The 267,363-nt window shown below is 38.5% G+C and overlaps 11 protein-coding genes across 15 annotated transcripts in view; 4 read left to right on the top strand and 7 right to left on the bottom strand.

Moving 5' to 3' along the window:
- Window positions 1-2,084: 2,084 nt before the first annotated feature.
- On the bottom strand, window positions 2,085-36,320 carry LOC135481856 (uncharacterized). The gene is made up of 37 exons (XM_064761601.1): window positions 36,055-36,320; window positions 35,798-35,845; window positions 34,966-35,104; window positions 34,394-34,524; window positions 32,136-32,186; window positions 31,235-31,364; window positions 29,746-29,873; window positions 28,950-29,198; window positions 28,713-28,777; window positions 27,751-27,867; window positions 27,372-27,452; window positions 27,116-27,170; window positions 26,113-26,171; window positions 23,954-24,070; window positions 23,324-23,404; window positions 22,607-22,661; window positions 20,536-20,633; window positions 18,897-19,013; window positions 17,484-17,564; window positions 16,932-16,995; window positions 16,330-16,388; window positions 15,784-15,900; window positions 15,354-15,434; window positions 14,742-14,859; window positions 12,333-12,403; window positions 11,451-11,567; window positions 10,996-11,076; window positions 9,934-10,243; window positions 9,115-9,263; window positions 8,514-8,633; window positions 7,809-7,889; window positions 6,962-7,058; window positions 6,502-6,578; window positions 4,823-4,939; window positions 4,220-4,300; window positions 3,380-3,434; window positions 2,085-2,981 (listed from the first exon to the last, which is right to left on the bottom strand). Exons 1-36 carry the CDS (start codon window positions 36,083-36,085, stop codon window positions 3,381-3,383), a joined length of 3,627 nt encoding a protein of 1,208 aa, XP_064617671.1. The 5' UTR covers window positions 36,086-36,320; the 3' UTR covers window positions 2,085-2,981; window position 3,380.
- Window positions 36,321-43,204: 6,884 nt separating this feature from the next.
- LOC135481911 (uncharacterized) lies at window positions 43,205-52,196 on the bottom strand. The gene is made up of 7 exons (XM_064761689.1): window positions 52,120-52,196; window positions 49,427-49,549; window positions 48,355-48,441; window positions 47,553-47,628; window positions 46,205-46,260; window positions 45,182-45,295; window positions 43,205-44,470 (listed from the first exon to the last, which is right to left on the bottom strand). The coding sequence occupies exons 1-7, from the start codon at window positions 52,183-52,185 to the stop codon at window positions 44,387-44,389; spliced, it is 606 nt and encodes a 201-aa protein (XP_064617759.1). The 5' UTR covers window positions 52,186-52,196; the 3' UTR covers window positions 43,205-44,386.
- Window positions 52,197-53,019: 823 nt separating this feature from the next.
- On the bottom strand, window positions 53,020-78,106 carry LOC135481849 (uncharacterized). The gene is made up of 21 exons (XM_064761588.1): window positions 78,046-78,106; window positions 77,185-77,802; window positions 76,179-76,239; window positions 73,803-73,932; window positions 72,443-72,558; window positions 71,469-71,519; window positions 68,535-68,664; window positions 64,164-64,291; window positions 62,391-63,284; window positions 60,969-61,005; window positions 59,538-59,593; window positions 58,757-58,840; window positions 58,198-58,276; window positions 57,710-57,801; window positions 57,316-57,394; window positions 56,430-56,686; window positions 55,884-55,962; window positions 54,807-54,898; window positions 54,293-54,356; window positions 53,336-53,391; window positions 53,020-53,033 (listed from the first exon to the last, which is right to left on the bottom strand). The coding sequence occupies exons 2-21, from the start codon at window positions 77,737-77,739 to the stop codon at window positions 53,020-53,022; spliced, it is 3,054 nt and encodes a 1,017-aa protein (XP_064617658.1). The 5' UTR covers window positions 77,740-77,802; window positions 78,046-78,106.
- Window positions 78,107-81,608: 3,502 nt separating this feature from the next.
- Window positions 81,609-126,829, bottom strand: LOC135473757 (cadherin-89D-like). Of its 4 annotated transcripts, XM_064753656.1 has the most exons (13): window positions 126,090-126,829; window positions 113,659-113,706; window positions 104,702-105,003; window positions 93,006-93,065; window positions 92,154-92,308; window positions 90,799-90,861; window positions 90,028-90,117; window positions 89,735-89,848; window positions 88,664-88,789; window positions 87,807-87,989; window positions 86,890-86,977; window positions 85,635-85,747; window positions 81,609-85,000 (listed from the first exon to the last, which is right to left on the bottom strand). In XM_064753656.1, exons 3-13 carry the CDS (start codon window positions 104,754-104,756, stop codon window positions 84,185-84,187), a joined length of 1,863 nt encoding a protein of 620 aa, XP_064609726.1. In that variant the 5' UTR covers window positions 104,757-105,003; window positions 113,659-113,706; window positions 126,090-126,829; the 3' UTR covers window positions 81,609-84,184. The 4 variants fall into 4 exon arrangements, with proteins under 4 accessions (XP_064609726.1, XP_064609712.1, XP_064609720.1 ...); XM_064753642.1 differs by lacking the exon at window positions 113,659-113,706; XM_064753650.1 differs by lacking the exons at window positions 113,659-113,706; window positions 126,090-126,829 and adding an exon at window positions 119,365-119,474.
- A 4,544-nt stretch (window positions 126,830-131,373) lies between these two features.
- On the bottom strand, window positions 131,374-145,963 carry LOC135482137 (jmjC domain-containing protein 8-like). Its single transcript, XM_064761987.1, has 9 exons — window positions 145,806-145,963; window positions 145,202-145,294; window positions 144,844-144,888; window positions 144,234-144,334; window positions 143,731-143,799; window positions 143,373-143,492; window positions 137,753-137,820; window positions 133,606-133,740; window positions 131,374-132,699 (listed from the first exon to the last, which is right to left on the bottom strand). Exons 1-9 carry the CDS (start codon window positions 145,913-145,915, stop codon window positions 132,613-132,615), a joined length of 828 nt encoding a protein of 275 aa, XP_064618057.1. The 5' UTR covers window positions 145,916-145,963; the 3' UTR covers window positions 131,374-132,612.
- Window positions 145,964-146,249: 286 nt separating this feature from the next.
- Window positions 146,250-152,883, top strand: LOC135481913 (cleavage and polyadenylation specificity factor subunit 4-like). Its single transcript, XM_064761692.1, has 7 exons — window positions 146,250-146,413; window positions 147,392-147,595; window positions 147,839-147,934; window positions 148,902-148,995; window positions 149,695-149,830; window positions 151,876-151,971; window positions 152,705-152,883. The coding sequence occupies exons 1-7, from the start codon at window positions 146,311-146,313 to the stop codon at window positions 152,789-152,791; spliced, it is 816 nt and encodes a 271-aa protein (XP_064617762.1). The 5' UTR covers window positions 146,250-146,310; the 3' UTR covers window positions 152,792-152,883.
- Window positions 152,884-157,079: 4,196 nt separating this feature from the next.
- Window positions 157,080-162,203, bottom strand: LOC135482338 (uncharacterized). Of its 2 annotated transcripts, XM_064762270.1 has the most exons (3): window positions 162,027-162,203; window positions 161,465-161,719; window positions 157,080-157,796 (listed from the first exon to the last, which is right to left on the bottom strand). In XM_064762270.1, exons 2-3 carry the CDS (start codon window positions 161,702-161,704, stop codon window positions 157,386-157,388), a joined length of 651 nt encoding a protein of 216 aa, XP_064618340.1. In that variant the 5' UTR covers window positions 161,705-161,719; window positions 162,027-162,203; the 3' UTR covers window positions 157,080-157,385. The 2 variants fall into 2 exon arrangements, with proteins under 2 accessions (XP_064618340.1, XP_064618339.1); XM_064762269.1 differs by lacking the exon at window positions 162,027-162,203 and having other exon boundaries at window positions 161,465-161,981.
- A 2,749-nt stretch (window positions 162,204-164,952) lies between these two features.
- LOC135467615 (tyrosine-protein phosphatase non-receptor type 13-like) lies at window positions 164,953-215,685 on the top strand. The gene is made up of 41 exons (XM_064745396.1): window positions 164,953-165,072; window positions 166,506-166,702; window positions 167,567-167,739; window positions 171,697-171,762; window positions 172,532-172,624; window positions 173,901-173,996; window positions 175,197-175,410; window positions 176,037-176,480; window positions 177,284-177,413; window positions 179,052-179,220; window positions 181,587-181,661; window positions 182,006-182,174; window positions 182,816-182,966; window positions 184,193-184,484; window positions 184,796-184,846; window positions 185,374-185,594; window positions 187,056-187,144; window positions 187,320-187,462; window positions 189,337-189,410; window positions 190,929-191,122; window positions 191,812-191,871; window positions 192,332-193,135; window positions 193,719-193,860; window positions 194,544-194,610; window positions 194,987-195,083; window positions 196,723-196,968; window positions 197,561-197,766; window positions 198,168-198,260; window positions 199,269-200,027; window positions 202,273-202,428; window positions 202,573-202,719; window positions 203,206-203,448; window positions 203,836-204,000; window positions 204,431-204,525; window positions 205,042-205,357; window positions 207,277-207,367; window positions 208,233-208,491; window positions 209,318-209,480; window positions 210,362-210,490; window positions 210,691-210,753; window positions 213,741-215,685. Exons 2-41 carry the CDS (start codon window positions 166,573-166,575, stop codon window positions 213,795-213,797), a joined length of 7,332 nt encoding a protein of 2,443 aa, XP_064601466.1. The 5' UTR covers window positions 164,953-165,072; window positions 166,506-166,572; the 3' UTR covers window positions 213,798-215,685.
- Window positions 215,686-225,767: 10,082 nt separating this feature from the next.
- LOC135481842 (prolactin-releasing peptide receptor-like) lies at window positions 225,768-234,432 on the bottom strand. Its single transcript, XM_064761575.1, has 4 exons — window positions 233,957-234,432; window positions 229,235-229,577; window positions 227,867-228,088; window positions 225,768-226,112 (listed from the first exon to the last, which is right to left on the bottom strand). The coding sequence occupies exons 1-4, from the start codon at window positions 234,430-234,432 to the stop codon at window positions 225,768-225,770; spliced, it is 1,386 nt and encodes a 461-aa protein (XP_064617645.1).
- A 9,346-nt stretch (window positions 234,433-243,778) lies between these two features.
- LOC135481833 (QRFP-like peptide receptor) lies at window positions 243,779-244,654 on the top strand. The gene has a single exon (XM_064761561.1). It carries the CDS (start codon window positions 243,779-243,781, stop codon window positions 244,652-244,654), a length of 876 nt encoding a protein of 291 aa, XP_064617631.1.
- An 11,371-nt stretch (window positions 244,655-256,025) lies between these two features.
- Window positions 256,026-267,363, top strand: part of LOC135481823 (QRFP-like peptide receptor) — a 14,378-nt gene continuing 3,040 nt past the window's right edge. The window contains exon 1 of the mRNA XM_064761550.1: window positions 256,026-256,659. Within this exon, the coding sequence (XP_064617620.1) occupies window positions 256,026-256,659 (634 nt within the window). The remainder of the gene's footprint in view (window positions 256,660-267,363) is intronic.

The raw sequence follows: 267,363 nt of genomic DNA, 5'->3' as shown, positions 1-267,363 counted from the left end.
CCTATTTATGTATCTACACAGAATTAAACTGCATGTGGAAAACTGTTGGAGTTCTGTGCCGGTTGTGTAGTGTAGAATAGTATAGTATACAGTATACATAGCGAAAAAAGTTAGACCAGAATGTCACAATGTGAAGTTTCAGCCCATATATTGCTCATCCTGGTGGTCGAACAGGTGTGACAATCTGGATCGACGTGGTCACTTTAAATGTGTAGAAAAGTTAAAAGTGCCTCGAATGGAAAATATGCACATCGCCCGAACCTTAGTATGCTCCACGCGTCCTTTCCCTGGATGGTCAAGTGTGTATATGACCATAAAATTTGTGAATTGGTTTGGTACTAAACACACCCAAACAACACAAGCGTGGGTTTCCTATGGGATCTTTGCTTCAGATGGGTCATCATGCAGACCTCGTCCAGCAGGGGGGAGGGGGAGGGTTGAGTTTTATCCTATGCGATTCCAATAGAAAGTCCGGCTCATGCTGGTTTCCTCTCTGGTCGTATGTGGAAAGGTCTTTCAGGAACTTGTCTCCTCTCACCATATAATGCTGGCCGCCGTCGTATATCAGCGAAATACATGTAGGCCTACTCTTGAGTACGGCGTAAAGATCAATCAAATAAATAAATAAATAAACAAATAAATACATAAATAAATAAACACACATGCTTTCCTTTAATTTCCTTTGACTGGTGTTAAACGCTGCACTGACAACGATTTTTCACTTGTATGCATATAAATGCAGTACTATCTATATACGTGAGCGGTTAGATTTATGGGTGGAGGAAACTAGAGTGACGGATGGACGAAACTTGGGTGACAGATGGAGGAAACCACCAATACATGTTTCGTTTTTGCATTTAAAGGTGTTAAAAGTCTTTAAATCTCATGATCGGGCGACTCTATTTCGTCGTCAGCGGTTCAGGTGACAAATGTATAATTAACCGATAAAAAGTTAAATAGGCCTACATATATCTGATGCCAAGACTAAAAATCTCAAGTGAAAAAATCTTAGTGGCATTACAAAACCCAATCAAAATAAATATAGGGCAACACGTATATAATATAGTTTACCAGTGGATTTAACATAACACACCGGTGGTTCCGTCAGTACAGAATATTTTAAATAAGTAAACATCAAAGTTCAAAAAATTGAACTACTCTAACTTTTTATGTTGCAATAAAACCATTAGAGATACACGTGACAGTTTTGGTTTTCGTGAAGACGTTTTGCAAGTGATTTTTGGTCTATATGGTCGGACTTACACGTATATCGTGACATCTATTTGATGAATCGCGCACGGCCCCGTTTCACAGGCACTATAGTCGTTATATATGGACATTGGTTCGACAACTTCGTGTCCAAGCCACCTAGCCAAGAAGCCATCAGTATGTCTTATCATACTATAGTCCCGAAATCTATCCACTACGCCATAATTTTGTCACTCTTAGCACTATACCGTCGTATCATGCTTGTAATGTAAGGCCCATATGTTTTCTTGAATCCACCTCGCTAAGGTTCGTCACTCATACGGTCATGTACTTGTGACACCCAGTTAAGACAAACCACATGACTGCAAGGAGCAGCCAACCTGCCCTCTCACACTAGTGTTTACCCTCTAGTGGGCTCTGGTCACATCATAATAAGCGAAACACAATTCTGTCGTATTAAGTTCTGTCAACATTAACCTGTTGAAGACATCGAGAACAGGCTACAACTCAGGCTGTAAAAATATACTCATTCACACACCAGTCACTGTGCTGCACAATTTCAATAGTACAGTACTATCTAGGCACGGCCTCAGTTTCCACAACATGTGACTGGCATTGAGGATGAAATAATGAAGCAGTCCAGAGAACACATGATATCTGCATGATCCAAGGCAAATTGCACAGCCAAGATCAAGAGAATAAAATCAATATTCCCGTTTATTTATTTATTTGCTTCCTGTTCATCATCATACTGGGAGAAATGCCCTTCCCCAAGTATATGAGATCTTCTGACTTAGCTATGAGATAGCTGAATTTGAGCAGACAACCTCACAGGTGAAGGTCTACCGTCACCCACATTAACAAAACCACAGACATTCATAAATAAATGCAGTATTTATTAAAACAGCATTCAGCGTTGCATAATTTCACAGGTTTTAGTACTTATGTGGTAAAAGAAAATTGTCATTAACTATGATTTTGATCATTACAAACGCACAGAGCCAGTACGCTTAGTTTGAAGTGATTTTATCACCATACAAAGACCTTTGTACAAACATGAACAGAAACAAGCCTGTAAATGATTTTCGGAACATGTACATCACACAGTAGGGATGAATAATGTCAACCATGAACAAAAGTTTCAGGAAAAAAAACGAAGCACCATGCCTATTGTGAAGTTCTATACTCAACCTTTTACAGTGGTAGTAAATCAAATGGGCTTTCAATCTAGAATGCAGAATGCTTGAATGCTTTTGGTTTTAGTGTGGTACTTCATGCTTGGGGTTTTAATGTGGTACTTCTAAAAGGACATTTAATAAGTATATACCCATGGTCTGTACTTAAGGCACACATTCTCTGGTATTAAACCCAAGATGTTAGAATTGGACAAAGCTAGTTTCTGACAAAATTTGTAAATTGTGAAGCAAAACGTTAATACAGAACTGCCTGGATATATAATGATGTAATAACATGAAAGTGCATGGTGATTCTTTGGCATAATCAGAATTTTCAATGAACAGTTGTACTGCATTATATGCACATTTTGTAGGTAGCAAATAAAATTAAAAATAAACCGATTATGTATAGTATGATCGTATTCCACACCATATCTCTTCTTTACAATGGAATTTAGACACGAAGTCACAAAATGCCAACAAAAAATATGATGCTTGCAAATCAATATCAATGAGAATATGATGATTGGAGTCTGAAGTCCTCTTGTCCTTTCTTTTCTTTAAAGTCTCTTTGACTGGTGATTCACAGGTATAAATCTGTACCAAAAAAATACGTACAATTTGATACAAGTCACATTAAGTAAATGAAAATTTGAAATGAAGCAAGACACCAAGAAGTGGAATTAGGAAAAATTCCGGATTTCCTGAAATAGTATTACTGCTTCCTCGCTAAAGTGCTAAGAAAGCAGCCATGGCTTGAGTGTGTTTATACCCTCTTTTTTGGCAAAGTACAGAAAACGACTAAGTACTAAAACTCCAAAATCTTTAAAAATAAATTAAAAAATGTTCAAAATTTAACCAGGTCATATCCAAAATGAGGAGAATGTGTGTATACATTTTTTTTTTTTTAAGAAAAGGTGTCCACAATAAGACAGACGGACGAACAGGTTCAAATCAAGATGCCTCCATTGCAACTGTATGGGACAAAAACTCACCTCATCTACTTATCCTCTGCAGGTTCTCTGGCCTGGTTGACTTCTGATGACCCATCTGAAGGGCAAGATCACATCTTAGGGAATTGCTCATTTTTACTACAAGATTCCTTTACAGTATTTACCTAATAAGTGCATTTTTTTAGTGGAAAATAAAAGTCATAAAATATCAGTTTTGCATTAAAGTTCTCTTTTTCCAGTACAATGGCATCCAGTCATCTCTACAAACTTAAAAGAGCCTTCTAAGGTCAATAGAACTCTCAGAATCAGGCTAAGTAAGTAAGTGAAGTCATGGACGAAATTTGGAGTCACATGCATTACTCATACATATATACATATAACATGGTCTGAATTTGGAGTAACATGCATTACTCATACATACATACATATGACATGGGCTAAATTTGGAGTCACAAGCATTACTCATACATACATACATATGACATGGGCTAAATTTGGAGTCACAAGCATTACTCATACATACATACATATAACATGGGCTAAATTTGGAGTCACATGCATTACTCATACATACATACATGTAACTTAGCATACATACATGCTAAATTAAAAGAAAATTTTTACAAGAGACACAGATGTTAAAAACAAAATTATGCAGCAAACAAAATTTAAGTATAAAGTATACTACAGCCACATACAAAGGCTTAAATTAACAAAATCAAAACTCCTCCCACAAATAATGAATACATCAAACAACACCAGTTGTGAATGTAATAAATCTGTATGGATTAACATTAAGTCTTTTATCACAACAAAATATTGTCACACTCGATGACTCTAAAGTGGCCTCACGATGTCCCAGTGGTTTACAGAAAAACATACCCCAACATTGAGCTGACTGCCTTTAAACCTCAACCCATCCAACACAGTCACAGCTGCTTTAGCATCAGATTCATCATAGAACTGCAACATTAAATATCATCAACAAAAATCAAACAAGGCAAAAGTAGACAATACAAAAACCCTCACCAATTGTTGTCACTAAATGTGCTGCTTGCGTAGTATGAAATTTTATATTACAGCAGAAAAGTAAAGTAAAATAGGTTTTTTTACTAAAACAGAAATAAACAGCAAATATAGAAAACATGGCATGGTAAATATCCGAGATTTCAAAATAATTACATGTACAAATATTCAAATAACTAAAATACAAAGGGATTTATGGATTTTTTTCATAAATATTCATATAGCAAATGTGTGGCACTTCATCTTATTTATCGTGATGGGTTTCTAAATTAAATGACTGAATCAGGCTTTGAACTGCTAGGGAAACATATCAGCCATATTGTGGTTTCTGTATCATAAAAAGTTTTATGAATTAACCGATATCACGTTCAAGAATGTTTTCTTTATTACAACAGGAGTCAGAATATGGGTAAAGATATCTTCTCGCAAAACATTAGCAATGCAGAATGACCTACTTACATTAATAAACTGATACTTTCTTCCTGCCTGAAAACGAACGCCTCTGATTGGCTTATCACCCTCATCACAGAGGCCTAAGCTGAGTAACTGCTTCATGAAGAACTTCTTCAGCTCCGCCTGACAGCAACAAAGAAAATCACTTTTTTCCTTCGACAAGAGTTCTACAGATTATGTCTTACTTTTTTTCAAGAAGATTTAAAGTATAAAAACCATATGTTGACACTATTTATTTTTCATTGATATTATGATATTTAGGTAAAAAAAAATTTAAAAATGTTATGACAACATTGGATCAAATTTTCCAGGTTTTGTCAAATATTTTATTTATCTGATTGTTGTTAACCATTTCGGCAGAGCCTCAGAATTTAGTACAAGTTAAGTTAGAGCCTCAATCTTGTGTACAATTTTTGTTAGAGCCTCAGTCTTGTGTACAAGTTTAATTTGAGCCTCAGCCTTTCGTTCAAATTTAGTTAGAGCCTCAGTCTTGTGTACAAGTTTGGTTAGAGCCTCAGTTTTGTGTACAAGTTTGGTTACAGCCTCAAACTTGTGTACAAGTTTAATTCGAGCCTCAGTCTTTCGTTCAAGTTTAGTTAGAGCCTCAGTCTTGTCTACTAGTTAGAGCCACAGTTTAGTTAGAGCCTCAGTCTTGAGTACAAGTTTAGTTAGAGGTTCAACCTAGTGTACAAGTTTAGTTAAAGCCTCAGTCATCTGTACAAGTTTAGTTAGAGCCTCAGTCGTGTGTAAAAGTTTAGACAGAGCCTCAGCCTTGAGTACAAGTTCAGTTAGAGCTTCAACCTATTGTACACGTTTAGTTAAAGCCTCAGTCATGTGTACAAGTTTAGTTCGAGCCTCAGTCTTGTGTACAAGTTTAGTTAGGCATCAGTCTTGTGTACAAGTGTATTTAGAACCTCAGTCTTGAGTACAAGTTTAGTTAGAGCTTCAACCTAGTGTGCAAGTTTAGTTAGAGCCTCAGTCTTGTCTACTAGTTAGAGCCACAGTTTAGTTAGAACCTCAGTCTTGAGTACAAGTTTAGTTAGAGGTTCAACCTAGTGTACAAGTTTAGTTAAAGCCTCAGTCATCTGTACAAGTTTAGTTAGAGCCTCAGTCGTGTGTATAAGTTTAGTTAGAGCCTCAGTCTTGTCTACTAGTTAGAGCCACAGTTTAGTTAGAACCTCAGTCTTGAGTAAAAGTTTAGTTAGAGCTTCAACCTAGTGTACAAGTTTAGTTAAAGCCTCAGTCATCTGTACAAGTTTAGTTAGAGCCTCAGTCTTTTGTACAAGTTTAGTTAGAGCTTCAACCTAGTGTACAAGTTTAGTTAAAGCCTTAGTCATCTGTACAAGTTTAGTTAGAGCCTCAGTCTTGTGTACAAGTTTAGTTAGAGCCTCAGTCGTGTGTAAAAGTTTAGACAGAGCCTCAGCCTTGAGTACAAGTTCAGTTAGAGCTTCAACCTATTGTACACGTTTAGTTAAAGCCTCAGTCTTGTGTACAAGTTTAGTTAGAGCCTCAGTCTTGTGTACAAGTTTAGATAGAGCCTCAGCCTTGAGTACACGTTTAGTTAGAGCTTCAACCTAGTGTGCAAGTTTAGTTAAAGCTTCAGTCTTGTGTACAAGTTTAGTTAGAGCCTCAGTCGTGTGTATAAGTTTAGTTAGAGCCTCAGCCTTGAGTACAAGGTTACTTACAGATTCACACTTGGGGACATTACCCACATGTACATCAAAACCATCAGAAGTGCCCACCTGCTTCGAGGGAGCTGGGCCTAGCAAGCAAACAAATCAATGAAATTACTTACTTGTACAAGTATTTCAAATATGAAATTCTCTCTTTGCAACAATTCCAGAACTACAAAAGGCTGAGTTGATCAGTTTCATGACCAGTTTAATGAGTGTAAGTATCTCCACTGGAATCTTCTTCAGTAGTTTTAATTTTGGTGAATTCTAGTTCAATCTTTGGATAGCACATTTTGATGAATTTTAGATCAATTTTCAGATTACACAGTTTAGTGAATTCTACATCAACCTTAAGACTGCACATTTTGGTGAATTCTCCCTCAACTTCAGGAATTCCCCTTTAGAGACCTCTAATTCAACCTTAAAATTGCTATCAACATTGAGGAAAGTGAGTAGCTGACAACATACCCACCTCTTTTCTCAAACCTGGGTGGGGTGTAGGCCGGTTTTCTGTCCCGAGGCTCTCTTACTGGCTTTACAGTAGGGATTTTACCTGCAGGTAAGCCTTCCTAAATACACACAAATAACATACTAGTCAAAATCAGTAATGTTCATCCCAATGTTACACCATCTGTGATTTCAATGGTTTGTTTGTTTGCCTGGTTATTAGGGTTTATTAATGTATTTATTTAATTGATGTTTTATGCCGTACTCAAGAATATTTCATTTATACGACCACAGCCAGCATTAATAATGTTGGGAGGAAACCTGGCAGAGCCCACGTGAAACTCATGACCATTAGCATCCCAGTCCCTGACAAACCTTCTCACTTACAACGTCTTGATTATATCATCATGATGAATGCTTGTGACAGGCTGGTCCAGAGATAGCTGATCTTAAGGTCTTTGATATGACCTGAGGGTTTAACAATAACCTAAACATCTTCTGCCATATCACAACCTCCACAGTGTCCCACTGTGGTAGACAAGACCCAAGGTTGCTGATGTTAAAGACCTTAAGCATGACCTATATTTGTGCTGAACCATGGCAAAAGGTGACAAATTTGGCATATAAATCGACTTGAGTGGTGTTTACTCTTGGCTTGTATTCAGGACAATTTCACCCAAGCTGACCAATTCATTGAGGAGGTGGGGGGGGGGGAGGGGGGAACAAGTCAAGGGAGATAACCACAACCAGCCATAACACAGGAAAAGTAACATGTAGGCTGAGTCAAAAAATCAGTGACAACTCGACCTAAACATGCATGCAAGAGGCAGATTAAAGGCTGAAAGTCTAATAAAATTCTAAATTGTTCCTACCTTCACCTTGAGCACATGACCTTGATACATCGCTCCGTTTAGTTCCTGAATTGCAGCTTTGGCATCTCTCCAATTATAGAACTAGAACGTAAAACGAAATAACAAATGCAATTAATTAATTCACAAGTCCTGCAATTAATGACTCTTACCATCTACCTGGGTTCACCTACTTTAAGAAGTTCCATTTATATGTAAGTAATGTCTTTACAACTGATACTACGTTAGCTGTTCAAAGATACATTGTCATGGTAGTCAACCCAAAGGAACACGTACAGGAACTTCACGCAATAAGACATAAGTGTTTCGAGCACTGCAAAGAGTATTTCACCAATACCAAATGTTACATTAATGTATCTCATGTGTGAATATGATAACACAAAAAGGTGTGGCTATAGGTAAAGTTATGTTTAATAAAGTAAGTGAATATCATCACTGATGAAGGGATGAACCTTTTCAAAGGCGATGTTGCCACAATTTATATCTCATGCCATCCATCTTTATAACTAAGAAAGGTCACATATCTGTAACCATGCTTCAAAGAGATTGCTCTCTGCCATTTTGAACTAGTCAACTTTCAGGTGTCATAGGAATCAAAGGTCATGACTTAGGCACAGGGCACTTATTTTGTCACTGTCATTTCACTGTGGGCAGGCACCTGTCACTATATATGGTAACTCACTTGTTACTCCTATGGTAACTACTCACCACCACAAACTGGTACGCCCTGCCCACCTCAAACTTCATGTGAGCAACAAGTCTGTCATTTGTCCCACACAGTCCTCGTCTGATGAACTCTCTCTCAATGAACTGCTGAAGATCAAGCTCCTTGAACAGACAGAATTTATTTGTTGATATGATTGTTGTTTTATGTCGTACTAAAGTATATTTCACTTACACGACGGCGGCCAGCATTATGGTGGAATAAAACCGGAGCACAGCCCAGGGAAAATCCACGACCATCCGCAGACCTTCCCACATACAGCCGGTGAGGCAGCCAGGATGAGTTGGACTTAAACTCACAGCAACTGCATTGCTAAGAGGCACCTGGGTCATCAGGCTGCGCTGGCATGCTAACCACCTCTGCCACTGAAGCCCCATTCAGCAGACAGTATGTCACATGCAGAACATACATAAACACAATTCTAGACACAGAACTCACATTTACAATTTACCTACATTTAGTATTTAAACCACAGATAAACTTGAAGTAAGGCAGTAGATGCATACAAGAGATACAATTAAAATTCACAGCAACATCTATTTTCAATGAAACTGTATCCACGTAAACTGTGCAGATTCTTCCTACCTCTGACTGCCTCATCGCTTTCGGCATATTTCCAAAGTAGACCTCATACCCCTTGGTAGGCATGTCCTCGTCCAAGCTTATAGTGTGAGGTAAAAATGATGGTGTGGGCTGCCTGAAGGAAGCTGCTGCTGGCACATATTGAGATTTTGCTAAACAAAAAAGATCAGAAAATAAAGAAAAAAAATTTGAAACACATGTAACAGTATGTTTAGATAATTAAACTACTGTGTTTCATCTAAACATAGCATTTCTCAAGGGAATACGCTGCTTGATTCTGATTGATTTGAAGACCATTGTGCGTTTCTAGAAGTGCATTTACAAATGTCAAACGTAAGGTGAATTACAGTATATACAGACTTGTACATCTAATTTTTACTTGCAGCAAGCAACAAAAGAATTCCCAGAAGTTTCCAAGTACACAAGGAAAGCAAGAGGCAGGAACTACTCAGTAGTCCCTAAACTTGTCAAAACTAAACTCATCACTACGAACCAAAAATTTCACTTGAGGTTATAGCGAAAAGCAACAGGGAAGGTGTACAACAGCGAAAAATTGCTAGGAACCCTACCATTCAGGTTGCTTTTAAACAGGGAAATGTTGCTAAGAATCCTTCTATTCATACTGGTAATGGAGAAACATTACTATTAGGAACCTCGCTTTTAAAAACTCCATTTTGAATTTCTAGACAGATTGTGAAGTCGAGACATAATGCATGATCAGTCGGAAAATTTATATATGTATGCATATCAGAAGACACATGACTATGTCTAGGGTGAATTTCTGTTCTTCCTATAACATTAATTTTGAATGTGAGCCTTTACCTTGGTTGATCAGATTCTGCACAAAGGGAACACCTGGTAAATCTGCCATGGGCATGTCCATAGTGTTTGCAATGTTAGACATCATGGCGGGCATATCCACCGTGTTAGCTAGGTTTGACATCATCGCAGGCATGTCCCTTGTGTTTTGTACGTTTGACATCATGGAAGGCATATCCATTGTGTTTGATAGGCTTGACATCATGGTAGGCATATCCCGTGAGTTTGCTAGGTTAGACATCATGACAGACATGTCCCTTGTATTTGCTAACTTTGACATCATGGGAGCTGCTATTGGGGTGTTCTGTCCTGCCTACAACAGTCAGCCAGAGATATTTATTTGAAGCTTTCAGAATGTAGAGCATAAAAATAAAGCCAACTGAATGATTAGATTAATGGACTGGTGTTCAATGAAATACTTCAGAATATTTCAGCTACACTACAGCAGTCAGTTACATGGATGGAGGGAAACCACGGTAACAGGAGAAAACCACATGTCTGCCAGTTAACTGAAAAGCTCTCTTACGAGTGAAGTACAAGTACAAATTTTCTTCAACAGATCAAGCTCAATGCATAAGTAACATTAGTGTGGCAGGCAAATGTTCTCCAAGGAACTTTGTGTAAGATCACATGAAAGGCCACCAGCACTATTAACAGCTTATTACCAATTTATTTTTAAAATTTTCAGTTTAATGCCGTACTCTACAATATTACACTTGTGCGAGGGCAGCCAGCATTATGTTAGGTGGAAACTGGATAGTGCCCGGGGGAAACCCACGACCATCCGCAGGTTCATGGCTCATGGGCCATTGCGCGTGCACATTACCCATCAAGGCCTGAGAGCAGTGGAGGCAGAGAAATCTATAAAATAGATTACATGTAGAAGTTAAACAACCTATTTATTGTGTCCAGGCAAGTGAAAAACAAGCATTTGAATACAACACAAATACAAGTGTACTTTATGACCCACTACTTATATACTGACATGTAACAAACACAAATAAATCATTCTTCGCAGAATAGATAGGTTTACTACATGACAAAATGAAAGCAAAGTGCTATTACCTTTATTTTCAGTTTTGAACCTTTGAATATGACCCCATTCAGCTCTGCTATAGCAGTAATAGCAGCAGCCGCAGAACGAAACTGAAAACAACAAAACATAATCAACAGGTCATGCTTTTCAATGTGAGTCAATAGGTGTGGTACCCAAATTATCCCACACAACTCTTTGTCCAGCTGCTTTCAACTTTATTTCTGTCACAAGCACAAACTATCTTCTTAACACAGAAGCCTCTGATATAATTTCTACTGCTGCCTCAAATAAACCTCACATGAAGTATTTGTGAATTTTCAGGAAAAAAAATAAAGAAAAATCCATGGACGAGAATGGCATCAACTAAAATGCTTTAAAGGATTACATTGTGTCCATATATCAGAGTTAAAATATTGAGGCTTAAATTAACACTGCATACAATTAGTCACATGTAGTTACTGCTGACCAATTCATGGAGACTTACAACAACAAACTGATACTGCCGATTTGCAATAAATTTGATTTTCTTTACTGGCGTTTCCTTCACATTACAAAGGCCTCTCATGATGAACTCTCTTCTGAAAAACTCCTCCAATTCCTCCTGAAAGCAAATGAGAGAAATGTGTACATTATACAGTATTGTGCTTGATAAGTTAGGCTTCTATATTCATCACATGCCAGACGGTCAATACGAAAAGCACTCGAACATCTTATCACAGACTTACATGTTAGCAGATATTGAGTTTCCCAGACAATGATGGACAAGGAATGTATAAATATAATAGTACAACATTCTGCACATTCAAGTAATAAGGTTAATGATGCGCACTGTAGCCCCAAATTCCTCCCCTCACACCCACCCACACCACCTCTACAGTATGTATCAATGTATGTATGCTTAACACTTTTTCAGTCATATAGCGTGGAGTCATTAGGTGTGTGTATACATACATGTATGCTGTGTTATTTTGTGGCTCACCACAATATGGCTGAAAATTTGCTGAGGTGGTGTTAAGTGGCATGGTGAGTCCATGCCGCCACTGAAGTGTCATGCCAAAGAGACTAGACATGACACATCACCCAATCACATTATACTAACTCTGGGCCAACCAGTCCTGATTCCTTGCTCTAACCTCTTAGAGCTGAGTGCCAAGTGAGACAGCAACAAATACCCAGAATTGAGGTCTTTCTACTCTAACCATTGGGCCCCAAAGCGGTCCGACCAATATAGCACCCCACACACCCAACAGTCAATCCAAACGTGATCCAATTCAATATCTTGAATCTATATAACATATGAACTGACGATACATTTAAACTGTACACAGACATACATGTATCAAACAGTAAATCACAGTGCACTTACACAGTTTGTGTCTGGTACATTTCCCACAAATACGTCAAAACCTTCTGAAGCAGTATCCACCATAGATATGTCTGAAACATTCATAGAAAGATCAGAAGTGAAAGAGTGAAGTAGTTGTTCAAGAAATGGAGCCAATGTTCCAGCAGGTGGTTTCTTGCATCCCCTTTTTTTTTGGGGGGGGGGGGGGGCTATATTTTGGTTTCAGTCATTGTTTCACTTGTAGTAATGTCCTCAGCCTCCTTAGTTTTAATCTCAGTGTATTCACCAGCCAACACAGAAAGCTCACACAAAGTATAAGTGGAAATGGGACATACAAAAACGAACAGCAAATAGAGAATTGGAGAGATTTCCCTTTTCATATGTTTCTAAGATGATCACAATTATAAATCACATTTTTATAAACAAATAAATTTGTGATATACATATTTATAACATGGACTAGTGCTTATCATTATTCTTCAACCTTTTCAACTGATTCTGCGATCAACAATTTGAAACATTCTGAGAGAACTGTGGAGTGTATTCACACTATGGTGATAAAGTTAAATGGGTATAAAACAAAGTGAGAATCCATTTCTATTTTGTTTGATCAATCTTCGGTATGCAAGGAAAGTGAACAAAAAGGAGACACAAGTGCTGACTTCAAATGGATGTCACTTTGATACATGCTATCCCATTCGCTGAGTGTCTTCTGTGGACCAGTGAGTGAGCTTCTAACAAATTCTGAACTGTATACAACAACGCAATGGCCATTTGACAATTATGCAATGTTAGCCGTTTCTGACCCGCTACAGAGGATGATTAAAACTCAAAACTATCCAAAGCTAATCGTGTTGCTTGACTGCGTGAATGATTGGCTCCAATAACAGGGAATTTATATGTTTTTTGCTGAACTGTTCAAAAGATGACAGGTCACTTGGCCAGTTGATTAAAGGTAGGCCTACATGAACAACGCTCGTAGTGCTATATGTGTTTATTTTTTATGTAATATTTGTTAGTTCCTTTCTTTCTTCTAATATTTATAACAACCAACAACTGAATATGCATGGTTTAAAACTGTTTCATTATATACCTCTGAGCATTATCTCTGTATTTTGCACTTGTTTACTTTTAATATAATGTGTGTTAGTTGCTTTCTTTCCTTCAATGCAACAACCAACCACTGAACATTGCATCACAATGGTTTATAATTGTGTTATTATACAGTTTTATAATCAGGATAATACACTTGTAAAAGTGTATGCATCTACCAGCAATAAAATCATGATCAGAAACGAACCTCCAAGGAAATTAAAATTTCTTCTTCTCACATATATATATATATATATATATATATATATATAAATATAAATATATATACATACATACATACATACATACATATATACACACACACACACACTCGTAAATCATGCATGTATATACATGTACTTTCACATTCACAAAATTACAAGTCATTAAAGTGGAATTAACTCAATACCTGGTTATAGTTGGTGTTTAAAATATAAATAAACTCAATCTGGACCAGAAAAACCCAATTTTGATTTATTTATTTATTTGATTGGTGTTTTACGCCGTACTCAAGAATATTTCACTATAATATGACGGCCAGGATTATGGTGAAAGGAAACTGGGCACAGCCCAGAGGACCCTTTTTTGAGTTTCCGGTTGTAAAAATTTGGACTTCTATGAATCCCTGGTATGACTAAAAGAAAGGAAACAAAAGAAACAAGTGATTTTTGTACATATTTCCCCATGTAAGGTTACAATAAAAAGTGGTATGACAGCTACATAGTTCACACATGTAAATAAGCAGCTCTATAATTCACTTCCCGCCTCACTTAATCTTTGCTGTCATTGGATGTGAAATATTCTTGAATGTGCAATCAAATGTCTATCAAACAAATCAAGCTAGTAGCTGACAGGCCTGCCACCATTGTGTTGAAGATATGTTTTATAACACAGGATCAAGGGTGAAAGACAAATGAACGGATGGAAGAAAAGACATACAGCGAGCATTACTTTCTCCTTATCTCTTTCGCGGCAGGGACAACTTAGAAATAGTAGTAAGGCTACAAAAGCATCAGTAATGGATCATCCCCCTTGTGTCATTGTACTTTATATGCATGTAAACCCTCAAGTCAATATATCCTGTACTTTCTGAGTACCACCCCTAACAGTTTTTATGCTATTCATTAGGAATTATGACAGGAAGTTATGGCATTTAATATGTACACACTGAATCAAGGATGGAATATCCCCCTCGTGTTGTTGTGCTCTTCATGTCTGCAAACCCTGAGCTCAATACTTTCAGATATCATAACTAACATTCTGTCTAAGACTGCTTTTCTTGTTATTGGACACCGATGCTCACTGTACAATGTGCTGAAAATTACCAATTAGATCTACCTTGAGGAAAACCCTGATGGAAATCTGGGGTCCAATGAAACTCTGACAAGGATCCATCCATAGGTCTGTCTAGGGGTCGATCCATCTGTGTGTTGGTTTTATTGATCTTGTTAGCGGACTGCAAATTAAAACGCATAGTCAAAAACTTGTCACCCTTCAGCATGCCAACTCATGTCACATCATGCACTTAAATATGAGATTCTACACCAGAATGAAACCTTTTCAAGTGTATCTCTACCCAAACCAGAGAGACAGCTCTGTAATTTCAGGGAGGATAACTCTGTCTAATATATATATATATTTGCAAGAATTCATTGATCCCAAAGTAATGCAACATTTCATGTCATTTTGATACAAGGACAAATCAGAACGTACAATGTATGTACTTGTAGTCTGAATTTCTTGTTATTTTCTTCCCTTTATTCGTCGTCATATGACTGAAAAATTGTTGAGAACGACGTTAAACCCCAAGCACTCACTCACTCACTCTTCCCTTTATAAATATACTGTGTGTTTCTTTTGCCTCCTGGAAGGTTGCCGTGAGGAAATGAATTACTGTCAACATTCACCGTCCCATTTGTTGCCACACTGACACATCAACATGTCCATTACCTTGATAGTTAATTCATTCCCTTTAAATATCACTCCATTCAGCTCTTCCACGGCCATGATGGCATGTGACTCTTCATAGAACTGTAAGACACACGAAAAACTTCTTTAAAATTAGGTCTGATATAAATAAATGTTATTACCTGTATACAGAAACAAAACGAACAGTCAAGACTCTGATGAATGTAATTCTTAGTCAATACAACATTACTGGTAATATTTTAAGGAATGACTGATTGGTTGATTAAAGTTTAATGCTATGTTCAAAAATGTTTCATTTATAAGACAGCAAGACAGGCTTATGGGTGGAGGAAACCTGAGTGTCTTGGTGTAAACTACAGGCCTTTTGAGCAATGAAATCGACCAAAATTTTATCCAGAAAGTACAAGCTCCTAACTGAAACATATGCACGATAGACATTTGTTTCACTGACCACAATAAACTGGAAATCTCTGCTATTTTTCTTCTTCACTCTCTTGACCACATGCTCTGTGGGACCACAGATTCCTCGCTCCCTCAGTAAATTTGTGAAAAAGTCATGACATTCAGCCTGGAAATTTTAAATAAGCATGTGTTGATTAAAACAAAAGGTTGTATAAGATTGAGACAACAGAAAACTCAATACCAAGAAATTATTTTCTAAAATGTTCTTACCTCTTTAACAAAGTTAATAACTCTTGTCTCCTCCATGAAAAGGTAAGTCTTGTTTCTCAATTTACCACTAGTTAACCCTCATCTTAGAAAAATTAAAATAATTTTAGGTCTGGCAGTGTACAGGAGGCACCAATGTGTTTTCTCACACAAGAAAATGAGAAAAGCTAAGAATATTTCTGAGCCTGGAAATTAACTTTTGAATTGCTTAACATCGGTAAAAAATATTAATACAATGGCAAGAACTCAATGAAATAAATTCATGTCAGAATTCAGCCGAGTTGTGCTTTTATTATGTTAATGTCTGTGAATCTGTAAGTCAACTTACTACTGTGGCCACAGGACAGTTTCCTATATAAATTGTTGATTCCTCACTTTCATCTCCGCCTAAAATTTACACAAATCATATGCTTACACTGTGTAAATATGACAGTGTGATGTTTATAACACATACGCACCAACAAGATCTCATACACAAACAAAACAACAAACGAACAATACAGCAAAAAAAATTTTTTTTTTTTTGATTCCTCTTAGCATTTATCATTTATACAATGTCTGCATTTATGGAAGATATTGAAGTTCCAGGGGTAAACCTCCCACTTTTAATGACAAACTCTAACCCATGAGACATACAGCTGTGCATGCCATATTGGAGGAATTGGGCTTCAACTAATCCTGGACTGTGCAAACTGCCCAACAAGTGCCATCAATAGCTGTCACCAAGGTCTAAGGCCCCATCTCATGTGAAGTATGAAATTAAAGGGGAACGTTGAACTCCTCAAATCCTTGAAACAATTTTCCATTTATAAAAATAACAATGTTTTACTCCAGATATAAAAATCCAACTTGTGGTATTATCAATATGGGTTTGTACACATTTTCCTGAACAAACACACAACAGATCAGACTTTACAAACACCAACTCACCTAACATCAAATGGGCTTTCTCTCTCTCTGCCTCCTCTTTCAAAGGAATGTTATTCTGTCCTTCCTACAACAGACCAGAGCAGGATGATTGAGTTTCATAGCTATGCAGATGTACTATAAATTGTTCATTTACATAACTAAGATGCAATATCCCCTCTACCAACTATGGCATAGTTTTGAACCTCATTGCCTCAAGATGATACAAACTTGGCTTTCTTCTGAAGGTGAATAAGAAATCTTACATTTTAACCTAAGGACATAAATACAATAACATTTTTTATCTGTCTCCTAATACTGAACATTACTGCGATGACCAAAACAACAAAGGATTACAATGAAAAGGCAGACCATAAAATCATTAAGAACATCAAACTAAACTTTCGGTGTAATTTCTTTATTAGTCCAAAATGGAGGTAAGTTTTCCTGTCCATGATATCATTAATTTGCTGTTTTCACAATTATGCACTAAAGTAACTATAGTGGTTTTCAAAGTATTCAACCATTCTCATCAACACAAGCACTACATGTAAGAAACTACTGCTTATACTATACCTTTATCTTCAGCTTCTCTCCTTTAAAAGTGACAAAATTCAACTGTTCTATTGCAGCCATTGCATATGATGCAGAGCAGAACTGGAATACAACAAAACACATCAACTTTAATTACTGAAACAATCTGAATCATAAAGTACATGTGAAGTGCTTTGCCCCTTATCTTGACAAATACTAATTTCTATGTTAATTTTGAGGAAAGCACTCATAATTTTCAAAATTCTAATAGTGTACTCTTTATCAGGTTTCAAGTAAGGCAAACTGGGGGATATGTGGCCTTTATCAAGCAGACAAGTGACAGACAAAACAGTCACTATATTTTCTCAGTGTGACCTCTCCAGGATTAAAATGATCTAGCCAATTATCTTTCAATAAGACAGCTTGTTTTATATGTGTTATGTTTTATTTTTATATTTACTTGATTGTAGCTTAATGCCATGTTCAAGAATTGTTCACTTTTACATGTACAATGGCAATCAATTTCGTGGGACAAGTGCTTGAGTTAAACCACCTACCTTTATTTATCATTTATATAATATTACACCATATTTATTATTAATTTATTTATTTTATTTCATATTTTACTGTACTCAAGAATATTTCAATTAATATACAACAGCAGTCAGCAATATAGTGGGAGACTGAGCTTGGGGAAAGCCTAACCTACATAGGTAAGAGGCTCCTGAGTAATTGCCCTGCGCTAGCATGCCACCACTTATATGATGGCAGTCGGAATTATTGGTGAAGGGAGCTGGATTACCTGGAGTAAACCACCAAACTCTGGTACGTGGCACTTTCCCACATGAGATGCACAGATATGCACTCTATATTTTTTATTTATTCATTTGATCAGTGCTGTATGATGTACTAAAGAATACATCACTTATATCACATCCAGCACTATGATGGGAGCACATCTTGCTGGCAGACCTTCCCGAGTATTTCTGGAGGCGAAGCCCGAGACTGACCTCACAGCAACCGCATTAGTGGGAGGTGCCTGAGTCATTGTGCACACCACATTGGTGGAAGACTGCACAAATTGTCACATGAGCTTATTGTCAATGGCCGTTCTATTGTTATCAAAGCCACACACAACACTAAAAGTGGGGGAATGAAAAAATTTGGGTTAAGCATCCATACTTTCAACATTAAGGATGTCAGTGTCACCATAAGCTGTATCTAGTGTTGTGCGTGTAAACTGAAACCTCCTAACCCACATAATACTGACCCTGGCCCAACCGAGCTTTTATTCTTACGCTAATTAGTGCCAGTTTACAAAGTATCAAGGAAGTATCTGTTTAATCTATCTCAGTGTTGATTAAAGTCGCAGCTGAACATCAGAGGTCTGCCCGACAGAGCAAAGGTCAATGTTTTACCTGAATGAACTAATGCAGAGGTTTGAAGTGCACTTACAACAGCAAACTGGTAGGCTCTGCCTTTCTGAACTTGTGTCTTCTTGACAGGGAAATCGTCGTAACGACAGATCCCTTCAATAGCCATCTGCTCGTTCAGGAAGTCTCTTAGTTCATCCTGTAACATTAAAACAAATACAAATCATGGGTACACTGAGCCTTGTATTGAGTGATATCAGTCATTTCCAGTACTCTGTGAATAATATCACATTCAAGTATGTATCATAGCACAACATTCAGGTATGGATGAAAGAAACCACATGCCCAAGTCACCGGACACACCTCACAGCATATAGATACATCTGATCAAGCATACATCAATATTCATACATATATAACTACATTCAGGTATATGGGTGACAGAAGCCCAGGTCGCCCCACACACCTCACAAGATGAAGCTGTAGCTGATCAAGAATATGCCATGTATGCAGAATAACATTCGGTACATGGGTGAAGGAAACCACCCCAACTGCCCTGGACACTCCATAAACCTTACATGAAACTACAGTTGATAAAAACATATATCATATATGCATAGAAGAGCATGCAGATATATGGGTGAAGGAAACCATCCCAACTGCCCAGGACACTCCATAAACCTTACAACATGAAACTACAGTTGATAAAAAATATATCATTTATGCATAGAAGAGCATGCAGATATATGGGTGAAGGAAACCATCCCAACTGCCCAGGACACTCCATAAACCTTACAACATGAAACTACAGTTTATCAAAATTATATCATATATGCATAGAAGAGCATGCAGATATATGGGTGAAGGGAACCATCCCAACTGCCCAGGACACTCCATAAACCTTACAACTTGAAGCTACAGCTCATCAAAATTATATCATATATATACAGAAAAACATTCAGGTATATGGGTGAAGGAAACCATCCCAACTGCCCAGGACACTCCATAAATCTTACAACTTGAAGCTACAGCTGATCAACAATATATAATGTATATATATAGAAGAGCACGCAGATATATGGGTGAAGGAAACCATCCCAACTGCCCAGGACACTCCATAAACCTTACATGAAACTACAGTTTATCAAAATTATATCATATATGCATAGAAGAGCATGCAGATATATGGGTGAAGGAAACCATCCCAACTGCCCAGGACACTCAATAAACCTTACAACTTGAAGTTACAGCTCATCAAAATTATATCATATATATACAGAAAAACATTCAGGTATATGGGTGAAGGAGACCATCCCAACTGCCCAGGACACTCCATAAGCCTTACAACTTGAAGCTACAGCTGATCAACAATATATCATATATATATAGAAGAGCATGCAGGAAACCATCCCAACTGCCCAGGACACTCACCAACACCTTACAACAGAAAGCTGCAGTCAAGTAAAACCAACTTTATCCCCTCTCAGAGCTTGAAACACCAATGCTGAGCTTGTTTCATGTAATGTTTTATTGAGACACACAATGTTTACAACACACTGATAGTCTACAATTATCATAAGGGGCTGTGGCTTGCAATTTCCTCAACCACTGTTCAAGATATAATACCTGTTCCACAAACACGTTGCAGTGTAAGGAAGAAGACTTCCTATCAAGGTAATTCTAACCTCAGCAAATTGTATAAATACATGATGTGTACTTACAGCGGTTGTGTCCTGGCAGTTCCCAATAAAAACATTATAATTCTTTGCAGGCTTTGCTCTTCTTGCTGCCAAAGACCGTCTTATTTTACCACCACGAACTTAAAAAGAAAATAAATTTTTGTTGACTCATCTCTTGTAATGCTAGTATTAGAAATGTGTAGTGTTAGCCAGAAACTGTTAAACTGAGAGCGCAAAAAACATTTTAGGTAGTGCATCTTTTTCGACCAGGAGTAGCAATGGAAGTCGACTGAACACAGCACAGGAAACCTACAGGCCGGGATCCAGAGGCCACCCAGGCTCCTGTAAGCCCTTGGTTTCCAGATTGTCTCTGATGCATTCCAAGTAAAATTAGGGATCCACAAAAGCATAAACAGGACATCAGCAAAAATGAAGAGTTAAGAATAAAAACTAGATGAAATGTGACATTTTTGTTTCATTTAATGGTTTTAGTGCAAATCTAGCCCTTGACATATTTATGTGTTTATATGAACCTTGACATGTGCCTATATAAAATTAAATGATAAAACAGCAAGAGTATTCAAAGAAAATTAATACAGTAAGCCACACTCCAAGTTTAACTGGGGCAGACTCAGACTACAAAAGCCCAGAAAATCAAGACGCCAGCAGGGCTAGTTGACTCTGAAATCAAAGAGCCCTTTCTCAAAACAGAAAAAAGCAAATAAGATTTAAGATTGTAGCTTGTTCTGTTAGGCCCCATATACAGTGTATTATTATCTCTTTTCAAAGAATTATACGTACATGTGACTGGTTACTAAATGACATGAAAAAAGGTCAGTATGAAGTATTAGAGGATTGTAGCCATCAAATCAGATGTGAATTTCTAATATTGGGTAAGATGTTTGGGGGACCAAGGATCCTTAGATACACCCTACCAGTAAATACCGGTAGTAAAATGTAAGCCATCCTTAGACCGAAGATTTTGTTTACAGAAGACTGCAGTCAGCTGTAGCTGATAAAGATGCTGGCCTTTGTAATGGATTTGCTACATCGCTGTGACGTTTAACCTTACATGTAGTGTCATGTCATCATAAAATCTTCCCTTTAGTTCCAAAACTCCAGTGTAGATGTGATCGATTTACAAGCAAACTTTTATTTTTAAAGTCATCCCAATTGCTGCCGCTTCCAATGTCTCATCACTACTTATTAAATAGTAATAGCCACCAAAACATTTTTCCTATCTCCACGTTCCTATCTTTTCATTAGTTTTGGACATGTTTCGGTTTTAATTGTTCTCTGTAGCCTGTCAGAACTGCTTCCACGACTGTAGATGTCAAATGGCCATTACGTTTTTGAACACATTTCCAACAATTTGTCAGAAGCTCACTGATTGGTCAATATCAGAGACACAGACAATGGGATGGCGTGTAGCATATCAACTGTCTCTGGAAATCAGCACATATTTTACTTTTCTTTCAATTTTACTGACATGCCGAAGATTGATCAAACTTCTGATGAGTTTGTATATATATTTTTAAAGCCTATATTTTTACTCCCTGCTGTTAAAATTTAGCTAGTCTGCCGGACTTTCTTATGTCATGCACTCCTGCCAGCCCGGCGAAGATTTTACTATCCACAGGCCAGCCAGTCAGCTGTAATTTCGACTCGCCAAACTACATTTGATTGGCTAACAGCTGTTTTACTAGTGGACAGGTTAAATTCCAACCAATGAAAGACCATATATTATGGGGTCAGCCAAGTCCCCCGCGAAAGTGGCTTCTTGCACCGTTATTGTTGTTGTTGGTAACACTGAAGCTGGTCTTCGGTCAATTCCAGGCTACTTACTGCAAATTAAACTCTCTATTTACCACCACAATGAAGCAAAAGATGCACGGCTTGTTACAGGAGCAGCTCAGCTGTGCATGAAATATTTAGCTGTGTTTTCTCAGATCTGAATCTGCAAATCACGGCTGCATAAGATCCCTGTTTCAATCAAATCAACACTTGTTTGCTCGCATTCATTTTCTGTACATGTCCACTATGTAGTACACTACAGAAAACACAACCCCCCCCCCCCCCCTCCCAAAAACCCCAAACACAGAACTTCATGTACCTTCATTTTCCTCTAGCTCCACTTCTTTCAGCAATGGAAATTCGTTCTTTCCTTCCTACAATTTTAAAAATGTATAAAGCACACTGTATTACAATAGCGAACTTTCAGCACACTACTGTCACTTAATTGAAATATAACATGAACAATTCTAGCATGTGATACAGAGAACACATATCAAACTTAAGGCACATATGTAACTGTACACAGTATAAACAATTCTGACATTTGATACAGAGAACAGTGTATAAAGCACACTGTATTACAATAGCGAACTTTCAGCACAATACTGTCACTTAATTGAAATATAACATGAACAATTCTAGCATGTGATACAGAGAACACATATCAAACTTAAGGCACATATGTAACTGTACACAGTATAAACAATTCTGACATTTGATACAGAGAACACATATCAAACTTTAGGCATATATGTAGCTGTGCATAGTACAAACAATTCTGACATTTGATACAGAGAACACATATCAAACTTTAGGCACATATGTAACTGTACACAGTATAAACAATTCTAGCATGTGATACAGAGAACACATATCAAACTTTAGACATATATGTAGCTGTGTATAGTACAAACAATTCTAACATTTGAATTAATCCTGGTGTCACTGTAAATTTTCTGAACACACAAATAACGCACAATAAAATAATTTTATTTTCACTTGGCCATGATAAAAAGACTTTCTGAAGTACACAAACCTGAATATTCAACTTTTTACCCATGAACGTCCTGCCGTTCAGTTCTTTTATCGCTGCCAGAGCACACTTTGCTGATTCAAACTGAAAATACAGAGAAAAATTTATTTATTTATTTCATTGGTGTTTTACCGCAATACTCAAGAATATTTCATTTATATGACGGCAGCCAGCATTATGGTGGGAGGAAACGGGGACGCAAACGCAAAGCCTGGGGGAAACCTATGACCATTCTCAGGTTGCTGCCAGACCTTCCCACTTACGGCCGGAGAGGAAGCCAGCATGAGCTGGACTACACACAAAAAGAACTATTGCATACTTACTTCGCTGCATTCAGTCTGTCTTTAACCTAACCTTTATGAACATAAATCATAAACCCAAAACAGAACAGCATCTCCAATGACTATGATTGAAAGAAAAACTGTCTTGGTAATTAAACAATGACATATCAGGATGTTGAGGAGCCAAGAACCTAGCACTGCTTGCCCTATGTTATTACACTGCATTCAATATCCACATTTTTCCTTCATTCCATGAAACTAGCCTAGTTTTGGACATCGCACCACAAGATATTAAAAAAATCAGAATCTTTACAGAAAATGCAAAATATTATTCTTGGTCTGTCAAATTCACCTCTGCAAACTGGTACTTCCTGCCAGCTTGCACCAAAACTTTCTTCACTGGCCTTTCATCTCCCCCACAAATGCCCTCTGCCACCAGCTCTTCATTGAGGAAGTCCTGGAATTCTTCCTGACACAGGCAATACACATACAGGTACGATCATGACACAGTAACTTATCTTAATGACCAGTAAAAGACAACAACACAGTCATTTAGATTTCCACAAAAATTTAACGGTTAAAAAACAAACCATTAAACAGACAGTCATAATAATGCACAACATAAAGACACACATGTACCCTAAATCATCAACAAACTCCACCACTAAAGTATAACTTTAGATACAATTTGAAAACACATCCACACATGAACTTACCAGAAATTTTAAAATAACTTGTCCACATTAAGTAACATTCCTCTAATATGCCTAAACATACAAAATGTGCGCATTTGAATTTGTTGTGGATTTAAGGTAGTACACATAATTAGAATGAGTAGAGTCAATTGTGCACACTGTGAGAGAAAACACTAGGAAATACATATAGAGAAGACAGTACATAACACACCTTGAGACCACAAACTGTGAAATACACAGAGAAGACAGTACATAACACACTGTGAAAGAACACTCTGGGAAATACATACAGAGAAGACAGTACATAACACACCTTGAGAGAACACAATGGGAAATACATATGGAGCGGAGAGTACATAACACACTGTGAGAGAACATACTGGGAAATACATATAGAGAAGACAGTACATAACACACTGTGAGAGAACACTCTGGGAAATACATACAGAGAAGACAGTACATAACACACCTTGAGAGAACACAATGGGAAATACATATGGAGCGGAGAGAACATAACTCACTGTGAGAGAACATACTGGGAAATACATATAGAGAAGACAGTACATAACACACCTTGAGAGAACACACTGGGAAATACATATAGAGTCGACAGTACATAACACACTGTGAGAGGACAAACTGGGAAATACATATACAGAAGAAGTAAATAACACACTGTGAGAGAACACACTGGGAAATACATATGGAGAGGACAGTACATAACATACCTTGCGAGAACACACTGGGAAGTACATATGGAGAGGACAGTACATAACATACCTTGAGAGAACACACTGGGAAATACATATAGAGAAGACAGTACATAACACACTGTGAGAGGACACACTGGAAAATACATATAGAGAAGAAGTACATAACACACTGTGAGAGAACACACTGGGAAATACATATGGAGAGGACAGTACATAACACACCTTGAGAGCACAAACTGTGAAATACACAGAGAAGACAGTACATAACACACTGTGAGAGAACACTCTGGGAAATACATATGGAGAGGACAGTACATAACACACCTTGAGAGAACACACTGGGAAATACATATAGAGAAGACAGTACATAACACACCTTGAGAGCACAAACTGTGAAATACATATAGAGAAGAGGTACATAACACACTGTGAGAGAACACACTGGGAAATACATATGGAGAGGACAGTACATAACACACCTTGAGAGAACATACTGGGAAGTACATATAGAGAGGAGAGTACATAACACACTTTGAGAGAACACAACAGAACATACAATTGTATTATTACAACAATGGGTATAGGTTAACATGGCAAAAAACACACTGACATCTCCAGCATCTCCAGTCTATGTTTAACCAGACCTAATCAATGCATGCATCAATCTTAAATGCGTAGAAAATAAATTTGGTGGAATAAATTGCATGTAACCTAACTGACCATAAATTTCGTCCATGACTAACTTATCCATTTTTCCGTATTCTGAGAGTTCTATTGATTTTAGAAAAGTGTTTTGAGGTTTGCTTGGAACATGGGACGATATTCTGTTGGAAAACTGTAAGTATCAGCACTATAATTAATATTTTGTGACATTTACTTCCCTATAAATATGCACTTTTGTTGGCGAAAATTTTAGGTCATTTAGGGTATTGCAGACATTTTGGACAAAGCATGAATAAATTAATGTTGTACAGATACAAACGTAGTAGAAAGAAGTAGCTCTAAAATCCTGTTCTATTTATAGCTGTAATTAAAACAAATGCTTAATCAACCTAGCTTTATGATTATGCACAAGTACATGTCCGATGATGAGCAATACTTACAGCACTGACATCTGGACAATTTCCAATAAACAGTGTGAAAAGTTTCGGTCTGCTTTGTGCTGAAAACAAGCAGAATTAGTTGTCACTTCGATCAAGATACAACATGACAATGTTATCACTGGACGATACTGCTGCTGCTAGACAATGTCATTGGCCACATGCACTGTTGTACCATTTATACAAGCATTCTAATCTACCGATACACACAAAATATAAACCAAGCATACTAAAAGTTGCACAAAGATTTGATGATTTTCCAAAATACTCCAAATTAGTTTTCAAACATCCCATGCATACCATGCTTCATAAATGATAAAATGCTTCCATTCTGCATGAACCGGTTTAAAATTTGACCTTGTAATTTCTCAAACTCATAAATGAACTACCAATGGTGTAACTTATTTGAACAAGTCCTCAAACAAGAATCAGAAAGCAGTAGATTTGCACAGCCTTCCCAAAATAACTAAATATATTTTATAATATAAATTGACTATTCTGCGTCACTTGCTTCCAAGTTACTCAGCTGAAAGAAACACATCAAAAAGCGGCATATTGACTTTGCAAGCATGCTTTCATGATTCCCTAGACACAGTATATATCCAATGTTAGTAAATGCATACACATGTAAAAACAAACATTCTGGAAATATTGTGAGAGCTATAGTGAAAAAAAAAATGCTGAAATCTTGTAAAATGGCATCCTGATACGCTCCCAGAATTCCAGAATTCAATGATTCTATCTCAAGTCTGTGGCAACAGACACACATGACCACAAAAAAAAAAAAACAGAGATAAAGTTAAACTACAGAATCATGATTGTATCAAGGGCTTGTCCTGATAAAATATACCATATACTGTCTTTCGCCTAAGGTTTTTTTCAAGCGACACATGAAAGTTTGGGCTCTAAAAATGCAATCACATTTTGATTGATTCTGATTGCATTTTTAGCAGCCAAACTTTAGGTGAAATACAGTATTATCCTCATGTCCCTTTCTTGACCATACCTTCAATTTTTTCTAATTCCATTTCTCTAATCAATGGCTCTTTCGTCTTGGCTTCCTGAAATTAAAAAAAAATGGATTATACAAGAAACTTTACATGACACTAGAATACTGTAGCCAAAATAAACTTTAAATCTTAGTCCAATACAACTGCAACCAAGCACCATTTTTTCATGCAGCAGTTTTGCTCTGATAGAACACTGACATGCGTGAGATTTCAATCCTGCAACTGAGGCAGACTCTTCAATAGTACACATACCTCTACGACTAGCTTTTCCCCAAAAAATTTGATGCCATTTAAATGCCTTATTGCAGCCACAGCATGTGTTGCAGAACCAAGCTGAAACAGACAGCACAATGTATCAACATAGGGGACATTTTACTCAACTTCAAATGCCATATATCTTTAGAGAAAACCAAACACCACTCCTGAATAACATTTACGTACACTTTCATCATTCCACATTATAAATGATTTAACAGGGTAAAGCACACTGACATCTGATGTAGCTTTATTACACATACATTTACCACTTTACTTTGCATTCTGTTAAATGTGCAGAAAAATCATATGATCACATGAACACCATGGTATAAAATGAAACTAACTCAAAACCTGAATTAAAATGAGTATTAACCTCAGCAAACTGGTACTTTCTGTCAGGCACAACCAAAGTTCTCTTCACAGGTCTCTCATCTTCACCGCAGAGGCCCTTTGCCAACATTTTTTTATTGAGGAAGTCCTGCAATTCCTCCTGAAGCAAGCAATAACAAATGTCCCGACATCATTACCAGTCAGTAACACTCCCTGTGACCATAAATATTAACATAGCTCATTGTATCATCAACAGTTAGCGATACACCTCCTGGCGTCATTGATAGTAACAAACCCCATGACACCATTAACACTCCCCCATGACATCATTAACAGTCAGTAACACACCCCATGACACCACTGACACTCCCCCATGACATCAATAACAGTCAGTAACACACCTCACTGCATCAGTCAATAAAACACCTCATGATATCAAGTCGGTAAAACATACCATGGCATCGTTAACAGTCAGTAACACACCTCATGACATCAATAACACTCAGTAACACAAATTCACCGTCAGTAAAACATCTCAGGGTGTCAATGACATTAGGAGACAATAAAACACATCATTACAGTCTACAACCCACCTAATGACACCAATAATATGCTTCAAGACATCATAAACAGTCAACAACACACCTCATGACACATTAAGTCAACGACACACCTCATACCATAATAAACAGTTCATAACATCATTAACAGTGAGTAGAACAGATTATTTCATCAATAACATCATGCATAAACTGTCAATGACACACATCATGACATCATTATAACATGCACAATGACAACAACCAATGAAGGTGAATATGAATATTCCGTCATACTGCCTATGTCTGTTATGGTTTTGATATTTGCATAATATAAATACACATACTCCTTATATGGAAAAGCTACAAAATTTTGTTCACAGAAGAAACGACAGATTGAAAACATTGGGGTGAAAATTGATGAAATATTAAAAATAAATTAAAAAATTACACAAGAAATACTCACAGCAGTCACTCTTGGACAGTTTCCAATAAACACCTTAAAAAGCTTTAAGTCCTTCTTCAAGGCAGCTGAAAAACAAAGAGATGTAAAAGGTTTAAGTTTTTTAGTTATTCACAATCTTTCAGGAGTGAAATTTTGAAAATTTGGTACCCATCTAAAAATGGGTATGTTATCTCTCAGGTGAAAACAGGAATTATTTTCAGAACTGGTTTGTTATTAATGTCATGACATCAAACTCACTCCTATCATCAGTTGTGCTCGGTCGACGTTTTTCTGAGCCATTGGAGGATGACTCGCTCAATGGTCCTGCACCCTTTTTCTCACAGCCCTCCTTTTCAGACAATCTTGGCTGCTTGGAGCCCTGCCTCAAACTTCCCAGTTTTTCTCCTGGCCTTTTCTGAGCCTTTAAACTCTCAGTGACATTTTTAGTTTTCTGTACTTGAACTGATGTCTTCTTGGTTTCTGCGCCGATTCTTGGTTTTGGAGCTTCTGGGAACACAATAGTCTCCAGCACATAAGGCATAATTATACACTGACTATACAGATACATGCATATACAGAATAAAAACACTGAAGTACCAACAGGATTTTAATTGCAGATTCAGAGTGTAATCAAAAATACTTACATGTACACAATAGAAGTCAGATTTATGGTTGGAGGAAACCACTATGTTATACTTGGACCAAATGTGTAATTTCAGGATAAAATGCCAAAACAATGCATTTATGCTGAGTACAAAGTATACTGTCATCATTGTGATTTTCTTCTTTTGGCAGTATAAAACTATTATCATTAGTGCCTGACCAGGGAGGCCACATAAAATACAGCTCATAATGTTTGGGTTGTAGTTAATACTTCGAGAGGCACACAGCTAAGGACATGCTTTTCTCTACCAATCAATTGAACTGTTATCAGATATATAACATTATCCTGGGAACTTAATCAGTCACATATATGTACATATTACAGAAAGTGATCAACCTGAATGTCATTTATTGGTTGATTGTCAATCTGAATCCAAAACTGCATACTGACCTCTGACCTCTTCATGACCTATTACATGAAGGTTAAGGTAGCTGTCACCAATCCTGGCAGGGTACTCCTTGTTGTTCTTCACAACGGCATTTGCCTCCAGAAGGTTTGAAAACTCAACAATCGCATAGCTAGAAGAAAAATCATGGGATGTACAGGCACTGCATAGGTTTCTGACCATGACACACTTAGGATCAGTGTAGATCCAAAAACTATGCAAATGTATGAAATGTGGTGATCTACAAATGAAACATGGCTCAAGTATGTCTTTTTTCCCCTTCAACAACTGGAAGAAGATCTGCTATCAATGTTTATTCATGCAACACCTTTGAAAAACATAATGATGTGCTTTACAACACACTTGGCAATATTACAGCCAACAGTGAAAACCTCAGTGAGTTTGGAAAAAACTTTTGAAACCATAGAAAATGTTTACATGTACATCTCACAGGTGAAAGTTGAGGAAATTAAAGTAATGGTTCAATTTCAGTAGTGAGCAAACACAGTACTCCAGTAAAAAGCTAAGGTAGGAATCCTGAGAGCTCAAAGAATAGCTAAGTAAACTCATTTTCCGGGCAACGTGTAGTACATGTATAAACTCTGAAAGTCAATACTGGTAAAACAACCATAATGCAAAGAAATAATAAAATAAATGAAACAATGCTCAATAATTATAAGGATGTCAGCCTTTTAGAAATGCAACAAGGCAAATATAAATTGCCTCTCAATTCAAAGAATATGGCATCTGCAATCCACAGAGTGTTATCAAGTCTTTGCACACTAGACAGAAGAGTTATAAAAAGAATAAAAAGTTCTGAAGACACCCAGTGATTTTGGTGACAGAAATTATTGTCACATCCAAAACCTGAACTAAACAGAACAATTTCACTGCAAATAAGAGGTTATTTCTGGGAAGTGCCATTCAAGTGATAAATATGGATCACAAGTGAAACAAATCTATCTTCAGAGTTCAATCCTTGATGAACATGCAGGGAAGACAGGACATTCATTGTTCCTGAAAATTACACCAATCTCACAGGATATTAAAAGAAGATTATAAACTAACTATGAAGGTTAGGTGTAAAATTATTCGGTATGAAGTTAATAAAGTCAATAAGGAATTAGTTCTTCAAACAAGACTGCAAGTGGTGGGAACTACGTCTATTTACATTCCACAGGAGTCACAAAACTGCTAGTTGTGCATTCCTTTACTTCTCGAACATTAGAGCTGTATTGAAGTATTCTGATACTCTAAATATAGGGAAACTTTCTTGTGAAACAAGGCAGTTTCAAAGTAGGGAAGAAGGTCAGTCATCACAAAATGTGGAAGTAACAGCACAAAATAAGATTCTGTGCAAGAATGTGAAGAAAAATGTTTTACTTCTGTAAAAACCAAACCTTGGTAGTTTGGGGACAGAGTTTGAATCAAACAGAAAGAAACGTTCTCGCCTGGACGTTATTAGGTTTAAAGGCGAGTTTGTATGCAAATTACCCCAGGGCACCACCCTGACTGTTTGTGGGAAGCTGGACACTGCGGGCTGTTGGGTACAGGAAATGTAGCATTTCCACACGAGCGTCAAATGGAATGTTGTTCACAAACACAGACACGGGTTCTGCAGGCTCTGGAAAACAACAGCACTCCAGCAGTTCAGTTTGGGGCCAGGTCAACAAAAACAAGAGGATTTTGGACTGTGGATTGTCAAAATATATGCAACACAATTTAATTTCAAATCCTGAAGTCAATTGCTGCTTTGATTACGTCAAGAATTTTGAGCAACAGCGCTCACCTTCAGTCATGACAAGCAGGTACAGTACAAGGGAAAAGTCATGAAAGATGGTGTTAAAAGACAAAAGAGCACAAATTTAAACAAATCAATAACACATTTCATTATTCAAATTTCCAGCCATCGTTTGGAACAGCATGAATCAGAAATTTCTTTGCATTACTAAAAAGTGTTGACTTGGAGGTGACCAAAATTAAAAGATGTGATGTTACAAGAAATATGCATACAGAGATAAATATTCTGAGGAGAAACACAGACAAGAACTCAAATTTGCGATCGTCCCAGTACATACAGTACATGAAGGCATTCTGAAATCAAATATCTTTTTGAAATCAAAATATCTGCATATCCAAGAGCAAGCTGTGATTTTAAATGTCTAACAAATAATATTCATCAATCATATTACACAGTTTACTTCACTGAATATATATACACATTAACATGTCATTATTCTTAACAAACTGATATACATGCATTTGAGACGTATACAAATGAAAGACGAGCATAAACAAATCGCTTAAAATAAATTTGATTGCCAGTCTTTTTTCATGAAATAAATATGTTTTCCATTCACCTATGAAATACAAGATCGTATAATTCCACACCTACCTTCATCCTGAGTCCTCTTGGTAACAAAATCCACTGCTTTTGAGAGAAGCACTATGAAAATAATAAGCAAGGAAATAACCTTATTAATCAACAATAAAATAATGACATGCTACTTTACTGAGTAAGCATAATAAAAAGATATTACAAGATACACATCACCACATCACCCACCGAAGACCTCTGTAAATTGTCCTAACACAGTATTTTATTTGTTTGTTAGCGGCTTCAGTTTTATGCGTTCATTTGTCCTAAGTATCCTATTGTGGGTGTATTTGTCGTTTAAGTATCTTATATTGGTGCCTATATTGTGGATATATATCCCACAATGGGAGGCTCAAGGATGAGCAGCACAGAGGGTCCTAAGCACAGAAGAACACATCATTTTTTCTGTGACACTGCGGCGCTTGCATATTTCATATCTGTTTTATGACCACACATATTGTGACATAAAATTAAAGAGCACCAAAGTTCACATCATTGGACCGTTTTGTTATAGGCAAAGTGGACTTAATGAGCACACAAGAACACAAAAGTTCACATCACTGGACCATATTGTTATAGGCGGGGTAGGTATTTGTTCCATAGTTAAGTATCCTACTTTGGTGCCTACTGTGGGTATTTGTCCCATAGTTAAGTATCCTACTTTGGTGCCTACTGTGGGTATTTGTCCCATAGTTAAGTATCCTACTTTGGTGCCTACTGTGGGTATTTGTTCCACAGTTAAGTATCCTACCTTGGTGCCTACTGTGGGTATTTGTCCCACAGGTCTACAGCCACAAACATTGCTGAAGGTTGATCAAATACACAAAATCACAATATTGTCAAACTATAAATAATAAATAGAATATTGCACAGTGAAGGTAGAATATCATAAATATTTTTCTTGTGAAAGGTGGAAATGGATTATCACTATCACCTCACTCTAAATATATTTATGATATTCAACCTTCACAGTGTAACATTCTCTATGTACCTTGGTACCCAGTGAAACAAATATTTTTTCACAGGGAGCATGGCACTCCCAACTTTCCAAGAGAGGGAGAACCAGGTAGGCAACCGCAGTACACATTTTTTTAAATGCATGTGTATACATGTACACTGAGGCCTTCACGTATGTACAGATTTCCTTTCATTTGTAGCTGCATATGATTAATACAAGTATAGATGTACATGTAGACTGCCCAGAATTTACGACTTGACATAACACTCTACAATAAAGCAATTATTTCAGTTCTCCCTAGACAGGAATGAAACTCAATGACGCTAATACATTTATTCATTCAACCAATGTTGTGCTTAATTCAATAACTTACTCATTGACAACTATTTTTCGTTACCTTCTTGTTGTGTTTAATTGTAGTAGTATAGGTTGTAGTATAATTTTTTTCTTTGGTAACATGCCTAACGCAGCAGGCACATTTTTTTTCCTCTCAAAACACTGATAGCTCAAACAGACTTGTTAACAGCTGCCGTCTTGGAATCAAAATATGATAAAATGGTTGTTGACAATATATATAGGCCCGTGCTAAATCCTAATGTACATTAGGGGATCAAGAATTTGGTATTTTGGTCTTTAATTATTAGCAGTATCTAGTATAAACCTGAAGTGTTTATGTGCACATAATGCTAGCTGTTCTCACGATCGTGTTTTTACTGCATTATTTTCTCTCTTCATGAAATCACGGGCACATGTATACGTCAGAAACTGGACCCTCGATGAGAGAATTTACCGACAATCCATGCTGAATTGAAACCAGACATCTGTGAGCGATATTAGGATAAATTTGTTCAATGCAGTAGCACACCTTGCAGTGTAGTAACCCAAATGACCATTTTAGCCCTTGCTACATCTTCTTCATGGCAAACACCACAGAACGTCATGAAGACAAATACCACTATAAGCATTCTCCACCTATGCGGGTGGTGGTATGAGATTTTGCTAAAGCCTAGTGTCTGAAAACTAACACATGGTGGAGAATGTCATGCTCATGATCCAATGTGAAGATTTACTTTACCTGTTGACAGAAGTGTCTGCTTTAAATCTGCCATATACACTAGCTTTCCGGAACATAGGCCTACACACAAATCTTAAGGCATGTACAGTACGCCCTTTTTCAATTGTAGAAGCGTAACATCTAACTTTTTTAAGCATATTTACACTGGTATTCCCCTTATCTGTAACACTGGTACCCACTGTGGGCATATCTGTCTACACTTGTGACTATCAGACTAATGTGAATGTATCTGCAGCATCTTACACTGGTGCCTGTTAGGGGTCTGTTTAGAGACAAGAATTTTAGGCTGACTTTCTCCACACATTTTGACATCAGACAACATGGCATAGGCCTTCTTCCTCAGTTCTTCCGTTTTGAATCTTAGATCCAACACTCTGTAAGACATCAAATCCAAAACATTCAAACACAGTTGACAAGCATATATGAAGAAGCTATTAAGACTCGGAATGATGAAGAAAGCATTATGGCAGAGTAACCCATTACATGTACTTTTAACATGATCAACAACCATACATGTACATTCAGTTATTATAAAATCTGTAATAATTATGATTTGCTCTCTCTTGATAATGCTGTCAAGATGAATTATTTTGCTTGACACTATACCCTGGGCTTTTTTTACCAGATGTCGCACTAGCAGACTGAATAATTCAATACATTTCTACATTTAAAGGTTTATGTAATTCAATATGTTCTTGCAACAACCTACACAGGCACAGATTTTTTTCAAAATAAGTTTCTTACATGTACCTTACTAAAACAACAAATTAAACTAAAAAAAAGTATCAAAAGAAGAATACTGATCATGCCATTACCCTTCTTTTGGTAAATTCCGCAGGCTGATGAACTTGAGATAATAAGAAGAAGTCAGACTAAGTGCTGGTTTGATCACTGGACCCTCCAAGTCTTCTTCTATCACAGGATAGGCTATCAAAGCATTCATCAATGTTGGTGCTGACGAAGACAGGCAAAAATACATGGTCAAGAAAAACTACTGATTGGAACGTATTTCATAAATATCATATATACTTCCACTGTTTAAATTCAATCTACATGTATACATGTAAACACTTTAAACACAAATTTAATTTTTTGTTGAAACAGAAAACAAATAAGTCACTATACATATACTCGAAAGTTGATACAGTAACACAGGTTTCAAAGGGGCCTACATGTACATGAATAGACTTAGTGATAGTGTTGTTTAACACTTAAGAACTTCTTGATTATATGATGGCCGTCATTATTCTGGGTGGAGTGAACACGGTTCCCACTAGCCTTGGGCAAGTTAATGAGAAGTATTTGCCATATGTGATGTGATACATGCATGCCATATTGGTAGGAAGATAAGTGTCTTCAATAGATGCAAGAATGTGCTAAATATCCTACAAGCACATACCAAAGACCAGGGATGAACCCGCACCTTGCATGCCTTGTGGTTGAGAGTTGCACACCTTAGTCACCCAGCTACTTTCCGCTAACTACAACTAGGGAAAGCAGGTGTGAACGGAAATAAAACTTAGTTTCTGTACCAAAAATGTCAATGGCTTTGGTGCTGTACAGAACATGGGAACTTCATTTCAGTCTTCTGAAGGGCATGTATAAGTGCGGGGAACAGCAGGACACTGATCTTCTGTGTTTACTTACATGTACAAGCCTTTGTTTTCTTCTTAGGTAAAATATCACCCCCTGAAACTGTTTGAAGGAACCATTCTTTGATACAATGAGCATTAGTTGTGCTATCAGTGTTGCAATTATTCTTAAAACCAAGTGAATAGGAAAAGAAAGAGAAGATATAAGTAACAGCTTAAATCTATACACCAGGGTTCAGGCATATATAAAAAATGTTTCTACTGTAATTGTTATAATAACAGCCAGAGGTATCTAATAAAGTCTTCCCTTACTTTGTTCTCTGTTATCACCCAAGGCTTCCATCACCTCATCTTTATCTGGTTCCTGTTTGATAAAAAATGGTATTAAACAAATAAATTTAGAAACTCACACAAATTCAATTTTCCTCTAATATGTGCTTCAAAAATATTCATTTGATCCTCTGATCTGGGAGAACTATTTGACCGTCTGAATTTGCTGAACAAATGGCAAGATTAATGCATTAGAGCTTTTAATAACCTCCAAATCATCAGAAATGTGCTTATATAATTATGGATGTGCACAAATTGTGGCCAAAAACTACACTTGAAAATGTGCTCAAACTAGAAGAATCAAAATCCCCAAGCCAGCCTCCAGCAATGCTTCTAGCCCTTTAGATATCTATGTACACCAAATTTCTGCCAAAATTCAAGGTATTATAAACTAAAGGATACATGAAATGCTTTGGTTCTATTTATTAATGTGCAGATTATCATGTGTAATAACATATAACAGTACAAAATAATTTTTCAACTTTCGCTTTGATGGGTAAAAATGGCTTCAAGATACAGTCTTCTTAAGGCTCCAGCAGCTGGGCAGAGCCCGAGGAAAACCCACGACAATCCGCAGGTTGCTGGCAGGCTTTCCCATGTACGGCCAGAGAGGAAGCCAGCAAGAGCTGAACTTGAACTCACAGCGACCGCATTGGTGAGAGGCTCCTGGGTCATTACGCTGTGTTAGTGCGCTAGCCAACGGAGCCAGTCTGGATATTAAATAGCTTGCAGCGGTGATGTCAACAATGATCCCTGTTTAAAATGATCTCTGCGTGGGACAAATCGAATGGGCCTGGCCGACTGGAAGAGGGGGAGGGAGGGGGGAGGGGAGAAACAGAACGAATGGGTGGCAAGTGTAGGGGCGCCGAGGGGCGATAAGTTGGCCCAAAGAAACCATGCAGTATATGCGTACATGTCACCTTGCCCACATTGTAGACACGGTTCACAGGGCTCAGGGCACTTCTGTGGTGTTCACCGAGTTCCGAGCAAGATCAATGATGATGTAATTTCTGAAAAAAATCTGACCATTGACGGAAATATGCATAAAAATACATTTAAAACAAAAATTCTGGGGTATAATTTTCTTCATTCGGTATAGAAACATAACCTTTTAGACCTTTTCGTGTATCCTTTAACTTATAATGTTTTCACTCTAAAAATATCCCCATGCACCAAAAGCTGCTATAATTGTGGAGCATTTTCATTAAATTTCTGAAAACTAACCTCATCAGTGTGTTCAGACGCTTCATCAAGAACTACCAGATTTTCAAAGTTTTCGCTGTCTGATACATCATCATTTTCTGCAATTTCTTCGTCTTCATCAAGGTCTTCCCCACCTTCAGCCATATCTTCTTCGTTCACTCCTACTTCCTCCTCCTCCTCCTCTGTCACCAATTCTTCATCTTCTGCCAATTCTTCATAACCTTCCTCCACAGATTCCCCATCTCCTTCTTCAGTCAGCTTGTCACCTTCTTCCTCAAGCTCTTCATCTTCTTCACCATCAGCCATGTCTTCTTCCATTTCCTCAGTTTCATCACCTACTTCATCATTTTCATCCTCATCCTCCTCAACAATGGCATCACCAGTCAGCAAATCCTCCTCCTCCTCACCTTGCTCATTGTCTTCCACATTACTGGCTGTCTGTTCCACATATTCATCATCACCCTCCTCAGACGACGCCATTGTTACTAAGCCCAGCGCTTGTCAGAACTGAATAACTCTGTGTGATGTGCAAGAAAAAAAAAGAAATCTTTCAAGTGAATTTGAACAATGACTGGGATACAATATGACTTATTCATTTGATTGGTGTTTTAGGCCATACTCAAGAATATTTCACTCATACAATGGCAACCAGCACTATGATGGGAGGAAACCAAGCAGAGCCCGGGGGAAACTCACGACCATCTGCAGATTGCTGACAGACCTTCCCAAATATGGCCGGAGAGGAAGCCAGCATGAGCTGGACTTCAACTCACAGTGACAGCATTGGTGAGAGGCTCCTGGGTCATTACGCTGCGCTGGGGCGCTAACCAAATGAGCCAAGGCCACTGGGATACAATATGAGAAGTCATATGAAGTAAGTGTTATCTGAGCGAAGCACCAGGTATAAAATTTATCTCCAAACTATTTTCATATATCTATAGGCCTATATGTATATTAGGTAATTTTGATGTAATTTTTCCAGATTAAATTTCTAAAAACAAAAAAACAAATGTAAAAAAAATATGAAATAGAGGGCTACCAGCCTGTTTCTTCAGGGCAATCAACATGGGAGATTTCATGTGTTCTATCAGAAGGACATAAAGCCTACCTGTAATTAATTTGCAGATGCTTATGTATCTGAAACAGTACCAGCAGAAATTAAAAATGCAGTCCAAGCTAGGCCTCTAACCACATAATTTGGCCAGAGGTCTATTGGCTGCTGCGGGAAAATGCGCACGAGGGGAGGGGAGGGGAGGGGAGGGATGGGAAGGGGGTGGATAAATTAGTGAAAAATGGGTGGAGTCATTTAGCTTGCAAGAATTTTCATGTTTTGATAGTTTTGTCAGATACTGACCATGTTACTTATCACCCACACTGTGTGGTCACTAGATCAACCAGTCTCATCAGTCTCACATAGCTTATCTTCACATCAGTTATTCTGAGACGATCAATGAACTTGAAGGGCGTTATGCAGGGCCCAATAATCGCGACAAAAACACTCCATTATGCGTGTACATGCGGGGGGGCTATCAGCCTTCATCAAGTTCGTCTACGAAATTCAGACACTATATTTAATGCACTTGTTAGTCAGTAAGATTCACCAAACTATGTGTGTTAACTTTTGAACATGCTTCAAGACAATATAGTTTAACTCCACACGAACTTTACCTTTCAGGGATGCCGCGCCAAGTCGCTTGTGTGTCTCCGCGACAAGAGCCTGTGACGTCATTGACCAGTAATCGCTTTTTCTCGACGGGAGGTGCACTTTGTAGGACAAGTGACACTCAAGATATGCCAAGAAAAAGAAAAAATAAAAACAAAAAATTCCAGATGATGTTTTTTGCGGACATTCATTACCTCCTCCAAACGAGGTTATATTTTTTTGGTCTGTCAGTCCCACCTAGCTGTGACAGTGTATGCCTTGATTTGGATTAACTTTAGGCCTAATTGGTACACTAATGCTTACAAACTTAATTATTATTTATTTATTTGATTGATGTTTTGTGCTGTACCGTACGTAATCAAGAGTATTTCACTTATACGACAGCGGCCAGCATTGTGGTGGGAGGAAATCGGGCTCTGGTGAAACCCTCGACCATCCACAACTTGCTGACAGACCTTCCCATGTAGGCCCGGGAGAGGAAGCCAGCATAAGCTGGACTTAATACAAAAATTTGATTCTTAAAAATTAATAGCAACCAAGTTACATCGATACTATTTCGTTTGGAAAGGCTTTGAAACATAGGCCTAGCCTATGCATGTAGCCAACACGACTTGTTACAAGGTAAGTTCTACGTTGGCCTATATAGGCTAAATGCCTAGTTGCCGACTGCCAACTTCCATGGTCTACCCAATAGGACTATTGTTTGTTGCAATACAGAAGCACAAAAACCAGTCAAATAAACAAATGAACAGAATATGACACCAAGGCAGGCCTATACATGTAACATTATGAAGACAGAATAATTAGGCCTGCATAATAAAATTTATATTTTCCCTCGTCAAGAAGAAAAACGTTTAGTGGCCTATATATAGCCAAAATTGTGAAACCCATGTAGGCCTAGTCTTACACTTTGATTTTGTTCATTGGACCTCATACTGTTAAAATTTTAAATGTCCTTTCTTCTTATGTCAATGCATAAAGTTGGGTGGTGATTGAAATCTTGTTCTAATCAGTTTTATAGGCAACTATTGACATTAAATAGACTGTCTTTGAAAAGTCTTCTTGCTCTTGGAGAAGCAGAATAAAACGCAACTCATCTGCGCCTAGGCCAGGATTCCTGAGGCCTATCCACAAGCTAAATAACTGCATAGGCCTGTATAACAAAAACTTATATAAACTAGAATGGTATACAATGTGGATACCGATTTACTTCATTCTCCTAGATCCCTTCCATCAAACTGCTGACTGCTACTCTGTGCATGAAGCCGCCCTCATTTTTTTACATTTTTTAAAACATTTGTTGGGTTCTTTCTTAGCTCTTTGGTGGTTTGTGTCGAGCGCCGTTTTGGAAATTGATTTTGCGAGCATTTAACCGGTATGTTAATTTTACAGCTGGCATACGAATGCCTGCTTCAACGCATAGATTACAGTTTGTCTGTCCATGTCACTGTCTGCTAGAAACCTTACAAAAAAAAGATAAAATAAAATAAAACAAAATTAAAGCTGTTATCCAACAGCATTGCCGGGGTCCACACCATTTATCTTCTACCGCTTCTGGTAGCCTGGTGTTTATAAAGTTCGGGATAATGAAAAAACATGAAAAAAAAAAAATGCAAAGGAATGTACTGGATTTGAACCCCTAGACTGCCAGACCTCATTTAGAATGAACCAAGTACATTTTACATTATGGGTAGGGTGATCCACCTTAAAACTGTAAGCGTAAAGTTCATCTCAATAGGTTTAGCCATTTTGGAGAAGATTTTTTTAGCTTATCAATAAAATTCAAAATGGCCGCTAATTTACCTGACTGGTAAAACAGCACTAATCATCAAAATTTGTTTCATTTGTTCCTTCTTACTTCTTATTTGTTTGACTCCAAAGATTGTTTTTTCTACCTTTTACAAATTTTTGAGATATTGCAATTTAACAAGTTGACTAAGAATAATAATGATAACAATCCGAACGATTTCAAGAGGTGTCCCACTAAGAACTAGTGTGGACCCCTGATAAACATTATGAATGGGTTTTAATGAAATTTGGTGCACAAATACATAAAGTGTTGGTGGTGATTCGGATCCAGGAGATTATTCAGCCCTTCTTCAATAGTCATGACATCTGTTAATTTAGTCTACGAGTTTTGATGAAATTTGGTGCGCCTATTCATAAAATATCTGTGGTATTTCAAATCCAGGCAATTTTAAGCCAGTCTTTAACATTGCCAGTTGTCTGTTAGAAACTTTATGCAAGAGTACAGCATTGCAGAGCTTGGATTTAGCACAAGGACCAATCTGTTCCATTTCAGTGACAATCTGGAAGGATCCAGAAATTTTTCAAACCATTCTTGACCATTGCCAGATGTTGTACTGGATCCTTTTGTATTCAAACTTGTTTTAAGACTCAATACCAGATTTAACTTTCAGCCATGTCTTCAGTTTAGTACTTAACCCCTCCCAGAAAGAGCATAATAGCATATTCAATATGAACTATAAATCTGCTGATGTTTTACTTTGACTTTGGATAACTGGATTGGCTGCTGAAGTTGGCTAAAATTTAAACATAAAAAGTGATTTAATACCAGAATTAGTCAATACACTTATGAACAGCTGGGTCCATAAGTTATGTGGTAATTTTGACGAAAGTTTGAGCACAGGAATCCAGAGAGTGCCGAGAAACAGTGATGGCTGGATTGCAACAGTACCCACCAGTCCTCCAGCTGGATTGGAAACGCGACCTCATTTGTCACAGGTAGAGGCTGAGAGTCTCACAGCACAGAACCCCCCACAATCCATGAGGACGTCTAATACCACACGATCATTTAGTGACTATTTAATAGACTGATTTCACGCCAAGGAAAAAAAATTCAGTGTCACAGCTAGAGGAAACCGCAACACTTCGAAGAACCACTAACCTTGGTAAGACACTAGTCGGCTTTTCCTCGTCACACACATTTTTTCATCTGTAGCAAGATAAATGTGTGTGGCCACACTGATAGCTGGCATGCGTAAAGTCTCTGAAAAAAACACTTCATGCAAGACCACTTGAGGCCTAGGGAATAGTGAAGGACGGGAACTGTCCGAAGCAGAGATTGAACCAACCCCTCATCTGTCCACCTAGCATGTCAACTTGTCCATGCAAAGTAAAGTAGTGCTAGGATTTAAAATATAGTGATATATTATTAACAGTAAAATATAGTAATTCAGGCCAAAGTGACAAGGTCCACTGTTCTTTCTGCTCAAACACTGATGATCTATAAGTAATCTGGTACAACATAATGCTCGGACAGTTTTTATTTTACTAAGTCAATGGTACATTCAATGCATAATATCAGAACAAAAGGTAACAAAAGTACTTAGGCTAAACATGGCTCCAGATTTACATAAATACAAAAGGCATCAAATCACCTGGGATATACCCAGAAATGGATAGGTTTTCTTGACAATATGAGACAAAATGCGAAATTCTACAAAATACACAAAAAAGAAAGAAAGTTGGCCTCTTGCTCTAATGATGGACAACCACAATGGTCCTTTTACAATCCATGGAGGTGTACTTATCATGTTTACATTGTGATGCTCTCTTTTACCATGAATTTTTCAACATCTCACTCTACCCAGTCCTGAACATTTTTGCTGTAAGCACTTGATTACGCCTAAACAGTTGGGACATCTGCAAGAGTTACAATCCAGTGCAAGTTAATTTAACATAAAACAAAAAAGGGTATCATAGTTCAGAGATCTGCAATGCACCATATGAACACACATATTCCTTATGTACCCTGTACATAACATGAATGTATTCCTCAAAATACAGGACTAAAAAGGGTATTGTACAACAATGAATTTATAAGTTGTACAAACTACATCAATATAATTTATGATACCAATATTAGGTATTGCAGAAAATTTCAATTTCGTGATCCTTGGTAGGGAAAACACACACAGCTGTATCAGTAAGGGACCTACAGTACTTACTAATCCTTCACTGCAATGTCCCTGCTCTATTTATTTATTTATATGATTGGCCTTTAACAACATGCATGCACTCTAGAATATTTCACTTATACGACGGCAGCCAGCATTATGGTGGGAGGAAACTGGACAGAACCCAGGGGAAATCCACGACCATCTACAGGTTGCTGGCAGACCATCCCACATACAGCCGCAATGTCCATGAGGGACCTACAGTATTTACCGGTCATTAACAGCAATCTCCATATTGGACCCACAGTATTTACCAGTCATCCACAGCAATGTCCACGTGGGACCTGCAGTATTTACCACTCATCCACAGCAATGTCCATGTGGGACCTACAGTATTTACCAGTCATTCACAGCAATGTCCACGTGGGACCCACAGTATTTACTAGTCATCCAAAGCAATTACCATGTGAGACCTACAGTATTTACTAATCAATCACAACAATGTCCATGTGGGACCTGCAGTATTCACCAGTCATCTACAGCAATGTCCATGTGGGACCTGCAGTATTCACCAGTCATCTACAGCAATGTCCATGTGGGACCTGCAGTATTCACCAGTCTTCTACAGCAATGTCCATGTGGGACCTGCAGTATTCACCAGTCACCTACAGCAATGTCCATGTGGGACCTGCAGTATTCACCAGTCTTCTACAGCAATGTCCATGTGGGACCTGCAGTATTCACCAGTCATCTACAGCAATGTCCATGTGGGACCTGCAGTATTCACCAGTCTTCTACAGCAATGTCCATGTGGGACCTGCAGTATTCACCAGTCATCTACAGCAATGTCCATGTGGGACCTGCAGTATTCACCAGTCTTCTACAGCAATGTCCATGTGGGACCTACTGTATTTACCAGTCATCCACAGAAATGTACGTACACCTCCTTTGATCAGTCACAGTACTAGATCACAATACAACAATCAAATGGAACTTATTGTTACCTTCAAACAATCTAAAAGTGTATTATATGGGAACAAAATATTACATCAATCAAGGAACAGAAGACACATCATTTGCAAGATTTGTGTTTAACACTGTACTCAAGGATTCCTCACATGACAGCAGTCAGGTTTACAGATGGAGGAATCTGAAGTGCTAGATGTAAGCTTTTGCTAGGTATCTGGCAATAATCCGGACTTAAAGTTGCAGCTGAACCAGTAAGAGCTGAAATCAAAGACAACAGCTCACTGGCTAAGGGCTTAACGGTCACCATGAGCAGATCTTCATTCACATTGCAGGAAATGAACAGATTTAGGATCCATACAAACAAGTTTGCTCAATGCTGAAATTCTCTCAGAGTTAGACTCCACACATCTGCTTTATGTAATATGGTCAGAGGTATACCTTGTTCCATGTGTTATGTTTACATACAACATTCTCACAGATATATTAAGGAACAACACAGTATGTCTACTTTATGATGTTTACTTTTTGGTGACATCTTGGTGATGTGTCTACTTTACGGCTAAACGCAGCCTAAGAGAACTGCTTTGAATTTCACATGATTCAAATGTCTGACGACTTCACTTGCAACATGGGGGTCATCAAACTGTAACAGAAACAAACCAGCCAATTAAAAACCCAGAATAAAGCAAGAGAGCTCTACAATATTTAACTAGTTAGTTTCTTCTATCACACTCGTGACATTTTCACCCATAATGGCACCACAGAAGATTACAATAATGAGAAGATGAGAACAACAAAACCATGAGCGTTTAATCTCTGAGATGTACTCCAGAACGAGGAGTACTTCAGAACAAGGATAACAGACTAGAAATTTGTTGCATTCTTTTTCAGTCAATTTGGTGCACTGTTTTCTTCAAAAACAATAAATTGCTACATAATAACAAAGCTTTGTGTTCCTTACAAAGTAACTCCTAGATCTCAATATTCAGCATGCACACCTCTCAGCACTAAACCACCTCCATGTACAAGTGTACAATGATCATTGTATTTATGCTCATTGCATAAATATACATTCTTCGGGTTAATTTATTCATCATGCCCACTGTCTTACACAGTGCACAGATCTCTACAGAATTAATGCATCAATATGCTCAGATAGAAAAAAAAAATAACCCTAAATTATTAAATTTTTATTAATATTATCTACCATATGCTTGTGCCATTCAATGTTACACAGACAGCAGTGCTGAAGATAATTTCAGTTGCATGACAGCATCTTGGTTAAGAAGAGAGCAGATTCTGTTAAAACCACAGTACCAGGACATTTCCTGCCAATCCTGGCCCCTGTACTTACGATAAGAAAGTGAAAAGGTCTGCGTGGCTTGAAGTTCATTTTCAGATGAAAATCTGACGGATGCAGCAAAACTAGCTGATGAATGGCGTCTTCAAAAAACTGTCTAAATTCACCCTATAAATAAGAAAAATAATTCAGAGATGTTATACATTTTGGAGACAACTCTCTTTGTATTGTATTTGGCCTAAAATTTTGCCTTTTTAGAGGCAAAAAGAGGTTATAAAATACAACTGTTGGTGCTGAATATCAGATTTCATGAAAGTCATAAAGAGAACAAATTAAACTAGCAATTTAAGAAAAAGTAGCTTGGCAAAAGTGTGGACAATACAAGTATATGTATCAGTACAACATGAAGAGTTTTGGGGGGAATGGTCTAGTGTGGAAGTATAGGCAGAGCTATGGTAAACAATGGAATATCGCTGTAATATTACTTAAAAGTGAGGCAAAACACAACTTCAATAAATCTTCAACAAACAATGAACTAGTTACGTAAAGTATAGGAAATCAGTAGACTAGCTGTTAGCTTTGTCATAACAGTATCAGGGGGCCTCCGTGGCTCAGTTGGTTAGCGCGCTAGCGCAGCGTAATGACCCAGTAGTCTCTCATCAATGCAGTCACTGCGAGTTCAAGTCCAGCTCATGCTGGCTTCCTCTCCGGCCGTATGTGGGAAGGTCTACCAGCAACCTGCGGTTTCCCCCGGGCTCTGCCCGGTTTCTACCCACCATAATGCTGGCCGCCGTCGTATAAGTGAAATATTCTTGAGTATGGCGTAAAATACCAATCAGATAAATAAATAAATAAATAAATAAATACATACATAACAGTATCGATGAAAACTTTACGAACGAACAAACTATACGAACAAGTAATAGTCTGACTAGCCTAGTGTCATACTGAACTTTAACATACCATCAAACAACTTCAAAGTACTGGCTAACTAAATTATTAACCCAACCCAACAATGACTGACTGTTGTAACTTATATGTTACTATCCATTTACCATCTGTTATGTTTACACTCACCTCGGTACAGTCTCTTTTCACATTACCCACAAAGACCTCATTTCCCTTTTCCACACCTTTTTTTTTTTGATAATATGAAAACAAAAAAGAAAACCTTACAGTATGTAGAAAATTTTCTGAACAGAGCTACAGGTTTATATGATGCATTTTTGTTATCAATTTCCCTTTTTTGGACAAAAAATGAGACACATAGCTGGCCATCCAAAGTTATATTCCAGAAGGAAAACCATGTGCTTTCCTTTACTGTTGTACCTTGTATATGCAGGAAAAAGAAGTAGCAATGAACCCTGGCAAATCCAGCAATTACTTTCTATTCATGAACCCAAACAAATTTCAGACCAAGGTAGTAATACAAGAAGTGCAAAATTTACAAATTTCCTGCACTGATTCTTCAACTGACCAACACGGACTATAAATGAGATTACACACCTCTGTAAGTATGACATCTAATCAGCAGGAAAATAGAGCTGAAGATGATTGAATTCTATGTTGGGTTTTATGGACAATACTGCCAATCAACTCTCATGTAACATCATTACCTTTATGTTCACCTACATGAGAAGTTTGAGAATGGCATTTTTGTAATCTTTCACTTGTGAGAAACAAGAAGCAAAAAGCTGTGTTTAGATTGGACGTCACCTATATGGTTCATAAATCCCACCAAAGAATTAAAAAAAGCTGATTGCATTTTACCCATGCAATTAACTAAATGAAAATATTTTTTTACATCTATACTTCATTTTGAGCCTGCATGACTCAGTTGGTCAGCGCGCTAGCGCAGTGTAATGTCTCAGGAACCTCTCGCTGTGAGTTGAAGTCCAGCTCATGCTGGCTTCTGCAACCTGCAGATGGTCGTGGGTTTCCCTCGGGCTCTGCATGGTTTCCACCAACCATAATGCTGGCCGCCGTCGTATAAGTGAAATATTTTTGAGTATGGCCTAAAACACCAATCAAATGAATAAGTCATATTGTATCCCAGTTTTATCTCATTGTTCAAATTCACTTGAAAGATTTCTTTTTTTTTTTTGCACACCACACAGAGTTATTCAGTTCTGACAAGCGCTGGGCTGAGTAACAATGGCGTCGTCTGAGGAGGGTGATGCTGAGTATGTGGAGCAGACAGCCAGTAATGTGGAAGACAATGAGCAAGGTGAGGAGGAGGAGGAGGATTTGCTGACTGGTGATGCCATTGTTGAGGAGGATGAGGATGAAAATGATGAAGTAGGTGATGAAACTGAGGAAATGGAAGAAGACATGGCTTCTTCTTTTGTCCATTTCACTCTTTGGTTTGCATTGCATTTTTAAATAAAGTAAAAGATTCATGTGGCAGTCCAATACAATAGCCTACCTGTGTTGAAATTCTTTGCCATTTTGTTCTTCCTTGAAGTGTTGGAAAATGTCTTTGAGGTGAAGCCTTTGTCATTCTGAAACATACGATGGAAATGTAAAGAAATATACTTAAATGGATCAATATTCTCCTCTGAATCTCCTCCTTCAAATATGAACTATATTTATTCATATATATCTTTTGTGGTTGTGGTTGCATCATACTGTAGATATGTATTGCCACAGTGCAACTCAAGCACAATATTATTTGGGAAGTATGTTGCCATCTTTTTAAATATTAATAATATTTCAAGGCTATCTAGGGCCTAGAAATTTCAAGCCCCGTACAAATTCTGCTTCTTATAAGTCTCAGAGGATGAAAAAATGTTTCTGTTCTTTCCACTTCTGCCTGACCTTAAATCACACAGGGAAACTTGACGTTACTCATCGTTGATGTATAGTCACAAAAGACGCTGCACTTTTCACATCATTCCATGGAGATAGCCAGAGTATCCATAGTGGGTACAGATTTGATTTACAAGAGCAGGGTCTCAGCATTATGCAATGGTCTTAGAAGCAGACAGATTACTTCATATTCACCATGAAAGGGACATGAGACCACAACTATGTATCCCATCCCTGCTAGACACAGAAAATTAAGTTCTGTGACAGCTTGAGAGTATATGTGAACATTAAACATTACTTCCTCATATATGAATGAGGGTTTTAAGTCAGACTGAGGACTATTTCATAATCAGTTTTTTTGGGGGGACACCTGGGTAGAACTTAGATGGTGAAATATACTGATATTAAGTCTCTCTTACCACAATCTTCATATTTAGGATTGACCCACAGCAATTAAGCCCATCCAGTTCCTGTACCACAGCCTTTGCCAGGCCACTGTCATGAAACTGCAAACACAAACATCAATGAATGCACAACAAGACCCAGCAAATACTTACAACTTTTCCCCTGCTCAGATAGAAGTAAAAACAATATAATGTTCATTTAGCAACCAAAACCCATAAAGATTGCATCTGTTCATTTTCTTTAACTATGATTTATTTATTTATTTGATTGGTATTTTACGCCATACTCGAGAATATTTCACTTATACAACGGCCGCTAGCATTATGGTGGGTGGAAACTGGGCAGAGCCCGGGGGGAACCCACAAGCATCCGCAGGTTGCTGGCAAAGCTTCCCACATATGGCTGGAGAGGAAGCCAGCATGGGCTGGACTTGAACTCACAGCGAATGCATTGGTGAGAGACTCCTGGGTCATAACCCACTGAGCCACAAAGGCCCCTCTTTAACTATGATATTAAAATGACCTAAAATTTTGCTCATGAGTAAGCTGCACATTTTGCCTCAGTTTTAATGATCTCAGAAAAATATTTTCCACGTGTGCTGGGAAGGTAGGATGACATTCTACAGGAAACATATAAGCTGAGCACCAAAAATAATATTACGTATATAAAAAATCACATTTATTAGCTACTAAAAATGCTATTTTTGGGGTGAACACTTAAGTTATTGAATGAAGCAATAGTGAATATTTCACTTACAAGTTAACACTTTAGCTTGTTAATGGACGTGGCCAGTTGGATAAAGCCTAGCTACCTCTATGTACTGTACAGAACTATAACCTGATGTAATGTTACAGTCCAAAAATTGAAAGGGAGCATAATAACTCAACTCAACATTAGATGTTCAGTGACAACTGTTTTGTGGTGAGACAGCTTCACATAACTTAGAAAAAGGCCAATTTCAGTCTTAAAATGTTGCAGAATGTTCTTTTTAAAACAGGGATAAAACTTCCCCATAAAATCTGAAAACCTGTGTCTGCCAATGACACTAACATCGAGTCACTATAAATGTAGTTAGACATACAGTACCTGGAGAGTTAGTGCAGCTTTCCCGTTGTTGTATCCTGGTGTCAGCTTAGAGAATGGATTGTCAATCTCAGCACACATGTACTGCCTTATCATCTCTTGTCTCACAAACTCTGCCACTTCCCCCTGTAACCAGGAATCTTACAATCATGTGTGCGGTAATGATACAAGGCCAGATCACTGTGGTAATGATACAACCCTAGATCACAGTGACAATGGGACAACCCTAGGTCAAAGTGGTAATGATACAACCCTACGTTACTGTGGTAACAATACAACCCTAGACCACTAAAGCAATGATACAACCCTAGATCACAGTGACAATGAGACACTCTAGGTCACAGTGGTAATGATACAACCCTAGGTCACTGTGGTAACGATACAACCCTAGATCACTGTGGTAATGATACATCGCTAGATCACGGTGGTAACCATAGAGGCCTATATCACTGTGGTAATGATATAACCCGAGATTACAGTGACAATGGGATAACCCTAGGTCACAGTGGTAATGATACAACAATAGGTCACTGTGGTAATGATACAACCCTAGGTCACTGGTGTAATGATACAACCCTAGGTCACTGTGGTATTAAACGATACAACCATAGAGCAATGTGGTATGATACAACCATAGATCACCCTGGTAATAATACAACCATAGATCACCCTGGTAATAATACAACCATAGATCAACCGTAATGATAATGATACAACCGTAGGTCACTGTAGTAACGATACCACCCTGGGTCTCAGTGGTAATGGTACCAAACCACGTGCAAAAAGCACCCACATGGAAAACGCATGAAGGAAAAGTTTTTCTAACAGAAAAAGAAATAATTTTCAATTTGCACCAATAGGCGTAAACTTTATTTGAATTTTTGGATTACCAGGTACAGTGTAGCCTACCTTAGATATTTTCTTTACTGTCTCTCTTTGACTACAAAATGACTTCATGGAAATAATTCCACTATGTTAATTTATGCTTAAAAATTCATTATTTGAACCAAGACCCAGATGAAATCTGACATAAAATATTATTTCTGCACTTGAATAACATTTGAAGCAAAATGTAATAGGTAATGTGAACAGGTTTTACGTGTATCAATAACATGTGTTTACGAGTTATTGTTTTTTTCGGTTTGGACAGTAAAGTTTTGGTGTATACTATTTGTGGATAAAATATCATGGGTGTAAGCAGCAGCAGCAAAGCAGACTATTGTAGATTTAATTAAAATACGCAGAAGTTTCAGAGTCCTGGGAGAAGAACTCAACTGTGACACTTTGCCAAGATTGAAGAACAAAAGGCATGTTGTATTGGAGTAAGTAAATAATGCTCACAAGTGTCAAACTTTATTAACTGACACACACAGGATGGTTTTGAAAATCTTAAACAACAGAAACGAATTAAACTCTCAAAACTGCTGGGGCTGGATTCACTGTTTCTGTGTAAATCTCTTTTTTGTATGACTTCCCAGATGGCATTTTGGTCAGCAATTACATCTGCAGACAATCAATAATGCAGGCTAATCTTGAAAACTTTGTTAACACCCCAGTCAAATTAAGAAAAATACAGCAGCCATTTCAGGTTACTGTATGAAAACACCGATAGCTGCTGTCAGGCCTACATGTCCGTCACCCAGAAGTAGCCTACGGTAAAAACTCTGTAGGCCCCTGAAGCCCAATTCTGTCTTGAACATACGTGTTCTGGATTTATTTTTTTTCCAGTTCTTTTGATATGAGGCTTACATGATCCTTACAGTCCTATAAATACATGATGTGATTTAGACATATTTTTAACAGAAAATAGCAATTATTTTTAATAATTACTTTCTTTACTGTATTTTCATACTTTATACATTGATAGGTAGAAGAATATTCTCAAAATATGTAATACATTTTATAGGTTGCAAGATTTAGGAAGCATGTATATATACGCCTATATGTGTTCACCTGTACATGTATATATAGGCCTATATGTGTTCACCTGTACCTGTATATATAGGCTACACATGATTGTGATCGTTGTGCCCAAACTTATAGCAAACACGTTTTTTTGCATAAAAAAAATTAATACAGATAGGAACGACAATTGTGAAAATGGGGATCCAATCAAGGGACTTGACATTAAAAGGAAAAACATTAACATGCAGACTTTTAAATGTATTTGTGGTTTGAATTTTAAAAATTGTAAGCCTTGTGTCATGTACTGATATGACTCATTATATATATATATATATATTTTCAATACAGGTTTTTTAAACTGCCTTTTGTTGTATATGAACACGCAGGCTGACACTGATAAAACAATTAACTCGATTCCATTTCCAAATTCTGAAACACCGCAATAGTTGAACAGAGCCATCCTGTACAGTGCAGACTTCAGAGAAAGCAATGTGTTGCATATATATATATATATTTGTTGGCACATAACTCTGCCATAAATTTCTCCACGTAGGCTTGCTATTTAATAACTTAATGAAGTAATTTATGTTATATACAAAATATCACATACTTGAGGCACCCTGTACAGGTGTATACGGGTGGTGGACCAAAACGTTCGGGATCCTAAACAGTACACTATTGAAACTCGAATTCTCTGTGAAATTCAAGTGTAAGCTGGGTTTGAAGAGCATATACACCACAGACAATATTGTTTTACAGTTACAGGTGTCATTATGAACTTTGTGACCTACCACAGTAATATTAGGCAAGTTGGTGATGGACACTTCCTTTCCTCTCTCTAGCTGACCTGAATGCATATCTCCTTGGTAACCTGCATAAAAAGAACAACAAGTTTCTCATTTATTTCTCTGATTGTCGCTTTATGCCATAATTAAGAATTCCTGTGCTTCACTTTTGTGATACTGGTGAAGTTTATGGGCAGTGAGTGAGTGAGTGCTTGGGGTTTAACGTCGTACTCAACAATTTTTTAGTCATATGACGACGAAGGAATCATTAGGGTGCATGTACGTGTAATGTGCCTCCTTGTTGCAGGACGGATTTCCACCCCTCTTTTATTTAGTGCTGCTTCACTGAGACGACTTACCGAAGGCAAGTAAGCCGCCCCGCCCGAGCCATTATACTGATACGGATCAACCAGTTGTTGCACTCTCCCCTTCATGCTGAACGCCAACTTCCTCTTTTAAAGTCTTAGGTGTGACTCGATCAAGGATTGATCCTGGATCTACCGGTCCCGATATGGGCAGTGAAAATACTGTACAAATCTTGATACTAACATAGAACAGCAGATGAACTATTGGGATAATGCACTTAATAATAAATGCAGACTGAATAGGGGAATCCTATAGACACTGAGCATGGTCAATGCTGCCAGAGAACAAGTTAACTTACATGTACATGCACGTGGAGTGAGTGAGTGAGTGCCTGGGGTTTAATGTCGTACTTACCAATTTTTCAGTTATAAAATGACAAATGAGTCTTTAGAATGCATGTACGTGTAATGTACCTCCCTTTTGCAGGACAGATTTCCACCACCCTTTTATCTAGTGCTACTTCACTGAGCCGGCTTACCAAAAGCAAGTAAGCTGCCCTGCCCGAGCCATTATACTGATACGGGTCAAACAGTCGTTGCACTATCCCCTTCGTGCTGAAAGCCAAGCCAGGAAGTTACAACTTGCTGTTTTAAGATCTTGGGTATGGCTCGACCTAGGATTGACCCTGGATCTACTGTCTCCTGAAGCGGATGCTATACCACCTGTGCTGTCAGGGCCGGTAGATGTACGTGGAGTTAATGCATGTAGATGTACTCTGAGCTGAACAGCAGCACAAAGGACATATATACATAGAGAACCTCTAAATACCCCCAACATCCAAACCACCACAATCACCCTCTTCTTTTTTAACTGACCTCAGTAAGCAAACATAACTAAGATAAGAACATGCACATACCTGTAGTGTTAGAATAGGAGTTCTCAAAAGTACCAGCCTGTCCAGCAGAAATCGAGCTACAACAACACAGAAAACATTTTTATTGATAAAGAATGAATGAATGAATGAATGATTATGGTTTAACGCCACATCGGCAGTATTTCAGCCATATCGTGGCGAGATTATTGATAAAGACAAAACATATCACACTAGAAAGTCTGACCAGTATCTCTGATAACATTCTTATGTTGCTTATATTAGTTTAAGAGTTGCCCCTGTCCTGTTTACTTTTTTACAAGCTAATTGATCTCCCGTCATATTTAGAAAGATAACAAAACAACGATCGCCTATAATTTCATGAAGTTTTCACCACCTAATCACCCTTTTGTATGAACTGTAATACCCATAAATTGTGGGTGATCACTTTAAGAAAAATGAGAAGAATTAATATCAGATTTACTGTTAATCAAATAATTTCATATGATTTTTTATCAACTTGAAACATGTATGCGACAGAATATTTATTTGTTTATTTGACTGCTGTTTAATGCCATATCCACTTACAGGACAGCAAGTTTTATGGATGAAGGAAACAGGAACAGGTGTAAACCACCTAACTTATGAAAATTTCTGACGAACTTTCCCACAAGTAATGTATAGACATCCACACCAAATTAAAGAAAGACTCGTGGTCTTCCAGAACATGGGGCTGCTCGAACAGCCACACAAGCCTTGTTGACTGCTTACCAACCCTAGGAAGAGGGAAATCTACAAATTCCCTGACCAAGGCTACGTTTGCATTACAACCACTCAGCCATGGCCCATTCCCTTGTGATATAACAATTCAGGTATATTCTGTACGACAATATGGTTGCACAATGTTGTTGGCCTTTCCTGTATACACGTTCATGTATGATGGTCAACTATTTCCATTCTCAGGACACCATAGTTTAAGCTGCAGTTAATTGTTATGCTCACCCGTATGGCACAGAACTCTGGGTGCTTTGATCATATCCCCCACTGCTGTAGCCAACATCCCCCGCTGTTAACACACAAAAAAAGACAAATATGTAGAAATATACATGTCAAATGCTAAACAATAACATTCAATAAAAAATTTATTCAAGGCACCAAACATATTCACTTTCAAAACTACAGTAATTGATCTAAAATACACTCGAAAGCAGTGCATTTTTAGCAGGAAATATATGTCACACAATACTTTGGCAGTGAAGCTTATATTTTTTTTCCAGTAGGCTATCACCCTATGATCCATCGTCATATACCGTAATACCGGTCTTTCAAGGTACTCTAGAATTACTATACTAAAAATTCAAGTGAACACTGGAATAAAAAAAAAAAACATGATTTTAAAATTCTCCTATCCATACAAAACACATGTAACTTACTTCTGTATTCTATAACAAACATGAATTTGCTTGGACTTACACGCAGTGTCACCATATTTGCCAAAATGAGAAATGACTTGTACCTCTACTGTTCTGATACCACGTGTTCCCAACCACATCAGATGATGCAGGCTTCACACCAACTACATGTTGATGACCTGAAGAATCCGTACCGCTGTTGTGAGAAAAACATGAGTTTGATACATCAATATCAGCCCAAAGACTATTTCCAAAAGAAAAAAATAGTACCAGACAAGTTCAAAAGCAAAACAAAATAAAGCTGCTATCCAACAGCGTTGCCGGAGTCCACACGACTAGACTTTTACCACTTCTGGTATCCTGAGGTCTTTAAAGTTCATAATAATGGTAAAAAACATGAAAAAAAAATGTTAAGGAATATGCATTGGATACGATAGGTATCGACAGGTTTAGAGGTTTTGGAGAAGATTTTTTTAGCTTATCAATAAAATTCACAATGGACGCTAAATCACGTGACTGGTAAAACAGCAGAAAACGGTTTATGTCATAAGTTCCTTACTAAGACTCCAAAGTTTGGTTTTTCTACCTTTACCAGTTATGGAGATATTGCAATTTTATGACTTGATTAAGAATGATAATATGAATAATTTCAAGAGGTGCCCTGCTAGGATACCAGCTTGGACCCCTAAAAATATCATCAATGACTGCTGTTAGAAGTTAAGAATGAAAGATAACTAAGTATACCCTGGGAAAGAACAGCTTCCAGAATTAAGAAGTTGCCTTAGACTAAAGTCAGATGTACATGCAGTCTTAAATATCAAAGAGTTTTCTGCAGCAAAACTGTGACTTACCTCTGGGATTTTTATTTCAATACTTCCAATTCAGTTGACTTAAAGTTTCATGATAAAATTAAAAAAGTAGTGTTTAAGTCCAATTGGAAGTTCAAGAATAATACAGGAAGTTAAGAGTTTAGTATGATACAAGTCTGACTGATGTATATCAAAGGCTCACTCATGCACAGATAATTAAATTAACCTTAATATTAATGCCAGACTTGCGATCGAAAGTGTGCTGTAGGCTAGAAAGCTCAGGCAAAAAGAGCAAAATATATTTTACTCTTCAGCCTGTTGCTTAATTTCTATGCATAATTAAACTGATAATACAAATAAAAAATTGCATACATCTGCAATGTTGAGTGCTTCAGTGGCTGAGAAGTTGACTGCTCATACCCTCCCATTCCTCCCTTGCTAGCCTCCAAAACTGCAAAATACAACAGCCACAAATATCACCATACAGGTTATAACTCAGAACAATATAACAACATAAAGCCTTTTCCCAAACTCAAACTTTCAACAATTTAAATATTTTACAAGTTTAATACTTCACAGATAAACTGTCACAAGCCAGAAGGGCTGCTTTTAAGGGACAAGGCTGTGGAATGAACATTTTTAACAACACAGATTTCACCAGGTTGCTATCTTAACATCAGCCTTGTTCTGACATCACATAAAACACCAGAAAGGAATTTCCCCTCCCTGGGCTCTCAGATAAGTATCTTCTGCCATCAAGCACATCAAACACCAGAAAGGTATTACACCCAACTGGGTCTTCAGAGAAGTATCTGTCATCAAGCACATCAGATACCAGAAAGGTATTACACCTATTTGGGTTCTAAAACAAGGAACTGTCATCAAGTACATCAGATAACAGAGAGGTATTATACCTACCTGGGTTCTCAGAGTAATATCTGTTCCCAGCCACATCAGAGGTACTGTAACCAACTGGGTTCTCAGAGTAGTATCTGTCCTGAGGCACACTAGACATCGCCAATGTACTGTAACTATCTGGCTGCTCAGAGTAGTATCTGTTTTCAGGCACATCAGAGGTACTGTAACTAGTTGCATTCTCAGAGTAGTATTGTTCTTGGGGCACATCAGACACCAGAGTGGTGCTGGCTGGCTGGCTGGACTGTCCATAACTCATACTATGACAAAAAAGAAGAATGGGTCGGAGAGGGGGGAGGAGGGGTGGGGGAAATAGGTAAATGTATGAGCAAAATTAAGATATATTAAAGAGGAAAACAGATTAACTTTTATCCAGAGTAAAGAAATCGATGAACATGATTTAACTACATATTTGGAGTTTGTGGTGTATATCCAATACTCAAAAATATATGTACATGTATAATAAATAAGGCATAAACACATACATGCAAAACAGCAGTCAGGCTGATAACTAAAATATATTTATTTATTTATCTATTTATTTATTTATTTATTTCATGTTTATATTATTTATATGTTTACGCAGTACTCAAGAATATTTCACTTATATGATGAGGGGAAACCCATGACCAGACGTGGGTTTACTCAAATATAAATATATCTTACCTTTCTTTGCCTGACTTCTAAATGTTACCTTACAGAGGTCAAATTTCTATGCCTTCATACAATAATTGAATTATTCTTTATGCGCTGGTAACCTGCCATATTAAACGATAATCAAGAAGCCTTGCAGTGCTTTTAGATGCATCCATGTCTAAAAGGAAATGTTATCGATACTCTTCCATTGTTACATGTACATGCGATTCTGGTAAAAGGCTTAGGCACACACCTGTACTGAGAGGTATAGGATGGCTGTGGTCTGGATTCCTCAAACCCTCGATGTACACTCTTGAACCCACTGTCTCCACCTTGAACATAAACATTACATGTACATTACACATGAACTAAAGATATCACCTAGGTTTATTTATTTCTTTCATTGGTGTTTTATGTCATACTCAAGAATATTTAACTGCATTTTATTCTGTGAAAAAAAGCTAGTTTTACATACTGTTTTAAATTGTTTCAACAATAAAATGCTTATCTATATTTTTGTATTTTATCGCTTTAAAGAAGGTACAACAGTTAACCCCAAAAGCAAGGCCTGTCAGACCTATCAAATAATTACAGTGCGTGCACTTGGACTATGAAAGCACTTGATAACAACATGAAACCTTGTGTACCTCTGTTGTCTGAGAAGGGCTGGTTTGTTGATCCTGCATAAACACTGGATCTATTGGCTGTTGCATCTCGTTGTCTTACCTTCCTCCGCTTCCTACAGAAGTAATCATTTTTCTTGTAATTGTAATTTTCTTGTAACACTGATACCTGCACACATTTGATTTTTGTTCCATAATCTACCTTTACCTTCATATAATTTTAATAAGAAAATGCAGAATATATGAAATTACAGCACACACGCCTTTCAATGCATTTCACACAAAGTAACAACAGCTTTGGATTCTAACTGAAACATTGTTCTTACCTATACTATTCTTTTAATAGAATTCTTTAACAGAAATTATACCAGCTGGGTATGTGGTTATGGTTACATCAGCACTAGCAGCTACCATTTTGCTGGTGTGCTCAGCTCAAAGGCATCAAAAATGTACTAAACCAAAGAAACACATGAAGAAGTGAAGGAATGGCTACAGGTTAATTGTCTTCTTACCTAGGCTTAGCAGACAAGCTTGAAGGTTTCACATCACTCGGGCCATACCTTCCACTTCTGCCAGAGTAGCTAGCTGCAGCTGTCGAGATAAAGACCAATAATTTGAAAACACCTTTTTTCAAGATTTAATACATGTAGAACTTTTTTAATTTATTCATTTATTTGATTGGTGACGCCAGCCAGCATTGTGGTGTGAGGAAACTGGACAGAGCCTGGGGGAAATTCACGAGCATTTGCAGGTTGCTATCAGACCTCCCCACGTATGGCCCGAGAGGAAGAACTTTTTTAAGTGCAGGAAAAAAAAATTAAGCCTGTCCATGAGTTTGGAACTACTGATACATTTATGAAAACAGATCAAGAAAATCCATCAAATTTCTTACAAGAAAACTTGACAAGATAAGGCAAGGCAATAATATTTTAGACTGTATGCTTCATACTAATTCAATAACGAACATTAGTTTTTGTAACTGTCTTAAAAAAACTGTCTAACCTATATTGCTTACATTTCTTGTTTGAGTTCATATATGTAAACAAATTTCTGAGCAGAGTATTCATGTACCTGAGTGAAAATTTGTCCTGCTACTGACACTGGAATGACTGGTTTGTGGGCCCATGCCACCGCCTGTCATCAGCATATCTCTCCCTGAAGCACACAGATCATATATTTTAAGACTGAGTGGGTTCTTAGGGGTTAACTTATTTTTTCAGTCATAAGATGATGAAGGAGTCCTTAGAGCGTATGTAACGTGCCTCCTTGTTGGAGGACAGATTTCCCCTGCTCTTTTATTTAGTGCTGCTTCACTAAAACGACTTCCCAAAGACAAGTTAGCTGTCCCACTCGAGCCATTATACTGATACGGATCAACCAGTCATTGCACTCTACCTTTAATACTGAACGCCAGGCAAGGAAGCTGCAACTTCCTCTTTTAAAGTCTTAGGTGTGACCCTACCCAGGATTGATCCTGGACCTGCTGCCCCCATATATGCTAAGAACTTACATTGACAATACAGGTGTTCTTAATGGCAAGAATACTGTGACAATCTACACTAATCTCAGAGACACAAATACAATGATTTGTGGGAAAGGATGATTTTCATGCATACAGAACTACATGTATGTGGATGTGAAGAAGTTTATTCTCAATGACTTCTTTATTCACTGAATGAGCCCACTCAAAGTTTTTTACCTTTCTTCTTTTTTTTACCTTTCTCACAGGAGCAAGTTGAGATGTGAGTTACAGATCTGAAGAGTCCATGTACACTGTACATGAATGTTTGTATATTTGTACATGAGCATTGGCGTTTAAGTCAAGAAAACTTTAAATAGAGTATACATGTACCTGAACCAAGGTAGGGCATATTGGTGGGTGAATACCCAAACTGGTTGGCTCTACCACTGAAATAAAGAGATTTGTAACATGAAACAGAGTATTAAGATTGGCGTCTCACCATTATCACATGTGTCCGGTTTATGGGCAGACAGAAACCTGTGAGCCCAAAAATATAAACACAACCCTACAGCAGATACCTAACACACCTTCTGACTTAAGGCTGCAGGGAAAGAAGCAAGAGCTGGATTCAACCAAGCAATCTCATTGGTTGTGGCTTTCTGAGTCCCAGCAAACTGAGCCAGCCATTTAGCCACCTGATACTGCACTTGCCAAAGATGTATACATCTGGCGTTTCACCATTATCACAGGTTTCAGGTTTATGGGCAGACAGAAACCTGTGAGCCAGAAAATATAAACACAACCCTTCAGCAGATACCTAACACACCTTCTGACTTAAGGCTGCAGGGAAAGAAGCAAGAGCTGGATTCAACCAAGCAATCTCATTGGTCGTGGGCTTCTGAGTCCCAGCAAACTGAGCCAGCCATTTAACCACCTGATACTGCACTTGCCAAAGATGTATACATCTGGCGTTTCACCATTATCACAGGTTTCAGGTTTATGGGCAGACAGAAACCTGTGAGCCAGAAAATATAAACACAACCCTTCAGCAGATACCTAACACACCTTCTGACTTAAGGCTGCAGGGAAAGAAGCAAGAGCTGGATTCAACCAAGCAATCTCATTGGTTGTGGGCTTCTGAGTCCCAGCAAACTGAGCCAGCCATTTAACCACCTGATACTGCACTTGCCAAAGATGTATACATCAAGTTTCAAACTTTTCAACTATCAAGGCACTTCCTTCAGTGGAATTTATGCTTATAATTAAGACCAAAATGATGTTAAAAACGATTAGTTTGTGTCATTAAAGATGTTAGTTTCTCTCAGAATGTTTCAGAATATTGGTTGCAGAGGTGGTTGAAAAGGTTGCAGAATTAGGCTACTATGCAGGTGTATACTATTTACGCTATATATAATATTGGCAAGGTCCCATTTTGACAAGTTAACCAATACTATTCATCATTTCCTGAATTCATCAACATCCTGTGATTGTTTCTTTGATTTCTTGTGGAACATGGTTCCAGTTTGACCTGAGGTATATTTAAATGACTTCATTTTCTTTTTCCATGCGCAAAACACTGAAAGATTACAATGAAGAATATACCAATATTACACCGAGTTTGTTCCACCTACAGTTTGTTATGTAAAAATGTACTTTCAGATGGTCAGTAAGGCCTTAAAATGATACTTTCCATACAACACTTAAGTTTTGTTGATAACAAATTAATCAAACTGATTTAAAAACTCTTAAGGTGCATGAATATATCAGAATCTAGCAAAATGTTGTCCCTTGAAAAATGCACTATATACAGTATGTACTGACCTGTCTATATTCATGCCAGCCATTCCACCACCTGTGCCTGTGAATAGATCAGAATGATGCTAGTACATCTGTTACACAACCTTGTAGATACTACAAGTTGATCATGGTGTAAAAGTGTCATATTGTAACGAAAAAACAATATTTTATGTTGATTTTCAGACATGGCACAATACAAAGCATCTGAAATTGCAAAGATTATACACATATATTCTCTGAACTTTACTTATGAAGCAATAAGATTTTAATGTCATGCAACAGTCACAAATTCTACTAGATCTATTGTTTTAGAATAATTTCTATTGATGTTCCAATTTATTTTTTTATTTTCTTCATTGTAATGCTCTGTGCAAGAATTTCTGACTTATAAAATGTAGTGTATTGGTGGAGTAAACCAGAGGGAGGCCATGGGAAACCTTTTCTGGTATCTGACATGCAGTCTAACTTAAAGACTTCAGCTAAGGTCAAACAATGTTATGATCAAGGACCAGTAATTTTCTGAGAGAACTGTACTTGACAATTTATTTCGTTGTTCTGTAACGACATACTCATGAATTTTTCACATAAATAACAACAGCTACATATATGGATGAAGGGAAGAGAGTTGCCAAGTTAGAATTTCCTTAAAATCAGAGTGTAGGACTCTAGGACTATACACACTGTAGCTCCCCAACAAACTGCTCCTTATTAGGAGAGCTATAGCTCATCTTAGGTGAGGAGTTGGTTACAATCAAGTCATGTAAAGTGTTTGAAGATTTCTAATTTACTGAACAAATTCACTTGTATTTGTGCTATGGGCAACATTTCCGTGATGGTGCCAACATGTCAGTCTCAGATTTACTTAATGTTAAAACTTGTATGATGTGACATCTTTGGAGATTCACATTTTCCAAAGTCACAGACACTGCAGCAGAGATTGCGGAGATGTTCGCATAATTCCAAACTGATGCATAGCGATCAAAAACTGTTAAACATGGATCCAACACACAAACTGGACTGCCATCTGCGTTGAGAACTGTTACTGCCAATGAGCAGAAGTTTCTTATTTCTGCTGGCCAATCAAAGCTCGCTTCACATGGCCCGCTAGGTAACAGTTTCCCACTGACAACACCGAGCCAACAACACAGCACATCCGTTTTCAAAATGAAAGTAATCCCTGAGTGAATGGCCAAGACACGCACAGTTTCATGCCAATAAAGGATATTTTCATATGGGATTTGGCCGAGCGATTGCTCGCCTTTCATTGAAAGGACTGACCCACTTCAGGCATAATGTTAAAACACTGACGAATGGACACCAAAAATTGGAAAGACTCATGTCCGGATGTTTCAAGGTGAAGATCAGCCCCTTAGCTCTTAAGTTTTTGCAAGAAACATACTAACAGTTGGGAGAGACACACATGTAATACAGCACTTGTCTACTTACCTATATTTGCCATGTTTCCTATGGTCTGAAGTGCCTGGGCTGTGACCAGACTTTTCAGGCTCTGTAAGAGACCAGGATTTACATTACTTAGACCCAAAGCTTGAAGACCACTTGCTGTCATAGCCCCCAGCATTTCTGGGGTCTGAGTGCTGCTCCTCTGGCCTCTCCTATCTGAAGTCCATGACCCACGATTCCACTGAAATTCTTCTCTTGGATGCAACTGTCTGTTTCTTGATCCCTGCCCTGGGCTTAGTTTTCCAGCGTATAGTTGTGCTTGAGTCTGCCCAGATAGGCTATTTCTGTCTCTTCGTCTGTCACCTCTTTTCTGTCTGCGTGTAGACTTTGCAACAGTCAGTGATTTCTCAGAGTCATTCTGACGACCTAGGCGCTGCTTTTTTGGACTTCCTTCCACAGAGTCCTTACGCTGTCGTTTTCCACTATTCACCTGGCTGCTTGGTGACTGTGTAGTTTGTTGATTTTTTTCCCTTTGCTTATTCTGTTGCTTATTTTGCTGCTGTGTAACCTGCTGTTTATTTTCCTGCGGTGTATTTTGTTGCTGTTTATTTTGTGGCAATTTCTTCTCCTGTTGCCGTGCATTCTGTTGCTGTTTATTCTGTGGCAATTTCTTCTCCCGCTGCAGTGTATTCTGTTGCTGTTTATTTTGTGGCAATTTCTTCTCCTGCTGCTTTTTCTGTTCCTGTTTATTTTGTGGCAGTTTCTTCTCCTGCTGATTATTTTGTAGCTGTTCACCTTTTTCTTCTCTGACTGTTATGTTCTTTTCTGATTCAAAAGTCAATGTCTGACCTTCAGTTTCTTTCTTTCCGGTCACAGATTTGTTGTTTTCACTGTTGGACGTGGCTTTATGAGTTGATGATGATGTCTCCGTCTTTTGATCTGTTCAAGAAAATAAGCGCAGAAAAGTGAATAATTGATCACAAGATAAAATATGCTAAGTACTGTCATATCAACATGAACTAATTCAATCAAAAAAATCATCTTTGAGAAATGATGGACAGCTATTCAGCAATCTATTCATTCAATCATTGAATTAACTTTACGTCAGAATAAAGAGTAGTTTTATTATATATATCAATGATCAGGAGAGTAGAGCCTGTGTTAACAGGCATTATCAGATACCTGACAAAACTGCTCACACGGCCACACAGCATCCAGAGTCCAGGGTTTACATGTGTATTTAAGCCTCTGCCTACTAGTCAAGGTAACATTGTGATGCACTCAGTCTGTCATCAGTCAACCAGAAAAATATTTCGCATGCATTGTTGCAGTATGTCTAACCATTACTGCCCTCATATCCCAATATGTGCAGTCTCAGATGGTTCCGGCAGTATCTTACCATTTCTGCTCTCATATCCAACTATGTGTAGTCTTAGGAGGTCCCTGAGGAATGTATTACCATTTACAATGTATGCCCTCATATCCTACTATGTGCAGTCTCAGGTGGTTCCAGCAGAATGTCTTACCACTTATGCCCTCATATACCACAATGTGTAGTAGATGGTTCCTGCAGAATGTCTTTACCATTTATGCTCTCATATCCTACTATGTGTAGTCTCAGGCGGTTCCGGCAGTAACTTACCATTTATGCTCTCATATCATTCCATGTGTAGTCTCTGGCGGTTCCGGCAGTAACTTACATTTTATGCTCTCATATCTTTCTATGTGTAGTCCCAGGCGGTTCCAGCAGTAACATACCATTTATGTTTACATATCATTCTATGTGTAGTCTCAGGTGGTTCCTACAGAATGTCTTACCATTTATACCCTCATACCCCACTACATGCAGTCTCAGACGGTTGTCTCCGATGAAAGCAGCATATTGTTTGTTCTTTCGTACTACAGCTCTCGCTTCCTGACAACTGGCATATTCCAGAATACCATACCTGGGAAGGAGAAAACAAACACATCTTACTAGCTGTTCATATCAATTCAAGCAAATGTACTACTGGTACTCACTTTATGGATCTGTAAACATCTCACATTTTATTTGGAAAATGGCTTCATTCAATTCACAGTTGCTTTTAGTATCGCCAGCATTACAAAATTCTTCAAAATTTTTCAGTTTCAACAGTAATGAATGAAAATGAGACTATATAAAGCTATTTATAGGGTATTCAGAATAAAGACATCTACATGTACAGTATCATATATAAAATTTACATCAGCAGATAAGTTTATACACATAGTAATGTTATTGGGGTACTTTAAATTTCTTTTTTGAATAAACTTTCTGACAGGCTTCTTATCTTAAAACACTGTCCCTTCTGTTCTACAGCATATTCTCAATTTAAACATTCTAGACAATTGAGTTCTCCGTGACAAATTCAAAAAGGAGACAAGGTAGAAAAGAATAACAAGGCAATTTATATCCTTTACACATCAGTAAATTTTTATGAACATGATGAAAATAATCATGTATGAATCACTAATTGACAAATATTTATCGCAGTTCATTCATTTCACACAAGAACAGCTTATGAAAAACACCTGCTCAAAATCAAAATTTATAAAAAAATTTATATTCAGCATTAATCTTGGCTTTATTAGGTGTAAATGTTCTACAGTTTACAAGGTTAATGAATGAGTAGTGTAACTATGTAAAATGAAAAGCTCCCTTTGTCTTCTCAGTTTAGCCCATTACATGTATTTTTCCACCATCAGGAGAAATATCAAAAGCCAAATCAATCTGGCTAACATCTAAATATACATGTGCTGCAGTTGAACTGCAGACCTAGAGGATAATACTCTGCGCATGATCAGTAGCCAGTTGTTGTATTAAACGTTAAGCCAGGCTTAAATCCAGTCTTGGCCTAATGCAAAACTAATGGCCTTTTAGTCCAGGCCAAAGTTAATACCAGACTTAACTGCTAATACACTTTGGAACAACTGGGCCCTGTACACTGAAAATCCCAAGCTTATGCTTTATGTAGTAATGAACCTCATTTCATTTAAGGAAAATAGAGTAAAAGTTTTATTTTCTACTATCAACTCTGACAAAAACATTGCCCTGCAGAGGACCACAATGGGTTGTATCTAGGACACACATCGTGCAGTTGATTGGACTACAGTGTTACATGAAAAGTGGCATCTGGTGACACCACATACAAATTTCTTCTAATACAAAATTTCAAAGTTTTATTAAACAACCAGTACATATGTACACAATTTCATAATCGTATCCTTTGGAACAAAAAAATGTTTTGATCTTGTATATATGTATGTGCTAAGCTCTTTTCAGTAATATTAAACTATGCACATATTAGTATTGACCCTCCCCGCATATGCAGTGACAGAATTTCACCAAAACTTTACGCTAAAGATATATGCTGTACTATTGGGAGGAAAGTGATCTCCACCAAACTTCATGGAAGACCACGTGTAAACGTCCTTAGGAACGCTGCTGTATGTGTATTGTTACAATGGCCCAGACAGCAGTGGGGGGTGGGCATTGGGGTGGGGGGGTAGGGGCAGGAGATTCTTGAAAATTTCCTGTCCAAGGTTGGGAATGAAACCAAATATCGTGTCACAAGGGACTGAAAGATTTTCGTCTTCATTTAAGATGTACTTGTGCATCTCCTGGAAATATTTCCCCGACCATTTTATGGTTTTCGGGACTTGAATATGTCACCTGCAGCGAGAGTTTTCCGGACTTGGTGGCATAATACAGCCAAGTCCAGGCTGTTTATCAGTAACTGAAGCATGCAAAATCCAGTCATGTTCGATGACCAACCAGTGCCTGAGAATCCTTCTTGATTTATGTGGCAGTGACACTTTCACATGGCAGTGACACTTTCACATGTATACCCTCATCATGTATGCAGCTGTGGGTAACACACTCTTCAGCTAAGATCCTATTTTCTAAATCATGTCTGGGATAGCACAGTTCAACCAACTGGCCCCACACTAAAGGGTACAAACAGGCCAGCCAGACAACATGGCGATGAGCATCTCACTGATGAAAAGCCCTGAAATGACAAGTCGATGATCGAAGATTTATCAGTGTTACCGTCCACTCATTGCCTGGTGGTTACTGAGGGAAGTATTGGTACTGTGATAACTTTCCATTAACTCCCTGGTCCCCAGTGGATTTAGTGCCACTGTCTCCACTGAGTCTGATGTTGATGGAGTCAGCAGTCTGTGTTCAAGCGTCTCAGCTCATCTGACTTGATGCCAATTCCTGAACATTGGAACATCGCTGAGTCTGCCACAAGCGGGAGACTGGTCAACAACTGAAATGCAGTTGCACCCCACCCCTCCCTATGATTCCTGAAGAGACCACCTTCTAGTCAGGAAAGACACATATGGTGTATATCCAGGAGACTGACCACATGGCAACCCCTCATACAAAACTGTTCTTTTCTGGAGTTTGTGTGCTGAGTTACAAACTACATGCACACCTTATGGTAGAGTCAAAGCTATTTCCAATGATCCTTTTGAATCCATGCATTCCCAGAAGTACAGGCATGTCATTTTTCGTTCCTTCACATGTGGACTGCCTTAGCCCACCTTCTTGGTGAGTTTTACACAGTTTACCTTCATAATAATTCCATATTTTTTCCACTACTGATAACACAACAGTGGAAAATGGATGTGGTGTACAGCTCACATAGGCACATGAAGTTTAACCACCTGCTTTGTACCCAGAGTAAATTTTTAGCTTTGGCTGAACTATGTACATGTAAGTTTTTGCTCATTAAAATACAACTGATTCCTGGTACCACATAGGTCAACAAGAATACCCATATTTTTGGATGTTCACATTTAGCCTTTAAGACATGTCAGGGAGAGGTGTGACTTGGCCAGTTTCTCCTTAAACCACAGACATGTTAGGCAGAATGTCACTCATTCTAGTACATAATTTGCCGCTAGCTTCTGATGGTGCTGTATTGACAGGATGAAACAATGAGAGACGGACCCAGCCAGAGCCTTGATTTGAATAGCTGGAACCTTCAGGGGCTCCTGAAAAGGCAAACACATATCATAGGCGTCCTCTTGAAAATGCTGTGGTCTTCCCTCCACACATGGCCACTGCCTGGCACAATTGGTCTCTGGCTAAGGTACATGTAGATGGAAGACATTTTTCAGTTCTTGATGTTTCTCCATGTGCCATGTTCACATGGATATATCAAAGATATGATCCCTTGGTCCCAGCAGCTGAAGTATTGTTCTGCCTTATATTTTTGCTTGCTTCGACCTAGATACTGGTATTCTGGTCATACATGCTTGAACACGGTGAGTGCCATATTCTATCAGACCTTTATACACTCCTGCACAAATCTTCAGGTATGAAATGCCATCTTTCATACATGTACAATGATGAACATGTTCTCACACAAGAATGGCACCAAAAACCCCTTAAGCTTTGATGCAGAACATTCATGGTAGCATGTAAACTTACCTTGAAACTGTGAATCACACAGACACCATTGATACCATAGATGTTAATTGATACCATATGTTTGTTGACACCAAAGTTACCTGTACAACGTAACAGAAGCAAACTACACATACATTTATATCATATAAAAGGCCTTTGAATTTGAGGCGTGTTATCACACTCCCACGTCTTCACACTCCACAAACAACCTCCGGTGTGCTAACAACACATGCCTGACATAATCAAGACTCTGGAGAGTACGAATTTAGGTAAATCTCACTCCTTGTCTTCTGTGGGGGGTCTGATAATCATCACACGCCTGCTCATAAAGCAAAAGGCCCAATACATATCTAGCCACATTATTACACTCTAGCCACAAATGGGTATGAACATCAGTGTTGACATGTGGCTTCAAGTGTAGAACAGTACATGGATGTAGCTAAAAGGTAAGGGTGGGCAGGGTACAGGCAGAAACCACCAATATATCTTCTAGACACCAGCAGAAATACACTTTACTGCAGATGGCTAGGGACCAGTGAGGAGGAGCCACACTTGACAGGCTGAAGACAACCTGTGTCTAGCATGTCTGATAACTAGCCCAGCAAGGAAGATACCAAAACATGGGGGTAACATGACAACAGCAAACCAGTGTACATGTACTCAGGAAGCCAGTCTTCCCAGTGGCTAGCTTCAGAGAAGACAAGCCTAGGTCAAGGACAGGCTACAAACAGATGCTGAATGTGATTTACCCCTGGATGGTGCCCGTGCTCTTTTGGGGCAGCTGGATACTCGTGGCTGTCGGGAAGAGAGCCTTCAGCATATTCTCACACGCATAGGAGGGTAAGTTATTGACAAATACCGACACAGGCTCAGGATCATCTGCAAAACAATCACAATCCATTTCTGGCATGAATACACGTACATGCATATAGTTACATCGGTCTTACATTGCGCAGTGGCTGTACAATCCAGCAGTAACCTGCCATACACAGCAGCAACCCAGCTGAACCCATCGCAGACGAGGGATATATGCCCATGGTTACCGATATGGTAATTTACTGCACCCATTTCAAAAATACTTGAAATGCACTCCACTGTACCTATATGTATTTACATGTCCAAAATAGGGCCAACTTCAGTGCCACTTCCCATGACTTCAATCAAAAACAGATTTCACGCTGATCCATGATGGAACCAGTATTCCCGTGTATCCATGTCAGATGAACAAACACAAACTGGGTGTATTGTGGAGCAATTACCTGTGCATTGCTATACTGAACATTGCCTGTTCAAAGTATCGAGCCACTGCACAAAATCAAAGGATAACAAATTTTTTTAATCCATTGCTAAATGGCACCCAAACCATCACCAGCAGAAGAAGATGAGGATGTGTTTAATTCATTTATCTGACTGTTTGAACACAAAACTCAGGTAGTATTTTCTCAAGTGGTGGTGGCTAGTTCTACAGGTAAGGGGAAACCAGAGTGCTCGGAGTAAACCACCAACCTTTGGTGAGTTAGAAGTAAATTCTTCCAATGTGACATGGGTCAAATTGGTAGAAGTCAAGTATTCTCCAGCAGACTTCATGTAAGATCACACAGGAGAGCATCTTCTACTACCTATGGCCACCAATGCCCTGGCAACATTGGCATTCTTTGTTCAAGAACTGGATTTTACCCACCTGCCATATAATGAAAGGCAAGCATCTTGAATATAGCAACTCGGCCACAACCTACTCCCCAGTAAGAAAATGAAATTTTACACACATGTAGGCTAGAATGCACATTTTTTCATGTAAAAGGAATGAATTCATATGGCCCTCACCCCCCCCCCCCCCCACCAAAAATCACATGAACTACTAATAGTAAAAGTATTCTAGAGAAAGAGAGAAAAATATAACAGAAGAAAAACAATTATGGTATTATTTTGCTAAATAGGGTGTCTTTCATCTAGACCTGATCAGATCAATGAAATTCAGATCTAAAATCATTCTGAGACTGATCATGTTCATCCTATCCTGATGACAGAATGACACACATATCATCTGAACAATGAAAAAGTTTCCTGAATTTGTGTGGAATTTCTTGTGCATGCAATAAAACATGTGAATACATAGAAAAATAGAAGACTTTTATCACAGGATAAGCATGAAACCTTTTTTTTTGTTGTTGTCTTCTAGCAAATAGTTTTGATGCTTACAAACTGGAGTTACATGCCTATGATATAAGTTCGTTAATTACAACACTGAGGAGACCACTGCACATGTACATTGAACCTAATATGAAGACAGAATTGGGAATATTACAGAGATATATATGAAAAAAGACAGTGAGAAACCTTCAAAAAATGTCCTTACTTTCTGTATGAAGATCAGAAAATGACTTCATCATCACTTCATTTACAATGGGACCTAAGCAATAGTTTAGCCATTCCCCAAAAATCTTTCATCATGTTCCATGACACCACTAATTAGACCATATCCAATAGAAAGAAACCAGATGATGCCCTAGGTTTTCATGAAACCAACTAGTCCCCTGCTCATCATCACTCCCCAGCCCCATCCACACCCACTGCTTTCTCCCTCTCGCTGGTTGAATACTCAGAAATTCACACAGAAATATATGTGGTCTTAACCTGCTTGTCAATACTCAAACAAGGAAAATTGTGAATGTCCAATTTTCACTGTTATAAGTCAATTAGTGTTCTGTTTGTGAAAAATCTCGCTCACAATGTAACAGTGATACACATAGAAATTTGAAGCAAGCCTGTCATCTGTATTCAAATAATCATGGTGAAAAAAAATGTGTGTTTTTTGAATGATCACCTAACTTTACAAGCTTTGGGCAAATCTTGACAACAACATTGGATGTCTGCTACATTCCCATTTGGGACAAAAATATTTTATACCTGTACCTACACAAATTTGGAGATACAATAAATTTTGCTTAACATATATAAGAACTGCTCATAAACATGTACAAACGTCCTTATGTCCATATGGATTTTCCATGAAATGCCAACATACCAGGTTCAAATGGACCTTCAGTGATCGCTCTGACTTATGTACACACTGAAATGGTCAGACAGATTTCCCAGGGACAGATATACCTGTTTAGACAGACTCTCAATGAGCTGCTCATATACAAACTCAAGTATTCAGACAGCTTCTCATGGCAATGCTCACGTGTACATGAATATACAAACTCAAATCTTTAGAAGGATTCTATTAATAAAAAGGGCTTCTCTTACATGTATAAAGACTTCTATGTTTGTATAGATTCCACTAGGACCAGTAATACACTACAGAAAGTCAAATGTTCACAGAAATTTTCTTAGGTCTACTCATACACACGTATAAAACCAAACATTCATAGAATACACAAAATATGCAACAATTTGTGACCGTCTACAAGATATGAGATGTAAAATTAAGTTCCTGTAAATAAATCTATTATGGTTGTTACCAGTACAATTGAAACAAATATTTGAACATACATTAGTACGTGTGAATCTAAACCACTCTGCCTATTTGGGGATGCCTATCTGTGTACAATGTACATGTAGCTGTAGATGTGCAAGTTTATATGATGAACAACAATTCTTAACCATAATTCTGATCTGTCAATAAAAATAGAAGCCACTGTTTTAAACAATGATAGGTCTTAAATCTAGTCAAAACTTACCAGCAGGCTTACGTTTCTTCTGAATGTACTTAAATTCAGCTTTTAAAAGGTCTGTGAAAATGAGAAACAAACCAAAAAAGTATATCATTTATTTCACTACATGCATATGTACACATATATACACATACATATATACAATATACATAAAAATGGCAGCAAGGCTCCAAAGAGCTCATCTGTGAATGAAAAAATTGAGCAATACATGCATATACAGTACTTTTTGAGATACCATCTTATAGATGACCTTTCATAAATTATATTCTCAACTGACATGAATTTGGTAAACTTACACATACCTGAATATTTCATTTATTTCTTTGATTCTTGTTTAACAAATACTCAAAAACTTTTCCCTTATAAAATAAAATTAGTGTTATTGGTGGAGAAAACTGGAGAGCCCTGGGTAAACCATCAACCACTGGCAATTTACTGACAGACTTTTCTCACATATGATGCAGATCGGTGAATTCCTTGTCCAAGGCCAGTTATGAACTGCACTTCATGTGTCCCAAAGATTGAAAAGCTAACACCTCCAACCATTAGATATAGAAACATCCCTCTCATGCAATATTGTGTTTTACATGCATATAAAACTTGAGCTCAATACATTCTGGACTTTATTATATACTACTCGTAACTTTTACCATAACACTGATTCTAAATCACACAAAGCTTGGTCAAGAATTTTGTAATTTAGTTATTTACTTCATTGGTGTTTTACGCCATACTCAAGATCATAAGGTCATAACTTTGCACACAGGGCATTATCCACCTTGCGTTATTATCCTTCTCACACATGCACAATTTGACCTCAATGCATGCCCTACTTCTTGAGATAGCCCCCTTAACATTCACATTAACGTTCCTCAAGGCATGACGTTAGCTCCTGTTGTATTCTGTACAGGCAAGCCAGAATAGAGAGCTCACATGTAAACGCGAGTTCCAAAAGCAGACTAAACATCATATCACCTCACCTCTATGAATACTTTTCTTCAGAATTGCCTGACTGCCATCTCTCAGTTTGTATTTCCCCAGCTCCTTCTTGGCATCCTCCATGTTTTCAAAGGTTGGGTACCTGACATACAATATCCTGAAATAAAAAGAGAACTAAACACAATAAGCAACAAGTGACATGCAATTTATACCTTATCTGAAACGGTACAAATTTAAATTGTCTGAAGTGGGGATGGGCTGTGGTGTGGGAATACTTAATATTTGTAATGAAAAATACATACATTTTCCATAAATAATTATGCATTGCTTCTCTATTTTTGATGAGCTACCAGTACTTCTTGAAAATTTCATGTTAAAATTATATGAAGGAAACTTTACCGAGTTTAACACTGGTGAACTGGTTAAGAATAGATCAACTGTGCAGAACGCATGTAAGACCACATAGGAGACATGACCTCCTACCTAGTCATATCACCCTGAGACTAGATCGACCAGTGCCAGGTTAAATTTCTCTTTTAAATACTGAGCGCCCAGCAAGGTGGTAAGAAGTTTACTGATCGGTCTTCACATCCTCCTCTTCCTGATATAGACACCGTATCCACTGTGTCTCTGCAGCCTGTTGTCATGCATTTCAGAGTACAACATTATTTGTGGCTACATGTAATGTGTTCTAGCATGATGTCACATCAGGCAGAAGTGGGCACCAGCAAAAAATCTTGTCTTCACTGATACTTTCCTTACAATCAGTCAAGGTAACTCCCTGCAAACTGGTTACATTTTGAGAATGCAATGCCGATTATCTTCATCTAGACTGCTTAACTTTTATTTAAAACAGTTACACAAAGGGTTGAGAAATTGAGTACTTCACAGTATGATACTAAATATAAACAACAAAGTTTTACTCTCGAAATTACATGTACTCTTTCTTACTTAGTATAAGACGAGTTTAGCCATGTAATAAGATGAAAACACATGTTAGTTTCTTTAATGTTAAGCATATGTGCTATATATGTTGCATATATGTTGATTCAGCATGACAAGCATGGTATTCTATACATAGGATAACAAAAGGTACAAAAGGGGTGTCATGACAATTTAATGCAACAACCTTGGGAGTGTCAGAATTCTTCCACAAGTAAGTTTCTCATTCTGTCAGACAAGTTCCATTGATCTTAGAAAGGTGTTCTCAGGTTTATTTGGAGGGTAGGCATGGTAGGATGATATCCAGTATGCAAGTTTCAGAGCCAAAAGTATCATTTCATAACTTTTAGTAGCATTTTTGGGGGGCAAAGTTTTATTGTACATGTGTATGAAATAATTTGAATGTTCTATGTTCAAATGACAGAGCTCTGCCAACATTTACAACAAACATATACCTACCCTTGTTTATCACTTTCATCTTCTCCAATAAATCTTGCTGAGAAAAATTTGGACTTATTCATAAAAGCCCTAATATTCTCATGCTGCAGATCTTCAAGTTGAAGGGGATAAAGCTTTAAGCACAAAGGAACTGTACAACAAACAGAAAGGTCAACATGAATATAAACAAGGAAAACAAAACCAATGTATATCCAGATGAATGATCAGTGCGATGTTAAACAGGACCTAAAAATGAAATTTGATTCAACCTTACATGGTCAACTCTAAACGAGTGTTAGCTAATTATTACCTCACCAGGAGCTGATTCCGCAATGCCATTTCTGACATTTTCTGTCAAAATTTGAAATACGATCTTAAAGCTTATTTTGGGGCTTAGGAATTAAAACTTTGTCCACCTGCTCAATGTTATCTGAAGAAGAAAGTGTCAGAATTTCAGTTTTCAGTACCAAAAACTAAGCATAATGAATAGTTTGAAATTTTGACTTGTCAGAAATGGTTTTATTATTTATTTATTTGATTGGTGTTTTACATCATCCTCAAAATATGTGCCAGTGGCCAGCATTATGGTGGGAGAAAACCTGGCAGTGCCCAGGGGAATCCCATGACCATCCGCAGGTTGCTGACAGATCCTTCCTCATACAGCTGGAGTGGAAGCTAGGCTTGAACTCACAGCAATCACATTGGTGGGAGGCTCCTGGGTCATTGCGCCATGCTGGCGTGCTAACCCCCTAAAATCTCTTAGTGGAATGGCCTTTGTTCTTTAATACCACAAACATGTAATATTTTTACTTTCTAAAACTGACAATAAAAACTACCCCATTATCAGTTTTTATTTTATTTTTATTTGATTGGTGTTTTATGCTGTACTCAAGAATATTTCACTTATACGACGGCGGCCAGGAAACCGGGCAGAGCCTGGGGGAAATCCACAACCATCCGCAGGTCGCTGGCAGACCTTCCCACGTACGGCCGGAGAGGAAGCCAGCATGAGCTGGACTTGAACTCACAGCGACCGCATTGGTGAGAGACTCCTGGGTCATTATGCTGCGCTAGCGCACAAACTGACTGAGCCACCGAGGCCCCTCCCCATTATCAGTTGAGTGTGATACACTGGTCCCGAGTATCTCTTTCTATGCTACTCGGAAGTTTGAGTCAATCTGTTTTGATATTGGTATGCTATACTTACAACAAGAAAAAACAAATGGTTTTGATCTGATCAAGAATAGCTCACTTATACGATGCGGAAAATGGTTTTGTATATTGATTATTAGTAATACAGGGTAAAAAATAAGAAAATATGATCAGGGGCCACTTATCAATTCTGTCTTGACAGATGATCAGCAACCTCCAGAGTTCAGCTGTCAAACTTCCATCAAACAACAAATATCTTCCATAAAGCAATTCTATCACCACCCTGCTAGTTTCTGTTTTAAATGGAACTCACAAAGCTCCTTCCTGCCTGTATTAAGACAGTCCAAAGCTGTGAACTCTTTTCTTCTTTCCTTTATTATGTCACAATTATCAGTGTATTTATTTATTTATTTATTTGATTGGTGTTTATGCCATACTCAAGAATACAATTATCAGTCTAGGTGTGCTCATAAAACATATATGAAGTATACACGCACTGCAACGTCATAGAAGAAAACGATATGGTCTACTGTCATTTGAACCATCTGTGTAGCTCGTCCTCGAGTCTCCCATTGTAATGAATATAAAGGAAAATGCAATCAATCTTCATTGACACTGCCCACAGTGATAAAAAGTTGAAAGGGGCATGCCAAAACGAAACTGTCTTCAACACTTTTCTGTTTCGGAGGTTCATATGGTATTAGGAATCAGGATTCATCTGTACCACATTTATTCTGCTGCAAGTGATTCAAATGCGCATGTCATGTAAAAATTTCTTTTACTACGGATTCTTTCAACAGGACTTGACGTTTACGGTTAATGCTTGGTTCCGCTGTTGTTGTAACTTTAAATCCACACTGTGGCAAGTTTAATATCCTTGCTTGAATGTCAGGAAAAATAAACAAACATTGCTGAAACTTAACTCGCCAGAATGGCGCCCGAGAGAACAAAAGGTATTCGCCATAATTGTTCCTACATACGCAACTGGTAAGTCGCAACCGCTTATATTTCCCCGTGCAATATACATGAAGATCAGATGTCATGCATTTCAGCATAATATACATGAAGATCAGATGTCATGCATTTCAGCATAATGAGTGACATATAAAGTATGAACAGCAAACTAAATAACAAATGCCAAATGACAAAATACAATAAATTAGTGGGTCTCTTAACTTTTCACCTGTTACATATGGTCATTTCTGCATAAGGAATTGATTAAATACTCATCAGGAAATAACTTGCCTTTGGGGTTGCCCTTTTTTGTACCAGTAGTTGGATCTGTTGGTTTGCTTTCTTGCCTCTCCTATCAAACAAATACACGATAAAATGAAAAAATATCAATATACTTTGCAAATATCAGTTATTAAGGCAAGTCTACGTATTAAAAAAGGAAATCAATTTGCATTGCAACACAAAAACAAGCCTTCCCTAGCACAATCCAACCTACCTGGTCTAGCCCCACCTGCACCTAGGAAAGGTTCTACCTCTACCTAACCACGTGATCTTTTCCTTTGGTGTCGCTGGTTGTGTAATACCTTTCAGCCAGGTAAACATTCACAAACCCATTCCAAATTATAGTTCATTTCCCTCACAAAATACCGTTAAGTGTCATTCAGAATAGAATTCTCTTGTGTAATGTGTTTCAACAACAACGTCAATCTGATATGATCTTTTCTTATGTTTTTAATCTGAAAGCACACCTAGGCTATGACATACAGGCCTGATGACAGTAAGAAAAATCATTTTCTATATCCTTAGCCACTTTCTCAGGAAGTTACTTACTTCAGGAAAGGCTGTGTATTTAGATCAGATATAGAGGTACTTGCAAAAACATTTTTTTTCTCAATGCCGCCCCACCCCACCCCCACCCCTCCACCCCAGCACGTTTCTATGTGGCTAGGTAAGAGAGCCTCACTTTCGTATCCTTTACTTCCCAACTATGACAGGAAGTGCACCAAAAAAGAAGAGAGTTAACAAAGTTTAACCCAAATTTATGGTTACAGTATGTGAATCTAAAGTGAACTGAACATGGTAAATGCAGTAATACATATATGCAGACTACTGATCTTTAATTTTGGCCAGTTTTTGTGAGTGATGTACAACCTACCTCTACAGACAAATATTACCAACATATTATAAACATAACTCATTAATTTGATTATCTTATTACTTCCTATCCAACAGTGCAAACTTCCATGAATTCATTCTATTTTTTTACAAAATTTGAGAAATGAAATTTATACCATACCATGTCCTCTCCTGGTACTTCATCAAGAACTGTAAACTCTCTCAATGCCAAGGCTGTATCCTCATCTGGATCCTCATCTTTGGCCTCCACAGCATTGTCTTCATCTTCAGCGTTGTCCGCACTGACCACGTCTTTGGTATTGTCCACATCTTTGTTATTGTCCACATTGGCCTCATCTTGCGCACTGTCCACATGACGCACATTGTTTCCATCTTCACCAATAGAAGTGGAATGCTCAGCATCTTCAGTCATCATTTCAGTCTCCTCACCAGTTTCTTCAATCTCCGCATTTCCACTATCTTCTACACATTCTGCTTCAGTACCTTCACCTTCACCCACTTCCTCACATTCTTCATGTTGCATTTCTTTGCTTGGATCGTTCACATCCATGTTGCTGCCTTCTCCCTCCTCACCAATCTCATCCACCTTTTCACATTCCACACCTTCAGCATGATCATTTAGAATTTCATCTTCATCAAGAACTGCATCACCACTCTCTTCCTCTTCTGTAACCTCTATTGTATGCTCTACACTGTCTTCATCCTTTGTTGCCATCTTGGAAGGTTAACTGACTTACCCCACACTAAAGGCTATCCAGTATTCACTCAAGCCCAAGATCTAGAACATAAAGCAGAACACAATCACATTAAATGATCAAATTAATACAAACGAAAGTGGGTGTTCAATCGTCTTCAGCTTAACTAAAGCTCACTGAGGGTCCAGTTATCGTTCCGAGAGCGACCTGACATTTTACATCGTGTTGCTGATTCTGTCACAATATGCATTAATATTCAATACACACACGTACTTCTACCTTGATAAAAAAAACACAGTATTCCATATAACTTCAATTAACCAAACCTAATTCGTTAAAAGCGCCCTAAAACCTTTAGTTTCCGGTCTTGTCTGCGGACAAATTGTACTCCGGATATGACATCACGTACAAACACCCTTGAACGAAGCGCATGCCCACACCATTGCATTAAACCACATACCCACGTGCGCCCAGTGTCTGGGAAAGACTCGATAAAAACATTTATTCTTCTGTGTCATCCTCTTCTTGAAAAAAAGCTTAACAATATACTGGTTATAGGCCTATGTCTATGTCGAGGAATTGTTGCAGGAGTCAAACTATGGCCCTGGTGGGATCCAATGACATAACGATAGGCCTACATGAATTAGGCCTACACAGGCCGATGGAGTGCAATTCATTCCGTATTTAAAAGAAAAAAAAAAAAACTTTTGAAACATTTTCAAAGCTTCAAACCTGATTTTGAAAGCTTTACAACTGATTTAAGTTTTAAAGCATTGAAAATAGTGTAGGCTTACATTTGCTTTAGAAATGTGACGTAGGGCTACTATAACAGAAGTGTCCGTGAGATATACCCTACAGACTGCTTCTGAAGAAAGCAGAAACTGAGATCGCCACTTTTGAAGAGGCCAAGGTGTAGTTTAGGCCCACTGTACTGCAAAGCCCAAGAACGTTAAAAACATGAGCGAAGAGGTCTTTATCGTATTATTAATCCCCAGTAAGCCTGCAAATGATTTTGAGACTCTGATGTCATTTTGAAAGCATTGAAAAAGAATTTTAAAGCTTAAAAAAACGACTATTTTCAAACCTTTAAAAATCATTTTCAAAGCTTTAAAAATATATTAGGGTTTTGATGATGGATTTCCTAAACTGTGTATAGATCTCATATCACATATAGATAATCAATGATTTTAAGCAACCGATATATTACCGGCTATAAGACAAAGTTGATCCAGCGATTTTGCCATCGCTATAGCTGTTCGTTCACACGAACCTAGCAACTAGACCTACTTGTATGTTGTCATCAGGTATAGCTATATATACATTGTTGCACGTTGTGGTCATGGTATGTTTGTTCAAAGATATCTATACAGCGATTGTGACGTGTTTTCATCGCTGCATAATCATGCACGCTTGTTCCCAGTTAGATCTGAAATCTGTTTCATTCTTACCAGCTTAGCTTTCAGAAATACCGATCTGTACTCTTCAATTCATTAACCTGGAATTCTGTTTTTTCCAGTGCACTGTCCTCAATATGTCAAAGCTGTAGGCTACAAAAAACATGTTTTCTCTAATCCTGTAGTAATTAAAACTTTATCGCTTAATTATTCGTGAATGATAAAGACCATGACATCACAATTACCACACTTACTGGCGCATCGCCAGCAAGCCAAACTTTGCTAATCGCCATTTTCAATTCGAGTAGGCCGCAATCAATAACGTGCGGAAAAAGATAACCTCGTGGAATGATTGGATTGAAACCAGTAACATGTAGGCCTACACCATCTAAAGTGCCATTTACAAATTGTTCGGGGGTTTAATTTGTGTGTTATTGAAGACAAAAAGGAGCTATATAATCCACTACTGTGAAATAAGGAGACGATCTTAATATTGGAATGAGCAGCCGAGCCCACCATAGCACGGGCCATGGCGGTTTGCGAAGTTCTGATGTTGTCCGAGTTGATGCTTCGGTTAGGCCTATATTGGTGTTAATTGTGAAACTATATTTATCATTCCCACATAATGAGGTGATGTGAATTCAGAATTACTTCAAGACCACGGGACACCATTTTTTTTTTTTGGCCTACATCGTTGCAACTTTGAGGACATCGAAAGCAACAGGACCGAGTTCCAGGTTAGAGAATGTAACGATTCAGAGAGGTTAATGTGGAAGCTAAGCTGGGAGAATGGCAACCCGATCCCAGAGGTAATTCCCAGTTAGCTTATACAAACCTTGTTGCACTTTGTCATCGATGCTTCTTCCCAGATGCTGGTACTAGCCTATATATTTAAGCTGTCCAAGTCAACACTGACAACACTGTTGTGGATATTTATTGCCAGAATAGCTATATAGACCTAGTCGCACTTTGTCATGGATACTTGTTTAAGATAGCTATATGTGTATAAAGACACTGTCACACTTTGTCATGGAAGCTTCTTCCCAGACAGCTATATACCTTGTCACACTTTGTCATCGCTGCTTGTTCCAGCTAGCTATATACACTTTGTCGCACTTTGCCATCGCTTCTTGTTTCCATATAGCTGACCTTGTTACACTTTGTTAAGGATACTTGTTTCAAATATAGCTAAATATAGCCACATGTGTATCAGGACATTGTCGCACTTTGTTATGGATGCTTATTCCCAGATAGCTATATAGACCCTGCGGCAACGTGCGATCGCTGCTTCTACCCAGATAGGTATATATACCTTGTCACACTTTGTCATTGCTGCTTTCAGTGTCATCGCTGCTTAACCGTTTGCCTATAGAGTTTAACCTTTCGGTCATATCATTTACGGTTTCACTGTGCATGTATTGTTTATACTGCGACCACTGTGAAGCTATGTCCCCATGGCTATGGAGCATCTAGTGTAAGACATGTACCAGACTTGACTGAGGCTAACAATTGTTCTCCCTTGCAGAGCTTAAGCCTAGGGAAATATACTAAGCACCGACATTGCCATTTCTTACCTGGGACAAGCAGCACTTGAGCTAAATTTGTTCTGCCGGGATGTGTGCGTGGCTATTGCCAATTTGCACTCGTTTTGAACCTGGTTTTCACCTGCATGGGAAAAACATTGGATGCAGTGCAGTTAAAAACAGTGAGAACCGGATTCGAACACGCGTCATACTAAGTGGAGTACCTTATGGTCTCAGTAAGCTCCATTGCGTGTATGTCTAGTTTAATTCTTGCAGATGAACCTGTCAGTTATATCCATGCACAATAATGTATATTGTTTTTGGCACGAGATATCCAAACACAGTTAAACCGTCTCGAAACGTCTTGGGCATGGCATTTGACAACAATCCATCAAAGTTAACAAATATACCGTGTGCCCTAGAATAAATACTCAAGCATTCTTCCGTTTATTCCATTGCATATGACAAGAAACCAAATTTTAGGCCGGCACCGGTACCTGACAAGCATGAGGCCTACACATATACAGCATGGAATTAACCCACTCCTATCCACTTTGATATATTAACGGAACTAATTAAGGTCCCTAGCAATGTGCTCTATGGTACACACAAAGTGCGCATGTCTAGATCAGTTGCCACGTCATCTGTTACAGGTACAACTTAATATTCAAGCATATATAGAATGAACGAGATCAGCGATCGTGACCACACATATTCCTGAAAGCCATCAAATCAGACGAGTCAGCGTTCGTGCATTCTTCGGAAGACTTTGAATAGTTTATTTATTTATTTATTTGTTTCACTGGTGTTTTACGTCATACTCAAGAAAATTTTACTTACACGACGGCGTTCAGCATTATGGTGGGAGGAAACTGGGGCTTTGAATGAAATGTTCTCCTAAAGGCCGCACATAAACTTATGAAAATAAAAAGGAAAAGAAAACGAACAAACAGTACATTTGATGACCATCTTTTTATTATCATTACTTGTGATTGTCAAAAATGTATACAAAGTGAACGTTTCACAATCAACAGTTCAAAGCACCATATATAAAATGACTCGACTGCGCAACTTCGGTTGTATCTTTCCTACCCCACCCGGCTTCGGCCCCACAACCTTCAATTGTTTGCTTTGTACGAGAGTACGTACTTTGGATGCAAAGCTTACAGCGTTGACCAAAACAACACGAAAAAAAACCTGTCACGAATATGTGTCGTTATTATTCGGTGCACCACATAGGAATCTATTTGCATTTAAACACCACGCAATATATAACATCATTCATCGCATCAAGCATGTGTTTGTTCACGCGTCAAAGATACGACTGTCGTCGTTGTTATAATTGCACCATTTTGTTCGCATGTTGTTTTTATTTGGACCTTGAAATCTCGTTCATGGCGTCACAATGTGCACGTGGAGCTGGCGAGTACACTCACAATTGTTTCAATGTAAGTTGACTGGTTTGTAGATAAATATGACATTATAGTTACATGTATATGAACCTCGATAACACAATTATTATGAACAATGGGCTAATATATTTCAAATATTAACAAGGCGGCTATTTAAACATATGGGAAGAAGTAAAAATTTGACCATACTTCAGGCTGTAGTTTATTAAGATATTGTTAAACAAAAGGGAAAACCTATGTTAACGAAACAACCAACAAATCCTGATCAATTCTGTCAACCAATATACACTCGACAGCCGGCTGGTTCTGTCCGTAGCACAAAGGCACTTGCATATAAACAGGCTAAGGTCAAGCATACTATGATATTGTCGCTTAGACAATAATGTCTCATTTTACATTGCAAGCTATAGGTCTTATTAACTACGTACAAATGGTAATTGAATAAGAAACGTATTGGGTATTATGGAATGGCGAAAACAGTTTATAGAAAACAGTGCTGTACATATCACAGTCAGCGCTTGCGAAGGGATACTACGAAGTCCGTCACGGTAACCAACTTGTGACGTCGACACAACGTCATCTGAAAAAGTTATACTGGAAATCTGATATATGTAACCAGGTACAAACCAGCGCATGGCTTAGTTATATAATGACTATGATTTGCGAAGAAGCAATAAATCCGCTTCAACAAACTCTTAGTTCATCAAAAACGAAATAATGAATGCTACATGACAGTATGAGAGCTACATCCCTGAAGCCTTGGGTTTCGTAGTTATCAAAGGAAAGCTAGGCAACGCGATTGTCGCCAAAAGTACAGCTTGGTCAGTTGGACACCTTCGCCGTACATATAAAGTAGTGTCATTCGGGCGAAAGTTGCCCGTTGGCCTGATGACATTTGATGTGATGGAAGTTCGTGCATGTTTCTATTATCTACACTACTGAATTATAAAATCTGTCTGGACGCGGTACAATGCTTTTTGATAGGACTCAAACACTTGCAAAAATGTGCTTTTAACAGTCTGCAACGCGTTATAAATGTTGCCATCGTCTTTACAGCGATCTTAGACACGTGGCATCTATCTACTGCTGCACATTTTCTTGGATCTTTGAATGACCTGGTGCATCAACAGGTTTCACGTGCTGATTATTCGCACACGTCGTTTAAGACGAGTCTACTCACAAGCAACCGAGATCATCTGAACGGAAGAATAATCCGTTTTTGAACGTCTCAGAGTCATCAAACCCATACCGTTCTTGTCTATCAGGTTTACTCATGTGCAGCCCCGAAATGGTATACTCGAAAATTTTAGATGATATTTCTTCGGGAAATGATGCGAGATGGGCCCTCTCTCTGTTCTTATCACTGATTTGATATCCTTTCTCTGATATCACGCACTTTCTGTGATAGGGACACTTCTTTGATATGACACACTTCACAATTGTCACAATATCTGGGGCACTTTCTGTATAGTGGTGATTACTGTCAGGAACTAGGTACATAACACACGGGTGGTCTGCTTGGTGTGAAACTTCTTTGACATTTTCCTCTCATAGGATTATAAAGAGCACAGGATTCTATAACCCTTGTTTAAAACATCATGATTCAAATAAAAAATAAGAAAATAATAAATAAGCTCATAATTCATTTCAGGATAAGGTGCACCTTGGAAAGGTTTGTATCAAAGGAAGCACACACAGAAAGTAACAAGAGTGTAGTCAATATGTTGCAGAAGTAAACGGAAGGAATTTCTGCACTCATCTCTGAATAAAGTCCACACGCAAACACAATCTAGCTAATTACAGAACAAATCATGCACGGATCCATGCCCAAACGTTTTTTTTTCCTTACTGAGTGACATTCCAACGGAAGAAATATCTGTCAAATATCTATCAATATTACCGATAGACACAGCAAGTATGTAGCCAAACGAAATATTCTGCAGCCGACAAAAAGGATGTTTTTAAGTCTCAAATATGTCAGACCAAAAAAAAAAAAAAAACATTCGTAAGCCATGAACACAGGTTGAACCTCTATCCAGCCTAGCCAGCTGTGAGCAGATTGTTGCCATATGTCCGCGATCCTTGCAGGTTGTCCAAATGCACCCTAAATCCGAAAAGTCTCACGGAAACATGTTTTTAATATTCATTAGGCACTGTTATCCAATGATCAGGAGCGGGTTTAAAGTTGAAACTTCTTCTGTTTCGCTTGACCTTGTTTTTGGGGACAGTAGTGAAGAAGCTGGGATCTGCCTCCATTTCGTAGGTGCGTGTACCGTCGTAAATTTCTTCATCTTGGGATTTGTCACGTCGTTTGCGAGGTTTTCTCTTCAGTTTCCGTACGTCTGTTTCTTCCGTTTCCGTAGACGTGTCCACCATGTCAGCTTTGTTCAGGGGAGGTAACTTACCAGAACCCGGGAGAGGGACCGCCAAATCAAAATGGCGCTGTTGGCCTAGGTTTCCATGATTGGTCATTTGGCTGTTGATGTAGCTGTCTTTACGGGAAGTGCCGTTGAGGAAGGTGCTGTTGGTTTGTGGGCCATATGCACTCCTGACCGAAAGATCTAGCCCATTGTGGTTCCACTTACTCTCTTGCGTCTCAGAAGCATAGGCGTCCAAAATCTCCTCTTCTGTTGACACATTACTTGGTCCACTCGATTGTGTATCATCCGGATTAGTCTTGTGGCGTTTCCGCAAAAAAATGTAAACACCAAGAGCAATAAGAAGACCTAGTAAAAGACAACTGCCGATGGCCACCAAAAGAACCCAAAGTGCTATAGAGCCACCACTGTCATCTTTGGTGGATTCTTGTGCAGGTTCTGTGGTGTTCCTGGGCGGACTGGTTTGAACAGCTGGCGGTTTGTCCGTAGTGTGAGGTGGCTCCGCTGTCCTGCCCGACACAGATATGGTTAGGCCTCGGATCGCTTGCCTCTGAGCAGTAGAGGCTTCTGTGGCCTGTCGAAGAGAAAAGCCTGTGTTGAGAAATCATGCGATCACTGGTACTTTTCATTGCTCGATATGAGCGTGCTACTATTGGGCTACAAATAACTATGAATGGAAAATGAAGTAAGGAGCGATTCTTAAGTTCAAGCCAAATTCTCTGAATAGAATGTACATGGAAGCCGAAAGAGGCTTAGCGCTCTCCAGAGTCTTGTCCCAGTGAACTGACATTGCGAGATTTGGTCGAGATCCTATAGAATAGGTGACATTCTGACGAAACTGCAAAGAGACTACAACACGACATCCCAGTGTACAACTTTCAGTGGAGAATGTCCCGCAAGTCTCGCGCTCTCATCTGAGTCTTGCGATGACGACAGAATATTGCGCTCTTGTTGGAACTTTACGCCTTTGTCTATTCTCCACCAAATCTCGATAAAAAACGGTTTGTTCATTGATTCTCAGTGAATACACAGAAACACAGAATTTGTTCTGTCAGCCTTTTGGAATTACCATTTCACACACGAAATATATCGTATAACATCGTCAGCCTTTCACTCGACATTTGAAGTCAACTAGATTATTTTCAGCTTAGTCTATATTTATTTCTAATAGTATACCAAACATTTGGCATTAAACGTTGTCAAAATACCTGTATAGTGAGAACGAAGTTATCCACATTTAGGTCATCCATCTCCCGTACCTGGGTCACCACACCCGTCTGACTGTCAATCGTGAAATACTCGGAATGGTTCCGCAGACTCCCTGTACAAAGCAAATATGACACTATAGGTCGGGACGTCCTGAAGGGGAGACAACTCTTCGCAGAATGTAACACTCGTGCTCGTCTTTAAAGTGTAGCATGTCAGGTTTCTACTGAAATCTGTCTATGTCGGCGACGTAAAAAGAGACGTTTCAAAGTAGAGTCTGCACAACTCAGGGGATGCTCAGTCTATTATAACCCACGTGTACCCGTGGACGATTCGACAAATGAATCACAGATATTGCGTTCTTCTCCTGAGACACGCTAGATATATAAATCTAATCCGTTCTAATGCCTTCATTCTGATGTACCTAATGATATAGGATTAAAAATGCATGTCACAACCCCCATCGTATCGCCCCGGTATGCTTACACGCTTTTCATGATCTAATACAACTCCATAATCTTTCAAAATATTTGTTGAAAGACTGTTTCAGAGTGCTGACTAAGAAATGTACATGTATGGGTAATTATAGATTTAGTCATACGACAGCTTCGGGAAAAGCACCTGAAAAGCACCTGAAAAGCGTATGAAAATGAGGACGATGAGATTCTCCTTTAACAAAGCGGGTCAAATCTAGTATATTTGCAACCCTTCAACCCTTTAGAGGTGAGGAGTTTGGGATTCCAACAGCTTCATAGTTTAGTGATTTGATGTGAACATGGTAAACTGACAGCTTTGCAAATTAAAAGCATATCCAAACAATTTAGCTTAATCACTCCTGAAAAGGGCTAACACGTCGTTGTTATTCAAAACCTCTGGGACAGCCTTGGACAGGGAACTAGTAGTTCTCTGGCTCACACTGTTGGGCCTCCGGTAACAATAAGAGGTTGGGGGAAGCTTGTTCCGTTCAACTTTGGCTGAAGACCATGGTTAACAATATAATATGTAAGTCTGTACGCGAAACGTAGAAAGTTCGTTAGTAACTTGCCAAATGTTGGTGGTTTACTCCAGGTGCTTCAGGTTTCTTCCACCCTTAAAACTAATCATCATCGTATGAATCCCGCAGAGGTAAATATAAGCCATAGGAAGACTTACACTGCTGCGCATTACACTGCTTAGGCTGTACTCCTCATCTCTTTGGCCATTCTTAAACCGACTGATAGCATCTTGAGCAGCGTTATTTGTTTATGCTATACTTACCAGCTACTATACTGTAGGTTATAGTGTAATTCAGCATGTCACCGTCAACTGCGAAGATAGGACTAGGTTGGATTTTCAAAAGGTCTCCCTGTGAAAAAGATATAGGGTATTAAGTTTGAAAAAAGAAATAATATAAATGATCTATGTATCACGTAATCACGTATCAGTAACGCACCATATTAAGACAATACGATCTTAATGGAACCTCCACGTCTAAATTGTTTGGACGTGGCAACAGCATAGTGGTATCGCTCGTTTGGTCTCGGTTACCGGTATTCAAAAGTATATCAGTATTTACAGTATTAACTGAAGAAATAAAACTACTCATTGATTGAAGGAGATCCCAATAACGTAACAGTCTCTCTATAGATAAAGCATTCGTGTCTAGCTTGGATGTTAAAGTAATCATCGTTGGAACATGTAGTTGGAGTTTCATTGTCCTAATTGTTCAAAAGTAGGCTTATACATAGATTAGCAGTTAAGTCCTGTATTAACTGAAGTCTGAACTAAAGCCCCATAAGGTTTGCATTAGAACAAGGCTAGTATTAAGATTGAAGTCTAACTTAACGTTTATTACACTTTTCTACAACCAGTCCCTGATTATTATCAATTATTATTAAGTCGTGTTGCTTCTTCGTTACACAAATTGTATCAGCACAGAACCTGTCAACAGGTTTGGCAAAATACTCTTCAGACACCATGTATATGTTATATATCAGAAACGGATACTTTTTGTGTTACTTTGACAAGTAGGGTGTTAATCCTAATCATTTCGCTCTGTGGAAAGCAAAGCACAGGTGCAAAGAGTTGTATATGAACTCTCCATTTTGTAGGAGATACAATCTACTGTAGCTATACAATTGCTTAAGTATAGTAGTATTGATGTCTTCCTTACAGATGTATGTGTAAATACTAACTGTATGTGTCGGTGTGATAGTTGTGTAATAAGCCGGCACTTGACACAATCCCTTTATCTTGGGTGGGCAGTCTGATGCGGTACACTGACAGTCATACACGAAAGCCGGGCTTTCATCGTCCACATCTTTCACATTCACAGTGATGGTTGTAAAGGAAGAGCGGGGCCCAGGGTCACCGTTATCCTGCAACAATAATTTCTTTAGGTTTAGAGAGATACATTTACAGTCATTTGGTCGTGGTATATTGATACATTCTGCCATGAACTAGATATGCATCTATATGCCAATTCATTAATTAGATCTATTTCTTTATTTGACATTTAACAACATCGGAACGTATATGATGGTGGACAGGTGTGTAAAGGTGGAGGAAACCGAGTCCTGCGGATTCCATTGTACCTTTAATTAACAAGTTCCTGACAAAGCTATTAGCTCAGCGGGGGCTGGATTCGACCTTGTGAGCTCATATACCATATATGATATAACAAAGTCCCAAGCTGTAGAAAGGTAAATGTGTGAGAGTGAGTGAGTGCTTGGGGTTTAACGTCGTACTTGACAATTTTTCAGTCGTATGACGTCGAAGGAATCCTCTGAGTACATGTAATGTGCCTCCTTTTTGTAGGACGGATTTCTCTTTTATCTAGTGCTGCTTCACTGAGATGACTTACCGAAGGCAAGTAAGCCGCCCCAGCTGAGCCATACTGATACGGGTCAACCAGTTAGGTGTGACCCGACCCAGGACTGACCCTGGATTTACCGTCCCCCGAAGCGGCCGCTCTACCAACTGTGCTATCGGGGCCGATTTAAATGTGTAAAGAAGAAATATAATTTATATCCAGTTGTTCTGTTGATCTCACCTCTGCGGACACGTTCAGGACAAATGTGGTTAAACCCTGGTTTAAGAGGGCTTCGTAATCCAGCAGTTTCTGTGTAGTGATCACACCGTTTATCGTCCCTGTCATGGCGAAGAATACGTCGGGCACCTGTGAAGACAATCCAGCCGAAACCTGCATAAGTTAATGTTTCCAAATCCTGATCTCTAGATTACTATAATATCTAATATTGCACATATCTTGTTGGGCAAATGGGGTCTCTGATCTAAGACTTCACGAAGTTCATAACAGTGGTATTTTACGAGAAAACAAAGGGTTTTAGACATACGGATGATCTCAACTTTGTGCAGTTGTTGTTGTCTTCAGCTGCATGCTTTATAACTCTGTCAAGTTCCGCTCAGCACAAAGCCAGAGGCGGCATATTCGTCGTGCTGAATTTAATCACTATGTTGCATATATGAAGAGTTGCAATCAAAGCGTAACTGTGAAATGATACATATTTTCATTATCGGCAACTTATAACTAACATACTAAACGATTTGGATACTGATTTCATTCATTCGCCTAGATCAATCCTTTCACCTTTCGAACATTACCTAAACTGCTTCCCTTCGTATAAATCCGTCTTACTTTCGTACTTTGTATACTCTCTTAGATCTGTGTTGTTTTGTGTTGAACGTTGTTTTGGGAGTTGGCCTTGTGATTATTAACCTAATGTCTGTTTTGAAGCGTAGATTTAGTGAAAAGTACCCTTAAATTTTTAGCACAGTTCCCTTCTCCCCCTTTCGCGCAGCTTGTTTTGTCTGTACACTGTCCACAGTTACATTGCAATTGAATTGATACATTCAGACCAAACAGTTTCAGACCAAATAAACATTCAAGAATATAGACAGAGCCATCTTTTATGATAATTCACTGGCTTTCGTAGTTTAATTATGATGTAAAAATGACGAAAGCTATAGACCTCCAGTCGTATACACCAGACGATAAGAGAAAATAACCTCCCAATCAATAAGTGAACAGTGTTCAATGTATAATTGTCAGATAAGTGCATAAATATCAAATTGTCCCTCGACACGTATATTTCGGGCTTACCTGCGGGTATATTCCGTGAAGCCTGAACTGCGAGATGGGCTGTTGTGAGGGCAGGAAGTCGGCATCATCCGCTTTCCCGCTCAAAGTGAAAACTGTCGTCTGCAAGGCTGTGTTCTAAAAGCAGAGTAGAGTAACATCAATAATAATCAGATATCAGACCAAACAAGCTTAACCTGTTAATAGGAATCAGGCATAGAAATCAGTGTACACAAGTGGTATACTAGTATAGAGCGGAAAGCACCCAACGGGAGACAGATTACATGTACGTCATTAAGCGTGCTAAATATACCCACCTCTTCAACATCATGGTAATACGGGGCTCCGATGAAGTAAGGATCGAACTCATTGATTGCTGTGATCAGAATGTTCAGATCTTGCTTCACCTGAAATCCAAGATTTTTTCAGACGTGAACTTGTCAAATGTATCTTCATTAATTTGAATTTAATCCACGGATTTTGGCACCTGTACTAGCACGTAAGGGGCTAGCACATAGATATTAAACGGGTTGTAATAATTCAATACTCAGCGCCCGTTATTTATTGTAAAGGCATACCACACTAGCATAAATACAATATCTGCACCCAGCTACGGGGCCAGCACTCAGCTGCCTTGTATAGTTGCCCAGAAGGATCTCCTGATAACATTTCTAAGCTGAGATGAAACAAGCATCGATTTCACATTGTGTGTTCACATTTTTGATCTTGTCATCTAATGTCTCATCCGCTTGTTATATTTTAATTTTCACAGCGACCGGGTTTATTATAGGTAATATTTTAGTTTTCTCTACGGCACAATAAATGTATACTGGTAACCGGTATATTATTACAACGTTATGAACAATATGGAGAATATGAACATGTAAAGTCAGTTATAAAGGACGCCCTGCAAAACTATTCATTTAGTTATTTGATAGATGGTTTACGCCGTACACAAGAATATTTCACTTATATGACGGCGGCCAGCATTCCCTGCAAAACTAATCTGTGGTATCGACTTGTCAAGCGAATTAAACATGCGTATTTATAGACAGAATTTTCTCTATGGCCAATCTCTATATACTCACAAAGGGTCGATTGTCGTACACACAAGACAATGTAATCTTCAACCGTGTTCCCACTGAAGAACTCTGTAAACAGAATAACACTCTCGTTAAAGAAAACTTTCTCGTGTCTCCAATTTGCCGATTTAATGTATAGCATTAACTGGAACATCCCACAAGTTGCAAATACGGCGACAGTTGACTACTGGTCAAATCTTCAGAGACTGAGATTTCTAAACAAAAAATGGTTCTGTCAGTTAAGTCCTCGTAACTTCACAAATATCACGTTTACCCACTTAATCTTCCAATGTCTCCGTACTCATTCCTGTGCATTTGTCCGTCACTTGGAGAAACGCTCATGTAGATAATTTTTAACAAATATGAATAATAATAATAACAATAATAAAACACGAGAAAATTGTCAAGGAAACGTAAAATCTTAGTTCAGTAAAACGATAGTGGTGCTGAAAGGAAAATAAATCTTACGCATATTGCCCAAAAACTTTAATTCTTTCATTCAAGTTTTTGAACCTAGAGAACGAACCTGCTTTGCTTTTAAGCAAATTCATTCTGCAATCAAAACGTGGAATGGCAAATGTATATATACATTCTGTCCGGATATTTTTCCATTCATCTATGCCATAAAATACTGCGTCTATAATATTGTATTTGATCGAGTCAGCTTGACATGCTTAATGGCAGATAAGTCATTTTCATATTCAAACAATATATCTAGTGTATACACAAAGTGACGGGGAGCTTTGTGAACTAATTTTAGTACAATGGTCAAACATTATCGATTATCATTCTACAACTGTGGATGCATCCATCAAGTGCTTCGTCGTATATGATTTTTGCCTGTGGCTATGGTACACCGGGAAGTTATCAATCTCACAAACTAAAACAATGAAACATATATGAGACTCCATGTACGCTCAACACGTGTAAAGTGAACGGATAAAGACAATTATTTTTGAAGAAATGAAACAACGGAGGACCGGAGGGCATACACTACGGCACAGACTCATTACTGTTTGAAGAATTACCTTTGAACAAAATATGGAGTGTACAGCTCAACTCTACATTCTATAAAACATTCTATAAAACATTCGAAATAAAGGGGAAGTATAGATTAAATTATACAGCATAAAATAATTCTGTTTGGAGCATAAAAATGTTTGGATTGCAACTTCAACGCTTCATCCGCAATTATATGACTTCTATACTAGTAACAATAATTTTCTTTCCGTTTGGTCAAAATGTCGTTATTGGGAATAATCAGAATATTGTTGTTGTTATTATTATTATTTATTGATTATTATTTAATAATTTTCATAAAACAAATAGTTTTAGTTTGAGAGCAGTGTGACTACCCTTACCGCATTATTCATCTCCTCGAGGTCCAGCGGCTTCAGGGTGACCAGCTCGATGGTGTCATTCTGTCTCCTGAGGTCAACATAACCGTTAAGGACAGCATGGTCAATTGACCACACCTCCTGAGGAAGAGTCACCTCAAACTGTACCAGCACGGAGCCTACAACAGAGAACAAAAGAGAACGTATTATGTGAAATTCCCCCAAGTCAGATAAAAAAATCAGTACACTCAAAATAAAACCGCCGATGAGATTCATCAAAAGTTTTCATTTTTGCTGGATGTTTCAGCGAATATTCCATTATATTCCGTGTTTCTTCTATGTGCGTTGTTAGACACTTCTATACCTTTTTGTATCTATTAAGCTCTAAATAGGTTCTCTTTTCATTAACGTTTGAACTACGTTTAAAGTACTTAATGTTTAATACTAGTACAATATATGGTTTATTAATGGCAATCTATATTATATGCATTCTGGGAGCTTACAAAACAGCGATATGAAAATCATGGAACGAGAGAATAGAAAAAGTTATGCGGACGTTTTGTAACTGCACTGCTGTAAAGAGAAACATGCAGGGTATGGCGTGTATGAAATGATTATCACAACGTCACCAATCAATAAACCACAAATTTGTTATCCATGCGTAACGTTCTGTAGAATGAGGGGATTCATGATGTTACAATATAGCAACTAGCATAACTAGCATGAAGGCATTACACGTGGCAATGGCAACTTCGTATTCGTAACGTGAAAGGGGCTTTATGACTCCAAACACTGTTTCTCCAAAAATTCTATCCGCAAAACCAATTTGGAACAGCCGTGCTAATTAAATCAGTTATACACTGCGTAGCTTCTTACCGGCGGGATCAGTCTCGCTGACCCTAGGAAACGAATTACCATGATAGGAACAGCCTTGACCTGAAAATATATCATAAAAAATTCATGGGTGAATTATCAAACAAGTACATGTTCTATGTATCACTTATTTAGCATATTACATCAGCCCTAGGACGACGTTTCACAAACCCCGTTTCGAAATTCTAAATAACCGTGAACACTCTTTATACTTATTTATCTATTTAGCTGATTAGAGCTTACCATTGTGCCCAGTAATATTTCACTAATATTCACCAAGGCAGCCATGTTTATGACTGGAGGGCATCGGCCCTAGTCAAATCGCCTGACTTAAAGCCGCAGCCTATCTTGATACTGAGCACATAGGCTCTGGTGGAACAAATAGCTAAAGGAACGAACTGTTCGATTCGTTTGGTTATTTCTTTGACAATGTCTTTGGAGTTTTACGCCACCTCAACAATATTTCATGTCTTCGACGGAGAACAGCATTATGGTGAGAAGAAACCCATGACCATCGACAGGTTACTGGCAGACCTTTTCACAAAAATAAGCCTGTATAAGCTTGACTTTAGCAAACAGTGATAGCTTTGGTGACACGTTCCTGTGTTAGCACTATGTTAGATTTGTTGCATTTTGTTTGTTGTCAACTTGGCTGAGTCGTGATGCTTATAACACAATAAATCCCACCGTGGGTGATGATGGCAGGTAAGTGGCACATATATACCGAACATCCCAGAGCGCGCTTCAGGTTGAAGAAGACCGAAACTGTGCAGGTTTATGTATCCAGCAACGACACAAGCGGGTAGTTTTCAATGGTCAAAGACAAACCTTATCATCTATTGGTCCAAAAAGCCAAGAACCCCAGAAAGGAAAACGAAGGTTCTAAAGCAATTAACACAAATAGATAATCTAATGGCCATTAAACTCTCCATTGGTTCATGATGTCTATAGAAGCATTTTACATTACGCTTAATTTTTTTTAGAGCTAAACTGTAATGGAACTCAAAGCATAGCTGATAAACTAACGGAAAGGTGATACAACTGTATTTATTCATGCATTGGGCACGAGCATCAGATGTTAATTCTAACCGCTTACGGCGAATCCATAGCCATGAAGCTTTCCAAACATATGCAAATACTGTTTTCTGTGTATATGGGCATGCCAACAGCACCATCGTTACACAATGTGTCTGACAGGATATTACTGATAGATAAAAGATAAGGTAACTGCAAGAAATGCCATCGACATTGAACAATGTAGGCCCCTATGTTAACATTTGAAAGGATTTTGTGATATTAGTCTCGTGACGACCGTTAGATGATAATGCCCAACAGTCCACATTGTTATTTACGACGACAGGTTTCAAATCAAGCGAAAATTAGCCATTGAAAACGTGGGAAATGGATTCCACGAAAAGGCACGCTTAGATTTGCTTTAACGATGGATCCTAACAAAATCTAAACAATGTTAGTTCATAAGTTTTGGAGACAAATCTTCTTTGAGCACACATTATGGCGTGACATTTACGCATCACTTAATCGGGTTCTTCTTGTATTCATTCTATTCAGATCGTGCCACATGAAGCCTTTTATGAGAAAACGGTCTCGACTAAAGAGTTCCGGTCCAAGCGATGCCGGCTACTGTTAATTCGTGTCATGATATTTCCCGTTTATCGTTTTGCTGTTGATAAGAGGCCAGGGACAACAGTGCGGCTCAGAATAACTACTGATCAAGCAAAGATGTGGAAAAGACAAAAGGTTGTCAGTATGGTCCAGCCTATAAAACTATAAATGAAAAACCCATGGATACCTTTTCCAAGACCTTAAGAAGTAAACCGAAAAAATATAAGCGTCATGTCCGACATTCGTACAGGAGATCCCAAAGGTGACCGAACTCTCTCTGTTACTTGAATATTATAGTTTGCCATTAATAGCTTCTCAAAGACAATGGAGACCAACCATTCACATCGCAGCAATGCAATACATGTTCAACCATATCTCGACCATGTGGTATTCGCGGCACGTTGTAGGCGTTGTCAACAATTCTCGTTAGTTAGTATTAGTTACAATGGGTGTATGATTTGTTTGTTGTAGTTGATCAGCTTAGTGTGTACATTTGAAGGCTAGTCATGTAGCGGTTGCATTTGTCAATGGCATACAACGCCACAGGATAACATTACTGATGCTCTAATCGTCGTAGTATTTTGCGAGTTGGTCTGATATGCTACTCATGTGAGTGATCAATGACCAACAACAACAACAACAAGGTACAAATACGCCATGCCCTCCTTTGTTTGTGGGTATATGCTGTTCAGATGGGCAGGCCAGGATTAGATGGGACTGTTACAGCGCGGACCTGTGAGAAAACCAACGTTAGTCTTGGCGAGTGCATCAACAAACAGCCTTCCGAGACAGAAACAAACAAGTTAATCTCCGATGCTTACTCTAATAATCTGACAGAAAACAAAATCCGTCAGAATCGATATCTGTTAAAACACAGCGGATAGATTCCACAAAATAGTTTGCTTAACTTCCTGTTCCGCAAATGGGCGGCGTCAACGGACCCTCAAAGACACACAGAGCCGTGGCTGTTGGAGATTAGGCGTTTGGCCCGTAAACTAACTCCAAAGATCATCTCGGTTTTTGATACCTTAACCCAGTGTTTTGATGCGAAACTGTTCATGTTCCTACACAACACGATATATCTACATCAGCCACGAGACTTCAGTTAACCGACAAACAAGCATGTCACGTAATCCAGTTGGCAATGCGAAATACGCAACCCTTATTAACCTTGCCTGCCTCACGTGTCTCCAAGCCTGTGTCTTTTCCATGCTGATTTATAGACTAGATTAGCGGCCAAGGCGGGGTGTTACCTTCCAGGTGGCGAATGTATTAACAGGACATCTCATGGGAAGTACGAAGCCCTCCTTTTATAACACCAGAGGGAGTAAAAGCAGGGGGAAATATTAACTTCCAAGAATCCTGACTTCCGTTTTTTGGACGGATACTCGTGCGTTATGGTATCAAAAAGGATTGTCAACATCACTCATATTCTCATAACACAAATATCTGCTTCCACTCTAGCACTTAAAACAGAATCCAGCAATATTTAACACAGTTATTGATCAGAAAAGCAGTCGATCCTTAAGAATTTTAAAACCATTTTAACGCTCTTGTCAGTTAAGTGTCCAGCTATCATTTAACAAAAGGGAGAATAAACAAAAAACACGTACCTATCGCGAAAACAACCTGCAGTCGTACATCATGCTTCATTTGAAAACGCTATCCAAGAGTAAAGTAATCTTTAATAACTAGTTTATGCCAAGTGCAGTTACAGTACCATGCCTTCGTCTGGACATTGTCAGTACTTGAACATATGGCTCATGTTCATAGTTGATTAATTATCACAAGGGTTTGTCTGTCTGAACGAGCAATAGAAGAAAAATCTTGATTCCAGAGGCCCGTTTTAAAAGATGTCCCAACACTACGCCAAGCGCATTTAATATGTTGACGTATCTGTTCACTACATGTTGCCATGGAAAATACGCCAGGTGCAAGTTGAGACTGCTTCGTAAAACGGGCCCAGGGAGGGTAATGATAGAGGCCATGATGCGACCAAGCAACAAGAGTTTTATATCCCAGTATTCAACTTTATTGTTGAAACTTATTTACTTTGTAATAAAAGCTTCAACTGTGTGCACTTAACCTATAACAATGTATGAAAATGATCCCTCCATAATTGCTCCCGCCGTCGTATAAGTGAAATATTATTGAGTACGGCGTAAAACAACAATCAAATAAATAACTAAATAAATAAAATGCACGATGATGAGCGTAGCGTTGAAAGTTTGGAATTCAGCGATATGTACAACCGTTTAGTTGTGACGAGTTTTCCTTCTGAATTTGTCTAAATAAGACAACATTTCTGATTGTGCGCACGGTTGTTATATTTACAGGATATTTGTTCTAAAGCAACAATGATGTATGTCAAGCTGAAATCTTCAATCCCTCATACAATCAATGATTAATATATGATTCAGTGATTCATTTAGCAGCATACAGTTTTTATAAACTCGAGGCTATGGTTGTAGGGAAACTAATTTTTACATAAAGGTGAAATGCTTGATTTGTTCACCATTTTCCCGCTAAATTGGCAGCTCAGAGTTCATCGAAAACCCAGAGCAGAGTACTGTTTTACAGGACGAGAAATCTTGAATTTCTGCTTCAAGGAATTCCTTCTTGTTGTACATCAGTACATACATTTAAGAACAGGTAAATTGTCATTGAAGGCTCCTATTTAATGCTACATATGTCATCGTACAAGTGTTATTCCTGATGCTGAATATGTAAGCGTATTATCAAAAATTACATACTGAAAGATAAGGGGTTTTATGCCGACAAGACAATTGACTTCCAAACGACGCTTTAACTGGATTTAATTGATGTATGTATTCTAGGACAGGTATGACCATTCCTGCAAACAGCAATAAGTTTTGTTGGAAGAGAATCGTGCCCAACATGCATTTATAGGCCAGGTCAGTAGGAAGACATAGGAAATGCATATGCTTTTGTTTGCTCGTGAGTTAAGTATGGTCAAACATCGTATATCTAAAAGGAATACAGAATTTAGCAAGCCACGTTATGGATCTAAAACTAGCTCTAAATTTCATCATGTTCTTACGACAAAATCTGTCTGCGGATAACGTCACATACAAATACAATAGACGACGCTAAAGCACGAGGAGCTGCGTGTATAGTGTATTCACATGGATGGCAAGATCTCGGGTTTCCAACCTAAAAATGCCTCACATTACTACGGAAAGAATTCCTTGGAAAATTAACCAACCGGAAAGCGATCGTTGGGGGATGATCCAAATGGTACAGTAAATACTGGACGATTTAGTAGATTATGAGATAAACTCCACTAAACAGCCTGCTCATAAAACAGAATCGTGCAACGGACTCGTGCGCTGAAAAGACGTCAATGTACAAAATCTACGTAAGGCATGTGAGCAAGAAGAAAATGTCAAGTAATTGTTTAAGCAGCTTTAAGACGTTTTCTTCGTCTCGAGGACAATCTCTTGTAAAACAAAGAGCTTATGTGTAACTGTAACACTGAGATGCGTGGGTTAGGCAGAAACAAACATGGCGGGTTTCGTTATGGCGGATTTCTGCCGACTCGCAACATGCCTGGAATACGGGTAAATAGTGGAGTCGAGATAAACCTGTCAGATTGGGCCAGCTTAAAACACTGGCTATTTGCGCATCTCTTAATTTACATATTTGCCCATTTAACATATGCCAGGTTAATTCTCTGGGAAATGCGACTCGGATCGTGATGGAGAGATCTTTGCAAAGGAGTCATGAATGTATCCGCCATATATAGTCGGCGTTGGCTACTAGCGAATAAAAACGTTGGCGTGTATTAACTACAAACGGAACATCTGTATTTCCTCAAAAACTATAGTATTAGAATAACCAAACCCTATATGAATATAACAAAACTATTCGTCAGCAAAACCTGAATATACTTGGAGTCTTACATGCAGGAACGGCTTCCAATGACCATAATGATTATAATGCATTGTGAAAAGATGAACAGATGATCGTTAAACATTCCTTAATCAAATTTTGATACACTGTTTGATTAATATAATGGTTACGTTATGAATTAATAAAACCATGCTTTGTAGCATTGGGCCTAAAAAAACATCAGCAGACAGCACCTATCTACTTTCACTGGAAGAGAGAAAGGACAAAATTAGCTATATAAATGATTTTTAGAGCGTCCTTTTTATATACGTGAACAAAAGACAACATTTGAATATGCATATACAGCAAAGGCTCGAGTGTCATCGAAAAGCCGTTGACTAGTCATGTTTAAGTACTTATTGTTTGGATTGTGTATATAGAAACTATAATATACGCATGAAAAAAGTGCAAAAAAAGTCGATGATTGGCAACTAGCGTGTTAATGTTGTAAAACATGCTGTGTCGTGCGTTTTTATCTGTTGTTTTTACCCTACATGACTTAATGCACATGCGTGAAGAGAATTAATTTGAGAAAAAATATTTATGGTTTATAATGTCTTTGTGATATATAAGCGATAATTTATATTTTTCATAATATTTTACAACCTAGAAAAAAACTTCTAAAAAAAATTCTAAAAAACTAAACGCATGCCCAAAGGAAACCACAGTAATATTGCTTCTTTAGAAATACATGTGTTGTCAGGAGAATGATTACAACTATTGGTGGTGTCACGGTCAAACAAAGGAGACTTATAATACACAAAGGAATCCCCAAATAATGCAAACCGTGCTATTCACTAAAATAATATTAAAAGCCATTTACTTCCATTGTTTTCTGGTCATTACCAGAGAACATGCTATTATTCTAATAATAGCTAGTGGTGTTTACACACATTGAACTTTGATTTAGTCATCGCTAAAGGACTGAAAACAATAAAATGACACGTAACAATAGCACAAGACAAACAAAACAGAAAGAATGACAGAAATGGAAGGTATACGGATAAGATGGAAAGTATCTATGTTTATCATGCCTTTCTTTGTATACCAGATAAGAAAACACAATTTAAGTATATATCCTAACAAAAATATCGAATGCCGAGTCTCTAGCCATTCATCCCCTTTTCATATTATCGTTTGTATTGTTTCATTTCGATCGAAAATATGCTTTTCATAGTCCACTCTTTTTTATTTTTTTATTTTTTGGCAATCGGTCATTCAAGTAAGCCATCCACATAAAATATGGCTGAGGGCATTTTATGGCTTTAGGGAAATGATTTTCTTGATCTCTACAAAAACATGGGCGGGTTTTTGATGTGTGTATCCTACATATTTCCGTCTCATTCCAAAAATATAGCACTCGTGTTATACGGGCATTTTGATCCGAAACTTCGGACTGCCCTCAGGCGAGGAAGGGGTCATCCCGTCCAGAGTTAGGCGATCCGCTGTCGGTTTGGTCAGCTGGTTGAAGAAAAGGCTTAAGTTTTGTGTACATGAGCCAAGCCGGACTTTGTTCTACGACCACAGTTAAATCCATATGAGCTGTGGGGACTGTCGCTTAAAGTTAAGAAGAGACGCGAAAAACGTGAAATTCTTTTGTTCATCGTTGACGTGGTATTGCCAGTAACACTCTTGACGTATTCGGAGGATGGACTGACGTTGACGTAGATCTGAAGGATATAGGATAATCCCAATTCGGGATACATCAAGTTTCGTCACCCGGATACTTTGTTAGTCACGACCAATCCAAACTTATTCTCTGTCAAGTTCAAAGAGGGACATCGTTTGCTCGACACACACCAGATGTTTCGATCCTTATTGACGAGTTTAACAAGGTCATCTTAATCAACACTCAACAGGAAAGACGACCTTTAGACATGCAGTCTCTGGGTACATACTCGTATCTAAACAACTGCAGATGTAACAACAAGGCCGATTGCTAGTGACAGCACTTGCCAGTTCAGAGCTTCTGAGTCATATGGACATTTATGTTTGATGTTAAGCAAGTATGGTGACCGGAGAACCAAGGAATCGTGACCTCTACTGTAACCTACATAAGCTATGGCAATTTGCTGGCCTTGAAGTGTAATGCTTTTAAAGCCACATCGGTGACAAGAAACAATGCATTGTTTATTATATTTAGGCATATATCCATATTTTCACGAATATTTCAACACAAGAATTTCAAGAATAGTTGAACTCCGTTAAGGAGACATCTGGAGAAGAACCGATAGATATCTATGACTCTATGACTTATCAGTCTATAAGTTCCTTTAACTTCCAGAGAGACTTAGCACAGAGACTTTGCAGAGGTCTGCGTGACTTATGAAATATCTTCACATATAGCGAATTATTGATCGGATATGACATGCGCACAGCATGTGTCAAGAAATAAATATTCGAGTGAGTGATTACTGACAAGTGAAAGTAATATCAGAACTATATGTAAGTGAAAAAGAAAGCTTCAGGTCTGTACGATTTCAAGGCTGTTATCAAGCACAGAATGGTAATTCGGAAACTCACAGTTGAAATCCCATTTTTCGTGGTTAATTACAATTATGTATTTATTTATTTATTTATTTCATTGGTATTTTACGCCATATTCAAGAATGTTTCATTTATACGACCGAGGTCAACATTATGATAGTAGGAAATCGGGTAAAGCGCGAGGGAAACACGACCATACGACCACGACCACGTACATTCTCAAGTACCGCCGGAGAGGAGGCCAGCATGAACTGGACTTGAACTCGCAGCGACCGTATTAGTGAGAGGCTCCTGTATCATTGCACGCTAACCTCTTCTCCTCGGTAATATTCAAGGTCAAGGTGATCAACGTGTTGATATGTTGAATTCAGATATGTGTGTATATACATCCTCCAAAACACAGGACGCTGTTTATAATTCTCTAAATACAAGATCTCCATCCTAAAAAGATTTGAGATTTGCTGTCCTGCACTTAACAAAGAAACATTCGATTATTAATCCATACTTTTCAAAGTAAATCTGAATTCAGCATTCCCGGCACCTAAAGCTTGAAGCCGGCAGGACATCCAATAACACTTGCATCCTTTAACGAAAGCCCTAACGTAAAGCACAACTACACGTATATGGAAAATAGGAAGAAAGAATACAACTTTTTAAAAGTTACTCGTTGTTGTTACAAATGCATTTAAGTTGATCCGATTAAGTTTTTAAGTTTGTTCAATGTTTTAAGGCGCAAGGCCAATGTCATTAAGTGCAAGCCGTCGCTTCGACTCTAATGACGGTTCATTTGAGAGCCATCATTAAGCGCTGACGGGACACGAAGCGTAAATAGCCGTGTAGCGAGTCAAGTGTATTGTTTATTATTGTGAGAAGGTCTGTGCCTGCACTGTTTGTTCCAAGTGGGTTTTCGTTCAGACGGGCTTTCGGCACGTCTTGGTTTCTGTTATTATTTGGGCGAAGAAGGGTCAAAGATGGTGCAGAGCAAGGCGTGGATAAGAGCGAGGTGCATTGACACGAGCCTTCGGCGTATGTATCAATAAACCGCGTGGGTATACTGTGTGCTGGTCAACTCAGATTGGGGACAATGACCGGACTGCTCTCCCGATAGTATACAGTCACCTCAGACGCCATGCTACAAGAATGTCAACAGCAAACCACAGAGTACGAGAAATGGTATGGTCAGTTGATAGGTGTTAATCCCAAACGGATTACGTTTGGAAGGTCACCTGAAAAACTACTAACAGCAGCTATCCAGTTTGTGGCGGGACTTTCTTTTCAGCTGAGTTGGTAGGTCCCCTCGAGATCCCGAGTTCAAATCCTAGTGTGTCCCATACAGTAAATTCTTCAACCATTACAGAAAATCCGTTACACGACACAGATGGTTTATTTATTTCATTGGGGTATTACGCTTTGTTCGAGAATAGTTCATTATATAGGCATATACGACGATGGTCATGTCTGTGAGGGAGAGGGTGGAGGGGACTATTGTTTTCAGCCAACGGACTGAGAAGCCAAAATTTTTTCGGGGTCATGTAAGTTTGTACTTTATCAGAAATGGTTGCCTCTGCGATCGTAGAGAAGAATGAAGTATCACGCTACATTTTGCCGACATCAGTTAGGAACCCTTGTCGTCAAAAGCAACTCGTTTTTATATTTGCTATGACGATTTGTGGAAAGCAAGAAAACTATGGTTGATTTGGCTTGAACCCGAGTTACTCTGATGGACTACACTGGCAAGAAGAACACCGCAATACGCATATTACGGACAAGTATATACACAGGTGGATATAAACCTGTTAACGGAGGACAAGTGCAGTCAGAAACAAGCATGCGCTGATTGACTGGTTGATTAAATGATTATTAATAAAATTAATTTCCGTGTAGTTTCCCACGCAATGGTTTCAGCTCACACCAGGCCTTGTATATAATTGTTCAAGGGTTCAACTTTTCAGATTTATACATGTTATTCTTTCTGTAACTGGTATAAAAGGGTTACTTTGTCTTCATGAAATTTCACCATACAAGGCAAAGATGGATGAAGGTAGCGGGATAGGACGGTGGGCAGTTTCAATTAAGCTGATATTTTGAGCATCCAGCATTTCTCTAACATCTAACCTTATAACAGATTACATGATCATGATGTATTCTTAATAATCAAGTTCATGTACCTCTTTTTTGCGTGGTGTGTCACCTGTCTGTATTATTATAATATGAGGTCCCTAATAACTATTTTTTCCCTTTACATTTCTATCATTGCGTCGATAGCTGTATATCCATCATGACAAAGACACATTGTCCGTCAGCAAATCCAGCTAGGGCTTTATGGATGCCTTTATAGACCCCAAGGTCATGAGGACATTATTATCCAAAGATCTCATATTGTAAATTCGCTTTTCTTCAATGACTTTTTTGTCTAAATTGGAGTTGTGAAACATGAAACTTGTCTCGTTTCTGGTGACCTTTTTAACGCTGTATCAAGTACAGTGGTTAGTTATGACATCATGCTAGACATCTAGGGTTTAAGCATTAGCTCCTTGTAACACCTCACTAAAGCTGTTAATTTGAGAAGGAAGGTTTCAGACCTACGGTACAAATTATTACTGCAAATATTCCATTCTAACAGACAAAAACACAAACATATATATATATATATATATATATATATATATATATATATATATATATATATATATATATATATATATATATATATATATATATATATATATATAAAACCTGATTGACATTCCCGTGAAAATAATAATTTAAATCAAACATGGCCATAAGCCGTCCGGTTCTTCCCAGAAAAAAAATCCGGATTAAACTGAATAAAGCATTGCATGTTTCAACGAGTTACATGATTACAGTTTTAAGGAAAGTTAGGAAGAACCGTTATCATTTGGCAAAATCCGTTGGGAAAAATATCGTCAGTCCTGGAGAAACTTTGGGCAGACATCGGAGTTTTCGTGATCTAAAACGGCATTTTCAGAACTCAAGGGCTTTAGGACGTAGTGATTTAACATAAGTTATTTTTATAAAATTGTTGTTTGTTTTCTCTTCTTGTTCAGCAGAAGCAGACGGGAAGTTTGCTCTGTATAACAACACCGGGTGTTTTGGAAATATATGCACACCATGGGATTACCAGGGGATTTAAAAAATGGCATCTTATCCAATATTAAACAAGCGGGATAAGACTTAATTGTTTGGGGAAATACATACGAGCGCAGCTGTCAGACCAAACCGCTGCTGCAAGAAATAGTTTCGTTTATGATCAGTTAGCAACGCGTTGTGACAAACATTCTCCAACAAGAAAACTGCACATTTTCAATTTTCTCTCTATAGGTAGCACACATCAACAAAATCAAGCTAATGAAGAAAAGATACATTTGTGTTTCATCTCGTTAAATCAGTTCCCTATTTCGACTTAAAAAGGTCGATATTCGGTATATTAAATGAGGTATCGTCCAGCTCAGCTAAACTGTATGTGGGAAATCAATTTCTAACTGTCTGTCTGTTGCAAGGGACCTTTTACTAGGGAACAGTATAATCACACAAAAGGAAAACAAAATTACATATAACATATACATATAACATTTCTGAATTAAAATGGAGTCATGGTGTGACTAGGTTACTTGAAATATAGAAAGGAACAAGAAAAAGAAGATTTCAAAACCTACCGTTTGTCGTTTTGAAGAGTAAGAAGTCTATCAACAACAGCGTTGCGAAGAACATGGTGGACACATGAACTTTCCCAGGAGTCCAAGTAGAAAAATACCCTTGAGTATGTAATGGTAGCCTGCAGAATTAATTATCTAGTGTCCTCATTTGAATTCACTCCTCTGCTGAATAAATTGTCCCAGGTTACTTCTATACAGTCCTCAGGCAAGTCACAGTAACAGAGCCCTCCACAAAACCACAGCCATCCACGCGGCTGGATACATCCAGTGTCCCCAGTCCAGATTCCCCACTCCAAAGTTGTCTGTGTGAAAAGAAAAGATGAGCAAAGAGAACTGTCAATAGTGAAGGAGATCGAATTTTGAAAAGAGAGAGAGAGGTCAGAGGTGATAGGTCAGCTGACCCCGATTAACCTCTAAGGAAAGCGCTGTGGCAAAACGTCGGTGGGAGTACAGCTATGCATATCAAATCACCCATGTTAAATATCGCCGTTTGTCGTATGTCACAGGGATCGGCGAGAGTTGAGATAATGACCAAATCTTATGCCAAACAAGTTCCCGACAGGTGCAAGTAGACAAAGACTGCTTGTACATAATTAGTGCTGGGGTACAACGTTGCCCGAATTCAGACACATGACGGTAAGCCGCGACCAGTTACACGGCATCAATGTGCATTATACACCATTAGATATACCATGTTCGAATTAAAGTTTTTCCTAATCCTCTCTTAATTGATAGAATTTAATCTGGAGGTTTAGATACATTTTATCAGTTGCATTCTAACACATTCTATGTCTAACAGAGATACAAAAAATTTTTTTCACCACTTTTATCTTACATTTTATATGAAACCATCCACAAAAATGAAAGCAGTTAAACAGAAAAAATCGAAAATGGTCGAAGTTACTTTTGGATACTTAGTTGAGCTAAGTATTTTGTCTTTTCTGACCATTAAATTATACTATATCCGGAGAAATCGCCACGTACACGGCTACCGTCGTGTATTTTTATCTAGTTATAATAAGCTCACATATATCGACGATACAGTAGCACAACATCTATAAATACTGCAGTACGATGGTTTAACGAAGAATACTTTCCCAACACTTGCTCAACATGTCGTAAACATTTTCTGTTACCGTGGAAGCCCCACTGGGAAACATTAAGCACTATTTCCTAAAAGCTTTGTAAATATCTTACTTGAACTAATTTGTAAATTGACTCCTTTGCAAGCCGCTTCTGGCCTTGATATTTATCCTATATCTAACACCCTGCCTCGTCTTTGGCAATGAATTTGTTCCTTACTGTCGTGGCAAAGAACATGTTGGCAGTTTAAAACGCAATACGCTTGCCACAGGTGTATCATAACGGTTTAAATCATTTACGTTAAAACCGTCGATTGTCGCAATATTTTTTTAAGCGATTGAACCTTGTGGCAATCCTAAGTGGCATTCGAGTGGGTGGTATAATCCGATTTAAGTTTGAAGTTCTCTTCAATCCTCGCAAAATCTCGAAGGGCCAAGTCAAGGTCTTCAACTCTCATTCTTCTGCTTTGTTTTAGACATCTTATTGTTTATCGAATCCATGTTGTTCTGTCTTAAGCCAAGGTGGATCGTCAGACGATGATGGTGGAACAAACAGTGTAACGTCTGCTACGCTATGCATCGTCAAGGCCGGTAAATGTAGAAGAAAAAAAAGTATAGATGTGTTCATTGAAAAATTTATTGTCAAACGCTGGGTTTTACTTAAGGGTGTCTCGTTGGCTTCTGTTATGATATGGCCTTGCAGTTTTTATGAAATCCACACAATGATCCAGGAGTGCTTTTTCCTCTTTCCACGGGATTCGTCATCGGCTATTGTGTCTATTTTTTATTCTGAAAGTTTACTTCACCTTGGTCATGAGATTCTAACCTCCCGCTATTCAGCTCTTGTTTTCTGGAATTCTGGCTCTATTGTCCTGAGGGTGGATCAGACACGAAGGCGGGTTTACTACAAACAAGTCTGTGCGGGTTTTGTGTATGAAAACACATGCTGTCCTCAGGGGATGTGATAATATTCAGTCGGAGATGTTAGATGCTTCAGGAAGTACAGTGTTAACGCCCCTCTATTTCACCATAACGAAGCCCGTTGTCCAGGATTGTCGGAGTTACCGAAATATTTTCAGAGCAGTAAATAAAACCGTCAAATATTCGAGAAATATGGAAGATTAAATATGGCTCAAACAGTAACACGAAAAGAAATTTGTAAAAAAAACAATAGAACCCAAAATAGACAAAGTATATAATAAAAATTTAGGTGACATAATGTGAAAATGAATTCTTGCGAGGTGAGTGAGGTATGGAATAGATAAGAATAATGACTTGGTGTTGGGGTTAGGGATGTAATGTCGCGGTACCCTGAGGGGTAACACTGTCATGTTTTAATGTAACATGATTGCTTCCCTAGTGACAAAGAGAATAAATGACACACAGGACCGATGTTACTAGGTACAAACACTGAGGCACGCAGCCTCATACAGTTAAGGTACCACATCCTCATACAGCTGAGGCACGCATGCTCATACAGTTGAGACACGCATGCTCATACAGTTGAGACACCACCTCCTCATACAACTGAGGCACCACCTCCTTATACAACTGAGGCACCACCTCCACATACAACTGAGGCACGTACCCTCATACAACTGAGGCACGCACCCTCATACAATTGACGCACGCATCCTCATACAATTGAGGCACGCACCCTCATACAATTGAGGCGTGCATGTGGAATAGGTATTTTTTTAACATGTCTTTTTTTTTGTAAAAGGGACAGGTGATCTTTACTGCTCAAATTTGCAACAATATAACATATGATACCAATGTTTTTTTGCTACGTCAGCTAAATCCGAGAATGTATCATCTGTTTTTGTGCTCAGTTTGTTTTCCGTAATGCTCAATTTGTTTTCCTTTATAAAAATGAGAGGAAAAATAGAAAAAGGAGAACACACACACAAAAAGTAGTGTTCACATGCTAATCTTCGATGTCTCACTAAAATTGATGTTTTTGGTATTTTACGCATGACCAGTTTCCTAGAATACTTATTTTGATCTATTCCATATAACAATCTACGTCATACATCCTCTTTTCAAATGAAGGCCGATATTCAGACGTGGGCAATGCTTGTTGATGTTGTTGTGGTTGCACACAGAGATTTCTCACCCGGTGACCTTTCGAATTTGTCTGTTTACTGCAAAAATGTTTACTGATTGGCAAAAGCAAAGCGCTTTGTTGTCTGGACAAACATTAAACCTGCTAAACTGCAAAGAAGTTTTTGTAGCAACAAAAATCAAGATATTTTTTTATATGTGGCACTTTTTACTTCCAACAGATTAAACACTTAAATGTAAGACTAAATTTATCTTAATCAACGCATATATTGACATCATTAAAATGCTTACGTAATTCATTAAGAAAGGTTATTATCACCGAGTGATGGCTTATCAGAAGCTATTGGCCAGCAACAGTGCGAATTGGTGAAACGTTTGGATATGAATTGCAAGCCAAGACGTTTTTCCGTCCTTCCCTGAAGCTTTCACAAGTGACCCGTAAGTTTAACGGACCACCCAATAAAGGGTCCAGATATTACGCACTAAACATGTTGATGGGGAAAAGTACACATCCCTTGTTATACTTACATGAATTCTTTTGCAAAACAAAATGCACATTATTCCGAACAGCTCCCGACAATGTCATCCCAGCACCTTATACATGATATCTGGTACTTATATGGGACAGTCCGCTACATTAGTCCCGGGTGATACCAAAGGCCATTAAGGCTAAAAACCTACCCCCAGCCCCCTAAAAGAAACACACACAAAACAGTCCCCTGCAGGTAATTGCAATGTCGCAATACTTGCCCAAAGCCACACAATATGTCTTCAGTCTACTTCAGTATTGAGCACTTTGAGCAGAACTAAAGTATCCACTTATCCAACATTGTTTAAGACACCAGAATTACACATCTGTTATAGATGAACAAAGTTGCTTCACGTTTAACATAGTGTTTCCATATTTGGCATATCGGTTCATTTCAAGTGCAATGTCACAGATTGTGATGGAAATACCTGCGATCGAGAAAGCCTGCTAGCACTCCAATTTGACGGGTCACATGCCACTGGCTGAAGTCAGAGGTAAAGCGGTGTTAACAAGCCTGGCTGTGTGGCTAGAGGTTAGGCACATGGGGGTTGATATTCCACCCTCTTAACACCAGCACTTGTGATGGGAGGGTACCAACAATCCCCACTCGACCCGTGGGCCTTTCTTCAAACAATATGCCATGTGGGTGAGCACGGATAACGTGTACACAAAGTTGACACCCTCAAACGAATGTCTTATTACTTTGACAATATGAACTCCAAAACTTAATATTTCACACCGAAAATCACAGGCCATGTTATTATGTTAAATCCTCTTTGCAGGCCATCAGTTTTAAGCTAAAATCCCATTTTCTAAAAGCTAGATTTCAAGGCTCATATCGATATTATGGCACAATCTCCCATAACTCGCCGTTTTGAGAGAGACATTGTTCTCTAGAATTCATCTCTTGGAGACGTGTCAATGCAAGCAGATCCGTGAATCCCAAGTTGTCGTACAACGGGATATAATGTGAAGAAAAACAAGTGTTTGTCAGTCGCTATTTTGAACAACATACCCGGCAATACAAACTCAGTTTTCTACGCCACATATCTGTAGCAACTTGAAACCATAACATTATATGATAATAAAATGTCGCATGTCTCAAAAAAGTCACCCCAAGAAGATTGTCAAAATATAACTGTTTGCAAAGAAGGCAATCTGGCAAGTAATTTCTTATTTATTGATGTTCAAGAACCCTTCCGAATCACTCACCATACACATAGATAAATATCAGGTCACACAACACAGTGTCCTCACTCACGACGTAGGCTACTCAGATGTAGGATACGCGTAGGATACGCGTATAATGGCCATCCTAAATATGTGCCCATAATGAGTCTACACGTATGTATATTCAGTATGTGATAGATTATATGCATTAAAAGCATTATCTTGACACGATTTGGCTGCAATATTGCCAAAGTGGCGTTAGACCATAACATATCATTCATATAATCGACGAGTCAAATAAAGGATAGAATAATGAATAACTAAATAAGAACAAATGATCTGACCCGTTCGCATCGCTGCTCAGACCAGCAAGCGGTTGCAAAACCAAATTTTACATATTGTTGTCCTTCGAACGTTATAATAACGATAGTGCATTGGAGATGGGCCTGATTAACTGTGAGTTTTCACAGGGTGCATCACAGAAAATATACCAAGGAAGACAAATACAAACAAGAGTTGACTCTCTGCATGCTGACCTTTTTTGCGATTATAAACAGATGTACAGTCACACGAATAAAAAGAAGCTTTTTGCCTAATTTAGAACATTGATGAAATCAACATAATTCCTTTTTATGTGTGACAATATTCAAATCTATAAATGATGAATACTTTAACACAATACTTAGGTGATGTCTTTATGGACGTCTTTACATAAAAACGAAAATAAATCCCATTGACTTCAATGCAAGGCAAAGTGGCACTGTGTATGATATATGAAATAGATTATTGATAATCTGTCTAGCGCGTCAGAGTGAATGTACGGATATTTGGTGATCTAAATATAACACATGTTCGATGTACTTTGTCATATCAATACACCTATATACAAACATATAACATAGACCTTCACTGGACCATTGGAGAGGAAGCAAAAAAAAAATATATTAGACAGAGAAAGTTCGGGGCCGAGCGATGTAGTGTAAGCATTTCAACTGTTACGAACTACGGTGGCGATCTTTTCAGTCTTACCTATATAAAAACTGAAGTACCTGTAAACATTACTTGTTACACGCAGCGATGGTTATATTTACTTTGTAGTTTCGGTTTAATTAAAGCTGTTGATGCAGCGACACATTCTAAACCTTAAACGGTGAAACGGCTACATATCTCATGAGCAGGTATTTATTGTTTCAGGAGGCGAAAGTCGTTAGTAATGTGTAAATATATATGGTTGCAAGGCATGGTTTATCTTTTTCCCGCGAAACGGTGTATCGGGCCCAAACTGGAGTGACAACTGTTCTGTTGCAACAACTGTTACAAAACATCATGGGATAGGCAGGAGTGATGAACAACAGACTTAACATAGGCTCGGATTGCTTTAATATTCGTGGGGAGTATTCCTGATAATGGTTGTAAAATTTTAGGCATTTCTTACCCTACTCTTACTAAGCTGGGATTCATTGGGCTTAAAACAACATATGAAGATCATTAATCAGTCCTTCTTTATCTGGGGAGAGAGAGAGATAAGTGAGCTGTGAAATACGGATAACCCATACAGCCTGGATTGTTGAGGCGGCCTTGATATATAGCTTACATCACAGAAACTTATAGACCCAATAACGATAATATCCGTTCACACACATATACGCCCTCATGCGAATGTACCTAACGCATTAATCTGAGAGCATTACTCCATCGATGTTCTTTTTATTACGGTTTGGCCCCCGGATAGTGGAGCAACCTGAGCTTAAGAGAGTCCTATTTTGTGTTTGAAGCACATTCCCATTAAATCTCCGCGTGAAAGGCACACGGCATAGTATGCTGTTTACATTTTACAGGTGGGATATGTTTGGTGGTATTACTCAGAAAGTCAGATGGAGAAATTCGATATAAAATGAAACAAAACAGGAGTGCCGATGTGGAGAGAGAATATTAATTTCATGCCCGTGAAAGCCCGGGACAGTCTCCGAATATTTATGATTCATTTTGCAGATGGTTTCGACATCCGTTAATACTCGTGCGATCACGGCTGTTAAAGCACGAGGGGAGATTTTCAAATGCCGTCCACGGATAACCTCAAGGGTAAACGATGTAAAGTCATGACAATAACCAACCCTTAAAACTTTAAAAGATCCATCAAGAATGTCAATGACGGCCATTAACAAAGCACCGGGTTTATTTTGGGGGTGACAGTGGTATCACGGAGCAAAGAAATAGTCCGTGCCGAGTCAGGTTGGAAACATGCCGCCAAAATACTAGAGCAACGACACAGTTTGTTAAACCGCGAGTGCTTTCAGGTCGATCACCAGCCAATAGGACAGAGATGAATGCCAAACACTTCACGCTTGTCTGTTGAAATATGTTCTGTACCTGCGCTTACAGCTAGCTGAATCCTTGGTGTGATTGTCTTTCAAAACAGTGAGCAGACGACATAATATGTTAGAGCACGTGTCCCCAATTCAGGCGATAACAGCCAGGAATAAATATTGGAACTGGCAGGTTACATAGACGGCCGGACTAGAATTGGTCGAATGTGTTACATATCGAGGCTTCAAACATTTTCACAATTTGTCCAGCGGACAAGAAAGTAAATAATATTTTCCAATTTCGTCTGTTGTCTTACAGATTTAATAACCGTAAAACACTTGGTCAGTTTGAAGGCCTGTCATACTAATCTATAGATAAGTTTGTACACAGGCAGAGTGGACGGACCTGGTGAGACCTAAAGCTATGACCTTGAAATGTGGATAACCACTGCTGGTTGTGATACAGCATTCACAATGAATCATGTTAGGAAAAAAGTGTTTTAGTTCAATGAGAACTGAGAAAGAATGAAGACCTTAAAGCTATAGTGGTAAAAACGGCTTAAAATGATTCGAATAAATGCAATGCTTTATAATAAGTAGCGATGGATTACTGTGTCCTCCAAAAATCTACATTGTATGCGATTTCCTGTTAAAGTTTATTCATTATGGTATTTTTAAACAATGAATGAAAATCGAACTTTCTTTGATTAACATGTTGTAGCAATGGCGATTTTTTTTATCCTATCCTTAAATATAGTCGATTTCAATAATGGTGTTCACCTTAGATTAGATGATGAACAATTAAATTACAATGTAGCAGGATATAAACGAAGATGATGCTATGTTCTATATTAATTCAGTGGCGTGAACTGGAAATAGCGCAATCGCTGCATATAATTTCAAGCGTTAATACCTTGCTGCATGGTGAATATGTAATTATTAACAATAATTTCTTGCAATGTAACGGAACATGACACCTTCTCACACTTTCATTACAAATGGAATGCTCCTGTTCACTTATATTTAAGTGCCTTTATCTCGCAGCAGTAAAACAATGATTAATATTTCATATTGTCTCAGTGATAACAATGGGATCGATGTGAAAAAAAAAATATGGCGGACGAAAAGATTATAATCACTGAGAATTCATTATCATACCCACGCTCGCATTGTATTTAAAACGAAACAATGTGTCAAGGACGAAGTATAGCAGCAGATATCGCGCACAAGATAAAATCGCACATCCTAGCAAAAAGTAAAGCAGATTTAAAATAAGACCGACAAGGTTATGAGTTAATGTGCGTGGTCAGATTAACAACTTTATAAGGGTTTGTTTGCAATTTTCAACCACCTTGAATTTGGGCCCTTTGTCAACTCCAGCATTTGCGTGTAGCTGGAATTTTAGATGCTGTCATTATTAGACATGATCAATAAGACAATGGCTTGCTATCTCATTTTCTGTATTTGTGTGACAATATTGAGATAGTGACACTGGTTGTAACACTACAGGGACCCTCAGAGTCAACACAATAAGCTGGCTTTCGCTGCACTGTGTATCAGGCAGATAGGAATTTGACCGTGAGGGCTGAATAGGGCCGATGGTTGATGGGGAAAAGAAAATGACGAATTTCGGACAAATCGAAAGACAATCCAAGGTTTTTTTTGCAGGTCGATACAACCTTCTCAGCTATGTCAAAAGAGATCACATGATCATGTCTGTGATAAGATCAACTTGAAAACAGGAAACATGCGCAATTGCCTGTGTCGAACAAGGTCATGTTCCGAAGAGAATTCTCCTTCACTCACCGCCTTTGTAGAATTCAAAATGATGATTAACTCCTCTGTAAATGTAGCCTGAAAGACAAAAAAGTACAATAAATCTGCAATTTTTATATTGACCGTTATCGTCAAACATCGGAATTCTTCTTGTTTTACGTCGGGAGCGGTAGATCCAGGGTCAATCCTGGGTCGAGTCACACCTAAGACCTAAAAAGAGGAAGCTGTAAGTTCCTCGCTTGGCGTTCAGCATGAAGGGGATAGTGCATTGACTAGTTGACACGTATCAGTATAATGGCTCGGGCGGGCCGCTTACTTGCCTTCGGTAGCCTAAGCCGTCTCAGTGAAGCAGCACTAGATAAAAGAATGGTGGAAATCCGTCCTGCAACAAGGGGGCACACTACATGCACTCTAAGTATTCCTTCGTCGTCATATGACTGAAAAAATGTTAAGTACGACGTTAAACCCCAAGCACTCACTCACTCACTCACTCACTCTTGTCTTCCGCAAACTTAGCTTGTCTCTGACCAATGACTTCAGCGTAAACGTAGTTAATTCTACTGACAGCATCCGAAAACGTAGCTCGTCTCTGACTAATGCTGACGCCGGCATAAACGTGGTTAATTGGGAACTCGTAAAACTCCCTCCCGTCTGTATCAAGACGGTCCAAAGGTGTGAACCCAATTGTTCTTTCATTTATTACATCTCAATTTTTGGTCTACGCGTGCTCATAAAACATATATGAAGCGCATATGCATTGCAACGCCACAGAAGAAAGCGATGTGTTTTACAGTCATTTGGGCCGTCTGTGTAGCTCGTCCTCGAGTCTCCAATTCTACTGAACGTCCTTTGACGTTTTGCTTGGAAAGCAAAGCTTTGCAAACGTCGCTTTGGCGACTTTTTGCCGACACCAGATTTTGTGGAAATCCTGGTGATCACAGCGTTCGTAAGAACAGTTTAACAACCCCTTATCTGTGTGCAAATACAGCTGCGCATATTTAATTACGACTTAAATACCATGACTTTATAGAGTTAAGTCGACCTACATATGCATAGCACAAAGTCGCAAGGCGCATGTATTAATTATCACGAGGCTTTCCCAGACATGGTTTTATTTTAAAGAGTACATGTATCGGTTACGTAATTACAGCCTAATCATATAGGTCAGTATTTAATGGTTTAGGGATCAAGCAAACACAATTACCTACATGTATTTGTTCGCTAGGTGCACGAGCCAAGTTTTCAATTACTGCATGATTTGGGTGAACATGCACTTCTCTTATCTGGCTGTTTCACAACGCACTGGTATGAACCTGTAAACTGTTTTATGGTACACACAGAATATAGTTAACTTAATTTCAGTTAATTAGTGTATGGTTCTTCATTCGATTGTCAGTACAGGTTTAATGGCTGTGATGGATAATAGCCTAAGTATGGGCTGCTCAAGGACTGAAATCGTGAGCGGATGTTTTGTATAATAGATATATATATATATCCTATCTATGCATCAAATGTGTTTAGATATTTAGAAAAAAAGTTAAATTCCGGACTAAAAATATTACGACAACCTATTTCGGTCGGGGCAAATACAGGTCTACAAGGTTTCCAGTTTTCTCTCATGGAGTCTGGATATGTTGTTAGACTTGCTAGATCAAAACCCCTAATAAAAAAAAACATGATTTCCTTTCCAGCTCAGACATTGTGCGTACACGCTGAATAATAACGAGGGGCAGTGGTACATGACCAATAGCTACGTTTTAATATTAACTGAAAATCATTACTTAACAGTCTTCACACTTGTGCCATTGTTCTTCTTTGCCCTGATATTCTGTGGTTAAAGTGTTCATTAAATTGAGGAAAAATTTGTTCGTGCTCATCATCATAGTGATACTCTGATATCAATGTGCAGTATACGAGAAATTAGAAGTCCGTGGAAATCAGCATAAATGATTCTCCTAAATTAGACTTCGTTCGTACTGAAGATTTTACATTTACAAATTCCCACAAATCATCACTACTTTGGAATAATCATTTAATATGGCTACACATGAAGCGCTAAAATCAAGCGAACACACGTCACAGGTGTAAAACACGATTGCCTACATTACAAAGGGAAACACACCATTCGGCAGAGTTCTTTTTAAATGTTTACGTGTGATCAAAGGCGTCAAATCTTAGTAAACAAGGATGTACATATTCTTGAATATAGTACATTGGGCAAGTTCGTTGTCATAAAAATCCCTGTCTGTATTTTCTATTAAGCAAGGCAATTCTATAAGGGGACACACTTTGCCCTCCCGCAGCGTTAAAGATGAGGATCTTCAAAAGCATTCACTACATATCCTAAAGCTGTGCTTGAGACCATCCATCATGGGGTGTACAGTGTACTGAGCTAAAACGATACCTGAATAGACAAAGGTTCAGCTTTCTGTAACAACATCTGACTTCCCGCTAAAGCCATTGCATTCGAAGAAGTTTTGTATAATCTGAATAATTCATATATATTCAGCAAATTAAAGGTCGATCTAAGTCTTAAAATCCCTGTATTATCTTGTACCGAAGTCATGTATCCTTTTCTATAACGTGATGGAATCCCTTACCGCTAGCCTACAAGATACGTTTGACGATCTATGTAGACCTACCGATATATTACATGTTCATGATCTAAAACCTTTGCTTCAGTAGACCACGACAAGGTGTCACACGAGGCAAAGGAGAACATTTAATATATATCAATCTGTACAAGAATAGCTATACTTTTTTATGTCAGAATCCAAGATAGCGTTTTGGCATATAAGGTCATTGTCGTCAGGAGCTTTGTAAATAACATAGTGCAGGTCATTAAACCCGTCTGGGCCTTGTACGCGTTGACCAAATTCCTAACCCTATGTGCATGAACGATGTATTCATCATATTAGTTAATAAATTACGGTATTCACATATAAACGCACAAGATAATGCACCGCATGCTCTTTCCTTATTGTTCTTTATTCCAACATTGTACCATATATACAGTATACAGGGTTTGTATATAGCTCCAGATGCTGTATATTTTTTTTTTTTTTGTAATATATTTCTTCTGCGCTTATTAAGATGCAATCGCTGGTGTATCTACCTCTTTAAAAGCCATTAACGTTTAGTTAACGAAAGTTAAACTGTGTTGGTAAACTCACGGACAGACGGACAGAGAGACAGACGGACGGTCACAAATGCACCCTCACAATGCCTCAACTTTTTAGATGAGGAATAATAGAACCAGGAATACGATATGTCGCTTTGAATACGCCTTGAGTGTTAAGGGTCACAGGTTTTCTTTTTAACAGGCACATCATGTTTTACTGCTCTATCAAGTCCCAGGCTCTACTGTATATACTATACAAAGATGTATGTGTTGTTCTGATACGGTGCACATTAATCACAGCGCCCCATCCGTTAGGTTATCGGACGCCCACAGCTGGACAATGGGTACATCGACCACTAAAGGCCGTAAACCCGTTTAACCTCTATAGGTCTACCGTTATTTACACCTGAATCTCGACATCCCTTTCAACGCCATATTCATATACAGATGGAAAATGCGAAGACTCCCTGCGATGCTTATCTTCTTGACAGCTTTATAAATATACGTTCTGGGGGGGGGGGGGACACTGAATTCTTTGTCGACACCTAGTTCAAAGTACACATACACAGATATTCATTACAAAGTGGGGAGTAAAGGCTTATAGAATAGATGTTCTGGGCAGAGACCTTTTCAGATACCTACTCACAGCAATCTTATATAGTATAGTCTTATATTGAAAAAGATTTAAACGCACGGTGACAATCAAATGTCGTTTTCAATGTATACTGGCTGGGATGTACACGAATATATATATACAAGACCTATATATATATATATATATATATGAAGATGAAGATGTGTGAGAGAGATGGAGTATTTGGATGGTCAGTTTATAACTGGCTGATTGACTGATGAACTGGATGATTGGTTGTTAGATAGTTAGTGTCATAAGGTGATTGATTGATGCAGTGGTATACCGGGTGGTATATACATGGTCGTGATATTTCTACATGTATTGACTCTCCTTTTAACTTTAGTACAGGATATACATCACACTGCAATCATTATACATTATAACTCATTTTACAACCAATGTATCATTTGATATACTTCGACTTAACAGACATTTCGCCTTGAATCAAGGAGATGTAAAATACTGGGTGCTGTCACGTGGTGGAGTTATGTCGACAAACTGAAGAATCTGCTTTCCTCGATGAACAAGAAGCGGTGAAAGTGGACTGCACCCAAGTCTTTACAATTCCCCTGACTTAGAGTATACATATATATATATATATGTTTATATGTGTATATGCATATAAAGCTATGGCTAACATCAGGAGAAGCATAATGTCGGATAGCTCCGTAAAATGTTCGCACACACGGTTAGTTCAAGAGCTCAATCTCTCTTATAAGTTCAAAGATTCAATCAGGAAGTAGAATATACTGCCACAAGGGATAAAACATCACACAGTAAAACTGATGCTACTCATGGTTGTAAATAATGGATCTACAGATCGGGGTCATGAGCTTCGTGGATGTAAACTTCAATGGACATATACCTGCTTCTTTCGCTTTAGGCGTTTGGAAATTAATGCATATTTCACATATGGTCGCTGACCTGGGTTTCAATAGATGTGCTACAGGCTATATTCTGACCCACACGTGGGACACGTGTTTTTATATTCATTTTATACGTTGAATATTTTAACATAAATATATTCAGTATATATATATATATATATATATATATATATATATATATATATATATATATATATATATATATATATATATATCCAGTACATCTTACACGAGTGCCCGTGTATGACATGACAAGGGAGATCGTAAACAATGACATATGTACAGAGTGTCACAGGGTTTTATTTCTACTAGCACAATACAAGAGTGTACATAATATACTGAAGGTTTGTTTGACTGCAACAGCTGGTTAGCGAATTAACTGATATATATCTGTGATGCAGGGGAATACCACAGTCTGGTGACGCATCAAGAAATCCATAGTTAGTGGACATCTGACATTATGTATAGGGTATAGTTACATGGGTTAGATGGGTTACATAGTTATAGGGTTTACCTACATGTATATATATACACTTCAGTACATGTATATATATATATATATATATATATATATATATATATATATATATATATATATATATATATATATATATATATACCCCCAATTTCTAATTCGTGCTATACCGTGTAATCCTAAACTACTAGCATTCACCAGCTCTAATCTATACATAACTCTGCCTTCCTAAAGCAGTGCAGAGTAATTACATTTCAACAAATGTATCTATAGCATAACTAAAACAACATACCTGTAATTCATACTGGTATATCTCCACTAAAGCATACACACTGTAAAAATTTAGATTTCTAAGAGGAGGCCTATGTCTAATTCACTGAGCAATGAATTAACATAGCAAGCAGACATGAAGGGTAGACTCTCCAATTCAATTAGTGTACCTTTGGGAACATCTGATACGAACATTACACAGTAAGTTACAGATAAATATGTCTGTGTTAAAATACGACATCTAACATTGACTATCTACTATCTACACGAACACACACAGGGTCAATGCGCACAGACCTTAGTCTGGTTGTTCTTACATAGCGAACATTCTGTATAAGTGAATACATACCTGTTTTCGTCTGGTCGCGGGATCTTTAATTGCTGTCACTGGGTTTAGAATATCCAGATAGTGAGTAAAAATGTGATGTGAATTCCAGTCACCCGACTTGTAGTGTCATGTTATTGTCAACATCTTTCACAAGTGCTCTAACGCCGTTCACAAAATTGCGTATACCCACGCTGTCGAGCTGGCCCCAGTGGGTGTGTACTCGAGCACACCACCGGCAGTGAAAAACATATTCACCATAGGTTGCCCTGATTGAATTATGATGTAGCGGCAGTTAACACGTGGTTTGAGGTCTGTATAAGTTATGCGCATACATAACAATCCTAGAACATGCACGTTAAAAAAAACTCCAATGATTCTATTCGGACCACTCAGCTGTGATTATGTCAACACATACATAACCTCATGGAGCGTCTACCTCGATAAAGACACCCATGTTAAAACCATGCATGACTGCGTAATACATCGAAGCACGCGCCAAGTACCTCTGTATATACATGTAGGCTATATAACAAAGATGAATGGGGAAAAAACAAACCTCGAGGATCAGTGAAATATGACATAGCCTACAGTGATTGACGTGGACGTTGAGAAATCCAGGTATTATAATCCACGGCTTGCTTAACCAGGTTTAATCATAGTAACACCTGGCCTAGCCTGAGAGGAGGGGAGGGGACAGTTCGTATTATCCGGTGCTATACAGTACTGATATGGATTATATAAATATATCTGAGGAGAACAGGATAATAGGTTATGACAGTTCCACTAATTAACCTGGGGTCTGAGAAAAAAAAACGACTATTAAATCTCCTCTAATATTATCGGCGAACTGGATACAACTTCCCAGACAGCCATGTAACATGTATACACGTATATTCTCCTTTTCCGCAAAATAAAAATGAAAAAAAAAAAAAAAACCCAATGAAAAAAGTTCACGGGTCGATTTCGGTTGTTCATTTACACCTAAATACAATTTTATTAAACTGTATGTTTATTCAAAAATATTTCCTGATATTCATTGCAGCAAATATGACAAAATCGTTATATACTTTATCCATATACAATGAGACAAACTTTAGAGGTGGAATTCAGTCCACACTGTGGTATATTGAAAACTCTTTGGAATAGTTTCTAAATTTTAAGTATAGATTATTTAAACGACTTACCCTTTTCTTCAGAATGGTCCATGAAATTTTCGAAGGAATTTTATAAACATCTGCACAGTTTCAGTCAGGAATTCAGGTATATACGTGTGTTCACTCACAGGTTTCAGTGAGAAATTAAATTCCAGTATATACGTGTGTTCACTCACAGGTTTCATGTGAAACCGACGGTTCTCACTGATATTAGCCACAATACCAATTACGTGCCACACCAAATAGTCATTCAAAGTGTCTTTTGTTGAGGAAATAATTTATTTAAAAAAAATATGCTCTTGCTTATATAATGAAAAACCACCGCATCCATGAACGCGTTTTACTGTTGACGCTGCAGGGCTAACAATATGGTTTATGAGGATGCATGTATGTACTGCATAGCGTGATTTCCTAATATCTTTGTATCTCGCCAAGACTATTTGGGCAGAATAATCAGCCTTGTTGGTGAATAATAAGCTCTGGGTGGGGAAAACTTGACAGTCTGCTCTTTATAACATAACCATCAACAAAACTGCTTGGTTCATTTATACTGAAATCTGGCTACAGGCTTAGTGAATATCCTACTTGAGAAACACATAGCCCACGTGTGTGTTATTAACTGAGCCCCTACATAGCTTGACTGACTGAGTGATGGATAGACTGAATGAGTAGACTGTACAAGTTGACTATACCTGCATGCGTGGCTGTTGGAGAGCTCTCAAGTGACCGAGAATGATTATAGGACTGATTTGAACAACCTGCAGGTGTTCGTGGCTTTTCCCCGGTTATGTCTCACCATAATGCTGGCTGCCGTCCTATAAGCGAAATATTCTTGAGTACGGCGGACTTGAGTACTCCAATCAAATAAATAAACAAATCTGTGCGTCTAAACAAGAGACTGGACGTAAGACTGATTGTATCTGATCTACTTCGCCTGACGGAGAGGCTGGGTATGGGACTGATTGTGACTGATCTACTTCGCCTGACAGGGAGACAGTGTATAGGACTGATTGTACTTGATCTACTTCGCCTGACAGGGAGACAGTGTATAGGACTGATTGTGCTTGATCTACTTCGCCTGACAGGGAGACAGTGTATAGGACTGATTGTGCTTGATCTACTTCGCCTGACAGGGAGACAGTGTATAGGACTGATTGTGCTTGATCTACTTCGCCTGACAGGGAGACAGTGTATAGGACTGATTGTGCTTGATCTACTTCGCCTCACAGAGAGGCTGGGTGTAGGACTGATTGTGACTGATCTACTTCGCCTCACAGAGAGGCTGGGTGTAGGACTGATTGTGACTGATCTACTTCGTTTGACGGGGAGACAGTGAATAGGACTGATTGTGCTTGATCTACTTCGTTTGACGGGGAGACGGTGAATAAGACTGATTGTGCTTGATCTACTTCGTCTGATAGGAAACTTGGTATGTGGCTGATTGTGTCTGTAATCTACTTCGTTTAACGAACTAATACGTCGCAGCTGAAAACTTGTGACGATAAAATTGGCTGACTAACTCTCTGGAGTTAACCGACAGGTACGTCGCAACTGAAAACATGTTTCAGCAAGGGCTTACTAATTTACTGCTTCGAGTTTACCAGTGGGGGCGTTGCAAATGACATGTTTCAGTAAAGCATGGTCATCTTGGTGATAGTAAAACCGTAGAAGTCATAATGACTAAATCCCACAGTTTACTTTTCTGGATGTTAATGAGTGCTTTGTTTTCCGAATAGGCCCCTATGTTTGATCAAGTTCTAACCTGCTCGCCGGAGATGACTTCATAAGCGACGGTTACACATGGGATAAGTGGAGATTATAGGATCAACACTTTTGTCTGTTTACAATTATGATGTTACTGGTAAAGGCGTTAAAACTTAAGTCCACTTCCCCACTCCTTTATGACCTCCCCCATCTGTGAAACAGGATTAGAAACAACACTTAGAGTTATAACACCGGCCTTCCATAATTGCCTTCCCACGAGCCACGACGAAGTTGGACACCTCTTCCCATACAACGACAGACACTAATGAGCTAGGTAAATTAGGAACGTGTTCTCAGCTAATAATCCTGTCTATCCAACACCCGTGAAGTTCATCCACTAATTAATGAAAGACGTCCACAGTTTGGACAAGAGTAATCCAATGTCTCCCAGTACGAGTGAGGCGGGGTTAAACGAAAAAATATTATTTTAGCAAATATAATCTTTCGAGATTCATTTTTCAGATTCTAAGCATTAGTAAATGCTCTCTGAGACATAAAGCGAACTGGTATAGAAGAAGGATATATACTGGCGATACGATGATCGAGAAACCATTTACAATGCATACACGGGAAATGCATGCACACATGTAGGCCTGATTCTTGACCTCGGTTTTCTTGATCTCAGAAAGGTGTTTTGAGATTTGTTTGGAAGGTATGCTGATATACTACTGGGGAAAAGGTAATATTTTACAACCTTTATTAGACTCTAAAAATGCACTTTCTGTCGCGACGTTTGAGCTCATTTACCATATTTTCAAAAGACACTGTCTTAAGCTTTGGTCAAGATGCAAGAGACGCATTAGCCTATCGCTAAGATAAAAGCTCATCGTTGTCATAGACGCATTAGCCTATCACTAAGATAAAAGCACATCGCTGTCGGAGACCCATTAGCCTATCGCTAAGACAAAAGTACATCGCTGTCAGAGACGCATTAGCCTATCACTAAGATAAAAGCACATCGCTTTCAGAGAAGCATTAGCCTATCGCTAAGATAAAAGCGTATCTCTGTCAGAGACGCATTAGCCTATAACTAAGATAAAAGTATGTCTCTGTGAGAGACGCATTGGCCTATCATCAAGACAAAAGCACATCGTTGTAAGAGCTGCATTGGCCTATCGCCAAGACAAAAGCAATTCGCTGTAAAAGACGTATTAGCCTATCACTAAGATAAAGCATATCCCTGTGAGAGACACACTGGCCTATCACCAAGACACAAGATACAAGATTAAAAAATATGCACGGCACATTGAATGTAATAAAAACGTATATTGGCTACAGAAGGAGATTCATTCCTGAAATAAACAGTGAATCAAAAAATCACCTTAGACATTGCACTTGTACTGGCTTTTCGAAAGTACTGCTGTTCGTTTACATGGCTGTAAGGCTGAACGCAACCCTGGAAACAACGGTAAACTTCACATTCCTTCAGTAAATCCTGTCATAACGATTAACACAATCTGTCCACGTATATGCTAGTCTCCTCCTACAATGGGTTCGCCATAGCTGAGAGCTTGAACAAAGAACTGGCAACACCAACTGCACTCAGATAACAACACTTTCCGACTGAACACCTATATGTCATGTATGTTACTAAAGTCAATCCATTTATCATTAATATCAACACTGAATTCATATTCAGTGGATCACATTATATATCAACATTGTTATCAACAATAACAACATTTAGCTAGTCAGACAATCCATCATAAACAAAGCCCAACATCGTTGAATTCACAGCATGAACATTTGACTCTTCAAGAATTACATTTTTATCTACTGCCACGCATTTTGTTCTCAAACTCCTTTTCCTGCAAAAATCAGTTTGGAAAGCTGAAAAAATATGCACTTAAAAACTAATGTGTTAATTTTAACAGAAAGTTTGTTGTCTGAGTGATGATAGAATATATGTTATTATAAAACTGTCACATTAAACATAGTGTCCTAATAGTCTAATGCAGTCTTAATATGTTATGTTATATTTAACAAAATAATCTGCTGCAATATGACAGGATACATTCTAACATCACTGAGACAAGAGGTTAAATTTAACAGATTATTTTCTTTAAAGAGAAGGGAAACTTGACATCAAAATCACATTCACTGCATTTTTCATGGTATTCACTTTGGGATTCATTTATGTCTGACAGATTTTACCGCAAATTCCATGTACAGTATTATTATCACTAATCAGCTTAGTGTGTGTGACGTAGATAGACATGACCTATAAATCTACATGCCACACGTGCCAATGCTAATTTCAGTTATATACATGTGTTATACCAGTCAACATTTCCAGTTCCATATCGTTTACATAATAAGCACGTATTGGTGGATGAATTGGGGGTGACATAGTAAATATACCTCACACGAGGGGGCAAAACGTGCTCAGAAATTTTATTAGGAGTAAAGACTTGTTCGTATGGACAAAGATTAGATTTTTAGGAAAATAAGAATGGTTTTCTCAACTAATATATAAGTCCATGAATATACGGAAATAAGCAGAGGTATTTATTTATTTAATTGGTGTTTTACTCCGTACTCAGGAATATTTCACCAGCATTATGGTGGGAGCAAACCGGGCAGAGCCCGGGGGAAACCCACCACCATCCGCAGGCTGCTGGCAGACCTTCCCACTTACGGCCATAAGCAGAGGTATACAGCATTTGTAAAAGCCCCAGTATGCGTACGGACTACATCCTCAAGGTTTGTCCTTACAGACCTACTCGTATGTCCTATGGGGTTGGAAATTACGAAAAGATGAAGAAAATATATTCACACAGTTGACATATTGAAATGAAATAGGCCACCTCCAACGGCACAACATACGTGTATCCGGAATGAAAAAGCAATGCTTTACAGTGTGGAACCGCAAGCATCTATTCAACAGCCACAAAAACGTAGCTACGCTATTCAGCTAGAAGAGAACGCATAGAATCTACCGTATGTGTATCTGTAAACAATATGCGTACAATTGGAAAATACACTACATAAGTAGCACACTGTCATGTATAGGAGTATCACACACATACATGGCCTAATACACTATCATGTCCATTTCATTCAACACACACACACGTCTGACAAATAACACTCAGGCTTTCGAAATAGAAATTTTGACATTCCATCCTTTCTGAGGCAGTGAATTAACTGGCATAACAAAGTGCATAACTGGTTAATTTTGGTCAAATTTTTTAGAAACTTTGGTACGTTCCCAGTACCGGTTCTGAGTCCACTGTCAAAACAATGTGAATTAATTCTGCTCGTATACTGATCACTGAGTTATAAGCACACGCATGCAGTACACTCGCGTGAATGAAGGATAATCCCGAAGAGCTTTGGTTATCATAGGGGCAAATATGAAGATTTACAATCTGTTAATAAGATACCATATTAGTGATAATACGACGGGTTATAGGACCTCTGTATATGTATATATTTCACGCAGCTTTACAATCAACAGACACTTACATATATATTGATAACTTTCAGTTTAATAAGGTAGGTCCAAGCACGTGTGGTGTGGAAAGAGGGTAATTTCTGCTATGATAACCTGAAGTATATATGCCCGAGTACATAACCGTATCTCTTCAGTCAGATAAGACATCTAATAAAACTGTCACTTAATTACTTGAACTCTACTTCAAATACAAACAATACTATAAAACACAACAGCAACAGCTGTCTGTTCCTTTTGATGTTTATCAATGTTGTATATTACACGCCCCGTTGTCCACGTGTAGCGTTGCTTCGTATAAGGCCTATATAGTTACATACTTTTACATGACACGCTGGATTATATACCAAAATTCGCCTTTCACAGGTACTTACGTTATTCAGTCTGGTCGTTAAAACTGCTTCAATGGCTACACTGCCGATGTCATTGACTAGTAATCACGACAGTATACACACCTGTCCAGCCGATAGTATCACCACATCCCGGGTGATGTCTTTTCTGTATATAACGGTTCCATAAACTGGATCAAGATACGATCCGGGTATATCGGGATGGGTTAAATAGGCCTATACAGGTATCGCCTGAGTGAACCGAGTCCTTAAGTCTATAGCTGTCGTACAGCGGCACCACAGGTGATCGAGCCGCTGACACACAACTTTATGTGCACAGAGTTCAAGCTCAACTTTTCTGGATTAAACCCTTTGAAACCACAGGTGCACGTTTTCACAGGTTTACACACCTTTTCCCGAGATCCAGAAAGTCGTAGTTTATGACAGCGACATTGAACCATGCAGACTTTGACTTCGACACGACCTAGACCCGCGTACTGTGCGCACCCACCATTAGCGTCCTCCGTCACCCGGAGAATAAATTTTTCTGACCTGGCTATACCGAAAATATTTCAAAAGCCACTGTATTCATCCACCCGTCTTTCATATCTGGTATGTCAAGATAGCTGGGTGTTGCTATTCACCCTGTATCAGTCAAGAGTAAACCATGCGTACACGCGTGCCGTGCTGAAGAAAACCATGAACTGTGAAGTTGGGGAAAAAATCCAGTTTGCCTGTTTCACTTCCACGGATAAATGTGTGATATCAGTTCACCTGTGAACGAAGGTGCCACTGCACGGCGATTAGGTAATTCCATATTGACTGACGCGAACCTGAGTGAAAGCCTTGGCGGTGTGGCTTGTTTGAGAGCACGCAGTTCGCGGGCATGCCGCAACAGCTCAGCGTACACATAACACACGATATGGGGTAGAGCTAAGCAAATGTTGGTGCGTTGTTTGTTTGGCAAACATTTTTCCTACTTGCTGGTCGCTATAGCTGGGCAGTGGAGTCGTGGCTATATACCCAGTATGATATTCCCGTTCAATTTTCCACCTGTCAATCGCCAATAAATTTTGGTCGGTATAAGGTTAGTCCTGTGACCCGGTAGTCACGGGTTACAACAACAACAGGACTTTCACGTGAGTGTGTCAACTGATATGGTACATTGAAAATTAAGATAAGTGAGAAGTAGAATAAAGTTCGTGGTTTGTTATGAAAAGAATTTGGCCAGTATATCACCTTCTTATAGTAGACAAGCGGCCTTTTAAAGCCATAAACAAAGCAACTGCAAAATGCCTCCTCGCTGAAGGCACCTTAATCAGCGATGTGCTAAGAAAATATCGTTTCATTAGGAAAATCGAGTGGTAGCACTTCCTTTATTAAAAATATACAGCATGCATGTACTGTCATAACAGTTTCACGCATGTCAGTATATTTCTGGACACACGTAGGCCTACAAAATATACACATACAGGCTCTTATATTCCACATACCAGTATACTCTGGCCACTTTTTTACTGAATCATTTACATCTATTACGTATCAATAACCACAGACCGGTGATTTAATTCCATGGGCGAAATAGCCATATCATCTGCGAAAACTATTACAGGAGCGTGGCAATAATCCCGATATTCGAATGGTTCAAACGCGATCTGAATTGATTTATTTGACTGATGTCTGACGCCTACTCAGGAATATTTCCTTTACGACGATGGCCAGCATTGTGGTGGGGGAAAACTGGGCAGAGCAATGGTGGAAACCCACGACCATCCGTTATGCGATATAGACATGTATAGGACAAATGAAAGACGTATCCCGCTTTGGCCACTGTCCACAAGCTTGTGGATTTGAGAAGTCTGACATGTATAGCCTAGGTGACGTGGTGCCGCAAATTTTCCCACTCTCCAAGTCTTCATAGTTTATTTGGACATTGATATGGTTTATTTAGGTACTGATTTACATCTCGTGCCCAAAACATTCCATGCGTCTCTCCCCAAGCACTGAAAAGTCGACTGCTTCTTTTTACACGACTCCGTCATAAGTTTTCAAAAACTTCCTTACGTCTTAGGTGGTTTGTATTGATAGTTGTTTTGAAAATTGCTCTTTCGTACATTTGGTTGACCATTGGTATACGAATCTCAGTTATAGGCCCAGATTTATGAATAAGAAACGTAACTCAGAAAAGGGCAATCAAAGAAATTGTCGACATTTTTTAAACATATATGAGGCTTATCATTTGTTACTTTTGAATACAGCATATACTATAGTCTAGGAACGATATGCCTTTTATCATTCGTATATACCCTTTGCCAATGCACTTGCATGGTGCATGCAGACACACTATCGGCTGAACATAGTCAACACACCATGCAATGGAGTTCAATGATGGTAATTATGAATGACTTTATTGTTTGTTTTATGCATATCAAGATATTGTCAATCGATATCATCCACGCCTATATATTATTTAGTTTGTCCTGAAGTAAAATATGTCCCAAATGGGGCCCCGGAGACAAGATGCACTTGGCTTGGTCATCCCATACTTCACGCATTATTATCAAAACATAACATACGCCGCAGCACAAGACTGAATTATCCAGAGGCTTTATATTTCATCGTACGCGAATGCACCAAGATAACATAATTGGAACTACATGGTATACAGGCACATACAGTTTACCGGAATCGGCTTTTAATCACTTGATCACACATACCTCTGATCAGAAAGCCGCACAAGGGTAAACGTATACCAGTATATGACATTCATATTTATATTCTTATTAATATTCTTAATATTTCTTCATATTTTATATCTTGATATTGTGATAATATTCAACTAACTATATAAGCATCCACTTGTACCTTGGTGAATTCATAGTACATGAATATAGTACACTATATATATATATATATATATATATATATATATATATATATATATATATATATATATATATATATACGGCAGGCTACGTTGTACTTTCAGCGAGCACCATGCAGATATTGAATGTACCAGTGTCCCTTTTTCGTTCACTTGTTTTCACTCACAACCATGAATATACATTCATGGCTGCAGCGAGCCGTCAAAGCTGCTTGATTATGATAAAGACATGTAAATTTAAAGCAAACGGTCCCAAGCCCAGCCTATTTGTAAGCATTCTTGTGTTCTCAGACGAGCATGTCTACTGTACAATATACATCTAACATATTTCCATGTATTTTTTAGGATAAGCATTTTATTGTATGAACTGAGAGAGGAGAGGAACACACATTAAGAGGCGGTTAATCTTGTTTCCCCTCTCATACGTAATTGACATTTGAAGTCCGTTGCCTTAATCAGTTTTGGGAGACTTCTGACAAGGAAATCAGGAACGGGAGAAAAAAATAACACAAAATGATTTTCAACAGACAAATGTACCAGTGTTATTTCGTCACTTTTAACGAGTTACAAAATACGTTGACTAAAATGCTCAGCAATGTTAAATAAAATATACCAGTAATTAGAAGTTTAAAATGATGATTACAAGGTTGGTAGTAAATATGAATAAGTATACGTTAACTATATATATTCCTGAACCAATACATGTACATGGCAGTAAGTTCTTGTATATGGCAATAAGGTAATATTAGAAGCAAGATGTTTTCAGCTACGTCTAAAAGAGCGTGATGTTCAAAACAATCTTAAAGGATTAGTTATCAGAGTCCAGATTAGTTATTCATACATAATTAGCTACCCCTGTATATATTCTTAAATTGAGTGTAAAAATATTGGGGAAAAAGTACAGTAAATTAATATGACATTAAGATCACTAGATGATGATGCTGGGATATGTCCTTTTTCTCCGCCAACACTCAGTATGGTCTCCGCAGAATGACGTCGTAAAAGTCCAACCTTTACAAGCTATCAGAGCTTCGCGATTTAGTTCAATGTTGATAAGCCACACAAGTGACAACAAGCATATCGAATTTTTCCACGAAATGGTTTGCTGTTCTGCATCCGGTGGTAAAAACACGTCGTCGAAAAACCCTGGTGTTATTATGTTTTTTTTTTCTAGTTTGCAGGCGGTTTGGCCCTTAGGAAAGCGTGGATTCACGGCACAAGACGGAAGGGTTTTATACCCACCAAACACAGCCAAATCCCTTGTCAGGTTTGGCAGAAGATGGGATAAGAAATCCTGGCAGTCAGCTAAATTTTAACAGCAGTGAGGAAAAACTGGACTTTAAATACATGTTTATAAACTCAATTAGATCAATTAGACCAAAATATGATTAAAGCCACCCTTGATAACACTTGTTTGATGTGCTTGAGTAATTCCGGCCATAATTTAAGCAGAAAAATTAAACAGTTGTAAGATTTTTTTTCAGTATTGCCTTCATTAACTGCACGAACATTAATTCCCGCGAACTCATTTTTAAAGTAAATCCACTCGGGGAATAGAATGATATTTATTGTAAAACGGACAGAAGGAAGGAATAGTAAATATTAAATCTGACATACACACAACCTACAGTGTGACAGGATGAAGATATAGCCTATCACGTCGTGCTGCCAGTGCGGTTGGAAATGTATGGACAAAGATCAAATTTAACGTCTGAAATCTCAAAATCTGAGCTTTGACCATGTAGAGATGTCAGTGTCATAAATCGGAACTTCGTCCACTGAGTTCAAATTGATACAGCACTACATTTGCTTCTGTGTAGCTAGAATCCATCCTGAAAATGACATCGTTTTGATACGAATTCCCAGGTAATATAGGCCAGCTAGACGCCAGCTTTACCGGACGGCCGGCTGGAGATCGGCTAGGGTATAGTAAATATATTGTTTTTGGTGGATTTAAAGCCATAATTACGTTTGCTTAGATGCCCGCCTGGTGTTAAACTGTTATAATCTTTATCCTTAGGGCAAGTAACTAAATCTGAACACTAATCCTTTAAGGCAATACAAAGCTAACCTGTATATATTATTATTTCCACTGAGATGAGGTCGAGTTCCTCAGATAATTTTCGAGAAACCACTTGACATTTGCTGAATTTTTAACACTGGTATCAAAATGCCCCCCTTTTGACATAGACCTCAACACTCGGCCAAAGGTCGATAACAGTTATGTACGTGAACGTCGACGAAATCTTCTGATAAGCACACGTCACTCGTGTGTCTGGTCACATCATGTGCGCTTGCGTTTATGACCCAAGATTTAAAAAAAATACTGTATAGGTGGCTGATAATATAAGCACTTAGTTCGCGAGATCCTGACCATTGACCCAAGCTACATATTTTATCAGTAAAAGGAAAACCTCAGGAAACCTTTTAATTTGAACTTGAACCATGGTGAACCTAGTTTTCCAACCAGGTTACATGGCAGTGTATAATAAACTACAATAAAAACTTCAATACTCGAATTTTTATTCAAAAATACATATGATCCACAGTATATGACAAACAAGAGCTCAGGTGAATTCAACGTAACTGTCAATATATCCCTATTTATATACCAAATATAGGTAAAATGGCAATCTCGTTACCATGGCACCCATGAGCAAGCTCGTCTTCCGTGCATCTACGTATCCACCAAAATTATGTATGTAAAACAAAGGGAATTATAGGCTGGGCACGGATGTACGGGCGAACTGACGAATTCAGGATACCATCATACAAAGGCTTCTCAGAAAACAGTTCACTTCCCTTAAACATATGTACGATGGCATTTTGCTACTGGCTAGCGAACAAGGTATGTAAAGAAGAAACTCCACCAATGTTTTGCACAATCTCACATTAAAATATGGATCAGATAAAGGGAAAGACCTCAGAAAAATGAAATCAGCAAGAGTCTCCACAAATATGTTCACGTATGTGTTTTAGATACATTACTCCTGTAAATGCAGTCAAATGTTCGAATTGTAACGTCAGCTTTATGGATCATTCTTCCCACTGGCAAAGATACTCTGATGTCACATCACCTGCTTTTCTTTATTTTCACCTATATGAGATTTTTGGAGAACCTTGTTTAAGTAATCCTTTACTTGTGGGTTATAACATTCACTCTAACGTTAAAAGATGTTTTTGGAAGGGGAAAACATCTTGTGACGTACCCGAACACCAGCTATATGATTCAGGAAGCCCACCAGATTCAAACGTCTGAATGCATTTAACTCTTTTAAAATAAGTTAAAATAATAACAAAAAATGAGTAAAAGTATTTTTAGACATTGTTTTCAGACAGTTGTCTATCTGAAAAACTGTGCTTCATTTCTTAGCTTCCTTTCATTTTAAGTACACGTACATACTAAACGTGTTAACCCAGTCACAACAGCAGTATGAAATTGTTTATAATAACCCATGTTTTCATACACGCCATGCCACACAGAACCATACATACTGTGCTTAGAGCACAACCATTTGCTGTGTACAGATAACCGTGTTCCAGCTACCAGGTGTTACCATATTACGGCATTGGTCAAATATACAACACAATGACTTATAAATACTACATACAAATATGTGTACAAACAAATTTTTGTACATTGATTCTGTATATTCACATTTATGAACACAGAGAACACCGGCGTCAACTTGGTCCCAGGAAAGTTGAAATAAACACGCTGGTGTCAATATTCAGGGTGCCGTGCCACCATCTGTCCGGAAAATAGATAAGCTAAAAAGGAGAAAGAAATACCAACATCACGTGGCTTTCTACGAAAAACAAAATGAAAATGCTGAAATTATGCCTGAAGATTGAGAGAAAAAATGTTCATTTGGAAGTAAAATTTATATTTCTAAACATTCCTTCTGTTTTATGCATATTTTCTGTCCATGGTCAGAAATATTCCGAAATAACGTCACGTGCCGTTGACGTCACCACCAGCAGGCTACTTAATTTCCGGACAGACTGACCCCTCTGACCCTAGGAAAATTTGCCTTAAAGCCATTTTCACGCCCCAAAAAGAAAGCTGAAAAGCTTTTTGTACTTGTATGTGCCACATCATATACTTCCTCTTAAGAAATAAAACTAAGAGTTTAATGTATCCTGAAGATCTAGCTGAGTGTATGTCGATAGCGGATCAGCGCGAAAAGCTCGCGCTTGTTGACAGAGGTCTCATAACAGAGTGTAAATTATGCTTGCCTGTCAATACCTAACGGTTAACAACTTTCCACAAAAGGTTTGACACAATGGATCTGCTCTGAGTGCTATGTATTTTATGAAAAGGTAACATCTATTTACCATAACACTTATGTCGCTCAACAAAATTAATGACAAGACGCCTACGGAACTATATGTGTTGAAATGTTATCAGCGTTTCTATGGGCTTAAAGGATCACTTCTTGGTTCTTCCTAGAAAACTTGATTCTGACACACTGACAATATTCATATTACACACACTGTTGTTTGAAGTTTCGGCCTACTTAAACTCAATCTCACTTTTGTTCTAACCTAATTTATATTCAGTGTTGAAAACTTGTTTTGTATAGCAGAATGACCTATGCCTTGTGTATGAGCGAAATATTATAACCTATGTACAGGGCATTTTCTGATCGGAATGACTGGAGCGTAATGGCTTACCTCCCCCTGATTGATGGTACACTCCATGGGCTTGTTCTCTTCGCTTAGTTTAGGGTAGTCCTCCATCATCCAGTGTAGCGTCGTCTTGTTAGGGTCAAAGGTCGGCTTTTCTTCGGGCGGGTAGAGAAACCATCTCTGAAAACGTTATACAGATAAATAAAGACTACGGCGAATTCTGGTATGAGATATCAGTTTTCTCAAGTTTTCAAGTGTAACAAGTAAGAACCCGGGTCACACTGCACAAGTAAGAATATCTTGCAAGAACGAGTTTTAACCAGATGGCACCATTTACAACAAGCAGTGGGCTACGAAGATTACATCTTTATTGACTATGGAATCGACCGCACGTTAATGAAAAAAAAATGCTGTTGGCCTATTGTGCTGACACGATTATCTTTTATTTATTTGATTGGTGTTTTACGCGGTACTCAAGAATATTTCACTTATACGATGGCGGCCAGTATTATGGTGGGTGGAAACCGGGCAGAGCCCGGTGGAAACCCACAACCATCCGCAGGTTACTGGCAGACCTTCCCACGTACGGCCTGAGAGGAAGCCAGTATGAGCTGGACTTGAACTCACAGCGACCGCATTGGTGAGAGGCTTCTGGGTCACTATGTTGTCCTAGCGCGCTAACCGACTGAGCCACGGAGGCCACGACACGATTATCTTTTTGATTTAAAAAAAATTACAACAAATAATATAGCCTGAGTTATTTAGGAAGAGGGAAAACAGACCAAAAACGGACACGAGCATTTTCAAGTTTTAATCAGGAATTTTACGAGGCCATTGGGTGCGGCACGCAAATATGGTTAAAAGGCAAAGGTGCGGGTGACGTAAGCGAAAACAGCTATCTCCTCGGGTTATAGAAATAAATCGCGTGTTACTGGTTAAAATTGATAACATGGCTGCCGTTTCGATTTTCTCAATGTGGGCGATTTTGTTTACTTTGAACTTCGGCTGTGTAACATCACAAAAATAAAAAGTTAAGCTTTTTAAACTTCGTGTGGGTTACTATATCGATGCATATATACATTTGGTTTGTAGTGTTGTTTTTCCTTTTAACACTGAACTCTTTGGAGAACCACATTATGAACTAACAGGCGCTGCTTGGTTAGTGGACAATAGAAGGGCTAATGTTAAACGTTTGTTATTTTTCAAAAAGGTTTGGCATGATCAGGAAGCACATTACAAAAAATAACAGTGAAAACCAAACAACCAGAGAGCACAAACATGTAGGCCTTACGGTTTTCTGGAACACATAACGAACAATTAGCGAAGGAAAACATTCCCATATCATTGTGCCGTTCACAATGAACATCCATACAGACGCTACCAATGTACTGTGACTACTGCAGCACATGTGAAAAGGTGGCATCACTATATGAGAGATACAGAATCACCTTCACGTGTTAGTGGGCGGATCGTGTACTAAGCAATTGTTTACTCAGGAGAGTTCAGTTTTCCACTAAACCTCGACTAAGAAACTAACCGCCAACTTTTATATAAGTGCAATAAGAAACAATCATGCAATACAACTCTTCGCGTGTTACAGACACAGCTTTCCACGAAATTTCTGAAACACTAAACTATGGCTCCTTTAATATGAACAGCCCCTTTATTCCAGATTTTGGTATGGCTGTTGCAATGGTACTAGAGGAAATGGATGCATACTACTGGGAGGTAGTTTTTCTCAAAAGCAAACATTTAACTCAAAAATCTTGATTATAACATAAATTGTCCAACATACAACGAAATTTTTTTTTTTTTGACAAACCCAAAATGAAGACATCAAATTAAGCGTATAGTTTGCTGAAATTGTTGCCGACCATAACCACTATAGTGTTATCGCATCGGGAGATGAACAGAGTCTTAGCTACCTAAAATGTCAGCGTCTATTGGTTTGTGAGATAAATGCATTACTTTGGGTACCAAAATCATTTGATTTTTCATTTCTAAATACAGTTGCGGGTAATACAAAATATGTTAATAAGGATTTCAAACAATCAGTCCATGCTCGCGCTTTGCCGCAGTGGCATCAAGTACGCGTAGATTTGATTGTGAGGAGGGAAGAGTATAGTATATGTCCCATTGTACAGATCTGTACCCTCTGGCTTTGACCAAAGGTTTCGAAAATATACACAGTCTAATAGACCAGCCTTACATAAATGTTACGTGTGCAGACATACATCAGCCAAAGAAGAATTAAAAATGCATTATTAATTGAGCCATGGAGCCATCGGAATTTATCTAATATATAGTGTACATCTATCAATCACGATACAGAACAACAAATAACAGTCGCGACACATGAATAACAGGCTAATGACGCTTTGCATTGAAAGAAAAAAACTCTTTGAGGCAGAGAATAATTACTCAATCTTTCTGGCAGACGGATGTTTTCCCCTTTTTATGGGCAAAAACAAGCAGTATGTATGCGTGCGTGCAAAAACTCCGCAAAGTCACAACAATCAGGTGACAGGCCAGGCTATCTAAGGGATACAGTCCCATATCATGGAGAAGTAATCTGTCTACATCTGCCACCTCTTGCTTTAATGGATATATAAAGAATACGGAGAAAAAGAAAATTTCATGATCAATGAATATTCTAAAGATGTGACCATGTGCTGCGTCAGATAGAAATGTGAATTCTCGTCCGGTAAACTGTTTTATATCGATTGAAGCACCTTGATCCAGCAGCCAGCTACTCGTCTCCAACTGCTAAAATACTGACAGATGAGGTACAAACAAACGTGGCTTCGATAGATTTTTTTGACCTCATGTGTATAATGAACGCAGGGTTTACACGTGTCCCAGTTACCGTTACTTCAACACTTATGTGATATTGACCAAAGCAAATGAGATATTAAGTGAACCTTACGTCCGAAGAATAGTTCTATGCCCATCATCTTCACTATATTATATATTCTCACATCTTTGTGGTCATGGCGGACAATGAGTGGTGCTTGACCTGTATCCTTATGTTGAGAGTCATGCTACCAAGTACCAAGATTACTATATAAGCCTTGTACTCGCAGGATGCGAACTCTACTATCCTAATGCATAAAAGCTATTATTTGGACAAAATCTTGAGGAATAATTTACATTATTTATTTACTGCGTATTTTCATGATTCATTGAAAATAAATTCTCTCGACATTTCGACGAAACGGAAGAATGTGATTGTGCAGGCGACTCAATCAGCACCCTGGTGTCAGTTTCAAGTAACACCTGGTCATGAAATACGCGAAAATATTCTCACAACTTTGGCGAATGTCATCGATGCATCACCGGGTAACACAGTGTACTCGTCAAGCGCAATACTAAAATCATTTGTGTATGCATGCTTGTACAGGTCAAGTTGTCGGAAATTACTCGAGCTGTTTTGTCGCCCACATAAACCAGTTACCATGGTAACCGCTACATAATTGATCGCAACATATCATTTAAAGCATTTACCAGGTGGAAATCAACGAAATGACACGTGCGATAAAAATGTCTTCCAGCCATGATACAAACTAACATTTGGAAAATAAGAGAAATTGAATAACGCCCAAAGCTATAGTGATATGATGCCCCAGCCGTTCCCAGCTATTAATGACGACATACCCTATTGCTCGTAATCTCGTCCCTGATATCCAAGAGCAAAGAATGGTATTTGAAATAATGCATAACTAGCGTCATATATACACTAAAGTAAAACACAGCGATTGCCATTGCGATAGACAAAACACAAAAATATACACAAAAAACTAACTCCATTTTCCAAAGCGATATTAAGTACCTGGTCAACCCAATGCATGACCATGACAAACCATTGTAAATACTACCACCTTAGCCAGAATGCATGGTCATCGCTTGTGGCGATTGTAAATTTTTATATGGTGTCTGTGAACACCAAGGAATCAAGAAGATTTCAACACCTCTTCTTAATTTACGCAAACAAAATAACATTTCACAAATACGGGCAAAGAAAAACTGTATACATTAAGATAGTCCTTTTTCAACCTTTGGCTATGAAAAATCGTAAAGACCCGTTCATACTTCTTCACCCATATAAAGGTATATACACATCATCACATTGTTTAATTAGGTGCAAGCTCAACTAAACAGCTATATGAAGCGGTTCCACTTTGCACACTCTTACCTTTCTACCAAACACTACCTCTCCGAAACCTGGTCCATGAAAATGAAACGGAACTCCAGTGCCAGCCCCTACAAAATAAATAAAAGAAACCCGTTTCACTACACAGACATCATTAATGGTCTATGTTTGTTTTTTGCTGTTGTTTTTTTTCCTCTTTCCATTTTTTTTTGTATTCTGTGCTGCTTTCTTTTTCTTTTTTTGGCATTTTTCTTTCTTTTTTTTGTTGGAAATGGAAAACGTTATGTTGCATGCGCGCATCGTTAAAGATTGACTCCCCTACAACTCATCAACTGTGTATATTTAGGTACAAAACGTTCAGCGAGTGGAACAATCCACTCCGGATCCGTTCTCATATTTTTATTTAACTCGTACACAGGTCGATAATCCCAAGTCTCTTTCGCCAAACAGCTGATACATTCACATCAACTCAATTTGATCTACCGCCCGTTCAATTTAAAAATTCATCTATACGCATCTATATTCAATTTATAAATTCCTCTATACACTATGCAGATGGTTCTTAACTTGGTCAATACACTTCAAAAATAGATAAGCAAGTTTGTAAGTTTAATACATTTCATCAATACATTATCAATACATGCATACTTATCTGGATGTGCTTGAGTCACTGGCAGGAAAGCAATATTATAAATACGATGAACATTCAGTTTATGATATAATGGCATGGGAGATAGCACTTTAAGACAGTTGAAAAGTATGTCACTTTATATGACGGGATACTGAGGGATTAAAAGGAAATTTTGCCGCTGGAAACACCCCAAGCTATATGTAACTACAAGGGCAACACTACTGATAACATCGTCTGAATGGCTGTCAATATTTATTTATTTCATTTGTGTTTTACATCATACTCAAGAATTACGGTTGACATAGTCCACCATTATGGCGGGAGAAATGGCTGTCAACAGCTCGTACACATAACTGTGTATACTGACATGGATAGGGCCATTATGTTATCCAGACGATTGCCAGTACTTGGAAGAGAAAAGAGAAGAGGACACATTCGGTCCGTATCACGAAGATGTGAACAAACCAAACACATGCACCATGCTATTCATCTAGAAATGGCGTGTTCGGTTAAGAGTAATGGGCATCTCTACAAAACGGAAACAGCCAAGCGGGCCAACAGTAAACACATGGGAAATCCCGCAACATTAATCAGTTCTATTGATTTTGTCACTACGATTAATTTATGGTTCGAGGGCAAAAAAAGCTTTACTCCTAAACAGCATTTACTTGGTCAGAAATGTGGAGCTATTACCTATCGATTGATCTCGCACTGCATGCCGAGATACAGGTTAACACAGTTCTGCTGATGCTTGTTATACACCAGTGAATAAACTGATATGACATAACGTTTAGTTGGTTAATAACAGCTCGTTATACATCGATGTGGATACAATAACTGTCCACTGATTTTATGATGCGTTTATAAACATATATGCATGATATAGCACATGCGGCTTCTTTCGAGGAAGTAAACACGATACAGTCACATTATCTCAGAGTGGTACTAATGGACATAATAGGCATTATTTTCATTAAACACGCTGACATCCTAGGCTACACAAGATTCACTTCAAGTTCCACGAACTGGTTTTGATATACAGCCCCGGTGAAAATATATTAAATATTTAATAGGGGACTAATGGTTTCTATTTTCCAAGGATAACAACACAGGTGCAGTATGAAGACAAAACAGCCACCCAAAAGGCAAGTGTTATTTATTCGACTGTTTAACACCATACTCAAGAATTTTTCGCTTACAAGATGGCAACCTGAGGATGGTGGTTGGTTTCCCCCAGGCTCTGCACGGTTTCCTCCCACCATAATGCGCATAAGTGAAATATTCTTGAGTGGGGCGTGAAACAAAAATCAAATCAATAAGTAAATACATACAAATGTATTTATTTATATATGGCAGGAAGTAAAGTAAACTATCCACCTTTGTCACGTTACTGATAAACTTTCCCACTACTGTTGCGCAGTAATGCACCCAGAATTGGTGGAAGAAAAGTTGTGCACACGGTCACACAAGGCCCCACCAACGGTGAGAGGTCACGCTTGAATCTTTCTTAAATTCTATGACGTCGCCACAAAACAGGAACGGGATATAAGCACCTCTTCAAATGAGACTGCATTGAAAGAAGCCATTATCACCTTTAACAGCACCTACTGTCGCTCTGATAAAAGTACCTTCATTCACCCAGATCAACTAATCTATAACAACAAGGACATGGTAGTTTTATCTGATTAGCAAATAACTAATGGTGGAAGGCAGCATGCAGAGCGTTTTGAGGACAGCAAGCCAGCGCTGAGTATATCGGATACACCACGCAACCATCAATATACTGTCCCTCGACCTCCCCCCCACCCCCCCCCCACCCCCCCACACACACACCACCAACACACACCCGCCCTGTCTCTAGAAATGATTATTATCAGTTCCACACTGAAAATGGTTTAAAGCAGGAATGCATAATTGCGGTTATATCGCGTAATCTCTTAGTAACAAACGGCGTGGGCGAAGAAAACGGTCCCCCCAACGTTATTGCATAGGAAAATGCCTGTTTCTGAATTGCTATCAGCGATCACGTATCCGTTGGATTTGCATAATTTTTAGCTCTACAGATAGTCTGAGTATTTTTGCAGAGCTTTCGTGGTGTTATTTTGTACAACTAGGCCTTCCTTTTCGCCAGCGAAGTGGCAAAAAGTTACCTTTTCGCCAATGCTGTAACACTGATAGGCCATTTTGTTTTTAACACGAAAGGGTGGTCAGGTGACCTCCAGCTTCCAACCCGTCTTACAGAATGCATGTTCAACTACTGCATTTTTAACCGTAGACCTAAATGGATTCTACTAAGGGCTTTATTTTTCAACCAGTTATCTCTACGTTCTGTCCATACCAGCTTAATGCAGACAAAGTTTTTAGAGTTTCATGCTCCTACAGCTTTAGTGCATGACAATATTAAAGCAATGGGCAATGTTGGTAGGGTCCTTTCGTTGGTTTGACATGTATAAAGTTCATTGGAATTCTCAAGCCTATCACCAATATGGTACACACAATGAACTTGCTCTTTGGGAGAAAATCTATGCGAAAAGTTTCGTCTAGAGGTTCCTCGTTTGTTCTTCGTCAAAAACGGTTTACTCTGGGTTTACCCGGTTTTATTTCCCTATGAAACTGACCCCCATCGTGCAAACGAAATATTCCTGCGTACAACAAACGCCAACTAATGTAATCTAAAGTAATATACATGAAAGGTTTGAAAATATTTGATTCAGCAGGGCATCCAACCAGGTGTCTGGAATGCACATCACACGTTCGGAGCTGTGATTTGTTGAAATTTCAAATCTGGCCACTCAAAAATATTCCGTCTGCTTAAGAAATAATGTTCGCGTCAGGGTAGTCTAACGGTATGTTTACATCAAATCGATGTGGAAGAGTTTATATTTTAGGTCGAAGGCGAAATATATTTATCGCTTATTGTGTAGCATTCAAACGTCCCTATGGGCTTTAAATTGTCTGTAACCTGATACTTTTCTTCTTTAAAATAAACGTTCGCTCCGACAGAAAAAATAGCCATTTTGTTTCTTTGTTTATATTTGTCGTCTGCTTTATTCAATGTAAACAACAACCTCTATCGACCCATAGAACTACAATAGTCCCGTCCAGAAGTCAAACGCTTCTGTCTCTTGATGGGGGGTATCTAACGACCTTGGTTAATGTCATAACCAAGAATTTCTTATACGATAGTGCTCAGTTTAGGAGTGGAAAATGAGACGAATATAATGTCCCAGGTGAGAGATACCATAATCTCCGCAGTAAACCACCGACCATCGAAAATCATTGACCAACTTTTCCACATGTGGCATACAGTTATTCAAATCATTATTGTCGAATACTACAATAGCATGAATGGGGATTATTGTCACGAAGTAACATCTGAAGTCTTCTATCGGGAATCAATACAGCCTGCATAACAACACCCATGTAGATAAATGCCAATGAAATCTCTAAGAAAACTTGCCATATCACTCCAACCATTCCACCTCCATCTCCTTAAAAACATAACTTGTTGCCATGATGGAATGACGACTGCATGAATGATTACAAATTAAGCACAGACACAGATCCAAAAGTACCTGCTGTTCACCTGGATAGTATCCGCAAAATTCCATGTTACATACCGTCATTGTTAACTTTATCAACTTTTGTACTCAATTTTTTCTTATTTCTTTAGTTTTCTGTGACAGCAGTTCACATGTATAGTTTTTATGCGGGTTTATTTTTTTTTCTAAGAAAATTTCTTACTCTAGATAACAGACATATTTCTAATTTTCTGCTCATAACCTGCGGATGGTCGTGAGCTTTCCCCAGCTCTGTCCGGTTTTCTCCTATCATAACGTTGGCAGCTGTCCTATAAGAAAAATATTCTTGAGTACAAGGTAAAACACCAATGCAATAAATAAATAAATATATAAATAAATAGGTCTCAGGGACATCGTTTTTCCAATTTAATTAAGAAAAACTCTTTACATTATTTTGTACTCAATGAACATTAAATAATGGATATAAAGGGTCAGAAGTCGATCAACTCAAATTCAATCAATTTTGCCTTGAAGTCTTGTCTGTTATGGTGTTCAAAAACAGCATTCAAAATCAGTAATAAAGTTGCTTACATTCATCATGTGGGTCGCATTAAAACTTTTTCAAACATTAAAATCATTTTAACACTAAAAATGGTATGTCATTTAAACTATTTTCGGCAAAGAATAAAAATTTGATTTGAGTAGCGAATACAGATTTTCTAGCAAAAATCTCTGAAACAACTGGCAGTTCAAACATGCCTGAATAACCCTGGAATTAAGTGTCAGATGATTTTCACTCGGTATAAACTTAACAAAGCATACTGTTCTGTTATCCAAACATACCCGAAAAAATCTGGTTTTAAGTGTGAGATGATTTTCGTTTGGCATGGACTTACCTTAAAGAGCATACCATTATGCAAAAGTATGAGGTCACATTTATAAAAGTTCACAAGTCAGGTTTTTTTGTAAGTTTCCTTGAAAATCACTACACCCTAGGCAAAGTCATTTGTGCCAATTTGATTTGCCAAGTTTTGCGACAGTAGCCCAGGAGCATCACATACAACACATGGGCCTGTCTAAGAGAGGGTTCATTTACACAGACACCTAAATCCTCAACCTTTTGGCATTTACAGATGTTGTTTATTTTGTCAAAGTATTTTTCCGTCTATATTAGCAAATTAATACTTTTAACGTTTATTTGAAGCTCTGACGTTGGTTAAAATAGCCAATGTAGTTTCATTCCCGTTTTCAAGTTTTGTGGGTAGATTTATTTATTTGATTTGTGTTTTACGCCGTAAATATTTCACTTATACGATCTGCAGGCTGCAGCAGACCTTCCCACATACAGCCAGAGAGGAAGCCAGCATGAGCTGCACTTGAACTCACAGCCACTGCATTGGTGAGAGGCTCCTGTCCTAACCACCTCGACCCCTTTGTGTGTAGATAAATTGTAATTTAAATTACTGTTTCACAGGCAAAAAAGTTGGGAATTTAGTGTGTGTAACTTAACCTGCCAGTCCAAAGCTGTATACTCCTGTCAGGCCTGGTAGCCTATACGGAGGGGGTTTGTACAAGGAAAATAACTCCTCCCACTCCGTGTGATTGTTGTCTCCAAACCAGTAGAATGTCTCTGAAGAAAAAAAAAATACAAAACATCAACATTTCCATCACTTATTAAGTAATATGTCAAATATTTTCAGCAGGGAATTATGGATGACTAATGTCACAAATTTACATTAAATACCAACACAGCGTTTTTAATATTTTTTTATCAAGATGGATTGGTATTAAAAGACTTAAATGACTTAATAATGACTTAATAACACCAGGTAAGTTAGTTAACACACATAAAATATCCCCTGCCTTACCATTGCCCATCATGTCCAATGTTTGAGGTTTCATGATTGAATCCACATAGTATCTTAAGCTGACGTCATCTTCAAGAAAAAAGAAAAGAATAGGAATTTAAATATATTTTCAGTACTCTGAAATATAATTAATACAGGACAGTCAAAATGAACCAACAGTTAGGCAATGAAAGTGATAATAAATTCCCAACTTTCTTCATAGAGGATTGGCGTTCAGCATTAAGGGGATAGTACAATGACTGGTTGAATCGGTCAAGTGTAAGGTGTCTCAGTGAAGCAGCACTATATAAAAGTGGTGGAAATCTGTCCTGCAACAAGGAGGCACGTTACATATACTCTAAGGATTATGACTTTAAACCATAAGCACTCACTCACTCACTCTTCGTAGAGGATATGCCTTTATACACCCACTACTGTTATATCTGAGTGAACAATTTAATACTGTACTCCCAGCCAAGGGGAAATAACTTCTAATGTCCTCCTGATCCAACTTAAGCACTTACATTTCAAGTATGAATATGTATTCGCTGAGCTCAGCCTGATAATTTTGTCACCAAACTTTTTCAACATAGCCTCTTTCCGACACACGTCTTGGAATGCCTGAAAAATTGAAGAAATGTTTTTTTTCCAAGTGAAACAATACATGTATATGTTAAATGAAATTTTCAGGCAGACTATTAAAGTAACAATTAGACTTATCACTCAGACTTATGACGTAGGCGTAATTCAAAAGGCAAAAAATATTAGTCTTTTCTCACTAATATTTTTGTCTTTTCTATTCTGAAATTCCCATGTCACAGTGCTTCAAAAGTACAACACCAGGGTACAGTGCATCAGCACATGGTAAATGGAGCGGGGAGGGGGAAGGGGCTTTTATTTATTATATTTAATAGGCATTTTACGCTGTACTCAAGTATATTTCACTATCATATTTTGTATGATATATGTCGTATTCATTTTTCAATACGACAGCAGCCAGCATTATGGTGGGAGGAAACAGGTGGAAACCACCACCGGGGATGGCGGATGGGGGGGTGGGGGGGGGTTGAGGGGGGTGGGGGGTGGGTGGCACTCTTATTAAATGTCTCAAAATGTTCACATTACTTACCTTATTGTTGTGTTAAACCTTTAATTATCACAGGTTGTGTAAAGGCATATCTAAGAAAACAGAAGAAAAATAAAATGTAGCTCAGATCCATGGAATTATTTCATCTTTACATCATGTGACAATAGTGACATTAGATAAAGTTTAGTATAAGCTTATTTATGCATTTATTTAGTTTTTCCACTTATTTAGTTTCACTGGATTTACCAAGCTTAATCAGGCATGTACCATTTCATAAATAACATAAATATCAAAGTTGGAAATAAATTGAAAATGTTATTATACATTTGAATGAATGATTATGGCTTAATGCCACATTGGCAATATTTCAGCCATATCGTGGCGATATTATACATTTGACCTTACTGAGACAAAAATTCTTCCTGAGAGAGGGTAACATCCCGGACTGGAATTGAGCAAGGGCCTGCCTGAGCTATTAGCTTATCTTCATCTGTAAACCTAAAATTCACACATTTGAGCTTATCTGATTATCACAAAATTATGACATTAAAGAAAAAAAACAGATTTTTATTATCTTTCCCCTAATATGTTACTCAGTGTGGTATGTCAAATATCTCAACTCATTATTGGCTAATTCGCCCATAAATTGCACCATTGAATGCTTAACTCCAACTTTGACCCTAACTTATATATAATCACTAATACATTTTAGATCAAGCATAATTAATACAATTTTACTTTCTTTATCTCCGTGTTATCTGTCAATATTTAAGAGTTTAAAATGCACATGATTACAGATTATTTAAAAGATTTACAAATTAACCTATTACTGGTTAGCTAGCATATCAGACTGATATACCAATCGTAATCCTGGACTCACAAAACATGTCAGGTAAAGCGCAAACCACAAAAAAATACTTGGGGAAATGAAATGATGTATTGTTTTGATAATATCTAGAATTGTTTTTCAATAACTTGTCAATCATGCACCAGCTGGCAACACACTTACCAACCGCCATCGTCAAACGTGTAAGATCGTGAACAGCTATCTGACGACAAAATGGGTTCAATAAAATAAATTAAAACGGGAAGAAAACCTGAGATCAGTCTTCTATCCATATCTACTGCATAGTTTAATTATTTAATTCAGCAACGTGGCTTCAGGTTACAGCCTGGTCACAGAAATGCCTTGTAAACATGTGTCGAATGGAGAGCTCTTCAAAAGGGAGACAATCATTTTGACAGAAACGAAGTCAAACATTTAATTTCTTTTTCGACTGCGTAGAAAAATGATTTTACAAAATAAATAAACAGTAATTTTTCTTGAGAAGTATTCGAACCTACTGACAATTCATGTAAGACAATCCATGTTACACATTCAGAATGCCATGACTTTTGGTGTTACGCTTGTCACCGCGCGGTACCACTTTTACTCGCGGCAACAAGAATAGACGACGCGGAAAGGAGCGTGATCCTGTTTTGTTTGTTTTACACGGAACTCCAAAGCTTTCAAAATGCAGGAGGTTGTTGCAAATGTTACCAACATCAAATTTGACATTGAATTCGCCCTTGAGCAACAACTCGGGGCACAGCCGCTTCCTTTTCCAGGGATGGATAGTAAGTCTTCGCACTGTTGATGGTGCTACAACAACAACTACTGCATTTAACAATAAATATGATTCAAGCCTCAGATGTCAAATGAATGCTTTTTTCGGTGTATCTTCTGATCTGTGTTTTCCACTGATAGTGTGGCTTTCATGCGGTTTGTCCGATGTTTGGTTTTTTAACATCTGTTAACTTGTAACTTTAGTTTGTTATAACAGTCAGACAGCAGGAGCAGTGTAGGCTGTGTAGCTGAATAAAAGCTAAGAAGACATGAATGAATGGAGACGAGGACAAGCTTATCAGTGTGCCTGTCACCTGATGTGGAAAATTTTTTATGGACCACTAAATCTTTCTGGTCTGGGTATTTATTTGTAGAAAGCATATTCTTCAATGAACTGACATCATTTCCTTACCAGGATCAAACCAGAAGGCAGCCCTTATATATTTTCTTCCAATTTCCAAATGACCAAATCAGCAACATTAACTGTACAACTACCAGATTTTCAATGCCGTCTGCCAGTTCCAGACATCTGTAATATTCATACTAGATACATCAGGAGGATAAGTGATAGTTGGATCAGGTGTTGCAAGCTTGTGAGCCTCAAATTCAAACAGAATTGCAGTGAGAAACTCTACATTACTTTGTCTAAGAGTGTTTGAAGCAAAATTTCATGATATTAAAGCGGTTAGCCATTACTGGCATAATCCTTAGTCAAAGATGGGATGTCTCATTAATGTGACAAAACCCCCATTTTGTTAGTGTGTATGATGAGCACAGCTGGGTATGCCTTTTATGTTCAGAGTCTGTGTCACTGCCTGAAGTTGAACTTTTGGTGTAAAAAGCAGATCAATACGGTTATGGTATGTGTCCTTCGGTTTTAGTCAGTGGACTGTGGAGAGTTGATAGTATTGATGTTTAATCCTTGTAATTTTTTTTAGTTCCATGTTTACTGTTATATAAATATATAGCTCTTTTTTATTGTCTTGTAGAATCTGGTGCTGCAATTTGTACCTTTTATCTAAGGAGTTTATGCAGCAAAGGTGGCGCCTGCCCATTCAGACATGTGAAGGGGGACAGGACAATTGTGTGCAAGCATTGGCTCAGAGGACTGTGTAAAAAGGGAGACGACTGTGAATTCCTCCATGAATATGACATGACAAAGATGCCTGAATGTTACTTCTTCTCAAAATTTGGTAAGGTACCGATGGCAATGCTACATTAAAATTACTTTTATGGTTTTGACATTTTATGTACACCTTTTAAAGAAATTCTTTTGAAGTGTTGTAAAATTGCTATGCATAATCATGTGCATATTAAACAACCAGGTATTCAAACATTAGAACAAGACATGGTGTTTGGTGCTTAAGAAATTGTCATTAGTATTCAAACATAGACCATTTATAAATCCAGTTTCTGATCTTCTTTTCATACCCCAGGTCTGTGTAGTAATAAGGAATGTCCCTTCCTTCACATTGATCCGGAGAAGAAAATTAGAGACTGTCCATGGTATGATCGTGGCTTTTGTCGGCATGGTAAGTATATAGATGTAGTGCTGTTGTAAATCTTTTGACACACTCTCATCCTACAATCTCAAATCCAGGTCTTGATGTTAAAGTCGGCTAAGGCTTTAGGTCAGATCTTTCATGGCAGTGGTTTACTCCGACCTACAGGTTTCAACCACCTCTAAACCTGACTGCAGTGTATATGTGACTGATCCTTGTATGTGACGCAGAGCCCCATTCAAGTGAGTAAATAAATGTATTCCAGCTTTGTTATGATTGTGAAGGGTGTGTCCAAAATAAATTTAATTAAACGCAGTAATCCAGTGTTAAAGATGTTTGTGTATTGTTCCACAAGCCTTGAAATAGCCCTGACGTTAAATTAGATCTTACTGGAAATCTGTTTTCAAACTCAGAAAGTAAGGGCTGACTGAGGCATTTAATTATCAGCCCACATCAGACAAAATACTGCGTTTTTCATTTCACAACGAGGGTCACATGGGGTCCAGGTATATTCTTGAATACTGCAGTCGACGTCAAATGTGTCTGCTAGAAGGTTATCTCCTCTTGTTGAGGTCTTCTGCACTGCAGGATAAATTTGTTACATGTTGGCTCAGTGATAGGATAGGCAAATATATGGTGTCAATAATCCTTATATTATTGGGCTCGGCTTGCCCAGTATGAGGATTATTGACCCCATATATATGCGTATCCCATCAATGAGTCAACATGTAGCTAAAATTATCCATTACTCTTTCACTGAAAGTTACTCAGGGATTTGAGTCCTCATTCCATAAAAGATTGTTTTATGACTCGTTTCTGACAAATTTTGGAGATGGAAAACCATCCATTTTTAAGAGGAAGGACCTAAGTAATTGATTCATGGATTCATTGAGATAATGACAGTGTATTGTAGACATTTTTGTAATGTGGGGTTTCAGACTGTTTTATGACGGCCTATTTTAATGCATGGCTAATGGAATTGTTTTATATTTGACAGGACCTAATTGTAAGAACCGGCATGTCAGGAGAGTGATCTGTCTGTGTTACCTGAATGGTTTCTGTTTAGAAGGACCGAATTGTAAATTTATGCAGTAAGTCATGCACAGTGTTATGTAAGGTGTTATTAACATCTCTTACACAACATTAATGTGTCTTACATTACTCAGTGTTTTTAACATCTGTTACACTGCTTTAGCATCTTTTACATTACTCAGAGTTTTAACATCTCTTACACAACCTTAACATGTTTTACATTACTCAGCATTTTAAACATCTCTTACATTACTCAGTATTTTTATCATCTCTTACATCAACATAGCTCTATGATTCTAAAATTGTAGCATAACGTGAAAAATCCTAGTGTGTGTTCATGCATTTGTAATTAGATTTAGATTTTTGTCTCATAAACAATCTGAACAATGAAGTAATTGTCTCAGTTTGTGAACTTTTGTTCAGAAGCTCCTAAAGGAAAGAGGTGAATTAATATCGACAAAGATTGCCTAAGAGTTTTCACAAAATACAGTAGAATCGCTTTTATCTTTAATGATGAAAGAGTTCAAACTCAAAACTTCAGATCTTTTTCACTGGTGAGTGTAGGTGCCCTTAACTGAAACAGTGCATTTGGAACAGTGAGTTTGAAAATTGTACTAGTAACATCACTAAAAAAGTTCACAAGTTAGTATTGATCTGGACAGGAAGGGCTCAAAAGTTGTTGATACAAGTGGCTTTATTCTAGGAACAATCCATGAAACATGTTACAAGCTCCGTTAACTGTTTTCTCTTGGTTTCAGTCCAAAGTTTGATCTTCCCACAAGTGATCCTGTAGCGCAGGCTAAGAAGGCTTCTATTGTATGTCACTTTTGTGGGGAGACAGGTCACAAGGCAGCTAACTGTCCCAGCATGGGTCATAATGCAGTCAGACCTCAGGTTTGTACTAAATACTTGTGCATGTAAAATGATATTGTTGTACATGTATTTCCAGTGAAAAAGCCAATTTTAACGTGCCTTTACAAAGTACGTATAATTCACAGTATTTTAGGATAGAGAGAGGAAAGTTTGACAGAGTCAGTGTTGGTTGTCATGTTGGTTGTCATGTCAGTGTTCAGTTTAAAATCCAGCTTGCTCCACAGTTAAATTACATGTTTTGCATGGGATAAAAATGTTAGCTCAATTTGCTTGATGGGTTAAGCTCCAGATTGAGTTGTAATTCGGACACTAGTTGAAGATTTGTATTGAGGCTGGAAACGTTGGTAAGGGTTTACAGGAACATCCTAAAGTAATATACTTGGCGCCAATAAAAACGCACGGTTGAAATTGTATCCGTGCGCCACAAAAGTCGATTGTTCAGTGACTGTGCGTGGTTCATGGTTTGTGAACGTTGCGTTGCAGGTAGTGCACGACCGTGTGTTATTCCGACGCACCCTTTGTGTGCGTTACGTAACAGTGCGGAATATCGGCCATTGAGTGCTGTGTCAGCGCTGAGAGCACATGTCACTGCACAGTTGTGGTGTGCTCAATACGTTACACCACGTTAACCACAAAGACGAACAACATTTCAAAAAAACGGTACCATGCCCAGACTTACGGCTCAAGAAAGAGAACGTGCCATTGGCATGTTACGTGCGGGACTCAGTCGTGCCACAGTGGCACGTCACATGCAATGTCATCCCTCTACAATTAGCCGCCTCAGTACCAGGGAGCATGAAACTGGCACTGTTGCCGACCGTCCACGCCCCGTTAGGCCAAGAGTCACTATGGCACGACAAGATCGGTACATCGCATTGCAGCATACACGTGACCGTTTCCGCACCGCCACACAGACTGCTCGTGAGACAGTGGGGATTGGGAGGCCCAGGGTGAGCCCCAACACCATACGACGCCGTCTCCGAGCAATACGGATGCATGCTCGCATCCCCTACCGAGGGCCCATATTGACACCTGCTGCACGCTGAAATCGATTGCGCTGGGCTCAGCGTCATCAACGATGGCGTGTGAATGATTGGAACTTTGTCCTTTTTTCTGACGAGAGTCGTATCTGCCTTGATCGTCCTGACAGACGTCGACATGTGTGGCGCAGACGTGGTGAACGTTTCGAAAACGTATGCGTGCGGGAAGGAAATCGCTGGGGTGGCGCTAGTGTTATGGTGTGGGGAGGCATCACCTCTAAGAGACGGACTCCCTTTGTCATTGTTGATGGCAACCTGAATGCTCAGCGGTACGTGAATGACATTCTTCGGCCGGTGCTGCTTCCATTTCTCCATGCCAACGCTGCCGTGACGACGTTTCAGCAAGACAATGCCCGCCCACACTCTGCAAGATTAACGCAAGACTTCTTGCGACAGAATGATGTCGACGTCATGGAGTGGCCGGCCTACTCCCCGGATCTATCGCCCATTGAGGACCTGTGGGACCACCTGAAGTCTGCCGTGGCCCAACGTCAACCTGCGCCAATTGATCCAGGTGCTGCAAGACGAATGGGATCTGATCCCACAGCAGAGAATAATGAGACTTGTCAGCTCTATGCGTCGCAGATGTACGGCTTGCATTGCTGCCCGAGGTGGACATACCCATTATTAAATGTCAATTTCACTTTCTGTACTCGTGATTTCGATGTGAGGAATAAACATCAATCGGCTTTCACAGTTGGTTGATTCGTTGTCCCGTTGCGACCGCTGCCTTGTTTTCCAGTATAAACGTATTCACAATTGGTTCCCACTGACATTTCTCACAATATGTCAATAGCTAACAACCGTGCGTTTTTAATGGCATATAGTATATATAAATGTTCACAACACACAATCTATTGTGTTTCTCATAATCTTTGTTTTACACTTTCATGCCAACATATTTGCTGTTATCATCATGATTAAAACTATTTTTATGTTCTGTTGTTTTATCAAAAGTGTTCACATTCAGTATGCTTTATCCCTTAACGTTTGATATATTTATTTTTGTTTTCTTTGTTGCCCCAGACTGTTCCAGTAGTACACACACAGAATGAATCCGCACCTCGTCCCCAGGTGCACACAGAACCTAGAAGACCTCTGGACCAGGTTACTTGTTATAAGGTAAAAATGCTCATTGGTGGGATTTGCCCTGGAGAGCAATCTGTAGGGGTTTTTTTTCTGTGGTATATTTAATTTTTCTGCCATCCTGCCTTTAGTTAGTTACAAGACTACAGCACAAGAGTGGTATACTATATTCCATGCTGGAGACCATAGCCTTTGACCACTGTGACCATTTGACCATGTGTTACTATTGTCATGACTAGCTTACATCTGAAGGTTTGCTGTGTGTCAGCTGAAATCATGTCTCCCTAGTTACCCCTACCCATTAATAATATCAACATTATATGAATTAAATAAACAGTGCATCAAAAGTAAGTTCCCCCCAAAACTATGTTTGACATTTGCCAAGATATTTGCCAAATCATTGTGAAATTTTGCACGCAGTAATCAAGTCAACGCACTGTAAAAGGGTTTCCCTTATTTTGATAACCTCTCCTCCCATTCATATTGGTTTATGCAAAGACCAATCCAGGCTGTCCTCTCATTAAGGCTGTATGAATTTCCAAGTTAGAAGGCAATCAGTCAAACAGTCATTTTGAGTTTTTGCGAGGGAGAGATGGACAATAAAATCTCCATGGTATCAAGGGACAAAGAATGGAGTTTTTTGTACTGTTTCATATCATAATCTTTACTTTTTTTTCCATGTCTTTTGTGGGTCATCTGTTTCTTCATTATGTTTATGTGTATCTGCAGTTTCCTCTCAACAAATTTATATTTGGTTTGTCTGTTTCAGTGTGGTGAAAAAGGTCATTATGCTAATAAGTGTCCAAAGGGTCATCTAGCATTCCTTAGCTCATCCTTGGCCCCTCAGCAAACCTAATGAAGCTGTCAGAACAGTGAGTCAGCCTGACTGTGGCTCTCACTCTGACAAGGGGACCTCATCCTGACAAGGTTGACCTCATCCTGGCAAGGGGACCTCATTCTGGCAAGGGGACCTCATCCTGACAAGGGGACCTCATCCTGACAAGGGGACCTCATCTTGACGAGGAGACTTCTATGTTATGGACAATCCGAACCAGATTTATTCGCTGTGAAATCTGCATCATCTGTCTTATATGCGCAGTACCCAGCCCATTGTAAATCATGAACTCAAGATGGAATTTGTTAACTGGATTTTTTTCTCAGATTTGTTAAAATATGAATGTCAGGAAATTTTCTTGATTACTTCTCCATGTATAAAATTGGGTGAGTTGCCTGTAACACAAAATAGGTTTTTACTGTAAAGTGTTCGCTATATTTATTCCAATAGTGGACTCTTGAAGAATTGTAATGGCATGAATTTGTGTTCATGGTTGAGCAGTCTGCAACACATAAATTAGCAGTTCTAGTTTGTAGAACTATGCGAATAGTTAAATGTTTACACAAACTGATTGAACCTACAGGTAGTTACCATTTTGAGTTTGCTTTTCATCTTCCGGCAGTCCCTAGCTGGCCAAGTTAGCTAATACTCTCTCTGAAACCAAGGGTTCATCTTGAAACCCTGAGGTTTGCCTGGTACATAGAGCGGTGATTTGTCTGGATTTAGATCTGAGATCTGTGTGATTCTTCCCCAGCTTAGCTTTCAGAAATACAATTAATATGGAAGGTGAGTTTGGAACATGGCCAACCGATCTCAGAGCCAATCTGGGTTGTGCCTTTTTTTTCTTCCACCTATGAAATTGAATGCTGTCTTCTAAGTGAAATATATTTACATGCCATGTTGTATGTCAATCAAAACAAACATTGCCAAGTATTCGTTTAAAGGAGTTTTCAAGTTTTGTTAACTCAATCATGTGTTCGACGGCATGCTGACTAATGAAATGTTTAGGACCTGTGGAATAACTTCCAGCTGCATGAAATGGGGCTGATGTGGACACTGTAATAACGTACATACTAGTATTAATTGGACAAATGTTCGTGTTTTAACAATGGCAGTGTTATAGCTTTGTCATGGTAACAGTTCATCAGTCAAAATATTACCGAGTACTATGTAAAACCTTGATCGAATTAAGACAGTAAGAGCCATGAAAATTATGTTGGTCAGGTCAAGTGTCTGTACTGGCGTGAAGATGAAATACCCGGCCGGTATCACAGAAGGGAAGCATTCTTTTGAACATCACCAGTAAATAAATAAACTTAACCTGATCACTGTCGATCAGTAAGATATTCTTGAAAACGGTGTAAAATTTCAATCAAATTTGGAAATTAAAGTAGGAACGGTCATACCGTATACATGTCCCCATGATCATTATTTGCTGCTAATTATAAATTGTATGTTGAGTGACTTACCACAAGGCATTTCCCTATTGGGATGTACATGTGTACTGTATATTGTTAAATTTCATGTTTAATATTGCCTAACGTTTGTAAATAAACCTCTTGACAAAGTTGTGCGTTGTTCTTTTTATTCTTATAAACTGGCGTGACTTTAAATGTACTTGATTCTACATGTTATCTATACTTATACCAGTGTGTGAATATGCAAGTTCCTGCGCAGACTCTTCCTTCTCCATAATGCTGGCCGCCGTCGCATAAGTGAAATATTCTTGAGTACGGCGTAAAACACCAAGCAAACAAATACTGTACAAATTCTTGTTTTAAAAAGGTTCTCGAAGCTTTGTGAAGGAGGCAACGTAATATCACAAATATTGGTCCCGGAGAAAGAGAAGTGGTTTACCCTTCGCTACGCACACGTCACCACAAGTGGAATGTGTCTCAACTGAGTGATTAAGGTGTGAGATTAAAAAAAATCTAAGCTTACGAGCTGTGAGGTCAATCCCGGCCTTGGACAAGGAATTTGTACATTCCCTCGAAATTACTCCAAGACTTATTATTCTTTGAGTCTAGGTAACGATAAGTGAAGGGCGCCGTTCGTTGAAGACAACATATGTTACACCAATTTGACGTGGGAGTCTGCAAGAGGGAAAGTTGCCAGAGATCGGTGGTATACTTCGGGCACTATATGGTTTCCTCCACACACGTGCAAAACTGCATGGCTGCCATCGTTTTATTTACTCATCTTCTGTGACTATTGTTAAACGCCATACATACTCAAGAATTATACACTTCAACGCTGGCTGTCAGTTTCATGGAGAGTTTTTGCTGGAGAGCCTGGGAACATCATTTTATATTGAGTAAACCATTCTTGAATATGGCGTTTAACAATATGTGTCAACTGTGCAATACACCTTTTGATGTACACACGACTTCGATCCCTATCAGTGACCACTGACGATGAATGGCTCCTCTTAAATGTTCTTAAATGCTATAGCTACCTTAAGTTCTATACATAAATTACCGGGTTTGAACAGGAATATAAAATGAAAACCCTTTATATATTCAGTTCCTATTTGTTCAGTGTTTTCATAATTTTCGGTAAGCCATAGGATGCCTATTTAGAATTCCTGGAACTTTCAAGCGGTTATAGTATTGCGAGAGCACTTTCTATCTTCACTGACTTACTTGAAACTTCATTCGATATGCTACTTTGTGACCATGACTCGCCAGTGGACTGGATCCATTTCATGGTTTAAAAGCTAATTGGCCTATCCGATCGTGGCTCTCTCAGATTTAATGACAGTTACATTGTCCGAGTAATTTAACGTACAGCATGTATAGAGTCCATGTTCATAGGTAAAATCGTGGATTCATAAGTTTTATTGACTATTAGGCCAACATGTCCGGGTAAATTAACGATGTGCATATAGTTAAACTGTAGAAATTGTCCACGGGTAATAAGCCCTATAATAGCCACATTGTATTACTATTACGATATACAAACGACAGAACATGCAGTTTCACCACTTTGGAATTTCTGGGCATATAAATGCTGCAATCGTGCAAATGAAAAGAGGCCATTTATTTCAACTAACATTTCACAACAATACACCTATACATCTGATATACCATTATCAATATGCCAAACGGAACTCCCTGATAGAGGGATTAAATGGCTTTTACCGGAAACTCTATATCGATTGAATTCGCTGAATCTAGTTGAGTGCCGGGCCTTGACAGGGGATTTACTAGGAATCTGGCCATGGGCGTTGGTTTTTCTTTTCCCTAGGTTTCCTCCAGTCATATATAAACCTGATCGATATAATATAAGCAAACAAAGAAAAAACTAGATTAAGAATTAATAAATCGGTTCAAGATATTTGTGTTGGATAAGAAGTGTTCAACAATCCTGACAAACAATATTAATAGTGAAATTACTAATGGAATTCCAATCCAATGGCTACTTCCGACAGCATGGGAGTTCTAATTTTACTTATTTTCACGAATTTTCGAACACTAACTGTTTACAAATATGGATTGTTCACTTTTACGGGGTACATGTATCTGCATGAACGTCACGAAAAAATAAATATAACACATAACTGATTCCTGTCTTATATCTAAATAAAACTGATATACGAAGCCTATATTAATGATATTGGCCTAACAAGTAATGATATAAATATGATGAACATAAAGGCCCCCCAATCCAAGATAAGTTATGTTCATGTCAATATGCAACCAAAACGCACCAGAATACAATCACATCAATACATGTATATCTGCCGCAAGCGGATAAACTTCGTCACCTCTGAATTTACCAGCTTTAAATGTATATACGTGTATAATGATATTGTATAATAAACCACGAAAATAATGTATTTGGCCTACTTTGAGAGGCTTACACATTCAAGGAAAATACAGCAAATGCGGAGTGAAGGGTGGTTTGGATGTTCGCAGTGGTGTGGGTTGGACTGAGGTGATAGCCCTGGGTGGAGGAGTTATAGTATCACACCCACACACCTTCTCCACCCTCGCTTCAAAAATCTATGACAACAAAATTCATCTTAGTGGGCTACTAGAGGGGTTTATAGAGACATGCAGATACATATACCCCGTAAAATTGAACAATATAAAGATCAAGAGTGATGATATGTGAAGGAGAAATAGCATCCGACATGCAGAAATGAACAAAAACATCTCTGGAAAGGCAAAACAACGTCGAATTTGTAAACTACAATGTATACCACCTATCTATGGAATGAGCAACAACATTACAATTAAGAGAACATTGCCCAATGCTTTACCAATACTAGCTGAATCGACTAAAGGAGGCACATATAGGGCGACATGACTTGTTACACGACATGATCATATAAAACAATGCACGACTGGACAGGACAACTTTTATGAAAAGACATCGAAATGACAATCCTTCCTTGGAACGAACTATAGTTAATGTTATAGATTTCAAAAGTTGTTTTGACTCAGGCTGATTTTGGGGAAAGGAATCTCCCATTATACATAGTTCCAAACGCCATCTTTTTTTTATTATTCATATACCGCCTGGGTACATGTATTATGAGTTCGTCGCGTGGTAAAGCGGTATATATCACGCCATGGACCACTTTGTCAGGTCAGATCCATGGTTGAATAACTCATCTGGCTAACCTATATCCCATCGTGGTGGAATTTGGCTGACTGGCCATAATTTTAGCCAGATTATTCATGCTTCGTTTAACCTTGTATCTGTACACCCATGGTGAACATCGTCCTGGTTCTACGGCTTTTGGTTTTGTCAGGTAACTCAGATCCCCGGTAAATATTTCCTCTTCACCTTTGGATTTCTGGAAAGTCAGTTTTTCTGGGACTTTTACGTTGGCGGACGGATCAGGCGTGTAACGTGCACTAAATCTCCCTCCAGTTCTTGGGGTCTCGCGAGATTTTTTAGGCCGGAATCGGTCCCGTTTCATGTAGACATCACTAGCAGACGACGAATTGCCGGTGAGAGGTCGTGGTGACGTCACGCCTAAGCGCGTTTCCAGGGCAAGTGAGTTGTCAGGACTGAGCTGCAAGATAATAATATACCGTTTTATTAAGCGAATGAAACTAGTAACATGAAAGAATTACGAGTGTTTGGCTTGGCCTGTCTAACTGAATAGCAGTAACTCCAAGCACTGTCTTTTTTGGTGTTCTCTGCAGATTTGTGGTGAACACGAGCCAAGCTTTGCTATCTACTACGTCTATGACTATGCGTATATATATTAGAAGGATGGCAACCCAAGCCTATTGCATGATATGTGCCAACAGCGAAAAAAAAAAGGCCCCTTGACATTCGTGGACATTATGAATCTTGGATTTGTCTCATTACTGACATGCATTGTAGGTGGAGATGGAAAAAATGACAATATTACAATGATTAAATAAATAGCTGGGGCATAATTTCGAATTATTTCAAATGCTTTACTAGTTTTGAGAAACACACCAAAAACTCGAAAACTTCATATGTTCTTAAAATGACCTGTGGCCAAGCAATTACCAAACCATAAACATCATGTGTGGGGAAGCAAAAAAAAAAGACTATTATTATAAAATGGTACATATATACTTCAGAAAGAATGCAATCCACTTTCAAACTGGGTCATCGTCAGTTAATTCTGACATAAGGCCACTTAAGTCATGCTCACCACTCTAGATATATATGTGCCTTATAAACGTCTTCCAACTCACGAAAATCAGTTGTATTAATTTTGCCAATAGCAAAAGTAAGCAGAGGACAAAGTTATTGTTTTCACCATGAAGAATTTCTTGTCCCCACAACATCTTCTGCAAAATGGTTAAAAGTATTAATACGTATAAGTCATGCATGTGCTATTTATGTTCAGGGACACAACTTCCTTCACCCCTAAATCCGAACCGAAATGAACGCTGCGGCATTTTCAGTTGGGTATATATCTACATGTATGGCTTAAATTGATGTTTATTATATATGCAAACACGTACACATAATTTGCAGGGTGGAAGAATATTTAAAAAACTTGAACCTATATACATTTTGCTTTTGATTTACAAAGGCATCATGGAAAAACAAAAGGGGTTTTAGGATTTTCTTTCACAACTTCAGAATTCTCATGCGATTAACATTAAAATGGCTGTTTGTTTATTTATTCATTTATTATAATTGGTGTTTTACGGTGTACTCAAGAACCTTTCACTTATATCACGGCAGCCAGCATTATGTTATGAGGAATACGGGCATAGCCCGGAAATCTACAACCATCCGCAGGTTGCCATTGGTTGTTTGCTGTAATTTAAACAACCAACCAGCTGGCCACCTATACACATACAAATTACACTCATGTCTACATGACCTTCTTCAAATATATACGAGACTGTCACTTAAAACCGACTACGCGGACGTATAGTGCCAATACGTTCTTGGAGGTATAAGTAAATTTAGTTACACGTCACATTTAAGGAGATTCAACTTCTTCAAGTTCGTTGCTGTCAGAATTTAAACTTTGAAATCGGCCTAACAACCATGAGTGCAAAATATTGACTTCCTTGACGACAAAATGGAATGTCTGTCTGTTGATATAGACGATTGACCTACTAAAAGTTTACCATATATATATATATATATATATATATATATATATATATATATATATATATATATATATATATACAATGTACAATGGTGTATACAATGTACTGAATGGGGAGACCAGTAATTATTTGTTTTACTTTTTAAGGAGAGGCCGACTTATGTAAATATTATTCAGCGTATTTCGACGTGTAGACTGATATGGGCTGTAACCATGCGCAGTGATTATATTGTGAAAGTCCGTACTGCAAACGACCTGCATAACCCAGAGCCTTCATACCGTCGTGTATGTTCTAGGGATACTGTCAATTCGACCAAGAGCGAAATCGCCCAAGAAAGTCATCCAAGGAAGTTGGTCAAATCGTCCAAGGTATAGAGTCATATCGTCGAAGATGTAAAATTATATAGTACATATCGTGGATACATTTGGACGATTTGACCAGTTTTTTGTATGATGGGATGATTTTGCTCTTGGACGAATTGACCTGCATGCTTCAAGGTAAAGAAAACACTAACAAAAACTGTATGCAATATGAAAGACTTTTAAACACAGTCCATGGTGTAGATTTATTTGTTTTAGAACTTCTTTACGTAGTAAAATGTATTTGAAACTTTGGATTTTACGGTGGTCCTTTCTGACCATATTGGGATCAGTGACGTCACCTCAACTTTTTGTTTAAAAAAAATCACCATTCAAAATATATATTTATATACATGTACGAATGCACTAACTGAATGAAACTTGGAAGGAGCAATTTCAAGCAAAGATATGGAAGTGGCGTCACTGATACTTTTTGTCTCATCGGACGACCATAAAATCCAATGTTTTGAAAGCATTATACACCGTTGGAAAAAGTAAAAAAAAGTCATCCCGCGCAGTGATTTATGATCTTTCATCCGATTTGGTTGCCTTTGAGTCGTATATGGGACATATTGTTATTCAATGCCTTTAATAATTATGGCACGAGATTGCTAAGAATGATTAATGCAAGGATATACTCTCGTATGTTATGTATATAACTTTAGAAATGTTAATATTTAACATTCTGGCAGTGGCGGATGAGTGAAAGCATATACATTGTATGATATTAAATTCAACTTAACACTTTCTAAGGTTAAGTCACAAAATTCTTACATCAGTAATCTAAGGCTATCTTGTGTCACATTCACACTTCCAGGCGATGTACTCGCCATTATAACTGTAAAAAATCTTGTAATCTATGATTGAGTTACAACGTGTAAACAGTCATTATAATATTTTAAAATGTTGGCACTCATTGCAGCATTTAGCATGTACCATTTTAACACTTAGACAATTTAACATTTGCAATTAAAGAGAGTACTAAGAATGGATATGAATTACAAAAGAATATGAAACGCTGATGTGCTTTTGTAACATGAAGCCTCAGAATGCCATCGTTATTCAGACAAAAAACGCCACAAAATCTCAGACTCGCATAGTTATAAATGAATAATCAAGCTAGTCCAAAATCAATGTTTTTTGTGAGGAATCTGTAGTTGATGCACAAGTATAAAGAATTAAACCAAACTGCAGCAATGACACTGAGGTTAAAGGCCTACCTCGAGAAAGTGATGCGATCGCGTATAACTTGTTCTGAGCCCCATATACGATGCTTATAGTGCCTACTTTTGGCAGTACTTAATTTAGGCCCGCGTAATCAACAACGTTTATAACTATACTGTCCGGTTATAACTTCTGATTGGCAACTTGTGACCGCAATACTTTTGGCCCATTTACACAACAATGTTTGTAGACTACTGAAAGGCAGTTTTAGATGGCAGTACTTTTTGTTCCTTGTAATTGGCAACGTTTACTATCCATTAATAGCTTCGGAATGACAACTTAAGACGCCAGTAGCTTTGGTTCAAGCAATCAGCTACCTTTACACTTTATGCCCGTCAATAACTTGTGAATGGCAACGTAGATGGCAGCACGTTTGGTCCGAATAATGAACAACTTTTACATAGAGGCCTACTGCCCGTCAATAACTTAACTAACATTCAATGACAACCTAAGATGACAACGCGTTTGGTCCGAGTAATCAACAAGCGCACATTTACGAACAGGTAATGATTTCTTCAAAACAAAACATGCGGTATGCTGATTACCTGTTGACTTCGTGTGGTTGGTGTCATTCTTGGGGTGCCCTTCGATGATTTTAGTTTCCTGGGTGGAAAGTAGCCATTGTTTTTCCTGGTGTCAAGAGTACCCAGACCGACTCCGTCAAAACCTATAATGTTTGGCATGCTGCAGTGACGAGGTAAAGACGTCCTATCCCGAGGGTTTGGGGTTTGCCCAGGGTCGGTAGCGAGCCCGCTCTTTTGTCGGAGCGCCGAGGCGGAATGCATGGGAAAGATTGGTGGCTGAAACATTGCAACGGACAAAGTTATTTGCAACAGTTACATGGGTTAAATCCAACAGAAGATGGCATCCCTTGTCTCTTCATAACCTTGTTTATGTGGTTACACTGGTAAACTGATTCTCAGGTTAATAGTCAGGTCTCAGGTAAACCGGCATGTCTCGAAAGTGATTACGACCATATACATGCAGAAGGTCCAGAAAAAGTTCGGACATGACAACGAACAATGATCTGGAACAGTTTGTCTACACCACTGAGGACAACAAATTTTCTCTGCAAGAACTGGGCAAGAGTTGAAGGTATATACATACAGCTCTCTGTCGTGGTTGTTCCTGACGAGTGACATCTCAACAAAAGATCCCTGCAGAAGATATGACGGACTGAATAGACGCCGTCAATCTCTATACGCACATCGTGCTCTCTACAGGGAATCGATCAGCCGTGCAGGTGACAAGGGTTATCCACTGCTATCTTGCATGCCTATCACATATAAGACTAACCGGCCGATTAACTCTACTGACTAAACTCAAACATACACCAATGGCCCGGTTCCAAATTGCAAAATCGAGCGGAGAACGGGGCGTGCATACATATACATATATGTGTGTGTGTGTACTCGCTCACTTGCAAACACATGTAGATATATATGTCAGACCAACGCATGCAATATTCTGGTGAAGTAAATATGAGGTGATAAATTCACACACAGAGGTGGGCTAAAGTATATATACACTTAAAGTGTTGTCGTTATAGATTAAAACTTTAAATGCAATACGTACAGGCGAACCTTGAGTATATCAATACTATTGCACTCAATACCTCGATCACTATAGATGTGTATTATGGCCTTGCTGAAGAAGTATATGGACAACAGATAACATAAGATATTAGTAGTGGTTTACATGTGTGAAGACTGGTTAGGATAATGGGCTAATATGCAGTGATTTGACAAGACCGGTTGAGTCTGATCTGGACAATGCGATAATACAGACATTTGGGATCCCACAAGCTGTATGAGAGCGATATAACTGTAGACAAAATAGACAGAGAGAAAACTTTGTAAAGCGACAAGCCAGTCTGTAAGCAAGTGACAGACACCCTTTTTTAACATGTGAATGGATGAGTACAGGCGTCGAAGAGATATTTGTATGCTAGTTATCAACCATAATGGGCGCTTCGGGATATACTCGGAAGATCAATCTCCAAATGAGTGGGATGAAAATAAAATGAAATTCTGTCAAAAAATCTTTGTGAGGAATAATACTACAGAGAGTAGAGAAATGCCAAGCGGAGATGTCTTGTGGCGTATGTGTGTTTAATAGTCTAGTCATGAGGTAATCAGTGAGATGATTCGAGTTCTTAGAACTCTACACACAGCTAACGGCTGAGTATTTTGCGATTGCACCGTAGTACTTGTTTCTTGCAGTGACTTCGTTGTCCGTTGGTGCAATAAAGTATTTCTTCTGATGGTCATGAAGTGTCGACGAATTAGAACTTATTTGATACCTGGAAGAGCATTTGGTATTAATATTTGGATCACATAAACAATTTTTTCTTAACAATTCCCAAGACAAATCCAAGCACTGAAGAATCTACCTTTTACAGTCTGGAACATTTTTTTCATATAGTCTTCAGGGGGAAAGGGACAATTTTTACTTACAACTGGGGTTTAACGCGACATTTTCTATACATCTTCGCGCAACTGATGATGTATGTCATATTGATGTAAGGTAAACGTTCCCCGAAGAACTTCATGTAAGACCAGCTAGATTGTCTCTGGTTATTGTTATCAAGGCCAAGGAAAACAGTGGAAGCTGCAGGGGATGATTCATTGTCCATCTAGCATCACTCAGACAACATATTTTCTGTTAAAATTACCAGATATATTTTCTTCACCAAAAAACCGTATTGTACATGTAAGAATATTTATTTATTTATTGATTTATTTATTTTTTCAAGGATCCGGTCTTCAATCCTTATAGTGTGCAAGTCTGTACGTCACCAGTATGAAAGTCCGTTTGTAACTTGCCAAATGTCAGTGGTTTAGCCCAGGCACTTCGGTTTCCGCCATGCACCCATAAATTTGACCGCCATGATATGTATGGTGAAACATGCACGATCGAGTATAATGTGAAATAACAATCAAATAAATAAAAAAAAGCAAGCAAAAAAAAAAATAATAATAATAATAAACCAAAAAAAATCTCAGAAATTGATTTCCTTGTAGGCCTGACTGAAATAATTGCAGCGTCTGTTTTTCTTTATTACATATGTTGCATTGTATAATATAGATGTCCGATTATATAGCGAATTAGTGAATTGCAAGCATTTCGAAACGCCTTACCGTACTTTTAAACGAATCTAAATAATTTTGAAGATAAATTTCTTCAGAATGCCGGATACACAAGCGGATTGGTATCTTAACAGGCCTAGAAACGGTTTCCCTAGTAATTATAGAAATATGGTTCAGCGGTAACGTGTAAATAATTTGTAAGAATAAAAGGTCGATGTCGCTTGTGGAGCAATTTGCGCGGGCTTTCGTGCGGGGAAAATCACCAGTCTGCCACCAATATAGCGTGAGTAGAATTAAATACCGTACAGCTACTACTTCACACACAAAACCGGACGCCAATGTATCAGCGAAAAAGTCTTCCTGCGTTAAACAACAATCAAATAAATTATAACATGATTTTATATGGTTGCTATTTAGAAAGACATAAATTTACAAATTTTAACAAGAGGAAAAAGTCAATGAAACAACAATGCTTTATTAATGTATTATTTGTCTGAGGAGTGTACCGGGCGTAGCTAATATGTATTCTTTAAAATTGTATAAATGTGAAAGAAAGACATCTGTCCGAGAAAAATTTACATTGGCATTGAATGCTCGTGCCGGTATATCTATAATAACTGTTACAAGGAAAAAGAACCAAAAACAAATAAGCGTTATAAATGTGTATAATTCTTAAATTATATTGTATATACATTCAATTTTATATATACGTCTAGTTCTGTTAGATAAAAGACATATGGTCTCATATAATATGTAGTACATGCCTAGATTTGTAATGTGTCAGCACTAAATTATTGATGTCAGCCTTGTTTCAAGGGGAGGCTACTCAAGCATGCCGAGAAATATTGCCAGGGGGCACTGCCTTATCGATGAAGTGAGCAATCGATTTTCGGAAACCCTCCCTTACATTTACTTGTGTGCGTTTCCGATTTTACGCCAGCCGACACACAAACTATGGCGGCTGAAGAACAACATCGCCGAAAGCGAACCTTCTTCTAAATTACCACCCAAAAACGGACCGTGTAACTTTCGTTGAGATATATGGCACTCGTCAAAATATAAAGGTAAGTTGTCAGTGTAGGGGCTGTCAATTTCACTTGTCGCCACTCTGTGTAATAGGTCTGTCCAGATAAAATACTTCGTGTGTTTTGACCAGCATAACCGTAACGTATGAACTTGAAGTTCAAGTTGTAGGCCTAGAACTACAGCATACATGAGAGTCCCGGTCACTTAGGACTAATTTTGCTGTCCGTTTTCCCACCCCATACAGAGACATACTGCAAAAGGGGTTACTTACATAACAAATCTGGGCAGTTAAAACAGCATGTGTGTCACTTGTCGAAATAATGGTTGAAGCTCCGCACTTCGTGGAACCTGTCACGGCACCAGTGTAATGGTTGAAGCTCCGTGCCTTGTGGAACCTGTCACGGCATCAGTGTAATGGTTGAAGCTCCGTGCCTTGTGGAACCTGTCACGACACCAGTGTAATGGTTGAAGCTACGTGCCTCGTGGAACCTGTCACGGCACCAGTGTAACCTGTCACGGCACCAGTGTAATGGTTGAAGCTACGTGCTTCGTGGAACCTGTCACGGCACCAGTGTAATGGTTGAAGCTCCATGCTTCGTGGAACCTGTCACGGCACCAGTGTAATGGTTGAAGCTCCATGCTTCGTGGAACCTGTCACGGCACCAGTGTAATGGTTGAAGCTCCACACTTCGTGGAACCTGTCACGGAACCAGTGTAATGGTTGAAGGATTTCACTACGTAGGTCACACCAGAAATCGAACTTGGGTCTCAGCAGCCGAAGTCCAGTGCTCTAAGCTAAAGTGAAATTCCCACTGGCTGCTGGTAGTATAAGCACTGGAAAGCTGCTTTCGTTACAAAATACTATGTAAATACTGTGGACTTTGTTCAACTCAATACAGTATACCAAAGAGATATTATTTGGAAATGTGGTTTTGATTTATTGATTCAGAATGCACACATTCATGCATGTTCAAGGCAAGGCTGCGTGTATGTTATAAGTTTATATTTTTTTTTTGTGTCCAGCATAATTTTTCACAACATTGTGTGTGCAATTGAAGTATAAACTGAATAATGTATTATGATTATTTTATGACGGTAAGTTTGTTTGCTGTATATATAAATATATATATATATATATATATATATATATATATATATATATATATATACACACAAGTGTGTGTGTTTATTAATGCTAATGCCATACCATACAAGATGAATTTATTGAATTGACAGGAAGATAATGACATGTCACTTTACTATATTATCTCTCTGAGAATGGTAATTAATGCTGGCACTGTGGAGTCTGCGGGGGAAGAGACATATAGGTAGAGATATAAAGGTATCTCTGTGCAAATTCTATGCATGGATGGTGAGACATTTCAAACAGTATGTAAATATGAATAATTACTGTTGTTATAAAACCTGTCCTTGTCATTAAGTGTAATGTATTTTTTTTTTCATATTACAGCTTAGGAAGTATCTTCCCCAAGGCGAGCCCAAATCGCACATCCGTTTAGAGAAGAAGTGTTGACACAATGCCCTCGCTTGCCATAACAGTCTCCCTCTCAGAGGTGTTAGAAGTGCAAGGAAAGCCTCTGAGAGAAGATCAAGTGTGGGGTGTTTTGTGTCAAAGTGCAGAAGCTCTGCAGGACCTCTTTATCAGAGGTAGGAGTGTACTCCAATTCTGCAACTTTTGATTGTGTTTATATTGTAATGTATTATCATGTTGATGCTGATACATATGTTTAATCGACTTTTCTAGTAAATGTTATTATTTAATTCTCTTGCTATCTCAGTTACTAGAACACACAAAGTACTGGTTAAGTCCTGGCCTTGCACATGGAATTTTGTAGACTTCCCAACATTCATGGTTGGTCTGTTAGTCATACTTGTGTCTGTTTGCACAGACCAAAGTTCTCTGAAGATTCCTTATCTTCCACCAACACTGCATAAGTCTGTATGTCACATGTGGTAAGTTTGTCAGTAACTTGCCAAATGGCCATGTGTTAGGCTGGGCTTTGTGGTTTTCTCTGCCCATAAAACTGTCCACCATTGTATACATATAAGTGAAAAATTCTTGAGTATTGCTTCAAACAACAATCAGATACATGTAAATGAAATGAATTTAATTTCTACACATGTGTTCAAGACTATGGCCGTTTCTGCCTGTGAATTACTTAATTTGACTTTGTGTTCAAAGCAGCTTCCATGCCATTTATTGATTAAAGGTGATGTATTTTAGTGGCTGGGCACAGTAAAAAAAACAAACAAAAAAAAATTAAGGGAAGGTTACAATCTAATCATATAGTTTAGATCTAACGTGAAGTAATAAATGTATTAGGTCAAGGCTGGTTAGGTGGACATACATCTGCATTCTGCTGAAGCCCACACATCTGAACATGTCACTGCATGATACTAATATGCTAATTAGGTAAATTCCAGTGCTTTCTCTTATAGAACGCTTTTATTAAAAATAAAGTAGAGAAATACTATTACAGTGTACATTGTCTTCTGATCTTACACATGTAGATGAGGCAATTAAGAATGACCAACCAGCCTTCATCATCACCCCAAAGACACTGCTGCTGTGTAAAAGTGGACGTGTCCAGTTTGGGGGGAGGACGAAGCTGACCCAGGGCCGGGACTTTCAGGCCCCAGAAGCCTCACATAGGCATTTACTATCAGACACAGGCATTGAAAAGGTGAGGAATTCTTTTCTCAATGTTATTCACTAGTACACGTGATGTTACTATGTATACTTGTTCACACAGTTGAGCATGCAACGTTGCCTTTAAACATGGGATTTACACCATAGTTCTGAAGTTGAAAATATTCCTCTTTATCACCTTCAGTGTTTCATGTATCGCCTTCTGTTTTTCATTTATAGTTTGAAACCAGCTTGTTTTCACGTACAGGATAAAAGTGGCTTGAAATATTATGGGCCTGATAATGTGCCATTGCTGTGGACCTGATAATGTGCCATTGCTGTGGACCTGATAATGTGTCAGTGCTATGGACCTGATAATGTATCAGTGCCATGGACCTGGTAATGTGTCTGTGCCATGGACCTGATAATGTGTCAGTGCTATGGACCTGATAATGTGTCAGTGCCATATACCTGATAATGTGTCAGTGCCATGGACTTGATAATGTGTCAGTGCTATGGACCTGATAATGTGTCAGTGCCATGGACCTGGTAATGTGTCAGTGCCATGGACCTGATAATGTGTCAGTGCCATGGACCTGATAATGTGTCAGTGCTATGGACCTGATAATGTGTCAGTGCTATGAATATTATTTACAGGATCATTATACCCCTTTGCACTCCTCTCTGGATGTACATGGGAAGGTCTGCCAGAAACCTGTGGATGCTTGTGGGTTTCCCCCAGGCTCTGCCCGGTTTCCTCCCACCATAATGCTGGCCACCGTTGTTTAAGTGAAATAGTCTTGAGTAGGCGTAAAACACCAAAATAAGTAAATAAAATACACTTTTGCAACATGTTTTATGTTTTATGTGACATATAGTGAAGATAGCTTTGTATGTGATTATAATGAATGTGGTTGACATAGCATACTGGAGTCCAATTTAAATAGGATTTGCAGGCTTTTGCTTTTGAGTTGGTTAATGATTATCACACCCTTTGCAGAAGACAAGGTTCTTATTCCCCAGATGCTTTGATTGTGTCAGGCATGTGTAATTAGTTCACCTAGACTTTGTTTCACAAATGTAATTGTGTGGGATTTTGATAACATGCCTAAAAGTTTAAGGACTGTATTAGTGAGGTCCAAATTTGTGTTTGTGTTTATAATCAACCTTCCATATGATGTACATGTACATTTTTGAAGATGTGTTTTACATCTAACATTGAAGTGGAGCTCCATTTGAATGTATGATTATGTCTTAACGCTACATCATCAATATTTCAGCCATATTGTGGCGAAGCTCCATTTGAGGGCCCAGGTCAAGATGGCTTTTTTGGAAAATTTTACTGCTCACATGCAAGATATTGTGGCAAATTTCACAAAACTTTGTGTTAAAGGAGATTTTTATAAGTAAATTATGTTGTGGTGTAGCTCTGTTTTCACTAGTTGAGAAATTTCAGCTAGACAGTGTTGCATTTGTACTGTTACAGATATGAAGCTGTACAGTGCAAACATTGTTTTTTTTTTATTGGCTGATAGTTTTTGGCAGTAGCACAATAAGCACTGAGTCAGCGAACGCCCTATCTGTTTTACCGTCGATGTCAGTACCTTTTGACAGTAACTTCAGGAAGCTATAAGTGATGTAACACATCTGTTCTGGATCAGTTACATTATGTAGCATTGGCTTTCTTACAAGTAATCATTTGTGTGTTGAGATACACACCATGGTTTATACTGATCTAGATGTTCTTACAGATTAAAAAGAATGGATGCACCTTTCTATACATTTGTCATAAATACTAGACATACTTTTTGCCCAATGTGGAAACTAATAATTTATGGTATTCTCCTGATTACAACATATACAGTATTATAGTTAAAAGAAAAGGAATTTTACACATTTGATCTTTCTGCTTAAAACTGGTTGACTGACTGCTCCACTCCTCTACAATCTCCCAAGAACACAATGTTTTTGAAGCTATAAATTCCAGGTGACCTGAAGATTGTTATTCCCTTGGTGAGTGTGTATTGAGTCTGCTGTTGGATATTAGAGAATGGGGTGTGTGTGGAGGGAGAGGGAACTGACTCAGTGCAAGTCTGCCTTCTCACTGATATGCAGCTATTTCTGGTAACACCAACAGTCTGACACCCATCCTGTGATGCCAGTAGTGATATGCTGAGGCTGTCCTCTCCTTCAGATCAGCCCCACAGCTTCTTAGCCCCACTGTTCCAGACACTGACAGGGAAAATTGGCTGCTCACTATAAATACATGTATCTGCATGTATTTTGGGATGAATGCTTTCTAGACATCAAACACCTAAGCCACTCTGTTGACTCCTAGGACATTGACAGTTTCAGTGTGTGTACATGTAAATGTATTTCTACTAAATTCTGTGTATACACGTATAATTAATTTTCTAATGTTTGGTAATTAAATATATTGACCTCCTAGTCATCCATACTAACTTCCTCTCGCATATTTGGAAAGTCTTTCAGCAAGATATAGATAGTTGTGGCGTTTTCACGAGACTCTGTCTCATTTTCTCCCGCCATAATTCTGGCCACCATTGTTGAAGTCAAATATTATTGAGTACAGCATAAAGCACCAATCGGATATGTAAAAAATATGTAAATCAAGTCCTCAAGTCTTACCTTAATATGTACCTATATACCTATATATATTGTAGTTTTGACAGGGATATTTTTTAAGACCATTCGTTTGTTTGCATTTTATGGAGGGTGCATGTTGGAAGCAGGGAATTATTTCTGATTATATTCTACTGTTTAAAAGATGGAGATTTGATGTATGATGGAGTACTTTGAAACATCTTGAAAAATTCAAGTTGGGTGGTCAGATTTAAGAAATGCTAGATAAGTAAGTGTGGCAGAGATGTTTGAGTATGTTTATAGTAAGTACATGCTCCTGGGCCTTAATACAACAGCTTCCGGTACATGAACTGTGAAGCTGATTTGTACACTGTCATAACATCTGCTTTCACCGAGACTGGCTGTTGATTTATGCCATTACTGAAACCCTAGACATTTCTGTCCTGGCAAACAGCGCCCCCTGTTTTAAAATGTCCTGTTATGCATGTAGTGTTAGGATCTGCTCATGCACGTGTAATTGTTGTATTTGAGGGCTTCATTGATTTTTTACGTTAATTGCTCATTTCAGGCTGGTTTAAGATAAAGGATTATTTTTGACAGGAATTCATAACCATTGTCCACAAGAACACTGATTATCAATTATGTTATGATTTTTTTTTGTAAAAACTTTGAATCAAAGGCATGGTGTCAATTTCTATGAATATCACTGCAGCAGAAGATAAAATGTTGTGCCTTGTCAACCATGGGGATTAATGATAATATTACTGTCTGAGTCTTGTTTTGTTTGCATACTGAAAACAGGTGATAGGTGTTTAACTTCTGGTATGGAAATTAGCCAAAGTCAAATTAGCCATGCCATACTGTCTTTAAAAAAATGAACAACAATTTACAGATCTCTAGCGACAGTAAGAAAAGCAAAATGCAATTACTGAATATACAGGTACATCTAAGAAACAATGCATTAAAGTAATAAAAGAGCATTGTGCTGCCATTATACAGATCACATGAATCTATACCCATAATGTTGCTGTTGTACCCTGGCTGCATCGGTTTTTTCCACAAACATAACTTGTGAGGGAGAAATCTGATTTATTGAACAAAAACAGTGTGACATATTGCTGCAGCTCAATGCAGTGTATGCTAATCACCTCTTACATCACAGTGTATCTCAAAATGTATAGTGCACACACCTAAAATGTCTGCAAATGAAAATAGAAAGCATTTTGTAACAAAATGTTATATGCTTTTTTCCATCTTTCAGTGTAAATTAAGACAAGTCACTTAATAGTTTGATTATTATCAGGTTTTTCAGTCACAAATTTGGACTGGACAAGTAGCAGAATATGATCGTATTAGATTTGATATATGTGATCCTCAAAATTTACAAATTTTGACTTTTTGTTTTCAGATGTATATGTACTCCTTGGGAAAGACTTTACTGACAGCTGCTGGACTTAATGACCAGAGACTCACGGTGAGAAAACAATGCAACTGATTTCCTCTTTCATGTCTTTGGGGTTTAGGGTAGTTTTCAGTATTATCTCTGCCATATCAAGATGATGTCTAAGCATGGCAGCACTGTGCAGTGATCCAGGAGCCTCCCACCAATGCAGTTGTTGTGAGTTCAAGTTCAGCTCATGCTGGCTTCCTCTCCGGTCGTGCGTGTGAAGGTCTGTCAAGAACCTGTGGACAGTTGTGGGTTTTCCCCTGGCTCTGCCCGGTTTCCTCCACGCTGTAGCCACTGTCATATAAGTGAAATATGAAATGCATAAAACACCAGTCAGATAATAAGTCAAGCAAATACTTTCCTGATACGTGAACATGTAAAATCTGGTGTTTGGCATCAGACAGAACACCTCACCCAGTGTGCTGTATACTGACACTAGGACAATCAATAATTGGTATATGAGTTCTGAGGCTTGTCCTGAGACAGAATTGAACCTGGGTCCTTCAGTTCTCAAATTGGAAGTCCATAGGTCATTGGGTCGCCTTAAACACTATATATTGTTAATTACTGGCCTATATGCACATGACATAAAATATATGTATGTCAAATATAAAAGCATTAATATTCAGATGGGAAAACAAATCCACCAATTTGGAATTATTTCATTGGTGTTTTGTGCCAATATATGCTGGCACTGTGGAGTCTGCTACCTACAGTGGTGATCATACGAATAAATATCTCATCAGTCATTTATTTTTTCTAATTACATTGATATGTGTACTGTGTGCATTTGCAGTCCCCTGGCCTGAGCCCTAGTCTTGGACCCTTGCTGACCGCTATGAGCACAGACAATCCTTCTTTGAGAATGGGACTTGTTCACATACTGGAGGTAAGACTTAGGCATGGGTTGAGGATGGGCATGTTCACTTGTAACCAGGAGGCACTACTTGCATATGTAGTCCATGTACATGTTTGGGGATGAAGCTTGCAGGCTGCAGGACTTACATTGTATGCATTTAGGATAGGACTTCTTTACATGCAGGTTGAGTACGGCTTAAAACTCCAATCAAATAAATAAATAAATACTTTAAATGCTGGTTGCAAAACTTACATTGTGTGTGTTTAGGATACGACTTCTTTACATGCAGGTCGCAAGACTTACATTGTATGTGTTTAGGATGGGACTTTACATGCAGGTTGCAAGACTTACATTGTATGTGTTTAGGATGGGACTTTACATGCAGGTTTCAAGACTTACATTGTATGTGTTTAGGATGGGACTTTACATGCAGGTTTCAAGACTTACATTGTATGTGTTTAGGATGGGATTTCTTCACATGCAGGTCACAAGACTTACATTGTATGTGTTTAGGATGGGATTTCTTCACATGCAGGTCACAAGACTTACATTGTATGTGTTTAGGATGGGACTTCTTGATACATGCAGGTTGCAAGACTACATTCTATGTGTTTAGGATGGGACTTCTTTACATGTAGGTCACAAGACTTACATTGTATGTCTTTAGGGAAGGACTCCTTTACATGCAGGTCACAGGACTCGCATTGTTCGTGTTTAGGATGGGATTTCTTTACATGCAGGTCACAAGACTTACATTGTATGTGGCTTGGATGGGACATCTTTACATGCAGGTCACAAAACTTACATTTTGGGCGTTTAGAATGGGACTTCTTTACGTGCAGGTCACAAGACTTACACACACCAATCAAATAAATAAGTAAATAAAATCCCCATTTACAATACCCTTCTCAATGATTTGATAATGATTTTGTCCCTACAGTATTTATTAAACAGAAAGCCATTCTTATGTATATTTAAAGCTGACCTAAGAAAAATCATGAAGGCCATATTGATAGCAGATAGAGCTGGTTTGGTGATCTGCTGTGTATGTCAACATTTTAACCCGTTCGATCAGCCAGCGGCAATTGAGAATCATGGTTGATGTAGGGACAGTTATATTTATTGAGAATTTATATCAGTTTGAGAGCAAATAATTATTTGTATGGATTATTAAAATTGTGAAATTTACAATAAAATGCACTTGCTGAATGAATGAATGAATGAATAATTATGGCTTAATGCCACTTGCTGAATGAAGACTTCATCTCTAAGCAAATAAATGTTGTCATTGTGATTCACATTTCAGGCCTGTGCACTGTACAATGACAGCCACCCGGGTCACATGTCAAGCTCACGACATGTGACACAGCTCTACAACTACATACTGGGCGATCCGGATGAGGTATGTAATATACCGGCCAACAACATGATCCACAGGCTTGGAGAAATGTTACATGTGAACTGTTGCTGATGAACCGGCCTGGATGGCTCAGTTGGTAGAGCGTCCACTTTGGGGTTGAGAGGTCTGTCCTGGGTTGGGTCACACCTAAGACCTTAAGTTGTAACTTTCTCGCCTTGTGTTAAGCATTAAGTGGATTGTGCAGTGACTGGTTGACCCGTGTCAGTATAATGGCTCAGGTGGGGCGGCTTACTTGCCTTCGCTAAGCTGCCTCAGTGAAGCAGCACTAGATAAAAGTGCGGTGGAAATCTGTCCTGCAACAAAGTGGCACGTTGCATGCACTCTGAGGACACATTCCTTGTCATACGACTGAAAATTGTTAAGTATGACGTTAAACCCTAAGCTCTCACTCACTCTTCGCTGGTGTCCCGTGTTGTTATGACATAGATCAGATAGTATGGGGTTCACAATCCTGTGAGATCTGTACTCTGTTCAGACAGGTGATTACTTGAATGCTGATTACTGTCAGTTGTGTAGTTGGTCGTGGCAGAGTGGTTAAAGGTGCTTGTCTTTCGATTACAAGGACATGTGAGGTATGGATTCAATCCTGGTCTTGGACAGGGAATGCGATGACAACAAAAGATCATTGACACAACCCAGTGTGCATTGAAGACCACTTGTATGTCAACAAATTATGTAGTGTGCATAGGTGTGTGATACGTTGAAAAGTGTACGTGTAACTTACCAAATGTCGATGGTTTACTCTGTTCATAGGTTTCCTCCACTTGAACATCGTCTATACTTGGGAAAACAGGTTTCTTTTCCCAGTTAAATTCATCTGAAGTTGTGGGGGATGATGTGATTATACTTGAGTTGTTCATGTCTGAAGAATTCACCTCTCTGATAATAATAAAAAACATGAGAAGAAGCTGTCATTCGCTCATTTATCCAATGGGATGTTCCTACTCTCAGGCATGGGCCCAGATTTTGCTGATTTGTTGTTGCAAGGGAGGATGGTTTACTCTTGGGACTTGGGTTTACTTCACCTCTGATCGCTATTTCATAGCAATAGTCAACATTTTTAATAAACCCCATCAAGTAAATGAATCAATAAAGGAGGCCTTCTTCAGGCTTACCTTGACAAGTCTTGTGATTATGTCTGTGTAGTTAATTTAAATATAAATCTGAAATACTAATGTTTAGATGGAGAATATTCAGCCAGGGCAAGAGAATTTTGTGACTTCAAACAGCCAGTCACACGGCCGTCAGCCCCGGCCTAGGTACAGACATAATCGCCATCAAACTGGAGACAGCATCAACCACAGACCAACCAGAAAACACAACTCATGGTCTTCCTCATTGTCACCCCCACGATCAAGGTCAAGGTCAAGATCTAGGTCAAGGTCACGCAGTAGAGGTAAGTGCTGCAGTTGTTAGCGATCCTTGTGACTCATGGTATCTGTTACCTGGTTTAAAATATACCCTTTTATGGTTATTATAGAGAAAAACGAAAACTTTTTGTCATTTATACATGCATATAGTTTTAAAATCATCTATCTCAAAGAGCAAGTTATTTATTCTGTGGACATGTAGTAGCTAGGGTTAAAAGAAATGCATTTCGCAAGCCAAATTCTAATGAATTTCCAGGTTGGCTCCTAGAAAATAACTTGGCTCCTGAGATCAAACTTAACGGTTACGCCTTGCTATTACTGGAAGGAGTTTTTGTTGAAGTAATCCTGCGTTCTGAAGTGATGTTACTATTACTTGACCAATGAGGCCAAATGCTCAAATTCAAGAATTGGTAGTTGTCATGGATATGGTTTCTCAAAAGTTTTGCATTGTTCTTTCCATACCTAAAGCTGACTGATTAGGTGTAAAGGAAACATTCTTGGATCAGGTATAAATATTTTCAGGGCAAAAGAAACAAAAGAAGGAAAACTTATTTAGATGCGAAGTTCTTTTCATGCCCTGATATTTAAATATAAACATACATGCATATGTGTTTGCTGGTTTGTACACTGACAAATTTGATCATACACTTAGGCTCTAGAACAAGAAACCACAGAAAGGGCCATCATCATCAGGGCTTGACGGAAAGACACTCACCTAATGGTCGCACCAAACGGAGACGGAATGGGTCGTATTATGGAGATCGGGACAGTTCTAGCTCTTACGGATCTAGACACAACAGCCGAGACATCAACCCGTCAGACTATGGTGGCTCTAGAGGACGGTCCCCTCGTCACTTTTCCAAGATCACCCAGAATCCCAATGAAAACTCTACACTTCTGCCTCCGTCCAGTGTTGGCGAGGCAACCTATCAGAAATATCTCAAACTAAAAGAGCGGCAGCAAAGACTGCGAGCATTGAGAGCTGACTTGGAAGATGAGGGTACCACTCCAGACCCTCCTCTGGTGAACTACCCAAGACCCAGGGATAACTCCTCAGAGACTAGGTCACTGGCCTCAGCAGGTTCCTATGCTCAGGGTAAGAGTAAAGCTGTTAATGTACAACCTCTGATTCTGTGGCCTGGATGACTAGTACTGTAAAAAGTGATAGTGTATGCAGTTAACACCAGTTATATTAAGAATGTGGGGAACAAATCAGTGGGAATCTTAGAAGATATTTTGTGCCACTGAGTATGTTTTCGTGTCATTGTTTGGCATTGTTAATAGTATGGAATGTAACATTTTAGATTAAATTCTCTTCTTGAGCTATGTTGATGATTTGATGGAAGTGTCAAAGGAATTTACACTTTCTTAAATATAACTTCCATAAAGATAACTGAGAAAACTTTTAAAAACTACAAGCAGGTTTGTTATGTATGAATGTGTATTGTTCTCTTATAGTGACAGAAAACACAAAACTTGAAGCGAGTGTCAGCAGAAACTGACTGAAAACTACATGTTTATCATAAATGTCTTTAACGAATTCTGTTAGATTTTACTCCATCAGTTTAATGAAGTGGAATGCTTGAAGCCTAATATCAGAATTATAGATAATATTAATAATCTTTGATGGCAGTTAATTTTTCTTCTTACATTTTAACCTTTAGAAGAAATTATTAAGAAGTTAAGTGGACATTTATAAGTGATCTACATTAAGATCTGGATCTGTCTCTAATATCCAGCTTGTATATTAAAATACAATATTATTAAATTAAACAAGCTGATTTTGTTGTGCATGATATGAATTACATGGCAAGTAAGTTGTGTTCATTAAGAAAAGTGAACAAGCTATATTTGTAAACATAATGTAAGTAATACATGTGTGTCTGTTTGCCTACTCAGGTTCCTACTTCCCAGATATCCACGCCACATATGGCTCTGAGCTGGCGCTACAGATGGGGCAGGGGCCAGATAGGGACAGTGTCATCAGCAGTGAGGCCTCTGGGTCCATCCATGATCAGGGGCCTGTCAGGTATGCACAGATTCAATCGGGCATTGAGAATTCTTGTCTATTTCACACGTTCACTATTTCTCTGTGTACGTGGGTGAAGAAAACCAGTCTAAACCATTGGCCGTTGACAATTGACTAACAAACTTTCCATCATGGCTGTTGTTTTAAGTAGTAAATCATCTGCAGGAAGTAGGGAATTACCAGTAGTCGATCAGTGACAAAATGAGTTGCCGTGTCAAAATGAGTTGCTGTGTATAAACTTTCAGGAAAGACTGACTTTATAGGCCAGGGTAGGCCTATTCTGGCATGCCGATATCACCCGCTGTGAATGCTTTGTGAGAGACTTCTGTGATCTATCGGCTTATTTTCAGTGTGTCTCAGTTTGCGAGTGTCTGTAATTATTAAGAATATACAGTATATATTTTTGGCAGCCAAATGAAGCAATCCCCTATGAATGTCTTGCAGTACCACTTAAATGGGTGATACATGCAGCATCGACTGCTAATTTCTGCCATGGCTGTATAAGCACTGCAGGCAGGAGAATCTCCAAAAGAATTCCTGTCTGAGCAATTAAAAAGCATTGACAATAATGCAGCTACAGCCATCAACCATGAACAGATTAACATGTGGTGAAAGGATCTTTGAATTCAGCTCTTGATGAATTGACTTGGGCTTTAAATCAAGAGATTTGTTATGCAAAGTACACTTGTGAGTATGTGAGTGCCCCCAACTCATAAACCTGACTGCTGCCATTCAAATGAAAAGTTGGTGATTGTGGTGCAAAACACTGCGCAACTAAATAAATATTAAATACATAGGCAGGGAAAATATATTGCAGATGAAAACTAAAAATTGCATGAAGCACAGGAATTTACCAACATTTGTGCTTTGCAAGCACAGTGCACCTGATACAATGGAAGGCTTTAAGACAAATAGCATTGTTGCTTTTAAAATGCGTCAAGCTAAACACCAAATCTATAACGTTAAAGAGTATTTGTCTCATTTTAAATGTGTATTGTGGAAGGTGAAGGTGATTGAAAGATGGAAATCCTATATATATATATATATATATATATATATATATATATATACACACATACATTCACGTGTGTATATATATATATGTCTACATACAGATATTATATATCTATCTGGCATTGACATTGTAGTTTCAATTTCATACTCTTGTCATGTGCTACAATGACAACATATTCATTATTAGAGTCTGACTCTTTTTCCAAGTGAGATCTGTCCCCATAGCAGAGTTGGTAGAGCGTCCGCTTCGGGAGGTGGTAGGATCCAGCGTCAATCCTGGGTCAGGTCACACCTAAGACTTTAAAAGAGGAAATTGTAACTTCCTTTGCTTGGTGTTTAGCTTGGCTTACTTGCCTCTGGTGAGTGGTCTCAGTGAAGTAGTACTACATAAAAGAGCGGTGGAAATCCGTCCTGCTACAAGGAGGCACATCACTTGCACTCTAAGGACTCTTTTTGTCGTCATATCACTGAAAAATTGTTAAGTACTACATTTAATCCCAAGCACTCACTCATTCTTTTCCAAGTGTAGCTCTTGTAAAATGATATTTTTTCCTTTATCAGGAAAATTCACCATGGCACTTAACTGATATGACTTGAAACGTTTGTGACATGCTACTTTCACAGGGCATCTAAGGAGAGTTTGGAGCCTGATTACAGTGTCAGGGATGATAATGTGCATGTTCAGCTGCCTGACCAGCCAAGGGTGAGACCAGTCCACACCCAGAAACCCGTCTCCAGCCACCATGAGTATGGCCAGCCCATAACCTACACAGCGGCGGAACAGGAAGCAAGGGTGGGTGGCTCTGTTTGCTAGTTCTATTTTGACTGTCTATTGCTTGTAAATATGTGTTGCATTAATTTTGAAGCACATATAAGGACTGACTTGAAAGGTTTTGGTACCGTATGTAACGTAGAGTTTAGCCGAAAATTTCTGGCCGTAAAGTTTAGCCGATTTGAGATGCCGGAGGAGATGACCGGGGAGAATGATAAACCCCAAGATGTGCAGTAGTCCACATGGGGTAGACTCCCTAGGCTGAGAGAAGGGTGATTTTGCACCCACTAGTCCATCTAGATCCTCATTTTAGATGTTGCTTGTTGTGCTGAACAAGCCATTGTTCTCAAGGTTGGGTCGGTCAGTCATTGAAAATAAATTTTTGGTTACTTCTGCATAATCTTAGTTCGCAGCAGCATGGCATATGAGATATTAGCCTCCCCCTCTCCCCTCCTCCTCCCCCCCCATTAAACTTCATGAATGTTTAAGCTGCTAATCCGCACTGTATTGGGTCAACTACGGTACCAGTCACACCTTTGTCTTTACTCATGAATTAGAGTGAATAAAGTATGAAGCGAGAATTGCAACAAACCTGTATATTCCAAAAATGTCCATGCTAAACAGGCTACTTTACTCAGGTTCACAGACTAAATTTGCGGGTTACAATTGCTGGCCTCAATTACATGGAGATCATCCAAAGATACCATTATCCGGGAAACGGTGTTGTCCGTTCACAGCCCAGTTAATAAATTTAACAAATTGGCATTTATTTCAGCAATATAACAGTCGTCAAGCTCTCATAAAATAGCACGTCTCATGCACGTGTTATTTCGTTACAATCAAGACTCTTCTCCCATTTCAGAGGAATTTATTTTTCCCGCCTTATCAAATCGGGTACCTTCAGTTCACTGCAAAAGACACAATTCCGCAAAGTTTCTGAAACTAGGTACTAGTATACCATGAGTTCTAACCTCATTCCGGCATTGTTTTGACAGCCGATTGCCATTCACTGGACTGAAAACTCAGAGTCAAGTGTGCGTAATGTCTACAGGTAGCTGACAGCTTACTGATTTCAGCACTGGCCAATTAGATGCATTTATTTTCATTGACCCACGCCTTGGAATAGTCACAATTGTGAAATATCCCGCCGGAAACTGGACTAGCAGACAGAGGTTCATTAATTTACGTATAGCCACGTGCCCAGTGAAATTCATGTACAGTGGTTTTTGCGAGACCGTTATGCACTTTACTACTAAACCATTTCAGTGAAGCCATGTAGTCATGTGTTTCAGTGGTTTATGCAGCACAAGTAACCCATTTAGAGTGAGTAGAATTAAAAACATTTCACAAATCATCATATGGTCGGATAGGGTCTCTGCTGTGATTGACAGGTCTCCAACACTGTATTGAAACTTCAAAGACTAAACCCAGGGCTGTGCGAAAAGTTGGGATTAGCCATGATATCAATACAACTCAGTCGTTTATATCTGACTGCTCAGTGAATTATAGTTTGGCACCTCCACCCCCTAAATTTCCCGTAGCTGTGTAGCGATTCTACTAGAGCTAACAGCCACATCCTCAGTGAAGCGTGAGCATGTTTATTGGTCTTATCACAGGTATATACACTCCTGTGAACACACTCCTCAGACCACCACTACCACCCAACTGTGTCCAGTTACCAGGAATCACAACTAGACGCAAGGAATCATGGGATACACTTTTTAAAATCATCGGCTAAACTCTACTTGGTTATGGTATATCGCGGTGTTCACTTCTATTACAAGTTGTATACAAATGCTGTTTTGTCTCGGTTCAAAGAACTTTATTTCATCTTCCATTTTTTCCATTTGTGTGGAATTTACCATTTGTGTGAAATGTAAAATGCTTTCTGTTGCAAACTGAAATTTTTGTTTTATTACAAATCCTGTTCCTCTCTGTGAAGTTTATGTTTACAAGAAGATATAAAATGTATTTTAGGGGTGGGTCATTGCCGAATTGTTCAGGTATTGTTCTGTTAATTGCAAGTATGCTGGAGGTGGTGATTTATTCCCGGCCTTGGTTAGGGGGAACCTTTGAGATTCCTTCACTCCTTATTTTCTGTCTGTGTTTGTTGCTGCATAAAGCTGTATGGAGTGCTCAGTTTAGTTGGCCTTATGTAAACTTGATCAGAGGTAAGCTGCCCTCCACAAATATGGCATTCACTTTAAGCACAATATGCTAGTTACAGTAGTTATGTTATATGTGTCAGGTCGTTGCCAAAAGCTGGTGGTTTCTCTCCACACATTAAGACTGATTGCCATCATATTTAAAGGAAAAAAACACCTTCACAACTTACTGAACCCCAGTCAGGTAAATAGATGGAATGTACTGTGTGATATTTTTTTCAGGAGTTTTATGGCCCAGAGTTTGTTGTTCGTAGTTCAGAGCCAATTGAGCAATTGACCTTCCCCTTACTTGGTGAGGTAAGTTAATATTCATAGGAAAACATGTACATACACATAGTATTTTACATCTGAAATTCAACAAATAGATAGAAAATATCAGGTTTTTCAGTAAGTTGGAATATTGAAATATACTAGTGAAAATTACTGAATCTGGATACTAGCTAAAGCTATGATAAATTCTGAACTCAAATTTTGAAATGAAAGTCAGATACATTGTATTTAGATATCTTCTGAGAAAACTTTGTTACATGTTTGGTATAATACATTCTTTCAACATTTTAAACTAATTTAAGAAGAGGAGATATACAGAAATAGTGAAATGTTGCTCTTGTCTTATATATAATGATATATTTGTGTACCAGAGCTTGAAGAACCCATCCAACGCACGTCCGGTGACCATTGTGTTGCTGACAGGTCAAAGGTTAGGGGTGATGTGTGACCCAAGCACCACAGCCCAGCTTCTCTGTGACTCTGTCATCACACACCTTGGTCTGGCTGAACACCAGTACTTTGGTCTCACCTACATCAATGGTAAGGACACGTTCGATTGTCAAATTTGCCTTAATCCTGTACTTATGGTAGTGTGTAAGTTGATGGATTTCTTTCTATCTTCTATGCTGTTTTGAAGAATTTTTCATTTGTATGTTGAAGAAAGCAGGAAGAAATCACCTTCCGACAAACATAATTGTAAATGTTATGTTTTGTTTTGGGGATATAACCTGTACCCCAGTTCCTCAACCTTTTTGAATATGAAAGAGCAACTTTTAGTGCAATTTCTGGGCGTCACAAGAAGTATATTGTTTTCAGTCTGCACAGAGTAATGCCTGCAGAAAATTCTTACATGAACACTTTGCAAACATGCGAATAAGTTGAAGAATTACAGTAACCTGACATCCTGTGATACGTAATTTAAATGATATTTAATAGATTTGGAGCATCCTTGCACATGATGTTTCAGCGTTCTTTCTTCCTATATGAAAAGCAGTGGTTGAATCCAGAGCCAGGTCATTCTAACTAGCTCTTTTTGATGCTTAAAATTTAGAAAACTTTACAAGGAAGTACCACTGCCTTGCTATTTCAGGCTTTAAACCTTGGGCATTAAAGAAGAACTGTTTATCAAATAGCTGTCAAATCATGATGACTTTTACTTACTCTTTTCTCTGTCTCTCAAGACGGAGAACATTTCTTCATGGAGGGTGATACTAAGTTACATAAAGTTTCCCCTGAAGGCTGGAAGGGAGATGGGAAAGGACAGTCATCCAACATCATGTTCACAGTCTACCTTAGGGTCAAGTTCTACCCAGACAACATAAGTCGTTTCAAGTGAGTGAACCTTATAGCTATCCATGTTCATGCACCTAAACTCGCCTGTCATTAAGACTTTGGGGAGGGAGGAGGGGGGGGGAGCAGGGCTAGGGCCTGGGAATGACTGTTTTGAGTGTTTAACGAGAAGAAAACATAAAAATGGTGCCAAAATCAGCTGAAAGAGTGTGAAAACTTAATTGCAAATTTCATTCGAATTTTTCTTTTAAGAGAAAAGGATTGTGATATTTGTGAAATATTTTCGTTTGGTGGGTACTTGGGCCCACCACTTGGCATATATAGTTTTTGCATAATGATGTTCTAAATATGGATTTGATACATGTCTAATAAATTAATTTGAATGTAAATTTGTTGTATATATCCAAACACATTTAATCTGAATTTTGATAACATTTTTGAATATATTAAAATATTACTTTGATCAAAATCCATGTTGAGCACGTTTGTGAAGAGAAAAGCTTAAATTTTAATGCTAATAAATTTATTGCATGTGTGTTATATGCTCATTTATAACATTATTACGCAAAGACAATATATACCAAGAGGTAGTCTTAAATACGCCACACAAAAATAATTTTCAAGTGTCTTTTTCTCTTTAAAATAAAAAATATTGAAGACCACATTTATAACTAAGTTTTTACACTCTCATCTGCAATAATTTTTATGTTTTCTCCACGTTTAAAAGATGTGTTGGCATAAAGTATTTTCATGAGAGTATCCATTGGTCTGAGTGAGTTTACACTCAGTACCTTTTAACCGTATCAAAACAGAGCTTTTTTTTTTTTTGAGGCACATATATGTTGTAAAATATTTCTTTTGGTACAAAAATTCTGAAATTTCCAATAGGATTTCGCCGTACGTGAGAAGGTCTGCCAGCAACCTGCGGATGGTCGTGGGTTTCCCCCGGGCTCTGCCCGGTTTCCACCCACCATAATGCTGGCCGCCGTCGTATAAGTGAAATATTCTTGAGTACGGCGTAAAACACCAATCAAAAAAAAAAAAAAAAAAAAAATCCAATAGGATTTCACCCTACATGTACTTTTGAAATAAACTTAAAAACACATTTCTCAAATAAATACATCTCTCATGATCAGGCAAAATGTACACCTTCAGTAGTCATGGGGTGCATTTTTAAATCATTTGTGAATAGTTGAGTTCTGGTGTTACAGACATCAGTGAAATAAACATACAAATAAATCAAATCAATTTGTGCTGTCTTGTCACAGGAGTGCTGCCACCAAACAACTCCTTTACCTACAGTTACGGCGGGATATTCTTGAGGAGAGACTGAAGTGTAACTATGACCAGGCCTCCCAGCTGGCTGGTCTCGCTCTACAAGCCGAGTATGGCAATTATGATGAACAGGTGCTTGGCACGTCCTACTTCAACCCAGAGTATTTCTTCTCTCCTCATATCGTGCGTCGTGTCGGCGTTGGTTACATACGTGACAACATCCCAGAGATACATGCTGTGTTCAGAGGTCTGACAGAGACCCAGGCCAAGATGGAGTTTATAAAGGTAAAAAGGAAAAAACACATAAAAGAAATATAGGTATCAGAATTGCTTAAATGACAGACTGAGAAGAAGACAGCTCTTTGCCTAATACTTTGGAATGAGAGTTTATATTGTGCAGTGTAGAAACCTGCTGTAATGACAGAACACCTTGTTCATGACACTGTACAATGTACATGTTGTTTTATTGTCCAAATGACATGCTATATGTATAGATGAATTTATGTTATATCCAAGTGGATGATAGCTCTAATCTGTATTTTGAGGGATCAGTCATTATCATTCTTTGTTGAATTCAACGGTGTATTTCATTACAGACAGCACAGAAGTTACCTGAGTATGGCATCCACTTCTACAAGTTGTTTAAGGTTTGTTGTGCCTTTTGTATATATTTTCCTATTTGAAAACGCATGTCTGGGCATTTGCAATTTGAGTTGCACCAACATGCTTTAGTTGCACAGACATAGCTGCTTCACAACCTCATAAGTCCAAACCAGGTGTTGTTGGTGTTCACAGTTTACATATGCTGCACAGATTGTTCTGCAGGTCTAACATACTGTAACTTGCAATTAACATCAGCTATAATTTGTGTTATCTTTCACCTTGCTCTTGTGCTCATACATGTGCGGTCTCAAATACAGTTGTAGATATAAACGTATATATGTACATGTATTGATGTATTTAATTTAACATTAACAATATTTTTATACATGTACACGAGAAAAACATAAATAAAACCCCTTCTGATATGCTGCTCATATATGAAGTGTGAAGTCCTATTAGCTGGTTGTGTCAGATCCAGTTTTCTGGCAGTGAGGAAATTCAGGACACAACACCACTGAGGATGCACCATTGATTAAATCATGACAGGTGCTTTTATTTCTCTGGTTTCTAGGACAAGGCCGACACCAGCAGCCTGGTGTACATTGGGATAGGTTGTAAAGTGTTGACTGTGGCAGAGATCAGGGGAGAGCACCGTGAGATATCTCAGCAATACTTGTGGAATAAGACACACAAGGTGTCCTTCAACAGGAGACGCTTCAGTGCTCAGCCAAAAGCCGACCCAGGACAACCCAAACCTCCTAAACTGAACTTCTACACCACCAGCTACAGGAAGTGAGTGATGGCTGCTCAGCTAAACAATAGAATGGTTCTATAATTACAATGATTCAGTAATGATTTACTGAGCATTCTGTGATCTATAAGATTCGCACAAAAAGTTTCTTATATAGAGGCATATAAAGGTCATAAAATGTTACTTTTGGTGCTGAAATTTTTCCATTAGTATAATCTTCCAAACAAACCTCAAACACCTTCTTTAAGATTAACAAAACTCTCAGAATGAGGAAAAATGTGAAATATAATCATAATGAAATTTTAGGTCAAATCCAGTAATTTCTTATACATATACTTGAGGCATGAAGTGAGCATCTGCCATATTTGACCTAAAGTGTTGACCATGACTAATGACTCATGTTGCTTAGTTCTTAGTTCTATGATAATAAAAAGGACTGTTCAGGTTTGTTTGGATGGTAGGATGATAGCCTACTGGAAAAATGCATCAAATGCAATGTTTTTAAATTCTGAGCTTCGTTTGCCTCTAAGTGTGACCATTTTTTGTGAATCTTTAGGTCGAATACAGTAATATAAGTTATCTGTGTGTTGAGAAGGGTATAGGGAAATACCCTTATCAATGGGTGGATAATGGTTTTATCCCTACAATGTTTATCAAATATATAGTCAGTCTTTTGTATATATGTAAAGCTGAACTAAGAAAAATCATATTTAAGCTAGCTTTGTCAACCATAGACAGCGCTGGTTTGGCGTCACAATAACGTGCCATAGAATATTGCGTCACAAGAAATATGAAGTCGACAACGCAGTAATTTACTGTAATTAACCGGCACAGTAATTCAGCAGGGTTTAAATTTTATATACCCGTTGTGGGCATGGCCTGGAGTTCTGACAAGTGTGTCAACATTTTGACCCGCCTGATCAGCCATTGGCAATTGAGAATCATGGATGGTGTAGGGACAAGTAAATATATTTTGGTCCCAGAAAAGAATTTGCCGTACTATTTTCCCTTCTGACTTTAATGATACTTACTTGTGTAGGGCGGTTTATTCATGCCTAATAGTTCCATTTATTTCACAAGACAAACTAGTGAAAATAGTGAAAAGATTGTATGTGACATGGGTCTGATCATTAGTGAGTGCTTGGGGTTATCATCGTACTCTGATCATGACAAATGGTTAGCTTGAGTGTATGTGTGTGTTTAAAGTCTCAGTGCCCAAACAGTTTTAACTGTATCAGTGATGCTGCTACATGCAGTTGCCTATTAAATTCGTGCCTAGGAAGATACACTGACTAGTACAGAGATATTTGTAGCTACTTGTTTTTTTTCTGCATAATACATACAGAAGACTGACACTGAGCAATGCAAGAAGTATACTCACAAATGTAGGTACTTTGTCTTTATCTTGTTAAGAGAATGGTGACTGAGTTAAACATTAAAAGGTTTGTGTTACTTTTTCTTGAATTATGTCCTATGATCCTTGTTCAATATCTCATCACCAGAGGGCGCTACTTGCTACAGTTTGTGACTGCCCAGCACAGGTTCCAGATGATGCTGGCTAGACAGGCAGCAGGAAAACGGGGAACTAATGGTTAGTACTTCATTCTCTGCATGCTCCTCTCCACAAGTAAAAATACCATGTGCTAATATGAGCAATAAATCTCTAAGCGTCTCATTTACAAGCTACATAAATAAGTGTAAGAGTATATTGGAAAATATCCCACAAAAATCAGTAAGTTTTACTATATATCATGCTTTTACCTTAGCTTCAGGTGTAGATGGAGGTCCCCTGCAGGATGTGGGCTTGGGTAATCATGGAGATGTGGAGGGGGAAATGCTGACCTATGAAGACGGGCTGGAAGAGGAGAACTATGGAGAGATGCCTGTGGATAGCATGGATAACTTAGAGGTAACCTGGTCGCAATTTGTCAGTAAAAGATCTCTTGTCAGTGTTTCAGAAGAAATGTGAAGATCAGGTAAAGCTAGAATTGGAGGAATTGAAATCTGTCTGAAGAATGTATCTTCAAGTAAACTGAGTAAACTCTACAGGTGTAATTTCTCAACGGCATGCAAATGATGAACTTTATTGGAAGCGGGGCAAAGTGATTACAGTGCAAGTGCAGCAGAATGCCTCAGGGAACCTCACAAATCATGCCTATGCGTCTCTTTAAGTCTAGCCCATGTTGGCTTCCTCTTCGGTTGTATGTGGGAAGGTTTGTCAGCAGGCTGTGGGTGGTTATGGCTTTTCTCCAAGCTCTGTCTGGTTTCCTTCCACCATATTGCTGACTGCAATATGTATATGCAATCACTTGTATATTAGTGAAATGAGTATGGTGTAAAATAGCTAACATATAAATAAATAAATAAATATATAAATAAATAAGTAAAAAAATAATAAAGGTGAAATGTGTGTCTTGTCTCTTATCATGATATTTTTACCCAAACAAGCCAGGAGCCTCTGAACAATGTGGTCACTGTGAGTTCATGTCCAGCTCACGCTGGCTTCCTTCGTACATGGGAAGATCTGTCAGCTACCTCTGTCAGCAGATGGTGGTGGGTTTCCGCCAGGCTCTGTCCTGTTTCCTCCCACCATAATCCTGGTGCATGGCTTTTGTATCAGTGAAATTTTCTTGAATAGGGTGTAAAACACCAATCAAATAAATAAATATATAAACTTATTGGAATAGTTTGAGTCATGTAAAGTGTAAGCCAGTTTTACAATAGACAATGAGAACAGTTGAAATGTGTGCCCTGTGTATTATCGTGATACATGGAAAAATGCAGCCCAAACAATCTTGTCAATTCAACCAAATTATATGAATGCAAGCAAATATCTGTATCAGTCATAGATATCTAATTTCACTGCAATCAAGAACACCACATTTCTGCTTTTAACACATGATTTCACTGAAATTGTCATTTGTGACACGAGTGTCAGAATAATTATAACGTGTTGTTTTTCAACTGTTCTCCTGCTGTACACAGATTACTGTTAGCTTATATTTTAAAGTAGATCCCCAGTGGTGAGCCTTCCAAACTGCAGACAGATAGTTTGATGCCCCCTGATTCCATTGCATTCGTTTAAAATTTTGAAAACAGGAGAAAAACAGTGGTATTTGGTCATCAAACATCAGAAAATCGACTCCGCTACGATCGAGCCACTGTGGACCTTGTGACATCACAGTGGTACATTCACTGCAGGCATCTGAGGCTCCTCCGTGTACAACACAGACAGCAGGAAACATTGTTATACTTTTACAGATAATTTCGAGATTATTCCATGCCCAAGTGTGACATGCGACTGCAGTAGCAATGCAGGACACTGTAAAGTTACATACAGGGACTCGATCATAGTCGTATGAGACTTGCTAATTTAGCCATAACTTCTAAAAGAAAATGCCAAAGATTGACCCTTATAATATCCTCCAAAAAAGCCAAACTGAAAAGACATCCGCATTTTCACTCCCTCAATGCAGAAGTTGTTTAGCTACTTGTTTATTTTAAACAGCAGGCTGTGACATGAACTATGGAGCTGCTAGCCTTTACCCTACAACAGCCACAGGACGACAACAGGGCGGTCTCCCAGCTCAGTTCACACCTCGCCACTGTGCGGTCGTGATACACTACAGCAAAGTCTTTGTGGTTCTCCTTAAGATATTGTCTAGCCCAGCTAATCTGTATCTTTAAATCTCAGTCTGGAGTCTCATTCCGCTACATGTAGCTGACCAGGCATCCATGTTGACAGTTGCAGTTACAGTATGTAATGAATGATGTTTTATTCAGGATGAGAACAAGGAGTTTGCAGAGGTCTACCTGAGGTCACATGGACTGTCTGATCCCCCAGTGGAATACCGCAAGTAAGTCTTGTGCTTATTTATGATTTTACATATCGGTGTATTATTTCATATGCCTGGCAAAAATTAAAGCCTCTTGCATGCAAAAAGCATTTATTTGTGTGTTTTTTCAGCTCGCCTGTGTTAAGTACAGGCGTAGCTTATGTTGTACCCTGAGCGTTGGCCTTCAATAGAGAAAGCAATGTTAAACATAGTGTTAGAGGTGGTTTCTCAATAAGTACTGCATGTATTGAGCTCAGGGTTTGCACACATGTAGAGCATAATACGAGGGGGATATTCCATCGTTGATTCGGTGTGTGCATACTAAGCACTGTAAATTACTTAATTGATGACTTAGTGTATCATGTGTTAGGATTAGTGTCAAACAAACTATAAGGGGTGCTTTCTCAGAAAGTACTGCATGTATTGAGCTCAGGATTTGCTCACAAGCAGAGCAGCATAGCACGAGGGGAATGATTCGGTGTTTGCATATTAAGCACTGTAAATTACTTAATTCCTGACTTAGTGCATCATGTTTTATCATCAGTGTCAAACAAACTGTAAGGGGTGGTTTCTCGAAAAGTACTGCTTGTATTGAGCTCAAGATTTGCTCACATGTAGAGCACAATAACACGAGGGGGATATTCAGTCGTTGAGTGGGTATGTACATATTATATACCGTGAATTACCTAATTCCTGACTTAGTGCATTAGCGTACTAGTGTATTAGAATTATGTTAAACAAAATGTTAGGGTTGGTATCATAAAAAAGTATTGTATGTATTGACTTGAACTTTTACATGCATATAAAGCACAATGGCACAAGTGGGATGTTCCATTACTGATGCTCTGTGGGCATATTAATTACTGTAAATTACCAGATTTACACTTTCAGTTCTTTATGCATTGAGCTGAAGTTTTGCATTCACTGGCCTTATACTGGCAAACTCTTTGGTAGTCTTGCTACCAATTCTAAGCTGTGAGATGAAATCAAACTTTTATAATTGTAGTACTAGTTAAAATCAAACATTAATATTGGATTGTCCCATTGCTTCTTGCTTGCCAACAGGAGTGTAACTTGTTTAACAAATTAACAAATTCAAACCTTTACATGGAGTTTAGTACCACATTGTATATTTCTTTTAACTTTTTGCTTGTAACCATTAGCTAGTCTTTAATAAGCATTTTAAGTTCTGGTAACATAAAAGTTCTGGTATCTAAATTGTTATTCAACTGAACTCTGTTAGTCCAGAATTGAGTTAATATCAAGTTATATTTTTGTATTTTTGACTCTGGAAGAAAATGCATGAAGAAAAATAGGTTTTTGTTGTATTATTTTTGAATGGCTCCTTGTACATACATGCATGTTCCAAACTGACATGTATCAGCAATGTACTAAGTTCCTGAGGCGCATAAATTAGGATTTGTTTTTGGCAGGGAGATTCAAAGAATGAGCAAGTGATGTTTGCTATATGACTGTTTTACATTGTTGAGAATGGTTTGCTCTAGTGTGTATCATGTGTTGTTTGCATGTTTTCTGCAGCCCGCCACTGTATAAATTCAGAAGGCATGAACCCTCTAGTCAAAGCAGATTTAGAAAACACATTTTAAAAGAAAAGAATCTGCAGAATTCTAAGCCTGCTGCCGGCGCCCCATCTGCTAACAAACCTGCTGAAGTGGCGGAGGTTCCCACGACGTCTAACACAACTACAAACAGCCCAGAAGCTGTTGTTTTAGGTCAGTACTGTCAGACAGTGCCAAGCGCTTACTAAAGCACTCATTATGAATGCCTTTACTCCTCCACGCTTTAACATGCTTTAAAAAATAACGGCGTATTTTTGTTGTCTTTTCCCATCCATTCAGATCTCTGCCATACAAGAGATTTGGTGTATAATCAGCATGCAGCCTGTTTGTTGTTGACTGACAGTTTGCTAGCTTACAATGATATACACTGTCCAATTCTATATTATGAAATGCCATATAAGTTGTTACATGCATGACAGCCTCTAACATATATGACTACTCTACATGTGTATATAGTAATTGCTAGTGCCTAGCTGGTTGTTCTAACATGATTAAGGGATTCAGCATTTAGGCATAATAATTTTATATCTTTGTTGATAAATTTATTCTATTAGTCTTTAAGTGTAACAATTACTCACTTATCATTTATTCATGTCGATCGTTTTTATGGGAGGAGTAAACCATTGAATGTTGGAAGTCAATGTTAAACTTTTCCACTTATAGATTGATTTTCACCCATAGATTGAGGTGAAGGTGAATGTCATATGGTCACCAATAACTGCGTAAGCAGCTTTACCTTGAGAGGCCGGAGAATAACGAGGACAGAATTTCTGATGTCAGTTTTAGAAATTTTTTCTTAGAACAATATTCAGCTTATTCTCGGATATTCTTTCTCCTCTCAGGCGCAAGTATCCGTTCTACGGATCAAACGCTGCTACCAACCTTTAGTGGAACTCTTAGTGGTAAGTACATGTACAATCTAGTATCTCTCAAAGCAGAATGCTTTCAGTTTGTTTTTGTCTTGATTTCTATTTTTTCATATGCTGTGGTTACCACGAAACAGTTATTCATAGTACGAGAAAATAAGCAAAGCAAATTTGTTTCAATTTGGTCTATTGCACCTGATGAAGGTGAAATAAGGAAAGAAAAAATATCTTAAGAGCTTGTGACTTTATTCTGCTATGTATTGTTTCAAGCAATAGAATGTCTTTCTTATCGCAGTTTTTTCCTTGAAATGTTGTGTAAAGTTAGATTGAGATATTAGATAAAAACAGGATTTTTTTTTTAGACCTGCTTTATATTGCAGAACTTATAAGATGGTTTTCGCCACTGATGAGGCCATGGACTAATTTCTAGTGAAATGTTTTCTGTTTGATTGTAACTGAAGGTTGAGATCAGAATCTGTATTTGTTTTGTTTACAGAAACATTAGAGCAGCGCTTCAGCGACCTTTTCTCCCCAGAGTCAGAAGACAGGCATGTTTTTGAGGTGACTCTGAGGAGAGAGAGTCCGCATGGAGTTGGCATCACCATTGTGGGTGGGGAGACCACGGGTAGACTCGACCTGGGTATCTTTATTAAATCGGTCACCCCAGGGGGGCCAGCTGACCGCGACGGCCGCATTCAGCCAGGGGACAGACTCATTGCTATCAATGACCAGAGTTTAGAGGGCATGCAGCATCATGTGGCCGTACAGCTGATCAGGAATGCCACAGAACAGGTTAAGCTGCTCATATCACAAGTCAGGCCACCTAACTACATGCCCACCAACAGGACCTCTTCACAGCCTCAATCTCGTTTGCCTAACAACGGTATTCAAAATGGAGAACATCAAATCTTGTCCCCAGGAAATAGAACACATCCCTTTCTCCCCTCCAACACTGAAGATGCCAGTAAGGTAGATTTTCAAGATGTCCCTCATGGTCAGTCTGAAGCTACTCTGAAGTCATTTAATTCACCTCAGTCACATAGTGAGACAGTAGGTAATACAGGAAACGATGGCCACACCTCAGCTGAAGATAACGGTGCAGACTACAGCAGCGACTTCTTCCAACCAGACAAGTCGTACAACATGGAAATTTCGTTTGGACATCCTTATGCAAGACCACCTCATCAGCGTCCCCCTCACATGCAACTTGACCTTGGTGACCTTGAAGCGTCACGATTGTCACACCCAAGTTTCATCTCACAGAACTCTCTGGATGCTGAATTACAGCTGCTTGGAATAGGTATCCTTCATCATGACACATGAACACATCTGAGTGCACACAGATGAGTTGTTTCCCTTAATAGTTTAAAACGTTCACACATTGTTAAGTAAAGATAGTGTCAATGTCAACATATATTTAATCAAATCGTCTTTAACTAAGGCAGGCAATTGTGGAGTCTCCCCTCTTCAATCAATTGATGTAGCCATTTTTGTATGCCCAGATATGACTAAAATGATGAACTTGATAAAGCTGCGTACTTAGCTAAATTATAACCAATTTTTCAGATATACGGTAAGATACTTATGAATTGATTTCTATGTGAATTTGACTACCCTAATTCTTCAAACTTCAAACTTCTTCAACTGCCTCTGTGACCAATATTTTGAAACATTACATCTTTGGAAGATTACATCTTAAGTCACGCAAAAAAAATTGTGTCATTTTCATCATTGTTGTATGCATGAATTCTACTGAAAACAGTGCTTTAGATGTTGAAAAGGTGGAAGATTTACAATAAGTGAACAAATACATTCACTTTAATAACAAATATGTACATGTAAGTTCTTCACTACATGTTACATGTTTGATTGTATGACTGCAGACCCCAATGGTGAAGAGCTGATAGAATCCTCCACAGACTCTGACTTTGATGAGGTTCTTGATGCAGCCATCACCCTGAAGGACAGCCCAGGGAGGCCCAGGATTTGTGCAGAGGATCTGGCCTTGCCACCATTTAATGACAAGTAACCCATCATACATTTAAAATATCCAGTTTTTGAGTAAACGTCTTTATGACAACTGAGTCGCATCTCAGGGCAAAATGGCATTGTCACTTTAAAACTAGGGCTACTTGCACGACTGCATTCATGTTTAGGTCAGTCTGCCACTGGAATATCATTATTTGTGCTATATTTAACACCAAACCCATCAGATTTCTATATTTTATCTACCGCCTAATAATAAAATTGATGAATTGACCCAACCGCGCTTCAAAGCAGTGATGTCAGTATTGCGAAAGGGATGCCACTCCATTGTCATAATGTCTTGTGCAGATTTGCAAGATTATACCATTATCAACATATTTTTGTACCCTGAAGTTGATCGTTGATCAGCTGGTGAATCAGTAGAGGAGTGTTTTTGCTATTGAATTGATGGAAAATTCATTTCAAATGGAATTTTTTTCCAGGGTTTTTGACAGGGTTTTTCTTTTTTTTTTTTTTTTTCTGTTGACCTTTGGTAATATGATCAGTTGATTACTCTGTTTGTGCAACTTTTCTAAAGGAATTTTGTCATATTTTTATTTTGAAATAATGTTGGAAATATAAAATGTTGTTTTTATGATGAACATGCATTTACTGATGTGAAATTAATATGTACAGAAAGTTTTACATTCTTACCATGTCGTCATGCTCTCTTTTATACACAGTGCAAACCCAGAAACATACAAAGTGGAATTAGTGAAGAGAGACAATGCACTGGGATTTAGTATTGGGGTAAGTCCATTGATCGCTTAGCTAAACTATGCAAGCCTCTCATTTGGTATCAACATTTACAGATTTTCCTTAAACTCACGAACTTTTTTTCTCTTCTGGTACATTTCTGACATTGTAGGAAAATGATTTCATTATATGTAAGTCATGCTGATTACTGTGGGGATTATTTTGAGGGGTAAGTGACTATTCATCACACATCATCATAGAGCTATGTTGTTCATATACATTAGTTTATAACAGACTGACTGGGTGGGCTAAGCTGCTAGGACATCACTAACATGTTAACACATGAAATAGCGCACAACAGGTATGCATCATGTACAGGTGCGAAAAGGTTGAGGAGTTGTCAGAAGAGTAGTGTCATGTTTTGTTGTAGCCTGGCCCCGTGTCTTCACCATATGGAAAACAGGGTTTGTTTGTGACAGAAATAGCCCCAGATGGTCCTGCTGCAGAACTGGGCACCATCAGCCTAGGTAAGAGTACTGTCAGTATTTCAAGTTGAAAATGCAGGCACATTGTACTAATCAGGTGTCAAAAAGTCTTACAAATTTAAGTGTTAAAGGATAGATGAAAAGAAAATATGAAGCAAAATTAATGGTTGTAAAGCCAGTGAAAAAGTTGATGCTAAAAATAGAAGAAAAAAAAAGAATTCATTTTTGTGTCCTATTTTATTTGTTAAATATCTGCTCTATGACACACAGCATATTTTCTGTCAGTGGTCAGAAATGACATCCCTCTGAACTTAATAGTGGGAAGGCTGGACTGGCTCTGGCCTCCCAATTCTGGATCTTCCCCTCAAAACATTGACAGATATCACAGTTCATGTCATGACTGCATTTTCAGACGAACCCCTGGTGCCTTAGGAAAAATGTTTAGTTTAAAGCTATTTTTATGCCACAATTAGAATGCCAAGAAGCATTTTTTACTTTTATTTGTTGATTTGCAAGAATTGTATTAATCATGACTTTAGTATCCTGGTAACATTGAAAATGCAAGCCAAGAAATCACTGGTTCAACTCTGATAGTAGTGCAAAATATTCTGAAAAAGAACTTCATTCCTGAAATAAGTAAAATAAATAGTTGTCATGTTCCTGAAAAGTTGCCCAAGGTTCAGAATAACATGCACTTTGCTCAGTGTTAAATGCTAATTGGTACTTGACCATGCCACTTGCTCTGCTTATTGAATAAACAGGCAATTATCTATTGGAATGCCAGACACAAATTCCAGTCCCCATTGCATGTTAACCCGACTCGCATCTATTACCTTTATCACTATCGGGGGCCAAAGATGCTAAAGAGGGGAGATAATCCTCTTAGTGAATAGATTCTCTTTTCAATGAAGACATTCTTGTAAAGTTGATTTTTGAAAGTTGATAATGCAATGTGTTCAATTTCTGTCACTTTTTTTCTCCATATGGAATCAGCCATGGCTGACTGACCTGCTGCTAGCAAGAGACACTGTGTGGGGATGTCTGACTAATAAAGTTCAACTAATTCAGTCTTATTCCTGAAACCGAAACAGGGGGTGGCAATATAAGTTTAGTGTTGTATGAGCTACAGGCTTCGATATACTAAGACAAAAGCAGTTTTACCGTGTCCAGTAAGAAACAAATTCTCCTGATGATAAACATTTCAGAAATGGCTTCATGCACCTTTATATACATATATGTTTTACTACTGCTACATGTTTACCCCCCTACCCCCTTCCCGTTTTGTTTAACATTTCGTCCACGGTGTATTTATAGAAGTAAAATTTGAGACATATGGAGCTTAATTCACCTTAGTTGGTTAACAGGTTGGTACAACCTGTACGACGAGGTTACATTGTTGTTGCATTGGAACCTTTCATGAACCCACATCTTGTCAAAACTAGTCTTACTGTAAATAAATTGGTGCAAGATTTTGTGCAGCTTTTTTGCAGCTTTTGAAAGTGCAAGGTTAGATTGTGTTTTCTTAACCCCTAATTGTAGTGCAACATGCCCTTGAAAGAAATGTTAACATTATGTGAGATACATATGAATATAAGAATATTAGTAAATAAATAAATGTGACATTCTAGGAACGTTTTCCAGGGCTCAGAGTTTTACACGCAGAGTTTTGTTTTTTGCACAGGTGATCGTGTCCTAGAGGTGAATGGTGTTGGGGTGTCACGCCTCACTGATCAGGAGACCATACAGCTCCTATCTTCATTACCTGACAGGTGTCTCTTCCTCCTGCAGAGACACGAGGGCTACGTGGAGACTGCCTCTGTGTCCATCCAGGTTACCACGGAAACCGAAGAGGAGAGAAGGAGAAAGGCAGCCATTATTGAGTTTGAAAGTGAATCTAGTCCATACAGCTCCCTCTATCCTGGCTTCTGTACGTGTTATCATGAAAATTTTCACATTTCTTTATATTCTGTTATGACAATTTTTCTTATGGACAAAGGTGATTTTGGATTGAAGCTATTTCTGTGTTCAAATTATTTCTGTGTGACTGTAAATATAACATAATATTTTTTTTACACAAAAATAATATATATATCTTCATTAGAATATTTCAGATGTAGGCACAGCAGTGTTTGAAATGGTAAAAAAAAAGTAGCGTAATGTTGGGTGTGAAATTTAGTTGGATTTATTATTTCATTTCATTTTTCATTATCCAGTCTTTATTGGTAGTTTATGTTTATAAGAAAAGATAACCTTAGCTGTTACATGAACTGATTTTATTCTGAACAGTAAAGTATAAAGTTCTTAATATGCACTTTATATGCAATATTTCATTATTCATGTAATATGGAGTATGTCAAACATCAAAATCTGTACTTTGGTACAAAACCTACGTAGTTCCTTGTTTAATATTTCCAAGTGTGTGTCATACATTTATAAGACAACTTCACTGATTAACTTCACCAGGTAAACACTCCATTGATTTTTCCACATGTTTAAACTGTCTCATTGCCGTATTACAGCCAACATCTTTAAGGTAGAACTGGACAAGGGCAGCAGTGGCTTTGGTTTCAGTATTCAGTGCTCTGAGAAAGACCAGCCCTCTTCAGGAGTGATCCAGATAAAGAAGATCTTCCCTTCAGGACCTGCGGCAGCCTCAGTCAAACTGCAGGAAGGGGACATAATCCTGGAAGTCAACAATCAGTGCCTTGTTGGACTCACCCAAGCTGTAAGCCTGAGTTAACTGTGACCTTGTGCATCTTGTATGCATTGAAGTTTCAAGTTGTAAATGTTCAATAAAGTGTATTGTACCTGGGTTTTGAGTTTGTAAATTAACATTTTCAAAATTTATCTTGTATTTGGTTATTCAACATTTCTCCACCTTTATAAGTCCAGTGCTCTGCCTGGTATCACAAGAAGAATTTGTGTACATGTATACCAATGTGTAGACACCATAAACACAGGCTTACAACCCATACTCTTGGTCGGTTTTCATTTACTGTGTGTTGCAAAACCATGAGTGTTATTGAACTAAAACCATAGATTTGGTTAGGCCTTGAAACCTACATGTAATTACAATTATTGTCATGTGGCATAACAGTGAATTTAAAGCAGAAACTTATATTTCAGGAAGCTGTGAGTGTGCTGAGGAAGTGTCCAAGTCATGTGGTCATGATTATCAGTAGATGTAACCCGAGTCAGGTGCCCAACAATATAACCAGGGTGTGTAGGAATAATTTAAAAATTGCTTCTTGTACATAATTAAGTTCTAATTTAGGATTTGTGGACAATTTTGTCCTTAAAGGACAAGATAATGAAAGCCAATATCATCATACATTCCAAGGATAACTGCCACTGTGGTAGCCTTGATTTTATTGTTATTTTTGTGTTTGGAAAGATTCTCAAATAGAATTACATGCATTTTAATATTTATTTTTTATGGTGGATTTTATCTAATGGTTGCCCCTGGACTCTGCCCGGTTTCCTCCCACTATAATGCTGGCTGCTTTTGTATAAGTGAAATATTTTTTAGTACAGCTCAAAACACCAATCAAATAAATGAGTAAAATATGGACCTGATGCTGCACCTTTTGATATGAATTCCGAGTTAAGATTTTCTTTCTGAAATAGTGACACACCAGAAGTTTTTTAAAAATGAAGCTAATTTAAATCTGGTACACACCAAAGCTTTCTCCACAAACACGGAACAGCAGATAGTGCTGGTTGCCTTTGGAAAAAAAGACGTTTTTCTGTTTTTTGCACCCTTTGGAAATATAAATGCTGATTGTTTTTCATGTGTCATGTTGGTAATTCAAGTGCTTATTCCAGTTTTGAATTTGACCTTTTGATAATACAAGTAATGATGGAGGTAATCTTTATTTGTTATTTGTAACAGAGTGTGGATGATTTTGATGTGCTCCTTTGGTAATATAAGTCTGATAAATGACCTGAAATTTTGCCTCTGACCAAGTTGCATTTTTAGCCTGATTCTGAGAATTCTGGTGAACATAAAAAGGTGTTTTGTGGATTGTTTTGAAGGAAGCAAGGTTTCAGCACCAATGTATTGTTACATTTGTTTGCCTCTAAAAATTCACTTTTTGGGGCAAAATTTGAGGGCATTTACCTGATTTTGTAAGTATCATTTTTTTGATTCATCCTTTTAGTAGTATATTACTGATGGTTTTGAAGTGACTTGTTTGTTAATATAAGTGCCGTTTGTTTTGGACGTAGCCTATATCTGTGGTCAGTGATGACTCTCTGGATATATCCACCTTGTCCGTGACATCCCCGCAGACTCCCCATGGCAGGGATGAGGATACAGACTCTGCCCTCTCCCTTACGCTGGTCAGCCAGGTTCTGCCAGAAGAGAGCAGCACCCCTGTACCACAGCTGACAGACAGCAGCAGTATGACTGGGCAGGACTTGCAGGACAACCATGGTGACACGCTTGTGTCAAATATCCCAGCAGGAAGCAGCACTCCCCTGCCACAGTTTTCAGGGATGACTACCGCACCTTTCCCACACCTATCCAATCAAGGTAACAACAGTACACCGTTATCAGAATCAGTGACCAGAAGCAACATCGTTGTTCCTAACCCATCTGAAAACGTCATACAGGCAGAACCCCAGGATGGTGACCTGACGGATGTGTGGACAGGAGATGAAGATACGCCAGACAGCACACGCTCGGAGGTAGAGCGCATCAACAGCGGCATGTACCTGATGGGACTGTCTGACATTCCTGCGTCTGACACAGATGAGATAGCCTCAGAGGGATGGGACCAAGGGGAAAGTCCAGGGGAGGAAAGTGTCTCTCTGTCCTCAGAACCCACCAGTGTTATTACCTTTAGATCCCGAGGCTCTGAGGCTCCCGAGAGTGGACTTGGCCCGTCCCCAACATCTGATCCCAATAGTGGAAGTGGCAAAAGTGATGTTAAAGGAGTTGAGGGCAAAAAGGACTTGTTCCAAGAAAGTGATGGCATTGGACAGGTAAGGCTTTGTGAATTAAAAACATACAAAATCAAGACTGATTGGCTGACAGGGGAGATAAGATTTCCTAGGTTAAAATTCATCATGCTTTATGGTTGATTGGTAGGTTGAAGTTATTGGCTCTATTCAGCTGAATGAACAAACAATACAAGGGCATGAGTGGAACAATGTATGCAAAATAATAGGTGATCATACATATATACTACATACATGAAAGAAAAAATTGAGGGGGGCCTTTCACATGCAGTAAATAGACAGGTAAGCAATCATGTAAGAAGCTTTAAGTACATGCAGTAAATAAATCATCCAAGATTGCTGAGCATGCAATCATGAGGTTTTGCTGAAGAGCTGTCATGTTCTCGTCATGCTTTACGGTTGCACTATGCCTAAAACTCAGCATATCCCTTCAGACTTCTGTACCCCTTACACCAGTCAGCCATTATTCTGTAGCCCTTCAAAACATTTATTTCATTGAAAGCATATATTTTCGTGACCATAATCAAGCTGAGCCAATGAGTGAGTGCTTAGGGGCTACAGGCATATGTTACTCACATGTGTTATGGTGTCTGATATTTTCAGCTGCTGCACATCATCACCTGAAGTGTTTTAATTTACCCTTGTTGCAGGTGGACATACAATCAGGTTTTCAATGCATGATATAATTATTGAATTATTTACCCCTGCAGAGAGTTCTTGGAAGAGATGTTGGTTATACTTGCTGAGGATGTATTTATATATATTCTTTGTGTATGCTGTTTGCAGCTGCTGGATTTAACCTCGGTGAATGTTGTTGGGGAGAGATCCAGGTTTAACCCTGGCTGGAGCTGTATTTAGAGGTTACCCTCATTTTTTAACCTTTTCAGTCATCTTTGTGTGACCAATCTTTTGAAACATTGTGAGAGAACTATGTGGTGTAGATAAATTATCAGCATGGTTTAGGAAGCTTATATCTTCAGTCATACAAACAGATCTTTTTGGGCGTCAATTTCCTAATAATTTTACGCATATATTCCACTGAAAAAAGTTCTTTAGGGGTCCAAAAGGTTGAAGATCTACAGTATATATAATGTTTTCAGTTGCAGGAGGTTACATTAGGGAAGGTTGGTGGAGGGTACTGGGTATTACTCCAGTTGGAGCTGTATCCAATGAATATGTGTCACATTTTCAGTTTACACAAGGGAAGGCTGGTGGGAGGGTACTGAGTATTACTCCAGTTGGGGCTCTATTCAATGAATACGTGTCATGTTTTTAGTTGCTGGAGGTTACACAAGGGAAGGCTGGTGGGAGGGTACTGAGTATTACTCCAGTTGGAGCTGTATCCAATGAATATGTGTCATGTTTTCAGTTGCTGGAGGTTACACAAGGGAAGGCTGGTGGGAGGGTACTGATTACTCCAGTTGGAGTTGTATCCAATGAATATGTGTCATGTTTTCAGTTTACACGAGGGAAGGCTGGTGGGAGGGTACTGAGTATTACTCCAGTTGGGGCTCTATTCAATGAATACGTGTCATGTTTTTAGTTGCTGGAGGTTACACAAGGGAAGGCTGGTGGGAGGGTACTGAGTATTACTCCAGTTGGGGCTCTATTCAATGAATACGTGTCATGTTTTTAGTTGCTGGAGGTTACACAAGGGAAGGCTGGTGGGAGGGTACTGAGTATTACTCCAGTTGGGGCTCTATTCAATGAATACGTGTCATGTTTTTAGTTGCTGGAGATTACACGAGGGAAGGCTGGTGGGAGGGTACTGAGTATTACCCTAGTTGGAGCTGTATTCAGAGAATATGTGTTATGTTTTCAGTTTACACGAAGGAAGGCTGGTGGGAGGGTACTGAGTATTACTCCAGTTGGGGCTCTATTCAATGAATACATGTCATGTTTTTAGTTGCTGGAGGTTACACGAGGGAAGGCTGGTGGGAGGGTACTGAGTATTACTCCAGTTGGGGCTCTATTCAATGAATACGTGTCATGTTTTTAGTTGCTGGAGATTACACGAGGGAAGGCTGGTGGGAGGGTACTGAGTATTACCCTAGTTGGAGCTGTATTCAGAGAATATGTGTTATGTTTTCAGTTTACACGAAGGAAGGCTGGTGGGAGGGTACTGAGTATTACTCCAGTTGGGGCTCTATTCAATGAATACATGTCATGTTTTTAGTTGCTGGAGGTTACACGAGGGAAGGCTGGTGGGAGGGTACTGAGTATTACTCCAGTTGGAGCTGTATTCAATGAATATGTGCAATGTTTTCAGTTGCTGGAGGTTACACTGGAGAAAGTTGCTGGAGGAGGACTGGGTTTTACTCTGGCTGGAGGTGCTGACACCACTGGGCTCTGTTACATTAAGGGTATTGCGCAGGACCCAGCACTTTCTGATGGAACACTTCGGCCAGGAGACAGACTCATCAAGGTTAGCTCTTGTTCACAACTTCTAAATGCTAAATAAATAGATGTTAATATCTTTTGTGTTTTATACATAAAAGTTTACAAGAAGAACTGCTTTTTTATATTATATTCCAAGCTATAACATATAATTTAACTGTTGTTTCTATAGGTAAATGGCACAGACATGACACAGATGACCCATTTCGAGGCAGTGACTTTTTTACGCCAAGCGCCATCTGTTGTCACCATTGTGGTGCGACGAGACAAGGGGGAAAACTCCAATTCTTTGTCTTCTCAGTCATCCAGTCCACCTCAGGTAAGACAACTTTGCAGCACCAAAGATCATGATGTAAATGTTGATACATGTAAGTTTTATAGAAAAATGTTTCACTGAGAAAGACTATCAAGATATTACTTAACTTCATAAGCTTAACAAGTGATTTTTACTTTTTTTTTTTTCAAATTTAACTAGACCACCACCAGGGTGAATGACAATTTTGAATGTCTATGTGGGAACTGCCTGATAGCCTTGCGCATTATACAGTTGAACGGTTCTTAATTTCAGCACAAGTCATGGTCAAGTGGAATATTTAAATAATCAAGTGCTGTATTATTTGTAAAATAATAAACAATTTGACATGAAACACCAGTCAAATTAAAATAATTTTCATAGAACTAAGATCGCTCGTCAAAAGCAAATATATAATTAACATAAATGAATGTTAACAGTGAAGATTACACACGTGTCTTTATGTCAAAATCTTGAAAATGGTGAACTTTTTTGCTGTTGGAATCCAAACAGGTGAAGGGGAAGCAGGAGTCTTTGCCTAACACCAGTGAGTCTAGATCAGAGAGTGTGGAGCCAGGTGCCCATGTCGGCAGCCCAGACAAGACTGTCACAGACATAATACAGTCATTCCAGTCCTCCAAAGTTTTGATTAAACCCAAAGATTACAGTACAAGACCTTCCAGTCCAACCCTTACTATAGAACAAGTCAACTCTGACACAGAGAGTCAACAGATGTCATTACCAGAACTGCAGCAAGTAAGAAACTTGGGGCTCACCCTACGTTTGTGTTTTACATCTAATAATATACTATGTAAATCCATATTCAGCTGGTCTTGCTTTATATCAGGAAAGCTGGTTTCGAAAGCAAAAACTTGTCACTCGTGGGCCTGTTGTCTGCAGGAAGAATTGGGCCAGTTGATCAAGTTTTAATATTGGAAGGTTTATTTGTGCCCTGTACTTGTGTGTTTACAAATGTAGTGTAACAGGTCATTATTCTGACCAGTCCTACCAATAACCATATACATGTATGTGGCATTGTTGTTGTTTTGGCTTTGGTGGGTTCACCTTTTCACCTGCTACATGTAGGTTGAAGGAAGTGATGTTAATGCAGAGGTCTTTGTGTTTTCACTGGTTGACATGCAGGGTGCTAAAGTTATCCGAGTTCAAATGAACAAACCAGAGTCTGGAGGAATAGGTTTCAGCTTGATTACCGTGGAAACGGGTAACTACAGCAGCGTGTTTGTCAAGTCAATAACTGCAGGAAGTGTGTCAGATGGGAAACTTCAGGCTGGAGACAAGCTCCTACAGGTGATAATTCCAAGTACATGTAGTTTAGATTATCACTTCAGTACATGTGTACTGCTGTGGATAAGCATGTATATTTGTCCAGTACTGTTTAAAAAGTATCAAAAAAATAAGTGTTTTACTTACTACATTATCTTTGTTATTTTTTCGTAGTAACAGTTTAACATTGTTTGCTTCTTTGACATGTCTGCTGTGTTTCTCATCTGACATGAATATTGTTTCAATTCTGCTGACAATAAATCTGATCTCTAAGAAATTTGCAATGTTAACAGTATTTAAGTACATGAAGATCTTTCACAGTGCATATATGCTAATAATGTAAATGAATATTAAAGGTGTAAATATAATGGCCGGCTTTAGGCTTAAAGATTACAGTTCGTAATATCAGATTGTTTGCTATAAACTAGTTTCCATTCTGACCAAAATATTGTAGATAAATGGGGAGTCTGTGGTTGGGATGAACCAGAGTAAAGTGGCAGCAATTCTGAGAAAGTGCCAGCCCGGTATTGTCCTGCTAACTGTGGCCAGGTAAACCTTGTGCAGTATCTTCACACAGATATTGTCACATGTTTGATCTTTTATTCTGCGGGGGAAAAAAATATTGGTTTATAGGTATTTAAGTACTCAAACAACAGTGAGTTCAGTAAGTTTAAAATTGTTTTTTGTTTTTCAGGTACCATTTGAATTTATTTTTTTATTTCATTATTGATTATCACATCATTCTGATGATTAATTTTATGTGTGAAGGAAACACATAAAACCTTATGTTAATACTGATTATAAAATTTTGCACATGTGACTTACACATATGCACACTTTATTGACAGCAAATCAGATAACCAAATATAACATTTAAATAGCAAATTTTCTTGTAAAATTTTTCAGCGTACTAGGTGTTTATGAGAGCTCTTTATATTTTAAAATGAAGTTTACTTAAACTTTCCTGCTGACTTTATTTTGTGATTTTTTGACATTTGAACACCTTTCCAGACCTGTTTTGTATAAGAATGTAACAGCTATCATGACATCATGTTCTAATTTCAGGTCTGCTGTAAAATCCAAAGATACTGATTTGTCTTCCATTAATCACCATAAAGATTTAGACATTAAACCAGCTTCACAACCACCCACAAAACCGCCAAGAAAGAACCCTCCATCTGGACCTTCAACCAAACCTCTGCCTTTAGTTGACCAATCAAATTCAAACCTTTGGGACACAGAGCTCACTGATGACTGGTTGTCAAAGTTGAGACTGCTGAACACACCTAGTGAGGGTCTCTACCAAGGGGTCCAGCTGGAGAAGATCATTGAAGAATTGGAGGGCAAACTTGAGCTGGATGAACCACAAGATGAATATAAGGTAAGATTATCACTTATTGCAACACCAATTTTATTTTGTTCTTTTACCAGTGAGCCGACACTATAAAATTCTAAAATGATATAAAAATAAAACTGAAAAGTCACCTGTTTATTTTGTCTGATCTTGATGTTTATGTGTTTTTTCTGTTGTTGAAGGCTTTCAGATCAAGTAAATATGTCTTCAACAGGAAAAACTCGCTGGGATTGTTCACATTTTCCTCAGATTTGGTGATTTTCAAGTTTTATTTTTATACCCTCCCTTGACATGGAAAAAAAATTGAGGTTGCCCATAAAACAAAAATGTAAATTGGTGTGGCCTAAGTGTTGCTGGACTATTATTTTGTCACAAGTACACTTTGCTAATGTTTTATAAGTTCTTGGCTGGTTTGTGGTGTTGACTTTCTGTTTTCTAAATGAAGGAAATGAAGTTTCATGTAGCGTACCCTCAAATGCATTTAACTGGTGCATGCTAATCTGCACAAATATGGCCATCATGTTCTCTCCGTGATATGGCTGAAATGCTATCTATGTCAAACCCCAATCAATCTATCAATCAGAGGGTCATTGCACATGTACATGTATGTAAATGTCTGCATGGACGTACTCACTTCAATTAACATTTTCTTTGTGAATTGTTGATGTAAAGAAAAACCTTATGTCACCATTAGGGTATAAAATTTCTTGTTATATTACGAGAACTTTGGGTGATCTTTTGAAAGAAAATGTATCCAGTTGCATCTGTGATATAGAATGTGGCGTAATTTGAACCTGAATGGGAAGCTTGCTGATTCATTAATTTAATTGTTAAGACGAGGATTGTGCTAAATTGTGTTTGGCTTCTTTGTCTGTAGCTGTAGTCAGGAGGTTTGTGAAGTATCTGACAAAAGGAGGTAGTCTTCTCAGAGCACTCTCCCTTCCTCCACCTACAAGCCTGACAGTTGTCATATTGGTGAAAAAGTCTTTGAGTACGACTTTTAATGGCGACCAGATGTCAGATATCTGCATATTTGCAATCGACCAAATCTTTGTTTATACTAAACATAGCAGAACAGCAAAAGGCTCGAAATAATCTGTATCAAGCCATAAATATATACAACTTGTATAAAACCACCAGAATAATTATGATTAATCTGGTTATATTCTACATTGTAAGTCAATGACATGGACTGAAACATACACATCTCTTATATAAGTTATCAAGTAAAACAATCCTTGTCTCCACATGCACAGAAATGCACATTTCTGTGACAAATAACACATGGGACAGTCAAATATATAGCACAAGGATCTGTTGTAGATCAACCTTTTCACATGTAAAAAAAGCAACTTTCGGTGCAAATTATGCACATTTTAATTAGATTTTGGAGACAAAATAAAATTTTAGATTTTTTTGGATTGGCCAGTTTCAGGGCTTTGCAAAAAGTGTAAACTTATCAGCCTACACAGAAAAAGGCAGTCAGAACATTCTTGAATAAACACCTTGCAATTTTGTAAGCTTGTTACATGTACTGTGTATTGTACAAAGTTTTGTAAGCATGTTACTTGTACTGTATATAGACACCATTTTATATGAAAGCCTGTTACATGTACTGTGTAGCTTTGCACCCTGTTTTGTAAGCATGTTACATGTAGTGTGTAGCCTAGCACTCTGTTTTGTAAGCATGTTACATGTAGTGTGTAGCCTAGCACTCTGTTTTGTAAGCATGTTACATGTAGTGTGTGTAGTACTAAGCTTTATTTAAGCATGTTACATGTAGTGTGTAGTCTAGCACTGTTTTGTAAGCATGTTACATGTAGTGTGTGTAGTACTAAGCTTTATTTAAGCATGTTACATGTAGTGTGTAGTCTAGCACTCTGTTTTGTAAGCATGTTACATGTAGTGTGTGTAGTACTAAGCTTTATAAGCATGTTACTCTGCAGGAACTGAAGCATGTGAAGCCCACCGATGACTGCTCTGTGGCCAGACTGCCCGCTAACAAACCAAAGAACAGATACAGAAATGTGCTTCCGTGTAAGTCTTGCCATGTTGCTTTCTAGAGTATATCAGATATGAGGTTTGATGTCAGAATGACATTTTGGTAGTGTTACATACAAATGCTTCTGCAGAGCAGATGGCTTTGTTTATAATGTCACCTTCTTCAATTCACTGTTATGAAAATTCTTTCTGATGAACAGTAGTAATGTGCCTGGCATGTGCATGAATGTTTGATTTTATGAATGTGTGAAGACAGAATGCATCTGTGTGTCTATTATATTTGGAAATAAATTTGTTTTTGCACATGTAACTTATACCCTGACCCTCAATCTAAGATCTGTTCCATTCTTCCAAGCTTAGCTTTCAGAAATACTGTGGAAGATAAGCTGGGAACATGGCCTCTTGATTGTTAGATTGCAATCATTTTGTCTACCACAGATGACACAAATCATGTGGTTCTTGATGCTGTTGATTGTTAGATTGCAATCATTTTGTCTACCACAGATGACACAAATCATGTGGTTCTTGATGCTGTTGATTGTTAGATTGCAATCATTTTGTCTACCACAGATGACACAAATCATGTGGTTCTTGATGCTGTTGATTCTTAGATTTGCAATCATTTTGTCTACCACAGATGACACTAATCGTGTGGTTCTTGATGCTGTTGATAGTTAATTTGCAATCATTTTGTCTACCACAGATGACACAAATCATGTGGTTCTTGATGCTGTTGATTGTTAGATTGCAATCATTTTGTCTACCACAGATGACACAAATCATGTGGTTCTTGATGCTGTTGATTGTTAGATTGCAATCATTTTGTCTACCACAGATGACACAAATCATGTGGTTCTTGATGCTGTTGATTGTTAGATTGCAATCATTTTGTCTACCACAGATGACACAAATCGTGTGGTTCTTGATGCTTCTGAGGACTACATCAATGCCAGTGATATTCAGATCAGTGTAGGACAGAGGTGCCTCCATTACATCGCTTCTCAAGGCCCTTTACCTAACACAACACACGATTTCTGGCTCATGGTGTGGCAACAAAAGGTCAAGGTCATTGCCATGGTAACCTTGGATATGGAGGCTGATAAAATAAAATGTCATCGCTATTGGCCGGAAAGCACAGAACCTCTGGAAATCCAGAACAGGTATGATTTTATAATATACCACCATACAGAGTAGATGGATTTGTCCTATACACTAAAGTCTGCTAAGAGGTAGTGTATTTTGCATTACAAGATTCATGCCACTGGGTAGGAATTGAAAAGTTTTCCAGTGTTTTATGTGACATGTATGATTATGTCAGTGGCTGACGGTGTTTTGTGCAGTATTCTATTCTTGGAACACCATGCCCCGGGATCACGAAGCAATCTTAGACTTAAGGCAAAATGTCAAATCCCTTGAAAATTGTTATTTCTTATGTAACAAGGTCAAAATATTTGCCTGAGGATGTAAATTCTGGGTAAGTTGTTGTTAAACAAATTTCAGCCAAAATGAGGTAAAAGAAAATACCAAGTTTAATGATTAAAATTGTGACAAAAGAAAAAATAATTTGTCTAAGATTGCTTCAGGATTCTGGGGCCTCATGTCTTGTGTGATGTGGAAGTAACTTGCCAAAGTTTGGAGGTTTTTTCACTCAGGGTTTCCTTCACCAAGAAATATGGCTGCCATTGTATAATCTGTACCGTGTAGTGTGGCCTTTGAACAACAATCAAATACATGTATGTGAACAAAAAAATGTTGCCCTGTGTTCAAGTTGAGACATTTTATTATTATAACAATGTGATAAATGAATTTATGTTGTACTGCTTCATCTGCATGGGTTTTTGAATGATTCGTATAAATGTTGATGGAGGTAAATCAACACTTTGAAAAGTTCAATTTTCTTGGTAAATTTAATAATTTTGTGTAAAGATGATGGCTGCTTTCTCAGTCATTCAGTCTATCAGTTAAGTGTAGTTTTGTATGTCACAGGTACACAATCCAGCTGAAGTCTGAAGAGAAACTTCATAACTTTAATGTAAGGAAGATTGTGATGGAGGACAGAGTAACAGGAGAGTGTCTGTATATCCATCACCTGAATTACACCAGCTGGCCGGATCATGGAGTGCCACTGTTAGCTTTCCCTCTACTCCAGGTGCGTCGGATACTGAGTCGCATATGTTTTCATATTGCACATCACCATTAGCAATGTTCATGTTGCACGTCATCACTACCTTTGACATTCCCATGGTGACATTTGATGACACCATAAATTTTTTCTCTGTACATATTCCTTAGTCATTCATAAAAAAATAGCTGTAAGTTTTACTATCTTAAATTGTGTCAAATTTGCTCCCTAGTTGAATTGATTGATGTTTGGTGTGTAATAAATAAGTTAATGAATAAATATGTGCTGATTTTAACTTTTTGATAGACAGAAGCTTGAACTCGCAAACATGTTCATGCTTAGGCGCTACACAAATACAGATCTTGTCCACACCAGTCAGTAGTCATTCAGTTAACCTGTAACTGTTGAGCCTAACAGTTCTTCCCACAGGTCCTTTAAAGTCCCTGGAAACTGTGCACCATCATTTAAACAAACCATCTTTAAATGAAGTATGCATCATCTTTTAAATCATGTAATGCAGATTCCAAAGATGGTTTTCAGGATTTTTTTTACAGTGAAATAAATGCCAAAAAAAACATTGAAGTCCAGATGCGAACTTTTTGGGATCTTGTCTTAAAACATTTATCAAACAAGCAAATGAATATGCCGTCCCAGTGATTGTAATTCTATTGACAGCTGCATCAGTTTTGCCAGCTTGGCTGGTGATGGCACCTACATGTAGGTAAACAGATTAACCTTTTTTTCTGACACTTGAATGGACTACCTTCCTGTCATTTATGCCATCAGAAAGTAGTCTTACATTAGATGTGCCTAAACATGTGAGAAGTATAATATGTAACTGTACTTGTTTAAACACATGTATACACAAGTGTATAGCCCAGTCATCCTGAATGCGGGTCTGTTTACAGTTTATCCGTGTGATGGAGCTGGTTAGTGGAGATGGTCCAATACTGGTCCATTGCAGTGCTGGTATAGGTAGAACAGGTGCTCTCATCACCACACATCTCATCCTCAATCACATACAACAGAATCTACCGGTAAGTCAACAACACTTCATTACATGTACCTGGTCATTTTAATTGCAGTTCAAAGATTTTTCACATAATCTCAAATTTTTACCTCACAATGAAAAATTATGTTTAGCAGTATTAAACATGGTCTTCAGAATTATTGGTTACACTGCGAAATTTGTTTTTTCATTTTCACTGAGATTTTGTATGTTTTGGTTGTTCTTCAGTTTTCCATCATAGACATTGTGAGTAATCTGAGAAAGCAGAGACAAGGCATGATTCAAACTAAAGTAAGTTGATGGCTCTGTTTTTTGTTGTTGTTTTTTTGCCAGTAAAAATACTATTACACAATGCAGGGACCTGTGCAGTGCTCACTCATTGCCCCAGGGTGGTGATCTTATCATTGATCTTGATCACCCTCTGAACAGTAATCTCACAGATTTGAATACTGTACAGCCATTGCTGTGTTAACTTTGGTTTTAGGTCAGAAGCAGTTGTCAAGTACAGTGTTCTTTGTGAGAAGGGAGATGGTTTTCTCTGTGGTTTCCTACATCAATAGACCAAAAGTTCGTTGTGTAAATGTGGACTGCTTTGGTGGTCTAAAGGTTAAATAAAACCGAGGTCAAGTCAGTTCAGGTCAAACCAAAGACTAAAAAAGGTACTTGTTGCTGTCTCACTTGGTGCTCAGCAACTGAAAGGTTAGAGCAAGCAAGCACGACACTGGCTGGTGTCAGTATAATGGGGTGTCATGTCCGATGTCTTCGGCATGATGCTTCAGTGGTGGCAGTAGTTTGGCAGCATGGATTCGCCCTGCTACAAGAAGACATAGTATATGTGCACACACCTGGTCATACATATATGTCCAGCTGGCTTCCTCTTTGGTCATATGTGGGAAGTTTTGCCCTCAACCTGCAGATCATCTGCCCTCAACCTGCAGATGGTCTGCCAGCAACCTGCGAATGTTCATGGGTTCCCCCAGGCTCTACTTGTGTTTCCCTAACAATAATTCTGGCTGCCATAGTATAAGTGAAAATATTCTGGAGTAGGGTGTAAAACATCTATCAAACAAACAAGTCCTGGTCATTTGACTTAAAAATTGTGAAGTGCATGTATGATGTAAAACCCAAAGTGTACATGTACATATATTGTGTAAGTGAAATATTTTTGAATCGGGTAAACAAATAAAGGGTTCTCCAGCACCTTCATGGGCAAACAGATCAAAAACAGCAGTGCCCTCTACCTACTCCCATTACAGTGCAGCCCAGTGCTGTCAGTTTAAAATGTAGTAGCATCATAAAAGGAGTGTATGCCATATAACCATTAACCAAAAAAGAATGCTACCAAAGTCATTTGACCTAGATACGTGTACTGTAAATCTTCAACATTTTCAACTACCAAAGCACTTTTTTTACATGGAATTCATGTATACAATTCTTATGAAAATGACACTAAAAATTATTGTCTTTATCACTTAGGATGCAAGCTTCATAAAACTGAGCAAATTTTTTCTCTATACTCCATAGTTCTGTCAGAATGTTTCAAAATACTGGTTGCAGAGGTGGTTGAAGAAATAGGGTATAACTTATTACATCGTACATAACTTGCATGCACTGTGAATAAATATACATGTATGTATACACTTGTATTTAGAAAATAATAAGTACTATTACTGCATGGTTTCATTGCTATTAAATGTACCCATGTACAGGTACAGGAGTTCATTATTTTTTAAGCCAGTATTTTGACATTGTCATCGTCTTTAAAGGAATAAAAATATTTGAGTCATAATTATTTGAATGCAGGTGTTAATGTAATAAATTAGCCTTTCAGAGGAGAAAATGTGAAAGCTAAATGTTGATTGCTGTCAGATTAAAAGCCTGCTATTTTAATGTGGTGATCTTTGCTAAGTATTTGAAGGAATACTTATGACCACATTAGTTTCGAAAAGGAATAGGGTGGGGTATTTTCCTATAGATAACAAGTCTTTGATGATGACATACCACACTGAAAAGTTGACAGTTAATCAATTATTGACCAGCACAAAAAAGTGTATTGAATGCTCCTTAGCTGCCCAGTTTTCTCCATTTTCTTGAATAACACTCACAAAAAAAAAAAATACGTGCAGCTTTTGTCACATAAAAAATTGATTTCCCACCATGATAAATCTGTATCAAAAAAGCTGTTGTATGGAAAGATGCAACCCATCCTTGCCATCCAAATCTTGATATTCTTGGCAATTTGATATGATTATTGTTAAACGTACTATTTTGGGAGACTAGTTGGCAAGGACACTGTACAAGTGATGATGGCAGTTGCAGGAGATTCAGCTGTGGTCAGCTAGCTCATGACATGATATTAAGACTAAGTCACTGCTGATTTAGATGTAGAAGTCTTTATAGACTCAAGTCAGTCTTTATCGACTCAAGTCAGTCTTTATAGACTCAAGTCAGTCTTTATCAACTCAAGTCAGTCTTAATTTGTGATATTTCTCCTAAGCTTATGTATGAACTTCAGTGCTGATTTTCAGTTTTGATTTTTATGAAAGTCACTGATGAAACTCCATCCCATGGACAGTATTCTTATTACTAAAATAGATGTCTGAGGTAAACCACAATTTTTAGGACAGTAAACTGTTCATAAATTAAGACTTAAGTGTAATCTAAGCCCTAGACAACTTCCCAATCCTGGGGCTTGGTGTCTCTGACACACTGTTCCAATAAGGCAGTGCAGTGAAGTATTTTTCGAGGGGTGCATTTTGCATTATGTGTTGACATGAAAAGTGTCATTTTAATGCCTTTATGTGCGTCTGAAAGTGTATTTTTACATATCGGACATTAGGGGAAATAGAGTACATTATATCTGCATTGGAAATGGCCTGCCAAAAGATGTTATGATCTAAGTGAAATAACATTGAAAACAACTTTCACTGGAAGCTAACAAATAAACATACATGTGTATAAATCGGGGAAATTTATTGCCTTGGGATTTTCTTGTCCTAAATTGTTAAATTTATCTTTCTTGGTCTGCCTCTATGCAGTTCGTGTGGTCAGCACTGTATTATAAAGTTGACATGTCAGTAGTCATCAGGTATGAGATGATGTAGCTTGCTATAATGCAGATTCTGCTGAATCAGTTGAACATTGCAACAAGAATTTTCTCTTGTTCTCAGTGGTTTCCTCAACCTATATAAAACTGAAGTAAACCGGAGCGTGTTAACCAACAAGTAAACACAACACTGTTATATTTTCTGATAAAATGATGATGTTGTTTTTGACAGGATCAGTATGTGTTATGCTTCCGGGCGTCATTGGAAGTTCTTCACAGTCTGAGGTGATAGTCCCTGCCAAGGAGCTTCTGATTTAAAGTCTTGAGGAATCTCTAGTCATTTTTCACACTTGTTCAAGTTTTTTATTATTATTATTTTATATGTATGTAAATTGTAATTTAGCAACTTAATTTGAAACTGAAGTACCTTCTCATCAATCAACACAGCCATTAAGAGCTCTCCATGGCGTGTTTAAAGTCTGCTCCAATGCTGTCTCGACTCCACAAACTTGTCATGGTCAGAGGCATTGTGGGAATCATTTCGAATTCTGCACCCACAACACAACTCAGTACACTACATAGAATACAGCAAACACTTACATTGCGGCACATGTCAACACACAATGAATTGTCCACACTCACTCCCAAACTTACCTGAAGTATTTTGCACCTATGTACTTTTGTTCTTGGACTAATTGTCATAAACTTGTCTTGATATTTAGCATAAAAGAAATTGTAAAATCTACACAAAGGCTACTTTTTTGTTAGCATTATCCAATATTTTAATGAAATGTCTCTCTTCTTTTTGTGTCAAAGGTTGACAGAAAGTCATTGTATGAGAAAGTCATCTTTTGAGTGACAGTAAAATGCAGTACTTTGAAGTGACAAAGTGACATAGATTTTATATGTTACATTTAAATTAAGTATTTAAGTACTTAATACATGTAGTACATGAGATGTTTTTAAATTTGCCTATAATTTAGTTGTTTCTGATTGCAAATATGTTTCTCACTTTTACAAGGCTTTGAAAGATTTTATAACTTTATATCTGTGTACACGTATGTTTAGCCTTATTACAAAACGTGTAGGGTTTTACAGCGCATAATTGATGTTGTTTGCAGTTTATTTGCAATTATTTTTTATTAGGTCTATTCTTTGATTTTGAAAATCCCTGTGTATATCAAGCCATAATGTCTGGCGCAATATTGTTTTTATCTGTGTTAGTATATATCTCCAGTATGTAATCTTTGGAGTATTACTTGTGTGGAAAGGCTATTTATGATTGAATCTAGTCTTATGTTGCAGTTGTCCTTACAAGCCAGTCTTTCCATAGCTACACTTTTGTAACACTTTCTAATAGGGCTGACTTTCAATCTTTTTTTACATCATGTTGATTGCAGAATGAAAAACTACTTGTTCACATAACTTCATGTTGATATGATACGCTGTAATATTCAAATCTGTTGTTACATGTATGATGTATTTTCCTTTGATATGACAGAAAATATTCCTTTTCTTCACAGTTCCAGAGTGATAAGTAAGAACCAATGAGCCCTAGGCAAATTTGTCTGTGGATTGTTCAAATATGTAATATTGTCAAATCCAACAAAATGATAATTTAATTTTTCATCATTATACAACTGATCAAAACGCCTGGAAATCTTCCTTTTCTTCAGATATTACTTCTTGTCAGTGTGTTGAGGTTACTTTTTTTAGCTCTTTTACATGTGTATAATACCAAATACACTGTGCTTGTCTGCCTCATTCCATGTATGGATGACATTGCTTATGGAAGATACGTTGTATGTGAATGTTAGCTTAAGTTCCACAACGCTCTCTCTGTAATCTCAAGGGCTGGCTTAGTAGCGCTTTACTTTTCTTGGACTGAGTTTAAAGTTGATGACAACATTTGTTGGGATCGGGTTTAACAATGTTTTTTTCATCCTCGCATGTATTGACTAAGTTTTCAAATCGACTTTCTTGAAATGCACTTTATTTAGGGAGTGAAGGATTTCACTTTGGCCTACAGTGCCCTATCGTTAAATGATATTATGAGGTTTCCTTTTATTCTGTAGTTTGGCATCTATTCAAGGGTATGAGTCAGCTGCACATTGGCAGTATTTATTACACATTTACACACTTCTATACACAATGATAATAAAATACACTCAAACATTTATGTGACTCTGTGTTTTTGGCGTTTAAAATAGTTTGTGTTGTTGTGAAGCCAAAGATGACTTTTATTGCCAGGAACGGGGGAACCTTTCCCGCGAAAAGAAATTGTGTGTGGTCTATTTTTCATCCCTGCCTTTGCGATGAAGTTTTGTGGACAGATTCGTGAATCATTTCTTATTCATGACAAGAGAACAAATATCAATTCAGCGCTACCAAAGTTCATATTGCGCGGGAATAGGTACCATTGAGAATAGGCTATTGTTAGACAACCGCTGTGGAATACAGGCTGACTTACTAGACAGACTCTGGCACTTGGCAAATAAACACCAGTTTATGGTGTAACAATTACTCAATGCACAGAATACACTACACGTGTGGTCGTTGTGACGCTAGTGGCCGTGCTGTATATGATACCAGTATTCGGATTCGTCCGGGAAAGAGCCGCGTGCTCTGATTTTTTTTGGTTGGCTGTTGGTCAGGAATCTATAAAAGCAGGTCCATCGGCGTGCATGGATGCATATGGCAGAAGCCGTGTCACCCAGTGAAAGATTACTGTACAGTAGTGTTAAAAGTCCAACTGTCCACGATGAGATCGACCTTATGTCGGATAGCTTTTCAGGTAGCATATATAAGGTGCGATAGTTACGTCTCCTCCATTATAAATCTGACCATTATCTTGGTCAAGTGAAATGTTTTCCAAATGGATATTGGGAAAGAGGAAGTTTTGTTCGGATTCAAAACAGCTTATGGTTTATCCACATCGTCAGTCATGTTAATGGATGTTTATCCACCAGCATGTACAGAGGAAACGGCAAGAACTGGCCGTTCCGGTGTCTCAGGCACTGACGAGGGTCTGGAATACGCACGTCTTTATCTCTGCCAAGTATTCAGTAAATAATAGATTGTGAATAGACACCACGTCAGCAACATTTCGGCCATATTGTGATTGTCAATCGAAGAAGTCTTAAGAAGTCAAAAGTTCGCTGGGGCATCACTGGCGTTCAATCCCTTGACAATAGAGGTCAATTAAAGTGGACGGAGGATTACGCCGGGCACTCCGGTTTCCTCCACAGATTAACGTGACTTCTTCATATAAATGAGTGAAAAGGATATAGAATCAGCCCCAGTGCAAGAAGCTGTGCCCTCAAGTAGTGATACTGACAATAGCTGTGAATGACAGATGCTGACACACTAGTAAGGCTATTTCTTTTTTCAGTTCTGTTTTACTCTTCTTTTCCTCTTATATGGCAAGCATGCGACTTATAAAGTTCCAAGCTTGCACTAAAGCGATGTATAGGTCATAAAGCCGAAAAATTGTAACCGGCTTCAGTTACACTGAAGTATCTATTTTGCTGCATTAGACAACGCAGAGTTATGAAAATCAATGCACCACAAATGTAACTTTCTGAAAAATTCTTGAGCACACAGTTATGCAGCAATAAATAAATATATAACAAATGTAACTTTCAGCCTAACTCTTCCGCTACCCATAACATGTTAATGTTAATGACATCCTGAGGACTACATGTGCTCTTATCCAGGATTCACGAATGATGTCGCTATAATTGCCAAATGTTACGTAATACCATAGCTTATCCATTCTAATTCATGATAACACTCATTTTATGCAAGATGGCCTTTATCTTTACTCACACGAAAGTATGTTTCTAACAACAACAAAAAAAAAGAGCTACAAAGATTAGAACTCTTCACCAGTATTTTCGTAATTCTAGAATTGTTACATATAATAACTACAGAATTCCTTCTTCATGAAATAAAGCAAAAAAGCAAAAACATCCGTTTATTCATATATAATTGTAATCATCATTTGGTGGTAGAAAGTCTACAGGGCACATAGTAGTTCATCCTGTCCTGATACGATCTATGAGTATACAAATGAATCAATAATTTTTTAACCATGTCACCCTTTTATTTTGCAGCCAAGCCAACTGGTAGGTAAAAGTACCGGAAATGTCCAGGTTCATACAGTCACTCTTTCACTACACAAGGACTTCTAACCCAATGCTTTCGTCAGCTTCATACTGATTGGACAGACCATCTTCAGTGCTGTCACAGCAATTCGTGACGATCTGGACTTACTTTTCAAATCTGATTTTGTATTTAACGTGACAAACGTGCAGGAGTGGTCTACATGTTTCTCCGAGCAGTTGTAGCCAAGGATATCAGTGTAGGTCTTTTAGAGTAAATAGGTGGTAAAAGGTTTAATAGCTTGCAGCAGCCTTTCTTGCAGCAAGATGATAATTGGGTAGATAAGTCTATTTACATGAAAATTTATTACATGGAAAAGAAATTCCAGGGGAATTCTAACCCAACACTGAAGTAATCAGGCTAGGGCTTTAAGTCCTAAATATCGGCGTGACGCTGTCTTGGAAACGTGAAAAAAAGTGTTAAGCCTAACTTCTTCTTTTATGTAATCTTTGAAAACATACATTACGAGCTCAACAGGTAATTCATAGTTAATTCTCTGATTGGTTATATGCTATTCAATTTATGCTCATTTATTGGACAATTGGTGAAGAGATCAAATAAATAAACCTAGAAATTGGATGTATCCATTTGTAATTACTCTTGTTTGACATTAGTAATTGTAATAATCTGTTCTTCTGTACAACGCCATAAATATTTCATTATCCGCAGTCCCTTATTATGGTTACATGGCATCTCGTTTGTTTCAGACCAGTAGATCAACAGACGGAGTTGTCCATTGGTTGTGTTGCTGGATAAATAGCATGCAGTCCGTTCCTAGCTACGGAGCAGGATGCTACTGGTTACACAGCTGTGCATGACTGTGCTTACAGGGCAGTGTGTCACAGGTAACAGAGCCCTGTGTTACTGGTTATTTAGGCAACTGGTTCTGGAGCAGTTTGGTACTGGTTGTGAAGCAATGCAGTACTGGGTCTAGAGCAGTGTGGTTAGCGACCAGTGCATTAGTGCCTATGGATGAGAATGGTAATGGTAATGAGCTTCATGTGTAACAGTGAACAAATCCAGTCGACAAATTGGTATGATTCATTTAGAGATTGCGTTAATTGTTCAGTTCTAGGTAGTTAAATTAAAGAGAGTAGTTAACAAGTTACTATGTTGAATTTAGCTCATTTGCTACAGTAACAAACTGTTTTTGTTGTAGTAACAGATAACTTTGTATAATTGCTACAAAGCAGTTTATAAATCCGATAAACGAGTTTGTTAAAAGTTTCCATAATCGTTTGTTAAATTAACACATTGCTTTGTTAAATGATTTAACAAAGCAACTTTTAAAAAATTTAACAAAGTACTTTGTTGAAAACTTTGTTGATAGTAACAAAGTAGTTTTTTCAGTGTATACCACGTCTTTTCTTGAAAATTGTGATCAGCACCATTCAACCAATCAATCAATTAATCAGTCAATCAAATGTTTCCACTCAGGTGTTGCCTTCAAATTTGTCATCATGATTGTTTCTTACATGGCCCTCGGCGCTTTAGAAAGATATTGACAAGAACATGTTGACCTGTGCTAGTAGTGATGTCTGATAAATTGCAGTTAACATCAATACATTTTTTTTACCTTATTCTGCTTAAACCATGGTGCTAGGGGGCGTGTAATTTTCTTTGACCGGTATTGAGGCATTTTCACGAACAGTCAGAATAAAGCTCTAACTGAGGTAAATTGACAACAGGAGGTATTTCACCGGTTACGTGTGACCATTTGCCAACTATCACACTATCGTTGCTGCTCTGTCTTTACTTTCTATGCTGTTTTCTATAATTATACTATACTATGGCTGAACAGGCCGCACCTTTGCAATGGAGTTTTATTCGGACGCCTCTAAAAATATGTAGTCATTTGGACTCAACCGTATACTTCAGGAAGACACTGTGGCGAAATGCCCGAAATATCTGTTGGTATCATTATTTGGGATTGACAGAACTATCGTTATTTAGAGTAAAAATCTGGGCAATGTGCTAAACGCGATGTAAAATCTCAAGGGAATGTAGGCAATAACACACCAGTCCCTTATGCAGCATAGCTGTATAAGTTTGAAGGCTTCATCTCATGATGCGCTTATTAGTCCTCCGTCAGAGAGTGATAGAGCTTGTATTACTGCATTGGCTCATCAAGATAGCATCGGTATGTGTACCATTTCCTCCATTCTGCCTATCCTCTTCATGTCTTCAGGTAATTAGAGTGAGGGTTACAAGCCTGTGGAGTCATTTCAGCAGTGTGTAGGCAATATGATGAACCCATATTGAAACGGCTGAGTTAACATTGTGTCTTGTTCTGTTGACAGGGAATGAGGCAAACAGATACTCGTGTTGTAAATGGAGGCGTGTGCGTAACGTAAATCGATAATAACCGATATATTTGCTTCCTTAATTAAAATACCACAAATCACCACGATATATGGGAGAGGGACAATGGAAATAGTCTGTATTCGGTAATTTTTGAGCATGTGTTTATTTCAACTGGCAATAATTACAATACCAATACATTAGAAACAATACATGAATTCGCAGAGCAAATATTTTATAGTTACAAACAATTTATATACACATAAATGTAATAATGTGTACAATCTGACCAAAACACGTCGTAATATGTGCAGTAACATTTCGTTGTGTTTTGATTCAGGGTCTTCAGAGGACTGTGAATATACTTAACGCATGTATCGATCGAAAGTCTCACTGTGAACTGTTTAGCCATACTTTGTCAGAGGTTGAAGATCCGAATTTTACAGTGCTGTGTAAGTGCTGTTGTGTTGTGCCAGTATAATTACAAAACATTATATACCTGTGTGACATGCCGATTGATTTGAGTGATGGTCAGTGGTGTATATATGAATGGTTGGAGTATATATATATATATTCTGGAGGAATAAAAAAAACTTTACCTGAATTGAGCAAGCCGTCAAGATAATGTAATAGCGATCAATAAGTTCAGTGCAACCTGTTAGGAAATTTGTGTCATTTTAAATCAATGAATGGTTGGAGTTTAACGCAACACTGTTTTATGTATCCACATATGTAAAAGTAGTTGTGCGTTAATACAGCAATAGCGAGTAACCAGTGCTTTTTACAGAATGGAAATACATAAATCTATGCGTCAAAACATTCGTACAACAGCCGCAAAGGGCGTTTATTCACACCAAAAATCTGTACCTTTCGTTAATATACAAACAAGATGATATGCAACTTATTCAAATAAGTGAACAGTTAAGATAAGATTAACGATACAGTCTTCATAGGGGAAGGCCCTTTAACACTGCCTCTCAGTGACAAGGATGTAGAATGGCACTTGGTGTCTTTCATAATGATGTATCCAAATGTATCTAAATGCTTCACCATGGAAACATGGGAAAGAAATGGCATTCACAAAAACTCCATTCTCATTTAACGTCCACAGAAATGACAAATTATGCCGGCATCCTGAGGCTTGTTTCAACTTACGGTAATAAGACGCAGCAGAACGTCACTTAAAGGAAAGGATTTCCTCCCTGTGTTCCGCATTGCCCCTGAACACGTGATCAGACACCACTCACTACTCCCCCTAGATTCCATACACTGCGTCTGACTTCCTCTATATACTTGCTTCCAACACATATATACAGCCAAAATTACTGCGTAATCACTGTTGACGATTCGCCAAAGCTTACTCGTCTCTCGTGGTTCCACCAGTTCGGCGCTCATTGTTTAGAGACATATTTCCATTCATAGCTTAATCCATGCTGAGATTTCACCTGACTTACACATTACCTGCATTTCCCTTCATTCTGCGTCCAGCATGTACAAAAATATTATCAGTCCCAACATGTATAATTACTGGTGACTATCTACCTGAGCTTTTTCACTACTCCTGCTTCCATCAGTTCTGTGAGCAACGTTTACAGGTATGCCGTCGTGCTCTGCAACGCCAACATATGGCTGAAGTATTGCCGATGTGGGCTAAACCTGAACTCATTCCTTTGTTAAGTACCTGATCTCTGCTGACTATTCACCTGAGCTTATTCACTACTTCTGGTTTCCATTCTGCGTCCAACACGTACAGAAATATTGTCATTCAGTCTTTCATTGGATTCGTTTCATGCCATCGATGTAATTCCCTTGATCATTCACTCACTTCCATTGACGGCAGCAACTTTTGGCAGCATGGACTCGCATTACCACAGGAGGCCACAATACATGTACATACAACTAATGACTCCTCGTCTTCATATGACTAAAACATTGATAAGTACGACGTAAAACATCCAACCATACAAGCAAGCAAGCATGCCTGTCAGACTGGAAGGTGTACAGACAATCGAACTAACATGTAAAACAAATGAAATGGCATATTTCTCTTTATGCATCTTCTTGTTTATATCTACTGAAGTTGAAGTGATCCCATTTCTGTGTACACAATATCCTAGATCGACGTCTCTCTTATTATTGGAACACCTACATCTCAATATCTGACTTTATTTTCTTTCATATCTTCCTCTGTCAGTTATCTGATCGGATTTCTTACTTAGTATCTTGCCATATATTCTTCAGTTATCTGACTGAATCTCTCACATAATATCCTGCCATATTTCTTCAATTACCTGACTTAATTTCTCACAGAATATCTGGCTATATCTTCTTCAGTTATCTGGCTGAATCTCTCACATGATATCTTGTTATATCTTCTTCATTTATCTGACGGAATTTCTCACAGAATATCTGGCCATATCTTTTTCAGTTATCTGACTGAATCTCTCACATGATATCTTGTTATATCTTCTTCATTTATCTGACAAAATTTCTCACAGAATATCTGGCCATATCTTCTTCAGTTATCTGACTGAATCTCTCACATGATATCTTGTTATATCTTCTTCATTTATCTGACAAAATTTCTCACAGAATATCTGGCCATATCTTCTTCAGTTATCTGACTGAATCTCTCACATGATATCTTGTTATATCTTCTTCATTTATCTGACAGAATTTCTCACAGAATATCTGGCCATATCTTCTTCAGTTGTCTGACTGAATCTCTCTGACTGAATTTCTCAGATAATATCTTTCCGTATTTTCTTGTATTATGGGATTGAATTTATCACATAATCTACAGTTATTTAATAGACTCTTGTCATATCTTTAGTTTAGTATTTGTCCGAATCTCTTACTTAATACTGTTCAGTTTAATGAATAGAGAAGGAATAATTTTAACACAAACCTTATACAACCGAATTACATATATGTGCATAGGTTGGCAATACTATACTGAGACCTGCCTTCCTTTGAAGTTTACTCCCCTATGTAGAATCTTGCTTAATGTCCCTGAGTAAAGAGCATACCAGCAGGCTTACTATGTCAGTGTTTTAAAAACACAGCTGGCGGTATTGCATGGTCTAAAACGCTCCACAAAACATACTTGTTGACAAGAATGAAATACCATACAGGCACAAGCCAATTAGTGCTCTAAGTCGGCTTTATGAAGTAAGATGAGGACGTTACAGAGGGCTCGTCCGTCCGTCAGGCACATCGGCTTACTGTCTGCTAAAGCTAATTATCTGCCTTTGTGACTAAATACTGTACTAGGACTCAAATCTCCACAAACGTCAAAACGACGCGATCTATTTGGCTAAGCGAAACGCAAGCGGAACCCAATGTGTCCAGAAAAAAATGAAGAAACACTCTCGCAATTTCTCACCTGAAGCGGAATATGAACAGAAATTATCCAAACCTGTAGTGACATTTTTGATAGAAATATGTGGGAATAGATTTCTGCGTGGGCCACTTGATAAATGTATGTAAGACTTGACGACAAATATTGTTGCAAATGGTTATTACATGTTTAGCTGCACAAGCCATGATCGTTTATGTACAAAGTGCTTCTTTCTGCGTGGAATTTACCACAGTTTAAACTGTGATCATATTTAAAATCGCCCAAATGTCCAGTTAGTTCCATTCCCAATTTAATCATGGGGAAGTAGTCAGTTATGTTTGAAGTTCCCCTCATCATCATTCCTATCGCGCTGGAGCCTTAAGTATGTCGAGACAACCAGCTCAAAATGGCAAGTCTCCAAATATATCCCCATGCAAGCTTCACAACTGATGATTGTTCGTTTCTCATAAATTCAAAATAATTCAGGGGCAAAAACAAGGAACACCAACGTAAGGTAGCATTGGTTTGACACATCTGCAAGACGGAGAAAGGAATGGCGTTTGAATTGTTGATCCACTTTTATCAAATCTTACTAAATAAATGAAACAACGTCATCACGTATAAAGCCTTTATGGCTTTCTTATGTAAACTGTAGGGTTAAGCGGTGGAAGAGACTGTTTGAGGCCATGATTACAGGTTAGTACTTTAGTACTTACGCATATACGTATAGGACAATAAAACATAAATATGAAGGAAGCATTAGCAGAAAGGCAATGAAAAACTGTCTTTGAAAATAACTCGATGGTTAGATTTTTATCCCAGTTGAAATAAAAGCTCTCAAATGCATGTATTGTAAGGGGAGCTCGTATTGATCACGTATGTGGAACATGAAATCGATTAACTTTTTCTCCACCTTTATCTTCATGTCTGAATAAACTTCTTGTGAACTTTACATATACAATGTGTACTGCTGCACGAGAAAGGTATTTTCCAGGTCATTCACAGTTTTTCAAGATCTTTCTACTTCTGCTTCCTTCATTTTTGCGTTTCCTGTCAAACTTGCAAAAAAACCTTCTAAAAGATCTTATTCTTTCCCATCGCTGCAAATTTGACGAACGTATAAGGGTATATGGGTAGACTGCAAACTTTCTGTGGGTAGAGCGGTGGACTAGGCGTTTGAGTCTCACTGTAAACGATATTTCCAACTGCACTCGTCACAGATACTAGTTGACTAGCATAGTAAAATATACCCAAGCATCATTTTGTCTTTCATTTGCAAAAATTAACACCAGCCACAGGAACAAACATCTGCCTAGTGCATGATATATGTTCACAGACTCGGGTGTTTATAGGCAGTACCAGGGGACAACGCTGTGGGTAATGTCTCTACATCTTTCAACACAGGCTGGTCTGTTACTTAAAGGCGGAAAAAAACATAAAAATGGCATAAAGTGCAGATGAAAGAGTGCGAAAAGTTATTCCAAAGTGTGGTCTTCAATATTTTTTCCGATCTTTTCTTAAGGAGAAAAAAAAACACTTGAAAATAATTTGTGTATGGTGGGTATTTGGGACCACCTTTTAGTATTTATAGTCTTTGTTTAATAATGTCATAAATGAGGATGTTATACAGGTTTAATAAATATTTTTGCACTAGAATTTGTTCTTTCCAGCTAACAAATGTATTAAACCTCAATTTGCATCATATTTATATTTTTAACATGTTCATAAATATTATCATAATTTAGGTTAAATGCATGTTTCGATGTAAACAACACATTTACATTCAAATAAATTTATTAGACAAGCATCAAATCCTTGTTTAGAACATTATTATGCAACAACGATAAATACCAAAAGTTGGTCCCAAATAGCCACCATACAAAAACATTTTCAATTACCCTTTTCTCTTGAAAATAAAATCCATAAAAATATTAAAGATCAAATTTTCAAATAAGTTTGGACGCCCTTTTATCTGATTTTGTAATTATTTTTATGTTTCTTCTACTTTAAGGCCAGACATTCGCAATTCATGGAAGTGGGTACAGTATTTGCCTCGGAACTGAAGAGTGCTGGGGCACTCATTGGATAATAATAACACACACATTATCGCTTAGTGATACACTATAAATGTTTGAACTGTTATTTTGCTTCTGGTTAATTAAGTATATCTGAATTTTGTCTGTTTGAGATAGGAGTTAAAACGTTTTGACCAGTGTTGCTATCTGACTACCCCTCCTCTCCCCAAACTGAACGGTGAGAAACGCTTCATTTCCAGAGGCAACAGTTGAAAAAGTGGAGGTAATTTGATGTTTAATGTTTGATATTTTATGGAGAAAAGTACAAGTTGTATGATGTTATGGAATGGAACCTTTTGCGAGTAGAAGATGAAGTATTTACTACATAAATAGCAAGCAAAAGCAATGCGCTCCTGTAACCTTAGATTGACCCTATCTTTCAGACGGAAGTCACTCTGCAGTGGCAGTGGTTGGAACAGCGGCACGTGATGGAAGTATGGGGGCCATCTTGATCCGCGGGAGGATGGTGAGGCAGACTGCCCTGGTAATCCTCCACAGTATCCTGACGTCGAAGTCCACACCCAAGGGAAAAGTTTCCAGTCCGACTCCTATTACTGGAGTTAGTGGAGGAGCTCCTGATTCTCCTGGACCGGAACGGTGACCCTCGGTCTGTTGTGTCATGCGTGTCTGTGGGGACCTGGAAACCTCTAGACATGCTCGTGTTCGACGATCGCACGCGCCAGCCACACCGGAAACATGTCATCAGCATAACGCGTACATCTTTCTGAAAAGACAATATTTATTTATTTGGCATGATTGGTGTTTTACGCCGTTGTCAAAAATATTACACTTATACGAAAACCACTGCCATCGGCAGACTGATGTCAGATTGTTCCACGTACCAGCAGAGAGGAAGCCTGCTTGCACTGGACTTGAACTCACAGCGACCGCATTGGTGAGAGGTTTCTTGGCCATTACACCGCTGTAATACGCTAACCACTCGGCCAAGGAGGCGCCTATTTGTTTATTTATTACCTTTGGCCAAACGCCATACTCATTACTTTTCAACATACATAGTAGGTGGAAGAAACTGGAGTGTTCTGTGTAAACCATCGACTTTTGGCAAGCTGCTGACAAACTTTCCCACGTGTGACGTTCCACGTTGGTGGAAGACAAGTGGTCTGCTCTTGTAGACTGCTCAGTACAGTCGACCGTTTTATCTATCACCAATGCATCACGAACTGTCAGACCAGGGGAACCTAAAGCTCTTTGTCCAAGGTCCGGTTTGCCCAAAATATAAGACACAACCCTCAGAACTTAATTAGAACAGTATATATTTATATACAAATACAAATTTTCACCCAGTTGTATCGAGTCATTTTAATCAGTAGTATTTGAATTGTGTTGTTTTTATACGATCAGAAATTGCTGGTTTTGAAATATCTGATTGCAGTGTTAGAGCTTTATTCACACAACGGGAGATAGACCCATGAAACCCGTACTTTACTAAAATGTTGCGAGGCGATTTATTTAGTATTAACCGGCTACTGAATACGTGATATCCTTTCTTTAGTTTTCGGTTTTGACACCGCTTTTGGTCACAACAATAGCCTATAACGCCTCCATCTGTAATGAATAGACGGGCACGTTTAAATGTGATTTACACAGAGATAACTTATTATGTTTGCCAATGTGTGCAATTACGGCTTGACAAAGTACAGTTCTTGAGTGAAAAAATACTCTCAGCCTAAAAAGCACACAGGAAGCGCCCCCCCCCCCCCTGCCCCTTCCCCCCACACCTAAATCTACATCTGCTGCTTGTACCAAGGTTGGGACCGAAGGGGTTAGCGCGCCAGCGCGGCGCAATGACCCAGGAGCCTCTCACCAATGGGGTCGCTGTGAGTTCAAGTCCAGCTCAAGCTGGCTTCCTCTCTGGCCGTACATTGGAAGTCTGTCAGCAACCTACGGTTGGTCGTGGAATTCCCCTGGTCGTGGTTTCCTCTCACCATAATGCTGACCGCCGTCGTATAAGTGAAATATTCTTGAGTAAGGCGTAAAACACCAATCAAATACATAAATAAAATGTACCAAGACCAAGCTGTACACAAAATATCATCCAAATACGTCTGTAATTTTTCCTGCGAAGCTACCAACAGACAAACAGGCAAATAAACCCCGGCAAATATAACCTCTTTGGCGGAGGTAACAAATTTCATTTAAGGATCGTGTTAACATACAGAAAGGTCAAAGCATCGCAGTGGGAAAATGTCGCACTACTTTGCAAATTATGGTATTGGGTATTCCACACATGCAATCTAAATTTTGTTCCGCATGACCACAGTTTCACCGACGTCTTACCCTGAGAACAGCATATTTTGTAATTTCCCCTCAATCAAAACACGAGCTATACTATAGATTTAGACCAAGTATACTTCTGATATCCTCACGCATTATTTATGTAAGACTGGTTATAACCTTTACCTGGTTGACAGCAGCGCTTGTACCTACTAACCGTGGATTAGCACACGTTTTACTCACCCGAAACTTTTCGTGCAGGAAGCCATAAATAATGGGATTAACACAGGAATGAGCCATGGATAGCCAATGACAGGCGATAAAACTGCTGAGGAATGCGTTCTCTTGCTCTTCAGACACACCGTCATAAAGATCGGGCCTGGCTTCTATCAAGATGTGGAACAAGTGTAATGGAAGCCAGCAGAGTCCAAAGGCAATTACGATCGTCAGCAGCATCTTTATAACCTGTGGTTAAAATAGAAGTGCAACAGTGTTCAGAGGGTGAAATGGACCGTGCAGAGTAACATCTTGAGAAATGGGTTAGAAATGGATGGATAAATGAGAAATCTCTTTATTTTAACTCAAGTGCTGTTAACAATTGGACGTTTCTTAGACAGCGATTTAGAGTGAATAAACGATAGATCATTGTGTTTCAGATAGCAACTTACAAGGAATGCCGTAACATTGGGATGTGGTGTCTCATATAGCGGATAAGAATGAATATTTATTTATTTATGTATTTATGTATTTATTTATTTATTTATTTATGTGATTGGTGTTTTATCACATACCCAAGAATATTTCACTTTTACAACGCAGGCCATCATATATACAACAGCAGAGGAAGTCAGCATAAGCTGAACTTCTCACAGCAACCGCATTCCTGAGAGGGTTCTGAGTCACTTTGTTGCCCCACCATGCTAACCACTCGATCAAGGAGGCCCCTAGAATGAATACCGTAATGCTATGATGGTGGTCAAATGGCGGTTTAGAATGAATACCAAAAACGACAGAGAATGTCGTCTCAGAGAGCGGTTAAACAGGAATACCGTAACAGTAGGACTTGTGTCAGGCAGCGATATATGACAAATGGTAGGACGATTTGTAGAAATAACGGCATAGAATGAAACCATAACAAATGGACATGGTGTCGTAGGCAGCGGTTTATAATGAATACCGTAACGATATTACGTGGTGTCTGAGGCAGCGCTTTATAACGAATAACGTAACGTAGGACGTCGTGTCTCAGACGGCGGTTTACCATAAATACCGTAGCCAAAAGACATGTTTCTCAGGAAGCCAAATGATGTGATGTTTCACATAACGGTTTAATATTTTAATCCATAAGGTGCAGTAAATTAGATGGGCATTTCTTATGATTAGGTTTATCATTTATTATGCTTTATGGTATATTGGTCTATAGGTGGAATGATAACCTATAGTTAGTGTGTCGCTTATTCAAGTCTCAACTGATGGATAGCTGTGTGGAGAAAGAAAATGTTGCCGGTTCCGGTGACAACTGTTCAATACCGATCAGCCATGAATAGAGGTTGACTTAGCAAAGTACCTTAATTGGGGCTGTACATAAAACACTATTATAAGCCAACATACTTTTTTCTTGGATTCCCTTTGTCGCTGGTCTCTAATAGTGTAGGCCTCTCCTGGGTGAGTGCGCTCCCAAAGCCTGAGCCCTACCGTGCAGTAAGTTAGAGTCAGGATGAAGAAAGGAATTAGGTAGGTGATGGTGAGCACAGCTCCCAGGTATATCCTTCTCTGGCCGTCACTGGCCCAGCTATCCACACACTGGTTACCCGTCGGGTACTTGAACACTTGTCGACTAACCACGAGTTGAGGAGCGGACACGGCGAAGCCCAAGAGCCAAACGATAGTGATGACCAACCGTACACGACCAGTGGGCAAACGGGCCAGCATGGGGCGGACAACGGCCCAGTATCTGAGGACGAAAATTTAAATCTTAATTTTAATATATACATATATATACATATATAATTTATAATCTTAATTTTAATATTTTTTTGATTTTGCACTCTAACCCCTTGTTAAATAAATGGCCCTTGGTACAGGTAGGACATCAAACATTTGACACACAGCCAGCCAGCCAGCCAGACAAATAGACAGAGAGACAACCAGCCAGACAGACAGACAGACAGAGAGACAGACAGGTGAAGGGACTTGTTAGGCACCTTGTCGCACATAAAAAAAAAAAAAAATATGTTCACATGAAGAGCTGCAAAAGTACAGGATGAGCAAGCAAAGATTAAGTAAATGAGTTAATGTATAGCCTTGTAATGAACAGCAGGATGCGTGGAAATTTCCATCCTCATACAGTATAAAACAAAAAGGAAAGTCTGCTTTTTTTCCTAGTTTTTTTCGTTGTATTTTGGGTTAATTACATAAGGCTATAATGGTAGATCCCTGCACACACCTTTTCTAAGGAATCCATCAGCGAGAATGTTCAGGCAGTGCCATGTTCTACTGTACGATGTACGATTGTTATTTATCGCTCTACTCAGGACGTTTTCACTTATACGACCGTGGTCAGTTTTAATCAGTTACTGTTGTAATTTCTACACTGAATGCATCGTTCGCATTTTTTCTTGCACGTTGAGATCATTCAAATTATATGTTTGCCACATAATATTGTGAGATTCTTAGTTCATCTACCGCTGGCGATGCATTGTGATAGGTTATCGGCATAACGAACTGATCTACAATAGTAAAAAATATGTGGATCGTTCAATCCTACCAATCACATACAAAACAAATTTGTATAATCGTGAAAAGTAAAATCATTGATATCTGATAACAGATAACAGATAACACGTTGGCCGAAGTAATCGTTACTCATATGACTAAATCGTCATTAAATGAGTACAAAACGGGCCAGCGATTAAGATTTTGAGTTTTGCCGCTAAGGAAACAATAAGATCCCGTAGAACATATCCTGCTGGCTGTTGATAACAAATAGGTATGGTACAGTGATTCGCACTCTTAGAAACCATAGACTCACTTTTAAAACAGTAAGGGACATTCAAGTTCGTTCTGAATTTTTTTCTCACTTAAGTTTTCTCCAAAATTTCTGCAGTCTTAAATGTGAATGAATAAGATCGAAGTACATGCAGTTATGCGCTGCTCACGACGCGCCTCGGCACAATCATCAAAACACGCCAATGTCATGAAGGCATTTCGCGTGAAAAGCAAGTGGATATTGTTGGGTATATTTTGAAATTTACATTCGAACTTGTCTGTCATTTTCCAGACATTTGACAGATTAAATCATTACAAAAACTTTTGTTCTGTCTTATGGATAAACTCTTTCTCAGGTTAAAAACATTTGAGTACATCAGCGGAGTGTGTTAGGCATATTATACAACTGGCTTATAGGCTAAAAAGGGAAGGGATTGTTTGTCATATGTGATGATAGTAAAGGATCATTTATATATATATATGTGATGACAACACAGAATTTTGAGCAATTCTAGATCTCTGACATCTAGTATATATCAGTAAACATCACTGCGTATTGTATTTTTCTGAATTCTGCTATAAGACATGATGCTAGAGAAAATGTAAGTTGCTAATCTTTAAGCATTAGCATAAACACTTAGTTAGAGTAATAAAACCCTAACTGAGGGGCCTCCGTGGCCGAGAGGTTAGCACGCCAGCATGGTGAAATGACCCAGAAGCCTTCCACCAATGCGGTCGCTATGAGTTGAAGTCCAGCTCATGCTAGCTTCCTCTCTGGCCCTACGTGTGAAGGTCTGTCAGCTACCTTTCGTGGGTTTCCCTCGGGCTCAGCCCAGTTTCCTCTCACCTGCTGGCCGTCGTTGTACAAGTGAAATATCACCAATAACACCAAATAAATAAATAAAACCTACCTGAGGTAAATTGATAAGGGACCGTATTTTCGCCGGTCAGGTGTGACCATTGGCCAACTATCACAATGTTGTCGCTGCTCTGGTTTTATTCTCTATACAAATAAAGTCATCTGTTTTAAATTAATAACTGATATCTCACGCTGTAAGACAAGTAAAATACGCTTTATCCAAAGTTTTCTAATTCTTTATTTTTAAATCGAGCAAGGACAAGAAAACCAGCTATTCCAGACAAACTTTTATGAATCTGATTCGTTATTCCTCCGGCTCTCTCATTCATTTAGCTTTCATGGTTTAAAGCTTCATTGTCTGGATAAAGCATAGTAGTCTAAGCAAATAAAGTGTTGATTTGAATTAGTTCAAAGCAAAGACAAGTTGGCTATAATGCTATTACCGCCAATCTGGAACATCTGTAATCCTGAATTTCTGTGATCCTTTTGTTGCGATACTCGGATAAAAGTAACAGAGTGTAATTCTGGCAATGACAGCGTTGGTATCGTATTGTTATGTCTCACATTCAGCTGTACCAGAAATGTTTTTAATATTTGTATTTTGTGGTTGTTAGTTTTCTAGTTTTATCTCTTGTACGTATGTCTTGTTTCTGCAAGAGCCGCGGATATTACGTACTAAGGCACTAATAGGTGTGACATAAATAATGTTCAGCATTTTATGCTGTTCAGAATTTTATTTTATGGTTAGAAACTTCCATGGATCAAATATTCATTATTTATATTCTGATGAAATATGAAATGGCTCTGACTGGCTTGAATTGAAACTGCCAATATCAGCACCATGATGAAAATAACAATAACTTAAAAATTAAATATTTATTTATTTAGTTGATTAGTGTTTTACGCCGTATTCAAGAATGTTTCACTTATACGACGGCGATCAGTGATACGATGGGAAGAAACCGGGCATGGCTTGGCAGAAACCCACGACCGTCCGCAGGTTGCTAGAGGACCTTCTCACGTACGACCAGAGAGGAAACCAGGATGGGCTGGACTTTAAATCACTGCGAACACATTGGTGAGAGGCTCCTGAGTCATTGTGCCGCTCTGACACGCTAACCACCTCGGCCACGGAGGCCCCAAACATAAAATATAAAGGGCAAAGAAATATTGGATATTTTTTTGTGAACAAAGCCAATGTTTGAACTTCAGTTGATGTTTTGTCCTTGACCCCAATGTTTCTTATCAGAGAAACCAGTTGCACCACGTATATATTTTCTTTTGCTGGAAGAATACGTCAATGGACATGTATCAGAACGATAATAAGTTCAGTTCATGTATAGATAAAAAAGCAAGGAAAATGGAAAATTGTGATGAAAAGCGCTAGGATTATGGCAGTGCGCAACCATACTGCGTCTGATGCTAACAAAAACAACACACGGTCTCCTTTGAAACTAATTGTTATATATGAGAAGTTTCTACGAGCAGAAATGTGAGGTCTCGTTTCTATTTAATATGTTCTTAACAAGGAGCTCTAACAGCAATATGGATATAATATTAAATTGCGAATCACCTTGAATTATAAATTACAACGAATTACTAAGCACCAAGTGTTCCGAGGTCCTTGTTCAAATGGAAATATTACTGGCGAATTCGTTACAAATACACACATAATACAAGGCCATGATGCCAAGACCAGGACTTGCTTGCACAAAAAGATTGTAGCTATAATCGGTTGTAGACTATACAATTGAGGTAACAGCTGATTGTAAAAATAATTTAAGCCGCTTGCGCAAAGGAATTGAAGGAAATCGTAATTTTTTGCTAATCTCTCAGTCTCGCTGTCTCGCGTCGCAGCCTCGCTGCGTTTCTTTGTTACCTCGCTGCGCTACCTCGTTACCTCCTTGTCGAGGAACAGCTGCAGAGAGCGGAAGACTATAGCCACCTCGGCAGGTGTTGCAGTCGTTGTTTTAACGAGCCAGCTGTGTTAACGAGCCTAGATGATTAAAGCCTCACGCCAAATCCGCAATATTCCAGCCATTTCGTGTCCACTAACAAGCAAGGACTAAAAGGTTCAGGAGGATTTTTGAACAGATTTTTTGAATATTAAAATCTTATTAAAAGCTTCACTGCGGTGTAAATCAATCCCTTGTTGGATTGGTATATGAAAAAGAAATCCTCGAAGGAAGTAAAAAAGGGAAAAGGCGAATATAAGAATAGATCTGCAATGCTTAACAGGGTTGTTTCTTACACAGTGACTGAACAATGAACCATTCTCGTACAGTGACCTTGCTCGCCAGTGGGCCCCTGTAGCAGTACAAGTGGTCAAGTTGAGTTTATTTTCTACGTCCTTTGTTTACTGTTCAATGAAAAATACACTGTTAAGTTCAGCGACAAATTCAAACAAATGCATTTCGCTTGGTTGCATTTGTTGTAACGTGTATAATGAAGGCTACCTGACGAAAATGATGTAGATGGTAACTTACCTGTCCAGGCCGATAGCGACGTTAGTAAACGCACAAACACTCACGGCAAGATATTGCATGAAAGAAACGAAGGGACACATGAATTCTCCAAAATGCCACTTGCCAAAGATAACTTCGGTAGATGTAAAAGGCAGGCAGAACATTGAGATGAGGAGGTCTGAGACCGCTAAGTTAATGAGGAAATGGCGAAGTTTCCAGAACGAGGTTCCAGAAGCTAGGGTAACCACAACAATCAGGTTACCGATCAGAGCTAGCAAAGTAGTAACTGCGTACAGAGTAATCAGAAAGCCTCGCAGATCCAGTCCGAAACGAACTGTGTCGAATTTGGACATGAAGTCATGGTAGTCGGAAAAGTTGACACCTTCTCCATATAAAAAAGAGGAGTTGTCCATGAGAAAAATGGAGTCATCCGCGAGGAGCGACGGGAGACCGGTTACATCAAGTTCTAAGTGTGTGACGTTGATTTTCTCTCCCATAGCTTCAATATCGTCTGTGTTGTCGGGTGTGATTCCAGAATTCAACGTAAGTCGTGGTGGAAATCTGTAATAAAAATAAGCCTTAAAACGTCACGCACTTGCAGCAGAAGTTGAATGTGGAAGGGTACATTTCATATTCGAGATGCCGTCAAAAGTTCAGTGTATGTGGTGTGGCAAAACAGAGCTAGCCATGCGAAAACGCCTCTGACGGTTAATCTCCTCCATGTGAGTTTGACGTGTAATTCAGCTTAGCATAGTGTCATCGATCACTGTTTGCAGTATAACCTGGAGCAATTGATTTATCCTTACCTGTTTACAACACTTAACTTTGTTCAGATACGACTGCTTGAGAACAAGCACATAGGTTGAGGATGGAGATCCGGATGTTGTCAGGCCACGATCGCAATCAGCATCAATCAAACATTTTATGTTTTCCTTGAGAATGAGATTTCTTCAAAGAGAACTGAGTTAAATGAACTGTCAGTTCCAGTTTGGTTTATTTATCTCTCATTTTATACTTTTCTTCCAGAAGGTTGTTCCTGGTATTTGTCTACTTAAGATAAAGGAATTATTGGAGTAAAAAAATAATTATCTTTATCACCGTGTCCTTCAGAGCCAGATACTGACTAACCTTATCTTGCATCGATCACAGGTTCGAATCCATCTATTGACAGTTTGCCCAGATTCATCCTTGTGTAGCCAAAGTGTGTGGTTTCCTGCCCTCTGGTCTTCCTTGAAAAACACACTGCAAGGGCTGTATGTATATACACTTTTACCTCTAGTCCCTAACTTAAAAAAATTAACACACTTTTAAAAAGATGGTTTGAACAACACTGCAGCGCCATCACATAAGCTAACAAAAACTTTTATTCCATGATTAAACTTTAACACAGCATCGACAAAGATAAAAAAAAATGAACAGTGATAAAATGAAATGCTTGTGAATCATTACAAGTTTATCCATTACAGTATAAATGATTACAGTATAAATGATTGCAGTATAAATGATTACAGTATAAAGACCACGATCAAATGCTTCTTTTATGGCTGTGACATCCTGCTTGTCTGCCGTGTTGCCACCAAGGTTTACGAGCCTACTTACGGACAGAGCGACATAATCTCAAAAACAGTCGATTGTTAGCTAAGAAAGAAAGGGCTAAATAGCTCTCAGGGATCAAATCCATTTAGAATCGAAGAGAGACACAGGGCATTGTCCGCATAATCTCATTTAAAGCAGCTTGTTTTTGGCAAAATGAAGCCACCTCGCAGGTTGTTCCCAAATATGTAATCACCGTCAACGTGTACATGTCGTAGAAACCTTGCGATTTCGATAAAATGACGTTAAAGCTCCTATAACAGTTACAGAGAACTATTTAACATCACCAATGTCCTTCATTTCTTCATTTCAATATTCATTTTCTTCAAACCAATTCATTATGACAAAGAGCAAAAATTATTACACTTTATCCTGGTCGATATTTTTATTAATCAGCTGAATGTGGCTTCATGTATATCCCGAAGCGACTTAATGTAATTCCAAAAGACGCTGCATCTCCTTTGATAAACAAAATGCCACCAAAAAACAACTCACCTTGTCTCTTGACTGGCGATGTTAAAAGAGAAAGATGAAATGGCAATAACTTGTATTCTGCCTGACAGTCTAACATTGGTCGGATGTCTTTCTTTGTGGATGGCCACGCCAGATTCTTCCCTGTGAGTTTCTGTACGTCTGTAACTGCGAAGAAGACACAACGAGCTATCTGAGTGTCTTAATCACCTCGTCCGGCGGCTGCAAGCGAGACACTGGGCTATAAATCACCAGCTTTCTCTTCGTTGCGGCATTTCACGGACGTCATAAGTTGTCGTGTCTTTACTGTCAAGTTATACATCCTCTTTTCTCTTTAACAAAAGACACATGGCATAACACGTGTGTCTGTGTGTCCATATTAGGCATTAAACTTTGGGACATATCAAAAATAACAAGAAAAAAAGTACCAAATTACACGGGCTTCCTGGAGTGATTGCAGCAAATGTCCATGTCAGCTATTTGACATCTTGGCTTGGCAATTTATCATGACCACAAAGGTTTCTCTTTCATTAACAAGTCCATCTTACAAAATTGTCTAGCCGCCAATTCGCAGGCATGCTTCAAAACTTAAAGGTAAATAAGCCTTTTCTTTAGGTCTCTTTTCTCCCTATGTTTAATTCTATGAATGTTTTTTCACAGCTGGACACCTTCCCGAAGATGCACCTGGCCCTTAGGTGAGACTTTGTGTGACAACGGTTTCTGCAAATCTACAACTATCGGACTATTATTCTCAAGCTAACGAGCATGAAATTTGCAAGCGCTGAGCATGAGGCAGAATTTAACGTCTACGGTTAGCAGCGCCCAGCTCTCAGGGAAAAAATCGATCGTTTCTTTCGAAGATATTCGTGGATGACATGTTCAGATCGAAGTTCCTTTGAATAAATCATTTTTACAATGTAATATCAAAGCTGCGGAAAGGGTACGTGATCAGCTAGAATTTAACCTGGCTATTAGCTTTGCACTGTGCAGGATTGAAGGTTCGAACTTAAATGTAAATGTATGTAACCAATAAGGCAGTTGGAGGATACATGTAGAATTGCTTATGATGACTGGCTTCGGATTGATGTCCCACTTATCACTGAACAATGAAAGTTCATAAACCCACACTCATCTATTTTAGCACACTTTCATCGAAATTAAATATGAAGCCTTCGATCATTGCAGGACATCATGTCTTCAGTACACGCTAACACTGGATAGGAATTATCATGAATGCAATATTCAACGCCAGCCCATAGGGAAAGGGTTACGGTAGGATGTATTTGATACGCAAAATTAGTCTTTATTGCATTTTCACTTTGTAACTAACAACTGTGTGCTTTAATGCTGGCCTAGATCTTATATAGTGCAGTATCTGTGAATCAATGGACTCTATCTCTATGTGCCACGCAATTAGCCGCTTAGCAGGATATGCATTATACAGCAAACTTGCCCATTCCACGAAACGATTTTCGACATCGGACAAAACTTGAAACCTCTATAGACAAACAGTACACAACCCAAATTATAAGGCTTCAGTACTGGCACAAGATTTCCATTTTAACAGAAATGGTATAAAAAAAATAGGTGTTTAGTTAAAGGATACATGAAAATGAATTTCCGAATATTTACGATCTTTGAAGAAAAATATGCATAAAATGGAGGAGTTATATTAAGAAATATAAAATATTTCTTGCATATCCTTTTTCATTATCGTTAAAACTATGCTACGTTTTATAGTACATGTACAAATTTTGACTTAAGTCAAAACTGGCTTCATGGAATCTGCCCCATGTGGTTACCGCGTGTCATAACATCACTCAGATGATCGTAATCAGTGGTAAAGCTTTGTTCGTCATTTATAATTTTTAATCGATGTTGTAAAACCATGCTCCTAGACAATACACACTGGTAATGTTGGCATTATTCTTTGCTATATTAATTTAATGCATGCAGTGCTATGGGGAGCACATAAATAAAGATCAAATCAGCTTAAAAGCCTAAACAAAGTAGCAGTGATTAATTTTTTGGTATTTATAAACTGCAGGCTTACTGTAGTGACAGTCAAAGCAAAAACAATATTGGCTTATGTTCTTTAATTCGCTGATGCAGGATTGAGTTTGTAGATGGCATTAAATTACATTTTTTTCTTTTCCTGGTGCATACACCATTTATAATATGATGTCTTATGTTTTTTTTCATTTATAGTATCACAACGTAATTAATTTTATCATGATCATGTGACTTGCTTTCTTTTATGAATGGGGAACATCACCGGAGAGCATGTCAGAAATTATCAGACAGCGACAGTGTATAAAGAGATGCATAAAAGTTTATTACTAATGGCCGATTTAAAAAACATCGTCGCAGGGCGTATCAGATTACTACAGAAACACATGGGCATCTGCATGTATGTCACAAAACGATATGTAAAACACGCTCTTTGCAACCGTCTCTTGGTTCTGAACTCGAGACATGATTAAGCAATTTTCGCTTCTGTTCATATACTTCATAATTTGTACACAAAGTCCAGATGTTCTACAGTTCTTCCTGTTTCTGAACACTTCAAGCATGTTTAGTTGATTTACTCCTTTGGTTTAACCTCTACCCACATATACACCTGGTAATTTGTATTCGTCAGATCCAGCTGTTTTACAGCCCTTTCTGTTTTCGATGCTAGTTTCCGGTTTAATACTATAATATACCTAAAACTAAACGGATACAGAATTGTATGTATTTTTTATCGAAACAAATCTTTGCTCTAATATCTTTCAATCCGTTTCGGTGTTAAGAATAGTGACTTTGTATGAGTCAGTGCATCTGCACATATTTACAGATTATGTACATACAAAAAACACTTGTGGTGAAATCTAACACAACAACTTGTGTTGTTTTCATTCAACACATGAACGTATTAAACCGACACCAACCTTGTGTTAAATAAATGTGAAATATATGTGTTTGTATTACAGAATAATAAAACACAAACATTTGTTGAACCAAAATGAGATAATTTATGCATATCATTCGCAGTTGTGTTGATACAAAAAAACCTTTTGAGTAACATCTAACACATCTTGTATTCAACTCTTTCAACACAAGATCTTGTGTTGATTTCAGCACAGATAGAGTTGTTCAAATATGACACAAGATTTTGCTGGAAAGCGTTTTTTGTGTGTATTCAACAGGTTAGGACTGTTCTCTAAATAATCTTTATGATACTATTTACATTAAATTTATTTATTTGATTGATGTTTTAAGCCGTACTCTTCCCTTTACGCCGAATATTTCACTTATACGACGCTAGTATTATGGTGGGAGGAAACCAGGCACAGACCGCAGAAAGCCCACAACCATCCGCTGGTTGCTAAGTGACCTTTGCACGAACGGCCGGAGAAGAAGCCAGCATGAGTTGGGTATAAGAGGCTCCTGGGCCATTACACTACGCTAGCGCACTACACACTGAGCCACAGAGGTCCCTATATACCTTAAAAAAAAAAAGACCTTGTCACCGATCACGTCCAAGTGGCGTCGCCCATCGTCGTGTAGCACAACAAGCTGTACTACTAATTGTGGTGACACGCAATCATTCACGACTGACCATCATGCTCGACTAGTGGTATGACCATGTAAACCTGTCTGTGACTTCTTACGAATTAGAATCGCAGGCGTTTTGTCCTTGCTGCAACTCCTTTCTCTATGACTCACGACCTGTGCGACTATTCTTGCGGTATTCCTACGATTTGCCTGCGATTCCGACATTTTGTTGGTCGCAACTACATGTAGGTTGTAACTTGGTCACTGCACTGTTGTGACTGGACCTTAACCAAATGTTGCTGGATTAATCCTTTGTGATCAGTGAATGAAAACATTCTGAGTATTGTCCTCTATCAATCAATCGTTTTTGAAGTACGCCCTGTGCAAAAAAATCGTGGTCAAAGGGCGCCAGAAACGACATTGTGATGTGAGAAGGTCCTTATGCATCGATAAATCATATAAACTTTATGACATAAAATCGACTGGCAGAGTCTCTCATCAATGCGGTAGCTTTAAGTTCAAGTCCACCGCTTGCTTGCTTCCTCCTCCGGCTATACGTGGGGAAGGTCTGGTATCAAACTGCGGGTGGTAGTGAATTTCCTCTGGGCTCTGTCCGTTTTCCTCCCACCAATAAAATGAATAAATACGATTATAAAAATTCGCAAGCGTTAAGTCCTGATCGACTTCAGACGTTGATTTTTCACAGGTTACTTGTGTTTAGTTTTGCTCTACAGTCATTTCATTTTACCGTCAGGGAAACTATCAAGAAGACTCAATGGGTTACTGAGTTTCATGTGGTAACACATTGTGCGCATGTGGAAGTCCGTCCGGTGTGAAGAAGTTAGTGAGTTGAGTATGCGTAGGAATGTGAAAATCCTATGGTTATTGTGGAGCTTCATCCTTTTCTTCATTTTTTTTGCTGCTTCATTTGAAACTGATTTGCAGGCACTGGACATTCGTGTGTTCTAAAAACTCAGAAACATGAACAAGAGCGTGTGTTTGAAACCAGTTTTGAATTATTTGATTTATTTGATTATCGTTTATCGCCATTCTCAAGACGTTTTCACTTATATGACAGCGGTCAGTTTTTGTGGTTGAAGGAAACCGTTGTGCCAGGGGCAAATCATCGACCTTTGGCAAGCCATTGGAAAACTTTCCCATTTATGCATGACAAATTGATATGCACATCATACTGACAGAAAACAAGTGGCGTTTAACAGTCGTTCTGCTGAACGGTCACGTAAGCATCGTAGACCGCTTATTGTCACCATGACCTACAAATATTGAGTGAAGGATCCATAAATTTCCTGTCCAAGGTTAGGATTGAACCCAAAGTTTTTGTGACCTAACGATTGAACGACAAGCGCGTTAACTCGTCCAGACACACAAAACCCGCTTCCAGAACTCAACTCCGAAAGAAACAGATATGCAGACACGGCCTGTCGACAGCAGATTTTTTACGTTGATGATATATTTTTAAATAAATATATAAATTAAATATAGAAAATTGGTACCGGTACACTTCAGAATTAGCTGTTTTACGTAAACCTGCGTGAAATATTGCTATAACTTTAAATGTTTTCCCCGCGTTTCAAGTATATGTGGATTTGTCTGGCTACAGAGTGACACTCACTTGTGACACAAACAATAAAAAATCCAAATGAGACCATCAAAATGACAAGACGAAGCCACACCAATTATGGCGAACTGCCAGTGCCTCATCTTATTGTACCTGGTCGAACAAGAGATTGGCAGGTTGTCATGCTAACACCGACTTCTTGTGATTGCTCTTGGGTTGTGGACATGTGAACATTAGGTGGGTTTTGCTTTTATTACTGCCTTCCGTCAATGCTATTGTAATTTCGATTCCATCCATGGGATACTGGCCATCTAGTAAAAACACCATTATTTAGGAATGTGACATGCGTAATAACTCGGATCACGGCGTTTAAGCAACATTAAAATACCATCTAATCATCTTGGTAATGACATCTCAATAGTGGAGGAATTCGCAACGTGTGGGAAAATGTTTGAAAAAAGGCCAATTTATTTCAGTACCTCATTTCAGTTTGGTCTCACGTATAGACTATAGTCTATTTCGTTTGGCGAGTCGCCTATATTCAGCTATCTTTAAAATCAGTTATACTCGTTACACAAATTGCATTTAATCAGTGACGCGTAACAACACAAGCTCTACACATTGATATGAGGAACGCCCATATTATTACAAACAAAATGCAGTTAGAATACTCTTTCTAATTCATAATGTTAAACTCCACAAGCTTAGTTTCGACACGAAGAACGCAATACCTCGTGTGATGTCATGATTACTCAAAATCATGTTGCATGCAGGACAATGGGCGTGGAGAGTAATTGTTTTACAGCGGGTGCACTAACAAACGGTTAGAGCAAACTCCACACAGTCAAAGCCTGCACTACTGTCTCCGCGAAAATACTACATCGCTCTACTTTTCTAACTTACATTTGTAAGTCTATGCTTCCGTGAGATCGTGTACTACAAGCGATAAAATAAAACTCATTTATTCAGGTTATATTATAACGAAAGGTTAAACAATTTCGAATATGGATGTGTCAGTAACAGTGTTTACATCTAGGTCGATAGCATTTTAGGTAACTGGTGTCGCCCTCAATCAAAACGTGTTGAATTTCGCCCAATACCCAGCATACCCCTGGTTTTTGAATAATTCTGTCGTCACTCGAGGCAATGGGTTCTGGCCGTCGAAACCAAGATTATGAACTTTAACGTTATGAATTAGAAAAAAGCACTCTAACTTTATTTTCTTTGTAATAATATGGGCGTTCATCATATCAATGTGTAGGGCTTGTGTTGTTACGTTTCACTGATTAAAGACAATTTGTGTAGCGAATATGACTGATTTTACAGACAGCTGAATATAGGCGACTCGCTGAAAGAAGTAGGCTATAAGAGAAGTCCACTGAATACCTAGATATTTATGTGCTGAAATTGAACCCGCTCCCCCCCCCCCCCCCCGCAATAAAAAAAAAAAACAATATAACTCTTATTGGAAGAAAGGTTTGAGATTGTAGATTGGTTATAATATAAAAGACTACAGCCTAGTGAATAATACCAGATAAGCGACAAGGGCATCCTGAATTTAGTCACACGTAACAAAGTAAAAACCCGGCTTCAGTTAGGGTTTTATAGTAGCCGTTCATGTAAGTCCTTCAATTGCAGCAACTCAGAGATCTCAATAGCGCTATGACTACAAGCAAACAAAATGCAGTGATGTTAATTGCAATTTATTATGTGTCTCTAGTCTAGAACTAGAAGTGCAGCTTGTGCTGTCACCGGATAGACAATCGCTCTCAAAATAATAATCTATTAAATTAACAGAAAATCTGAATCTGAGTGATGCTAGAATATATTCTGTTATTGCAGCAGGTTATTCTGTGAAATGTAACACACACATACGTGTATTCTATTTATTCAACATAGCGATTCTATTAGACTAACAGTATATTATGTTAAATATGAAAATCTTGATGTAATAACAGAATAAACTCTAGCATCACTCAGGCAACAGACTTTCTGTTAAATTTAACAGATTCGTTTCTGGAGTGCTGCACATGAAAACAAAGCAAAGGAAACAGACTCCTAGATGCATAGTCCACTATTAGAATCCTGCATGGTTTAAAGCAAATATACAGTATAAGTATGTACTGTACATTTTGTTATAGACAACGGAAAATTTTCACTTATAACCATTTTATGCATCTTGATTTCACCAAATAATAATAATAACCTGAGCTAAAGTATGGCTAACGCCGTAGCACCGATATCAAGGAGTAATTGACGGCAGTCCATGAACTGTTGTGTAAACACCGCTATCGGTGAACAGATTGCGTCAAGGCATAGAAACGAGAAAATCTGACACCACTACCGTCATTTTCAGAATAAAGTACAACTATGTGCCAGGCTAACTTTTAAAGCCATTTAAAATTCGGAAGAGGTCTATTTGCAGTCTTACGCCTCGTGTTTCCGAATAGCTGCTCTTTAGTGCTGGTTAGGAAGTAACCAAAAGATTACCAAATCAACCTAATATTGACCCAGAAAGACGTACAGTATAAAACTGACGATAGGCGGACGGATATATGAGATGAGGTAAAACGAGAACGTGCAGAATGAAGGCAATGAATATATCTGGACAGGAGATTTCCTGGCTTACCGAATGCTTTGTGAGAAGCTGTTGTCAAAGGACAATGGAACCTTGGGGGAGGAGGCAGTTTCTTGTGTTAGGGTACTCGGGGCCACTTCTCAACTCGGACCACCTCTGGATCATTTTTTCTCCACAGACTTTGCTTCGAAGGTCATCTGTCGATTCTGTACGCTTGGCCTTCTCTGTGGCGGTATTGGAAAACATTTTAGTGGTAGTGACGTTTGTGTTTAACCCCTTAATGCGATCGACCACTAACAGTTTTATCGTGTCTTTAGCCGTCAGCGATTTCCTCATGGCCATAACCTGCATGCCAGTAAATCTGGGCAGTGTTCATACCACGTATTGGGTGTTTGGGCCATTTGCCTGTAAGATGGTTCCGTATGTCATGACTGTGGCCGTTGCCTGTAGCTCTCTAACTCTGTGTTGCATTGCTTTAGACAGATACAAAGCCATCGTCCATCCCTTGAAGTTAAGACTGTACAATACCCCCGGTCACGTGGGCGTTCTTCTGTGTCTTGTCTGGTTCCTAGCGGCATTGTCTGCTGTTCCAAATGTCGTGTTTTATAAAATAGAAAACGTCGAAGTAAATTATTCCCGCGGCGATTCTAATTCTTCTCAAAACTGGGACCAGTCCAGTTACCCTTTGTGTGCCTGGCTGGGAACCGATGTCCAAGAACTTGTTTTCCAGTGGTTTCAATTTGGTGTGCTCTTCATTGCGCCATTTTCAGTCATGATCATTTTCTATGGAATTATCGCCTATCGCCTGTGGATAAGAAAACCAATCGGAGTGCGGGTTTTGCGCGCTGGCAACAAAAACACACGAATGAAAAAGAAAGTTATAAAGATGCTAGTGATTGTCGTGACTCTCTTCGCTGTCTGCTGGCTACCTTTGCTGCTCTTTAACGTTTTTTGGCCTTAAACGAAAGCTGTCCAAAGATCTGTGGATTCGCCATTATCTACAACTGTTAGCAATGAGCAGTACTTGTTATAACCCAATTGTTTATACAATAATGAACGAGGACTTCAAGAACAAATTTACAAATGCATTAATGTGCCGCCGAAATCGGATGGGGCCCACAGGAACTAGACGGGCTATTAAAGAGGGAACAAATGTGACCCGAATCAGGGTGAAGACACTCAGTGATGACCGCCAAGCAGGTTTATCAATAACTTCTCCCAGTCTCTGAATTTCCTCGACAAGTAAGGCTGAAAACTGCGTTAGCAAAAGTTTGGAGAAGAGAGGGTGGCGGGGGGGGGGGGGGAGGGGAGGTGAGAGGTTGAGGAATCCAATGACACAAGATCAGCGGGACAAATAGACACGTGAGGACTACCATTACATTGACTCTGGTTGAGAATTACCCCACGCTCGTGGTTGTGTTTCCTCTGCAAATAACCGGGCTTGTTTGCTGGTTCTCTCAGGTCCCATACGCCAATAGCACGCTTACCAGACATCTTGTGGAGACAAGCGGTGATGTTTGGTGAGAAATTACAGCGTTCTTCTACTCATCAAACTGCCGGTGGCAATGTACACTTGCCAATAAAGGTTCCTAGGATAATTCGAAAATCACGATTTAGTCCAGCAATCGAACTGGACAATGGTCATCTAGATCGTGGAGAGAATAACAATTCACAGTGTAAGCGTTTCCGCCGCCGAAAATGTAGTTTCTGTTTAGTAAATCTTGAGACAAGTACCAGCTAGACATTGAAATCTTTCCGGTACACACGATTCGATTTTGGAAATGAATGAAGTTTTTTTTATTCCATGTAATTGTTCAAAAGTTTTGTGATCCAGTAAACATTTACACAAAAATATGGACGTAACAGAGAACGGGACAACGAATTATATTTAGTAAGAAACTTAATTGGATTTGATACATTCCAAGTTTACCCTGGAATAATGTTCCGAAAAGTCCACCGCCCGCAGCGGTTAAAGCGTTAACACAGTGACCGACGGAGCGATACAATGCCGACATTGAAAGATGCTGTGACATGACTGAACGGCGAAACGATGCAGTGATCAATCTATGAAGAGATGTTATAAAGCAATTAATCGACGGTTCCGTCGAGTGATGTGATGGAACAATGAAGCAACGAAGCGATTGGCGATTAAACGGTGACGACATGTTTCAAGACAATGCGTCAATGTTTCGATGTGACGATGGAACTATGTTGTGATGGAACAATGGAGCGACTAGGCGATCTGGCGATTAAGCGGTGAATAGATGTTACAAAGCAATGAACTGCTATTTGATGAAGTGATGAGCGGCGGCAATGAATTTGTTTCTTTTATGTAGAACGCCAGTATGGGTTAGAATAACATTTTCATATGCTTGTGGCTATTTCCCGGATTCCGCTTGGTGTCCTAAATAAATAAACCATATATTGTAGGAGTGACTATTTCAAAATACCGCATGGCCTTAAACATTTTTGTTTTCTTATTAGTATGTGTATTTATTTATCTTTTTCGTTTTTCCTCTCTACCCTAATAATTTCTTGTGTATACTTACACATGATATGGACTACAATTCCAGAAATCAAGATGATAATAATAATTACGTGTTGACCCACAATATTAAACTGGTATATATGTGTGTTTGTATGTTTTGGGTTTGACAGCGTATTTAACAATTTTTCAGCCATATGACCCCGAGAAGTCATTAGGCGTGTGTACATTTTCTTGTGACATGTCACCAAAGTGCTGCCGCCACTGAGGTATCACGCCGAAAACACCAGGAATCCCACCCAGTCACATTATACTGACACAGGGCAAACCAGTCCTGTTTCCTTGCACTAACCTCTCAATGCTGTGCGCAAGGTGAGGCAATCAAAAGTACATGACTCCGTTATTCCATCGCTTCATTGCGGTTAATGTTAAATGGACAGGTAAGCGATGATCCTTGTCGGCATAACAGAACACATACATGTATCTTTAAAAAAAAAACGATTAGTTCTCGTATGTATCTTGCTTTTAAACAAACCTCTTATATCGACGGACATGGAAACTGGCTGACAGATACATAAATAGTGAAGTTTATTCCCCTGTTACAAACGCAGTCAATACCGAGGCGTTCAAATATATGTGTGCTGTCACAATAAACTGGCGTACGTGGGAAGGTCTCTCAGTAACCTGCGGACGGTCGTAGATTTCTCCCGGGTTCTGCCTGGTTTCCTCCCACAATAATGCTGTCCGTCGTCGTATAAGTGAAATATTCTTGAGAACGGCATAAAACGCCAATCAGATAAATAAGTAAATAAATAAAAAAAAATGTGTTTGTCTGGTAGATTGGGCAGGACCTAGTAACAGAGAAAGTTGAGGCGATCGCATGTACAAAAAAAAAGTTAAAACAATTCATTGCGCATTGATGTGAATTTCCTAGGATTGTGTGCTTCGAGTCTTGCCAATGTGGTTTTTATATTCACTGATCTAGGAGCTTTACTACTGGTATCTATTTAAATTTCGAAACTGGAAAGTTATCAAACTGTCTTTTCAAGATGCCAAATGTGAGGGAAAAAAGTAAAATAGGACGCCACCTTAAAACCCAGCTGGAAAATTTATTTTATTATAAATGCTTTTTTCTTGATTTCGTTCTAATGGTGACCTTAACATCAATTTTTTCCTTTAGAAACCACCGCCCTTAGTCACCTTGACAACCAGCTTATCCAAAGCCAGAGTTGATCATGGCAGAGCGCCATTATTCTACATTTTCCCTTATACAATATTGCTGTCCATTGGCTTGCGGCATCAAACTTAGCCATCCAGAAACTCAGTGATATCGCGAAGATTACAAAAGATTCCTGTTACATGACTTGATTGATTGACGTCGTATAATGAAGAATATGACCATGACACTACGACAGACAGGTTTACTTTTACTGTTACATGCAATGCAACCAGTCTCAGAACATCTTAAGGCTGCGCATGAATTTCTGTTGTGATTGACACGGAATTTACTTGTACCTGTCTGCAGCAACCTGCGGATGGTCGTGGGTTTCACCCGGGCTCTACCCACTTTTCTCCCACCATAATGCTGGCCGCCGTCGTATAAGTGAAATATTCTAGAGTACGGCGTAAAACACCAATGAAATAAATAAATAAATACTAACAGACGTTTATTCCTCTGAGATTGGAAAAAATGCATCTGGATAATTGCCTGCATGTGTCATGAAGTATTTAATCTTCAAATGATTCTGTGGCTTATACGCGGTGAATATACACCAAAAATTGGCACAACTGAATCTTTGACACGGATATCTGTTCACTTTAAAACAACTCACTTTGAAATATAGGTGTTAAAACTGTGTGAAGAATTGTGAATCATGGATACCCCGGCGATAGCTCCTTGGTTAATGGTTAATTTCTCACTAATGTCCCTGATAGGTGAGTTGCGAATGACTTTCATCCGCCTAATTGCAGGCAAATATGGAATCAGTACTCTATTGATAGACATAAAATGTTATTAGCCCTAATTACTGCACTAAACGTTAACATTGCATCTCATGGAAAATAAATAGAGGTCTGAGGGCATGTATCACCGTGTCCAAGAATTATTCCCCTTTGATGGCATTTGAGTGGCCACATCGATCACGTGATTGACATACAGATCTAGATGGCGACCGCAGTGGGGTAGATCCTGAAAATGTCCTTTTTGTCAATTGATGCTATGGTCATGGACTATTTCTGGTAAGGCCAAGCTAAGAATTAATTGTAGGAACATTCGGTTGACATCTCTTTATGCTATGGATGTTTTAATGCGTGCGTGAACAGCGGTAAATGTTCCTAACGGTCAATCCTACACATTTGGGTCTGTTTCCCTCCGTAACTCTCATAACTGCTTTATTCGACGAGATTTACACCACGCCGCAACTAAAGCATCAGGAGGCCGTAATAAACATGAAGTCTTATACTGCCCCTAATCCCAGGTTAAGCGTAATTAGATATAGCTATGGCAGTTATGAAAAGGGTTGGGAAACGTCATGGATGCTCTGTGTCTATATGGCGTAAAGCGCTTCAACGTCTATATATGACAAACACCAATCGTTGTAATTCGGTGGAATCTCCGCGCACTGTTTATCTGAAAAGAACAGTTTAGTCTCAGTGATACAACATTGACATTCAGACTAAATTATCGATTGAGTCGATGGCTTAACACCTTTAAGCTTAGAAAACCGACATTTGTCAGCCGACAACATGATGAAAAACCAGCTTGGTAATTATTCTTGTTGCTCTGTAGTGATCCATCTGACCGCGTCCTACTGACGATTTGTTTTCCTTCAGGATGGCACTGTGTCGAAATTATGTGCATTTATATCACCTTTAAAAAGACAAATCACTGGATGAATGAGCTGTACTTGCCTTCTACCAACACATTTTCACAAAATATGTCAAATCAAAGTCCATTTTATACTTCTGCTGATGATGTATTGTGGGAAGTCCTGTGATCGTATTACATGCGTATAATTGCTACAAAAATTAACAATTCTTAATGTCAGAGTGGTATTTGTGAAAGGCCTGTCGATTGTACAACCCAGAAAGACGGTTCGTTATATGCATTGGTTTGTTAAAAGCCAAGACTATGGTACGGTCCTTGGCCAAGTCGATGGTGTATGCTCTAGTAAGCTCATTAGCTGATTGTCTACTCAATCACTTCACTTGGAGAGCTTTCATACCACTGACGTCATCGATTAAAGGGGTCTGCAGTATTTTCTTTAGATAAATGTCCAGTCCATTTTCAGAAAAATGTCCTGCATGAGCTGTGACTTTTCTTTACCACAACGCTTAATTCAAACTGCCCTCAGTTAAAGAATGACTACACAACAGATTTTACTAATTTTGTCAAATAGGCGAACTGCTTTCAGCAAGCTTAAAATATGTACTTTTAGAAACATAGATTCTTTGGTATGTGTTAGAGACATTATGAGGTGAATACAAATTAAAACATCATTGAATAAGTGAACTGTTCTTGAGTATACGGCTTAAAAACACCGACCAAATAAATAAATAAATAGCACGACAGCATTATTTATCATTTGAATGAGTGCCTTGGTGTTATGATAATCTTCTCTGTGTGTAATTTTGCAGATTTAATTAGATAACTACTATTGGAACAAACGTTGTCGTGGTAAAAGTAAATCACACTTGTCCTTTTTCTAATAATTATTTTTCTACTTAGGATATGTACACTTATTGTATGTTATAAAACCTTCACAATTTTAATAAAATTATAAATCTTATAAAGACTTAAGAAAAGTGCAGATTTCTCCGGCCATTTACAAATGAACTTTTGATTTCAGTGGTCAAAAATAACCAGCACAATGGTTGACCATTCCGAGAACCTTAACGGTACGGAATTAGCTAATTAACACTACTTTGTTTCGTAGCTAAGTCAGTTTTGACGAGCTAATCACGAACATGCGATAAAACATTAAAAAACACACTACGAAATGATCGTAAAAGGCTGTTTACGATCTGTTTGACATATTAATTTACACACTCCCCAGTGCGAAGGTGGCATGCGTGGAGGAGAGATTAGCAGGTCAGCTTTTTCGTATAGAGTGTGGACAGTTCTGGTAAAGGTTATCGTTATGAAAGGTGGAATATCAAAGAGAGCAGTGAAAGGCGAGTCTAATTTCAACAGTAAAGTAGATGTTAGGTCTTATTTAGGTAAATTTGTTGGTTGTTTTGACTTTCTATCACAATTTATTTATTTATTTGTTTATCTCATTGGGGTTTAATGCCGCACCAAAAAATATTTCTCTTACACGACGGCAACCAGCATTATGATGGAAGAAAACCCACGACCATCCGCAGGCGGCAAACAGACCTTCCCACGTACGTGTATGACCGGAGAGGAAGGCAGCATGTTATCAGAATTAAGTCTGTATAAGTAACATAACTGAGATCCAATTTGGTACGTTTGTTCTATTGTATTAAAATATGTCTTTTATCACAACATTTGTTTCATTCGCATTACTATCCTATATTATCTTGTAAAATGTACTTTTATACCGTTGTAGCTTTGGTAAAAAGGCCAATAAGCAATATTTTGTATTCATATTAAGAGTAAAACGCCGATAAACATGTAAAAATATTTACTATAATAAACATGTAGTATGTACATAGTAAATCAAAATTACTTTGAAAATATTCACCATATTACTAAGTAAACTTCTGAGTTTTACGATAATAAACCCGTTTTTAGTTAGTAAACATAGCACTTTATGGATAAACGAAACACTTATTTCAGCGTGTAGGGACAAATCTTAAGTCTCATCCGTATACATTAGATTCGAAAGTTTTAATCCAGACTAATGTCAATTTATTTACTTACATATTTATTTATTTGATTGGTGTTTTAGGCCGCATTCAAGAATATTTCACAAGTCTTAACATACTAACTGTGCCAGTGTGAACTGTCCACGAAAAGTGGATACACTTGCACGTCTTATTAGACATCTATTAGTCTAATAGGCATCCAGGTTACGGTAGACGTTGAAGCAAGACCTGAATGCTTCTCTTAAGCGATTGTAAAAAATCTTATGGAAGTTGTCGTAAATTCTTCAGCATTAACCTAGTATAAATCTATAACTTTTAAGTTAACTGAAGGAAAAAATTTCTTAACTCGTTGCCGAATCCGGAATGCTAATCCCCGATTTTTATTTATTTGGTTGGTTATTGATTTACACTATCCACTCCGGTGCAACAGGTAATGGGTAAATCTCTTTACGTCAGAGGACGGCAGAACCAGCGGTAGATGGATCCGGACATAGCTAACTTTCGGTCATGGGTTTTTGTCTGAATTAGGCAATCGACTAATCGAACGGCCAAGGTCATCGCGGCCTGACTATGTCGATCTCCAAAAGGATAAATCAAATGGCTTTAGCTGGATTTTTGTTCAATGGTTCGCAGTTTGCAACTATGAATTCTTGTATGACAAAACTCATCTACTATGTGTTCAACGGGAGTGTACTTTTGGTTTAGTGGAATTCACATTATAGGCCTGTATAACTGGTGGCATTTAGAAACAAAAGTTAGACAGGTCAATCTGGGAAGGAACCTGTCAATCCAAGAAAGGAGGATCACAATAGATGCTTTATGTTAGCGCTTCAAGAAACGTAATTTGTTTCACATCACTTTTATGGCAGATTTTAGTCAGCAACTCAAAACGATGCTCACATCCATATGCGATGGTCGCTCATAAACCTTCATGGATAAAATTTTGCCTTGCAAACCAATCAGAAAAAGGTTACGTCCCTTTTTCACTCTTGGCTAAAGGCTTATACTCAGCGAACACAGCGAAATTTTGGATGTGGCGAAGAGAGGACGACCGAGACAAACAGCGCCTTGTCCGTTCTTGACGTGTGGTCAGTAAAATCAAATTTCTGAACATCCCGTTGTTCTTGGTATTCTGTCGGTCTTGTAGTCTTATGGCCTCGTTCAGCATAGTAATCATTGTGAATCAATCAAAGAATGACGCCACATTTGAAAGATACACCTCCCCCCCTCCTCATAAATTACACGACAAAACTGTGCATGTTACTTAGTCCCCCACAAATCGCTACACAAAACTGTGTCTCTTCCTCCCCCTACCATGAATCACTATACAAAGCAATGTCCCATCATTTCTCCCAATAATCACTAAACAAAACTGTTGCCATTCCTTCCTAGTACCAGGAATCACTAGACAAAACTGTGCCTGTTTATTCCTCCTATCATAAATCATCAAACAAAACTGTGCACCTTTCTTTCTCCGACCACGAATCACTAGACAAAACTGGGCCTCTTTTGTCTTCCCACCACAAATCACTAGACAAAACTGGGCCTCTTTCTTCTTCCCACCACGAATCACTAGACAAAACTGTGGCCTTGTCTTTCTCACAGCGCGAATCACCAGACAAATGTTCCCCCTTCTTCCTCCCACCACGAATCATTAGACAAAACTGTTCTCCTTCCTTCCTCTTACCATGAATCACCAGACGAGACTGTTTCTCTTTCTTCCCTCCCCTACGAATCACTAGACAAAACTGTGCCTCTTCATTCTTCCCACAACGAATCACTATAGAAGCCTGTGCCCCTGCCCTCCTCCGGAAGATCAGGAAGATCGGTGTGCTGTAACTCTCGATTGGAACCTTTTATATGGGAAACTCTAACACTCGTCGCAGGAGCTCTAGAACATATTTCTCCTGACCACAGATTTTGAAATTATCTTCAATATGTATGATAAAAAGACTTACGTTAAATTAATTTATGACAATTAAAAAAAGAAAGGAAAAAAACCCAGCTACAACAGATACACCGATAAAGACACTGAGAAAAGGAGTGAATAAATATTCACATTCTTAATATTCAAGTGCAACCGTGTTGCCAGGCTGGGCACATCCCTGTGGACCGAATTTGAATTCCCAGTGTGAAAGTGGATGTATATTGATTTCAGTAATTGTTAGATCTTAGCGCGGCATAGATGGAACAGCAGTTGATGCTGTCATTATATGAAATACCCTGGCACAAAGCTTCACTAGGAACGCATCGTAGTTTCTGATGCGATTGATTAGCTGTGTTTATAGGGTGAAGTGCTAGCATCTAACTTTTTTTTACCCCAAAGTCAATACTGTAATCAGTAGTGGCTGTAGATCTTTGCTCGGCAAATTTGCCCAATTTGTTGACATTATCTAATTTTCAGCAAATGAAAGCCTCCTTTAATTTGTGTTTAAATACAGCTCTTATATGCGTTAATGCCGCTTAATATGGCTTGGAGCAGAACGCCATGGCAGCCGTCGAGCTAACTTCCCCATCTCCCCTCACTGAATCCTGTATTATAAAGATGGCCGTCTGATCCAATCAGACTTTACCAGTGTCCCTAGGGCCTCAGTTGTAATAACACTTAGTTTTTCACGACAAAATTCCTGAAAAATCGATCGACATAATCAGATTAATGTGTCCGTTCGTGACAAACCAATCAAATTTTAGCAGTTGTCAATTTCCGGTCATCTATTGGCTACCTAATTGAGTGTTTCTCGCCAAGGCTAGTACATAAATCACGCGGTAGATGGAGTCTCGCTGTGACGATAAAATATGTGAATATTTACTAAGACTTAATTTTTCAAACGATATTTCTTTAAAAAATGAGCTTCGATGGAAAGTATTTTTGACGCTTCGGTGTTTTGACAGCGATTAGCTGGGGGCATCGGAATAAAACGTTACTTCTCTGATACTTCTGAGTCATTCTATGAATGATACTGGGGGTCGTTCGACGAAAGGTATTGGGTGTATACTCTTTCTCATATCAATTCTGAATATTGGGGAGGTGATAATAGTTATCTAAATGAAATAAGACATTTACACAGAATTAATCTGACAATGGTACAACTGACTAAGTATTACCATCAATCACTCATTCAGGCATTTAGTCACTCGTGTGATTGGAAAGATAAGCCTCTATGTTCAAAGCAGATAGACGATGTCAAATTATCCCAACAAAAACTATCATCCTATGGCGCATTTAGATTTCAGGACGATAATTATATGCACGACGTAAACATCAAATCAAAGTGCTTCGCTTCAAGGGCACGTTTTATTCTGAGAGATAGCTCATAGTCTTTCGCTTCCGTGTGTGTTAATTGCTGCTTCGAAAACACATGTACAATAATGACAGGTGTTCTACACAAATTACGTCTCGTCTGACTGCTTTGACTACGTTTACATGTCAAATGAAGAAAGCGCTCACCAGTCCTTAATGCGCATATTTTCCAAGACAACAGCAGCATATATGGTATATAAATATTGATATGTTTCTGCCACTCATATCATGTTTCTGTGATAATCAAAAGGTAATTAGATTGTCCGTAAACTAAGTTATGACGGCACGGCATAGGCAATACCTCGAGTTTTCAGCACACAGAGGTAGCTTGTCTGTCCTATCATTTGCAATTAAGAGGACATATAAACTGTTACAACAGTATTCTTGTCGATAATACGGAAAATGGTCAATTTTTGTAGACGATGCCTTAGGTGTGTTGATACTAACTATAACTCCAGGGTAATACAAAAATGTTTTCCAGTGTTCCACCGCTCCTTTTCGTGACAACGTTACTTTTCATTCCATTGCCATTGACGCCATGGCGTCACAGAAAAATTGAACATTTGTAACCAATGTGTGGGGCATCCGGTTGACCTATTTACAACAATACTGCTTATGACTGGTCGGTTGCGTATTCTTGATTGACAGTTCGGGAAGATCTATTGGCGGAGTTCAAGAAGACCGACATCGACAAACTTGGATGAATACATTGCTAATACCTTAACTATATGCATGTGATGTCTCAGTTTATCTAATAGAATATAACACAATGTCAAAGGGCGCAATGAGATGTACCTACATGTCACAAGAGTATAAAGATATAACGGTTTTCTATACCTTTCCGGTACTGGTAATTTTAAATCGATGGAAACTTTACGTGGTAGATAGCATGTAAGGCCATCAATAAAAGTTCTCGCGCACCAGTGCATGGCTGCTAATGTAATAATGTCACTCTATTTACTTTTCTGTTGTTTTGCCTCATCGATAAAGTAATGGAAATATATTCGATTGCTCCAAGGTATAGTAATGCTGGGTAGCGAAAAGTCACTGATACGCAGTTTCTGTTTCATGCCAACAAACTAATGTAATATTCCCGGATATGTCGGGGGTAAAGTTTTTATAGACGCAGTCTTTGCCTTGTACATGCTCGGAAAAGGTTATGAAAATATATGATATCCTGCATGCAAGATCTGGACCAAGTGTGTTAGTATTAATCGATCAGTGCTAAAGTAAGTGCCAAGACCAAGCAATTGATGGCGTTAAATATAACTGACAACGAGAGTCAATAGACCTGGGCGTCGTATCAGTCTAACTATAAATTGTAGAGAGTAAGGGAAACATCAAGTAACAGTTTGGGATGTCCCGATGGAGGATGTATTTATAATTAAAGAGTTCGTCAGGGCGGGCCGTTCTGTGTTATACAATGCGCTGTGAAAAGAGGCAGGGATCGCGATTCAATCGTTGGATAAAGAGTAATCAAGGATGGTTCGCCCCACAAAGTGGAGGGTTTTGAGTGGTCAATCTGGTTATTGATTCCTGATGAAGAATGTGTTGAGTGGACAGCCATGCCACACTGGACCAGGAACCGACTGGGTTAAAGGGCACGTCAACCAGATAAGATTGATACCAACTTGTGGCAATGAAAAGTTCCACAAGGAGCGATTCACGTCAATGGATTTATAACATCTGGTGCTTTCGTTACTCCGCAAGCCAGTGATGAAGCACTTCATTGCCTCAGGGATAGCTGCGTACTTTCTGGCCATTTCACACGGAATCTGCCAGGCGGGTGTGACAGTGGGAGAAGTTACCAAAGTTGAAGTGGTGCAGCCAAACCCAACTGGAGCTTTAAATTTGTCAACCAGAGACGAGATAAAGGGAAAATGGCCCAAGAAATACCACAACGTGTCTTTCAGACCTCCAAGGGTAACGCTGCTAGATATTATAAAGGGTCAGTACATGAAAGTGGCTAGGAGGGCGCTGTACCCAGCCGCACCGAGTAGACAGCCGAAGAAAAAAATGATGACGCCCGTTTGTGGTTTCCATCGGAGTTTGAATCTTACTCATGTTCCTTACAGGGGGTCCCCAAAAGTGGTCCCTAATTGGGAGTTAGTTTTAAAATCTATCATCTGTGCTGCGCTTGATCTTGTCGCCTTTCTAGGTAATGCTATTATCATTCTGATCGTTATAAAAACGAAGAAGATGAGGACTACGACAAATTACTACATCGTGAACCTGGCTTGCTCTGACCTGCTGGTAGCGTGTGGGCCTATCTGGATCCACCTAGTGGACGATTTGACCGAAGGATGGCAGCTCGGCTACATCCTCTGTAAATTCAGCGCTTTTCTTCAAAGTAAGTAGGCTTCTTTCCGGGACCTGTTCAAAAAAAGAATGTTAGGGCTAAAGTCCAAAACTTTAACCTTCTTTACAAAGGAAAATATTTGAAGCTGGGTATTTGTACTATCGCAACACAAAATAAGCGGTCAAAATTTTTTCGGTTTGGTGCATATATTTAAGTGTTTAACTTTTATACAATTTTGAGCTGAAGCCCGAAATAGTTTTCAGAAATGGGCTCTTGTTGTGTACTCATTGTTATTTTGTTATATATACGGATGCTTGGGGTTTTACGTCTTACTTAGCAGTTTTTCAGTCATATGACGAGTTGGAGTCATTAGGTGTGTGTACATATATTGTTTCTTCTTCTGGCAGGGCGTGTCTATGCCGTCCTTGTGCTGCCGCCTCACCAGACATGACACAATCACTCAGTCAAATTGTACTAACACCGGGCAAACTGTCCAGTTTTCCTTCCATAGCCTCTCAGTGCTGAGTGCCAGGCGAGGCAGCAACATGTACCATTTTTAAAGTCTTTGCATGGTATGATTCAAATTTGGGTTTAATCCCAGGCCTCTCGACTTGGAGGCGGACGCTCTAACCATTAGGTTACAGAAACCGTCTCGTTAATTTATTTTTGTACAGTCAATGAAACAAGTCGGATATTAGGCCTAACGTCATAGCTGGGTTTCCCCATCAAAGAAACTGACGACTATCGTATGCATGGTAAACACAAATCAGCCAATCAGTCAATCAGCGACGATCAATGGTTATGATCGCCCCGCACCAATCTGGAAAAGCATAATGTTAAAAGAACAAAAACAGACCCGTTGCGTAACCATTTATTCAACGAACGCCAGAAATCCACGTATAGATTGCATGACTGATCGAGGCCTCAAAGCAGATTTTTGTACCCATTAGGGTTAAGAGCCTTGCTCAGTTACTTTCGTAAAAGGATAGTCTTCACTGTTAATCTTTAACATTATGTCAACCCGGAAAGCAGCTAGATGAAATAACGTTTTTTTTCCTGATTTATGTGATAAATATGTTGAAGACATTCAATCCACCCACTTATGGGTTGTTTGTGGTATATTGTTTAGCACACGCTTAGATCGGCTGCAGTACCAAAAGTACATATATATGCCAAGGTCTTTGGTATGAACTATTTCTATCTTGACTGTATACTTACATAACACTTCCTAGTTGACAGTTTCCTCGTTACGCTTGAGACTTTTCAAGTGAGTGTCAAATCCTCTTCCCAGAAATTTATAACATATCAAAACACAGTTTGCTACATATTTTTAGAAGCTATCAGCTACAGGCAAAACATGTTTCCTAGCAACAACTTTTTTGTAGTGTTACCAATATTACTATAGTCTTGTATGATCTGAAATTGTTAGTAAATATCAATATGTACAAAGAAACAACCAAAAATGACTTCAGTCATTTTATTTTTACTTTTGTCGTTATTGTTGTGGCTTGGATTCCGTATGTATTATGGTAGAAGGCACTTCCACTGATAAAGACACACGTACTCAGTTTTATGACCAAGTAGGCTTTGTGTTAGGCCGAATTATCATGACCGACAAATACCAGTGACTGTGGATGAAGACAGCGTTAAGCTATGGCATTTTTATAGCAGATAACTCTACAGTCGCCGGGATATTTTTGATATTATTGTATGAACATGGTAACTCTCTTATTAGTGTGATTCAATTGATTTATTAGGTGTTTATTGCAGTAAGGCCTTTCCATTACATATAAATCCATCGACCATCCGTGCTGAGGATAGGGAAAGCGCGGAATATTTACGGGTTTAGCCTTGGAAGGTGGTTAGAGGCTTCGTCGAAAGGTACTACAGAGAAGATTGCACATCCTGACATTGATTATTTAGAAAGGGTAAAATCCCAAATTATTATTCTATGACAGTTTCCTGGCAAAGCCGTTTTAGTATAGTTCTTTTTATCTTTTGTTTCATACATTCCATACATACATTCATCTACATGGTTTTGTCACGAAAATGAAAAAGTATTGTGCTTTTGACATATAGCGAGCTATCATATGATAAATTTGTAACTTTGTTTAAACGGCTCGACATTGTTAAAATTGAATGCGTAGATTTAAGAACTACTTTTAATGTAATGCAAACGTAAAGATTATGAACATAGTACATGGTATCTGAATTTACACATAGTTTCATCATTATTTATGTATGTTCGAATCTTCTGGATCAAACAGATCCGATTTGTGATAATATAACACACGTTGTCAGATTCTCAACATATAGAGCAGCTTCTGTTGCAACACAAGACACAACATTTTGCCCAGAGTATGCTGACGTCGGGCTAGGTTTGTGACCTCTGTGCCTATAGGTTCCGGGTCACATATAGGTATCGCTCGGCTTGTGCTATTTTGGGCGGTCATCCTTGCCAGATTTTCCACATGTTTTAGACCATAGGACGCATGGAGATCTTAAATTTATATAGGCACAATGGCATTGATTTGTAGACTATCATTGTTGTTTTAGACGAAGAGAAATCAACGATAACAAATCAATACATCCTGCATTTTATGGAATAAGCTGCTTTTACGTCGGAATTTGACGTAAACTCCCTAAATGGGGAAATAAGATGGAAATGTAAAATGTCATATGGCCATCTCTTTGAAGGCAGAGAGAGCGCTATGTTGGGATGGCCTAACCATTCACACCATGTGTTCGCCTCCAACAGGTGTGTGGACAACCAGTTTAATGTCTTTGGTATGACCCAGCCAAGAGAAAATATTCGATTTCGCCTGAAGGTTCCACTGATCTTGTCAGCTGATTTATTTTGCCAATGCAAAAAACAGGATGACTGAAGTTTAATATATTGAAAAGACCAATGACTTTAGATATTGAAAGTCTTGAGTAAGAACGGACAAAGCAGCCCTCAAATCATTTTACAAGTGAACAAACAGAGCAGGGGTAGAAAAATAGCCATTCCATCAATGGAGAGAGTATACAAAAAGTTGATTATTTTTAAAATCAGTTAATATCAAAATCAATCAATATCGCACGAGGCCACCCCTTGCTTCATTGCATGCAAAAACTCTCCGACGCATAGGAAAAGTCAGTCGTCTGTTGAGATGACGTGGAATTCGTTGCCATTGATGTTGGAGAGCGAACGCCAGTTCTTGTCGGTTGGCTGCAAGGTGTGGCCGTTGTCTTACTCGACGACCCATGATATCCCAAAGGTGTTCTATGGGAGGACATATCTGGGGAACGTGCAGGCCACGGCAAGACGTTGACGTCGTTGGCGTCCAGGAAGTTTTGCACAACTTGAGCTGTATGTGTCTGGCGTGGCAGCTCTTGAAGGAATGGCAGGACAAAAGACATAGAATTTCATCCACGTAGCGTTGAGCTGTTAGGTTCCCGTAGATGCTGACCAATGGTATCCGTTCCTCTCCACAAATCCCACCCCACACCATCACACTGCTGCCACCAAACGATACCACCCCTGGACGCATGATGCAGCCTTTTGTTCGCCTCTTCCACGGTAAAATCGCTGTCTGCCATGGGCTCGGAACAGGCAGAAGCGGCTTTCATCCGTGAAAACAACACGTTGCAAATCACGTCACTACTAACGGCGTACAATTCGAGCTCATCGCAAGCTCTGGCGACGATGTTTGGCGGTCAACAACTGCCCTCTGAATGGTTGATAGGCCCTTATTCCATACCCAAACCCCTCTCGCGAGTCAATCGAGGCATTACTTTACTAGTTTTTCGTCAGTGTGCAAGTCCATCACACTGTGTGTAACGTTTTCATAATTTTATTACATGTGCAGTTGCGCCCATCCATGGGTCACGTGATTTTTCAACTTTTTCGTTGTCTTAAAACAAATTCGTGTGGGCGTATCTGACGCTTGTCGCACATGGGAATATGCTTCGTACAATGTTTTCCTACAATAATATGGTATTAATTTGCTGAAAAGGCTGGTTAAATTTAACCCACGGAGTTTCTTTTGGCCGTCAGTTTATTAGAGAGTTGAAAAAAGAAGTGTCAGTTAACAGAAACGCGGTATCCATAAACACGTTAACTACCAGGATACAGAAGGCACCTCTGAATCACGGCAGTTGTAACTTAATAGCATCGCAGACTGGTACATTTATCATCTTGGTCCTGATGGAAGTCCTGAGCGATTGTAGCAATGGCTGGTCAATGGGCATGGGCTAGGTCTATATTGATTCTGCATCGACTGTTGGCCTGCTGCGTGTTGAAGACAAAGACTGTCACATGTTATACGACACTGCGCACGCAAATTAAATTCTAGGGATATCACTTTCGTCCGGTGCGGTTGTGTATGAAAGTCTTCATGTGTTTAATTTTAGAAATGATATATTTTATTTGTTGCAATAAAGTACAGTTGAAATGAATATTATTTACTATTTGATATGGATTGTAGTTTTGGAGTTTATATAATTTGATTTGAAAATCGAGTCTCCTGACCAATTTATCACAAGAATGTCTTAAATCACACTTAGTCTAATTCCTGCACTTAGACTTGAACTGAAATGAAATTTTTTATTTTTCTCATGATGGTCTAAGACAAATATCAGTATTAAAATTTAAAACCTTAAGGTAGGTCACCATTTTAAGGTCACCTGCTCTGTGCAGGAAGTTCATGCTGTTTGAAGGGATGGGGGGTGGGGGGAGTAAGATTTAAAGGGACGTGTGTGAGGTTTAAAGGAGCGAGAGTGAAGTCTGAAATAACAGGGGTAAGAGCTCAAGGAACGGGGTTGAGGACTGAAGGAACGAAAGGGATGTCCAAATGCAAAGAGGCGATAACCATGGTGATAAAGCTTAATGGCGATAACTTGCTGCGCCGAATCATCTTTTTGGCTTCTATAACAACAGTGTCAATCTTCCGCGCCTCCACTACTCCAGACTCTCAGACAGAACAATCAGCTTTATTGTAGGAATGTGATCCGCCTCTGTGAGCTTATCTGAATGCCCTACTGTTATTGACAGCATGTGTGTCCATTTGGTGCAGACAAATCAGGTGTAGTTTGCCACATAAAGCGGTCCATGCTACATCAAGTATCCTATATCAAAGACTGTCACAGTTCTTTAAACGACTAATGTTTGAATCGTTTCATTTTTTAGAAATGCACGTCAAGCTTATATTAAGTAGGCTAAAATTTCTCTACGCAGATAAAAAGTCTCGACAATTTGGGAGATAAAAAAATGGCAATAAAAGAAAGTTTCTTCTCCATATTCAAGATAACTTTATTATTATTGTTACTAAAGAGTTTACTGTCAGTTTGACGGTCATTTGACGCCTGAAAGTATTGATTGGTAAATCACGATATGCAATGTCGTACCCTTTCACTCGAAAAGTTCATCCCATTAAAGTTTCATTTAACTCTCATAAGTCACAGGCTACTGTTACTGACGGACCAAGTGTCAATTTGGGTGTGAGTTGACGCCTGAGAGTATTGGTAGGTATGGAAGAAAAATCACGGTACGTTTTTGACTCAAAAGGTGCATCCGTTTAAGATTTCATCTAATTTTTTTACGTCAGACATTAGGCTACTTTTATGGAAGGTTACACATAAGATTTTATTTCTTGATTTATTTAATCTTTTTATTTATTTGATTATTACAATATCAAATTTGTCACTGACACGATGGCGGTAAGAATTATGGCCAGAGAAACTGGGGTGCTCGGGGTTAACCATCTTGGCAAGTCACTAACGAACTTTACTATCGTGTGGCATACAGATATGAACATTATAACGGTCTTTAGCGAACGGACCCAATAGCCTCAACCAGGCGCCACATACAATGTGGGTGGATAAATCTACAAATTTTCATCGCAAGACTACGTTTGAACTCACACCTGATGTGTCCCGTTGATTGAAAAACAATCATCTTGCACCATTACACCTATGCGCGTAAATATGTAGGTCGACTGGAATAGACGTCGGGTCTGAATATGAAGGAACAAGTAGCCGCAATTGTTTAACATCATGTGAACATAAATTCGACAATAAGCTGATAATTTATCATTTCTCAGCTCTACAACTATTACTGGGGAGGCAATGCACCATTGCAATTACACCTCGTAAATTCTCAACTTCGTCCCAGTCCTTTACACTTCAGCTGGGTATAGGCAGTGCTTTCACATTAAGCCCTTACTTATGAGACGTTTACGTCACGTGCTTTCGGAAAAACAAAGTTTATTGTCTCGTTACCATGAAGCCGTCTTAAGATAATTTTATTTATCAGCTATATTCATGCACGAATTTGGATTAAAGTTTTGTTTTTGTTCAAAATCTGTACATAGTCCGGGAAGCTATCATAGTTCATAAAACTATACATCGTATATATTAATGCCCTAATTTAATTAACATAAATCACTCAGATCGTGATATCTTCGAAAATAAGACTGTACTAATGGCACCTTTGTTTTTCTTTCCTTTGTCTCTCCCTTTGTCACCTATCCATGTCAAAGCACACTTTGAAATCACTGAACTGATTTATATTTCCGTATATGTTTTCGCTTATCCTCTTTTCACTCTAACTTAGATAGCGAAGAACACTGAACAGTGGTTTTTACCTGTCCCTAAATTATCTGATGCCTAATACCACTACAACATCCGAATACATACAAATGTGAAGGGTAGAAGTATCTGTAGCTCTAGGTCTCCTATCCACAAGCTTCTTTGATGTTTATTTAATTCAGATGTGCGCCCACGAACGTTGTGGATAAACTGTCGAGAAGAACCAATCCAGGAAGTATACATCGTGAAATTCCATCCGCATGGATCAGCCTGGGCGTAATGGTACATTAATGGGTTGCTTGTCCAGAGCAAAGTGTGTGTTAATTGGAGGGAATAGCACGGCATAGAAATGAAAGGGTCATTCAAGCTACTAACTGGAAATCTCCGAGGGTTGTTTACTGGCTGTGGGAACTGTGTGGCATGCTGCTTGACTGTAGTGAAGACACGTATTATACACATATACTGAGAGAAAATTGAAAGAAATGCTTACATAGTCCTATCACCTATCATCCCCCCCCCCCAACCCAAACGTTTGCCTTGCAGTTTTACTACAATTTTTTCGAAATGCAAACTTGTGAAATTGGGAGAAGGAAAATTAGAAATTAATGATAAACACTTTCTCTGTGCGGCATTGGTGACAACAAACGGTTGTTGAAAACCTGTTAATTGTCTTGTGCACGTCTGTAGGTCTACGTCACAGCGTGAACGTTTGTCAGCACTTTGCCAAAGGTTGGTTCCATCCCGGTTTTCTCAGCCCATAGAACTGAAAGCATCCGCATACAAGCAAATAGCTCTTGAGTATGGCGTTATACAACAATCAATACATACAACCTACAGTTTATCCTTTGTACGATGAAATAGGCACATTTCCTTATTACAAAAGAATTGGAAAAAAAATAACCAAAGTACCTTTCATATACTAGTGCATTTAAAAATAAAATTTTTCGAAACTTTTAAGATTTTTCAATACCAGGAACCACCGTTCTTGTCCAGAAACATTGGGTGATAGACGGCCCAAAACGGACCAGTTTTTGCGCCATAATTTCAGCTGTATTATCGATGCTATGAATATTTGTGCATCTTTCGCCATAAGTGCAGTTCGGTTTAATGTTTAAACAGAATATTGTTACATCATCTTCATTCAGAAATACATTGTGTCGGTTGTTTTGGTATTAAGTCGTACATCATCACCTGGAATCACGCTAATGTTGTTTAGCATGTGGCAGTAAAGCTTTCTTTACGGTACAGCCATATCGAGGTATTCTGCTAGCTTAAGAGACCTCAAAGGTGTGTGCCAGATACCTAGGTTATAGCCAGATCATCTACATTCTACATACACGTAAGCACAACTCCAGTGTATTCAGAACTACAAGTTGACCCAATAAAGAAGTTCGCCTGAAGGCAAAAATCCATTGTGGGCCGTCGCAGCTTGGAGCGTTTTTGTTTTCTGGCATAACGGAAGATGGTTTCCGTGGACACAGGATGCGGCTGCTGATTTATCATCCTCATCGACACTTGTTCTCCCGCCAAATAATGGACTTGTTGTCACACCTCGTGCACCGGCAGATAAACAAACGCAGGGAATCATCCACTGATGTGGCTTACGCATCAGGAGGACTAATAAAACGAAAGCATAGACGTCGCGTTCTGATACAAATTCTACCTACTTTGCTCTTAAATAAAATACAAAACAAAAGCATAAAGGAAGGCTTGAATTTTATATTTCAAAACACATGAAAGGACAACAACACTTCTCCACTTTCTTCTTGGGACTTAAAAATGTTTTTTAAAGTACAGCGGCCAGTCCGAAAATTAAATACCCATAGGCAATTTACTATATAACAATTTACAGTTTACAATAAGTGTTAGAACTGACTTCCACCTTCCTCCAAACACTTTCTTACTCGGGAGACACATGATCTCTGTACATTTCGAAGGATGTTATCTTTCAGTGCTTGTAATGTTCTTGGATTGTTAGCATAAACCACAATTGCCTATGGGTCCAGACTTTTGCTCCACCCCGTATATCCACTGTTCTCCTGTTTTTTTTTTCTGTCACCTTTTCTGGAGAAAGTCACAGGATTAGGGATGGGTGGGAAGGTATGAGACATGACCATACCTCTTCTCGAGGTTCCTTGGTTTCAACATTGGACGCAGTATTAGGATAAACACGTCATATTTTCCATAGTAATATTACTACGCAGCAAAACAAAGCTGTGAAAGATTTGGTGGCTACAGTTGTCTTTGCTGCTAAACTTGGCTCAGTGTCTAAAATAAGGAAAAGCTATGCCTGCCAGTTTTACATCACACTAAGTATTAAATATAATCCAACTTGCATTAAGTATTAAATATAATCCAACTTACATTAAGTATTAGGCATGATCTGACTTACATTAAGTATTAAGCATAATTCGAGTCACGCTAAATATTAAGCAATATCCGACTCACAGTAAGTATTAAGCATGATCCGACTCACACTGAGTATTAAGTATAATCCGATTCACACTGGGTATTAAGTATAATCCGACTCACACTGAGTATTAAGTATAATCCGACTCACACTGAGTTTTACGCACTCTCCTACTCACACTAAGTATTAAGCCTGATCAGACTCATAGTAAGTATTAAAAATGAGCAAACCAAGGACCTTCTCGCCACGATCTGTCAGATTTCGCGGCTCCTGGATTTGAAAATAATGTATACAGAAGAGTTGTTCTTATTTATTTACATTCAAGCAAATCAGCTATAGAGTTTCACAAGAAGATCGAACTCTTTGTCGTTCAGTATAGTTTTAGAAACAAGCCGTTATCAGCTTATCAGCATGTGTTGGCATGTCGGTAACTGAGCTATTGATCTCTTTAAACGTTAATTACATAAGAAATGCCAAGCTTTTACGTGAGGCTCTCTTTGATATTGAAATTCGACCTTTCAAAGGATAACAGGCAAGAAATTTCTAAGAAATGAAAACCTAACGTAGTGTAATCAGTACTAAGCTCTTCTAGGATCCATCACCGATCGACTTCTTTGTCACTGTCAAATTTTGGCAACATTTCAAAAAGTTATTGGATTCCTGCCCTTCAGAATTTGTCCCCTTGACAAATATTCTAAGATGTTTCTTAGCTTTACAGGAAATAAATTGGTTAGGGGGTATTTTACTCTGTGCATTAGTTGGTCTACCACAGAGTGGTTGACTGGCCAGTAGCTATTGTTATGTGTTCGTTAATGAACCACAATAGAATGGCTGACTGGTTAGTGGGAATTGTACTGTGTGCGTTACTCAGCTCATAAACAGTATGGGTGACTGTTTAAGGGGTGTTGTACTGTGTTCGATAGTCAGCCCTCAACAGAACGTATAACGTGTTAGTGGGCATTGTACTGTGTTGGCTAGTCGGTCCACAACAGAAGGGTTGAATAGTTAATGGGTTTTGTACTGTGTTCGCTAGTTAGCCCACAGCAGAATGGTTGGCTGGTCATTAAATATTGCACTGTGTGCGTCAATTGGTCCACAACAGAATGGTTGACTGGTAAGGGGGTATTGTACAGTATTTCAGTCTGCCCACAGCAGGCTGACTGGTTAGGGGGGTACTGTACAGTGTGACTCAGTCGGCCCACAGCAGAATGGTTGACTGGTTAGGGGGTATTGTACAATGTGATTCAATCGGCCCACAACAGAATGATTGACTGGTTAGGGGGGGAGCGGGGGGTCAGTGTGTTCTGCAGTCAAAGATGAAATGTATGCCGGAGCACTAAATTTATTCCCTACAACACAATGCTGCACACCGGAGTATTTTATGTCTTCCGCGGAAAGTCTTGGCAACAACTCGCAGTCTGTGTATATTTTAATACCGGTACATTCAGCGTAAAACGGCACAGTTATATTTTTATGTGGAACTCATCATCATTATGCCCATGCTGTAACGGTGTAAGACGAAAGATAACCGAATCGCCAAGGAAAATGTCCAGCACTGCGAGAACATTGGCCATTTCCAACCGCCCGCGTACTTTAATAACTGACTCCATTGAAGTCATAACGTCTGCACTGTGTACATTCAGCGGACTGATACATCTGGACTTATCAGGGACTTTATAGTTTTCCCAGCAGACACACGGACATCAACTTTTAAATTAAGTGGCATTCTTGGGATTGAAAACCCATTTGTCTGAGGCTTAGTATGGCGTTATTTA

This window comes from Liolophura sinensis, chromosome 1, assembly GCF_032854445.1.
Source record: "Liolophura sinensis isolate JHLJ2023 chromosome 1, CUHK_Ljap_v2, whole genome shotgun sequence".
NCBI lineage: Eukaryota > Metazoa > Mollusca > Polyplacophora > Chitonida > Chitonidae > Liolophura > Liolophura sinensis.
This window is presented reverse-complemented; position numbering and strand designations above follow the sequence as displayed.

Excerpts from the sequence above, each read along its gene's own strand:
- LOC135467615 (XM_064745396.1), top strand. The coding sequence starts at position 166,573 with ATGCCCTCGCTTGCCATAACAGTCTCCCTCTCAGAGGTGTTAGAAGTG. Across the intron at positions 187,463-189,336 it reads ATAGCATGGATAACTTAGAG|GATGAGAACAAGGAGTTTGC; the intron begins GTAACCTGGTCG and ends TGTTTTATTCAG. Across the intron at positions 193,136-193,718 it reads ATTACAGCTGCTTGGAATAG|ACCCCAATGGTGAAGAGCTG; the intron begins GTATCCTTCATC and ends GTATGACTGCAG.
- LOC135481842 (XM_064761575.1), bottom strand. The coding sequence starts at position 234,432 with ATGGGAGAGAAAATCAACGTCACACACTTAGAACTTGATGTAACCGGT. Across the intron at positions 229,578-233,956 it reads GTCGCTATCGGCCTGGACAG|ATACTGGGCCGTTGTCCGCC; the intron begins GTAAGTTACCAT and ends TTTCGTCCTCAG. Across the intron at positions 228,089-229,234 it reads AAAGGGAATCCAAGAAAAAA|GTTATAAAGATGCTGCTGAC; the intron begins GTATGTTGGCTT and ends TTTTAACCACAG.
- LOC135481856 (XM_064761601.1), bottom strand. The coding sequence starts at position 36,085 with ATGGAAGCCTTGGGTGATAACAGAGAACAAA. Across the intron at positions 34,525-34,965 it reads CGGAATTTACCAAAAGAAGG|AGTGTTGGATCTAAGATTCA; the intron begins GTAATGGCATGA and ends GATGTCTTACAG. Across the intron at positions 14,860-15,353 it reads GGAATGAATTAACTATCAAG|TCCGCTAACAAGATCAATAA; the intron begins GTAATGGACATG and ends TTTAATTTGCAG.
- LOC135481911 (XM_064761689.1), bottom strand. The coding sequence starts at position 52,185 with ATGCATTCAGGTCAGCTAGAGAGAGGAAAGGAAGTGTCCATCACCAAC. Across the intron at positions 49,550-52,119 it reads ACTTGCCTAATATTACTGTG|GGGGAAGTGGCAGAGTTTGT; the intron begins GTAGGTCACAAA and ends TCCTGGTTACAG. Across the intron at positions 47,629-48,354 it reads TCCTAAATATGAAGATTGTG|AATGACAAAGGCTTCACCTC; the intron begins GTAAGAGAGACT and ends CGTATGTTTCAG.
- LOC135481913 (XM_064761692.1), top strand. The coding sequence starts at position 146,311 with ATGCAGGAGGTTGTTGCAAATGTTACCAACATCAAATTTGACATTGAA. Across the intron at positions 148,996-149,694 it reads CCGAATTGTAAATTTATGCA|TCCAAAGTTTGATCTTCCCA; the intron begins GTAAGTCATGCA and ends TCTTGGTTTCAG. Across the intron at positions 149,831-151,875 it reads ATAATGCAGTCAGACCTCAG|ACTGTTCCAGTAGTACACAC; the intron begins GTTTGTACTAAA and ends TTGTTGCCCCAG.
- LOC135482137 (XM_064761987.1), bottom strand. The coding sequence starts at position 145,915 with ATGGATAGAAGACTGATCTCAGGTTTTCTTCCCGTTTTAATTTATTTT. Across the intron at positions 144,335-144,843 it reads ATTAAAGGTTTAACACAACA|TCAGGCATTCCAAGACGTGT; the intron begins ATAAGGTAAGTA and ends TTCTTCAATTTT. Across the intron at positions 137,821-143,372 it reads ATACAGCTTTGGACTGGCAG|GGGCTGGCACTGGAGTTCCG; the intron begins GTTAAGTTACAC and ends TTTATTTTGTAG.
- LOC135481849 (XM_064761588.1), bottom strand. The coding sequence starts at position 77,739 with ATGGCAACAAAGGATGAAGACAGTGTAGAGCATACAATAGAGGTTACA. Across the intron at positions 73,933-76,178 it reads AAAAAAGGGCAACCCCAAAG|TTCCTTTGTGCTTAAAGCTT; the intron begins GCAAGTTATTTC and ends TTTGTTGTACAG. Across the intron at positions 55,963-56,429 it reads ATATTACTCTGAGAACCCAG|TTTTGGAGGCTAGCAAGGGA; the intron begins GTAGGTATAATA and ends TGTATTTTGCAG.
- LOC135481833 (XM_064761561.1), top strand. The coding sequence starts at position 243,779 with ATGGAACCTTGGGGGAGGAGGCAGTTTCTTGTGTTAGGGTACTCGGGG.
- LOC135473757 (XM_064753656.1), bottom strand. The coding sequence starts at position 104,756 with ATGTTCTTCGCAACGCTGTTGTTGATAGACTTCTTACTCTTCAAAACG. Across the intron at positions 90,118-90,798 it reads TGTACGACAATCGACCCTTT|GTGAAGCAAGATCTGAACAT; the intron begins GTGAGTATATAG and ends CTTGGATTTCAG. Across the intron at positions 87,990-88,663 it reads TCCTGAACGTGTCCGCAGAG|GATAACGGTGACCCTGGGCC; the intron begins GTGAGATCAACA and ends TTATTGTTGCAG.
- LOC135482338 (XM_064762269.1), bottom strand. The coding sequence starts at position 161,728 with ATGTTTCAGCCACCAATCTTTCCCATGCATTCCGCCTCGGCGCTCCGA. Across the intron at positions 157,797-161,464 it reads CAACCACACGAAGTCAACAG|CTCAGTCCTGACAACTCACT; the intron begins GTAATCAGCATA and ends ATTATCTTGCAG.